Source organism: Balaenoptera acutorostrata, chromosome 19, assembly GCF_949987535.1.
Source record: "Balaenoptera acutorostrata chromosome 19, mBalAcu1.1, whole genome shotgun sequence".
NCBI lineage: Eukaryota > Metazoa > Chordata > Mammalia > Artiodactyla > Balaenopteridae > Balaenoptera > Balaenoptera acutorostrata.
The window spans coordinates 66,183,044-66,471,401 of NC_080082.1; the positions used below are offsets into that span (position 1 = coordinate 66,183,044).

Sequence of the window (288,358 nt, forward strand, 5' to 3'; positions counted from 1 at the left end):
ACACTAAACAACACATTTTTTTTTTTTTTTTTTTTTGGCTGCGTTGGGTCTTCGTTGCTGCGCACGGGCTTTCTCTAGTTGCGGCGAGCGGGGGCCACTCTTCGTTGCGCTGCATGGTCTTCTCATTGCAGTGGCTTCTCTTGTGGCAGAGCACGGGCTCTAGGTGCGCGGGCTCAGTAGTTGTGGCGCACGGGCTTAGCTGCTCTGTGGCATGTGGGATCCTCCCAGACCAGGGCTCGAACCCGTGTCCCCTGCATTGGCAGGCGGATTCTTAATCACTTGAGCCACCAGGGAAGTCCCTAAACAACACATTTTTAATGTAGATGAAACAGTCTTATGTTGGAAGAAGATGGCATCTAGGACTTTCACAGTTAGAAGAAGTCAATGCCTGGCTTCAAAGCTTCAAAGGACAGGCTGACTCTCTTATTAGGGGTAATGAGGCTGGTGACTGGAAGTTGAAGCCAATGCTCATTTATCATTCTGAAAATCTTAGGCCCTTAACAATTCTGCTAAATCTACTCTGCATATATTCTATAAATGGAACAACAAAGCCTGGATGTCAGCACGTCTCCTCATAACATGGTTTACTGAATATTTTAAGACTACTGTTGAGACCTACTGCTCTGAAAAAAAGATTGTTTTCAAAATATTACTGCTCACTGACAATGCAGCTGGTCACCCAAGAGCTCTGATGGAGATGTACAAGATTAATGTTGTTTTCATGCCTACTACTACAACATCCATTCTGTAGCCCATGGATCAAGTAGTTTACACTGTCAAGTCTTAAGAAATACATTTCATAAGGCTATAGCTGCCATAGATAGTAATTCCTCTAATGGATCGGGGCAAAGTAAATTGAAAACCTTCTGGAAAGGATTCACCATTCTAGATGCCATTAAGAACAGTTGTGAATCATGGGAAGAGGTCAAAATATCAACATTAACAGGAGTTGGGAAAAACTTGATGCCAACTCTCTGGATGACTTTGAGGGGTTCAGGACTTCAGTGGAGGAAGTAACTGCAGATGTTGTGGAAAAAGCAAGAGAATTAGAAGTGGAGCTGGAAGATGGCTGAATTGCTGTAATCTCAGGAGAAAACTTTAACAGATGAGGAGTTGTTTCTTATAGATGAGAAAAGAAAGTGGTTTCTTGAGATGGAATGTACTCCTGGTGAAGATGCTGTGCAGGTTGTTGAAATGATGACAAATGCTTTAGAATATTACATAAACTTAGTTCATAAAGCAACAGTAGGGTTTGAGAAGATTGACTCCAATTCTGAAAGAAGTTCTACTGTGTTTTAAAATGCTATCAAACAGCATCGCATGCTACAGAGAAGTCATTCGTGAAAGAAGAGTCCATCGATATGGCAACCTTCATTGTTGTATTAGTTAAACAAATTGCCAAAGCCACCGAAACCTTCAGTAACTTGATCAGTCAGCACCTTGATTAGTCAAAATCAAGGCAAGACCCTCCATCAGCAAAAAGATACAACTCAGATGATGGTTAACATTTTTTTAGCAATAAAGTATTTTTTAACTAAGTTATACACGTTGTTTTTTTAGACATAATACTACTGCACACCAACAGGCTACTGTACAATGTAAACATAACATTCATATGCACTGGGAAACAAAAAGTCTGTGTGACTTGCTTTATTGTGATACTCACTTTACTGCGGTGGTCTGGAACCAAACCTGCAATATGCCTGTATCTGTCTACAGATGAATGGATAAATAAAGCCTGGTATTTATATGCAGTGGGGTATTATTCAGCCATAAAAAGGGAAATCGTGCATTTGTGACAACACTGATGAACCTGGAGAGCATAATGCAAAGTGAAATAAGCCAGAGAAAGATAAATACAGTATGCTATCACTTATATATGGAATCTTGAAAAAAAAAAAGTTGAACCCATAGCAACAAAGAGTAGAATGCCAGGGGCTCAGGTCTAGGGGAAATGGGGAGATGTTGGTCAGTTATAAGATGAAAAAGCTCTGAGGATCTAATACAGCATGGAGCCTATACTTAATAATGCTGTATGGTATACTTCAAATGTGCTAACATAGTAGATCTTAAGGGTTCTCACACACACAGGAAATGTAAATATAATATGTGAGGTACTGGATGTGTTAATTAACTTGACTGTAGTAATCATTTCACAATGTGTGTGTGTATATATATTAAATCATGACACTGTACACTTACTTTTACGTTTTACCTTTTTTTTATATTTTGGCCACAATGCGCAGCTTGTGGGATCTCAGTTCTCCTATCAATAATTGAACCCAGGCCACGACAGTGAAAGCACTGAATCCTAACCACTAGACCACCAGGGAACTCCCTGTACACTTTAAATATATACAGTATTATTTGTCAATTATACCTCAATAAGCTGGAGAAAAGAAAAAAGAAAAGAGATCTAAACAGTACAAGTAAAACCATAAAGGACAGCCTTGGAAAATAGCCCATGGTCCAGATAAGTAATGGTCATGACAATACCTTCAATTCCTGGCATATGGAGGCAGAAGGAAATGTCAGATGATAAAAAGGAACAAAACCTGGGACACAGAAGTGCCATGGACCTGGATACACCACCTGACCAGGGAAAGGGCAAGTAAGATGCAATCCATTATCCTCACTCCAAGACTGCTGACCTCAAATCCATCCCTATGAGGGTTGAGTACAGATTGTATTGGGGCTACGGGGAGAGAAGGGGGCAGTGCAAACAACCCAGCCCTAACTATCACAGCAACTACCCAGAAAGCTGGGGAAACAAGCAGTGCCCAAGCTCCATATGTGAGAAGGACAGAGCACACCTTGGAGAAAAGAGGGTGAGGCAGGATACAGAGCCTAGCCCAGGTCACTGGGGAGGGTGAGGCTCTTACCCAGTGAAGATACAAGTGCAAAGTTCTCCAGCATCACATCATGGTACAGGCGTCTCTGAGCCTCATCAAGGAGCTTCCATTCCTCCCAGGAGAAGTACAGGGCAATGTCCTCAAAGGTCACACCACCCTGTCATGAATGAGATAGATGAAACATAAACATTCTCTCTCTGAGGACCCACAATGCATCTCCTCACACATGTATTCCACGGTCATCCTCCATCAGAGCTCCCCACATCAGGCCTGGTGCCAATGATGCCTGATCTCTCCTCACTGTGTTCAGCCCTCAGCAACAAAAGGCGGTGGCCGGGGGGATAAATGCCATCTAAACTCTGGGCCTGGCCTACAGGGCCCCATCCCTCCCCCCAAGTAATTTCCCTGAGGTCTCCCACATTGTGCCTCCAAGACACAGCCAAACATGGGCTCATCTTTACCCTTAATCCCCAACACCAGGGCCTGTGGGCCCTCAGCTCACACTTCCCCTTGATGTGCACGTCATTCAGTTGACCAAACCTCTTTCACATCTTCAGACCTCACAGTTGCACTCCCACAGCTCTACCACCTCCCTGCCCCACATCACAGGCACCTCTCTGGACTCACCCAGGTACTTGGAACATGGCATCCACAGAGTGCTTAACAAAATCAAACATGATCTGGTACAATCCCAGTTCTCTGAGGGAGCCCATAGCCAGGGAAAGCCCTGCCTGCCTTGCTTCTGATCTCTGTTTCAGTATTAGCCACCCAGAACCAGTGAGGGACTGGGACACCCTCTCCTGCCTTACATAGGTTCCACAAGTGCCTCTTCAACCTTCAGAACCTGGGCAACCGTGGCTGGGCTCCATGTGTGCAGGACTCCCTTGTATCCCCACCCAGCCCTGGAACCTAGTGACCTCAGGCTGACTGACTAACCTCTGCTGCCTCTCATCAGATCCTGCTACCTTGGACGAGGACTCAACTCCCTGTGCCTCTCTTTGTCACCCCCATTCCAATCCGTTCTCTTCTCTGAGCAGCTTTTTGAAAACTTTTAAAGCCCTCACATACGCTGTTCCTCGTCCATTCACAGCCCTCCGTGGTTCCCAGGTCCCTCAGAATAAAGGAACAACCTCTCTCTCTGCCGGTCCAGGCGTGATTACACCTCACACTCTCTTTACTGCAGCCATAATATGGATGCCAGGTTTCCCGAATCCTCCTGGCTCAGTCCGACCTCCAAGCCTTTGCACCTGCCGGTCCCTCCGCCTGTCACCCTCGCCCACGCGCCGCCCACGGCCACCTCACCGTCCTGGACACCACGGCCTGGGCTGCGGGCACGTGAGCAGGCGTCCCGCACTCGGGGCTTTAGTGTCTGGTGCAGTGAGGGCGGTGAGGGGCCGGAGGATGAGTGTTTACCTCAGGCGGGTCCCTCAGGGCCGCCGCCGCCATCGGACTCCCTGGGCGGAGCGGGGCCGGGAGCGGCGGGAGAGGAGGCGAGACGCGGGCACGACGGTCACTCTCCCGGGCCTGGCGCAGGGCACCCCGGGCTGCGTCGCCGAGCCTCAGACGCGCGCCTGTGTAGCGGGGACAGACCCTCCTCTCGGACCTTCTCGGTCCCGTCACCTAGAACCTGACACAACGCTCCAGAGGCCGAACCGACCAAAAGGAAGCGAAAATGACCGCCGTAAGGAGGACGCCGGAAGTCCCGCCCCAACGCGATGCGCACGCGCAGGAACCCCTCACCCTGACTGGTCGTGGGTTTGTAACTGCGGCCTCTCGGCCAAGGGCCTTCTGGGGGCCGCAGCGAAGCGAGTTGATACTGTTCAACCCGAACGTTGGTTTTGCAGCACCCTGAAGCAGGTGGACCAGCAGGAGCTCCGCCTCTGGTTCCCATAAAAAACGGCTCCCTTGCTTGTATTATCAGTCATTTTCAGAAGTGGAAACAAAAATCAACAGGATCAACAGAAGTGGAAGCAAAATAAGAACTGCCAAACTAAATGTCCTAAATTGTATAAAAGCTAATTTTTAGTTTTGTGGCCTTTTTAGAATTGTTAACTATTGTGTCCCCTAAATACACACACACACACACACACACACATATATATTTAAATTTTGGTACAAAAATTAACCCATTTATTAAAGGGTAGCAGCGTTTCAAATGGTGCTGTTTCTACTGGTCCTTCAATTCCTTCAGTCTTTTTTTTTTTTTTTTCCCTTCAGTCTTCTGATGGCCGATTTTACTGTGACGGCAGGAGTGGTGTTGTAAATATAGTTAGGCCTAACTATATTTTTTGGGGTGTTGAGCTCATTTATTTATTTGGTGACAAGAAAATATTGAATGAGAATTGTGTTAGTCTGCTAGGGTTGCCATAACATTTGAATACTATTGAAACCGAGGGAAGTCATCAGCCATTAATAAAAAATAAACTGTAACCTGCCTTCACTGATCAACCTCACTTTGCTTTTACAAAAACGTGCACGTACTCCCAAGCATCAAATAGCCTAAACAATAAGATCTTTGCCAAGTTGCTTTTTAGGAAATTGGAGTCACCTGTGTCCAGTTTGAGCTCAAGCTGGTTAAAACTGCTTAAGACCACTGACTCTCCAACTGGGCATGTGCAAGTGTTGGCTAGGTGACTTTTTTTTTTTTAGTTAATTAATTAATTTATTTTTGGCTGCGTTGGGTCTTCGTTGCTGCATACGTGCTTTCTCTAGTTGAGGCGAGCGGAGCGGGGGCTACTCTTCGATGCGGTGCGCGAGCTCCTCGTTGCCATGGCTTCTCTTGTTGCAGAGCTCGGGCTCTAGGTGCATGGGCTTCAGTAGTTGTGGCATGCGGGCTCAGTAGTTGTGGCTCACAGGCTCTAGAGCGCAGGCAGTAGTTGTGGCGCACAGGCTTAGTTGCTCCACGGCATGTGGGATCTTCACACACCAGGGCTCAAACCAGTGCCCCCTGCTTTGGCAGGCGGATTCTTAACCACTGTGCCACCAGGGAAGTCCCCAGCTAGATGATTTTTGATGTCAGAGGGCCAAAAGCCCACCCTCAGAACATGCTAAGCCTGCCACTTTCTGAACATGTATCTCATGAAGAAGTCTGTAGCTTACTTTTACCTGTGCAGAATGACAATTACTGCACCTTTTCCGTATCTTCAGTCCCCACCCTCACCCCTGCCAAGCTTTATCCCATAAATATTCCTAGCCCCTCGCCTTCGGGGAGATGAACTTGAGATTTGTCCTTCCTTCTCCTTGCTTGGCTGCCTTGTGAATAAACAGTTTCTCTGCTGCAAACCACAGTGTCTCAGCGTTTGGCTTGCTGTGTGTAGGTCACATGAAACTGGTTCAGTAACAGTATGGACTGGGTGGCTTAAATAACAGAAATTTATTTTCTCACAGCTCTGGATGCTGGAAGTCTAAGAGGAAGGTGTCAACAGGTTTACTTTTTCCTGAGGCCTCTGTTTTGGCTTTTGGGTAGTCCACTTCGTGCTGTGTCCTCACATGGCCTTTTCTCCCCGTGAGCATACTCCTGGTGTCTACCCCTCTTCTTATAAGTGATGAAATAAAAATTACATTTTAAGGAAGGACAAGAAAATTTAAACATAAAATTTTCTGCTTTGGCCTCCCTACATCCTTAATGTGCAGTGTGCATCTGCATTACACACTAACTAGTCTTCCTCAAAGATGGGAATGCTTTCTTGAATGTAAAGATCAATTTTTTTCCCTTTCTTCTGATGCTAGCAATGGAACTTCTTAAAAGATTAGCATTCTTTCCCAACTCTGTTGGGGGTCATGGTGACTCGCTGCTCGCTTTGTACATGCTTACTTGGCCTATGAACTTTATGTAAAATGTCAGTATGTCATTTTGTTGTACAATCCTTTGTCTGAAAAATGTAAATAATTGTGCCTTCAACTTCTAAAAGGCAGAACAGATCTCAGAGATTCTGAGAGTCTGTCTCCTGGGTGATAATCCTCAGTTTGGCTTGAATAAAACTCACTTTTTTCTTCTTAACTTGATTGTTAATTGATTTTTGTCAACAGAAGGAAACCAGTCTTAATGGAATACAGCCACACTCTTATGACCTCACGTATCCTTAACTACCTCTATAAATGACCTATGTCCAATGACAATCCCATTGTAGGTTAGGGCTTCAACCTATGACAAGTATTCTGTTAATATATGTTAGTGGTAATAAAAAGCAAGTAGCTTACTAAAGCTGGGTAATAAAGAGGAAAAGAATATTCAACTTTTAAAAGTATCCTCCAATTGCCAAGAGATCACAATAATTTCTGAAATTGCCTTTATAAAAGCATAATTTCCAAAATATGCCTATTAAATACCATAAATGCATCCCTTCTTTTTTTTAAATTTACTTATTTTATTTTATTTATTTTATTTTTGGCTGCATTGGGTCTTCGTTGTGCGCAGGCTTTTCTCTGGTTGTGGCGAGCAGCAGCTACTCTTCGTCGCATTGCTCAGTCTTCTCATTGTGCTAGCTTCTCCTGTTGTGCAGCATGGGCTCTAGGTGCACAGGCTTCAGGAGTTGTGGCACGTGGGCTTCAGTAGTTGTGGCTTGCAAGCTCTAGAGCACAGGCTCAGTAGTTGTGGCAAACGGGCTTAGTTGCTCTGAGGCATGTGGGATCTTCCCGGACCAGGGCTCGAACCTGTGTCCCCTGCATTGGCAGGTGGATTCTTAACCACTGCACCACGAGGGACGCTTGTAAATGCATCACTTCCAAGGACTATTTCAAATAAACACAAACTTTCAATTAAAACAAATATTAAATGATGCAAAAATATAGTTTAATAAATTCACTTGAATACTTACACTTGTTATCATATACAACACTGATTATTATCCCACCTGACTAATCCCTCACAAACTCATCATCTTCCCTACAAAACGTTCAGATCATTCTGATCACTGAGATATCCTCTGATACCTGGCAAAAGAAGCCTTCACCTGCTTCCTCTGCTTTTCTCATCACTCTTCCCATCACACACTATACCAAAAACACATTGATCTTCCTTCAGTCATAAATTCCATATGAGACTTTACAACTCAGAGTATTCCCAGGTTTTTTTCTCTCCAAATGAAACATCTATTTTCCCCACTATGCTTTGTAAATTCAAATAAATCTTTCAAGTGTCAACATAGAGTTTAATGTTTAAATTAAAGTGCTGTTATAACCTATGCTCCTAAATCTTGAATATTCTCTATATTACCATAAAATTCCCTGGACCTGTGAATAACAGTATATAATTTTAGAAAATTGGTTTTGAATAATTATGAATAGCTTTGCTGTTTTTATACTCTACATGTAATATGAAGCAGAGTTATTATCACTGTTATTCGATTTCAAATCAAAATATTCTGAAAGATGAAATGATATAAAATGTGAGCCTACAAATATATAAAGTTGATTAAATAAATGGTAGGGTGTTCTAGAGAGAATTTATAGCCCAGAAGCTACACTTAGAATATTTGTTCTCCTTGCCCAGAAGGCAAAGCAAAACAGAAAGCTGAGTGTCACTAGCAAAGAGAATGAAAGGATGAATCTTGGTAAGCCTGAAAATACCTTTGCAGAGGTGTTCATTAGACCATGGTGTGGGTTCATAATCAGGCTTATCCAAAAAGATAAAATAGAAGAGAACAGGGTAAAAGGAGACAGCATATTCACCAGGATGAGAATGGTGAACGCGGCTTTTTTCCCAGAGAATGGTGCTTTGGTCTCATGGGAAAGTCTAGGGGAAACGCTGTTGCTGTGAATGTGTTGGATTCTCTTGTATTTTGTAGTTTTACAGTTGATGACAACAAGAGGATAAGTCAGACCCTGTTACTCCATGACAGCTGTAACCCACAACACACTGTAGGAAATAAGAGTGATTCTGAGTTTTGAAGTCTGACTCTCACTACTGGGCTTCTTTGGGGACTTTGCAAATTGGAACTAAGTTTTGGTTTGCAGCACAAGTGGAAGCAAAATAGGAAACTCCATATTAAATTCCCTTCCCCCCCAAAGCTAATTTATAGTTTTGTACCATTTTTAGAATTATACCAATTGTCTCTGCTGTCTCTTTGCATGTTGCGCCTCACTATTTATTTGGTAAAGAGAACACATTAATGATGTTTGTGTTAATCTGTTAGAACTGCCATAACAAAGTACCATACAAGGATTGGCTTAAACAATAGAAATTTATCTTCTCACACTTCTGGAGGCTGGGAGTCCGAGAGGAAGGTGTCAATAGGTTTGGTATCTCCTGAGGCCTCTCTCCTTGGCTTGGGAAGGCCATCTTCTCACTGGGTCCTCAAATGGCCTTTTTTGTCCCTGTGGGCATACACCTAGTGTCTACTTCTCCTCCTATGAGGAAACCAGTCCTATTGAATTAAGGTCCCACACTTATGACCTCATTTAACCTTAATTACCTCTCTAAAGTCTCTGTCTCCAAATACAGTCACTTAGGCATTAGGACTTCAACATATGTATATCATTAAGTTAATATAACTGTTAGTGGTAATAAAAGGCAATGGAGTTACTAAAGCTGTGGGATAAACAGGCAAAGAGAATTCAACTATTTGAAAGTATCCTGCAGGTGCTAATGGCTCACAGTAATTTCTAGAAGTGACTTTTGTAAAAACATAACTTCCAAAAGCTGCCCACTGAATACTCTAAATTCCATAAATGTGTAACCACTACTAACTTTTTAGAACAAATAGAAAGCTTCCAACTGAAACAAACATTAAAAGGTGTTAAAATATAGTTTAATAAAATAAATTCATTTCAATTCAATACTTAGCACCTTTTATCTTAAACAATTATGATTATTTGTCCTACTTGGTTAATCCCTCACAAAGCCATCGTCTCCCCGACAAAAAACTGTTCATTCTGATCCTCGAGATAACCTCAGATACCTACTTTCTCTGCTTCTTTGCTACCCACTGTCCCCATCACACAATATCCTAAATAGAAGATCTTCCTTCTGTTCTTTGAACTCCACATGTACCTTTCCAACTCAGAGTATTCCCAACTCTTTTTCTCTCCATTGAAACATATTTTTTCCTACAATGCTTTGTAAATTAAATCTTCTAGGTGTCAACATAAATTTCAAATCAGCAGTGGTTTTCTACCCTGAACATTCCTATATATATTATAAAATTCTTTGAACCTCTAGTGAATAACACTATACAATTTACATAATTATGTTTAAATAGTTATTAGTACCATTTATGTTTTTATACACTATATGCAGTATGAAGCAGTTATCATCATCGTTATTCAATTTTGAATCAAAATGTCCCAGTTGGGTAAATACCATAACATGTGAGCCTACAAATATATAAAGTTGATTATGTAAATAGTGAGATCTTCTAGAATGAACTTATAACCCAGAGACTACACTTAGAACCTCTGTTCTCCTTGTCCAACAGACAAAGCAGAACTGAGAAACTTGTGTGTCACTGTCAAAGAGCAGGAAGCAGATGAATTGCCAGAAGCCTGAAGACACCAGTGCATAGATGTTCATCAGACCATGGTGTGGGTTTATCATCAAAGTTATCCAAAAGAACAAACTAGAAGACAGCAAGGAAAAGGAGACACACATAGTCACCATAATGAGCCAGTGCTTATGGTGCTTGTCTCACCTGGATGAGAGCAGCACTCTGGTCTCATGGGAAAGTCTACGGTAAGGCTGTTGTGATGAATGTGTTGGACTCACTGTTAGCGTCTGTGCAGAACAAGCCCATCTTCCCCTGCCCTCAGACACGAGAGCTCATGGATCTTGGTCCTTTGCACACTGGGATTTACACCAGCAGGCCCTTGGTTCTCAGGCCTTCGGACTTGCACTGAATGATACCAGCAGCTTTCCTGGTTCTCCAGTTTGCAGACAGCAGGTTGTGGGACTTCTCAGCCTCCATAACCAATTCCTACAATAAATGTCCTCTTAACATAGTCATCTCTCAGGGGATGTATCCACAGGGACCTGGTTCCAGCCTCCACCACTTGGATATCAGAATCCTCAGATGCTCAATTACCTTCCATAAGATGGTCCAGCACAGTTGGCCCTCTGGATGTCGGGGTTCTGCATCTGGGGTTTGCTGAATCCTGGGATGCAGAACTCGCAGATATGGAACTGTATCTATATATCCTACTGCTTCTGTTTTCACGGAGAATGCTAACACAGACAATACAAATTCCCAACTGTAGAAAAGTCTCTGCAATCACAAAGGAAATAATAATCACGTCAATTGAAAGCTGCTCTTTGGCCCCGTTCCTGTTTGCCCATTTCTGTCCCCCCTCGCCTTGAAAGAACCTAATTAAAGGAATGAGATCACTAAACAATTTAAACTAACTCCTGACTTATGCTCTCCTGAATGCACACCACACCTTGCCTGACCTGTTCACTGTTTTCCTAGATTAAAAGAATTAAGAATGTCTAGCTCTCTACCCTCGACAGCTCCCTAAGCAATCCTGCAGGCAGACCCCACAGGCAAGGTAACATCCGAAGTCAGCCAGACTGAATGCAATGGAAAAGTTGCAGAAACTAACCTCCTGCCTTGACGATTCACTGAGATTCTTCCCCCTTTTTCCTTTTAAAATCTGTCATGGCTGGGAACTCCCTGGCAGTCCAGTGATCAAGACTTCACGCTTTCACTGCAGCGGGCATGGGTTCGACCCCTGCTTATGAACTAAAATCCCACATGCTGCAACGTGTGGCCAAAAAAAACAAAACTGTCATGGCTGACCAGAATGTTCAGAGTTGGTCTCAGGACATGAGTCCACCTTCTATCCGGATTGCCAGCTTTTCTGATTAAAACATCTTTCCCTTCTTCTCCATTATTCCTTCTCCATTATTGGCTTTTCAGCTGTGAGCAGCCAAACCTGAGTTTGGTAATACAATGAGATAAAATTCTGCATTTATGCTACTCCCAATAGTTCAAGACTCAGGAGACCATTCACATACATGCTTCACCTTTGAACAACGCAGCCACTGTACTATACCAAAATAGCATGTTTCTTTGTTCGCTTCTGAGACTGACAGTGTCAAAGATAAACACAACCAGATGTGAGTTGAAATGATAAAAACAATAATGGAAAAAACCATTTTATTCAGTAACTACTGACAGCAGGAAAGAGTTGAACTCCATGGTAATTTCTGCAGAGGTGATCAGGTGTTTTAAACGGAGAATGAGAGGGACTACCCTGGCGGCCCAGTAGTCAGGAATCCGCACTTCCACTGCAGGGGGCACAGGTTCAATCCTGGTCAGGGAACTAAGATCTAGCATGCAGTGTGGCACAGCCAAAAAAAAAAAAAAAAAAAACAGAAAAAAAAAACCCTGTGAGATAAAATATATATATATATATATATATATATATATATATATATATATATATATATATATATATACATTTTTAAATAAAAGGAGAATGAGAAAACAGGGAAGATGGGAGCTCAGTAGTCACAGAACTGAAAGATTACAAAGTGTTGGGAAATGTAAACAAGATTAGTGCAGCTGTATCTGATAGGCAGTAATTATGAAAACTAGGATTCAATCCTATCCAAACAGACAGAGACAGAGGCCTAATTAATCCTCATGATTACATTTCAATGGATTAGCTCTCAGCTCTTTGAGAAATATACATATAAACTCTTCTTAGTAAGTGCTGAAAAAAAGAGGCTGGTGGGGGGATGCCATTCATCAAGTTTACTGAGAACTAAGTAAATTCTCCTGGCAGATTAATCTGAAACTGTATAGTACGTGTCCATTACGTTGTGCATAACAAAAACATTGAAAAAACTCAAGACATGTTCTTCGATTACTGAAAGCAATTATTCCATAAAGCAGTAAAATGGGTATCTTTGTTGTTTCACTGTCCTACTCGTTAAAGAAAAGGAAAATAATCAATGAATCAAAGAATAAGCAGAAGAGGGAATTCCCTGGCAGTCCAGTGGTTAGGACTTTCACGGCAAGGGCCCAGATTCAATCCCTGTTTGATGAACTAAGATCCTAAAAGCTGTGCCGTGTAGCCAAAAAAAAAAAAAAAAAAAAAAAGCAGAAGACAAAACGAGACATTTTACCAAAGATAGCAAATATAAATCTGAAAAGATGCTAACCATGAATCCTTAGGGAAATTCAATTCAAACAGTGAGAGAGCACGGCAAATTCATAAAAAGAGTTAAAATAAAAAACGACTGACCAACTAATTATTCACTAAGATGTGGAGGAAATGGAACCTTCATACAACTGCTGGTATGAATATAAAAAAATACACGACACTGTAAATCAACTAGACTCCAATAAAAATTAAAAAAGAAAAAATACCATGTTTAAATAGCAATTTGTTAGTTTCTTCAAAAGCTAAACGTTCACCTAACTTTGTGATTCAAACACTGCAATCTAATTTTTTGGCCAAAAGATAAAAGAAACAAATGTCCAGATTAAGAACTGTACACAAATGCTTGCACAAGTTTATTATCAACAGTCAAAACATGGAATTAACCCAAATAGCCATAAACAGGTGAATGGATAAATACTGTTATATCTAATGGTAAGACTATTACTCAAAAAAATTAAAAAGAGCTCCTCATTTAACATCACTGATGAATCTCAAAATAATTATAAAACACAAAACCAGGAGAAAACAAAAGTAAACGTTTTAGGATTCCACCATGTAAATTATAGAAATCGCAAGGGTATCTATTACAAGGAGAAATAAATCAATGGTTGCTTGGAGGGCTGTGAAGGGTAGGGACACAGAGATTATAAAAGGACATCGAGCAAATACACAGTGATAGACATGATCATTACCATGACTGTGATGATATTTTCACAAGTATCATGTGTATGTCAAAACTTATCAAATACTTCACTTTAAATACGTGTACTCTACTACATGTAAATTACACCTAAATAAAGCTTTAAAAAAACACTTCAAGATTAACAAAATCTGTATGCCCCACTTTTTTGGAAAATAGATTTGACAGCCCTATACTGACTCCACCATCCTTCTGTCATGCCCTCTGGGGGTCAATCTTGCCTCAGTGGCAGCAAACACTGGCGAGTAATAAAGGACATTTCCACTTCAGTCAACAGGAATGTTGGCTGGCTCACAAGAGCCACATACCTGGACTACTTTTCTCTACCTTTCTTTTTTCTGCCTGTGCAGCAACGGCCTTGGGGCAAACATTAGAGGGAGGTTACAAAAATCCACAAAACTTTCCAATTATCTTCTCTGACAAGGACCTCAGCTACACAAGATAAACATGCCTGGAGGTCGAGATTTGTGTACAAATCTGATCCTGCACATAGGCAATCATCACAAAGACATCTGTGGATGCACTTTTAGAAGAGGCACATTCCAATGACCTGGCTGCTGTCTCTGCTCCCTACTAACCCAGTTTCTGTAGATGTTTCAGTTTCCCCTGGCCCCTATAGTCTTACAGCCAGTGACTGTCACCCATGGAATTGTGGACATCAGGGCACATGCTATTTGCAAGACCACGGGAGGAGATGCCTCTCAACAGTGCTGACACCTCCTGTGATACCCGCTGTGAACAGGGGAAAAAATTCATGCTGCTCCAAGAACTTGAGGTTGTCACATCTTACTCCTCTTCAGGGTGATGTATGAGTCTCCTAAAACTCATAGCATCCAGGCTTCAAATGAGGACCAAAAAGCCCTGCCCTCTCTCCTACGACTTCACTGGCACCAATGCAAATTTGGCCAAAAATGGCAAGCCACTTTTTGCCATCATACTATCCTCCTTGAGGCCCATGCCTGTGGAGCCCGAATCTCCTTATAAAAAACCTCTAGCAGTACAAAGAACTCCCAAAACAAAATAGGCCTTAAACAGTAAGGCATCCATATTATACAAACCAAAACATTGTGTGGCACACAGTTTGGGTTGGTGACTCACTAGATGGAAAAACTGAGCGTGTGAGTACATGTCCCTGGAAAAGGTTGTCCTTCTCTGCACATGGTCAGCTGAATTCACGTGATGTTCTCCGGGACAACATTCCTTCAGGCTTTTGTACACGTAGTCAGAGAGAAGGAAACACCAACCCCGAAGGGACTGGGCTACTACTCCTGGTTTGCTCCAACACTTGGAAGAACAGAGGTCAGTTTCCCTGAGCGCACTGGGCTGGTGACTGATGCACACTGTGTGAACCTGCCAGGCGATAGAAGTAAAACGGCCACAGAAACGGGCAGTGACATAAATCTGGGAAGAGACCTGGACAGGTTACAAAGTGCAATACAGCCACACGTGCTTCCCACATAACTGAAATTTCAGGGCTATCTCCCCCTGTGGACAACTGAATGTATGAGATTGAATTCAGATGGGCCACTCCTCAGTTTCTTCCAACGTCATTACCCTGAACAAGAAAATTGCACATTTCCTTGCACATTCAAGGCCTTTCTCCAGTGTAAACTCTACCATGTATACTGGGGTGAATTCTTTTGTTTTTTTAAAATTTATTTGGCAGTGTCGGGTCCTGGTTGCGGCACATGGGATCTTTGTTGTGGCACACAGGCTCTAGAGTGTGTGGTCTCAGTAGTTGCGGCTTGCAGGTTTAGTTGCCCCACGGCATGGGGGATCTTAGTTCCCTGACCAGGGGTCGAACCCACATCCCCTGCACTGGAAGGTGGATTCTGAACCAAAGGACCAACAAGGAAGTCCCATGAGGTGAATTCTTTAGGAAAGAATTTCCCAAATTCCTGGCACGAATAAGGTCTTCCTGTGAACTCTAATAAGAACAAAAGGTGGAACAAGAAGTAAACAATTTCCCACATTCACAACACACATTAAGACCTTTCACCTCTGTCAACATGGATGTTGAAGGAGCACAGAGCTCTGGGGAAAAGATTTCTCACATTCACTACCCTCATATGGCCTCGATCCTATGTGAACTCTCTGATGATAATGGAGGCCGGACCTAGACGAAAAAGATTTCCTACATTCACTGCATTTATAAGGCTTTTCTCCAGTATGAATTCTAGTGTTCAATGAGATAAGAATTTGCTCTAAAGGACTTCCCACATTCAGTGCATTCATAAGGACTTTGGTTAGTGTGAATTCTCTGATGTTCATGGAGAATGGAACTACAGATAAAAGATTTCCCACATTCACTACACTCATATGGCCTCAACCCTGTGTGAACTCTCTGATGATAATGGAAACCATACCTAGAGGAAAAAGATTTTCCACATTCACTGCATTTATAAGGCTTTTCTCCAGTGTGAACTCTACAGTGTTCAATGAGAGAAGACTCTCTCCTAAAGGATTTCCTACATTCACTGCACTCATAAGGGCTTTCTCCAGTGTGGACTCCCTGATGATAACGAAGGTTCCTCCTAGTGGTAAAAGATTTCCCACACTCATTACACTCATAAGGCCTTTCTCCTGTGTGAACTCTCTGGTGTATAAGAAGGTAACATCTTTGGATAAACGATTTCCCACATTCACTGCACACATAAGGCCTTTCTCCTGTGTGAACTCTTTGGTGTATAAGAAAGTGACATCTTTGAATAAAGGATTTCCCACATTCACTGCACACATAAGGCCTTTCTCCTGTGTGAACTCTTTGGTGTATAAGAAAGTGACATCTTTGGATAAAGGATTTCCCACATTCACTGCACACATAAGGCCTTTCTCCAGTGTGAACTCTCTGATGATAACGGAGGGTGGAACCATAGGAAAACATTTTCCCACATACAGTGCACTCATAAGGCTTATCTCCAGCATGAGTCTTCTGATGATGACACAGGGCAGAGCTGGAGGTAAAACATTTTCTGCACTCACTGCACTCATAAGGCCTTTCTCCTGTGTGAACTCTCTGATGATAATGAAGGCCAGAGTGAGAGGTAAAAGACTTCCCACATTCACTACATTCATAAGGCCTTGATCCATTGTGAACTCTCTGATGATAATGGAAGCCAGGGTGAGATGTAAAAGATTTCCCACATTCACTACATTCATAAAGCCTTGATCCAGTGTGAACTCTCTGATGATAATGGAGGCCACGGCGAGACATAAAAGATTTCCCACATTCACTGCATTCATAAGGCCTTTTTCCACTATGAACCTTCCAGTGCTGAGTGAGGTAAGATTGATAACTAAAGGATTTCCAACACTCACTGCACTCATAAGGCCTTTTTCCTGTGTGAACTCTCCGGTGGAGAATGAGTGTCAAGCTATTGGTGAAAGATTTCCCACATTCACTGCAAGCAAAAGGCCTTTCCCCTTTATGTACTCGCTGGTGTAGGATGAGCACCAAGCTATTGGTAAGAGTTCCCACACTCACTCCAATCATAAGGCCTTTCTCCTGTGTGAACTCTCCAGTGTACAATGAGGTAAAATTTTCGTCTAAAAGATATCCCACATTGAGTACACTCATAACGCCTTTCTCCAGTATGAACTGTCCATTCTCGAACTATGATGGATCTGCGGCTCAAAGACTGTGCACATTCACTGCACAAGTAACAATGTTCTCCAATGTGACTCCTCCAAGGATAAATAAGGACAAAGTTTTGGTTAAAGAATTTCCCACATCTGTTGCACTTCTACTGCCTTGTCCCAGTATGAATTCTTCGATGCAGATTGAGGGTTGAGGTTCGTCTGAAAGATTTGCCAGACTCACCACACACATGAAGCCTTTCCCCAGTATGCACTCTCTGGTGAACAACAAATGAGGATTTGTACCTGAATGTCTTCCCACATTCACTGCACACAAAACAATGTCTTCCAGGGTAGACACCCTGGTCCTGAACAAGTGCATGTTTCGGGCTGAAGGTTTTCTTGCATTCTCCCCAGCTGTAATGACTTCCTCTGCTTTGTAAAGTTGCCTCACGCTGGGCAATCTCATTTGGCTTCTCCCTGGTGTGAGTGGTCTGTGGCTGGAGATGTCCCAAGGTGGCCAGAAAGTCTTTCCCAACTTCCTCACAGGTAAAGGGCTTCCTTGACACATGGCATTTGCAGCTCTTCACAAACAAGGCCCTGACTACAGCGTTTCTGAAGGATTTCTCTTCCATGTGCTGCTTCTGGAGTTTTTGGAGGTTTGCACTAAAATGAAATTGTTTCATACATATTCTACACCCGAACACTTTCTGGCTGTGTTGTGTTTCTTCATGTTCAGCCAAGTGAAAAATACTTCTCAAGACCAGACTACACATCTCACCAAAGTGGTTCTTCTGGGAAAACGAAGGTGCCTTAGGAGTCCTGGCCTGTGACACGCTTATAGAAATGCTTCGTTCAAAGGGTGCTTCTGCATCCTCTGCTCCACAGCAGCAACCTGAATGCAAATAAATGGTGGTGAAATACATGCAAATAAACATGTTGACTTTATAGGGAGGGGGCAACATCATCATAAAGGTAATGTGTCACATCTAGGAATGAGTCTACAGGATGCTTTTCCAGAAAGGAGATTTGTAATTCCACTGGGGAAGCAGCTACTGGGCATGACTGTGCCTCTAAGGCAAAAGAATGGTACACTACACCAGGGGAAGGACATTAGGATAGGGTGCAGCACCAAGTAGAGAGGCATATTCTAGAACTTGTTCATATGCCAGAGGATTCCTGCAGGACCTATTCTGCTAGTGACGTGACACTGTGTAGAAGCATATGTCCAAACCCAGGAGAAACCAACTGCAGTAGAATAGCTGCTGTTCAAGGCCAATTTAAGGATGTGTGGACACCTCATAGCACATGTGGACCAAAGTTGCAGAGCAAGAGAAGAGGAGGTATGAGAGAATGGCTGAGATTTGAAGTCCAGAAACATAGGGCTTGTCCCTGGGCTGGAAGTCAGAGTAGATATCACAGTGGAGTAAAACTGACTAGTCAGCACAGCATTAACAGTGGGGAAGGGAGGTACACATGGGCTGTGGTGTGGGCAACAACCAAAAAAATACTGGGTAAATGAGAAACATTCCTGGTATGATGTGAACACAGTACTGATGTCACACCCTCCAGCTTCACCAGGACAAGGTACCTGTGAGTTCACCTTGCAGCCTTGGCTACTGAGAATCCCTATAATTTTTGGTGGCCCTGACCTCAGCTGACAGATGCAGAACCATTACATGGCTGGTCCCTTCTGAGAGCCCAAACTGCCACACCCCACCTAGCCAGTGACCTTGTATCCAGCCCAAGTTAAGGTCTTTCCCTACCAAAACCAGTCTGAAAATCCGGATGATGTGACTGATCCATCAAATGCAGAAACATGAACAAAAGGCTCTAAGAAACATGAAATATCAAGGAAACAAGACATCACCAAAGGAGCACAAGTTTCCAGCAAGTGAACCCAAAGAAATGCATATCTATAAACAACTGGACAAAGATTTCAAAATAAATGTTTTAAGGAAGCTCAGTCAGCTCCAGGAGAACACAAACAGAAACTCAATCAAAGTAGGAAAAAAATACACAAACAAATCAACAGGTTCCAAGAATGGGAGTTCCCTGGCAGTCCAGTGGTTAGGGCTTCACACTCCCACTGCAGGGGGCACAGGTTCCGTCCCCCGTCAAGGAACTAAGATGCTGCGTGCCACATGGTGCGGCCAAAAAACAAAAAACAAGAAGTTCCAAGATACAAAAAAAAAAAAGAAAAAGGAATTAAATTTTGGAGCTGAAGAACACAATGAATGAAATGAAAAATACAACAGAGACCAGCCAACTTGATCAAGTAGGAGAAAAATCTGTGACCTTGAATCAGGTGATTTCAAATCATCCAGCTAGAGGGATAAAAGACTGAAGAAAGCTTATGTAAATTATGGGATGCCATCAATGGAAATAATATTCACATTGTAGAAGTGCCACAAGGAGAAGTAATGGAGAAAGGAGCAAAAACCTTATTTAAATAAAAAATGGTGGAAACAATCAACCAAATCAGGAGAGAGAGGTGAGGATATGTAGGTACATGATGCGCATAGGTCCCCATCCAGATTCAATCCAACAAGATCTTCACTGAGACAGTGAAATGAAAGCCTGAAAAGTCAAAGACAAAGAATTTTGAAAGCAGCAAAAGAAAAGAAACTCATCACATACAAGAGAACCCCTGTAAGGCTATAAGCACATTTCTCAGCAGAACCCATGCAGACCAGGAGAGAGTGGGACATTAAATTCAAAATGCAGAAGGAAAAAAAACCTGCCAACTAAGGAATACTTTATCTGGCAAAGCTGTCCTTCAGAAATGAAGGAGTGATAAAAACTCTCCAACATAAACAAAAGCTGGGAGAGTTCATCACCATTCAACCTGCCTTACCAGAAATGCTAAATGGAGCTTTTCAAGCTGAAAAGAGAACACTAATTAGTAACAGGAAGATATACAAAAATATGAAGCACAGTGGTAAAGGTTAAGTATATACTCAAATTCAGAATATGCTAACACTGTTACATGGTGGTGTGGTAATCATTTAATACTAGTATAAATGACAAAAGACAAAAATATTAAAAATTAATACAGCCACAATTATTTCTTAATGACTACAAGTATAAAAAGATATAAACTGTCACATCAAAAACATAAATTCAGGGACCTCCCTGGTGGAACAATGGTTAAGAATCCACCTGCCAATGCAGGGGACATGGGTTCGAGCCGTGGTCTGGGAAGAACCCACATGCTATGGAGCAACTAAGCCCGTGCGCCACAACTACTGAGCCTGAGCTCTAGAGCCTGCATGACACAACTACTGAAGCCCGCATGCCTAGAGCCTATGCTCTGTAACAAGAGAAGCCACTGCAATGAGAAGCCCGCACACTGCAACGAAGAGTAGCCCCTGCTCACCGCAACTGGAGAGAAAAGCTCACAAGCAGCAACGAAGACCCAACACAGCCAAAAATAAAAAAATAAAAAAAAAACCATAAATGCAAAAGGGGTGAGATACTAAAAGGGGAGTTTTCCCCCTTTTATTTATTTATTTTTATTGAAGTATAGTTGATTTACAATGTTGTATTAATTATTGCTATAAAGCAAAGTGATTCAGTTATACATATATATACATTCTTTTTTTAAAATATTCTTTTCCTTTATGGCTTATCAGAGGATACTGGATATACTTCTCTGTACTATACGGTAAGACTTTGTTGTTTATTCATTCTAGATATAAAAGTTTACACCTGGGAATTCCCTGGTGGTCCAGCAGTTAAGAATCCGCCCTCCAATGCAGGGGATGTGGGTTTGATCCCTGGTCGGGGAACTAAGATCCCACATGCCACGGGGCAACTAAGACCACGTGGCTCAACTAGAGACCCTGCGTGCCGCAAACTATAGAATCCATGCACTCTGTAGTCCGCATGCCACAACTGCACAGCCCGCACGCTCTGGAGCCCATAATCACAACTAGAGAGAAGCCCGCGTGCCACAACAAAGATCCCGCGTGTCGCCATTAAGACCCAACACAGCCAAAATAAACAAATAAATAAATTAAAAAAAAAACAGCTTACACCTGCTAATCCCAACCTCCCACTCCATCCCTTCCCCAACCCCCTCCCTATTAGCAACCACCAGTCTGTTCTCTATCTCTGTGATTCTGTTGCTGTTTCACAGATAGGTTCATTTGTGTCATACATTAGCCTCCACATATAAGTGACATCATATGTTATTTGTCTTTCTCTTTCTGACTTACTTCACTTAGTATGATAATCTCTAGGTCCATCTATGTTGCTGCAAATGTCAAACTTCCTTCTTTATGGCTGAGTAGTATCCCATCGTATATGCTGGGTTGGCCAAAAAGTTCGTTTGGGTTTTTCTATAAGATGTTATGGAAAAACCCGAATGAACTTTTTGTCCAACCCAATATATACCACACCTTTTTAAACCATTCATCTATTGATGGGCATTTAGGTTGTTTCCATGTCTTGGCTATTGTGAATAGTGCTGCTATGAACATTTGGGTGCATATATCTTTTTGAATTATGTTTTGTATGGATATATGCCCAAGAGAGGGATTGCTGGATCATATGGTAATTCTTTTAGCTTTCTGAGGAACCTCCATACTGTTTTCCACAGTGGCTACACCAACTTACATTCCCAACAACAGTGTAGGAGGGTTCTAAAATGGGACTTTTTGTATAGAACTGACATTAAGTTGTTATCAGCTTAAAATACTGTTATGCTTCATGCAAACCTGATGGTAAACACAAAAGCAAAAACCTACACTAGATACACAAAAGAGAAAGAGAAAGGAATCAAAGAACACTGCTACCGAAAACCATCAAATCACAAAGGAAGAAAGTGAGAAAGAAAAAAAGGAACTAAGGAACTACAAAAATTAACAATACGGCAATTAGAAAGTCCTTACAAAATTCTCTCCATTCAGAAGACACACAGTGGCTGAGGATAAAGCCTTCAAGAGACTCACTTCAGCTTTAAGGACACAAATAAGCTGAAAGAGAAGGAACTGAAAAAAAACTCCATACAAATGGAAACCAAAAATCAGTAGCTTATTCTTATAAATAGCCTACATTTAGGCAAGAAAAATAAACTTCAACTCAAAACCTATCACAAGAGACAAAGAAAGTGATTAAATAATAATAAAGGTGTTGACTCATCAAGAGAACAGAACATATTATAAGTAATATGCATCTAACACCAGGGCACTTAAATGTATAAGGCAAACATTAAGAAAGTGGAAAGTAGAAAAGAAAGCAATGAAATAGTATTAGCAGACTCCAATACCCATCTTTTGATAATGGGTAGATTAACCAAATAGAAAATCAATAAGGAAATATTTAATGACATTTTAGCTCAAACATTGACCAAATACTGAATGGAACTTTAGACCACCTCAACCTAACAAACATACACAGAACATGCAATTCAACTACAGCAGAATACATTCTTTTCAAGTGGACACAGAACACTCTCTAAGAGAGATCATATGTTAGGTCACAAAACAAGTCTTAACACATTTAAGAAGACTGAAATCATATCAAGAATCTTATCCAGCCATAAGGGTTGGAAACTAAAAATCAGTAACATAATATATTTGTGAATGCAGGAAAGTTCAAACATATATGAACATTAAACAACACATTCCTGGGACTTCCCTGGTGGTGCAGTGGATAAGACTCCACGCCCCCAATGCAGGGGGCCCAGGTTCAATTCCTGGTCAGGGAACTAGATCCCACATGCATGCCACAACTAAGAGTTCACATGCCACAACTAAGGAGCCCATGTGCCGCAACTAAGGAGTCGGCAAGCCTCAACTAAGGAGCACACATGCTGCAACTAAGACCCCATGCAACCAAATAAATAAATAAATGAATATTAAAAAAAAACACACACATTCCTGAACCATTAATGTGTTGAAGAAACAAAATCAGAAGGAAAAGTAAAATTATCTTGAGACAAAGTAAAATGGATCAAAACACACCAAAACTTATGAGATGTAGCAAAAGAATTTCTAAAAGTAAACCTGATAGCAATAAATGTCTATATTAAGGAAAAAGAAAAATCTCAAATACAGAAACTCACTTTACACCACAAGGAACTAGGAAAAAAACAACTAAGCTCAAATGTAGAAGGAAGGAAATAACAAGGGTCAGAGCAGAAATAAAATACAGACTGAAGAAACAATAGTAAGGTTAACAAAGCTAAGAGCTGGTTTTTGAAAAGAACCAAAATTGACAGACCTTCAGCTACATTAAATTAGAAAAGAGGAGACTCAAATAAATGAAATCAGAAATGGAGGAGATATTACAACTGATACTATAGATACACAAAGATCATAAAAAACTATAATGAACAATTAAATGCCAACAAACTGGATAAAGTAGAGGAAATTCTTTGAAACAAACAACTTAGCAACACTAAATCATGAAGAAAAAAATCTGAATAGGTCAGTAACAAGTAAGGAAACTGAATCATTAATCAAAAATCTCCCAACAAGGGCTTCCCTGGTGGCGCAGTGGTTGAGAATCTGCCTGCCAATGCAGGGGACAGGGGTTTGAGCCCTGGTCTGGGAAGATCCCACATGCCGCGGAGCAACTGGGCCCATGAGCCACAACTACTGAGCCTGCGCGTCTGGAACCTGTGCTCCGCAACATGAGAGGCCGCGATAGTGAGAGGCCCGTGCACCGTGATGAAGAGTGGCCCCCACTCGCTGCAACTAGAGAAAGCCCTCGCACAGAAACGGAGACCCAACACAGCCAAAAATAAATAAATAAATTTATATATATATAAAAAAAGACATATAGTATATTTATTTAAAAAAAAAATCTCCCAACAAGCTAAGCAACAAGGATATATTTTACAGCACAGAGAAATACAGCCATTGTTTGCCTTCCTTCCTTCCTTCCTCCCTCCCTCCCTTCCTTGGGTCTTCATTGCTGCATGCGGGCTTTCTCTAGTTCCAGTGAGCGGAGGCTACTCCTTGTTGCAGCGTGCAGGATTCTCATTGCAGTGGCTTCTCTTGTTGTGGAGCACAGGCTTTAGGCGCACGGGCTTCAGTAGTTGTGGTATGTGGGCTCAGTAGTTGTGGCTCATGGGCTCTAGAGCACAGGCTCAGTAGTTGTGGCGCACGGGCTTAATTACTCTGCAGCATGTGGGATCTTCCCAGACCTGGGCTCGAACCCATAACCCCTGCACTGGCAGGTGGATTCTTAACAACTGCACCCACGCAGTGCAACGAAGAAGCCCATGCGCCCAGAGCCCGTGCTCCGCAACAAGAGAAGCCACTGCAAGGAGAAGCCGCTGACCACAATGAAGAGTAGCCCCCGCTCGCCACAACTAGAGAAAGCCCACACACAGCAACAAAGACCCAATGCAGCCAAAAATAAATAAATAAATTTATTAAAAAAAAAATGCTCACTGTCCTCATTTCTATTCAGTATTGTTCTGGAAGGCATACCCAGAACACTTGGTCAAGAGAAAAAAGTAATAATAATAAAATCTTAAAAGAAGTAAAACTGAGTCTGCAGAAGGCATGATCTTATATATAGAGTACCCTAAAGACTCTCCCCTAAAAGTGTTACAAATATTAAACAAATTCAGTAAAGTTGCAGGACACAAAATCAATATGCAAAAATCAGTTGCATTTCTATAAACTAAGAATGAAATATCGGAATAAAAAACTATGAATAAATTTAACCAAGAAAGTAAAAGATCTGGACTCTGAAAATTGTAAGACACTGATAAAGGCAAGTGACACAAATAAATGAAAAGATATCCGATGTCTTTGTATAGGAAGAATTAATAATGTTACAATGTCCACACTACACAATGCGATATACAGATTCAATACAATTCCTATCAAAATCACAATGGAATTTTTCACAGAAATAGAACATGAATCCTAAAGCCACAAATGACCTCAAAGAGTCAAAGCAATCTTGAGCAAGAAGATCAGAGCTGAAGATATCAAACTTCCTGATTTTGAAATACATTGTGAAGCTGCAGTAATCAAAACAGTATGGTACTGTCATAAAAACAGACACACAGAGGAATGGAACAGGATAAAGAACCCAGGAAAAAGTCCCAAACATATATGGTAAACTAATCTTTGACAAGGGTGCAAAAAACACAGGATGGGGAAAGGACAGTCTCTTCAATAAAAGGTGTTGGGGAAACTGGATATTCACATGCAAAACAATGAAACCGGGCCCCTACTACTAATAATTAACTCAGAGTAGATTGAAGAGTTAAACAGAAGACATGAAAATGTAAAACTCCTTGGGGGAAAAAAACAGGGAATACGCTACTTGGCAGTTGTCTTGGTAATGATTTTTTTTTTTAATACAACATGAAAAGTACAGGGGAAAAAAATAACAAGTGAAACTGCATCAACCGAAAAAGCTTTTCTGCACAGCAAAAGAAACAATCAAAAAAATTAAAATGCCACCTACAGAATGGGAGAAAATATTTGCAAGCCATGTACCTAATAAAGGGATAATATTTTAAACACATAATGTACTCATACAAATCAGCAGAAACAGAATAATCTGATTAAAATATGGGCAGAGGGTCTTAACTAAGCAAACTGTTTCTTGGTGTGCTCTCCCACTTGTTGTTATGCTATGTCTCTAGCAATAAACTTTGTACCTGTTTTTACAAAATGAAAATATGGGCAGAGGATCTGATTAGGCATTATTCCAAAGATGATATACAAATGGCTAACAAGTATATGAAAAATTGTTCTTCCTCACTAATCATCAGGGAAATGTAAATCCAAACCACAATGAGATATTACTATATAACTGTTAGGATGGCTATCATCAAAAAGACAAGAGGGTGGGATGAATTGGGAGATTGGGATTGACATATATACACTATTGATACTGTGTATAAAGTAGGTAACTAATGAGAACATACTGTATAGCACAGGTAACTCTACTCAATGCTCTATGGTGACCTAAATGAGAAGGAAATCCAAAAAAATAGGGGATATATGTATATGTATAGCTGATGCACTTTGCTGTACAGTACAAACTAACACAATACTGTAAAGCACCAATACTCCAGGAAAGAAAGAAAAAGAAAGAGAGAGAGAGAGGAAGGAAGGAAAGAAGCAAGGAAGGAAGGAAGGAAGGAAGGAAGGAAGGAAGGAAGGAAGAAAGGAAAGAAAGAAAGAAAGAAAGAAAGAAAGAGAGAGAGAGAGAAGGAAGGAAGGAAGGAAGGAAGGAAGGAAGGAAGGAAGGAAGGAAAGAAGAAAGAAAAGGGAAGGGAGGGAGGGAGGGAGGGAAGGAGGGAAGGAGGGAGGGAGGGAGGGAGGAAGAAAGAAAGAGGTAAGGGTTGGCAAAGGTATACAGATAAGGGAACCCTTGTACACTTGGTAGCAAGATAAACTGGTACACGCATTATGAATAAAGAGTATGGAAGTTCCTCAAAAATTCAAAACAGAACTATCATACAATCCAGCAGTCCCACTGCTTGGAATATAGCCAAAAGAAATGAAATCCAAAGGGGAAAAGATAACCTGCACTGTCACATTCACAGCAGCATTATGGATAATACACAAGATATGGAAACAACCTGAGTGTCCACCCACGTAGGGATGGATAAACAAGGTGTGATATACTCACACATACACATGCATGCCTTGAATATTATTTAGCCTTAAAAACAAAGGAAGTCCTGCCATATGGGACAACATGGATGAACCAGACGGACATTATTCCAAATAATGTATGATATCACTTACATGTAGAATTTAAAACAAACAAAATTGTTGAACTCACAGAAACAGAGAGTAGAAGGCCAGGGGCTGTGGGATGGGAGAAATGGGAAGTTGTTGCTCGAAATGCACAAACCTTCAGTTACAAGATGGTACAGATCATTAAACGCACTGCAGGACTACAGACCTCAAATTCTTCCCAGTGTGGATCCGGTACAGCAAATATTGGGGTTGCAGGGGAGAGAAGAATGGAGTGCGAACAACCCAGGCATACCTACCACAGCAACTACCCAGAAAGCTGGGGAAACAAGCAGTGCCTGAGGTCCACATGTCACAAGGACAGAGCACCCCCACAAAAAAGGGGGGTGAGCCAGAATACAGAGCTCACTCCAGGTCACTGGGAAGGCTGTGAGAGTCTTACCCAGTGAGGATATGAGTGTAAAGTTTTCCAGCATCACATCGTGGTACAAGTGCCTCTGAACCTCATCAAGGAGCCTCCATTCCTCCCACGAGAAGTACACGTTAATGTCTTCAAAGGTCATACTATCCTGTCAACATGGGGACAGATGAAACAATGAACACTCTGAGAACCCACAGTCCATCACCACACAATCTACCCCACTATCATCCTCCTCCCAAGCTTCCCACCTCAAAGGAGATACCAGGACCTGGTGCTACTGATGCTTACTCTCTCCTCAGGTGCCATGAACCACTGTGTTCAGCCCTCAGCAATAACAGTCAGGGAGACATATAGATGCCATGTAAGCTCTGGGCCTGGCTAGCAGAGCCCCATCCCTCCTGCCAAGCAATTCCCCTGGAGTCTCCCAGACTGTACATACAAGACACAGTCAAACCTGGGCTCATGCTTCACCATTAAGTCCCCAATACCAGGGCCATGGGGCTATCAGCACATCATTCTGTAGACTCTCACTCTCTAACATCATCACTCCCCAGGGCTACACTCCCAGTTCTGCCACCTCCCTGTTCTACAACACAGGCATTTCCCTCTACTCACTCATAAACGTGGCCCATAGCTTCCAGAGAGTCCTTGACACTCAAACACGACTCAGTACCATCCGAGACCTCTGATGAATCCCAATACCAGGGAAAGTCCCACATGCAGCTTTGCAGGCCTCTCCACCTGCTTCTGATCCTTGCTTCAATATTAGCCACTCAGAACCACATGTGAATTACAGACACCCATGACATTCTTCTACTTCTGTGATGCACTGTCTGATTGCCTGTCCCCTCAACAGTCACAACCCTCCTCTCTCTACTCAAACTTCCTCACAACCCCAGCCCTTACAATCTCCCTGCCAGGCATAACGACTTTCACAAATGACTCCATTTACCCTGGATCTTATCCACCAGCAAGACTAAAACACTCTAGACCCCAACAAGGCTCACTACACAATTCTGGAGAATCTGGACAGTAGTGAATTAGCAGGAGCCCTGGCCTCAGTGTCAAATTGTCTCAATTATTTCTCTGCCTCCCAAACCACGTATTTTGCACCCATTCATCCCATGGTAGCCTTGGTCACCTGCCAGATCATCTTCTCTCCCAGACAATCCAGAGCCATTCTCTCTCTCACCTGTGTTTGTTATAGTCAGGAACCTCAACCAGGTGCTAAGCAAGAGAACCACTCCTCAGCATGCACCCTAGTCTTTCTGATGCGCTAATAGCATTACGACTCTAACCTGCATTCTACTTTTGAAATGTCATCCACATCTCTGCTCTGGTCCTTATAATAGCCACCACTCTTGAAAGTCTCCATCCGGAGCCCTTCCCTAAATTTCAGACATATATGTCCAGCTGCCCATTTGATGGCTCCACTCACTGTACTCTGAAACACCCCAGACCCATAAAAAGACCAAAACAAAATTTCTGATATGCACAAGGAAATAAACATACTGCATCTGTCACATCCAAGTTGATGAAGGATCCATTCCTTCAGCTCCTAGGGCCAAAAACCCTGGAGTCATCCCTAACCTCTCCCTTACCTGCAACATCCAAAAATCTACTTGGCTCTTTTTAAAAAATGTACTTAGAATACAAACTTGTCTCCTACCTTCATGGCCACAGTTCTGTTCCTTCAACACTCACCTGGATTACAACAGTAACCTCTTCCTGGGCTCACTGCCTCCTTCCTTAACTCCATAGTCTTTTCTCTTCTCTCCAGCCAAATGGAGCCTACTGAACCCTGGTTAGTACCAACACTTCCTCTTATTCAAACCTCTCATTACTTCCATAAATGATGCCCAACTTCTCAGACAGCCACATCATAGGCCTAATTACCAGGTCCCCTGCTCTTTGTTCCTAACCGAAAGAATGAAGACCTGCTGTACCCTGTTCCCAACTCAGTCACACCTCCAAGCATTTGCACATGCTAGTATCTGTTCCTGGGATAACCTTCCGTACAGGTTCCAACAGTTTACACAGGTTGTCAGGAAAGTGAACACCTGTATGTTACCCTTGTCCTGCACACAGGACCCACAGCTTGAGAATATCCTCAGGGCCCGCAGAGCTAAGAGCTGAGACTATATCAAGGGAAGACTCTCAAGACACAATACCCAGCCACCCTATGGGTGGTGTCACTACCAGTGAGGGGCTGGGACACCCTCTCCTGCCTTGTGTAGGATCCCTAAGTGCTTTTGCAACGTTCAGAACACGTGGGAAGTGGAAGGCAACCATGGCTGGGCTCCATGTGCGCAGGACTCCCCTGTATTCCCACCCAACCCTGGAACCTGGACCTCGGGTAACTTACTAACGTCTGGGTTTCAATCTTAGAGCTGCCTCTTACCAGATCTCTGACCTTGGACAAAGGCTCTACTTCTCTCTGTCTCAATGTCTTCGTTACCCACATTCCAGTCTGTTCCCTCTCTGAGCAGCGTTTTTATAACTTTTAAAACCCTAACACATAATGTGTCCCTCTTCTGTCCACTAACCTCCACGGCCTCCAGGTCCCTCAGAAAAAGGAACAACCTCTCTGCCGGTCCAGGTGCCACTCCGGCTCACTCTGTTTCCTGCAGACATCAGATGGACCCCAGGTTTCCCGAATCCTCCCGCCTCAGCCCGACCTCCAAGATTTTGCACCTGCCGGTCCCTCCGCATGCCACCCTCTCCCACGCGCCATCACACTGTCAGAAACAGGGCCCCACCCAGGACCACCTCACAGTCCTGGACACAGCCTGGGCTGCGGGCACATGAGCAGGCGCCCCGCACTCGGGGCTTTAGTGTCCGGTGGGGTGAGGGCGGTGAGGGCCCGGAGGCCGAGCGTCTACCTGAGGCGGGTCCCTTAGCGCCGCCGCCGCAGACGCCATAGCAGTCCGTGGGCGGAACGGGGCCGTGAGCGTCGAGAGAGGAGGTGGGACGCGGACACGGCGGTCCGTCTCCCGGGCCTGACGCGGGGCACTCCGGGCGGTGTCGCCGAACCTCAGACCCGCCTCTGTGGCGCGCGGACAGTGCCTCCTCTCGCATTTTTTCAGTCCCGTCACCCCGGTACCCCGTAGCGAGAACAGACCCAGGGCAGTTAAAATGGCCGCCACGAGGAGGAGGCCGGAAGTCCCGCCCCGACGTGAAGAATTCTCCCGGAAATGCATTTATCCTGGTGTGCCTTGGCTCACCTCGGTGCAGGATCTTCCGGGTAATGTAGTTCGCAGGGCTTTAGAAGCCGCCGCAAAGGGGGTTCTCCTTTCTGACCGACCAGAACTTTTGCCACGCGGCACCGGGAGGGATGCTGGAAAGCAATCATCCTACCTCAAGGAAGGGAGGGGCTCTGTTCGTTGTTAAGTGCAGCAAAGTGACAAAATGTCAGACTTCGTGATGCTCAGTCAGTTCCCAGAAAGTAAAAATATTATTTGAGATGCTCTCAAATGTACAGATCTAAATGACCATATTATTATAGAGTCGTTCAGACATGACTCAGCGCGTAGCTGGACACATTATATAACTGTTCTTCAAATGCATGTATCTGAAGCCATAGTCAGTTTTCTGAGTTGTATTACGATAGGCTATGAGCAAGATAAATCAGTCCGTACAGTGCCATGACTGTGAAGAAAGAAGATGGATATTCTAAATTAGGTGGACAAGCAGGAGTTTTACCTCCGGTTCCACACAAAGCTTCTCTCTTGCCTATAGAGTCGGTGATTGTGTCCTACCCATTAAGAAACACTTTCATCCATATAATATCTTATTCCATTTCCTAACATAAACTCAATTCCTTTTAGTGTACAGACATCTATCTCAAACGGAGAGCAACTTAACTAATGTCATTGTAGTATGGGCCAATAGCTGCAACTTTCAAAGTCACAGCACGTGTGGAAGGGAGTATCTAAACACTCATATAAAGGAGGGCGACTTAAGCTTATGATCTCGTGTCCTTGCTGGTAAGTGATTATCATTTTCCAGTGATTGCAGGTAGAGTTCTTCATGGGGAAATGAGATAATATCAGAAAAACAGTTTTGAAATGCAGGTGTTGGAAAGTTATTAATATTTATGTAGTTATTCAAAGACAGGGGCAGATATCACTCTGGGGAAATAGTAGATGATGTTGAAGACAGTTAATACTTCAGATAACTTTTGGTAGGGCTTTTTTTCTTGAAAACATTAATACCGGCTTGGAGAAAGAATTGGAGTGGACGTTAAGAGTAATCAGACCAGTAAAAGTGAACAAGAATTTCGGGTGCCATGTTTATTCACGGTTCTAATAAATTTTCATTGAACAAAATACTCAGTGTCAGGCACTGTTTCAGGTGCATGAGAACCATGACAGACAAAAACCTCTGTTTTCATGCAGCTTACACTCTTCAATGAACACAGAAAGGAAACATGAAAGAAAAAGTGTGTAACTTTATAGTAAGTTTTAGTGTGATATTAGAAAGTTCAAAGACTCATCTACATATCATCTAAGTCAGATATGAATGAGACTCAAAGTACAATCAATCCTGAGGCAAAACTGCTCTCCAGCTGTGAAACCAAAAGCTCCATGCTTCCAAAATGTAATAGTGGGACAGGCATAGGATAGACATTTCCATTACAAATGGGGGAAATGGGAAATAAAGGAGTGAGGGGTCCTAAACAAGTCCAAAACCTAGCAAGGCAAACATCATGAGATCTTATGGCTCATAAATAATCCTTTTTGGCTCAATGCTCTGCCTTCCAGACCCACTGGAGTAGTGGTCCTATCCCTGCAACTGTGCTGGATGGGTACTGCCCCCAGGAATCTGCCTGGTGGAAATCCCACATCCAGGGTTCCAGTTGGTTTCACCTCCAAGACATTGGGGTGAGTGCTGTCGGTGTGGGCCATTGTCGTGGTTGTGGAGGTGGGAGAAGTTAATGAATTTTTGAATCAGTTTTTTAAAACAGGACAGCCAGACTTCCCTGGTGGCATGGTGGTTAAGAATCCACCTGCCAATGCAGGGGACACGGGTTCGAGCCCTGGTCTGGGAAGATCCAACATGCCATGGAGCAACTAAGCCCATGCACCACAACTACTAAGCCTGTGATCTAGAGCCCGCGAGCTACAACTACTGAGCCCAAGTGCCACAACTACTGAAAACCACGCACCTAGAGCCTGTGCTCCGCAACAAGAGAAGCCACCGCAATGAGAAGCCTGAGCACCAAAACAAAGAGTAGCCCCTGCCCACCGCAACTACAGAAAGCCCACGTGCAGCAACAAGGATCCAACGCAGCCAAAAATAAATATCTAAAACGGGACAGCCTGGTTTTTCGGATTGTGATGTTGAGAGAAAGTAAGGTAGGAGTCAGGTATGACACCAAGATTTTTCGTGTTGGGAGGTGGAAGGATGGAAGCTCCATCAGCTGTGTTGGGTGTTCTATAGTGGAAATAATTCTCATTGGGGATATCAGCAGTTTCCTTTTTGGCCAAGTTGAGGGTATGAGATATTTCATAGAACAAAAGAGTGGAGTTATTTAGCAGGCAGCTGGACACACAGGTCTGGAACTAAGGGAAGGGCTTCCGGATGGACACATGTACAAAATGTGGTGGATGGTTTGTGGACCAGGGGGACCTTTTGTTGATATTAGTAGGAGGAATCCTGAATATGATGGTAATGCCAATAGCAAATCAGAAAGAGGAGGATGGGTGCCACAAGTGCATAGAGAGCTTGGGTACCTGAGTGAAGGTGGGGGGCATCATAAGCACTGGTGTGGGAGAGAGGATAATTTGTCAGGTGGCCAAGGATGCTGAGGAATGTGTGCACATGAGATGGGTGTGGAGACAGTTGTAACTGAGGCAAGATGACATTGAAGCCTGCTGTTTATTCACTGCTCTACAGAATCACTAGGATTTTGTTGTGAGCCTTGGTGGTGCCTGGGGTGTTTCAGCTAGGCTGGCAGATTAGTTCATGGGCACAGCGGCTCTCTGATAGAGCAACTTGACCTGAAGGGAAGGGACACTGGGGCTGGGCTTCAAATGAGGGTTAAGTGTACAGAGAAAGGCTGACAGGTCAGAATGGCTATCATCAAAAAGTCTACAAATAGGGAGTTCCCTGGTGGTCTAGTGGTTAGGATTCTGGGCTTCACTGCCATGGCCCGGGTTCAATCCCTCGTCGGGAAACTGAGATCCCACAAGCCACACAGCACGGCAAAAGAAAAACACAAAAAGTCTTAAAATAATAAATGCTGGAGAGGGTGTGGAAAAAGGGGAACCCTCATACACTGTTGGTGGCAATGTAAATCCGTGCAGCCATTGTGGAAAACAGTATGGAGGTTTAAAAAACTAAAAACAGAATTACCACATGACCCAGCAATTGCACTCCGGGGTATATATCCAAAAATACCAAAAACACTAATTCAAAAAGATACATGCATCCCAATGTTCACAGCAGCATAATTTACAATGGCCAAGATATGGAGGCAACCTAAATGCCCATCAATAGATGAATGGTTTTAAAAGATGTGGTATATATTGTGTTGGCCAAAAAGTTCATTTGGGTTTTTCCATAGCATCGTACAGAAAAACCCGAATGAACTTTTTGGCCAATGCAATGTATGATGGGATACTACTTAGCCATAAAGAAGGAAATTTGACATTTGCAGCAACATGGATGGACCTAGAGATTATCATACAAAGTGAAGTAAGTCAGACAGAGAAAGACAAATACTGTATGATATCACTTATATGTGGAATATAAAAAATACAACAAACTAGTGAATATAACAAAAAAGAAACAGGATCACAAATATAGAGAACTAATGGTTACCAGAAGGGAGACAGAAAGGGGAAGGGGCAATAGAGGGGTAGAGGAGTAAGAGGTACAAACTATTAGGTATAAAATAAACTACGAGGATATATTGAACAACATGGGGAATATAGCCAATATTTTATAACTATAAATGGAGTATAACCTTTAAAACTTATGAATCGCTATATTGTACACCTGTAACTTATATAATACTGTACAGCAACTATACTTCAATTAAAAAATTAAAATTAAAAATGTAAAAAAAAGATTTTTCTTTTTTAATAAACTGAAGTGTGCAAGTCATTACAAGCTAAGCCCCTATTTAAGGCCACAAAATATACTTTTGATTTTTGTAAATAAAAATTCAAGTGGGGAGTTCTCTGGTGGCCTAGTGGTTAGGATTCTGGGATTTCACTGCTGCGGCAAAATATAGTAACAACTAAAAATTTAAATGACAAAAATAACATGTATAATGTAAAAAAAAATTGTCTATATTTGCAGTATCCATAAAACCATAAAAACATTGGGCAATATTTTGCAAGAGGCAATTTTTGTGAAAACTATCCAATTACTATACAATAATCTAATTTAATTTGTGAAAATTTCACTTTGATTTCAAAATCTACCTATAACCAGCCAGAATTAAAGTGGACTGATAATTTTAAATGTTTCCAAAACATTCTGACTATAGAATACTTATAGAATTATATATTTATTACTTTATCACATACTTTTATCAGCCACATTTCACTGAACAGGATTTCTTAAAAACTTACTTGCGACTGAGCTCTCACCACCACAGCAACAGTCAGCTCTACCCACCACCAGAGCCTCCCATCAAGCCTCTTAGATAGCCTCAACCACCAGAGGGCAGACAGCAGAAGCAAGAAAAACTACAATCTTGCAGCCTGTGGACCAAAAACCACATTCACAGAAAGATAGACAAGATGAAAAGGCAGAGGGCTATATACCAGATGAAGTAACAACATAAAACCCCAGAAAAACAACTAAATGAAGTGGAGATAGGCAACCTTCCAGAAAAAAAATTCAGAATAATGATAGTGAAGATGATCCAGGACCTCAGAATAAGAATGGAGGCAAAGATCGAGAAGATGCAAGAAATGTTTAACAAAGACCTAGAAGAATTAAAGAACAAACAAACGAAGATGAACAATACAATAACTGAAATGAAAAATACACTAGAAGGAATCAATAGCAGAATAACTGAGGCAGAAGAACGGATAAGTGACCTGGAAGACAGAATGGTGGAATTCACTGCTGTGGAACAGACTGAAGAAAAAAGAATGAAAAGAAATGAAGACAGCCTAAGAGACCTCTGGGACAACATTAAACACAACAACATTTGCATTATAGGGGTCCCAGAAGGAGAAGAGAGATAGAAAGGACCAGAGAAAATATTTGAAGAGATTATAGTCAAAAACTTCCCTAACATGGGAAAGGAAATACAAACCCAAGTCCAGGAAGCGCAGAGAGTCCCATACAGGATAAACCCAAGGAGAAACACACTGAGACACATAGTAATCAAATTGGCAAAAATTAAAGACAAAGAAAAATTATTGAAAGCAGCAAGGGAAAAATGACAAATAACATACAAGGGAACTCCCATAAGGTTAACAGCTGATTTCTAAGCAGAAACTCTACAAGACAGAAGGGAGTGGCATGATACACTTAAAGTGATGAAAGGGAAGAACCTACAACCAAGATTACTCTACCTGGCAAGGATCTCATTTAGATTTGATGGAGAAATCAAAAGCTTTACAGACAAGCAAAAGCTAAGAGAATTCAGCACCACCAAACCAGCTCTACAACAAATGCTAAAGGAACTTCTCCAAGTGGGAAATACAAGAGAAGAAAAGGACCTACAAAAACAAACACAAAACAATTAAGAAAATGGTCATAGGAACATACATATTGATAATTACCTTAAACGTGAATGGATTAAATGTTCCGACCAAAAGACACAGGCTTGCTGAATGGATACAAAAACAAGACCCATATATATGCTGTCTACAAGAGACCCACTTCAGACCTAGGGACACATACAGACTGAAAGTGAAGGGATGGAAAACGATATTCCATGCAAATGGAAATCAAAAGAAAGCTGGAGTAGCTATACTCATATCAGATAAAATAGACTTTAAAATAAAGAATGTTACAAGAGACAAGGAAGGACACTACATAATGATCAAGGGATCAATCCAAGAAGAAGATATAACAATTATAAATATATATGCACCCAACATAGGAGCACTTCAATACATAAGGAAACTGCTAACAGCTATAAAAGAGGAAATTGACAGTAACACAATAATAATGCGGGACTTTAACACCTCACTTACACCAATGGACAGATCATACAAAATGAAAATAAATAAGGAAACAGAAGCTTTAAATGATACAATAGACCAGATAGATTTAATTGATATTTATAGGACATTACATCCAAAAACAGCAGATTACACTTTCTTCTCAAGTGTGCATGGAACATTCTCCAGGATAGATCACATCTTGGGTCACAAATCAAGCCTCAGTAAATTTAAGAAAATTGAAATCATATCAAGCATCTTTTCTGACCACAACGCTATGAGATTAGAAATGAATTACAGGGAAAAAAACGTGAAAAGCACAAACATATGGAGGCTAAACAATACGTTGCTAAATAACCAAGAGATCACTGAAGAAATCAAAGAGGAAATCAAGAACTACCTAGAGACAAATTAAAACAAAAACACCACGATCCAAAACCTATGGGATGCAGCAAAAGCAGTTCTAAGAGGGAAGTTTATAGCTATACAAGCCTACCTAAAGAAACAAGAAGAATCTCAAGTAAACAATCTAACCTTACACCTAAAGAAACTAGAGAAAGAAGAACAAACAAAACCCAAAGTTAGCAGAAGGAAAGAAATCATAAAGATCAGAGCAGAAATAAATGAAATAGAAATAAAGAAAACAATAGCAAAGATCAATAAAACTAAAAGCTGGTTCTTAGAGAAGATAAACAAAATTGATAAGCCATTAGCCAGACTCATCAAGAAAAAGAGGGAGAGGACTCAAATCAATAAAATTAGAAATGAAAAAGGAGAAGTTACAACAGACACCACAGAAATACAAAGGATCCTAAGAGACTACTACAAGCAACTCTATGCCAATAAAATGGACAACCTGGAAGAAATGGACAAATTCTTAGAAACGTATAACCTTCCAAGACTGAACCAGGAAGAAACAGAAAATATGAACAGACCAATCACAAGTAATGAAATTGAAACTGTGATTAAAAATCTTCCAACAAACAAAAGTCCAGGACCAGATGGCTTCACAGGTGAATTCTGTCAAACATTTAGAGAAGAGCTAACACCCATCCTTCTCAAACTCTTCCAAAAAATTGCAGAGGAAGAAACACTCCCAAACTCATTCTATGAGGCCACCATCACCCTGATACCAAAACCAGACAAAGATACTACAAAAAAAAGAAAATTACAGACCAATATCACTGATGAATATAGATGCAAAAATCCTCAACAAAATACTAGCAAACAGAATCCAACAACACATTAAAGGATCATACACCACAATCAAGTGGGATTTGTCCCAGGGATGCAAGGATTCTTCAATATACTCAAATCAATCAATGTGATACACCATATTAACAAATTGAAGAATAAAAACCATATGATCATCTCAACAGATGCAGGAAAAGCTTTTGACAAAATTCAACACCCATTTATGATAAAAAAAAAAAAGCTCTCCAGAAAGTAGGCATAGAGGGAACCTACCTCAACATAATAAAGGCCATATACAACAAACCCACAGCAAACATCATTCTCAATGGTGAAAATCTGAAAGCATTTCCTCTAAGATCAGGAAGGAGACAAGGATGTCCACTCTCACCACTATTATTCAACATAGTTTTGGAAGTCCTAGCCACAGCAATCAGAGAAGAAAAAGAAATATAAGGAATACAAATTGGAAAAGAAAAAGTAAAACTGTCACTGTTTGCGGATGACATGATACTATACATAGAGAATCCTAAAAATGCCACCAGAAAACTGCTAGAGCTAATCAATGCATTTGGTAAAGTTGCAGGATACAAAATTAATGCACAGAAATCTCTTGCATTCCTATACACTAATGATGAAAAATCTGAAAGAGAAATTATGGAAACACTCCCATTTACCATTGCAACAAAAAGAATAAAATACCTAGGAATAAACCTACCTAGGGAGACAAAAGACCTGTATGCAGAAAACTATAAGACACTGATGAAAGAAGTTAAAGATGACACCAACAGATGGAGAGATATACCATGTTCTTGGATTGGAAGAATCAATATTATGAAAATGACTATACTACCCAAAGCAATCTACAGATTCAATGCAATCCCTATCAAATTACCAATGGCATTTTTTACAGAACTAGAACAAATAATCTTAAAATTTGTATGGAGACACAAAAGACCCTGAATAGACAAAGCAGTGTTGAGGGAAAAAAATGGAGCTGGAGGAATCAGACTCCCTGACTTCAGACTATACTACAAAGCTACAGTAATCAAGACAATATGGTATTGGCACAAAAACAGAAACATAGATCAATGGAACAAGATAGAAAGCCCAGAGATAAACCCACACACCTATGGTCAACTAATCTATGACAAAGGAGGCAAAGATGTACAATGGAGAAAAGACAGTCTCTTGAATAGGTGGTGCTGGGAAAACTGGACAGCTACAGGTAGAAGAATGCAATTAGAATACTCCCTAACACCATACACAAAAATAAACTCAAAATGGATTCGAGACCTAAATGTAAGACCGGACAGTATAAAATTCTTAGAGGAAAACACAGGAAGAACACTCTTTGACATAAATCACAGCAAGATCTTTTTTGATCTACCTCCTAGAGTAATGGAAATAAAAACAAAAATAAACAAGTGGGACCTAATGAAACTTCAAAGCTTTTGCACAGCAAAGGAAACCATAAACAAGACGAAAAGACAACCCTCAGAATGGGAGAAAATATTTGCAAACGAATCAACGGACAAAGGATTAATCTCCAAAATATATAAACAGCTCATTCAGCTCAATATTAAAGAAACAAACACCCCAATCCAAAAATGGGCAGAAGACCTAAATAGACATTTCTCCAAAGAAGACATACAGATGGCCAAGAAGCACATGAAAAGATCCTCAACATCACTAATTATTAGAGAAATGCAAATCAAAACCACAATGAGGTATCACCTCACACCAGTTAGAATGGGCATCATCAGAAAATCTACAAATGATAAATGCTGGAGAGGGTGTGGAGAAAAGGGAACCCTCTTGCACTGTTGGTGGGAATGTAAATTGATACAGCCACTATGGAGAACAATATGGAGGTTCCTTAAAAAACTAAAAATAGAATTACCATATGATCCAGCAATCCCACTACTGGGCATATACCCAGAGAAAACCATAATTCAAAAAGACCCATGCACCCCAATGTTCATTGCAGCACTATTTACAATAGCCAAGTCATGGAAGCAACCTAAATGCCCATCGACAGACGAATGGATAAAGAAGATGTGGTACATATATACAATGGAATATTACTCAGCCATAAAAAGGAATGAAATTGAGTTATTTGTTGAGACATGGATGGATCTAGAGACTGTCATACAGAGTAAAGTAAGTCAGAAAGAGAAAAACAAATATCGTATATTAACGCATGTATGTGGAACCTAGAAAAATGGTACAGATGAGCCGGTTTGCAGGGCAGAAGTTGAGACACAGATGTAGAGAACGGACATATGGACACCAAGGGGGGAAAACCGCGGTGGGGGTGGGGATGGTGGTGTGCTGAATTGGGAGATTGGGATTGACATGTATACACTGATGTGTATAAAATTGATGACTGATTTAAAAAAACCCAAAAACTAATTTACTGTTTACTTCATTTGTATGTGATGTTCTCCTTATAACATCATTAACATGGAGACAGGGACCACATTACAAAAGTAACAATGTAAATCCCTGCCCCACTTTTTAATAGGGAAGAAAAAAACAAAACAAAACTTACTTGCAACCTTTCCAGTACATTCAAATGACTATTCATTGAAATAAGAATATTTTCTAAGTAGTTATCTGTTGTTTACATCATGTTAAATAAACTATTTTTAAATAAACAAAACTTGCATTGAGTTTCAGGGGAAGGAAAAAAGACTAATGAACAAAAAAACTTACGTGAAAAGACTTTCTGGGGGACTTCCCTGGTGGCGCAGGGGTTAAGAATCCCCCTGCCAATGGAGGGGATACGGGTTTGAGCCCTGGTCCGGGAAGATCCCACGTACCGCGGAGCAACTAAGCCCGTGCACCACAACTACTGAAGCCTGCGCGCCTACAGCCTGTGCTCTGCAACAGGAGAGGCCACTGCAATGAGAAGCCCGCGCGCACTGTGACGAAGAGTAGCCCCTGATCGCCACAACTAGAGAAAAGCCCACGCGCAGCAACAAAGCCCCAAGGCAACCAAATAAATAATTTTTTTAAAAAGTGAAATAACATACTCTAATAGAATTGGTCATTTTGCATTTCAGCATAATAAATGAAATATGTTTAAAGAGGATCTGAAGAGAATTAATTTATCAGTTAGGGCAAACAGAAGTAAGAGATCTCTCCGTACACTTGAAAAAGAATCAAACTATTTCTGTGATAATCCATCAATTGATGAGTGTGTTGTCAATCTCACAGAGTAAATGGATTCAGGAGAAATATGCTATAACAATGATACACATATGGATTGAGTAAAATTTCACAGTATATTTACATGGCATTTATATTAACTTACACGGCACTCTATAAAATGGAACAAAATGAGAATGTTACTAATACAATAAAAATACCAATAAGTTAGAGTTAAGTACAATAAGAGAATTGTGAAAAGGAAACTTATGAAAATATTTTCTATTAAAATTTTAAATAAACACGTCACATACAAGCTCAAAATACAAACCCTGGAATTCAGGTGTTAAGTGCTCAGTGTTTTGTTACTTTCATTGATCCTCCCAGGGGCTAAAGTTAACACCTCTATGTCCAAGTCAGCAAACTGAGGCTCAAGGAGCTTTAGCAAGTTGTCCAGATTATTTCCCACTGGGGAATCCACACGGAGACCTCAGTACCCAGCAGCCCCCTCCTCAATGCATGTAAGTCCGTGGGGGCTGATCCAGATCGTGGGTTGTGAGACGCCCCATTTATTTCTGACATGCCCCTGGGGATAGAGGGGTCTGGAGCTAGATGGATCTGAGAACATCAGGGGGAGCTAAAGGTGGCTGGCACCAGAATGTCACCCACAAAGGGAGCTGCATAGGAATGGACAGCTCCCCTCTTCACATCTTTCAGTGGACCAGAGGCAGGTCAGCTCCTAATCCCCACCTTACATAGGAGGAAACAGGCCTCGGGAGGAGTGTTTGCCTGTGGGTCCTTGCACTGGTCAGGGATACAGAATTTAAACCCAGCAGCCTGGATGAGGACTTGTGGAGTCTGACCACTGATCTCTTCATCCCCCCACCCCCACCCCAGCCAGGCTTTGGGACTCAAAGGAAAGACCAGTCCATCCTGATGAAATCTTGTCCCTGGGACTTCCCTGGTGGCGCAGTGATTAAGAATCCACCTGCCAATGCAGGGGACACAGGTTCGAGCCCTGGTCTGGGAAGATCCCACATGCCACGGAGCAACAAAGCCCGTGCACCACAACCACTGAGCCTGCGCTCTAGAGACCGCGAGCCACAACTACTGAAGCCCATGAGCCTAGAGCCTGTGCTCCACAACAAAAAGAAACCACCACAATGAGAAGCCCGCGCACCACAATGAAGAGTAGTCCCCACTCTTATAACTAGAGAAAGCCCGTGAGCAGCAACAAAGGCCCAACGCAACAATAGATAGATAGATAGATAGATAGATAGATAGATAGATAGATAGACAGACAGACAGATAGATAGACAGAGAAAAATAAATCTTGTCCCCATCTGCTCCAACCCAACTTCCACGGTGATACAAACCAGAAAAATGTGTAAGCACTATAAAGCAAGGCTTTATTGTATTCTTCAGTGACTGAACTTAAGAATATAGAGAATATGTTTAAAATGTATATTAAATTTAAAATGGTATGTCTAAGTATCCATTGCATTGTGAATACTGCAGATGTTTTTCAAGTGAGAAAATTCTGCCAGTAAAGTTACTCCATAAAGCAAAATCACTTTTTAAAAATAATATTAAAAATATTAAAAAATGAGTGAAATTCCAACATACATCTTTATTGTTTCACTGTCCTATTTGTTAAAGGAAAATAGCCAAAGGTCAATAAAGAAAAAGATTTGAGCAAATATTTTAACAAAGATACACAGATAGCAAATGAACATCTGAAAAAACGCCCATCATGAATCCTTACAGAAACTCAAAACAAAAAGTGATGTAACTCTAAAAACTCAGTTAAAAGGCTAAAGTTAACACAACTGATAAACCAAGTATTCAGTAGAATATGGAAGAAATGGAATTCTCATACATTGCTGGTAAGATGCAAAAGATCCAATCATTTTAGATCACAATATGTTAGTTTCTTCAAAAGTAAAACAGTTGTGGGACTTCCCTGGTGGTCCAGTGGTTAAGAAACTGCCTTCCAACGTAGGGGACAGGGGATTGATCCCTGGTCGGGGAACTAACATCCCACATGCCGCAGGGCTACTAACCCCACAGGCAGCAACGAAGAGCCCACTTGCCACAACAAAAACCCAACGCAGCCAAAAAAAAAAAAAAAAACAGAAGTAAAACAGTTGTGACTCATGCATTACATTCTAAGTTACTGACAAAAGATAAAAGAAACATACATATTCTTCATATATTCATATAAACAACACAATTTTTATACCAGCCTTATTCTCAGAAGTCAAAATCTAGAAACAAGCCAAATGCCCATAAAGAGAATGGATAAACTAACCGTCGCATATCGAAAAATATTACTCAGCCAAAAACAAAACAAAAACCAAAAGCACTATATACCACTGATGAATCTCAAAGTAATTATGATACATAAAGGAAAACAAAAAAAAAATGGTAAACATATGATTCCAATAATATAAATTCAAGAAAATGCAAGGTATCTACTGTAAGGAAAGTAAATCAATGGTTACTTGGAGAGGTGAGAAAGGCAAGGAGATTATAATAGGAATGAGGTAAATATACCATGACAGATATGGTCACTATTAGGACTATGATGATGGTCTCAGAGGTTCACACCTATGTCAAAACTTATCAAATTGTACACTTTAAATATATTCGTATTAGCACATGTAAATTATACCTTAGTAAAGCTTTAAAAAATAGCTCAAGATTTAAAGATTTCTATGTCCCAGTCCTTTCAGAAAATAGGTTTGGCAACCTTATACTGACTCCACCATTTCTCTCCTTATGCCCTGGGGGGTTGGGGCGGCAGTCAGTCTTGCCTCAGTGGCAACAAATATGGTGAGCAATAAAGAACATTTCCACCTGAAGTCAAACAGGAATGCTGTCTGGGTCACAAGACCCACATCTGTGGACTAGATCCCCTTTTTTCTCTTTCTTCCTGCCCGTGCAGTAATGGCCTTGAGGTGAATATTACAGAGGCTAAAGGAATCCACAAAACCTTTCAATTATTTTTATTTTCTCTGATGACTTCAGCTATACAAGATAAACATGCCTGGAGGTTCTGAGATTTGTGTACAAACTGATTCTCCACAGTCATTTTTACATTGACACACTAGTAGGCTGCAGCCTTCTCCTCTCCCTAGTAAACCAGTTTCTGTACCAATTATGGTTTCCCCTGGACCCAATGGTCTTAGAACCAGTGACACTAGGCTAATAAATGGTGGCCATCAGGGAATATGGCTCTCTGTAGACCTGGGGAAGATAATCCCTCAACAGTGCTGAAATGCTGTGACCTCTCCTTTGAGGAAGGGAAAAAATTCATTCTGCTTTCAAAGCTCTTGAGATTCTCACAGCTGCCGCTTCTCAGGGACATCTCAGAGACTCCTAAAACACAAAGCCTCCAGGCTTCAAATGAAAACCAGAAATCCCTGCAGTCTTTCCTAGGAGGCAGTGGGCAGCAATGCAAATTTGGTCAAAACTGGCAAGCTACTGTCTGCCATCAAACCGTCCCTCCTCAGACACAGAAATTTTGAGACCCTTAAAAATTGTTCTCCCCTTTATGCTTACAGAGTACAAACCTGTGTATAAACTACCTGCACAGTAAACAGAACTTCCAAGATTAAAGAGGACGTAAGGAGCTTGTAAGGCCTTGATTATTTTACAAGCCAAAGCAATCTGCAGCAGGCAGTTACCCAGTTCATGATTTGGGAGCTGGAAAAACTTACTACTGTCACGTGAGACCAACACATCCCTGTGTTGTCATTCTCTGCAAGCTGCCAGCTGAACTTTTGGTATCTTCTGGGCCAACACTGACCAGGTCCATGTCCAAGATAAGTCAGGGAGGAGTGAAAGCTGAAGCCATAAAGGTTCAGGTGACTCCTAACTTGGCCAATACATGGGAAGACAGAGGTCAGCTTCCCTGAGCACACTGGGTTGGTGACTGATGCACACTGTGAACCTGCCAGGTGGTGGAGGTGAAATGGCCTTGACCCCAGAGATGGAAGTGACATAAATCTGGGAAGAGCCCTGGACAGGTTAGAGAGTGCAACATAGTCACACACTTCCCACATAACTGAAACTTATGGGGAAATCTCCCCACTGTGCATGCTCAAATGTCTGAGAGTTAACTCAGACATATGGCTCCTCAGTTTCCTCTGGTACCCTTACACTGAACAAGAAAACTGCACATCCCCAGTACAACTAAGGCCTTTCTCTAGTGTGAACTCTCTGATGTTGAGAAAGGGTAGATTTTCGCATAAAAAATTTCCCACATTCTCTACACTCATAAGGCCTTTCTCCAGTGTGACCTCTCCGGTGTTGACTAAATTGGGAACTATCCCTAAAGGATTTCCCACACTCACTGCACACATAAGGCCTTTCTCCCGTGTGAACTCTCTGGTGGTAACGGAGTTTAGAGCTAGAGATAAAGGATTTCCCACACTCACTGCACTCATAAGGCCTATCTCCTGTGTGAACTCTCTGGTGATAACGAAGGGTGGAACTGGAGGTAAAAGATTTCCCACATTTGCTGCACTCATAAGGCCTTTTGCCTGCATGAACTCTCTGATGATAAGAGAGGGTGGCACTACTAGTAAAAGATTTCCCACACTCACTGCACACATAAGGTCTTTCTCCTGTGTGGACTCTCTGGTGTCGAATCAGTATGGAGCTATTGGTAAAAGATTTCCCACACTCATTGCACTGATAAGGCTTTTCTCCCCTGTGAACTCTCTGATGATAACCAAGGCCAGAGATAGAGGTAAAAGACTTCCCACATGCACTACACTCATAAGACCGTTCTCTATTATGAATTTTCTGGTGTGTTGAGAGGGAAGATTTTTGGCTAAAAGATTTCCCACATTCACCACACTCATAAGGTCTTTCTCCAGTGTGAGCTCTCCGGTGTTTATTGAATTGTGATCTATCCTTAAAGGATTTCCCACATTCACTGCACTCATAAGGCCTTTCTCCAGTGTGCACTCTGTGATGATAACGGAGGCTGGCACTAAAAGTAAAAGATTTCCCACATTCACTGCATTCATAAGGCCTTTCTCCTGTATGAACTCTCTGATGATAACGGAGGGTAGAACTAGAGGTAAAAGATTTTCCACATTCGCTGCATTCATAAGGCCTCTTTCCTGCATGAACTCTCTGATGGTAACAAAGGGTGGAGCTGGAGGTAAAGGATTTCCCACATTCACTGCACACGTAAGGCTTTTCTCCCGTGTGAACTCTCTGGTGTTGAATGAGTGTCCACCTATTGTTAAAAGATTTCCCACATTCACTACAGTTGTAAGGCCTTTCTCCTGTGTGAACTCTCTGGTGTAAAAGGAGGTTATTCCTTCGGATAAAGGATTTCCCACATTCACTACACTCATAAGGCCTTTCTCCAGAATGAACTCTCTGATGATATTGGAGGTCAGACCTAGAGATAAAAGATTTCCCACATTCACTGCACTCATAAGGCCTTTCTCCTGTGTGAATTCTCTGATGATAACGGAGGGCAGAGCTAGTGGTAAAAGACTTCCCACATTCATCACACCCATAAGGCCTTTCCCCAAGGTGACCTCGTTCATGATACTGGAGGGTGGAGCTACAAGAAAAAGATTTCCCACATTTATTGCACACATACGGCTTTTCTCCTGTGTGAATTCTCCGGTGTCGAATGAGTGTCCACCTATTGTTAAAAGATTTCCCACATTCACTGCACTCATAGGGTCTTTCTCCAGTGTGTACTCTGTGATGATAACGAAGGCTGGAGCTAAAGGTAAAAGATTTCCCACATTCACTACACTCATAAGGCCTTTCTCCTGAGTGCACTCTTAGGTGTATAATTAGGTTATTTTTTCGGGTAAACGACTTCCCACATTCACTACACTCATAAGGTCTTTCTCCAGTGTGAACTCTGTGATGATAACGGAGAGCAGTACGAGTGATAAAAGATTTCCCACATTCACTGCACTCATGAGGCCTTTCTCCAGAATGAACTCTCTGATGGTAACGGAGGTCAGAACTAGAGATAAAAGATTTCCCACAATCACTGCACACATAAGGTCGTTCTCCTGTGTGAGATCTCTGATGATAACTGAGTGCAGACATAGAAGTAAAAGATTTCACACAGTCACTACACTTATAAGGCCTTTCTCCAGTTTGAAATCTCCTATGTGGAATGAACACTGAGCTATGGCTAAAAGATTTCGAACATTCACTGCACACATAACTGTTTTCTCCACTGCGCCATGGATGGGGATAAATGAGGACAGCTTTGTGGCTTAAGGATTTCCCACATTTGCTGCACTTGTACTGCCTTGCCCCAGTATGAATTCTTCGATGTTGATAGAGGGTTGAGCTTTGCCTAAAAGATTTTCCACATTCACCACATACATGAAGCTTTTTTCCAATGTGGATTCTCTGGTGCAGAACAAATGAGGATTTGTACTTGAATGCTTTCCCACATTCACTGCACACAAAACACTGTCTTCCACTGTGGACACCATGGTCCTGAACAAGTGTGTGTTTGGGGCTGAGGGCTTTCTTGCATTCTCCCCAGGTGTGACGGCTTTTCCTGCCTTGTGAAGTTGACCCGCACTGGGTGATTGTGTTTGGCTTCTCCACAGTATGAGTGGCCTGTTGCTGTAGATGTCCCACGATGGTTGGGAAGTCCTTTTCAAACTCCCCACAGCACAATGGCTTCTGTGACACATGGAATCTGCAGCTCTTCACAAACGAGGCCTCATCCACACTGCTTCTGAGGGTTTTCTTTTCCATGTGTTGCTCCTGGTGCTGCTGAAAGTTTGCACTAAAATAAAATCGTTTTGCACATGCTCCACACCTCAAAAGTTTCTGCCTGTGTTGTGTTTCCTGGCATTCAGCCAAGTGGAAAACGTTTCTCAAGACTGGACCACACATCTCACAGGGGTGTGTCTTCTGGGAAGACAAAGCTGCCTTGGGAGTCCTAGCCTGTGACACTCCTAGAGAAGCGATCTGTTCAAAAGGTGCCTCTGCATCCTCTGCTCCACAGCAGCAACCTGAACAGAAAGAAATGCTGGTCAAGTGCATGTCGACTATAGGGAAGGGTCAAGTTCATCACAGATGTGCATCTGTCTCATCTAGGTATTAGTCTATGAGATGCTTTTCAAGACACAGAAGTTGGAATTCAGTTGAAAGAACAGCCGGCTGTTTTGCATTACTGAGCCTCAAGATCACAGAATAGTGGAGACCTCACCAGGGGAAGGAAACAAAAGACAGGGCGTGACACAAGGAAGAGAGGCAGGGTCTACAACTCATTTCTCTCCCAACGGCTTCTTACAGGATTTTTCTGCTGCTGATGTGAGACTGGGTAGAAACGTGCATCTAAGCCCATTAAAATCCCACAGCAACATATTAGCTGCTATTCAAAATCAATTTAGGGAAATGTGAACATATCACAGCACAACCAATGTTGGTGAGTACTACAGAAACAGTGGTGAGAGAAATGGGAGAGATGTGGAGTCCAGAGAGGTGGAAATTATCCCTGGGCTGGAAGTCACAGTAGGAATCACAAGTAGTACAACTGACAAGTCAGCCAAGTGTTAACAGTGGAAAAGGAAAGATAGAAGTAAGGTATGACCACTGGAAATGGCACCTAAACCCTGGTTTAACAAAGACAGATTCCTGGTATGATCTGAACACAGCCTGATGTCATACTCTCCTTAGCTGCCATTCACCAGGACCAGGCCCCCTCTGAGCCCACCATGCCATGACTGGAGTCATATCCATCCTGGCACATCTGTAAGCCCTAATTAAGCAACTACATGGTACATGCAAGATACAAATCCTAAGGTAAAAACAGGACAGATGAATGACTTCTACTGTCACAGAGCAAATCAGCACATAACAGACCCAGAAAACCGATCTAGAAGTGATGTCAGCGTAACAGCAGAGGACACCAGCTTTCACCACCAACAAAAAACAGATAGCTAACTGCAAACGAAATTGGCCCTTGGAGGACTCAGAAATCCAATTAAGACACTGCAGCAACACAATGGAAATTGAAAAGTAGAATAACCACACAAAAAAGATCACTGGGGGGGGCTTCCCTGGTGGCGCAGTGGTTAAGAATCCGCTTGCCAATGCAGGGGACCTGGGTTCAAGCCCTGGTCCAGGAAGATCCCACATGCCGTGGAGCAACTAAGCCTGTGCGCCATAACTACTAAGCCTGAGCTCTAGAGCCTGTGAGCCACAACTACTGAGCCCAAGTGCCACAACTACTGAAGCCCACCACGCCCGTGCTCCACAAGAGAAGCCACCGCAATGAGAAGCCCACACACTGCAACGAAGAGTAGCGCTGCTCGACACAACTAAAGAAAGCCCACATGCAGCAACAAAGACCCAACGCAGCCAAAAATAAATACATAAATAAATTAAAAAAAAAAAAAGGATCGCTGGGGACATCAGCTTAACAGACACATGGAGATGGATAGGAAATAAGATGAATGGTGGGAACTATGTGTATCAGCCAAATGGTGGCTGCCATCACATTCCCCAATGCCCTGCTCTGCAAAGGACCCCAGTAGCCTTTGCTTCAGAGAACCTCACCAGGCCCCGATATAGCTGCAGATCCCACCATCTGCACGGCAGAGAAGGGCAAGTGTTTATAGGTGTGGACACCAGCTGCCTGCTCTGCAGAGGGTACTGGCAGCTCGGGGGACCTGCAAGAGAATAATATGCCGAATCACCCCTGTTCCCCCAAAAGTAGCTACTGCTCTATTTCAAAACCATGGCTGCCACCCCCATAAATCCTGCATGCACCCTAAACCCCAGAGCCCCAACTGTGCCATGGATACCCATATTCCATAACCTGACTCCACAGCTGTCACCTGAATGCCCGTCTCAGGCACCAGATTCATGGCCACTATGGGTGAGCTAGTTCCTCAGACCCCAGACACTTCTGTGTGCACCCATACTCCAGTCAAGGCTCCATCACTGCTCAGTGTGTGTCTGCATCTCACAAAGCAAAGCCAACACTGCTGCAGGCTGTTCAGTGTCTGGGACCCTAGAACTGCTACTGCTCTGCATTTATTCACACCCTAGAATCCAGATCTATATCTGCTCCACAGTGCCCACACATCAGACACCAATGCCATCACCACCATGAAGCACCACCCCCCAACCAAGAGCCAAACTTACCATCAAGAGGGAACCCCTCAGTCAAAACATTTCCCTTGGAAGAAAGAGATCAGGTGATCCCCAGCAGTCTTCTCTACTACTGTGGATACCCACAACTTTAGCTATTGAGGACCCCTGCAGTCTTTGCTGACACTGATCTCAGTTGACAGAGCTGGATAGACTCTAAGCCCCTGGGCCTTGCTGTAGTCGGAACAGCAACTACCTATCAAGCTGGCATACTAATACCCACAAAAAGGGGAAGATCTTCCCCACCAAAACCTTACGTAAAGTCTGAAAGAAATGACTGCTCCATGAAATGTATTAACATCAAAGCAAGGCTACATGAAACACACACAAAATAATCAAGGAAACATGACACACCCCAAAGGAACATAATAAATTATCAGTTGCCCCAAAGAAAGGAAGATCTATAAGCTGTCAGACAAGAAATACACAATAATTGCTTTTTTTTGTTTTTTTGTTTTTTGGCCACGTCATGAAACATGCGGGATCTTAGTTCCCTGACCAGGGATCGAACCCATGCCCCCAGCAGTGGAAGCACAGAATCTTAACCACTGGACCACCAGGGAAGTCCCTCACAATAATTGTTTTAATGAAGCTCAGTGAGCTACTAGAAAACACAGACAATCCAATAAAATAAGGAAAACAATATGCAAACAAAATAAGGTTTCAAACAGAGAGACAGAAAATATGAAAAAGAACCAAACAGAAATTATGGTGAAGAGTATGATGAACAAAACGAAAAACACAGTAGAGCATCAATAGCTAACTTGATCAATCAAAACAATGAATATGAAACTGAAGGTAAGTGTTTGAAATTATCCAAAGGAGAAAAAAGACAAAGCAACTAAAAAGAGTAAAAAAAAAAAAAAAAAAAAAGTCTACATGAATTATGGGACATTGTGAAACAAAACAATATTTGCATAATGTGAGCCCTAGAAGGAGTAGAGAGAGGAAGGGGCAGAAAATTTATTTAAAGAAATAATGGACGGGCTTCCCTGGTGGCGCAGTGGTTGAGAATCTGCCTGCTAATGCAGGGGACACGGGTTCGAGCCCTGGTCTGGGAAGATCCCACATGCCACGGAGCAGCTGGGCCCGTGAGCCACAATTGCTGAGCCTGCGCGTCTGGAGCCTGTGCCCCGTGACGGGAGGGGCCGCGATAGAGAAAGGCCCGCGCACCGCGATGAAGAGCGGTCCCCGCACCGCGATGAAGAGTGGCCCCCGCTTGCCGCAACTGGAGAAAGCCCTCGCACGAACCGAAGACCCAACACAGCCAAAAATAAATAAATAAATAAATAAATAAATAAGAAAATCCTTTAAAAAAAAAAAAAAAAAAAAAAAAAAAGAAATAATGGATGAAAACTTTCCAAATCTGGGAAAAGTGGACATTCAGGTACATGATGCTCAGAAGTCCCCAAACAGATTCAATCCACAGAGGACTTCACCAAGACACATTAATATAAAACTCAAAAAGTAATGATAAAGAGAATTTTAAAAGCTGCAAGAAAAAAGAAAACCCTCATACAAGGGAACCCCCATAAAGTGGTTTTCTTAGCTGAAACATTGCATACCATGAGAGTGAGATGATATGTTCTAAATGCTGGGGTGGGGGGAAAAAATTGCAAACCAAGAATACTTAACCAGCAATACTATTCTTCAGTAATAAGGAAGAAAGACTTTCTCAGACAAACAGAAACTGAGGAAGTTCATCACCACTTGATGTACCTGACCAGAAATGCGAAAGACTATAGAATTCTTCCAGGTGAAATAAAAGTATGCTAACTAGGGACTTCCCTGGTGGTCCAGTGGCTAAGACTCTGTGCTCCCAATGCAGGGGGCCCAGGCTCAATCCCTGGGCAGGAAACTAGATCCCGCATAGTGCAACAAAGATAGAAGATCCTGCATGTTGCAACTAAGACCCAGCACAGCCAAAAAAAAAAAAGTATGCTAACTACTAACATGAAATCATATGAAAATATAAAACACACGGGTAAAGAAAAGTATATAGTCAAATTCAGAATACTCTAATACTGTAAAACTGTGTTAATCACTCAACTCAACTACAAAGAATAAAAAACAAGAGTATTAAAAACAACTATACCCACAATAACTTGTTGGTTACCCAATACACAGTATAAAAACATGTAAACTGTGACATCAAAAACATAAAATGCATGTGTGGGGGAAGTATAACAGTAGATTTTTTGTATGAGATTGAAGTTACATTGTTATCAGCATAAAACAGAATGCTATAAGCTGTTTTATATAAGCCTTATGGTAACCACAAAGCAAAAACCTATAGTAGACACAAAAGACAAGGAGAAAGGAATAAAAGTATATTACCACAGGGACTTCCCTGGTGGTGCAGTGGTTAAGAATCTGCCTGCCAATGCAGGGAACATGGGTTTGAGCCCTGGTCTGGGAAGATCCCACATGCCACAGAGCAACTAAGCCCGTGTGCCACAACTGCTGACCCTGCACTCTAGAGCCCATGATCCACAACTACTGAGCCCACGTGCCACAACTACTGAAGCCCACGCGCCTAGAGCCTGAGCTCCACAACAAAAGAAGCCACCGCAGTGAGAAGCCTGCACACCACCAACGAAGAGTAGCCCCTGTTCACCACAACTAGAGAAAAGCCCATGCCCAGCAACAAAGACCCAATGCAGCCAAAAATAAATAAATTTTAAAAAAAAGGAGTTGGTACTTAAAAAAAAAAAAGTATATTACCACAGAAAATCATCAAGTCACAAAGGAAGACAGCAAGAGAAGAAAAAAGAAACTACAAAACAGCCATACAATAATAAGATGGCAACAGTAGGTCCTAAAAATATTCTCCAATCAAATGACATACAGTGACTGAACAGGAAAAAAACAAACAAACAAAACCTCAACTATATGCTGCCTACAATAGAGTAACTTCAGCCTTAAGGACACACACAGGCTGAAGGTGAAGGAATTGAAAGAGATATTCCATGCAAATGGAAATCAAAAGAGAACAGAGTAAGCTATACTTAAGTGAGACAAATAGCCTTTAAATCAAAAACTATCACAAGAGGGACTTGCCTGGTGGTGCAGTGGTTAAGAATCCGCCTGCCAATGCAGGGGACATGGGTTCAAGCCCTGGTCTGGGAAAATCCCACATGCCGTGGAGCAACTAAGCCTGGGCACTACAACTACTGAGCCTGCACTTTACGGTGAGCCACAACTACTGAGCCCGCGTGCCACAATTACTGAAGCCCACGTGCCTAGAGCCCGTGCTCTGCAACAAGAGAAGCCACTGCAATGAGAAGCCCGCACAACACAATGAAGAGTAGACCCTGCTCACCGCTACTAGAGAAAGCCCACGCACAGCAACAAAGACCCAATGCAGCCAAAAATAAATTAATTTTTAAAAAAGAAAAAAAGACCACTCTTAAAAAAAAAAAAACTATCACAAGAGACAAAGTTCATTACGTAATGATAAAGAAGTTGATTTACCAGGAGGATGTAACAATTATAACTATATATATACGTACCATACATTTAAAATTAAGCAAATATGACCAGATCTGAAGGCAGAAATTTTTTTTTTTTTTTGGCCGCGCTGCACGGCATGCAGGATCCTAGTTCCCCAACCAGGGATCAAACCTGTGCCCCCTGCAGTAGAAGCACAGAGTCTTAACCACTGGACTGCCAGGGAAGTCCCAGCAAAAGAATATTAACACATTTTTGACTAGAGATGCATTAATACATCTTTTGTTACTCAAACGTTATTGACTGGAGACGTATCAATACGTTTTTAGAGAGTGACACAATTAACATCACCGTGCAAAGTTGTTAGACCTTAAAATTGATCAAGGGTTCATTATACAACTTATGATTATCATTATCTTTCACATTTTGCTCCATTAGGTTTTTGTTCCAACCTTGTGTACATTATAAATGCAAGTTTATTACCATAAAATTTTCAAAAATGATGCATCGCAAAATTGAGTGAAGAAGAATTTTATGCAGATGCTTTCTCTGACTGTCTGAGCGACATATATACTAGTGTCTCAGAAGATGACAGTTCTTCAGAATATAGTTCTGATTCAGACAATGTGAATATTAGACCAACAAAAAGACAAAAAACCTTAGTGATTGACTCTGCTGTGGAAAGTGAAAATGAAACTCAAGAATGCTCCTTTGCTTCTATGTAAGAGTGGATTGAAGACAACATTTCACAAAAATTAGAAGACTTTACAGGTGTGTCAGGTGTAACTACTGAATGTAATAACCCGCAAAGTGTTAGTGAAATAACAGAATTAATTTTTGGTAACGATTTTTTCGAGTTGGTCACTTCTCAAACTTATATCACCAACAGAATGAAAAATCATATAAAAAGTATGATAAGGCTTTAAAATGGACTAAGGTAACCAACAGTGACATGAAGAAGCCTCTTGGATTAATAATTTTGATGAGACAAATAAGAAAGTCACAGTGGAAAGAATATTGGTCGACTGATCCCTTACTTGAAACACCTATCTTTCCAAAGATTAGGATGAGAAGATTCAAACAAATAATGACATTTCTTCACTTTAACGATAACTCGGAAACTCCACTCCCTGCAGACAGAATTTCAAAAATTAAATCTCTTTTGGCTTATTTTCTACCAAAATCTCAATCGACCTATACACCCAAACAAGAGCTATCACTTGATGAGGCAATGATAAAGTGGAGAGGACGACTCAGATTCAAAACCTATAATCCTGGAAAATTTACAAAATATGGAATTTTGGTCAAGATGCTTAATGGAAGTGAAACTGGATATATATGCAACCGTGAGATTTACATGGGTGAAGGAAAGAAACTGCAAGAAACAATATTGTTGGTCCTACAACCTTGGTTCACGGCACCATATTTACCAAGACAATTATTACAACAGCCTGTCCACATCTGTAATGTTGTTGAAAAATAAAACCAGAGTTTGTAGGACTATAAGAGAGAATCATGGTCTACCAAACCAATTAAAGGAGAAATCTAAAAATCTACAGAGGGTAGAAATGACATTCTTACAGAAGAGAGAAGTGATTCTTCTTATATGGAAAGACAAGAGGCTAGTCTGCATGGTGACAACTATTCATGACACCTCCATAGCATCTACAGGAAAGGAAGACAGAAAGACTGGCCATCAGATAACTAAGCCCACTAGTATGTTATAGTATAATAAATATATGAAAGGAGTCGATCGATCCGATCAATATCTGGCAAACTTCAATATCCTCTGGAAAACTCGAAAATGGTATAAGAAAGTGGGTTTCTAGTTGAGTAACTGCGGTTTATTCAATGTATTTAAAATTTATTTCAGCCTTAATGCACAGAATAAAATGACTTACAAGCAATTTTTAAAATAAATTTATTCATCTATTTATTTATTTTTGGCTGCGTTGGGTCTTTGTTGCTACGTGCAGGCTTTCTCTAGTGGCAAGCAGGAGCTACTCTTTGTTGTGGTGCGCGGCCTTCTCACTGAGGTGGCTTCTCTTGTTGTGGAGCACGGGCTCTAGGCACGAGGGCTTCAGTAGTTGTGGCACGCGGGCTCAGTAGTTGTGGCTCACGGGCTTAGTTGCTCCACTGCATGTGGGATCTTCCTGGACCAGGGAGTGAACCCATGTCCCCTGCATTTGCAGGTAGATTCTTAACCACTGCACCACCAGGGAAGTCCCATAAGCAATTTTTGTCAGCAGTAGCTAGAGAATGGGTAACTGACCATTCCGGTGAATGCAGTGGTAGTCCCACACCTGATTCTTCTCGTGGCATTTCTAAAAGAGGCCCCCAAGAGACTTCCCTGGTGGTCCAGTGGGTTAGACTCCACACTCCCAATGCAGGGGGCCCGGGTTCGATCCCTGGTTGGGGAACTAGATCCCACATTCATGCCTCAACTACGAGTCTGCATGTCACAACTAAGAAGTCCACCGTACTGCAATAAGAAGCCCGTGTGCCACAACTAAAAGATCCCACATGCAGCAACTAAGACCCAGCACAGACAAAATAAATAAAATAATAAATAAATATTTTAAAAATAAACAAATAAAAAAATAAAAGAGCCTCCCCTCAAAGATCCACCTTGTTGACTACCAGGTAAATATTCTAGAGGAAATAATACCCACAGGGCTAAAAAAAAAAAAAAAAAAGCCTCCAGAAAGTATAGAGTCTGCTCTTTCAGGGGAAAGCACAGTGAAACACAGTGTATTTGTAATAGATGTTCTGTTCCCCTGCACAGAGGTTCCTGCTATACTGTCTATCACACTCTAACAAAGTATTAGAATGCTTTAGTAAGACATGTACAAAGTTTCAAATAAATACATTAAGTGCAAAAAAAGTTGTTGATATTTACTCAAACCAACAAATTGCTGGCCACAGGCATTAGTTTCTGAAAAAATCCCCTGGTCAGTAATGTGCTAATAGGGAACTTAAATATCCCCCTTTCAACACAGGTGGATATCCAGATAGAAAGTAAGGGTATCTTTGAATTGGACAACACTTTAGTCCAAATGAATGTAACGAATGTATACAGAACATTCCATCCTATTATAGCAGAATACACACTCTTCTCAAGCGCATATAGAATATTCTCTAGGATAGATTATATGCTCTATGTCAAACAAGTCTTAACAAACTTCAGAAGACTCAAACCGTATCAAGCAACTTTTCCTAACACAATGGATAACACTAGAAACCAGCAACAGTCAGATATGTGAACATTAAACAATATGCTCTTGGCCAATCAATCTGTCAAAGGAAAAAATCAACAGGAAAATCAAACGTACCTTGAGAAAAACAAAAATAGAAACAAAACATATGGAATGTGCAAAAGCAGTTTTAAGAGAAAAGTTTAGAGCAATAAATGCCAGCATTACGAAAAAAATCAAGTTTAGAGCAATAAATGCCAGCATTAAGAGCAAAAAATGTCAGCATTAAATAAACAACCAAACTTTACATCTCCAGGAACTAGAAAAAGAACAAATTAAGGCCAAAGTTAGCAGAACAAAGGAAAAAATAAACATCAGAGCAGAGGGAAATTCCCTGGCAGTCCAGTGGTTAGGATTCCGTGCTTCCACTGCAGGGGGCGCAGGTTCGTTCACTAGTTGGGGAACTAACATCCCTGCATGCCACATGGCACAGCCAAAAAAGAAAAAGAAAAAAAAAGAAAAAAGAAAGATCAGAGCAGAAATAAATGAAATAGAAACTATAAAAACAATAAAAAAGATTAACAATACTAAGACCTGGTTTTGTTTAAAGATAAATATAACTGACAAACCTTTCTCTAGACTTCTGAGAGGGAAGACTCAAATAAATTAACAGAGAAATAAAAGAGAAACAAAGGATCATAAAAGACTACTATGAACTGTTATACACCAACAAATTAGATAACCTAAAAGAAACAGATATATTTCTAGAAACATACAACCTACCAAACCTGAATCATAAAGAAATAGAAAATTTGAATAAACCAATAACAAGTAAGGAAATTGAACAGTAAGCAAAAATCTTCCAACAAAAATAGGCCATGACCAGATAGATTTCATTGGTGAAATTTATATTTTAATATGTAGAACATTGATATATAAAGTACTCTACAACTCAACAGGAAAAGAACAATCTGATTAAAAAGTGAACATTTTAGTGAGGTGGATGGAGTTAGAGTCTGTCATACAGAATGAAGTAAGTCACAAAGAGAAAAACAAATACAGTATGCTAACACATATATATGGAATCTAAGGGAAAATAAAGGTTATGAAGAACCTAGTGGCAAGATGGGAATAAAGACACAGACCTACTAGAGAATGGACTTGAGGATAGGGGAGGGGGAGGGGTAAGATGTGACAGGGTGAGAGAGTGGCATAGACATATATACACTACCAAATGTAAAATAGATAGCTAGTGGGAAGCAGCCGCATAGCACAGGGAGATCAGCTCGGTGCTTTGTGACCACATAGAGGGGTGGGATAGGGAGAGTGGGAGGGAGGGAGATGCAAGAGGGAAGAGATATGGGAACATATGTATATGTATAACTGATTCACTTTGTTATAAAGCAGAAACTAACACACCATTGTAAAGCAATTATACTCCAATAAAGATGTTTAAAAAAAAAAAAGGTGAACATTTTATCAAAGATAAAATGGCTGAATAGACATTTTATCAAAGATCTACAAATGGCTAACAGGTATATGAAAAAATGTTCCTCTTCACTAATCATCTCACTAATCATCAGGAAAATGCAAATCAAAACCACAATGAGGTAACACCTCACATCTGATAAGTCAGTTACTATCAAAAAGAGCAGAGGAAAAAGAAAAAGAGCAGAGATAACAAATATTGGTGAGGGCATAGATATAAGGGAACCCTTCTTTGTCCACTGTGGTTGGAATTTTTAAAAATTAAATAAGGGCAAAATCATAGAAACAGAGAGTAAAATACCAGGAACTGGGGAATATGGGAAACGGGGAGATGTTAGTCAAAAGGTACAAATGTTCAGTTAAGATTAATAAGTTCTGCAGATGTAATGTATGGCATGGTGACTATAGTTAACAATCATGTTGTATACTTGAACTTAAAGTAGATCTTAAGCATTCTTACCAAAACACTAACAACAATAATAATAACAACAATGTAACTTTATGAGGTGATAGATGTTTAATTAACTTCAACGTGGCAATTATTTCACAATGTATAGATATACCAAGTCATCACTTGTACACATCAATATATACAATTTTCGAGCTTCCCTGGTGGCACAGTGGTTAAGAATCCACCTGCCAATGCAGGGGACACAGGTTCGAGCCCTGGTCCAGGAAGAGCCCACATGCTGCAGAGCAACTAAGCCCGCGAGCCACAACTACTGAGCCTGCGCTCTAGAGCCCACGAGCCACAACTACTGAGCCTGTGTGCCACAACTACTGAAGCCCGCATGCCTACAGCCTGTGCTCCGCAACAAGAGAAGCCACCTCAATGAGAAGTCCGCACACCACAACAAAGAGTAGCCCCCACTTGCCGCAACTAGAGAAAGAACGCGCACAGCAACAACGACCCAATGCAACTAAAAATAAATTAATAAATAAATAAATTTATTAAACAAAACAAAACAAAAAAACAACACTACAGAGACTTCCCTGGTGGTCCAGTGGGTAAGACTCCACGCTCCCAATGCAAGGGGCCCAGGTTCAGTCCCTCGGGGAACTAGATTCCCCATGCAGGCGACAACTAAGAGTACGCATGCTGCAACTAAGAAGTCTGCATGCCACAACTAAGAGTCCGCATGCTGCAACTAAAGATCCTGCATGCCGCATTGAAGACCCAGTGCAGCCAAAATAAATAAATAAAATAAATAATTTTTAAAAAAAACTTTGGATAAACATATATTTTAAAAATAAATAAATATACACTACAAACCTTGCAGTAGGACACTGAAAAGTAGCTCATGGTTCAGGTAAGTAATGACCATGACAATGCCTGCATGCTTGGCACGGGCAGGCACAAAGAAATGTTAGGTAAATGAAGGGATCAAGGGAGTTCCCTGGCGGTCCAGTGGTCAGGACTTGGTGCTTTCACTGCCGTGGCCCTGGTTCAATCTCTGGTCAGTGAACTAAGACCCCTCAAGCCATGCAGCTCAGTCAAGAGAAAAAATATATATATAAAATTAAATTAAATTAAATTAAAAATAAATAAATAAAAGAAGGGATCAAATCTCGGACACAGAGGTGAAAAGGATCTAGACACACTGACCCAGACAGAGAGAAGGAAGTAAGGTAGACTCCATTAAGCTCACTGCAATACTACTGGCTTGGAATCCTTTTCCTAACAGCGTTCAGTACAGCAGGTATCGGGTTGATATTGCAGGAGAAAGAAGAGGGCAGTGCAAACAACCCAGTCCTAGCTACCACAGCAACTACACAGAAAGCTTGGGAAGCAAGTAGTGCCCACAGTTCACATGTAGAAGAACAGAGCACCCCCTGGGCAAAGGGGGGATGAGGTGGGATAGAGCCTAGTCCAGGACACTGGGAAGGCTGCGAGTCTTACCCAGTGAGGATATAAGTGCAAAGTTCTCCAGCATCACATCGAGGTACAGGCGTCTCTGAGTCTCATTAAGGAGTCTCCATTCCTCCCAGGAGAAGTACACAGCAATGTCCTCAAAGGTCACACTGCACTTCTATGAGAAAGACAGAATGAGCTATGAACATTCTCTAAGATCCCACAATCCATCTCATCACACATCTATCCCACCCTCATCCTCTTCCAGAGCTCTCCACCGAACAGGAATTTCAGCCCTAAGTGCCACTGATGCCCACCTATCCCTCAGGGTCTCTTTATTCACTGTGTTCAGCCCTCAACAACACTGGACAGGACAGCACAGAGATGTCATCCAAGCTCTGGTCCTGGCCTGTAGGGTCCCATCCATCCTGTCAATCAATTCCTCTGGGGTCTCTAGGTTGTGACTCACAGACACAACCAAACTTGGGTTCAAGCTTCAACCTTCAGTCCCCAATAACAGGGCCGTGGTGACATGAGCTAGCACTTCCTCTTAGTGAGCCCATCATTCTGTAGACTGTACCTCTCTCACATCTTCAGTCCCCACAGTTGCACTCCCACAACTATGCACGTGGGGAAAACTGCTTTGAAGGCCTCCTTCATACCTTTATTGATCCTTGCTTCAATTTTAACCACCCAGAAGCACATGTGATTACAGATGCCCATGACCCACTTCCACTTTTGTGCTGCACTCCCTGTCCTCTCAGCGGCCACAACTGTCCTCTCTCCCTCAACCTTCCTTGGAATCCTGGCCCTGATGGTGTCCGTTCCAGGCACAGTGATTCTCACAAATGACCATATTTGCCCCAGACCTACCCACCATCAAGATCAAACACACCACACCCCACCAAACCTCACCACAAAATTCTGGTGAACCTATACATTAGTGAATTCGCAGGAGCCCTAGCCTCATCATCTTGTTTCAATTACTCCAATGCCTCCACAGCCATCTCATGTCCACTCATCTCACAAAAGCTTTAGTCGCCTGTCAAACCATTCTCTTCAATTCAGTTACCCATTCTCTTCCATATGGTTACCATGTTCACTTCTATCCTTCACCTGCATTTGTGTGCTCAGCAACCCTGATCAGGTGTGGAGCAGGGAAACCACTCATCATGCACCCTCCTCTTTCAGACCAGCAAACAGCATTGCCAGGATGACCTGCATTCCCCCACCTAAATGGGATCCACAGCTCCTCCCTGCTCCACACAACAGCCACCTTCCTCCCCAGATTTCCAGACACCCAACTGCTGCCTCTACTGCTTTCTCTGAAACATCTCAGACTCTTGACCGGGCCAAAATAAAACATCTGATATTCCCAAGTAAAATTAACCTACCATAACTTCCCCATCCCAGTTGATGGAGCTTTCATCCCATTAGCTCCTAAAACCGGAAACACTGGGGTCATCCCTGACTCTTCCCTTTCTCTCCCTCACCTTCAACATCCAAAAATCTACTTGACTCTTCTTAAAACATGGATGGAAAGTCCAACTTCTTTCCCACCTCTGTGGCCACCACCCTGGTCCAACACTCATCTGGATTATAGTAAATGCTTCCTTGGCGGCTCCCTGCCTTTTATATTACTCATACAGTCTGCTCTCTTCTTTGCAGCCAATGGAACCCACTAAGACCTGCATAAGAACCAACCCCTTCCTCTTATCCAAACCTCTCATTATCTCCATAACAGATGTCCAAATTCTTGACAGCCACATTACAGACCTGATTCTTGACACTCAGCTCTTTGTTCCTAATAAAATGGAAACTGACTGTACCCTGTCTCCAGCATAGTCATACCTCCAAACATTTGCACACGTCAGTATCTGGTCCTGTCACAACCTTTCACACGTGTTTATATTGGCTGATAGCAATAGCAATACCTCCGTGTAACCCTTGGCCTGCACTCAAGACTGGGCTTGAGGTATCCCCAGGGTCCCCACGAGCTGGGAAAAAAGCAAGGAAGATGTTAAAGACACCACAATCCCAGACACCATTTGGGTGGTGTCAGGGCCAGTGAGTGATTGGGACATCCATCCTCTCCTTCCATGTATAGGTTTCCTAAGTGCTTTTCATCCTTCAGAACCTGCGGAGAGGGGTAGGCAACCAGGGCTGGGCTCCAGATGAGGTCAGGCCTCCCCTGTATCCCCGTCCAGCCCTGGATCCCGGTGACCTCCAGCTAAGTGACTAGCTTCTGCGCCTCAGTCTTCAATGCTGCTTCTTACTAGCGCCTTGTGCCTCACTGTCTTTTTACCCCCATTCTAGTTTGTTCTCTCTTTAATCAGTTTTTGGAAAACTTTTGAAACCCTAATACAGACTGTATTCCTCTTCTGTACACTACCCTCCATGGCATCCAGGTCCCTCAGAATGAACAACCTCTCTGCCAGCCAGTCCAGGGGTCACGCTACCACACACTTCCCTGCAGACATCAGACGGACCCCAGGTTTCCCAATATTCCCGGCTTAATCCGACCTCCAAGCCTTTGCACCTGCTGGTCCCTCCGCCTGTCACCCTCTCTCACGCGGCCATCACACTGTCTGTCAAAAACAGACCCACCCACGAACGCCCCACCATCCCGGCCACCGCGGCCTGGGCTACGGGCACGTGAGCAGGCGCCCCGCACTCGGGGCTTTAGTGTCTGGTGGGGTGAGGACGGTGAGGGCCCGGAGGATGAGCGTTTACCTGAGGCGGGGTCCTCAGCGCCGCCGCCGCCGCCATCAGAGTCTGGGGGCAGAGCGGGGCCGGTAGCGGCGGGAGAGGCGGGTGGACGCGGGCACGGCCGTCCCTCTCCCGGGCCTGGCGCGGGGCACCCCCGGCGGCGTCGCCGAACTTCAGACCGGCCTCTATGCAGCGGGGACAGCGACTCCTCTTGGACCTTCTCAACCCTGTCACCTAAGTCCCGGCCCACCGCTCCGGAGCGACAACAGATACGAAAGCAGTAAAAATGGCCGCCACTAGGAGGACGCCGGAAGTCCTGCCCCGATGAGATGCGCACGCACGGAAATGCCTTCATCCTGACCTTTCATTGGCTCAACTCGGCGCACTACCTTCCGGGTAATGTAGTTCCTAGCGTTCTAGAGCTCCTTCCCCCCACCACCACCCCGCCGCCCGAAAGGTGTTCTCCATCTTGACCACCAGACAGTGGTCCAAGCGGTACTCTGGGGAGTACTTGAGAGTGGTCATCCTACCTAGACGGAGGGAGGGGCTTTACTCGCTGTGAACTGCAGGAGAAAGACGTAGTTTCATACTCCGTGAAGGTCAGCCTGCTACCAGGGAATAAAATTGAGATGCTCCCAAATCTACTTATCTAAATGGCTATATAATTCCACAGAGTAATTCAGACATAAAATAATCCACCCATAGTTGGAGACATTGTGCTATTCTTCTTGAAATACGTGTAGCCCGAGTCATTAGTAAGTTTTGTAAATTCTATTATGATTGGCTGGGAACAAAGGAAAAGACTGTACAGGGACATGACTGAGAAGAAAGAAGATGGGTGTTTGGCCACCCTGAAACAAACAGGATCTCTGCCTCTGGTTCCCACAGAAAACTCTGCCTTGCCTTTATAGTTAGCAATTATGTCCTACCCATTGAGGAACACTTTTTTATTTATTTATTTGGTTGCACTGGGTCTTAGTTGCAGCAAGCAGTCTTCTTAGTTGCGGCTCACTGGCTCTTTAGTTTCAGCATGTGGGCTCCTTAGTTGTGACATGAGAACTCTTAGTTGCAGCATGCATGTGGGATCTAGTTCCCTGACCAGGGATTGAACCCAGGTCCCCTGCATTGGGAGCGTGGAGTCTTAACCACTGCGCCACCAGGGAAGTCCCATTAAGGAACACTTTTATCCATATAATATTTCTTACTGTATATCCTGAGATATACTCAACTCCATTTAGTAAACTGACATCTATCTCAGATGGAGACCAACGTAACTAATGCTGTTTTGGCTGAGGTCAGTGACTGCAACTTTCAGAGTCACAGCGTGTCTCTGTTACCGAACCAGGTTCGTTTGCCCCACATTCAGAAAGTAAAAGGCTGAGACGCTGAGGTTTGCAGCAGAAAAAGGGTTTATTCGTGTGGCATCAAAGGGAGGAGTCAGGACAACTAGTCTTAGATCCACCTCCCTAACAGGAGGGTGTTGGGATATTTATGGCCTAGAGGAGGAGGGTGGTCTCAGGCTTAGGGAATGTAGGCAAGAAAAAAGTGAAGAAATCTGTGTTCTGCACAGGCATATCTGAGCTATATTCTTCTTCATGGGAAGCATATTCAGAAAATGGTGGCATTAGCATGATCTAAGGGTGGACACTCACACAGGCCCAGTTGAATGGTTGGTGGTCTTGACCAGTTTGAACTGGACAAGACTAACTGCATGTCCCTGAACAACAATTTAAGGAACTGTTACCATAGCGACCCATACCTCAGAGATGTTATCTATAAGGTTTTGTGATATATTGTCTAAGCTAGGTGAAGCTTGGAGGGTATGTAATTTGCAAAAACAATTAAAGCAAGTTTACTCAGTGAAGGCAGGTTACAGGATATTATTTATAAAGCCAGTTAGAGTTTCAGGGAACTAATTGATAGCTGCCCTTGGTTTCATCTGCTAAGGGAACATCTGAACCCCATGATCTCATGTTGTTGCTGGTAAGTGATTATCATTCTCCAGTGATTGCAGGTACAGCTCTGCAAGGGGAATTGAGATTATCTCAGAAAACAGTTTGAAATGCAAATATCAGGAAATTAGAAATAGTATTGAGGCATTTGTTCAAAGATAATGAAAGAAATAGCTCTGGGTAAATATCATGGGATTTTTTTAAAAATTATTTATTTATTTATTTATTTATTTTTGGCTGTGTTGGGTCTTCGTTTCTGTGCGAGGGCTTTTTCTAGTTGCGGCGAGCGGGGGCCACTCTTCATTGCGGTGCGCGGGCCTCTCATTATCGCGGCCTTTCTTGTTGCGGAGCACAGGCTCCAGACGCGCAGGCTCAGTAGTTGTGGCGCACGGGCTTCGTTGCTCCGCGGCATGTGGGATCTTCCCAGACCAGGGCTCGAACCAGTGTCACCTGCATTAGCAGGCAGATTCTCAACCACTGCGCCACTACGGAAGCCCTCATGGGATTTTTTTTTAATAAATTTATTTATTTATTTATTTATTTATTTTTGGCTGTGTTGGGTCTTCGTTGCTGTGCGTGGGCTTTCTCCAGTTGTGATGAGTGGGTGGGGTTACTCTTCGTTGTGGTGCGCGGGCTTCTCATTGTGGTGGCTTCTCTTGTTGCAGAGCATGGGCTCTAGGTACACGGGCTTCAGTAGTTGTGACACACAGCCTCAGTAGTTGTGGCTCACGGGCTCTAGAGCGCAGGCTCAGTAGTTGTGGCGCACCAGCTTAGTTGCTCCACGGCATGTGGGATCTTCCCGGACCAGGGCTCGAACCCGTGTCCCCTGCATTGGCAGGTGGATTCTTAACCACTGCGCTACCAAGGAAGTCGGGATTTTTTTTTTATAAATTTATTTATTTATTTATTTATTTGGCTGCGTTGGGTCTTTGTTGCTGTGCGCGGGCTTTTCTCTAGTTGCAGCAAGTGTCGCTGCGGTGCATGGGCTTCTCATTTGCAGTGGCTTCTCTTGTTGTGGAGCATGGGCTGAAGGCGTGCGGTCTTCAGCAGTTGTGGCACACGGGCTCAGTAGTTGTGGCTCGTTGGCTCTAGAGCGCCGGCTCAGTAGTTGTGGTGCACAGGCTTAGTTGCTCTGCAACATGTGGGATCTTCCCGGACCAGGGCTCGAACCCATGCCCCCTGCATTGGCAGGTGGATTCTTAACCACTGTGCCACCAGGGAGGTCCTGCATGTATGTAATTTTAAAAGGGATGAATAAATGAGTTATGTAATGTGGGTAATTCAAGATTACATTAACACCTTGAAAGAGGCTCACAGAAGAGAAGAAGCACATATCATGAGAAGCACAGGTTACTGTTGTGGTCCGAACGCAGGTTGGAAAAGAATTTCCAGACACAAGGCAGAATGTAAAGAGGATAGAATTTATTAGAGGGAATGGTTGCTGCCAGAACAGTGGGCCGACTTCAGAGTAGTCTGGGAGAGCCGACCCCAAACACGTACTATTAGTCAGTTTTTATAGCCAGAGAAAAAAGGAATGGTCCAAGGTGAAAATTTCGTTTTCTGATTGGTCGAGGCACATATACCTTCCTTCTGTAGGGTGGGAGTGGGACAGGGCAGATACCTTTCCTTATTTGGAACGAGAGAGGAACAGGTCCCGTCGCCCAGGTGGGCTCAGGAATTTCGTAACCATCGCAACATGGTGGGGAGAGTGACAAGAGCCCGGTAGGGTATGTGACGCTGAAACTTTTTCAGGTAGGGTTGTCCTTTGTCCTTGACCATTGTCTTTGGAGCACCACGGTCACAACCTGGACTTTCAATTGGTGTCTGAAGTCGGGTTGCGGGGGGGGGGGGGGTCCTACGAGGGTCAGTCTTGTAGGACTGAGCCCTTAACCTTGGAATCTGATGCTATCTCAGGGTAGACAGCATCAGAATTAAGTTAAATTGCAGGACACCCAGCTAGTGTCGGAGAATTGGTTGCTATTGTGTGCAAATCCACCCCTCCCCCATACACATTGGAAATTGGGGCAGAACCTCCAGGTGGTAAGCAGAGAACCTTGAGTTCTAAATTGTAAAAGAATGAAGTTGAGCCCATGACTGTGCTGGAAATTTGGCTACTGAGAAGTTCTTGTTTTTACAAAGTGTATTTTTTTTTTCACTCATGAGAAGCTTAAGGAGAATTAAACTTGGAGGGAAAGAAATAATCAAATGAAAGTAGAAAGAGGTGAAAGTGTGGAAGGAAGCTACCACCTTGTGCTGTTTCATTATTTCAAAAACATGTACTAAACATCTCACCAGCTTCAGAGACAGGTCTAGATGTGTGTTATATATCAGTGAAGAAAGAAATGTGTCCTCATGTAGTGTCCTTCAAAAGCCTTTATTGAGGAGCGTAACCAATAAGTCACAAAGAAAATGCTACATATTATAGTAAATTATAAGGTGACAGGTAGAAATGAAAAAAAAAAAAAAAAGAGCAGCACCAAGGAATAACAAGAATGTGGAGTCAGGAGGATTTCAGTAGGAAACAGAGGGTTGTTCTCATAAGGAGATGATATTTGAGCACACAATTAAAGGAGGGGAGGAAGGGAATTCCCTGGCGGTCCAGTGGTTAGGACTCTGCACTCTCACTGCCGAGAGCGCGGGTTCAATAATCCTTGGTTGGGGAACTAAGATCCCACAAGCTGTGCAGCTCAGCCAAAAAAATAAATAAATAAATAAGGATCCACGGAGAAGAAACAGTCAGTACAATGTCCTAGTCCCAAGGTCCAGAAATTGGATGTGATTGTTGTCTGACATTAGTTTTTTTTTTAATATGGATCATTTTTTTAAAGTCCTTATTGAATTTGTTACAATATTGCTTCTGTTTTATGTTTTTGGGTTTTTGGCCACGAGGCATGTGGGATTTTAGTTCCCCAACCAGGGATCGAACCCGCACCCCCTGCATTGGAAGGCGAAGTCTCAACCATTGGACCGCCAGGGAAGTCCCTGTTTGACATTGTTAGTGATATACCTTGGTGAATTTTAATAATTCATACGAAATTTGCCTACTGTGTGCACAGTTCCATAAATACATCCATATGTCTCTACTGCAGACCTCCTTTCAACAATCTTCTCAACTTTTCCTTCCTTACCAGGGCAGATCATTGGCTGCTATCCTGGAATCTATATATATGGGCACCTTTGAATAACGATTCTTCCACACAAAATGGATGGCCAAATCATAGCATAACCCATTGGAAAAACGTTTCTACTCCATTATCTTTCAGGGACACCCTGAATGTGGCTGTGATGCGGCCACTGTCGATTTTACGTGCACCCATAAAGCAAAATGAGCCAAGCAGAACCCCAGCTCAAGCTTTCTCCTCTTCCCTCTGGCTGTGCAGGGCGCCCAGACAGCCACGGAAGTGAGTTGTTACCATGTTGGTGGGGTCTCAACTACCTATTCATGCAGCCTAGTTGTGTTCTCTAGAACTGATCTGGCTCAATCCTGGCTGTACATTTCTACCTTATAATGGAATACAGCAGTGTCCATAGACTTCATGACTTGGTTGGTCCAATCAGGGTCCTTAGACTTCATGACTTGGTTGGTCCAATAGACCAACGACCCTCATAGTGGGTCGTTCTGGATGCATGGATATCTGATGCCCCATAACTCAAGTGTTCTGTTCTTATTCTAGCACAGTGACCCATCAGGAGCTGTTTCAAAATGATGTATAAATCTGTCCTGCAGATGGTATGGACTTCCTCCAGAGCCCCAGGAGGCTGCATTGTGATTCTCTGGCTGGGGTTGAAAATACGATTCCTACTCAACTTGGGTGAAACTTATAGGATATAAGCTATTATATTGTATGTTAAGTAGTTGAAAAAGAATTCACAATGGCCAATGTGAACTTCCATGTTAGTTGTTTTGAAACATCTGCTGTGGGACTGCTAGTGTTACTTCAGATAAAAAATTTGATTGACAATGTACCTCATTGAAACAGAAAAAGCAAATGATAGCGATGAGACCTCTTGGGGCATAACCGTTACACCCGCTGACAGACTCCTTAAAAAGAAACCACTGGACTTCCCTGGCGATCCAGCGGTTAAGACTCCGTGCTTCCAATGCAGGGTATGAAGGTTCAATCCCTGGTCGGGGAACTAAAGTTCCACATGCCTCACGGTGCAGCTGAAAAATTTAAAAATAAAAAGAAAGAAAAAGGGAGAAGGAAAGAAAGAAAGAAGGAAAGAAAGAAAGGAGAAAGAAAGAAAGAAAGGAAGGAAGGAAGGAAGGAAGGAAGGAAGGAAGGAAGGAAGGAAGGAAGAAAGAATTAAGAAAGAAAGAAAGAAAGAAAAAGGAAGAAAAGAAACCACTGAACTGAACGACTTGAAGCCTCTTCGCTGGAGGACCCCACTCCACACTGCTGAGAACTGTTCCAGACGGACACTGCCAGAACCCTGTTGGAGCAGAAGGTGACCTTCCACTCACTCTTGTCACGAGACCAGTTGCAGAACTGGAGACAGCTGCTGGTGCTGAGATACCTCCTTCACAGAGGTCTTGTAGTGGATGTTAATCCCTTTCCTATTTTCCCTACTTTGTGCTAATTTTGTGCAATAAACCCGAATGATTCTCGAATTGAGTATTGGTTACTTTTGGTATATTTCCAATTCCGTGATTCTTACCTGGCCTTATTGCTGGGCCCTGCAATAAACATCCTACCTTGAGGAGGCCTTGGTAGCTGTGCAAGTGTGTTGTGCTGTTTCCATGACCCAAAATATAATGAACCGCTGGTATGGAGAGTCACGTGCTTAGGGTCTAGAGAGCTTCTGTTTCTGGGAGAGCCCAATGGGTAACTAGTCATTTGTTGTTTTATTGTTTTAATGATTTATAGAGTTGAGGAGGGCTAGATTTTTTTCATCAGAAGCTCAGGGGCAACTAATGACTATCATAAGTTGTCCAGAGACTCGACGAGGCATGAGATGGGGTTACTGAAGTTTCTTTAGTGCAGGAATCTCTGAGGGCACAAATGGGAGTGGCTGCTGATTTCAGTTTGGAAGTAAAATTTATAAATAAGAATATGTTGCCATCAAAAGTACTAAAAGATGTTGGACTTGTATGTCCATGATGAGTGTGTCAAATACGTCTACTTGGAGGTAGATGTCCTCAATGTAAGGTCATACCTGTGCTCCTGGAGAAACGTGAGTGCAATGATGATCCTATCTGCAAGGATTGTGTGTGATGACAATGCCGTTGATGTACCCGATGGGCATCCTGGAAAGGATGTATTGTGTCACTTTGGAGGTGAAGGCAAACTACAGCTGAGAGGCTGTTGATCTCAAGGGAGGTCTCCCAGTTACCACACCCCCTACACCAGGTTTTCAGCTCAAGCCTGACAACTAGTAAGCCTGGTTTAGGTGCAGAGGTGTCGGCTTCTGCTACTCCAGGGAGCCTTTATAAATAATTAGTCAGTTTGTCCAGGCAGACTTGCATGATGGGGAGAGATAGCACTGACTATTCGTCCCCTTACCCCTGCCAAGCTTTGACAGGGGCCAAGTCCTGCAGAGTTGTTACAGCCCCAGCAATTTAGGGTAGGAAGATAAAGTCACACTTGGAACAGACAATGCAGAGCCTCACAAAGTATTGCCCACGGGACTTCCCTGGTGGTCCAGTGGTAAGACTCCAAGCTCCCAATGCAGGAGGCCCAGGTTCGATCCCTGGTCAAGGAACTAGATCCTGCATCATGCCGCAACTAAGAAGCCTGCAAGCCACATCTAAGACCCGGCGCAGCCAAAAATAAATACTAAATAAATAAATATTAAACCAAAAACCAAAACAAAAAAACCCAAAGTAGTGCCCACGATTGCCAGCAAGAGGTAGAGCTTTCCCAGTGTTAAAGTAAAAAACAGAGACGAGCCTTGAAAATTCCCCGAGCAGACAAAACCAGTTTAATCTTACAAAACAAAGCTTAATTTAGTTTATTTTGCAAGACTAATTTGTCCTGGGTCATTTCTTGCTTATGCCTTCAGAAATTATAAGCAAAACTTGAACTGTTTCTCAAGGTTGGTATGAGGTAACCACTGACCAATTTCCTATCATTTAAGAAAATTCTAATACCATAAGCAATCACTAAGACGAATAAACAGTCCCTGCTTTCTCATTATCTAAGTTGCTTTGTAACAATATACCCCTGCGTCGCATACTACATTTTGGTATGAGTGTTCCTCGTTTGCATGCTGTCTTTTTGGTGTGTGTACAATAAACTTTCACAAATTACTGCTTTGGTGATTCATTGGTTTTACTCCTGTTATTCATGAACTTTTGACCTCAGATGGTGTTGCTAGTAATCCCTGACCATCATGGGGGTCTCCTCCTGTCCCAAACTAAACCATTCTCTTCATGAGGACACTTGTTCTAAAAATAGAAATGCTGGATATGGTACAGTAATGTCGCTGTGGGGTTCCAAGGCAAAGGAAGGCAAGGGCAGAGTAAACAGTTTAAGATTGGGTATTTGAATAACTCAGGTGAGACTTGGGGCACAGGGGTGATCTTTAGTTGCCTGGAGCCTGGCCCTGGGATGATTAGGGCAGAGGAATATTGTGGAGTAAGACATATAATATGGATTAAACAGTGTTCCTTGTTGAGTAGGACACAGTTACTGTCAATACAGGCAAGGGAGACATTGGTTATCAATAGGCTGAAACCTGCACAAAACACATAGCTACTATCAAAACTGAGAGGAGTCGTCAGTTAGATCCATTAAACTATAATTTGGTTAATAAATACTGAACTGTAAAATGCCTTCACTGATTAAATTTGCTTCAGTTGATTCTATAAAAACTTGAATGTCATCCAAGCATCACACGGCCTAAACAATTAAGATGTTTGCCGGATTTTTTTTCACGAACTTGGAGTCAGCTGGGTCCAATTCAAGCTTGAGCCAATCAAGACTGATTGGGACAACAAACTCTTCAACTGGGCACGCACGAGTTATCCAATCAGTTACGATTTGACATCAGAGGGCCAAAGACTCCACCCTTAGAACATGCTAACGTCGCCATTTTCTGAACATGAGTCCCATGGAGAAGCATGTAGCTTTGTTGTGCAAAACCATGATTACTTCACATTTTTCTTATCTCTAATCACCTTCCCCCATGCTCCCCACACCTCAGGTTTATCCCATAAGTATCTAGAGCCTCTCACCTTCAGGGAGATGGATTTGCGATTTGTTCTGTCTCCTTGTTTGGCTGCCTCATGAATAAACCCTTTATCTGCTCAGCTTCATTCTCTCAGTTCTCATACTTCAGTACTCAGGCTCAAAATTACCTTTTTACAGCTGTTGTAAATATTTCCTTAGAGCTATTTTCTCCACTCTCTTCAAATAGCTGCAGAATCATTATCAATAACTCTCGGGAATTTTTTCACTGATAATCTCAACTCCCTGTGCAGATCCCTGGTGCACACCCCTGGTGATCACTTCACAGCAAGGAGACGACCTCATGGTGTCCCAAACATTTATCTCAGGGTTCATATGACCCATTTTGGGCTCATGCTCCCAATGTGACAATGATGGTCACTGTTCAGGCAGGAAATAGCATTCAAATGGTAGCACTTCTTTTCTAAGAGGTCTCAGATGTTAAAAGCAATTCTATATATGGTGGTATTGTTACAGACCAGGGTTCTTGGCCTTCCCCAATAAATAGAAATTGACCAGAGGCCAGACAAGAAATTCAGGCAAGGCTTTATTGGGGCCCCTGCTGCAGCAGGGGGCAGCGAGAACAAACAACAAGTTCCCTTGCTTGCCGGCTCCTCAAGGGGCAGCAAGCTTGTTCCTTATATGGGGTGAGGGAAGGGGTCTGTCCAGGGGTCTGGCTGGAGGGGTGGCTTAGGTGTTTTGCCCACCCCTTAGGTGGTGCTGTGTGCAGGGGGCCTTGCACAGTACCCTGCTTTTGCTCCCAACACCCTGTTTTTGCTCCAGGCCCTTCAAAAGTGGCAGTTGGGTTTTTTTGGTCTCTTTGTATCTTTTGGTTCCAGAATTTGCCCCAACCGCGCGTGCATGCAGTTATTTTCAGTCCCATACAGTTTCGTCGTATTTTGTTGCTTGAGGAGAGGTGTGTCCAGGTGCAAGCACTGCAGCACTGCAGCAGAGGGTCCCAGGTCCCAGCAAAGCGTCCCAGGTCCCAGCCCGTCTCAGTATACCAAGTAAGAAATATTACTTGGAAAAAAGTGCTGCTTCCTGGGATGAATACAATCACTGATTATACAGGTAGGAGAAAAGTTTTCTGAGGAAATCTATCTACTGGCTCCAGAGTATCTCAACATCCCTCTCTCTTCTTCCACTCCATGGCCCTGTCTGGAATATTTCCTCTCTTGTCCCTAACCAGAACTGAAAGTAACAACACTGAACCTAAAGCTTCAGTCCAAATGTATTTTTTTTTAACATTAAAATTTTATTTATTTATTTATTTTGGCTGCGCCGGGTCTTAGTTGCAGCATGCGGGCTCTTTAGTTGTGGCATGCATGTGGGATCTAGTTCCCCGACCAGGGATGGAACACAGGGCCCCTGCATTGGGAGCGTGGAGTCTTACCCACTGGACCACCAGGGAAGTCCCTAGAATGTATTTAAAAGGCAACAAGGTAATGGTTACTAGCTCCCAGGTATGAATGGACGAGAGAAACTTGGTGTGGTGTGTCCTTTTGGTTTTGCAGCTTTCCGGACTATCTGAAATAATATGACTCCAAACATTTCTTTAATTAGTGCAGACAGCAATCCACGGAATCTGCGTGCGGGCCCTTGAAGAGGAGCTAAGCCCCGCCCCATCCTCAGGAATTAGGGGTGCCACTTACAAACCCCTTCTTGTGGTACCCTGCCTTTCCCCAGGAGCCCAGGCCCAGGCCCTGAACCTGTCCCTAGGCCGATGGCTCACCAAGAACTACATTACCCAGAAGGCTCTGCGCCACACCTCCAATGAAGGCCCGGGAGAGGGGCGTTTCCGTGCGTGCGGAAGACGTCGGAGCGGGACTTCTGGCATCTTAGGCGCAACCAGACATTTTGTCGCTTGTTGTGAGGATCTACGCGCTACGGGGCTCTTGAATGCTTGGTCTGGACCGAGGGTGGAGGAATTGGGAAGACGCGTGAGGAGGCGTTGTCCCCGCCGCTCGGAGGCGAGACGAGGTTCGGCGGTGGCGACGCCTGCGGTGACCCAGCCGCCGGGGCGGGGCTTGGGACCGCGGTATCCACGTCCTCAACCCGAATGCCTGCCTCTCCCGGCGCACTCCGCCCACAGACTCCGATGGCGGCGGCCGCGCTGAGGGACCCCCCTCAGGTACACGCTCCTCCTCCACCCCACCAGACACTAAAGCGCCGAGTGCGGGGTGCCTGCTCCTGTGCCTGCAGCCCAGGCCCGGTGTCCGGGATTGTGGGGTTCCTGTTTCTGACAGTGCGGTGGCGCGTGTGAGAGGGGGACAGGCAGAGGGACCGACAGGTGCAAAAGCTTGGAGGTCGGACTGAGCCAGAGGCATTGGGGAGATCGGGGATCCGGGTCGTGTCAGCACCGAGCAGGATGTGAGGAGTCACACCTGGGTTGAGGAGTTGTACTTTCATTCTGAGGGTTCTGGGAGCCATAAGAGTTTCGAATAGAAGGAGTACTTGATCTGAGTGGAGATTTTAAAAGTATCCCACATTTTGCGCTGGGCGAAACAGATTAGGTTGGGGCAGGGAATGTGAGGATGGATGCGTGGAGATTGGTAAAGAGGCTACTGCAGCGGCTTCAAGGAATGTTTTGACGGTGGATGGACTTGAGTGCCAGGAGAGGGGGAAGAAGTGATCAGGTTCTGGATATATTTTAAAGATACCACCGCCAACATTTCCTCCTGCATCAGATGAGGCTGTGATTGATAGTAAGTGAAAAACCAAGTTTTAAATTTTTTTGTTTTTTTGTTTTCATGGACATTTTGAAAATGGAAATCAGGAAGTCAAACTAGGGAGCAGGTTTCAGAGTGGACATGGTTGATTCTGAGATGTCCAGAGTGGAGGTGTCACATGAGCAGCTGGACTGGAAGGTCTGGCGTTCTGGAGAAGGGGCTGGGTTGGAGATGTCCACAGGGTGTAGAGAGTGGTCTGGACTAGGTCAAGGCCTGGAGATCAGATTTAGGGGTAGCAGTCTTTTTTTTATATAAATTTATTTATTTTTAAAATGTTTGCCTCCGTTGGGTCTTCGTTGCTGCGCATGGGCTTTCTCTGGTTGTGGCGAGTGGGGACTACTCTCTGTCGCGGTGCGCGGGCTTCTCACTGTGGTGGCTTCTCTTGTTGCGCAGCACAGGCTTTAGGCGCACGGGCTTCAGTAGTTGTGGCACGTGGGCTCAGTAATTGTGGCTCGTGGGCTCTAGCGTGCAGGCTCAGTAGTTGTGGCACACGGGCTTAGTTGCTCCGCAGCATGTGGGCTCTTCCCAGACCAGGGATTGAACATGTGTCCCCTGCATTGGCAGGCTGATTCTTAACCACTGCGCCACCAGGGAGGTCCCATGGGTAGCAATCTTAAGTATGTTATTTCAAATGGTCTTTGGGGTGAGAGAGGAGGGCTGTGGATGGAGGCGGGGGCGGGGGGGGAAAGGGTGGGCATTTCTGAGACTTCCCTCCACAAAGGAGGGGCATTCTGTTTGTCCAGTGTCTGCATGAGGAGAATGCTTTGTAGGGCACAAGGAACCTGGCCTGGCAGCAGAAGATGGGGTGTCGTAAAATTACTGTCTGATGACAGTTACCCTTGCTTTTGAACAACCTGTTCTAAGAGAAACACACACTGAAAAGCTCCTCCAGTGCCAGGAGTGATTCCACTTTACTCAGTCTTGCCAAAGCCACAAAATCCCTCAAATGCCATATGATAGATTGTCCCAGCCTGTGTGTGTGTGTGTGTGTGTGTATGTTTAATTAATTTTTATTGGAGTGTAGTTGCTTTACAGTGTTGTGTTAGTTTCTACTGTACAACAAAGTGAATCAGCTATATGTAGACATATGTCCCCCCTTTTTTGGATTTCCTTCCCATTTAGGTCACTGCAGAGCACTGAGTAGAGTTCCCTGAGCTATACAGCAGGTTCTCATTAGTTATCTATTTTATACATAGTATCGATAGTGTATATATGTCAATCCCAATCTCCCAATTCATCCCACCACCACCCCTTTCCCCCCTTGGTGTCCATACGTTTGTTCTCTAAGTCTGTGTCTCTATTTCTGCCTTGCAAATAAGATCATCTATACTATTTTTCTAGATTCCACATATATATGTTAATATACATTTGTTTTTCTCTTTCTGACTTACTTCACTCTGTATGACAGTCTCTAGGTCCATCCACGTCTCTACAAATAGCCCAATTTCGTTCCTTTTTATGGCTGAGTAATGCATTGTATATATGTACCACAGCTTTATGCATTCCTCTGTTGATGAACATTTAGGTTGCTTCCATGTCCTGGCTATTGTGAATAGTGCTGCAGTGGACATTGGGGTGCCTCCTTGTGTTTTTTCTTTGTTATTTATTTATTTATTTATTTGGCTGTGCTGGGTCTTAGTTGCGGCGGGATCTTCAATCTTCGTTGCGGCTTGTGGGATATAGTTCCCTGACCAGGGATCGAACCCGGGCCCCTTGCATTGGGAGTGCAGTCGTAGCCACTGGAAGTCCCTCTCCTTGTTTTTGACTAAATGTTCCAAGGAGGACAGGCTTCTTGCCTCACAGGAAGTTCCTACCAAAGAATTCCTCTAACATAAGTTGTCCCAACACAGGAAATGTTTCTGCCCACACTTCTGTATACTATTTGTAATTTTAATGAGCGTAGGAGAGGCAAAACTCTATCTCTGCCAATCTTAGGTTTTCAGATGGGTCTCTTTAAGAAAAAAACAGACTAATGAGAAAAACAGTATATTAATATGTGCAGCACACAACACATGGGAGAAACCTAAACCAAAAGTAACTGGAATTGGTGGCTTAGAATTCTAGTTTATATTAGTATCTTCGAAAAAGAAGAGTAAATTTGTAGAGAAATGACAGAACGAAGAAAAGCAGTTTTAGGCTTCCAAGGGCAGCAAACTGAGAAGGTAAATACGGGGGAGGAACCTAATATTGTGTGATTTGATTGCAGATTCCTTTGGTGCCAGTCTCTGGGCTGAAAAATCTGTCTCCAATAAAAGGAGAATTTATATCTTGCCTTTAGGTAGAAAAAGGGGAGCTTTTTCTATGTTTGCTGTTTCTCACTGCCTTCAGCTCAAAATAATTTTTATGTCAAAGAGGCATATTTTGGGGTGATATTATTCTGATTTTCTTTATGAGCTACAAAACAGCCAGGAAAAACAGTTTGTGTTATTGAAATTCCTATATTATTCTCCCTTTGTATACTCTATCCAATTTTATGAGAGAATTTATGAGAGAGATTTTATGAGAGAATTAAGCATTACTTTCCCAAGGAATTCATTGTAGGTAGTGAACTGATGATTCTTCTATGCATTTAGACTGGTCTTAGGCATGTACTTTCCTTGGGGTATTTAAGACAGTATCCACTGAAATCATTTTCTGTGGGAACAAATTCTCTCATGGAACCCCATTTGAGAAAGGCTGCTAAAGATTATGGTCTCACCAATTCCATTGTGTATGGGTGGGTTTTCTTACACCAATAAGCAATTCTCTCACGCCAGCTGAGTGTCCTATAATTCAAGTCAATTCTGACACTGTTTACCCAGAGGTAGCATCAGATCCCACAGGTTAAGGTCTCAGTCCCATAAGACTCCCCCCACCCCACACACACCCTTTCAGACACCAGTCGTTAAGTCCATGTTTTCACCTGGGCTTCTGAACTGATTGGAGGTTCCAACAGCCTCCCTTTTGGGTTCAATCAATTTTCTTAGAGTGGCTCACAGAACTCAGAGAAACATTTTACTAAGTAGATTACCAGTTTATTATAAAAAGATATAACCCAGGAACAGCCACATGGAAGAGATGCATACAGGGAAAGGTATGGGGAAAAGGTGCAGAGTTCCCATGCACATTGCTCTTCCTGCATCTCCATATGTTCGTCAACTTGGAAGCTCTCTGAACCCTATTCTTTTGGGTTTTTATGGAGGCTTCATTTCATAGGCATGATTGATTACATCCTTGACCATTGGCGATTGAACTCAGGCTCCAACCGCTCTACCCCCTCAGAGGTCAGGGGGCAGGACTGAAAGTTCCAACCCTCTAATCATGTGGTTGGTTCTGCTGGAAACCAGCCCCGCCATCCTTTTTTGCTTTCCCAAAGTAACCTCATAAGGGCATTTTTATTGCTCGTCTCACTTAGGAAATACCTAAGGTTTTAGGAGTTCTGTGCCCAAAACCTGGACAAAGACCAAATGCAGGGACTTCCCTAGTGGCACAGTGGTTAAGAATCCACCTGCCAATGCAGGGGACACGGGTTCGAGCCCTGGTCCGGGAAGATCCCACATGCCGCGGAGCAACCAAGCCCGTGCGCCACAACTACTGAGCCTGCGCTCTAGAGCCCGCGAGCCACAACTACTGAAGCCCGTGCTCCACAACAAGAGAAGCCACTGCAATGAGAAGTCCGTGCACCACAACAAAGAGTAGCCCCCACTTGCCGCAACTAGAGAAAGCCCGCGCACAGCAACAAAGTCCCAACGTAGCCAAAAATAAATACATTTATTTTAAAAATTAAAAATTAAAAGACCAAATACGTATTTCTTGATATAAGTCGTATTATTATACTGCTCTAGTAAACAAATATACATATATTCATAGAGAATTCATAAAACTTGTGATCTGTGTTGTGGCTTCATTTTTCCCTTAGTGAATGTAATTTTTCAAATGTTCAACGGTGTAAAATCAAGATGAATGTGTATCTTCTGAATGTTTTATTATTAATATCATTTATATGCTTATTCTTTGTCTGATTTATCCCTTTCTAAGAAGATAGATAAGAGCGAGTAAGTTATACATTTGTACCCACAATTTTTTTTTCAGTTTTTTTGCTTTAACTATCTCATATATTTAAATTATAGGGAGTGATTGTCAGACTGTATTAAATGTATGGGCAAACTCCATGCAACCTATAGTAAATGATCCTTAATTACAAACATAAGTATATGCTAAAAGGAATGGAATGAAATAAGACATGAATATTAACCATAAGAGGGTTGGAGAGGTGGACTTCCCTGGTGGCACAGTGGTTAAGAATCTGCCTGTCAATGCAGGGGACACGGGTTCGAGCCTTGGTGCGGGAAGATCCCATATGCCACGGAGCAGCTATGACCATGCGCCACAACTACTGAGCCTGAGCTCTAGAGCCTGCGAGCCACAACTACTGAAGCCCATGCACCTACAGCCTGTGCTCCGCAACAAGAGAGGCCACCGCAATGGGAAGCCTGCACACCACAATGAAGAGTAGCCCCTGCTCACCGCAACTAGAGAAAGCCCGCATGCAGCAACGAAGACCCAATGCAGCCATAAATAAATAAATAAATAAATAAATAAATAAATAAATAAATAAATAAATAAATTTTAAAAAGAGGGTTGGAGAGGTTATATTAATATAAGAAGAAATCAACTTCAGGAAAAATAATATTACCAAAGATAACATAGGGACATCTTATTAAACAAGTAATTTAAATCAAGAAGATTTTAAAATGATAAATGGGGGATTACCTGGCGGTCCAATGGTTAGGACTCTGTGCTACTGCAGGCGGCACAGGTTGTATCCCTGGTCAGGGAACAAAGATCCCACAAGCCGCGTGGTGTTGCCATAAATAAATGAATGAATGAATGAATATGCTAAATGTATTTGTGCCTGAGAATAGGCTTTCAAAATTCTTTCAATAATTAATAGAATAGGCAGGAAAACCGTAAGGATATACAAGACATGACCAACATCATCAGTTAACTTGATTCAGTAGATATGTATAAAACATTACTCCAGTCTATAGCAGAATACACATTCTTTTCAGGTACACATGGTACATTCCTCCAAGATAAACCAAATGCTAGGGACATAAAATAATTTTCAGTAAGCTTTAAAATTGAAGCAATGTAGAATATATTCTCTAAATAAAGCAAAACTAAATTAGAAATTTTAAAATATCCTAGAAAATCCACAGACATTTAAATTTTAAAGAACTGTTAAGTATCAAAGAGTAAAAGAAATAAGGAAACCAATAGAAGATAAATTAGGAGCATATTTTAGTGAAACAGGCAAAAATAATTTTTTTAAACTTTTTTTTGGCCACGCCATGCAGCATGTGGGATTGAACCTGTGTACTCTGTGTTGGAAGCATGGAGTCTTAACCACTGGACTGCCAGGGAAGTCACAAGAACAATTTAAATGTATCAGTAACAAGCAAAATATATTGTGTCGAAAATTAATGAATATATTTCTTTTAGAATTTCAGGCTTCTATTCTGTAAAGCCCATGACAGCCAAAATTTAAAGAGTGAAAGACTATATCTCCAATGTCTAAAACTGCCAAGGGATGAACACACAGGGCATAGAAGGAAATCGCATTAGTTAGAACAACAAATACAACTCCAACCTAAATGACCAAAATAGGAGCAATCAATGGAAGAAGGAATCAAGGTGATTATCAGGCATATGACAAGATATACAAACACACTGATATCTTAGAACTGCATACCAAATACAACTGTCTTTACAGAACACATAATAGAATGTAAAGATGGGCTTCCCTGCTGGTGCAGTGGTTAAGAATCCGCCTGCCACATGCCGCAGAGCAGGTAAGTCTGTGCGCCACAACTACTGAGCCTGTGCTCTAGAGCGCGTGAGCCACAATTACTGTGCCCGCGTACTGCAACTGCTGAAGCCCACGCACCTAGAGCCCGTGCTCCACAACAAGCGAAGCCACTGCAGTGAGACGCCTGCGCATCACAACGAAGAGTAGCCCCCTCTCGCCACAACTAGAGAAAACCTGCGCATGGCAACGAAGACCCAACACAGCCAAAAATAAATAAATAAAATCAATTAATTAAAAAAAATAGAATGTAAAGAAAATTGTAAGACATCTGAAAATTTTAGAACTATCCTCATGAAAATAGACATAAATATCATTAAGATAGTATTAGCAAATAAAATTCAGCAGTGTGTAAAAAGAATTATATACCATGACCAAGAGAGATTTCTTTCAGTGGTGCCAGGTTTGTTTAATATTAGAAGAGCAAAGAATGTTATCCAACATATTAACAGGCTAAAGAAAAAAAAAGAAGAAAAATCACATCATATCAATTGATGCAGAAGACTCACTAGCATAACTGAATGTAGCAAAGTGCTGTGTACAGTTCTCTTTCTCTTTATATATATGTATAAATACACATGTGTGTGGTAGACAGGGATATAGATGTAAACTGTCTTCTATATGTTGACAATACACAGAAAGCAAAAATTGATCAAAATTTACAAGCCTATAGCATTAAAAAAATACTTAGGAATGAATATAATGAAACGTACATGTTCTTTCATTATATTCATTCCTAAGTATTTTATTTTATTTTTTATTTTTTTATTTTTTTTTATTAATTAATTAATTTATTTATTTTTGACTGTGTTGGGTCTTCGGTTCGTGCGAGGGCTTTCTCCAGTTGCGGCAAGCGGGGGCCACTCTTCATCGCGGTGCGGGGACCGCTCTTCATCGCGGTGCGCGGGCCTTTCTCTATCGCGGCCCCTCCCGTCGCGGGGCACAGGCTCCAGACGCGCAGGCTCAGCAATTGTGGCTCACGGGCCCAGCTGCTCCGTGGCATGTGGGATCTTCCCAGACCAGGGCTCGAACCCGTGTCCCCTGCATTAGCAGGCAGATTCTCAACCACTGCGCCACCAGGGAAGCCCCCTAAGTATTTTATTGAAAACTACAAAGTTATTTTTTCAGTATTACTGAAAACTTCAAAGTTTAGTTGAAATCTACAAAAACACTTCTGCTGAGGGAAATTAAAGATGACCTAAACAAATGGAGCAATCTTTTCCATAGAATTCAGTGACTGCACTTTTTCCCTCTTCCCAGGGTTTAGTGCTCACTTTGGACCCCAGTATCAAGTGGTGGAATCCTGTTGGAGACGGAATCTGATAAGCTTGAGTCATGGGAATTCAGGCTGAGCTTCCACTTACTACACAGATGCACCTGGAGCCAGTTTACCTGAGGATAGTTGGGGGAGGGGGCGTCTGTTGGGGGTGAGGTTCTGGTTCCTGGAGGAATTGAGCACCTGAAATCCTCTGAATCAAGTCAAGAGAATGTGGATGGTCAGGAGTCATTTTCTGTCCTCCATTGTGAAGGGTTTGCAGCACTGTTGGAAGAATGACCAGAAGATGTCATGTAATTCCCCAGGTAATAATCCCAAAAACCATGTGCTGTGAATAGTGTTATTTCCCCATTTCAGAAATGAGGGGACTGAAGCTTGGAGAAGTGAGGCTTTCTGCCTAAGGTACTATAATCAGTAATGGGGTTACCAGCTGCAAACCCAGGTAAGCCTCCCCCTAGAGCTCAGCCCATGAAGTCAGACACTGGACACCATGTGCTAGATTGCATTGAATTTGAAGCCAAACACGACATGATTGGTTCTAATGCAAGTTCAAAGATTTTGAATTTGAAAGTAAGATATAGAAGAATTATGCTACAACCCTAGGCTGTACTTACTCCTGAGGGAAAAATTTGTTTTTTTTCCAGATTATTTATTTATTTATTTTTGGCTACGTCGGGTCTTAGTTGTGGTATGCGGGATCTTTCATTGCGGCACGCGGGCTTCTCTCTAATTGTGGTGCGCAGGCTCTGTAGTTGTGGCACGCGGGTTACAGAGCGTGTGGGCTCTGTAGTTTGTGGCACGCAGGCTCTCTAGTTGAGGTACATGAGCTCAGTAGTTGTGGCGCATGGGCTTAGTTGCCCTGCAGCATGTGGGATCTTAGTTCCCTGACCAGGGATCGAAGCCTCATCCCCTGCATTGTAAGGCGGATTCTTTACCACTGGACCACCAGGGAAGTCCCGGGAAAATATTTCTTAAACTGTAAATCTTGAATCATCTTGTCTAGAACATATCCCTAGTGCAACTGCCTACCTGAAATTGATAACGTCACTCTGTATGTGTGATTATTTTTTTCTTGAAATAATTTTAAATGGCACAGATTGTACACTGCCATCCTGTAAAATTTTAAATCATTCCTGTTAAGGCTACTCGTAGGTTCAGGGTATGTGTATGTGAATTTTGACAGACGCTGCCCATAACTCTGCAAGTAGGCAGCCTTGACTCACCTCCTACCACATGGGTACCTGAGAGCCCAGGTTTGTGATGATGAGGACCATGTATTCAGCATTAATCGTGCACCTTGCACTGGTTTAAGCACTTGATACTTAACCTCACCAAGGTATGGGCACTATTTTTTTCTGCTGTTTTGGTGAATGGACGTTTATGTTTGAGGAATATTTAAACAATTTCACAGAGGTCTGCAAAGGAGGTTTTATCTTCATTTTACATTTCACAACATGGAGGTGAAACTGCTAGCCTTGGGTCCCAAATTCGGAGGGATGAGGCTGGGATTTGCAGGCTGTGAACCTCCAAAACAGCCAGCGTCGTATCACGCTTAGGATATGAAGCGCCCACTGGAGATTTTATACGAAGCCGACCCCCACCGGAGGAAAACTGCTGACCACAAGCACGTAGACCCCAGACCGGTTGAAACCAGAAGATTGATGATGCTCGAAACTTCACCTTGATGCCAACCAATCTGAGAATTGAGCACAAGCGGATCATGCACCCTGCAGCCCCTCCCTCACATGGCCTTTAAAACCTTTGTCTCCTAACCAGCAACTTGGAGATGGTCTTAGGACATTAGTCCACCAGCTTCCCAGATTGCTGGCCTCCTGAATAAAGCAACTTTTCCTTTTCCACAAACACTTGTTTGTCGAGTATTGGCTTTTCGAGTGGCGAGCAGCCGAGCTCGGGTTTGGTACCAACCTCATCCAGTTACAGAGACTCTGAGGTGTGAGATGCAGCCTGAGGCTTGGGAGCAACTGGCAAGCTAAGACAGTAGGCGCTCAATAAATGATTCCTTTGCCTTCCACCTTCTGACCACGGGCTTCCCCTCAGCACCTGGTGTCGAGGTGGGGACTGCAGTACCCAGAATTCTCAGTGCCACAAGATGTCAGCTCTTTGCCAATCATGGCCCAAGAGAGGGGCCTTTTTCTGTGAGCACTTCACTTTGGGGCAGAGCTTCCGGCACCCCATCTCGTTTCTGGGAGTGTAGAATCCTGGAGACGGGAATAGCACCTCCATCCCCTGGTGTGATATGGGCTGTTCCCATCCCTTTTTCCCACAGGCTCCAGTGACAGTGGCCAAGCTGATAGCTGAGCCCTCACCTTCCCAATATGTGGGATTATGTGTCTTTGCTTTCCCCTGTCCCAGCAATTGTGTCTGCAGGCTCTGAGGAGGCAGGCTCAGTCTAAGCCATCGTTACATGGAGAGGTTCCTGTAGAACCCAGAGAGATGAGGGATGAAAGGCATCCCAGGCATGTTCAGATGCTTGGAGTTGAAGCTGAGCTGTGAGTGTCCAACAAACCATTAGTCTCTTTCCTTTCTGGGGGAGACAACATGGGGACAGGTTTCAGGCCTGAAATGGCCAGCTGAGGGTCTTGGCCTCTATTCTGAGGGTGATGGGAGCCATGGGGAATGTGGAGCAGAGTCTCAGCAGGCTTCCTCTGGCAGCAGAGAGAACAGACAGTGAAGGGCTAGAGTGATGGTGGAGACGGAGTGATGGTAGGTGTGGAAATTATTCACATTTATTCAGAGCTTGCTAATAGCAAGGGAGTTGGGCACCATCACTTGCCTTTAGCTGAGGCTCGAGGGCAGGGGAGGGGGAAAGCTGATTGGCTCCTAAGTTGGAAGTGGGTGTAAAAGGGAAGAGGGCAGTTTTTTATTTTTTTTTAAATAAATTTATATACTTATTTATTTTTTGGCTCCGTTGGGTCTTTGTTGGTGTGCATGGGCTTTCTCTAGTTGCGGCGAGCGGGGGCCGCTCTTCGTTGCGGTGCGCGGGCTTCTCATGGCGGTGGCTTCTCTTGTTGCGGGGCATGGGCTCTAGGGGCACGGGCTTCAGTAGTTGTGGCATACGGGCTCTAGAGCACAGGCTCAGTAGTTGTGGCGCACAGGCTTAGTTGCTCTGCGGCATGCGGGACCTTCCCGGGCCAGGGCTCGAACCTGTGTCCCCTGCATTGGCAGGAGGATTCTTAACCACTGCGCCACCAGGGAAGTCCCAAGAAGGCAGTTTTTATGAGAGTTCTGACCATTTTGGTTCAGTTGCTGCAGAGGTTATAGGTGAGAATTTTACTTTTATATATGGTCACACCACAGGGAAATCAGGGAGGAGACTACTGCAGTAGTCTAAATGAACATTGATGGGCTGTACCAGAGTGATTGCTGTGAAGGTGGCACAAGAGGTTGTGTTCTCATGCTGTTACTTTACTAGAGCTGATTTTATTTTCTGAAGTGGATTGTGAGAGAAGGAAGTAAGGGAGAGATGACCCAAAGCTTTGGGTTTAGCTGCTGGAAGGATGGAAATGCCAGCCACTGAAATGGGGAAGTCTGTTGTAAAGTTAATTTTCAGATAATTAGGTGTAGGAAAGTTGTGACTGGTATGGGGACAACATGTATGTGATAAGCAGCTTAATGACCTCCCAAAGATGTCCATTTTCTAATCCCTGGAAGCTTTGGATGTGTTATCTCACATGGCAACAGGGACTTTTTTTTTTTAATGTTTATTTATTTATTTGGTTGTGCTGGGTCTTAGTTGCAGCAGGCAGGCTCCTTAGTTGAGGCTCACTGGCTTCTTAGTTGCAGCTCACTGGCTCAGTAGTTGTGGCATGCAAACTCTTGGTTGCGGAATGCATGTGGGATCTAGTTCCCTGACCAGGGATCGAACCCAGGCCCCCCTGAATTGGGAGCGTGAAGTCTTAACCACTGCACCACCAGGGAAGTCCCACAACAGGGACTTTATATGTGTGATTAAGCTAATGATCTTGAGATGGACAGTTTATCCTGAGTTATCCTGTGGACCCAGTGTAATCACAGGAGGATCAGAGTCAAAGAAGGAGATTTGAGGAATGAAATAGATGTCAGAATGATAGTTACTGACTTTGCAAATGGAGGAAGGGGCAAGGACTCAAGGATGCAGGAGGTTTTTAAGAAGCTAGAAAAAAAAAAAAAGAAGCTAGAAAAGCTAAGGAAACAGATTCTTCTGTGGAGCTGCCAGAAGGAATATAATCCTGCTGACATCTTTTTTTTTTTTTTTTTGGTCTTAGTTTCGGCAGGCAGGCTCCTTAGTTGTGGCTCGCTGGCTCCTTAGTTGTGGCATGCATGTGGGATCTAGTTCCCTGACCAGGGATCGAACCCAGGCCCCCTGCATTAGAAGGTGGATTCTTAACCACTGTGCCACCAGGGAAGTCCCAATCCTGCTGACATTTTGATTTTCAGCCTAGTGAAGCCCATTTTGGACTTACAACCTCCAGATGTAAGATGATAAATTTGAGTTGATTTAAGCCACCGAGCTACTAGTGATTTGTTACAGCAGTAATAGGAAACTTAATACAGTGTACAACTGAGAAATGGAAGCGGGCTCAGAGTAACTGAGGTGTGCATGTGGTTCTGGGTGCCTGTGATTTGAAGAAAGGAAAAGGGCCAGATTGGGAGGGCTTTAAAGCAGGAATGGGTGCTTTGGCAGTGGGGGCCACTGGAGGTTTGGGACAAGATAGCATCCTGATTGTATTGCCAAGTGTTCTCTCCATGCTGTGTGCAGAGTGACATCTGGGGAGTCCAGGGTGATGTCTGTGGTGTGGGCCAGAAAGTTGGTTGTAGGTAGCTGAAGATATGAGGGAGGCATGGTCCAAAGAGTGATGTGCAGGAGAGGAGGGAGTGTAAACTGATTGTCCTAGGACCCTGTTGTTCGGGGCTTAAGTGAAAAGAGTGAACCCAGGTTTAGGAAGTATGTCCAGGAAGTATGCTATGGGGTTCCCCAGGGGAACTGGGCTAGGCTCAGAGCTTAAATGGCATCTATCTCCCAACCTGCTTGTTGTTGCTGTGGGCTGACACAGTGATCACTGGGAGTAGTCAGGAGAGAGCAAGGACCGATGGTATCAATGCCTGGTACTTCATTTGACTTGGGGTTCTCGGGACATGGGTGAGCAGGACATTGTTGTGGGTAGGCAGAGTGGGGATACTCACTTGAGACACTTTTCATGGACCTTGCTGTCCCCATCTTTGCAGGGCTGTGCCATCTCTGAGGACGTGTTTGTGTACTTCTCCTGGGAAGAATGGGTGCTACTTGATGAGGATCAAAGACTCCTGTACCGGGATGTGATGCTGGAGAACTTTGCACTTTTAGCCTCCCTGGGTAAGACCCTCACACCAACTCCATCTCCTTTCTCCTTTCCCGCAGGGACCGCTTTGTCCTTCCCACACTGCTTTCTTGCTATGTTTCCTGGAGTAGGTGCCATGGCTGCCAGGGCTATGCTCTATGGCATGTCCTCACTTCTTACTGAGCATCCCCGAAGCCACGCAGCCAAAGGTTTGGGGGTCACAAGACATGGTTTTCCCAATGGAACCCATTAGTCTTGGTCACTTTCTAGGCTGGTGAATCTGTCTAGAATTATGACACCTCCGTGCCCAAGGTTCTGCCCCCTTCCTCCAGGTGACATTGTCTGGGGCTCCATTATATCAGGAGTTACAGGCACTCACATAGTCACTACTTATGGAGACCCTTGGATGCTTCCTTCATGCTTCTTTTTGTAATAATTATTATTATTATTTTGGCTGAGCAGTGTGGCATGCAGGATCTTAGTTCCCCGACCAGGGATTGAACCCGCGCCCCCTGCAGTGGAAGCACAGAGTCTTAACCACTGGACCGCCAGGGAAGTCCCAGTAATAATTATTATTTTTTAACTTGTGGTCTGTCATAGGGTGGGTTGCTCTGAGCCAGTACTCACCAGTGCTGGGTTTCCCTTAGGAATTGCATCCTCCAGATCACATTTAGTCACACAGCTAGAGCAAGGGGAAGAGCCCTGGATGCCTGCCCAGGTGGATATGACTCCAGCCACAGAGAAAGAGGCTCAGAAGGGACCTGGACCTGGTGAGTGGACACCAAGGAAGGGCATGATGTCAAGGTTGGGGTCAAATCCAGAGATATCGACTGTTTCCACCTGTGTTTGATTTCAAGGCCTGTGGCCACACAGCGTTTCTACCTGTCCTTCTCCATTCTGGACACTGTGACTTATTTCTAGTCTGACTTCTAGCCCCTGGCATCCACCTTGCACCCATTCCTCCTTACTGCTCACTCTGCATTCGTCTGCAACATTGGCCTGCACTTAATGTGTCACGAGATGTGCACATATCCTTCAGTAATCTTTGAACACCAGCTGCTCGCTTGTGATTGGAGTTTCCTGGGCCTGGACATGCCCTTCTGCCTAGCACTCGCCTGTCTCAACAGCCAACGTCCTACTGGAAGCTGTTTGCTGTATTCTGTCCTCATTCTGTCCTCATGTCTTTGCCTTCAGGAGGCCTCCCCCATTCTGTGACCTTCAGAGGCCCCGCACTGCATAGCAATCCCTTCCTCAACCTGTCCCTGCCTCTCTGTCCTGTAAACAGTCCCATGGACTTATCCTCGGTGTGTCAGACACATTTATGATGGGGTTGTCCCCTCCTTCAAAGTCAACATACATCTCATTGAGCACTTCTCTGCTTTCAGGTTGTTGGTGTGGAGTGGAGGCTGAGGCTGTTTCCTCTGAGCAGAGTGTTTATTTAGAAGGAGTGTCACAGTTCAGGAGTCCTGTGGCAGGTCTGAAGACACACCCATGTGACACATCTGGCCCAATATTGAAAGACCTCCTACACCTGACTGAATACCCACGGGGGAAAGCCAGGCAGGAACCACACACATGTGAGGCACATGGGAAGCAGTTCTGTTTCAGCACAGACCTTCATCAGCACCACAAGCAGCACAGTGGAGAGAAATTCTTCAGGAGGGATGAGGGCAGGGACACTGTGAAAAGCTGCAGAATCTATGTGCCAGAGAAGACCTACATACACGGTGAGGGCAGAGTGGACTTGCCAGCCACCTGTGGCCTTCAGCACCAGGTTTCTCATGACAGAATGAAGCCCCATAAGAGCACTGAGCTTGGGGGAGCCCTTAGCACTGGACAGAAGCTTCATAAATGCAGTGAATGTGGGAAAGTGTTCACTCGGAAAGACACACTTGCAAGGCACCAGAGAATCCACACTGGAGAAAGGCCTTATGAGTGCAGCCAATGTGGGAAATTCTTTAGCCAAAGCTGTGACCTTTTTAAACATCAGACAGTACACACTGGAGAAAGGCCTTATGAGTGCAGTGAGTGTGGGAAGTTCTTTAGACAAGTCTCTGGCCTTGTTGAACACAGGCGAGTTCACACAGGTGAACGGCTCTATCAGTGCAGTAACTGTGGAAAATTCTTTAGCAGCAAGTCTAACCTCATTCGACACCAGGAGGTTCACACAGGAGCAAAGCCTTACGTGTGCAGCGAGTGTGGGAAAGAGTTCAACCGCAGACACACACTGGTTCTGCACCGGAGGACTCACACTGGAGAAAGGCCTTATGAGTGCAGGGAGTGCGGGAAGTCCTTCAGCCAAAGCTCCCACCTTAACGTACACTGGCGAATTCATAGCAGTGATTACGAATGCAGCAGATGTGGGAAAGCCTTTAGTTGCATCTCCAAACTGGTTCAGCACCAGAAAGTTCACTCTGGAGAAAAGCCTTACGAGTGCAGCAGATGTGGGAAAGCCTTCATCCAAAGGCCAAACCTTATTCGGCACTGGAAGGTTCACACTGGAGAAAGGCCTTCTGAGTGCAGGGAGCGTGGGAAGGAGATCAACCGCAGACACACACTTGTTCTCCACCAGAGGACTCATGCTAGAGAAAGGCCATGAGAGTACAGTGAGTGTGGGAAGCCTTTTAGCCAGTGCTCCCAACTTACTGTACACTTGAGAATACCTAGCAGTGCTTGTGAGTGCAGCAGACATGGGAAAGCCTTCACCCAAAGGCCAAACCTTATTCGGCACAGGAAATCCATGCTGGACAAAGGCTTTAGAGTACAGGGAATGTGCTGTCTCCTTGTTCAACCTAACAACTATCCCCAGAGTGAAGCCCTGAACGTGGGTTTTGTGAGAGAGCCGTCAGTCAGAAGTGAAACCTCATACATATGAACATCCACAACAGGAAGATTCCTGATGAGTGCCGCGCACGTGAGGTGCTTTCAGGAGCTGCACATTTCTAAACTGTCTAGTGCCTTTCCCGGTGGTAGAAGGCATCCTGCTGTTCCCATCTGGCAAAGTCCTACAGGGTGTGTCAGTTACAAGCTTAGTCAGGCAGACCTCTGCCGTCTCCCCAGTCCCTGGAAGGAGTCATGACTGGCCTCAGTGGCCTACAGGTGGCCTCATTTTCACCCTTTGACTGGTTTAGGTGTGGAAAGAATCAGCTCCTAAGATGGGCTCTCCAGGGAGCTTGCAGAGATTTACCTTCGTGGATTTCTTTGTCTCATTGTGGATGTATACAGTCTCCAAGTCCTGCAGCCCTGGAACTCTGTGCCCCACATTTGCTCGTGTTTGTACAATAATAAAGTCCTTACTCTGAGCTGCCTTTAATCTTGAGGGTTCTGTTCATTGTGTGGAGTGTGTTGACGACACAACTGTGTTCTACCAGCATGAAATGATAAACAGATTTTGTGGGAATCCTTGGTTTTCTGTGCTTCAGAGAGGACAGCATGATGGCAAAGAATAGCTGTCCACTTTTGGCCCAATTTGCATTGCTACCCAAGACCTTCTAGGAATGATTTCAGGGCTCTGTGAGACATACCATGTGGCCTGGAGGCTAGTTTTATTTGTGGGTCCATAAGTAAGTATGAAGAGGAGCAGTTGGTCCCTTGTTCCTATAGAATGTTTTGTATTCCCAAGCATTATTAAGAGGCAGCTGGCCTCTGGTACCTGCCAAGAGCCTGAGTTCAGAATTCAGTAGACAGGTGTCACTGGCTGGAAGACCTACAGGAGCCAGGTGGAAACCATATGGTTCAGAAACATTGGGTGTGAATAATAAGTAGTTGGAGAGATTACAACACCCTAGAGGGATGTACCTGCTAGAGGTACCTGCTAAGATATTCCTATGCTATGGCTGTGTAGGATGAGATGGTACAGAAATTGTCAGGACCTCCAGAGCTATTATCTCTCCTCTGGTCAAGATCACTTGCAGGACAATCTATAAACATTTTGTGGATTCCCTTAGATTCAGTGAATCAAGTCAAGGCTATTGCTGTGCAGGCAGGAAAATGGTTGAGAGAATGGAGATCTAGGATTCCAGAGATGTGGGTTTTGTGACTTATCCAGTGTTCTTGGTGACTCTCGTTGAAAGAGCTTTATTATAGGGCTACCTGTAGGATTTAGCTTGTCCTTTCTATTTTCTTAAGGTGGACTGTGTCATTTATTTGAGAACCCCCTCTAATGTAGTCATTTATTCTGTAAGTTTCCCTGTAAGTAGTACTATATCAGCAGCATCCCACAAATTTTGATATATTGTCCATTTGTTTCATGTAACGTAGAATTTGTTTAAAACTGGACTGGAAAAGTTCTAGCTTTATCTCTAGGGACTTCTGAATATCTGGCTTTGACCCTTTGCTAAGATAAGGACAGCGGGATTTATTTTGTGTTGTTTAATATCCAAAAATCCTGTGACAACACTAGGGTCACTTTGATTGCTAATGGTAATGTTTATGCAGTCTGGCTCAACTGTTCCCAGAAGGGCATAAAAATCCCTGCTGGGCTTCCCTCGTGGCGCAGTGGTTGAGAATTTGCCTGCTAATGCAGGAGACACAGGTTCGAGCTCTGGTCTGGGAAGATCCCACATGCCGCGGAGCAACTAGGCCCGTGAGCCACAACTACTGAGCCTGCGCGTCTGGAGCCTGTGCTCCGCAACAAGAGAGGCCACGACAGTGAAAGGCTCGCGCACCGCGATGAAGAGTGGCCCCCACTTGCCACAACTAGAGAAAGCCCTCGCACAGAAATGAAGACCCAACACAGCCATAAATAAATAAGTTTAAAAAAAAATCCCTGCTGGTATCTTCTGACTTGAGCTCTCCTCAAGCCACAGTTCACCACTCAGATGTCTGTGGCTTAACTTGGAAGTGAATCACAGCACTGTGTGAATAAGAGTCTGGGAAACTCCCTGAAGGTCTCTGACCCCCAATATAGTCTCGCATTTTCTTTGTCTTTCTATGTCACATGCTTTGCTTTTTTTTTTTTGTCCGCGCTGTGCGGCACGTGGGATGTTAGTTCCCGAACCAGGGATTGAACCTGCGCCCCCTGCAGTGGAAGCGGGGGGTCACCAGGGAAGTCCCTCCCATGCTTTGCTTTTAAGAAAACTTCATAGGAGTCCGCTCTGTCGAGTCTTGCAAATATCTTCAATTATAATACTTGTGGGGACTTCCCTGGTGGTGCAATGGTCAAGAATCTGCCTGCCAATGCAGGGGACACAGGTTCGATCCCTGGTCCAGGAAGATCCCACATGTCGCGGAGCAACTGAGCCCATGCGCCACAACTACTGAGTCTGCGCCCTAGAGCCTGGGAGCCACAACTACTGAAGCCTATGCGCCTGAGCCCCTGCCCCGCAACAGAAGTCACAATGAGAAGCCTGCGCACCGCAACGAAGAGTAGCCCCCACTCGCTGCAAGTAGAGAAAGCCTGTGTGCAGCAACGAAGACCCAACGCAGCCAAAAATAAATTAATTAATAAATTAATTTTTAAAAATACTTGTGAAAGGTTTGCACTTGGTGATAAGAATAGAATATTTGATATGACCCCTTATTTTAATTCAAATAATGACTAAGGGGTTATTGTGCAGAAAGAAAGACAGAAGGTAGTGAGGAAGGATTTTTGTTAACAGGCTGGTTTCCAGGGCATACCTGGGTTGAGTTTGCACAAGTGCTGCACTCAAGACTAGGAGGAAAAACATACGTGAGACGTGGAGTCTGTAGGTCCTGCTAAATGGATTGCAAATGAAATACACTGAAGGGGACTTCCCTGGGGGTCCTGTGGTTAAAGACTCCAGGCTCCCAGTGCAGGGGGTGCAGGTTCAATCCCTGGTCAGGGAACTAGATCCTGTATGCATGCTGCAGCTAAAAACAAAAACAAAAAGATCCTGCAGGCTGCAACGAAGACCCCGCACAGCCAAATAAATAAATTTAAAAAAAATACACTGAGGGGATGTCAGCCAAGAATATGGTTCCTTGGCTGCTTCCCACCCCCTATTCTAGCAAAAATTTAGCCATCAAGGAAGCAGCTAGAGGCTATTAGAGCTGTAGATGGCACCCCATGACTCAGAATGATACTGTACCTTTTATCTCCATCCCTCTGAGCCAGCTGCTGATTGACGCCTCGATAAAACCGGAGACCAGGGAATTCCCTGGCGGTCCAGTGGTTAAGACTCTGCGCTTTCACTGCCGATGACTCGGGGTCAATTCCTACAAGCTGCGCGGCATGGCCAAAAACAAAAACAAAACGGGAGACAGTGTGATGTGAGGCATGATGTTATGGATCTCCTTGTTCAGCTCTGTTGAGTGGGGCTTAATGCTGGGGAGAAAGGTAAGGATTATTCAGAAGAAAGGTAACAATATAAATAAGATGAAAGAAACCTCAGAATTGAATCAGAAAAAAATATTCAGGTGGTTCGTTAAAAGTGACATTAACAAGAAGATAGATGGAGTGGCTACTAAAATTGTGATGGATCACTGTTAAAAAAAGTAATCTGTTCAAGTAACTGGGACAAATTCAATTCATCCTAGTCTTAACTAATTTTTTAAGTATTAAGATTATAAAAAGGAGGAATCTAATCTTTTCAGAACCTGTTCTGATTATAACCAGCCAGGGAAATGTGGAGGATTATGACTGAGCAATAGGCAGGCCAGGGTCTCATGAACTCCAGCTGGGACCCCAAGTTCACTTTTATCGATATTGGTAATACAAAGACCTGAGGGTAGTAAAAAATTTACAGTTGCTAGGCCCTGATGATCAGTGTATTGTTATAACTTAAATAGCTAACAAAAAACTTAGAGGGCAATATAATTACAGAAATATGGTAATACTATAGAAGGCTTGCAGGTGAAAGCATGGTTTATGAAGGAATTTATGGGCAGACATTATGTATGGTTGTTGCCTCACCCTGACTGTAATGCATTATTGGAATTAAAATTGCCAATAGGAGTAATAATATCATTAGTAAAGATTTAAGCCAAGATCCTCCTGAACCAAACCATTTTCCTAGTATTTCCCCTAAACTGGGATCAATCAGAGTGGAAATTTGATTCTTCATATATTATAAGATGGGTTATCTTAGAAGACTCATCAGGGACTTCCCTGGCGGTCCAGTGGTTAAGACTTCACCTTCCAATGCAGGGGGTGCGGGTTCGATCCCTCATCAGGAAGCTAAGATCCCACATGCCTTGCAGCCAAAAAACCAAAATATAAAACAAGCAATATTGTGACAAATTCAATCAAGACTTTTAAAAAAATGGTCCACATCAAAAAAAAAAAAAAAAGACTCATCAGACTTTATAAAAACACAACATTCATCATGGATCATAGCACAAGTTCCCCCTTGGGAAGCAGTTGATATATAGAGGGCCATGCGATTCTGTAGGATCACTTTTATCATGGAGCAAGCTAATGGCTTGATTGAGCAAGCTAATGGCTTGATTACTATCGTTTAAGTCTTGCTGGGCGAATTTTGTTAACGCCTCTATGTGAATAATGAAATCTTCTACTCTAAGTGAAGGAATAAATACTGTGGCCAAATAATCATAATGTTGGAAAACTGATAGAACCCAGTGAGCCCACATTAAAGGCAAGTTGGCAAGGGCTGTTTCTGAGGCTACCCATAGATGACTTTAAGCCCAAGGGAAACCAAATGTGCATCTTTCTAACCAACTCGGGAGGAGCCAAGGCCATAAACTTGTTCCATAAATCCACTGGATCCCATTAGGAACGACCCAATATATTTAACATCCCGCAAAAAGGAATATTTAGGGTCCAGGTTCAGAATAAGTATCATTTTTTAAAAATTAGATAATACCCCTTTTAAAAATAAATTCATGTATTTATTTTTGGCTGCATTGCGTCTTTGTTGCTGCTTGTGGGCCTTCTCAGGTTGCGGCGAGCGGGGGCCACTCTTCTTTGTGGTGCACAGGCTTCTCATTGCAATGGCTTCTCTTAGTTGCAGAGCACAGGCTCTAGGCGCATGGGCTTCAGTAGTTGTGGCGCACGGGCTTAGTTGCTCCGTGACATGTGGGATCTTCCTGGACCAGGACTCGAACCCGTGTCCCCTGCATTGGCAGGCGGATTCTTAAGCACTGTGCCACCAGGGAAGTCCCAGAACAGCTATCGTTAATAGGCCATGTTACAGGGTCCCACTTAGTGATATTGGGAGTGGCTTACACAGCACTAGAATTCTAGCACTAGCACTAGAATTTCTTCTAAGATAAATCCGTAAGGGCTAGCCAGTCTGAACCCTGGAGAGGTGAAATCCACTGGGGTAGTTCAGAAGTGCTGGACATAGGTAATTGTTTACAAACCCAGCAATTGAATTGAATTTTTGAAACTTGCATATTATTGAGCCCAAGAAAAATAAGTTTGGTTCATAAGCAGAAGTCTGAGCAATTAACAAAGTAATTAGTGTACAGGCCTGGTCTGGCATTTTGGGTCAGCTGTCTACTTCCAATGTAGTCTTCTCATCCTGGTCGGGTAGTGCTGGTCTCAGTTAGTTGAAGCCAAGTGTTAGAAACAAAGACTTGCATTCAGGAGAGGTGGCCTGATATGGCCCCTTTCAACGTGGCTGTGAAGAGTCCTTTATCTGATGTCTTTTTCAATATGCATAATCTCCTGGTTGCAGGACATAGGGCATTCGACCTTCATCCAAAGATAGATTACTGTGTGTTGGGCTGCACCCTGCAGGTCTGCAAGCTCTGTACTTTCCCAGCCTCAAGACTGAAGAGAGAGCCCAGAGTCAGTGACAGAGATATCAATGGTTTATTGGATAGGGGATCTTACAAGACTGAAGCAAAAGGTCCTGGAGCAACACCCCACTGTGACAGCAGGCAGGACATGGCAGCAAACTTCGCTACTTGTGGGAGAAGGAGGCTACCATTTATAGGAGGAATTGACGTCAGGCTGCCTCAACAGTTACCAGGGAAACCAGCAGCTGAGGCGGGGGGCAAGCACATAAGCAGTCACTGATTAAGTCCTATAATTAAGAGGATTGGATAACCGTGTGAGTGAAGCAGGGACTGGTCAATCAGGGGGTGTACAGAGAACAAGAGAGCAGCCATCTTGAATGGCTTGACTGTAATAAGTTTCAGAAACAAACTTAGAATATCCTTTTAATAATTCAGTTAAAATTTACAATAATGTAACAGTAATGAGGAGCCATCCAGGAAGTGAGTCTCAGACAGTTAAACAACACTAGAATTCAATAAGTATCAACAAAGATTGATACTTATTGATACTTATATTGAGGACTTCCCTGTTGGTCCAGTGGCTAAGACTCTGTGCTCCCAATGCAGGGGGCACAGTTTCGATCCCTGGTCAGGGAACTAGATCCCACATGCCGCAACTAACATGCAACTAAGAGTTCGCATGCCACAACTAAAAATCCCGCATGCCACAACTAAAGATCCCGCATGCTGCAACGAATATTCCGCACCAGAAATGAAGATCCCACGTGCCGCAACTAAGACACGGTGCAGCCAAAAAAAAAAAAAAAAATCATATGTTGGGCTTCCCTGGTGGCGCAGTGGTTAAGAATACGCCTGCCAATGCAGGAGACACGGGTTTGAGCCCTGGTCCGGGAAGATACCGCATGCCGCAGAGCAACTAAGCCCGTGCGCCACAACTACTGAGCCCGCATGCCACAACTACTGAAGCCCCCATGCCTAGAGCCCGTGCTCCGCAACAAGAGAAGCCACCGCAGTGAGAAGCCCTGAGAAGTCCGCTCACCGCAACAAAAAGTAGCCCCCACTCACCACAACTAGAGAGAGCCCGTGCGCGCAGCAATGAAGACCCAACGCAGCCAAATAAATAAAATTTAAAAAGAGATAATTAAGTTAAAATGAGGTAATTAGTGTGGACCCTTATGCAATATGACTGGTGCCCTTATAAAAACAGGAGATGAGGATACAGATGCGCACAGAATTAAGACCATGTGAAGAAAGGAAGATCACTATCTACAAGCCAAGGAGAAAGGCCTCAGAAGGAACCAATGATGAACCAAGTCCAGATTTCTTTTTTTTTTTTAAGTTTTTAAAAAATTAATTAATTTATTTTTGGCTGCATCGGGTCTTTGTTGCTGCACGCAGGCTTTCTCTAGTTGCGGCGAGCGGGGCTACTCTTTGTTGCAGTGCACGGGCTTCTCATTGTGGTAGCTTCTCTTGTTACGGAGCACGGGCTCTAGGCGCACAGGCTTCAGTAGTTATGGCACGTGGGCTCAGTAGTTGTGGCTCCCAGGCTCTAGAGTGCAGACTCAGTAGTTGTGGCGCACAGGCTTAGTTGCTACGCGGCATGTGGGATCTTCCCAGACCAGGGCTTGAACCCGTGTCCCCTGCATTGGCAGGTGGATTCTTAACCACTGTGCCACCAGGGAAGCCCCTGGAGGCTTCGTCTTTTTTTTTTTTTTTTTTAACATCTTTATTCGAGTATAATTGCTTTACAATGGTGTGTTGCCCCTGGAGGCTTCTTAAAACACTGGTACTTGGGCCTTTCTCCCAAGGTGTCTGTCAATAGGTCTGAGTTCTGAACTGAGAATTAGCATTTCTAATGGGTCCCTAGGTGATGCTGATGGATAGGGTCAGTGCAGAGATGAAACTGAGAAGTTGTATCAGGAAGGCCAGGCTGCCTGCCTCTCAGCCCCAGTCCGCGGGGCTGTAGATCTGCAGACTCTAAGAGAGAAGCAGAGTTAAGTTTTCTAATGGACACCCACTGAGAGTCTCTGCAGTGAGCCAAGCAGGCTAATGGCTAAAAGCACTGGACCTCCTGAGGACACCTGTGGGAGCCCCACACACTGAAACCACGTAGCCACCTGCTTCTTTTGCTTGGAACTGTAATTAAACAAGGAAGCCATTAGACTGAGGTGGCTCCAATGTTTTAACAGCCTTGTAAGCAAAGGGAAACCTGAACCAGAGTAAATTCTTGTAAATGCCTCCAAGGGAAGAAATAGAAACTTAAGAACAACTGATCACAAACAGCCCACTAGGCTTTCCCAAATAAGGCTATGCCTTAAGCGAGAGCCAATCAAATAATTTCCTTGCTTTGTTTCCCTTCCTGCTCTGCAAAAGTCTTTCCCCTAGTTTGGTTTGGGGCTGTCCAGTTTGAACTGATGTTTGCTCAAATGATCTACTCAAAATTTTAATGTACCTCACTTATCTTTTAATAGAACAACAGCAACATAAAACCTCACAGGGCTCATCCTTGCTCAGTGGTGCTCTTATTAAGGAGTCCTTCCTTACTGCTCCGTGTAATATTACATCCCATTCCCTCTGCTCAGCAAAATCGCCTTCTCTCCTTGTTTCCATTGCAACTGCCATATTCTAACATGCTATATAATTTAGTATTTCTTATTTCATGTTTCTTGTGTTTTCCTTAAACATAATAGAAGCTGCACAAAGGCAGGATCTTTGTTTCTCCTGTGCCTGAATTTCTCCCATGCACCTAGAAAAAGTTCCTGAAAATCCAGTGTGTGCCCAATGATCATTTGTTAGAGCAGTGAATAAACATGACACCTCAATTTCTCTCTTATTTTTACTATTCCAGGCACTTTTTTTTTTTTTTTTTTCGTGCACCGTGCAGCATGCAGGATCTGAGTTCCTTCCTGACCAGGGATTGAACCCATGGACTGCCAGGGAAGTCCCTATTCCAGGTACTCTTAATGTCCTCTTTTTTTTTTTTTTTTTCTTTTTCTTTTTTTTTTTTTTTTCCTCTTTAACTATCACTGCAAAGTAGTATTGCTCCATGTTTTCAGGAATGAAAGAATCACATTTTGGAGACAAAATTCACCCAATTATTAATGTTTAGGACAATCACATGCTCAGCTTGATTCTATCATTTTTGACTTCACAGAGCTTTCTTCTAAACATGTCTCAAATTTTTTCACCCTTTACTGATGTGTCCTTAGAGCTATTTCTGCTACTGTCTTTAAAGAACTACATAAACATTATTAACTTCTTTCTGAAATGCACACTTTGCAATTGTTTTTCTGTGATAATCTCAACTCCACATACAAAATGTCATACCAGGGCCTGCAAAAATAATCATCACTTCCTAGCAGAAAGATGAGATCATGGGGTTCGGATACCCTTTTATTTCAGGGTTCAGGTGCTGCCTTTTGCATATGTACTCCAACTGAAAAATCACAGCTTCTGTGTGGTACCCAAAATAGCATCAATTAAGTTGCTTTTTGTTTGATTCCTAAGAGGAATTGCATGTATCTGGGGATATGGATAAAAAGTATTACATGGATAAAAGTGTTCCTCAATGAGTGAGACAATCCCTAACTATGCAGGCAAGAGAGAGGTTTTGTGTGGAACCAGAAGCAGACCTGGTATCATTACTTATGATAGGCCATGACACAAAACTGGGCCTTGATACCTAACCTAATTGAAGCTTCAACTTTCCCTGGGAATGTAGCCTTAACCAGTTAAGAATTTTCTGGTTGGCACCAATGAGGTAATCTGTCACATGGGGCCATCTCCATCCCCCCAAGGGAAGATGAGGTAATCTGGCACATAGACCCTTTCCATTCCCCATAGGTAGGTTACCTAAGCCTGAAATCATCTTTTTTATTGATTACTTCCTTGTTGTACCTTAAAAAAACCTTTCCCGTTCTGTAGCCCTTTGGAGCTCCCCTCTACTCGTTAGATGGGATGACGCTTGATTCGTGAACCAATCACTAAAGCCAATTATATTTTAAAAATTTACTCAGTTGTTTTTTTTTTTTTTTGGTTCTGAAACCCGGGGTTGAAGTTTTTTTTTTTTTTTTTTTTTTTTTTTATTTTTTAACATGTCCCTTTTCTTTCTTGCCAGTCAGGACCTGAATGGGATCTTTTCTATTGTTCTTAACCAATCACACTGAAACTCACAAAAGTGACTCTAATGCTTCAGGCTACAAGTATTTGAGAGCAGTAACATCAATTTTCCAGCTATGTATGTACTCATTTATGTCTGAATGGCTCTGTCGAATGATGTGCCGCTTACCTCAGTTGTGGACTGAAGAGGAGCACACAACCTAAAAGTTTCTAGTTTTATTCAGGGATCTTACTCAGGACTATAGCTCTGGAGACAACCTTTCAGATCGCTCTGAGGAACTGCTCCATAAGGGAGAATCCAGGATATAGAAGAGGTTTGTTTTTTTTTTTGTTTTTTTTTTTCTGGAAAAAACAGGTAGTCGAACATTAAGGGATTGCTGGTAATCACAAAGAACAGACAACTCAAGTTAATGATTTCAGTGCTTTTCTGTGTATGAGAAGATGCAAGAATCTGGGTTCCTTGAAATTGGTCCTTAGATATGCATCTTAACTATTAAGGGTCATTGTCCAAATCACAGAATGCTTCCTGCCTTTCTCCATCCTGATTTCCCCTCAGGACACACCTTTGGGGAACGGCTGCAGTGGGGGCTGGCTTGATCCTTTTAGAAGTGGAATGGGGGGGGCAACATTCTCTGCCCACACAGTAGTAGAATTTGGAAACGTCTAAAATAATAGACTTGTCCTCTGAGAGCAGGCTGAACTTCAAGGAGTCTAAAACAACGTCTCTTCACGCCTTTCACAAGGAGCAAAGCCCCTCCCTCTGGGTAGGAGCATCATTTCTCCCGCATTCCTAGGGGTACCTCCCAGCCAACGTTCTGGCGGTAAGGATGGAAAACACCCTTCCCTGAGGTCTCCAGAGCTCTGAGAACAATATTACCCGGAAGAGCCTAGGCACAGAGACACCAGGCATGAACCAATGAGGGATCAGGGTGAGGGCTTTCCCCGAGTGAGCATGCGTCACGGGCGGGACTTCCGACATCCTGTCCTGGCGATCATTTTGCTTGGTGGGGGGTCCGGCGGAGCAGGGAACTGTGCTCGGATACTGTTGTCCTCTGTCGGGGGTGGTTGTCCTCACGGAGTAGTGAGGGAGTAAGGGGACACCGCCTAGCCAGCCAAGTCGCGCTTATTTTGGCGTCTCTCCCGTTGGCTCGCTGGTCGGGAACGGGAAGATCCGAGAGGAGGCTGTGTCCCCGCTGCACAGAGGCGTGTCAGGTTCGGCGATGCAGCCCGGGGTGCCGCGCGCCAGACCCGTGATAAGGACCGCCGTTCCCGGTCCTCTGAGACCACAGAATCCGATGGCGGCGGCGCTGAGGGACCCGCCTCAGGTAAACGCTTGTTCTCTGGGTCCTCACCGCCCTCACCCCACCAGACACTGAAGCCCCCAGCGCGGGGCGCCTGCTCACTTGCCCTTAGCCCCGGCCGCGGTGTCCAGGACGGTGAGGCGATCGTGGGTGGAGTTCTGTTTCCGACAGACAGTGTGTGGTCGCGTGTAGAAGAGGGTTACAGGCAGAGAGGAGGATACACGGAAAGGTTGGAGGTCGGGACCGGGGTACAGCAACTCTGTCCTTTCTGTTAGAAACAAGATGCAGCGAGGCCAGAGTCAAGCCTGCAGTGTTGCTGCTTGAGAAGTTGGCCATCTGTTATACAAGTAATATGAGGTTTGAATCGCAGGTGGGAGGTGGTCTTCCTCAGATCAAAAGAGGCTACAACTAGTTGCAGACAAGAGATAAGACTATGGGAGTAAGGGGGTAGGCAGGAAACACAGGAAGATTAATTGCAATAGCCTATGTGAGTGCTGATGGACCAGAGTGACTGTCCTGGAGTGTGATAAGTTCTGGATCCAATTTTGGAGAAGGGCCAAGCCAAATTGTGGGTGTTGCTGATGACAGAAAGGAAGTAGTGATGGATGACCGGACGGTTTTTGGCCCTATTAGACGAAGGGATGAAAGCTTCATCAACTGGATGGAGACGTTAGCAGCAGGTTAATTTTCCTTGGAAATATCACAAGATTGTTTTGGCTCTGTTAAAGAGTCTGAGATGTTTCAGAGAAGAGTGAGTGTAGGCAACAAGTGGGCAGCTGGACAGGCAGGTCTGGAAAACGGGGAAAGGCGTTCAGGAATGGAAACTTTCAAAAGTGATGTCTACTGTGTGGACCAGGGTGGAGCTGTCTCACATTTAGGGAGGATGCAGGTTATAGTGGCCACGGTATTAGTAGGTCAGAAAGACTGGTGTGTGCTAAGGAGTGGTTCTCTGGCTCAGGGCCTGGTTGGGTTTGCTGGGCATTGAAAACCCAAGTGAGGTAGAGAAGTGGCAGTGGGAACGGTATGGGAGAGAGGTTGATCTGGTGGGAGGCCGAGGCTTCCATGGGATGAGTGGACAAGTGACGGCTGAGGAGACTTAGGAGTAATTGAGACAAGAAGGCAGTGAGACTGGGGCTGTTGCTTATTTAGTATTACTACTATGTGGCTTCTCCAGAATTTTGTGGTGAGCTTTGACGGGGTCTGGGACGTTTGAGGCTTGCTAGTGGATACGGCCTGTGGCAAATGTCGTCATTTGTGGGTCACTGTGCCTGGCAGGGAGATATTTAGGACTGGGTTGTTTTTGTTTTTGTTTTTGTTTTTACAAAGGTTGAGTGGAGACAGAGAGGAGTGTTGTGGCTGCTGAAGGGGCAAAACTGGCAGTAAAAAAGTTGAAGAGAGTTGAGGGAATATGAAATTCACACGTGGTTCTGGGTGGCTGATACTGAAGCAAGGATTAGAGGCAGTTGGGGAGATCTTCTAAGCAGCGTTTGTGGCTTACTCTGGTGTTGGATCCATCAGAGGACTGGGGTTGTACCGAATCTTGTTTGAATTTCTCAAGCCCTCTCTGGATGCCAAGCGCCAAATGTGTGGGTATGTTCAGGGAGAATTCTATGGTGTGGTGCAGGGATGTGGCAGTGCTGTGGAAGCGCAACTGTAGGGTCTGAAATTGTGAGAGAAATGTCATCTACAGAATGATGTGCACATGGAGAGGAAGTGGGAGCTGATGGCCCCCAAGCCCTGGTGTTGAGGCTTTACCGGTGAAGCATGAGCTTACATTTGGCTGTGCCTGGATTCCCACAATTTGGGAGACCCCAGGGGAATTGCTTGGCTGGAGGGACGGGACATTGCAGGTCTAGCCCAGAGCTTAGATGGCATCTATGTGCCCCCCTACCTGTTATGCTGAGGACTGAACAAAGTGATTAATGGGCTGTGAGGAGACAGAGGGCATCACTTGCACCAGGGCCTGGCATCCTCTCTCAGGTGGGGATCTCTGGTGGAGGATGACTGGAATAGATATATGAGGAGATGGATTGTGGGTTCTCAGAGGGAGAATGTTCAAGCTTTCATCTCTCCCCTTCATGACAGGGTGGTGTGACCTTTCCGGATGTTGCTGTGCGCTTCTCCTGGGGGGAGTGGAGGCTTCTTGATGAGGCTCAGAGACGCCTGTACCTCAGTGTGATGCTGGAGAGCTACGAACTTATATCCTCGCTGGGTAAGACCCTCACCCTCCCCAGTGACCTGGGCTAGGCGCTGTATCCTGCCTCACCCTCACCCCCCTTTCCGAAGGACGTGTTCTGTCCACCCATGTGGTGTAGGGACAGTTTGCTTCCCCAGTATTCTGTGTAGTTGTTGTGGTAGGTAGAAGGCTGGGGTATTTGCACTGTCATCTTTTCTCTCCTGCAGCCCCAATCCTTGCTATTGTGTAAATTTATTGATTTATTTATTTATTTTTGGCTGCGTTGGGTCTTTGTTGCTTCATGCGGTCTTTCTCTAGTTGCAGCGAGCGGGAGCTACTCTTCGTTGTGGTGCTCGGGTTTCTCATTGCGGTGGCTTCTCTTGTGGCGGAGCATGGGCTCTAGGCACGTGGGCTTCAGTAGCTGTGGCACACGGGCTTAGTTGCTCCACAGGATGTGGGATCTTCCTGGACCAGGGCTCGAACTCGTGTCCCCTGCATTGGCAGGCGGATTCTTAACCACTGCGTCACCAGTAAAGTCAGGCTTTTGGGATCTTAGTTCCCCGACCTGGGATTGAACCTGGGCCCTCGGAAGTGAGTGAGTGCACGGAGTCCTAACCACTGGACTGCCAGGGAATTCCCTTATGGCCATTTTAACAATACTAATTCTTCCAATCCATGAATATGGGATGTATTTTCATTTGTTTCCATCTCTAATTTCCTTTATTAGTGTTTTATGATTTTCATTGTACACATTTTTCTACTCCTAGGTTAACTTTCTTCCTAAGTATTTATTGGTCTTGATGCTATTACTGTGATTGCTTTCTTCGTTTCTTTCGAGATAGTCCATTGTTATTGTGCTGAAATGCGAGTGATTTTTGTATGTTGATTTTGTATCCTGCAGCTTTCTGATTTTGCTTATTCATTCTAACAGTTTGGTGGGAGAGTCTTTAAGGTCTTCTATACATAACGTCATGTCATCTGCAGAGAAGACTTTGCTGCTTCTTTTCAGATTTAAATGTCTGTTATTTCTTTTTGTTGCCTAATTGTTCTGTGTAGACTTTAGTACACTGTGGAATAAAAGTGATGAGAAAGTGACCGTCCTTGTCTTGTTCCTGATTTACAGAGAACAAGCTTTTAGCTTCTACCATGAATATAAAGTAGGCTGTGAGTTGTCATATTATATGGAGTGTATCATGGTGAAGTCCATTCCTTCTGTACCGAATTTGTTGAGAGTTTATATCATGAAAAGATCATATGATTTTTATACTCCACTTGCTAGGGTGGTGGGGTATTGCATACGTTGATTTGTGTACCTTGAGGCATCCTTGCATCCCAAGGGTAAGTCAGACTTAATCAGGGTATATTATCTTTTTCTTGTGCTGTTGAATTTGGTTTGGTAGTATTTTATTGAGGATTTCTGCTTATGTGTTCATCATGAATGGTCTGCATTTTTCATGTAGTGTCCTTGGGTAGCAGGGTAATGCTGGCCTCATGAGTTCGGAGGTTGTTGATCCTATTCAATTTTTGGAAGTTTGTGGAGGATTGATGCTATTTCTTTTTAAATGTTTTCTAGAATTCACCAGTGAATGTATCTGGTCCTGGGATTTTCATCCCATTCATTTCTTTTTTTTTTTTTTTTTTCCGTGCCATCACTGGACCAACAGGGAATTCCCTCATGATTCAGTCTTGGTTGTTTGTTCATAGGACTGTATTCATTTCTTCTAGGTTATGCAGTTTGTTGGCATTTAACTCATCATAGTAGTCTCTAATGATTGTTTGCGTTTCTGTGTTATCAGTTGTAATGTGTCTTTAATTTCTGATTTTTTTTGCAAAATTAATTTTATTATTTTTTTACATCTTTATTGGAGTATAATTGCTTTACAATGGTGTGTTAGTTTCTGCTTTATAACAAAGTGAGTCAGCTATACAAATACATATATCCCCATATCTCCTCCCTCTTGCATCTCCCTCCCACCATCCCTATCCCATCCCTCTAGCTGGTCACAAAGTACCGAGCTGATCTCCCTGTGCTATGTGGCTGCTTCCCACTAGCTATCTATTTTACATTTGGTAGTGTATATATGTCCATGCCATTCTCTCACTTCGTCCCAGCTTACCCTTCCCACTCCCCGTGTCCTTAAGTCCATTCTCTACATCTGTGTCTTTATTTCCTGTCCTGCCCCTGGGTTCTTGAGAATCTTTTTTTTTTTTTTAGATTCCATATATATGTGTTAGTGTACAATATTTGTTTTTCTCTTTCTGACTTACTTTACTCTGTATGAGAGACTCTAGGTCCATCCACCTCACTACAAATAACTCAGTTTCGTTTCTTTTTATGGCTGAGTAATATTCCATTGTATATATGTGTCACATCTTAATCCATTCATCTGTCGATGGATACTGAGGTTGCTTCCACGTCCTGGCTATTGTAAATAGAGCTGCAATGAACATTGTGATACATGACTTTTTTTGAATTATGGTTTTCTCAAGGTATATGCCCAATAGTGGGATTGCTGGTTCGTATGGTAGTTCTATTTTTAGTTTTTTAAGGAGGCTCCATACTGTTCTCCATAATGGCTGTATCAATTTACATTCCCACCAACAGTGCAAGAGGGTTCCCTTTTCTCCACACCCTCTCCAGCATTTATTGTTTGTAGATTTTTTGATGATGGCCATTCTGACTGGTGTGAGGTGATACCTCACTGTAGTTTTTTTTAAATTATCAATTAATTAATTATTTATTTATGACTGCATTGGGTCTTCGTTGCTGCATGTGGGCTTTCTCTAGTTGCGGCGAGTGGGGGCTACTCTTCGTTGTGGTGCACGGGCTTCTCATTGCGGTGGTTTCTCTTGTTGTGGAGCACAGTCTCTAGGTGCACGGGCTTCAGTATTTGTGGCTCACGGGCTCTAGAGCTCAGGCTCAGTAGTTGTGGCGCACGGGCTTAGTTACTCAGCGACATGTGGGATCTTCCCACACCAGGGCTCGAACCCGTGTCCCCTGCATTGGCAGGCAGATTCTTAACCACTGCACCACCAGGGAAGTCCCCTCATTGTAGTTTTGATTTGCATTTCTCTAATGATTAGTGACGTTGAACATCCTTTCTTGTGTTTGTTGGCAATCTGTATATCTTCTTTGGAGAAATGGCTGTTTAGATCTTCTGCCCACTTTTGGATTGGGTTGTTTGTTTTTTTGATATTGAGCTGCATGAGCTGCTTGTAAATTTTGGAGATTAATCCTTTGTCAGTTGCTTCATTTGCAAATACTTTCTCCCATTCTGAGGGTTGTCTTTTTGTCTTGTTTATGTTTTCCTTTGCTGTTCAAAAGCTTTTAAGTTTCATTAGGTCCCATTTGTTTATTTTTGTTTTTATTTCCATTTCTCTAGGAGGTGGGTCAAAAAGGATCTTGCTATGATTTATGTCATAGAGTGTTCTGCCTATGTTTTCCTCTAAGAGTTGTATCTGGCCTTACATTTAGGACTTTAATCCATTTTGAGTTTATTTTTGTGTATGGTGTTAGGGAGTGTTCTAATTTCATTCTTTTACATGTAGCTGTCCTGTTTTCCCAGCACCACTTATTGAAGAGGCTGTCTTTTCTACATTGTATATTCTTGCCTCCTTTATCAAAAATAAGGTGACCATATGGGCGTGCATTTATCTCTGGGCTTTCTATCCTGTTCCATTGATCTATATTTCTGTTTTTGTGCCAGTACCATGCTGTCTTGATTACTGTAGCTTTGTATTATAGTCTGAAATCCCAGAGCCTGATTCCTCCGGTTCCATTTTTCTTAAGATTGCTTTGGCTATTCGGGGTCTTTTGTGTTTCCATACAAATTGTGAAATTTTTTGTTCTAGTTCTGTGAGAAATGCCATTGGTAGTTTGACAGGGATTGCATTGAATCTGTAGATTGCTTTGGGTAGTATAGTCATTTTCACAATGTTGATTCTTCCAATCCAAGAACATGATATATCTCTCCATCTGTTTGTATCATCTTTAATTTCTTTCATCAGTGTCTTATAGTTTTCTGCATACAGGTCTTTTGTCTCCTTAGGTAGGTTTATTCCTAGGTATTTTATTCTTTTTGTTGCAGTGGTAACTGGAAGTGTTTCCTTAATTTCTCTTTCAGATTTTTCATCATTAGTGTATAGGAATGCAAGAGATTTCTGTGCATTAATTTTGTATCCTGCTACTCTACCAAATTCATGAATTAGCTCTAGTAGTTTTCTGGTAGCTTCTTTAGGATTCTCTTTGTATAGTATCATGTCATCTGCAAACAATGACAGCTTTACTTCTTCTTTTCCAATGTAGATTCCTTTTATTTCTTTTTCTTCTCTGACTGCTGTGGCTAGGACTTCCAAAACTATGTTGAATAACAGTGGTGAGAGTGGACATCCTTGTCTTGTTCCTGATCTTAGAGGAAATGCTTTCAGTTTTTCACCATTGAGAATGGTGTTTGCTATGGGTTTGTTGTATATGGCCTTTATTATGTTGAGGTAGGTTCCCTCTATGCCCACTTTCTGGAGAGTTTTTATCATAAATGGTTGTTGGTATTTTTTAGTCTTTTCTCTTTTTTCTTTGTGTACCTAATGGCTTGTCAATTATTTATCTTTTCAAAAATGAACTCCTTGTATTCTTTATCTTCTCTTTTTTCTAGTTTCTGGTTTCATTTATTGCTGCTCTGATATTTCTTATTTCCTTTCTTCAGGTAATGTTGGGTGTAATTTGTTCTTTCTTTAGTTCCTTGAGACATAAAGTTGTTTGAGGTCTTTCTTTTTCTAAATGTGAGCATTTATTGCTCTAAATTTTTCACTTTAAAAAAATATATATATCTTGAGACCTATTTTATTTGTTTATTTATTTTTTTGGCTGCGCCGCATGGCTTGCTTTCAAAATTTTCCATTTGTGATTGCTTTTTTTAGGTGTATAGCAAAGTGATTCGGTTATAGATATATATGTATATATCTATATATATTTTTTCGATTCTTTTCCATTATAGTTGATTACAAGGTATTGAATATGGTTCCCTGTACTATACAGTAAATCCTTGTTTATTTTTTATATGGTAGTGTCCATCTGTTAATCCCATACTCCTGATTTATCCCTCCCCCACTTCCCCCTTTGGTAACCATAAGTTTTATCTGTAAGTCTATGTCTGTTTTGTATGTAAAGTTCATTTGTACTATTTTTTTAGATTCCACATGTAAGTGATATCACATATTTGTTTTTTTCTCTGATTTACCTGACTTAGTATGATAATCTCTAGGTTCATCCATGTTGCTGCAAATGGCATTACTTCTTTCTTTTTTAATGACTGAATAATATGTAATTGCCTTTTTTTTTTTCCTGCACTGCAAGGCTTGTGGGATCTTAGTTCCCTGACCAGGGATTGAACCCAGGCCCAAGCAGTGAAAGTGCTGAGTCCTAACCACTGGACCACCAGGGAATTCTCTGTAATTGCTTTTTTTTTTTAACATTTATTTATTTATTTGGTTGTGCTGGGTCTTAGTTGCAGCAGGCGGGCTCCTTAGTTGTGGCTCACTGCATTCTGAGTTGCTGCACGTGGGCTCCTTAGTTGTGGCATGTGAACTCTTGGTTGGAGCATGCATGTGGGATCTAGTTCAAATTCAATCTGGGCCCCCTGCATTGGGAGCGTGGAGTGTTAACCACTGTGCCACAAGAGAAGTCCCTGTAGTTGCTTTTTGACAGTTTTTTTTTAATATATATAAATTTATTTATTTATTTTTGGCTGTGTTGGGTCTTCGTTTCTGTGCGAGGGCTTTCTCTAGTTGTGGTGAGCGGGGGCCACTCTTCATCGCAGTGCGCGGGCCTCTCACTATCGTGGCCTCTCTTGTTGCGGAGCACAGGCTCCAGACGTGCAGGCTCAGTAGTTGCGGCGCACGGGCTTAGTTGCTCTGCGGCATGTGGGATCTTCCCAGACCAGAGCTTGAACCCGTGTCCCCTGCATTAGCAGGCAGATTCTCAACCACTGCACCACCAGGGAAGCCCTTGACAGTTTTTTTATGTGCTTCAGTGAAGTTCCCTTTGATCGAACCTGTGAGCATCAGGACATCTACTCTTCTCCCTGGATTTAGAAAGCTTTCAACCATTGGTTCTTTAAATGTGCTTACTACCACTTTCTGTCTTATCTTTCAAGGGCTCTGAAAATACAAATAATGTTTTGCTTTATATTTCATAATCCGCATAGGCTTTCTTTACTTCATTCTTTTTCTTTTTTCTCCCCCTCACTGGATAATTGAAACACCTGTTTTCATGTTCCTAGATTTTTACTTTTGCTTGATAAAATTGGCTGTTGATACTCTGTCCATTGTGCTTTGTTGTTTGTTTCATTGTATTTTTCAGCACCAAAATTTCTGTGGGCTCATTTGTTTGTTTGTTTGTTTTAAATGGGAGAATGTCATCATTTTATTACACTTCATGCCCAACAAATGAAGTAATTTTACCAACAGGCTTCATGCCCAATAGATGAAAGTTATTTTACCAACTCAGAATTTTTGCATGTATATGAAATTTCCATTTTCTTGTACGGTTTTATATTAAACTAGTCAAAGCATTTCCTACATGTATTCCAGTATAGCTCTTTTGGAATGATTTTCATCAGTCCTAACATGTGAGTGTACCAAGGATCTTGAAAGTAAACAAACTTTCAAATGACTAACTTTTAGGTAAACAAGAAATAAAGTCATCAGATTATTGGGACTACTCTTTTTCAACAGGTATTTGTTGAAATGCCTCTTCTAATACAAAAATTTTATGTTTGAACATTCAGAACACAAAGGTAGAACAAAAGTACAATAAAAGAAACTTCTGCAGCTTAAGCCTATAGTCATAATTCTTTGACAGAAGCAAAGCATCTTTCCTGCAATTTAAATGGGTCTTCATACTTTTGTTCTCTTCATCTGTATCTCTATTTGTGCCTTGCAGACCTGTTCATCTGTACCATTTTTCTAGATTCCACATATATGAGTTAATATATGATATTTGTATGGTCACAAAGGGAGGAAAGTGGGGGGGTGGTGGTGGGATGAATTAGGAGATTGGGATTGACATATATACACTAATATGTATAAAATAGATTAATAAGAACCTGCTGTATAAAAATTTTTTTAAAAAAGTGTCTTCAGTATTTCCATCTAGTTTCCATCTAGTCGAAAAATAGATGCCTAAGGCATATACTTCATATATATACCATTTTGGTTCTGGTTGCTTTCATTCTTGAAGATTTTAATACCCATACAAGTCTAAAGGTGTAAGAACACATAAATTATTCTGGTAATGGGTAAGAGCAGACTGTTAAAGCACAAGGTGGTTGTGCTATTTCATTCCTGTAGGAGGTTTTCTTTCAGAGACCGACTGCTGAAAAACCACTGCAGTAAGGACAGGCAGTGTAGAGACAGTCTTCTTTCCCACATGTTAGTTGACACCCTACTGGTATTAAGAGGATTTATTTGTTGTGTGTCTGTATGTATATGTATGTGTGTGATCACATATATAATGATCTGGTATTGCTCCATTTCTTCTTATTTTGATGTGTCTTCTTAGCTGCCTGTCGTATCACATTAAGAATCCCATAAATGGGTACAGATGAACCTATTTGCAGGGCAGGAATAGAGAGGTAGACGTAGAGAATGGACATGTGGACACTGAGGGGAAGGGGAGGGTGGGATGAATTGGGAGATTAGGATTGACATATATAGAATACATGCATAAAATAGATAGCTAGTGGGAACATGCTATAAAACACAGGAAGCTCAGCTCAGTGCTCTATGATGACCTAGGTGGGTGGGATGGAGGGGGTGGGAGGGAGGTCCAAGAGAGAGAGTATATAGGTATACATATAGCTGATTCACTTTATTGTACAGCAGAAACTAATACAACATTGTAAAGCAATTATACTCCAATAAAAAAAAGTAAAAAAAAATCCCATCAGTGATTTGATAGGCATTTCCCACATATTCATTTATCAATTCATCTGTTGATTCTTCCAATCTGAGTGCCTTTTCGGAGAGTGGGCATGCTAGAAGCTCCAGTATCATTGGTTGAAAGTGTGGGGTGATTTCTCCATCCTGTTGTTCCTCTCAGCCAACGTTCATGAGCCCAGTGGGTGCTGGTACCTATAGGCAACTGGATGAAGGTGCACCTGTCCCCTGAAGCTCTTAGGTTTGGCAGCCAGGGACTGTCCCTCAGTGCATCCTTGGCCAGCCAATTTTGTTCTTTTTCATTTCTGTCTCTTTGTTGAGCAACTTGTTTTGTTTGTGTATTGTTTACCTTACTTTGTCGAATTGTCTATCTGTGTTTTGTTGTTGCTTCACTGAACTTTGTTCAAACAATAATTTTGAATTCTTTGACCATTTGTAGATCTCCATTTCCTTGGGTGTGGTTTCTGATAAATTATGGTATTTCTGTATTGATTTCATGTTGCCTTGATTTTTTTGTGTTTCCTGTAGGCTTGCATTTATGTCTGCTGATTTGATGGTGTAGTAATTTTTTCCCTTTGCATTACAGTGTTGGTGGGGAAAGACCTCCACTGGTGGTGGGTGCAAGGTTGGGCTGTGGTCATTCAGGCTCTGGGGAAGGCCCAGCTGTGTTGGTCTCTGTGCAGCTCCTTCACCTGAAGTCAGTGTCAGCAAAGATATCAGGAGTCCTCAATCAACCAGGCTGAGGGTGTCCAAAGTGGTGGAGAAGGATGCTGAGGAATTCCTGATCTCTTTTTCTCCTATGGAGTACTTTGTGGTCAAGGGGATCCCTCTTGGTGCCCAGTCGGCTCTTGGGCACCCTATTGGTTGTAGTGGCACTGGTGTCTAATATGTGGGTACCTGTTGAGCATTCACAGAATCGGGGTGTTTTGTACAGGCACTTGTGGAGTGACAGTGGTACTGGGGTCTGGGTCATTGGATAGCCTTCAGCAGCCTTGGCTTTGGGTTTTTTTAATTATTATTATTTTATTTTATTTATTATTCTTGGCTGCCTTGGGTCTTCGTTGCTGTGGGCGGGCTTTCTCTAGTTGCGGTGAGCAGGGGCTACTCTTCGTTGCAGTGAGCAGGCTTCTCATTGTGGTGGCTTCTCTTGTTGTGGAGCACGGGCTCTAGGCACACAGGCTTCAGTAGTTGTGGTACACGGGCTCCATAGTTGTGGCTTGTGGGCTCTAGAGCGCAAGCTCAGTAGTTGTGGCACATGGGCTTAGTTGCTCCATGGCATGTGGGATCTTCCTGGATCAGTGCTTGAACCCGTGTCTCCTGCATTGGTAGGCAGATTCTTAACCACTGTGCCACCAGGGAAGCCCTTGGCTTTGGTTTGTGATGTGTGGCTATGCAGGGAGCAGCCATGGAGTCTGTGTCTGGCTGTACATGTAGACAGTGGCTGTGGGTCTGTGGATCTGGCTTCTCTATAGTGAAGTTGTCTCCAGTGCCTGAGACACCAGAGTACATGGTGTAGTTGTGGAGTCAGGGTCTGGAATGCGGACACACACAGCAGGCGCAGCACCTCTGGTTCCAGGACATGTACAGGGTTGGAGGGTGTGGCAGCCCTGATCCTGGATCGGCACAGCAGGTCCAACTGAGGGCTGGCCCAGTAGCTTCATACTCACCAGAGCATCCACTATGGCCATGGTTGTTGGATAACTCAGTGGTGAAAGCTCCAGTGTCCGCTGTAGAGCAGGCAACTGGGGTCTTCTGCAGCACGGGCCACTTGGGACTGCAGTGGCACCCAACCTGTTGCTGATAGAGGTAGCCCAGTGATAGCCCGGCCTCCATTTCCTAGTCATCTCCAGATGTCTCTGCTAAGACAGTCTCTCCAGCGATCCTTTCTGTGTGCATACTCCTTTTTTTCATGCTCCACTCTGCTGTAGTGGGTTCTTAATTGGACTCCTGAGCCTTCCAGGGCTAATTAATTCCTTCATGGATAGCTGATTAGTTATTTCTCATTGGTGGTGAAGGGCAGTGTCTCCTATTCTACTGTTTTGTTGACGTCACTCACCTTGTACTCTTTCTTGGGTCTGCTGTGTGCTGAGTTGCTCTGGGACAGTGCTGGCCATTCACTTGTCCTTTTTCCTTCAGTGCTTGGTCCCAGGTAGTTGCACAGTTAGGGCTTAGGGCAAAGTAAGGTAAAGGACTCTTAGAAGAGTCCTTTGTGAATCATGGGATGGACATGGCTCTAGCCATGGCAAGGTGGGCTCAGAGTGGGCCTGATTCTGGTGAATTACAGCTGGGGAGAGTGTGACATAAGGGCCGTGTTAAGAATATACCAGGAACCTAGGGACTTCCCTGGTGGTGCAGTGGTTAAAAATCCGCCTGTCAATGCAGGGGACGCAGGTTTCAGCCCAAGTCCAGGAAGATCCCACATGCCACAGAGCAGCTAAGCCCGTGCGTCACAACTACTGAGTCTGCAGTCTAGAGCCCACAAGCCACAATTACTGAGCCTGTGCGCCACAACTACTGAAGCACATGTGCCTAGAGCCTGTGCTCCGCAACAAGAGAAGCCACCACAATGAGCAGCCTGCGCACCGCAACGAAGAGCAGCCTCCACTCACCGCAACTAGAGAAAAAGCCTGTGTGCAGCAATGAAGACCTAACACAGCCAATCAATATATATATTATACTCTTTAAAAAAAAAAAAAGACTATACCAGGAACCTGTCCTTGTTCAATGAGAATTTTGGTGCCATTGCCAGTGGCCACACCACATTTCTACCTTTATTCCTCCACTTTTGACCTTTTGCCAACCTGTGAGTTCAACTACTTTGTCATTTCTACTGTGATTTCCAGCCCAGTGATAACCTCTACCTCTCTGGATTCCACATCTCACCCATTTCTCTCACCACCCTTTCTCTATTACTCTGTAACCTTGCTTTTCATATGTTCTGCTGTGAGGTGTGAACAAATGCTTAAATTGACCTCGAAAAGCACATAATCTCTTGTGATTGTGGTTTCACGGCCTTGATCACACCCTTCTACTGTGCTTCACATCAGCAGTAGAAAAGGTCCTGCAGGAAGCTGTGGTCAGAGAAACAAGCACTAGACCCTGCTTCTCTTCCTTACGTCACACCCTATTTTTGTATCCTTCCCCTGTTGAGGTCTCTACCATTTTCATATTGTAAGGACCCAGGAATGCACAGCAGCTGCTGCTTAAACTGATTTCCAACTCCCTGTCTTGAAAAGTATCCCATTTGCTTGAAAAGATTCATTCTTAGATGAGACAGCTGCACATTTGTGGTGAGTTAACCCCCTCTCTATGGAGTCAATGTGTACTTCACAAGTGTTTCTTTGCATTCAGGTTGCTGCTGTGGAGCAGAAAGTGAGGAGACAACCTGTGAAGAAACTGTTGCTGTAGGAGTGTCACAGGCTGGGTCTCCTAAGGCAGCTCCATTTTCCCAGAAGACACACCCCTGTGAGATGTGTGGTCCAGTCTTGAGAGATATTTTCCAGTTGGCCGAGCATCAGGGAACACAACACAGCCATAAACTGTTGAGATGTGGGGCATGTGCAACAAAATTTTATATGCCTTTGAATAACATTGTACACAGGGCTTCATTTTTCAGGAGCCACAGATTCCAAGTGTCACAGAAGCCTCTTACTTCTAGGAAAATCCTGGCCAGCATGGGACATCTGCGGCAACAGGCCACTCATACTGTGGAGAAGCCAAGCAAAATCACCCAGTGTGGGTCAACTTCACAAGGCAGGAAAAATCATCACACCTGGAGAGAATGCAAGAAAGCCCTCAGCCCCAAACACACACTTGTTCAGGACCGGTGTGTCTACACTGAAAGACAGTGTTTTGTGTGCAGTGAATGTGGGAAAACATTCAGGTACAAATCCACATTTGTTATGCACCTGAGAGTCCACACTAGAGAAAGGCTTCATGTGTTTAGCAGAAGTGACAAATCCTTTAGACAAAGCTCAACCATCAGTCAACATCAAAAAATTTATACTGGCTCAGGACAGGACAAGTGCAGCAAATGTGGGAAATCCTTAACTCACAAGTGTGTCGTCATTTATCCCCAGAGATTGCACAGTGGAGAAAACAGTTCTGTGTGCAGTGACTGTGCAAAGTCTTTTTCCCATAGCTCTGTGTTCATTCGACATAAGAGAGTTTTTTCTGGAGAAAGGTTTTATAAGTGTAGTGACTGTGTGAAATCTTTTACCTGTAGGTCTGCCCTCATTTATCATCAGAGATCTCACACAGGAGAAAGGCCTTATGAGTGCAGTGAATGTGGGAAGTCCTTTACCACTAATGGCACCCTCCGTTCTCATCAGAGATCTCACACAGGAGAAAGGCCTTATAAATGCAGTGAATGTGGGAAGTCTTTTACATCTACCAATGCTTTCCAATATCATCAGAGAGTTCATTCTGGAGAAAGGCCTTATGAGTGCAGTGAATGTGGCAAATCTTTTATGTCTAGGTCTGCATTCATTTCTCATCATAGATATCACACAGGAGAAAGGCCTTATGAGTGCAATGAATGTGAGAAATCTTTTTTCTCTAGGCCTGCCCTCAGATATCATCAGAAATCTCACACAGGAGAAAGACCTTATGAGTGCAACGAATGTGGGAGATCTTTTACCACTAATTCTAACTTCCATTATCATCAAAGAGTTCACACTGGAGAAAGGCCTTATGAGTGCAGTGAATGTGGGAAATCTTTTACCAGTACCTCTAACCTCCATTATCATCAAAGCACTCACACTGGAGAAAGGCCTTATGAGTGCAGTGAATGTGGGAAATCTTTTATTACTCCTGCTATTCTTCGTTACCATCAGAGAATTCATTCTAGTGAATGGCCTTATACGTGCAGTGAATGTGGGAAATCTTTTACCTCTAAATCCAACTTTTGTTATCATCAGGGGGTTCATTCTGGAAAAAGGCCTTATATGAGGTGCAGCAAATGCGTGAAATCCTTTACCAGTATCAGTGCCCTCCGTTATCATCAGAGAGTTCATTCTGGAGAGAGGCCTCATGAGTGCAGTGACTGTGGGAAATCTTTTATGTCTAGGTCTGCCCTCAGATGTCATCAGAGATCACACACAGGAGAAAGGCCTTATAAGTGCAGTGAATGTGGGAAGGCTTTTAAAACTAGCTCCAACCTCCGTTATCATCAGAGAGTTCACACAGGAGAAAGGCCTTATGAGTGCAGGGAATGTGGGAAATCCTTTACCTCTATCAATGATCTGTGTAATCATTATAGATTTCATTCTGGAGAAAAGCCTTATAAGTGTAGCAAATGTGGGAAATCCTTTATCCTTAGGAATAGCTTCATTCAACACCAGAGAATTCACACAGGAGAAAGTCTTTATGGATGTAGTGAGTGTGGGAAATCTTTTCAGAGTAAGTGTAGGCTTATTGAACACCAGAGTATTCACACAGGAGAAAGGCCTTACAAATGCACCAAATGTGGGAAATCTTATACCACTAATTACCTCTTCCGTGTTCATCAGAGAAATCACACTGGAGAGAAGCCTTATCAGTGCAGTGAATGTGGGAAATCTTATACCGCTAGCTCCACCCTCCGTTATCATCATAGAATTCATACTGGAGAAAGGCCTTACAAATGCACCAAATGTGGGAAATCTTATACCACTAATTACCTCCTCCGTGGACATCTGAGAAGTCACACTGGAGAGAAGCCTTATCAGTGCAGTGAATGTTGGAAATCCTTTACCAGCAACTCTAGCCTTCGTTATCATCGTAGAAATCATACTGGAGAAAGGCCTTACAAATGCACCAAATGTGGGAAATCTTATACCACTAATTACCTCCTCCGTGCACATCTGAGAAGTCACACTGGAGAGAAGCCTTATCAGTGCAGTGAATGTTGGAAATCCTTTACCAGCAACTCTAGCTTTCATTATCATCGTAGAATTCATACTGGAGAAAGGCCTTACAAATGCACCAAATGTGGGAAATCTTTTATTACTAATTACCTCTTCCGTGTTCATCAGAGAAGTCACACTGGAGAGAAGCCTTATCAGTGCAGTGAATGTGGGAAATCTTATACCACTAGCTCCACCCTCCGTTATCATCGTAGAATTCATACTGGAGAAAGGCCTTACAAATGCACCAAATGTGGGAAATCTTTTATTACTAATTACCTCCTCCGTGCACATCTGAGAAGTCACACTGGAGAGAAGCCTTATCAGTGCAGTGAATGTTGGAAATCCTTTGCCAGCAGCTCTAGCCTTCGTTATCATCAGAGTGCTCACAGTGGAGAAAGGCCTTATGAGTGCAGTGATTGTGGGAAATCATTTGTCCAAAGAAATATCCTCATTATACACCAGAGAGCTCACACTGGAGAAAGGCCTTATAAGTGCACTGAATGTGGTAAATCTTTTACTCGTAGCTCCAACCTCTATTATCATCAGAGAATTCACAGTGGAGAAAGGCCTTTTAAGTGCAGTGAATGTGGGAAATCTTTTATTAACGCCTCCAAACTGCATTGTCATGAGAGAGGTCACACTGGAGAAAGGCCTTAAGAGTGCACTAAATGTGGGAAATCTTTTATGAGCAAATCCTTCTGATGATTGGAGAGTTTACATGAGAGAAAGGCATAGAAGTACAGGGAATGTGCAATTTCCTTGTTCAGTATAGGGGCAGTGGAGAAAACTGAGGGGCCATTGGTCTGAATTGAATCTCACCTCAAGTGCTTCTGAGGGCATGAATTTTTTTCCCTTATTCAAATTAGAGATTATAGGGTATTGAGGCACTGTTGAAGGGCGTGTATTCCCCAAGTCTACAGAGAACTATATTTCCGACCATTGGGTCTGGGGGAAACCATAATTGGTGCAGAAACTCCAGTTTAATAGGGAGTGGAGGACATTGCAGCCAACTGGATGGAATGTGCCTCTTCTAAAAGTGTATCCAGATTCTGTGACATTGACTGTGCAGGATCAGTTTATACACTGATTCTAGTGAATTTTACTTCAAGGTCCTTACTGCAGAGGCAGGAAAGAAAGAGAAAAGGGGATGTGGCTCTTGTGATCTAGGCAGCATGCCTGTTGACTCAGGTAGAAATGTACTTCATTGCTCTCCATATTTGCTACCACTGAGGGAAGACTGATCCCCAGAGGGCACAAGGAGAGAGTTGGTGGATTCAGTATACGGTTGCCAAACCTATTTTCCAAAAAGAGTGAGAAATACAGATTTTTTCATCTTGAGACAATTTTTAAAGCTATATTAAAGTATAATTCACATGTACTAAACTGCATATGTTTGAAGTATTACAAGTTAATAAGTTTTCACCTAGGTATGAACCTCAAAACCATCACCAGAGTTCTGATAATGCCCATATTTTCCTCATGTCCTATTATTATCTCTCCTTGCCCTTCCCACCTCTCCAGGTAATCATTGATGTACTTTCCCTTAGAATAGATACCTTTGCATTTTTTTGAATTTATCTGATTGGAATCAACTGTTTACTGGGTTTTTCTTCTGAATTCCTTTGTTTCATAATTATTTGAGATTCATCAGTGATATAAACAAATAGCTCATCTCTTTATTTTTTGATGAGTAGCATTTTTATCTGGATGTACCATTGTTAGTTTACCCATTCATCTTTTTATGGGCATTTAGGTTATTTCTAGGTTTTCACTCTTGAAAATAAAGCTGCTACAAACATTTGCATCAGTTCTTTATGTGGATTATGTTTCTTTTTTATTGATAACTGAGTGCAGTGTCTGAATCACTGGGTAGATGAACGTGTAACTCCTGATGAAATTAAGAAACTGGTCTAAAATGACTTCCCATTTTCATTCCCATCAAAACTGTAGGAGAGTTCCAGTTTCTCAACATCCATGCCAATCGTTAATGTCAGCCCTTTTAATAAGTGAGTAGTGCTATCTCAGTGAGGTTTTAATTGGTTTTAATTGCATTTCCCTAGAGATTTGTGATTTTGAGCATTTTTTAATGCTGTATATCTTATTTATTTATTTATTTTTGGCTGCATGGGTCTTTGTTGCTGCGTGCAGGCTTTCTCTAGTTGTGGCAAGCAAGGGCTACTCTTCGTTGTGGTGCATGGGCTTCTCATTGAGGTGGCTTCTCGTTGCGGAGCTCAGGATCTAGGCACGCGGGCTTCAGTAGTTGTGGCTCGCAGGCTCTAGAGCACAGGCTCAGTAGTTGTGGCACACGGGCTTAGCTGCTCCATGGCATGTGGGATCTTCCCAGACCAGGGATCGAACTGGTGTCCCCTGCATTGGCAGGCAGATTCTTAACCACTGTGCCGCCAGGAGGGTCCCTGTATATCTTCTTTTGTACAATTCCTGATCATATCATTTGCCTAATTTTTTTATATGAATTATCCCTGTTTCCATCACTTAAGTCCAGGCATTGTGTAACACAATAAATCTAGCCCTGCTTTGTAGCTTTTGCCAATTTCCAAGGTATAAATTCTCCCACTATGAAAGTGGGATGTGCTCAGAGAAGGAGCTGAAAAATTCTACTTGGGTCCCCTGGGTGTTTGGTGGAAAACTAAACTTAGCATCTGGTTCATTATAAGGGGTTTTCACTCTCTGAACACTCTCTTCAAAGTTCTTTTCATCTTTCCCTTTCTGTAATTATTGACTGATGGTCTCCAATAGGTATTTATCCTCCGTGGAGTTCATCATCACTTGGGGCTGCTTTTCCAGACATCCCAATTGGTTGGTGGGGTCACTGTGGGTCTCTCCATCCCTGGTGAGGCTTCTCAGAAGGACTGGTACCCAGGAACACCAGGTGGAAGGTCCTCCCAGTGACCATGGGGGAAGGTTCCCAAGGGAACCTGGTGAGGCCTTTTCCTCAGGCCCACATGCTCCATGCCACTGGCCATGTTTGATCTGAGGTGGCATTTCAGGACAGCGGGGAAGGGGTGAGCCAAGTACGGCACAGAGTGGGGGTGGCAGGAGGGCAGTGGTGGCCTGGGGACCCAGGAGACACCTAAAGGTGTTGGCGTCTGGCAGGGAGATTTAGGAAGGACCCTAAAGTTTCCATTGCTCATCCCTAAGACGATGCCCTGCCCAGAGTTCTGGATCTCTTTTGCCATTGGAGGTCCCTGAGCAATGCAGGACAGTGCAGGCAGGATGCAGGCTTGTTGACCTGCTGGCAACTCCCCACCTTCTGCCCCACCTGCCTGGTGTAAAGGCCAGGGATTTCCTCAATGAAGTGGAAAAATCAAGGCTCAACCTCTGAGGCAAGAATCAGAGATTAAGTCTTCTTTTAAAAAATAAATTTATTTACTTAATTTATTTTTGGCTGCATTGGGTCTTCGTTGCTGCATGCGGGCTTTCTCTAGTTGCGGCGAGTGGGGGCTACTCTTGGTTGCGGTGCACAGCCTTCTCATTGCGGTGGCTTCTCTTGTGGAGCACGGGCTCTAGGTGCGCAGGCTTCAGTAGTTGTGACACGCGGGCTCTAGAGTGCAGGGTCAGTAGTTGTGGAGCAGGGGCTTAGTTGCTCCGCGGCATGTGGGATCTTCCCGGACAAGGGCTCGAACCCGTCCCCTGCGTTGGCAGGCAGGTTCTTAACCACTGCACCACCAGGGAAGCCCAGAGATTAAGTCTTTGGAGCAAAGTAGAGACTCAATCTCAGTAGCAATTAGGTTGTCCAAGGTACTTTGTTAAGGGAGAAATTAATGTCAGACAAGGAAGCACAGATCCAGGAACCTTAGTACTAAGCAGGATAAATGTCAAAAAACTACATGTAGACATCATTTTGAAATTACAGAAAATCAAATATTTTAAAAATCCTGAAAGAAGCCAGAGGGGGAAAATACTCATTGAGGAATGAAGTTAAGAATTATATCCAATATCTCCTCAGAAACCATGCAAGCAAGGAGAGGTGTGAAATATTTAAAGTGCTGAGATGAAAAATAAGTCAACCTTGAATTCTGTACCATCAAAATTATCCTTCAATAATGCAGGGAAAACAAAGCCTTTCAAAGACTAAAACTGAGGGAATTTGTTCCCAGTAAACCTACTGCCTTAGTCCATTTGGGATACTATAACAAAAAACCACAGACTTGTTAGTTTATAAAAAAATAAACATTTTTTTCTCATAGGTTTGGTGGCTGTGTAGTACAGTACTAAATCAAGGTTCCAGCATGGTCGAGTTCTCTGGTGGGAACCCTCTTCCTGGTTCATAGCAGATGCTTTCTTGCTGTGTCCTCATGTGATAGAAGGAGCTAGGGGTCTCTCTGGAACGTCTTTTATAAAGGGACTAATTCCACTCATGAGGGCTCTATCACCTTATGACTGAAGCATCTCTCAAAGTCCCCACCTCCTAATACTAGCATCTTTGGGGGTTATTCTTTCAACACAGATTTTGGAGGGACAACACAAACATTCAGACCATAGCACCTGCCTTGCAAGAAATGTTTAAAAAACTTTAGAGATGAGAAAAATGATATAGGTCAAAAAGTCCAATCTACATAAAGAAGAGCATTGAAGAAGGAATAAATGAAGGAAAAATTAAAGTATTATTTCTCTTGTTCTTAATTGATCTAACAGATAACAACTTGTTTGAAGTAGTAATACCAACAACATATTCTATTATGTATGCTTATCTATATGCATGTCTTGTGTGTGTCTGTGTGTATGCTTATGCTTTTATATAAGTGAAATGAATGACATCAATAATACAAGGGATTAGAGGGAAGAATTGGGATTATTTTATTATTATGAGGTACACTACGTGAAGTGGAAAAAGCGTTACTTGAAAGTGGACTTGGATTAGTTGTCGATGTTTACTACAAACTCTATAGCAACAGCTAAAAATATAACTGATATGCTAACAAGATAAAATAGAATCATAAAACACTCAGTGAAAACCACATAAAGCAGGTAAAGAGTGTGAGACAAAAATTCAAACAAAGAGCAAGGGCAACAAACACAAATTAGTAACAGATGTGGTATATGTTAATCCAACTCTATCAGTAATCACTTTGAACAGCAAAAGACCAATTACAAGAGATTTTCAGAGTAGGTAGAAAACCAAGATCCTACTATATGTTGTCTATAGAAACTGTCTTAAGCTTCTAATTTTGTAATAATTTGTTGCAGGGGCAATAGAAAATGAATAGAGGGGGAATTCCTGGTCAGGGTTAGGACTGGTCCAGTGGTTAGGACTCTGCACTTCCACGGCTGGGGGCCTGGGTTCAGTTCCTGGTCAGGGAACTAAGATCCGCAAGCCCATGGCATGGCCAAAAAACAAAAAAAAAAAAGGAAAATGAATAGGGGGCAGAAATGCAAAGAAATGAGGTAATTGAGAAAGTCAAAGTTAGTGAACCAATTCAGAGAGTGCTCACTTTGAAGGTTCTGACTGTGTGACATGGTGGGGTCATGTCAGCGTGGTAAATAAAATGCTTTATTTACTGTGGCTTCATTGCTTAACAGTGTCCATTAGCTATTTGTCATCAGACAAAAGAATAATGACATATTAACGTTTCATCATAAAATTATCCATTTATGACTGGGTTAGAAATGACCTTATGACTACTGGGAGCAAAAGTTAGTTGGTGAGCTACTTAGATAACTGGAAATCATTCAAGTCTCTGTCATTTACTGAAACATACCCTTGACGCTATTGTAAAGATTCTGTGAATGGAGGTATGGGAAGGACACAGTCTCATTACAGATTATTGCATGAACTTAATCGCAATAAATATTTACAGAGTGTATTTAATTTTAGAAATATGCAATCATACTCCCAGTATAGTATGAGGGATTGGAATTAAGCTTTTAAATCCCACCATTGGCATAGAGACAGCTATAGATCAATGGAACAGAATATAGAGCCCAGAAATAAACATGTGCACATATGGTGAATTTGCTTACACCAAAGGTGTCAAGAATACACAATGAGGACTGGATTGTCTATTCAATAAATGGCGTTGGGGAACAGAGAGAGACGCAAAAGAACGAAACTGTAACCCTATCTTACACCATACAAAAAATCAACTCAAAATGCACGAAAGATTTGAACACATCATCTGGAACTATAAAACTTCTAGAAGAAAACATAGGGTGAAAGCTCCTTGTCATTTGCCTTGGCATTGATTTTTTTGGGTTTGACACCAAAAGCAAAGATAATAAAAGCAAAAATAAACAAGTGGGATTACATCAATCGAAAAAGCTTCTGCATAGCAAAGGAAACCATCAACAAAATGAAATGGGAATATACAGAATGGCAGGAAATATTTGCAAATCATACATCTGATAAGGGGTTAATATCTAAAATATATAAAGAACTCATACAACTTAATAGCAAAGTAAATAATTAAAAAATGAGCAATGGAACTGTATAGACATATTTTCCAAAGAATACATAAAAATGGGCAACAAGTACATGGAAATGTGTTCAAAATTACTAAATATGCAAAGCAAGGCCATAATGAGATATCACCTCACACATGTTAGAATGGCAGTCATCAAAAAACAAGGGATAACAATGTTAGGATGCTGAGAAATGTGAACCCTTGTCCACCGATTCTGGGAATATAAATTAGTGCAACTACTGTGGAAAAGAGTAGAGAGTTTCCTCAAAAAATTAAAAATAGAACTACCCTACTATCCAGCAATTCCACATATGGGTATAATTCTAAAGGAAATGAATACAGGATATTGAAATGATATGTGCTCTCCCATGTTCATTACAGCATTTTTCACAATACCCAAGATATGGAGACAACCTAAGTGTCCATCAGTGGACGAATGGATAAAGAAGATGTGATATATATAGGGAGCCCATGTATATATATGAATACTACCTAGCCATGAGAAAGGACGAACTCTTTCCATTTGTGACAACATCAATGGACCTTTAATGCATTGTGCTACATGAAATAAGTGAAACAGAGAAAGACAAATACTGTATAGTATCACTTTTATGCAGAACCTTAAAAAGTCAAACTCATAGAAATAGGGAGTATAAATATTACTGGGGTTAAGGGGGGCGGTGGAAGAAATAGGGAGAGGTTGGTGAAAGGGAACAAACTTTCAGGTATAAAATGAATAACGTCTGAGCATCTAATGTAAAACACGATGAGTATAGTGGATAACACTGTATTTTATAATTGATATATGCTGAGAGAGTATTACTTAAATGTTTTCTCTCTCACACACACACAAGATGAATATATGAGGAGATGATGTGTTAATTAAATAGATGGGGGGAATGGTTTCACAATGTATACATATGTCAAGTCAGCACGATGTACACATTGGTATCTTATAGTTTTATATTATAACTCAGTAAATCTGATTAAAAAATAAAATAGCAAAATGAAATCATAAATAAGTCAACCCGCCAGACATGTCTTTTCTTTTCTTTCTTTTCAATCTTTTGGCCGTGCAGCATGTGGGAGGATCTCAGTTGCCAGACCAGGAATTGAACCTGCACCCCCTGCATTGGAAGTGCGGAGTCTTAACCACTAGACTGCCAGGGAAGTCCCCAGACATGTCTTTCCTGATCAAACTAACAAATATCAAATCTATTTGATACTTCCTACTTTTAAATTATCTGATAGATTTGTAGGAAAACCCTGATTTGTAGAAAGGGAGTTATATGAATTATTCACTGAAATGAGGAATCCAAACTTATTCCAAATCTTTCAGAGATTTGTATTCCCCAACTCATTTTATGGTACTAGAATAGCATTCTCATAAAACTTATTAAATTAAACTTATTAATATTAAAGCTGCCCTTCCAGAATGTAGAACAAGTTAAAAGCATCTCAGTAATTCAAGAATGGTTTAGTATTAGAAAATACGTTAATAGCATTCAACATACTAATGAATTATAAAACGTTTATCTTAATAAATGCAGAAAAAATAGATCCATTCACATTAGAAAACAACACAACTATGCAGAAAAATATATATATCATTAATTAGTCAAAATGTATCGAAGAAAACACTACAATAAACCAGCATTTTAGTAATAAAATCAGAAATTTAGGTTTAAAATTAGCAAGCAAACAAGGCTCTCATTATTAGTGCTTATATTAAATATACTGGACATTCTAGCTGGTGCTATGACACAGACAATAAAGAATTAAAATAACTGGAAAACGATTTACAGACCTTTAATTTATATCAAAATGTACGATTATCTACATAGAAGAATTTCAAAAAATAACGTCATGAATATCTGGCATATTTACGACACTTCCTCAAGTTTGCCATATTTAAGATTAGTATCCAGAAATAAATTACAGTTCTACAAATGAGAATCATAACGGCATGAAGGAAATTTTTAAAAATATTTGCCTTATAACCAAGAAAAATTTACAAATATTCAGGATAAAATGAACAAAATGTTTCGTTACAGAATTTGCATTGCTGCCCCTGGCATCCTGGGAAAGATTTGTCATCCTAATTCATGGCCTGGATGCCTATGGCGATCAGCTGCAGAACGCATCCCTACCATCCTTACGTTTGGCCCCTTTTAAGAGGGTCGAGTCACTGTTCTGGCCGTGGACAGGGAGGAGTCAATTCCTGGCACCCTTTGAGGTGGACCCTGGCCTTTTTTCCTGGAAACTGGGAACTACAGGATCCAGAGTGCCCTGCGTTGAAGGCTGCGTCGCTGAGCCAACGAAGGCGCAGAAAAAAGGGATTTCCGTTTGGGCACAACTCGTAGGGGACGGGACTTCTGGCCTCCTCCCCAACAGGGCCATTTTAACTGCTCTGGTTCTGTTCAGCTCCGGATCGCTGTGTCAGGACCGGAGTGACTGGAACGGGAGGTCCCGGAGGAGGCGCTGTCCCCGAGGCACAGAGGTGGATCTGAAGTTCGGTGACGGCGCCCGGGGTGCCCGGCGCCAGGCCCGGGAGACGGACCGCCATGCCCGCGTCCCCCAGACTCTCCCGCCGCTCCCGGCCCCGCTCCGCCCAGAGTCCGATGGCGGCGGCGGCGGCGGCGGCGTTGAGGGACCCGCCTCAGGTAAACGCTCGTTCCCCGGGCCCTCACCCACCTCACTCCACCAGACACTAAAGCCCCGAGTGCGGGGCGGCTGCCCACGTGCCCGCAGCCCAGGCCACGGTGCCCAGGACAGTGAAGCGGTCGTGGGTGGGGCCCTGTTTATGACAGTGTGATGGCGCGTGGGAGAGGTCACAGGCGGAGGGACCCGCAGATGCGAAGGCTCGGAAGTTGGCCTGAGGCGGGAGGATTCGGGAAACCTAGGGTCAGCCTTTTGCTTATAGGGAACAGTGTTAGCGGAATTAGGCCTGATGTAACCGACTCAGGATTGTACTTTATTGCGAGGATTCTAAAGGCCATGGGGAGTTTCGAATAAAGGAAGATATTATCTCCGTCAGAGGTTAGAGCATTCCCAAGAGCCGTTTAAAGGAAGAACAGGGTGGAGAGGGTTGATGAGGACATTGAGGTCCTAGGAGGTTGAATCTTTGTTCAGGGTCCCACAGCTGGTAAGAGGAAACACTGAGCATTGAGACCCAGTAGTTAGTCAGCCAGCCTGAGGTCACCTGGCTCCAAGGCCAGGCAGGAGTACATATAGTGAGCCCCTCAAATCCCACCATGGACGCATTCCTTTAGGGCCTGCCTCTTCACTCAGGTTCTCACGGTTAGAGAAGTGCCTATGGAACCTGCACAGGGAAGTAGAGAGTGTCCCATTGCCTCACCGGCCCTGCTCTCACCCCTATGTTCCCTGGAATTGTGGTGTCCTGAGATGCTTGATGCCATTTTTCCCCCTCCTTGAGTCTGGGGATGCAGAAAAACTCCAAGCCCAGTGTCCTAAGTCCATGCTAGAATTATATGGAGGTGTTCCCATTTCTGGCAACCATTGTAAACAGGTGTGTATGGTTAACCCAAGACATGGTACCAGGATGTGCAAATGCCTAGAGGTAAAATTGAGCTCAGGAATATTCAGGAACCACAGGTATCCTCTCTTTCAGGTAAGAATAAATAGTAGGTGGTTTGGAGTCAGGAGTGGAACAACTGCCTGAGATGTCAGGTGTGTGTTCTAGAGGTTTGGCTCACGGTAGGGAGATGATGTGACCAAGGCCTTAACAGGCTTCATTTGGGTTTAGATTGGAAAACAGACTGTGGGCTTGAGAGAGGAAGAAGGACCATCATTGTGGAGGCTACTATCATAGTCCAGGTGAGGGTTAATGGAGCAGGGGTGTGCCTTAGGAAATGTGGTTGTATTCTGGCTGCATGTTTTTAAAGGGGACCGCTAGATTTCTAACATGGGTGGTGAGGGAGTGAAACTCAGGGATCAGTGATGACCCCTGGCTTTGCAGCTGTAGGGTTGGAAGCTGCATCAGTTGAGATGAGCAAGTTGGTAGTAGGTGTAATATTCACTGGGTTTAGCAGGAGCTTTTTTTTGACCATGTTAAGAGTCTGAGATATTTCAGACACCACTGAGTAGAGGCATCAAATGAACATCTAACATACAGGTTTGGAATTCTTGGGAGTGATTCAGGTTAGAGACATCCAAAATGTAACTAGAGTGTGGATCAAGGTGAATGACCTGTAGCTCACATTTAGGAGAGGCAAGCTTCGGGTTGTGGTGGCAAAGCTTTTAAGGGGAGAGGTGTGGAGGATGGGGGCAGAGGATTGGGTCTCTTGCTTGTGTACCTGGGTGATGGTGTCAGCCTTCATAAATGTAGGTAAATGGCCATGAAGGTTTGGTGTATGAGACAAGATAGTCTGGCAGGTGGCCAGGGCTTCCAAGAGAAGAGTGGACATGAGATGGATGTAGAAGCAAGGGGTAATTCATGCATATGACACTCAAGCCAGAGCTGGTGCTTATTCACCACTATATAGGCTCACCAAGATTTGTGAGGACTTTGGTAGGACCTGGGGTGTTTCATTCAACCTGGTGTATATGGCCATGAGCAAATAAGGTCATCTGTGAGAATCACTAGGCTTGGGGAGGGCGAGTAATGGGGCTGGAGTTTGAATGAAGGTAAGGGAGCAGAGAAAGGTTGTCATTGCCGAGGGACAACAAGGGCAGCACAGAAGTAGCATGGGACTATGGGTATCTGCGATCCACACGTGGTTCTATTCCTTAAATTTGAGGCAAGGATCAGAGTCATGCAGTAAGGCCTTTATAGCTGATTTCTGATGCTGCCATTGGGAATTGTGGGAGGTCTGTGGTCATACTGGGTCCTGTTTGACTTTACCAGTTGTACTGTGGATGCTGTCTGCCGAGTTGTGGTGTAAGGCCTAAACCCAATATGATGTGCTTCCTTCGTGCTTGGTGAAACCTGGGTGCCCTCAAATGGCCTGAGTGCAAGTTCCTCTCCCCACAGTGTTCCTTCGGATAACGTCTCCTAGCCTAACAACGATTTTTACAAAGCAAACCAGGAGCTTTTTTGTAGCAGGTATCAGTTCCCTACCAGCCCTCAGATTATTCAGATAAGACAATCACATCCTCCTTGCAACATCCCAACCCCTTCATCCTACTAAGGTTCCATCCCACAGCCCCTGTGTGTGTTGTTTTTTCCCATGTACGCCTTTGTGGTGAGTGGTGTCCTATTCTCAGAGGTGTGAATTTATGTGATTAAGAAACTGCTGTCAGTCTCATCGGTCCAGTCTCAGGTGTCATGTGTTAGGCCACCATCATAGCCCTGTGGTGTGGTTAGGAGAAACTGATTTAAATACAAGTAATGTGGGGAGGGGAGGGAGATGGCTGTGGTGTGGGAGAGTGAGGTGTTGGTGGCCATGGTCATGTGTGGCTGTGGGATACTGAGACTGAGGGATGTGCAGTTTAAGAAGTGATGTGTGCTTGAAGAGGCAACATGTCTGATGGTTCCAGGACACTGCATTGATAATTTCAGGACGATGGCCAAACCAGGGGAATTGCTTGTCAGGAGGGGGTGGATCCCTTTATGCCAGGCCTATAGCTGAGATATATGTTCATCCACCTGCCTCTTGTTCCTGGTGGTTGTACCTAGTGATCAGTGGGCCTGTGGGGAGACAGCCACACCATGGTGTCAGGGCCTGATTGATCCTCTGAGTTGGGAAGCTTGGGTGATGGATGGTCATAGGGTAGATGTGTGGGGAAATAGATTGTGACTTCTCAGAAGTGGACTGTTTGTGGTTTTATCTGTCACCATCATGGCAGGTCAGTGTGAACTTTGAAGATGTAGCTGTGACCTTTTCCTGGGAGGAATGGGGTCTCCTTGATGAGGCTCAAAGGTACCTGTACCGTGATGTGATGCTGGAGAACTTGGCACTTATAACCTCCCTGGGTAAGAACCTCAAACCTTTCCCCATGCCCTGAACTAGTCTCTGCCCTTTCCTTTTCCCCAGAGACAAGTCTGTCCTTTTCATGTCAGGACCATGGTCACTGCTTTTTTCCCTCAGTTCCCTAAGTTGTTGCTGTGGTTGGTTGGGCTGAGGTGTTTGCACTGCCATCTGTTCTCCCTGAAGAGGCCCCATATCTGCTTCTCTATGGCCTCCCCTGGAAGGATCCAGGGTCAGGAACTTCCATTCAGCCTAATGTATCCCACCATACTTGTCCTCTTCCTTCTGGGTGATGTTGTCCAGATGCACGTCATCCTTGTGCCTCAGATTCTACTTCCTTCTTTTCACTGACATTTCCTCATGACTGCCTGTGCTGGGAATTAATTCTCTGATGTAGACCATGGACTTCTTGCAGGACCCCTTTCCAAAGTTCTCTTAATAGTATTTAGATGTTTTTCTCTGGTCTATGATGTGATGAGTATGGGTCAGCTTCTCATAGGTGGTGTCTTTCCCCTGGTATTTTCATCATCCAGGTCCCATACACTTGTTCATTTTGGAAGTGGGGTGGAGAGCCCTTGTTTGTCCACAGGATGGATATGAATTCAGACTCAGCCAAATGGGCTCAAAGGGCTGCTGTACAGTAGCACTATGGGAGTGTACGATAGTCCTGTGTTCAAATGATACCAGAAATTTGTTCTGTTTGACTAGTGTTTTGATGCTACTTCCAGTGGCCACACCTTATTTTTGCTTTTTCTGCCCCATTCTTAACAGTGCTGACTTGTCAATTCTGCACTGTGATTCTTCCACTTTTATTCCAGCCTGTGGCTAATCCTCACATCTCTAAATTCCCTGTATCACCCACTTTTCTCACTGCTTTATCTGTGCATTCTCTAACGTTGGCCCATATATTTTCTATAATCAAACATGTACCCATTCTTAAAATGTTCCTGACCAACAGCTGTTCTGTTGCAGTCCTGTTTTCTTGGGCCTGGAAATACCCATCTACATTGCAGTCATGTGTTAGCAGCAGACAAGGTCCTGCTGACAGTTTTTTGTAACTAATTTTTTAACAGTCAACTTTAACTAATTTTTCATCCTGCCTCTCTTCCCTATGACACATCACATGGTTGTGTCTTTTCTCTCATGTGGTCTTCCCCCATCCTGTGGCCTTTATAGCCCAGTATTGCTAACAACCATGTCATCAACTTGAACCCAACTCCATGTTCATGTAAATAATCACACAAACCCATTCATGAGTTTGTCAGACACACACTGGTGTGTGGGCTCCCCCCTCCCACTGAAGTCAACATGTACTTCACCAACATTTCTTGCTTTTAGGTTGTTGCCATGAAGTGGAGAATGAGAAGGCTTCTTTTGAGCAGCGTATTTCTGTTCAAAGAGTGTCACAGATCAGGAGTCCCAAGGCAAATCCGTCCTTCAAAAAGGCCCACCCTTGTGAAATATGTCCAGATATTGAGAGACTTTTTGTACTTGGATGAATATCAAGGAACACATTCAAAGCAGAAATTACATAGTTGTGGGACATGTGGGAAACAATTGTATGTAAGCACAAACCTTCATCAGCATCAGAAGCAGTGCATCAGGGAGAAACCCTTCAGAAGAGATGTGGACAGAGCCTCCTTTGTGAAGAACTGCAAGTGCCATGTGTCAGGGAAGCCATTAGTCTTTAGGGTGGTTGGGAAGGACTTCTTGGCCAGTTCTCAATTTCTCCAGCAATGGGCCACTCACACCTGGGAGAGGTCAAACAGCAGAACCGAGTGTGGGGTGGCCTTTCAGAGGGGAAAAACTTATCATAACTGGGAAGAATGCACAAAAGCTTTCAGCCCCAAACACACACTTGTTCGGCACTAGAGACTCCTCACTAGAGAAAGATGTTTTATGTGTAATCAGTGTGAGAGAAGCTGTAATCTCAGTCAACATCAGAAAGTTTACAATGGAGAAAGAACTTTTGAACCTGGGGAACATGGGATATTATTTAACAGAAAGTCCAACCTCATTGAACACCAGAGAAGTAACACTAGAGATAGGCCTTATGAATGTACAAAATGTAGGAAATCATTTACTCAGTGCTCCAACCTCTTTACACACAAGAGAGTTCACATGAAACAAAAGCCATATGAATGTGATGAATATGCAAAATCGTCTAGCCAAAGCTCTACCCTCCTTCAACATCGGAGAATTCACACTTGGGAAAGGCCTTATGAGTGCAATGAATGTGGTAGAACTTTTACGCAAAACTCTCTGCTCCTTCAGCATCAGAGACTTCACAGTGGATCAAAGCCTTATGAGTGCACTGAATGTGGAAAATCCTTTGCTGTAAACTCCAGACTCATTAAACATAGGAGAGTTCATACTGGAGAAAGGCCTTATAAATGCAGTGAATGTGGAAAAGCATTTTGCCAAAGCTCTTCACTCCTCCAACATCAGAGAGTTCACACTGGAGAAAGGCCTTATGAGTGTGGGGAGTGTGGAAAATCATTTAGGCAGAAGCCCAACCTTATTCAACATTGGAAAGTCCATACTAGAGAAAGACCTTATAAGTGTGGGAAATGTGGGAAATTACTTAGCAACAAGTCCCATCTCATTGAACACCAGAGAGTTCACACTGGAGAAAGGCCATATGAGTGTGGGGAATGTAGGAAATTCTTTAGCAAGAAATCCCACCTCATTATACATCAGAGAGTTCACACCAGGGAAAGGCCATATAAATGCAACGAATGCGGGAAAATCATTTAGCCAAAACTCTGCACTCCTTCAACATCAGAGAATTCACACTGGAGAAAGGCCTTATGAGTGCAGCAAATGTGGGAAAACTTTTAATCAAAGCTCTGCTCTTCATCAACATCAGAGACTTCACACTGGTTCAAGGCCTTATGAGTGCACTGAATGTGGGAAATCCTTTGCTGATAATTCAACCTTTATTACACACAGGAGAATTCACACTGGAGAAAGGCCTTATGAGTGCAGTGAGTGTGGGAAAGCATTTGCCCAAAGTTCTTCAGTCCTTCGACATCAGAGAGTTCACTGGAGAAAAGTCTTATAAGTGAAAATTTGGGAAGTTGGTTAGCCCAAGCTCTGTTTTTCAACATCAGAGAACTCACACTAGATCAAAGCCATATGAGTGCTGTGAATGTGGGAAATCCTTTGCTAAAAACTCCAGGTTCATTAAACACAGGAGTGTTCACACTGCAGAAAGTCCTTATGTTGTAGAAAATGTTGGAAATCCTTTACCTAAAACTCCAGTCTCATAGAACACCATAATGTTCACATTGGTTAATGGGCTTATGGATGTGATAAGTGTGGGAAACATTTAGCCAAAACTGTAGCCTCATTTCATACTGGAGAGTTCACAGCCTTCAGTCTTGTTTCATTGGATACCGCAAAGTTCACTTCAAAAAAAGAGTAGTTGTCCAGGGATGGATTGTTCAGTATAACACTGGGGAGGTCCCTTATGAGGGTGCTCTCTGCCAATACACCCAATAAACCACTTAAATTCCAGGTTTATGGGAGCTTCAGTGCATTTCTTAACCTGCCCAGGGCCCTTACCAGATTTACATCATTGCCATTTCACTACTACCATGTGGCAGGTGTTCATGATGTGCATCATTGAACCACCCCAGCGAGTCCAGGGAAGGAGACCTTGATGTTGTCCTGTTTGTGAGAGCCTTTATAATCCTGAGCACTCATTCCTTTCTAATTCGTTTGATGGGTTACATCACTGATCTGACCAATTTTTGGCCTAGAAGACACTGCTGGTGACTTACAACCGGGACTACTTTTTTCAGGGATGTTGTTGGTCTCACGTGACTGCTGTGTTGGGATTTTCCTGTGCTTCATGTCTCCAGCCCAGGAACAGCCTGCTTCCCACTGTACTGGTTTGTGTGAAAATGGAGGCCTTACTCTTTAAGCTCCTTTAATCTTGGGATTCTGTACACTGTGGTGATTTGAAAACAACTGAGTTGTGACAACAGGGCTAAAGAGCTTTCTTGTGGGATCCCAAATTCTGTGCACCTCAGAGGGAACAATATGATGTAGAGTATACTTCTCTCTAGTTTTGTCCTAGTTGGCATTGCTGCCCAAGGCCTCCAAGAAAAGACTGCAGGGATGTGATCCTTATTTGTAACCTGGATGTGTTGGTATTTTGTTGGTTCAGAGGTCAATCTGTAGAGGGGCTGTTGTGATAACCTTTGGTGCTTCTTAAAGCAGGAAGAAATTGTCTTGTTCACGGGGAGTATTGCATTGTGTCCAGGTGGTAAGGGAAATCTTTCCCAGGTCTTGCATTGGAGCCATGTACCCTAATGTCCAGAATTCCAGATAGTGGCAGCATAGGTTATATGATTGTACGGGCAGGGGAATCATTTGTTACAGGAACACTGGTATTGTAGGGAGGGGAAGAGACTGCCACAAGCTTGTTGGAATGTGGCTGTTTTGAAGGGACCTCCACAATGTTCCAGTCCCTATAGCTATGAAGGATGAGCAGGTGCAGAAATTCTCATGGCCTCCAGAACTGTGTATCTTGTGTAGGGAGGCTGTTGTGAGAGGAAAAAAATATAAATATTCTGTGGATTCCTGTAGCATGTGTGCGTGTTCACCTCAAATCTCTTGCTGTGTAGGAAAATGAGGATAGTGAAGACGGGTTGTGCCCTTTGTAACCCAGCCTGCATTCCCATTGAATTTGGTGGAAATTGCCTTTTTGCTTCTGATATTTGCCACCACTAAGGCAAGGTATCCCTCCCAGACATGAGGAAAGAGTTGGTGGAGTCAGTAGAGGTTTGCCAAACTAATTTTCCAGAATTGTAGGAAATCTAGCTTTCTGTTTTGAATCATATTTTCAGAGCTTTAGTAAGGTATAAGTGACATACAACAAACTGATTATATTTTAACTTAACATTTTGACAAGTTTTGACATTCATGTAAATCCATAAAACCACCACCACAATCATAATAATGAGCCTCTCCATCATCCTCTGGTTTACTTCATGCCCTTTAATAATGTTTCTTTCTGTACTATCTCTGCTATCCAGGCAAGCATTGGTTTACTTTCCATTATAATAGGTTAGCTTCCATTTTAGAATTGTATGATTCTACTCATAAAGTGTTTACACTTTTTTTCCTTTGAGTAGCCTCATGTGGCTTACTCATTTTGATAGTCATCAATGGTGCTTAAATGAGTAGTTTTTTTTTTGCATTGCTTAGAAGTATGACAGTTTGTGGGTGCACCACTATTTGTTTATTCTTTTGTCTTTTTATGCATATTTGAGTTCTTTCCAGTTTCTGATTGTTGCAAATAAACCTGCTAAGATATTTGAATCTAGTTCTTCGCATACATATGTTTCATTTATCTTGTGTTAATTTGGTGGGGTGGGGTGGGGGGTGGGGGCGGGTGCAATGCCTGAGTTACAGGGTAAGTGGGTAGATAACTTTTTAAGAAATTGCAAATTGTGATCTTTGTAGTCCTGCCAGCAGTGTATGAGACATACAGTTTTTCCATATCCTTGCCAGTAGTGGGTATGGTTAGTCTTTTAAAATGTTGACCTTTTAAATAAGTATGTAACTGTATCCCACTGTTGTTTAGTTGCCTTTCCCTGATGTTGCATGATGTTGAGCATTTTTTCATTTGTTTACAGGCATACCTCAGAAATATGATGAGTTGGGTTTTAGACCACTGCAATAAAGCCAGTATCACAATAAAGCAAGTCACATGAAGTTTTTGGTTTTCTAGCGCATGTAAAAGTAATGTTTACGCTATACTGTAGTCTGTTAGGTGTGCAATAGCATTATGTCTAAAAAAAATACATACCTTAATTTTAAAATACTTTATTGCTTAGAATGTTGACTATCATCTGAGCCTTCAGCTAGTTGTAAGGTTTTTGCAGTAGTAACATCAGAGATCACAGATCACCATAAGAAATATAATAATGATGATAATGTTTGCAGTATTACAAGAATTACCAAGATGTGACACAGACGTGAAGCAAGCAAATGCTGTTGGAAATATGGCACCAGTAGACTTGCTCAATATAGAGTTGCCAGAAACCTTCAATTAAAAACAAACAAATAAACAAACATCTGCAAAGTGCAGTAAAGCAGAGTGCAATAAAACAAAGTATGCCTGTATTTGCCAGTTGTATGTTGGTTTTGGTAAAATATCTGTGCATATCTATTGCTTGTTTTTTAAAATGAATTTTGGGGAATTTCCTGGTGGTCCAGTGGTTAAGACTCTGCACTTTCACTGCTGAGGGCCCAGGTTAGTTCTCTGGTCAGGGAACTAAGATCCCGCAATCTGCAGCCAAAAATAAATATATAAATAAAAAGAATTAAAAACAAAAAAAGAATTTTGGCAGTTTCTCTCTCTCTCTCTCTCTCTCTCTCTCTCTCTCTCTCTCTCTCTCTCTCTCTTTTTAAAGGAGACAGGCTTATTATTCATTTTTATTTGGTTGCACCCAGTCTTAGTTGCAGCAGGTGGGCTCCTTAGTTGCAGCAGGTGGGCTCCTTAGTTGTGGCATGTGAACTCTTAGTTGCAGCATGCACGTGGGATCTAGTTCCCTGATGAGGGATCGAACCTGGGCTCCCCACATTGCGAGCACGTAGTCTTATTTACTGTGCCACCAGGGAAGTCCCAGCAGTTTCTCTTTTTTTCTAGCAATTAAGAAGATAGTGAAACAACAAAAACTTATGTTGGAACTTTATTCATTCTTAAGTAATGTGACTTCTTTGCTATCAAAATCATTGTTTTTGAATACGGGAGTATTTCATAAATATTTTGTGTACTGTACACAACGTAGTGGCCACATACAGCATCTACTTTTAAAGTTTAATCGTTAAGATTCTTGATCACTTCTTAGGTCTAGATATTCAGCACTGTCAAGCCATGATTTGTAGCTCTGAATAAATAGGCTTTGAGTGTTCTCATGTGGTTGGCCTTTATTTCCACAGGTCTTAGGACACATTCCACAAAATACGTGTAGTCAAAATTCTGTGTTATAAATTGATTTGAAATAGTTTTTGACTGTGATTACACAAGTTTTTATTTCATACAGCATTTAGTTTGTTGTATTTCATTTTCTATTTTAGGTTATTGACATTTTAGCAACTAATGGATCCACTTAAGAAGATACCCTTGACTAACATCTTTCAAGGAGGCACTGTTATTCTAAATTGCATTTGGAAGCCTCATCACACCGTGTATAGAAAGTGGGCCATTGGTTAATCAGAATTTCCTCCCCTCCCCTCCCCTCTCTTCCCCTCCCCTCCCCTCCCCTCCTAGTAACACTTAGGGGGACTTGCTTTAGATAATTTACGAATAAGTTAAAACTTCCTCACTGGTGAATCTGCCTAAACCTTGCCCCTTTTCTTCTTATATCCCACCACCTTTCCTTTCTTTTCTTTTCCTCTTCAGTATTCTCCTAAGCTGGCTGAAGTAGTTCAGTGTCCTTTTTTTTTTTTTTTTTTGGCCACGCAGCACGGCGTGCAGGATCTTAGTTCCCTAACCAGGGATCGAACCCGAGCCCCCTGCAGTGGAAGTGCGGAGTCCTAACCACTGGACTGCCAGGGAATTCCTGCTCAGTGTCCCTTGAATTTGCAATTTCCACATGGAGGAAGCCCTCCTCCATGGACATTCAACTTGGTTGTGTTCTAATCTCTGGCATTGTCAAAGACTTCCTAAATCCCAGGTTCGAAAAGAAAGTTTATTAGAACATTCATTTCTCTTCTGTGCACACACAGTCCAGGGATCAGTCACTTCTGACTGAGATGAGAAAAACAGGAATATCGGTTGAAAAATCTCTTAGATGTTTCCTGAAAAGGATTTGAAGATTAATGAAACTTTATAGAGTTTAAGGGTTAAAAACAATACAACCAAAAAAAAAAAAAAAGTTTTTGAAAAAGACACTGGAAAATGTAAGAAATTATACTAACCTAGTAAAGGAAAGAAATATTAGACTTCTAATGGTTTCGATGTAGTCAGCTCTTTACATTGCTAAACACAATCTTGCTCAAAGCTGTTTTCTCAAGGAAAAATTGAAAAAGTATAATTTTTAATAATGGCCTTGACTTCTAGGTTACCAGGTAAGAAGAAACAGGAAACTCTCAGAGCTTTTGCATGCTTTCAAGTGTCTTTAAACATTTGGTTTATGTATATAGATATTTATAAATTATATTTTTGAAAGTTTCTACAGTATCCCTACCAGGATGACTTTTTGAACAAACAACAGTGATTTCATAATTTCAGTTTTAAAACAGAAAGTACATCTTCTACTACCATGGAAAAAAATTATCACAGTATTGTAGTTTATAGAAGACTAAAATTTAATTTCTAAAGATTTGAAATTTACAAATATACTACATTGGGTTTATGGGTCAGCTAAGTTAATATCTCCACAAATAATTGTATCTGCTCAGTTCAGCATCTTGACACAAAGTGTCTTTCATTCTCTCTCCACCCTCTACCTCAGTTTCCTGAATGCTCACACCCCTTCCCACTACTTGTCCTTCACATGTACTTTTCCCTGTCTTTGGAATATTCTTCTCAACGCTCTACAGTTAGTAAGTCACTAAAGAATAAAAAATATATATATCTTCAGAGGATTTTCCCAGAGCTTTTAGACTCGGTCAAGTGCACTGGGGTGGTGGTATGACATCAGGCAGGGCCTGACTTTTCCGTGTCTCCTTGTCTCTAGCTGTACACAAGGGGAGCAAGGATAATGCTCATCCTCTGAAGCTGTTAAGACACGCAATGGGCCAGAGCGCATCAGATGTTTTGTACCCAGTTTGTGCTCACATGAATGGCATCTGCTGTTGGTTTTATTAGGCAGTTTTGGCGTGGACTCTTTACAAGGTATTAACTTTGGATGAGTGCCTTCAGTAACCCAGACCTCCAGTTTTCTCATCATTAAAAAAGAAAAACACGAATTTGACAATAGAGGAATGCTTACCCTGCAGAATGGTGAAGATTGAAAGAGCTAATGTTTAACATGCTTAATACTAGTGTCTTATGAGTCTGTCTCTTCTGTATAGAATTGATGGTTTTCATGCAGGGAGCACCAGGGAAGTGCTCACTTGTGCCCAGGAGGCCCTTGTTAGGTCTAGGAAAGATGAGAGCCCCAGAGAGCAATTCCCAGGATGCTTTTTCATTCTGGTTTGTCACACAGGTGGAGGGGAATCCTGGTTTCTCATTACTGCTTTTATATGCCAGAGATCTGCCTTTTCAGGACATGGACCTTCTCAAAGAAGGAGCCTGGAAACAGGACCGTGTTGGCTGTTGGAAATTATCAAGTTGTCTTCCAGTTGAGCTAGTGTTTTCCAAATCTTCCTGAAACACTTTCTTACTAGATTCAAGTGTCTGCCTTGCTTGTGACAGTTCCCACCTTACATTCCTTTAGGGTCCGAATCTGCAATTCCTTTCAGTATAGCAAAGTGTGGAGGCTACTAAAAGACTTAGAAGTATTGTTCTCTCTCAATGCTCCTCTTTCTATCACAGATTTTAAAAGTTTTCTTAGTTTTCGACTAGGAGCCTCTGTATAGCTTTGAGCTCCGCCCCCCCCACAAAAAAAAAAAAAACCCAAACCATAAATTATTTCTTACGCCAACCTAGGAAACAGGAGTCCACTTCAAGAGGCAAAGAGCTTATTTGAAATCAAAGAATTGCAGTTTGGGGCACACAGGTTTAGGTAGAAACCCAATTATTGTCTCAATTACAGGAGAGGGGTTTTTATGGCAAAAAGAGGAAGATGAGGTAAATTGTGCAAGATGAGGTAATTGAGGGACTTCCCTGGTGGTCCAGTGATTAAGACTCTGCGCTCCCAATGCAGGGGGCATGGGTTTGATCCCTGGTCAGGGAACTAGATCCTGCATGCTGCAATTAAAAAAGAAAAGAAAGATCCTGCATGCGGCAACGAAGATCCCGCGTGCCGTAAGTAAGACCTGGCGCAGCCAAATATGTTTATTTATTTTATATTTATTTATTTATTTAAAAAAATAGATGAGGTAATTGATCGGATGATGTGTTCATTGGTAGAAAGATGAGCTAAAGTTAGGTTTGTACTTCATTTATTATTCAGGTGAAGTGTTGACCTGAAACGAATAGACTGCCAGATATTTCTCCAGCAAAGATGGGTTTATTTGGGATCAGCTGAGAATTGCAGAGAATCTGCAACCATGTTGAGCCACTTGCAAGTCCCTACCCAGCAAGGGAAGGAGAATGCTTTTACAGTAAAGAAAAGGAAGTTGGGAGGGCTGTAGTAAACAGAGTCTGAGGCTTTTCATTGGCTGAGTCCTTGACAGGAAAGAAGAGCAGTCTTTCTTCTTCCTCTTGGGTTCTGCTATCAGTGCAGGTCATGAGAGCTCCCCCTTCTGGTCTCCCAACTCTATTTAATTGAAGTTTCTGTTTTTATTTTATTTTTTAAAATTTTTGGCTGCATTGGGTCTTCGTTGCTGTGTGCAGGCTTTCTCTAGTTGCGGCGAGCGGGGGCTACTCTTCGTTGCGGTGCGCGGGTTTCGCATTGCGGTGGCTTCTCTTGTTGCGGAGCACAGGCTCTAGGCTCAAGGGCTTCAGTAGTTGCAGCACGTGGGCTCAGTAGTTGTGGCTCTTGGGCTTTAGAGCACAGGCTCAGTAATTGCGGCGCACGGGCTTAGTTGCTCCGCGGCATGTGGGATCTTCCCGGACCAGGGCTCGAACCCTTGTCCCCTGCATTGGCAGGCGGATTCTTAACCACTGCACCACCAGGGAAGTCCAAAGATTCTGTTTATTAATTTTTCACATTCTCCTCCCTTCCTCCCCACCCCCGTTGCTGAGGCAGGAGGGTTGTGGGATCCTAGTTCCCAGACCAGAGACCAAGCTGGGCCCTTGGCTGTGAAAGCGCCGAGTCCTAACCACTGGACCGCCAGGAAATTCCCAAAATTCAGTGACTTTTTGTTCCTCTATGTCAGGAAAGACATTTCCTGGGTGCAGTGTCTCAGGTCCAAGGAAAAGTACACAGATTAGAAACCTATTAAGGTCACATTCAAGTCTTAGGCACTTTTTATCTGACGTCCATGTTATCAAGATCATAAACATTGGAGATCTTATGAAGCATTATCCTACCACCAAATGGTTGGTGACAAACTTCTGACAGGCCTGGTCCAGATATCTTGGGAAAGCTGTCTCATCAGATGTCCTCTGCTTCAATTCTGGGAAATCTTTCCTCTCAGGTCACCAATGATGTGCAGATCCAGTCAGGATTCAGCACTTTCTTTAGGTGTCATGTGAATCCAAGAGTCTGTTCCTTGGAGTTTCGTGGCACAAGGGCTGGGTAGCAGTACTTGATAGGGGCCTTCCCAGCCAGGTTGAAGAGCGTTCTTCTGGAGGTGTCTTTTCCAATAGGTGAAATTTCCAGGTTGCAAAATGTGATGCTTAAGATATTTGTCTTCTGAGGGCACACTATGAAAAGATTGCTATACCAAGACATGGTTATTTTTAATAGAAGCAATCAGGCCTTTGCTAAATTGGAGTATCTCTTATCAGTTGTGGGTCAAAAGAAGCAGGAGCCAAGTGAATTGTGCATCCTGTGACTATCCCAGAGGGTGAGAGTTTACGAGTCCCAAAGTGAGGGATCTGAGATATAGAAGGACCAATGGCAATGCTTTTGGCCACGGTGTTTGCAGGGCCTCTACAAATCTTGCCAACTGAGTTTTAATAAAGCTGTTAGTGCATTTGACTAAATCAGAGGATTGAGAGCAGTAAGCACAGTGAAAATATTGTAAAACTGACCAAACAGCACAGACATGTTGAAGCACCTGACCAGTAAAATTGTTCCTCGATCATTATGAAGTTCGAGAGGAGTTCCCCAGGTAGGGATAATCTTTTCCAAAAAGACATTAGCCACAGAAGAGGCAGTAGCCTGTCTGCAAGGGAAGGATTCAATCCAGTGTAAAAACATACAGATCATAATTAAAACATATTAATATCTATTAGATGGAGAAAGTTGTATGAAATCCTTTCCCCCCCCCCCCCACCAGTTGACAGTGTGAAGGAGTTGTTACATTTTGTGGATCAGCATCATCAGCTTCCTGAGGAACCTTTGCTAAAATGGATTATGAGAGTAAATAATTTGGGGGCTATGTGTTTGGTTTCAAGTGCTGCAGAGTGGAAGAGCGTATTTGGGTTACAGCAGGACCCACAGGTCACTGTGAAATAATCACAGATGTCTATATGTGATCCAGACACACAGGAGGTTGTTGCTGAGGGAACAGCCAGCCTGGTGGACTGGATAAAAGCCACTGTAAAGTCTGTTTAGCCTGAGAAGGGAGAAGGTCCATCTCCCCCAGTGAATGCCAGGTGGAGCATCCCAGGCGAAGCAGATGCTATGCTTTGTATGCAAGCCGTGTGGGACTGGCTTTATGATGACAGGGATACTCACCAGCTGAATAGGCCCATTACCCAGGTCATGGTAAATGCCGTAGTTCAAGGAGCTCCTTTCACATGGGCACCCCATATGACCTTGTTGCAAAAACCAAAAACAGTTCAGGGAAACCTTATGGAAATGCTTGCTGTCTCAGTTTCCCTTCATGGGTATTACAAATGCTGATACAGGGCTTCCCTGGTGGCGCAGTGGTTGAGAGTCTGCCTGCCAATGCAGGGGACACGGGTTCGAGCCCTGGTCTGGGAAGATCCCACATGCCTCAGAGCAACTGGGCCCGTGAGCCACAACTACTGAGCCTGCGCGTCTGGAGCCTGTGCTCCGCAGCAAGAGAGGCCGCGACGGTGAGAGGCCGGCGCACCGCGATGAAGAGTGGCCCCCGCTTGCCGCAACTGGAGAAGGCCCTCGCACAGAAACGAAGACCCAACACAGCCAAAAATAAATAAATAAATTTATTTTTTTAAAAAATCCTTAAAATCCTCTTAGTCCATGTCACCCAACCTGATTTTTCTTCTCCAATAAAACCCTAAATGATATAAAATACATTAATATTTTAAAAAAACAAAAACAAATGCTGATACAAACATATTAATAAGAGATTAAGAAGAGTCCCTTGACTCTCCCCTAGGACTCTTCCCAGTCTCTTATTAATTAACAATGTTTTTATCAGCGTCAAGGGACTCTTCCCCAGAAGGTGAAAATTTTTTTTAAGTTTTTAAGAAATGAGGTGAATAAAGGAAATACTAATATGACCGAAACAAAGAGGAAACATAAAGGAACGAGTAATATGACTTGTCCTAGCAGTTTGGAAATCTTCAGATGGCTATTCAGAAATGGGATGAATCTAGGGAATTCCCTGGCGGTCCACTGGTTAGGACTCCGTGCTCTCACTGCCAAGGGCCCTGGTTCAAACCCTGGTCAGGGAACTGAGATCCCACAAGCCAAGCCAAGCGACCAAAAAGAAATGGGTTGAATCTAGTAGATATTGATGGGGTTGAGACAAAAGTTTTAATCCAGCACTACCAAAGATTGAGTGGGCCAAATGGACCCCCTGCTGAGACTCAACATTAAATGGCCCCAAACAAGTCTGCTCTATTTACCCCAGTTTGGAGACATTAAAAAATCTGAAAGCCAAGATTTCTATAAGTAACTTGACCAGCAGTCACTTGGGGCAGTGGTTAGGCAGATTAGTCAAGGTAAAGGGCTGGGTCCCTTGGCTTCACCCTTTACTGTGGACCCAAAGCCTTTAGCACAAGAGTGGTTAAAATGGTCAGAGTGGAAAAAATGAAACAGGAGGGAAGGGGGTAGGGCACAATTTTAAACGAATAACATAACCATTGAGGATATGACAAAAACTTGTCATATTGGACCGACTAGGTCCAAGATGGTGGAAGACTCCACTTCCAGTAGACCTTGAACCTCGTTATACACTCGTTGTAATACATTGACATGCTAAATGACATACCCACAGGCACCATGACAGTTCTGAGGCCGACCATAAAAGTCCAAAAGGTGGGTGGTGGCCCAATTCCTGAGAATCCTCCCCTTCCTCAAAATAGTTCGAATAATCCTCCCACTCATTAGCCTATGAAATTACCAAGCCCATGAAAACTAACCACCCCATATTTTGGGGCCACTGTCAAGACTTTTGAGACGGACCATATTCTGTCTATGGAATATGTTATCTCTAAATAAATCCGCTTCTTACACATCACTTTGTCTCTCACTAAATTATTTATGCGATGAGGCATAAAGAATCTGAGCTTCATTAAGTCCTGAAACAAAGTGTGCGAATTCAATGAAAAGACAGTGGGTTCAAGTCCCATCTGGGTTGTGCAGTTTCAAAGAGAAGTTTCCAGGATATAAAGTTTTGTCGACTTTACCTCAGTGTTTAATGGAAATGGATATTATGTCTGGCTGGGAAATACTTCCCTTACCTAGAATTGTAAAAACAAAATCTGGATGAAGTCCTCATAGAGACTACGGTTTGTGAAAGGAAAATCAAAACGGAGTTTCTGTTGCTAAGAGACCTCTCTAAAATGGAGTCAGGAGGCCATTAAGGAATTATGACTTACGTATGTCTCAGCCTGGATGGAATCTGACCTTTTGACCACTCATTGCCCTAATGAAGGCATCCAGAACATTTGCCAGAAACTCAAGTTACTTACCGGACCCTTACCCCAAAACAACTCATGATTCTTTCAGGACAGGTATCTCCCGACTCGGGTCAGAGTCCGACACAATTCTCACCAGGCAACTTTTAACAACCTCATGGCTTTTTGTCTTTATAAGCCCCTGACTCCTTCTATTTCCCACTCTTTTTCTCTTGTTGCTGAATGCAAGTTCCTGTGCCCAACGCACAGTGAGGCCAAGCAAACCAAAACATTGGAGTTTGGAGCAGAGAAAGGTTTATTGCAGGGCCAAGCAAAGAGAATGGGTGGCTTGTGCTCAAAAACCCCCAAATCCCTGATGTTTTTGGAGGAGAAGTTTTTTCCTTTTTTTTTTCTTTTAAACTTTTTATTTTATATTGGAGTATAGCCGATTAACAATGTTGTGATAAATTCAGGTGCACTGCAAAGGGACTGAGCCATATATATACACGCATCCATTCTCCCCCAAACTCCCCTCCCATGCAGCCTGCCACATAACATTGAGCAGAGTTCCCTGTGCTATACAGTAGGTCCTTGTTGGTTATCCATTTTAAATATAGCAGTGTGTACATGTTCATCCCAAACTCTCAGGGGAGAAGTTTTTATAGGCAAATTTTGGGGTGAGAGCTGCAGGGTGTGTGACGTTCTTCTGACTGGTTGGTAGTGAGGTAACAGGGTGGGAATCTGTGCTCAACCTGAAGTTGCCATCTTCCACCTGGGTGAGGGCCTTAGTTGCTGCAGAAGAACTCAAAGATACTGAGTTCTGCAGCATTATGCAGGATTATGTATATCCCTTGAGCAGGAACCAGGATCTTGCTGCATTGCCGCACTCTTGTTTCTTGACTGCTCTTCCTTTGTTTCTGCATCCCCTCACTTCCCTGATTAGCAATTGTTTGAATCTGTTCTTTGGAACTCAGGGAATGTCTAGGAGGCTGAAGGAAGCCTATCTCCTACAAATAAGAAACAGGGGACACAAAGGGTCCTGCTTGGTTTCAGTACCTTGCCCTATACATTTCTTCCATTTGGCTGTTCATTGGTATCCTTTATCCTATCCTTCAGTAAAGTGGTAAACATAAGTAATGTTTCCCTGTGTTCTGTGTGCCGCTGTAGCAAATAATTTGATCCAAAGGGGAGGAGGTCATGGGAACCTCCAATTTGTAGCCAAGTTGGAGAGAAGTTGTGGGCAACTTGGGGACCTACTACTTGAGATTGGCATCTGAAGTGAGCTGCAGTCTCTGGACTGATGTGGTCATAGACTTCTTTCATAAAGAATGTCAAAGGCCAGATTCTGCTCACAGAGATTTATACATGGATGTGACTTGCAGTAATATGAGAACCTGTTGTTTCTAATTTTCTGCCACTCTGAATTGCCAGGGAACCTCCTAGGTAAATGCCCGAATTTCTAGTCCATGTTCCCAAGGAAACAGGCAGCTCCACTTTGCTATTTCTGAAGCTTATCTTCCCATTTCAACAATATCTTTCAATTTTCCCTCTAATCCTTCTTGTGATGGCCTCTCCTCCCTGAGGACTATAGCTTTTTCATAGCACTAAGGCAGATGTGACCATCTTACTGGAGGAAGGGAAAGAGGCTTAGTTGCTGGTAGAAAAACCTGTCAAAAGGTATGTTTCTGGGTAAGTTGTGGTGAATTAGCCCAAGTAAGTCTTTGTAGAAAAGATCCTTGTAGGAAGCGTGAAGACGTTTTAGGATATTGTAGGGATACTCTATTCTAGGATCCCAGATGAAAAGGAAGTTGAGGGATCTTCAGCATAGGCTCCAAAAGGACCATTTCTCTATCTCCATTTATTATCTGTCTATATCTGTTATGGTGTCACCGGAAGGGGGACCCCTTTCAGGGTCTGAGAGTGGGGTCTTGTCTAACACCCAGAAATGAATTGTCTGAGGAGACACACGTACTGACAAAGCAAAAGACTTTATTGGGAAGGGGCGCCCGGGAGGAGAGCAGCAGGGTAAGGGATCCCAGGAGAACTGCTCTGCCATGTGGCTCCCAGTCTCAGGTTTTATGGTGATGGGGTTAGCTTTCCAGGTTGTCTCTGGCCATTCATCTTGCTCGTGCCCATATTTGGTCTGGCTCAGGGTCCTTCCTGGTGGCACGTGCATCTCTCAGCCAAGATGGATTCCTGCATGAGGGTTTCTGGGAAATTGGCAGGACATATGGACTGGCATCTCCTCCCTCCTTTAGGCCTCTTCTGAATTCTTCTGTTTAGTTTTGTGTTTTTTTTAACATCTTTATTGGAGTATAATTGCTTTACAATGGTGTGTTAGTTTCTGCTGTATAACAAAGTGAATCAGCTATACGTATACGTATATCCCCATATCTCTTCCCTCTTGCATCTCCCTCCCACCCTCCCTATCCCACCCCTCTAGGTGGTCAAAGCACCGAACTTTCTGGTTAGTTTTACAAGACATATTATGGGATGGCGTCTCCTCTCTCTCCCTCTTTCTTTTTTTTTTTTTTTTTGGTCATGCCCGGAGGCATATGGGATCTTACTTCCCCACCCGCACCCCCTGCATTGGAAGTGCAGAGTCTCAACCACTGGACCGCCAGGGAAGTCCCCTCCTCCCTCCTTCTGACCTCTCCTGAATTCTCCTGATTTTTGGCAGCAGCACCATGTTCCTTATCAGGACCTCCTGCCGTGAGACAACTCCTGCAAGCGAGACAACTCCTGCAAGCGGTTATTATCTATCATGCCTGGCCAAGGCGGGCAGTTTCGGTCAACGGTTCCCGAACAATGGCGTCTTCTCTAAGGTGGAGGTGTTTACCGTCATAACAATTTACATAGGTACTTTATTTATTTATGTATTTTTAAAATAAATATACCCCTTTTAAATTATTGATTGATTGATTGATTGATTGATTTTTTTTTTTTTTGGCTGTATTGGGTCTTCGTTTCTGTGCGAGGGCTTTCTCTAGTTGCGGCAAGTGGGGGCCACTCTTCATCGCGGTGCGCGGGCCTCTCACTATCGCGGCCTCTCTTGTTGTGGAGCACAGGCTCCAGACGTGCAGGCTCAGTAGTTGTGGCTCACGGGCCGAGTTGCTCCGCGGCATGTGGGATCTTCCCAGACCAGGGCTCGAACCTGTGTCCCCTGCATTGGCAGGCAGACTCTCAACCACTGCACCACCAGGGAAGCCCGGTACTTTATTTTTTTAATGGCAAATTATTCTTCTTAAGTTCACTGAAGGTAAATATACTACTGTGTTTTGGCTAAGAAAAGCTGTCAATTAGGTTGAAAAACACTTTTCCTCTAAAGCTGAGCTTCAGAGACCAGATATGACCATCTGTGTTAGAGGAAATGAAGAGCACACGCAGTGGTTTCCAGGGACAGCACTTCCAGTGCCCCATAAATGACTGAATGTATTCACAGACCCTGCGTAAAAGCCGATGTCTAAATCTTTGTTTGCCCTAGGGGCATTTACATTATTTTGTTGGCATTCCTATTGTTTTTCCTTAATGCAGCACTATAAATTGCCCATCTTAAGCCGATTAAAATGGCAGTAAATTCATGGTAGTTGTAGTTTGGAGAACCAAGGCAGTTAGACAAAGTGTGACCTTTTCACATGAATATAGGCTCAAAATGATGGCTCTGAATCTAGAATGCCTTTCTCTCTTTCTGAGTCTACCATTTTTCACATTTAACATATTCCCTTATCACTCTCTGTTTATGCCTCTGTGTTTGGACTCTATTCTCTCTGGTGTGTCAGATAGATATCATTGATATCATCTGGTGTGTCATGTTAGATATCATTGAAATATCTGAGTGGACAGGGGCTTTATTTTTGTCCCATTCTCTAACTTCCAGCATAGAAATTTATTTTCAAGAAATATAGGGGAAAGGGCAATGATTTGCTTTATTGATATATTTCAGGTTGGAGTTCAAGATGGAAAATCAATGAATATCAGCACAGGAGGGTATTTATCCAAACAATTCATCCCAAAGTTTAGTAACAGAATAAAAATCATAAAGTAGTATCTCAGATGCTCCAAGTGTGACAAGGACTGTGAGTATCTGGTGCAGTTGGATGGGCAGCATGGAAAACAGGTAGAACACTTCTGACCAGTGACCCTCACGTTTGCAGAAAGCCCCACTGGGGAAAGAGTTTATTTATACAGTATGTTTGTAAGCAGCTTCTCTTTAAAATTGATTTATGAATGTGTGAAAATATTCGCCCATCCTGATCCATTCCTAGGATGAGACAACTTCTCCAGGAAGTGTGTTTGGGCAGCTGAAATACAGTCAACACCATTTAGAGGCCATTCATTATATATTTGAGAATATTTTATGTTTGTTATATTTTTCCCATTCTCAACAACATGAGCATTTTAAAATGTTGATCATAGAGAGAATGAAGTTACCAGAGGCAGGAAATAAGTGAAGCAGTGAGTTCCCTGAGAAAAAATGAAGGTGACATTTAGGTTCAGATGCAGATAATGGCTTCAGCCAGAGTCAGGACCACTTCTGCAGAGGTGAGAAAGGAAGAGGCAAGGAGGATATAGCTCTACATGAGTGTGTAAGGGTTAAGGAGCAAAGACAAAAGTACACACTCCTCATTTTGAACATGAAGTAGGCTATATGAGGAGTGAGCAGCTGTGTGGGAGGTGGTGGCGGTCTGGAGCAAGGTCTGTGTGGATTTGGGAGCTGGTGCAGGAGTCCGAGCTGAACAGTGCACAGCGCAAATGTGGGGAAATCACACTCAGGCAAGATACGATACCTTGGAATAGGATAGTAGTGTCGGAGCTCATTGAGTTGGTTGGCATGGTGAATCCAGGGGATGAAAATAATGTCAGATGGACAAGACATGTGGATGGCTATGGCTGCATGTTGGGTTTCATAGAAGAGGGACTGAAGGATCTGAGTTTGTTTCCAGCCTTCTTAACCTCTTGGAAGTCAGCGCCATCCACTAAAATTGGGGAATTTGGAGGACTGGGAAAGATTATGGGCCTTTTTTAGGAATAAAGAGTCTGTTAGCTTGTCATATTAAAATGGAGACATGGTACTGAGTAGAGGGGTGAAGATTGGGAACAGCCTTTGAGGAACAGTGGAGAATCTGGCCAGCTGGAGAAGCTACCGGAGGGAAGAGACCATGACTCTGCATGATAGCTATCAATATGCCTCATGGCTCCAGCTGCCTGCATCAGCCCAGATATGAAAGAAGAGCAAGTTACCTCTTGATGTTTTACAGGACAGTGAGAACAGGAAGACATGGGGGAAAAGACTTTTTCAGTGTCTCACTAATAAACAGAAGGATCAACATATATAGTGAAGGTATAAGGTGCGCGATGAAGAGTATTCATGGGTGTATACACACACACACACACACACACACACACACATATATATATTTTTGGCTGTTCCGGGTCTTAGTTGCGGCATGTGGGATCTTTAGTTGAGGCATGCGGGATATTTAGTTGTGGCATATGGGATCTAGTTCCCTGACCAGGGATCGAATCTGGGCTCCCTGCATTGGGAGTGCAGAGTCTTAACCACTGGACCACCAGGGAAGTCCCTTATGGTTATATTTAACTAGGAAGTGTGACTTTTCAAGTGAGTCTGCAAATAAATTTGAGATATTAATATTATTCATTATGACTATCATTGTTACATAACTAATATTAATAAGTAACTTTTGTTGAGCCACACACTGTGACCAAGGTCCTATGTGGATCATTTCCTGCGTTATCTGCTTACACGGCATAGAATCTATCACGGCTGTCATTTTTCAAGAGTATGCGGAGTGCAGCCAACTGCATATATGTTCACCAGACTCATTTGGTCTTCTCTTGGGCACACAGCTCAACCTCATTTTCCTGCCCATGCACACAGGGATGGCCAAAAAGACTAATTCTTGTCAACAGAATGTGATTGGAAGTCAGGTATGTGATAGTGGGTGTGACTTCTCCCTTTCCTCTTGTTTCCTCTTGGTCAGGTGGATGGTGCCAGGAAAGCCTTAAAGCCACATGTTTACAATAGAAGGCATCTTGGTCCCTGAATCACTGTGTGGTGCTGAGTTCACTGCCTATACATAGGAAAGTATCTATAAATGAGAAAAACTCATCCTGTGCTAAGCCAAGATGAGTTTTGTACATCTGTGAAATCAGCTATATTGAACTTAGGCTAACTTTTATCTTGAGGTACAAAGACATTATACAACTCTTCCAGGGTCCAGAGCTGGTGGGGACAAACCCATATGATAAGCTTCAGCAGTTGGAAAGCAGAGCTGACTCTTACCTGATGCAAACCTTTCCTTCCCCAGTAGTGGCAAAGAGTGGGTTGGGGCAGAAGGATAAATGGACTACAGGCCTCAGGGCTCCATATCCTCCTGGGTCCCTAGGGAGGTTACAACAAATTTCCACTGACTGGTAGATGCAGTGGGCCCATCACAGTCTACAGGCTGCAGTGCCTTCCACCTACTTGGCTCTAGTGTGCCCACACTGAGTGGGTACATATAGGTTAATAGACTAACAAGGTACAATAATTGGCTAAATATATATTTTGTTTCCAGATTGCAATAAATCCTCCCTAAATAACGAATACTACAACAAGAAAATTCAGCACTAACATATTTATAATTTTATTTATTTATTTTTAAATATTTATTTATTTATTTGGCTGTGCTCTTTCTTAGTTGCTGCACACGGGATCTTTATTGTGTCGTGCTGACTCTTAGTTGCGGCATGCGAACACTTAGTTTCGGCATGCATGTGGGATCTAGTTCCCTGACCAGGGATGAATCGGGGCCCCCTGCATTGGGAGCGCGGAGTTAACCATTGGACGACCAGGGAAGTCCCTATAATTTTAAATATTATGATTTTATGTGCTAAAGTTATTGGATTTATGAAAGAACCCTTACATTTTAAAAACACATTGTGTAGAGTTTATACATTAAAATACAAGCTGTCTAGGATTACAGGTGAAATAATATACTAAGGTGCATGGGGTAGATGAAACAAGACCAACCATGAAATGATAAATAACGATGGAATATGGCAAAACACTGCAGCCATTGTCCCATGCCAAAATGGCATTTGTTTTGTTTTTCTCTTTTTGAGACTGATGTCAGATTCACAAAGGAATTGAATACATGTGAGGATATGAAGTAAGATATATTAAGTAGATGAAAGTGTTGCTCAATGAAGTGGACACAGTATTTAACTGTACAGGCAGGCAGGAGACATGTTCTCTGTGGGAATCACTGTCAAAGACCCATCTTTGTACTCCTTCCTCAAGGTGGCGCAACATCCTTCTTCTATCTTTCTTATCGCTACACTTTCTGGAGTGTTTATTTTGTCTTTACCAAACAGACGGAGAGTACACTATTGTTTATTAGTTTCAGTTTCCAGTGGCTCCATTATTTGTCTAAATGACTCTGCAATGGTATGTACATTTGGATTAATGGATTTGAGAGCATCTCGAAAGATACTCTTCGACTCTGGGAACACGCTGAGCTTCACAGAGCCTGAAATAACGTCTCCAAACATTTGGGTGATCAGCTACAGATAGTATTCCTCAAACATCTGAGTGCACTCTCTTTAAGAAGAGGCAATGCCCGTCCTCCGTCTCTGGACTTTGGTTGGTTTTCCTAGCGGTAAGTCCTCGCGGTGTAGCTTCGCCTATTCTCCAAGATGTCAGAGTTGTAACATACTGGACCTACGCTTGTGGATCTGTGGGAAATACATTACCCAGACGGCTGTGCGATGGGTGGCTGCGAAGATCAGCCAATTAAGGCAAGAGAAGCCGGGTTTTCCTGGGACGCAATAGCGTCAGGGTGGGACTTCCGGCTGCCTCGTTGTGGACGTCATTTTGACTGTGCTTGAGCGTTTTCACAATTCGAAAGCTTCGGTTACCGGTGCTGGGAAGAGGTGACGATACTGAGAAGGTACCCGCTGCACAGAGGCGGGTCTGAGGCTCGGCGACGCCCCGGGGGCCCCGCACCAGGCCCGGGAGAGTGACCGCCGTGCCCGCGTCTCGTTTCCTCTCCCACAGCTCCCGGCCCCGCTCCGCCCACAGGGTCCGATGGCGGCGGCAGCGCCGAGGGACCCGCGTCAGGTAAACGCTCGTCCTCCGGGCCCTCACCACCCTCACCGCCCTCACCCCACCAGACACTAAAGCCCCGAGTGCGGGGCGCCTGCTCACGTGCCCACAGCCCTGGCCCCGGTGTCCAGGATGATGAGGCGGCCGTGGGTGGGGCCCTGTTTCTTCTGACAGTGTGCTGGCACGTGGCAGAGGGTCACAGGCGGAGGGACCGGCACCGTCACGTGCAGAGGTTTGGCGGTCTGACTGATCAGGGACTGGGGCAATTCTCGATTGTTTCTGCTAGGAACAAGATGCTGCTGCCCAGAGTTAAGCTTGCAGCGTTGCTGCATGAAAAGTTGGCCGTTCATGGGACTTTCCTGGCGTTCCAGTGGTTAGGACTCCGCGCTCTCACTGCCAAGGGCGGGTTTCAATCCCCAGTCAGGGAACTAAGATCCCACAAGCCGCATGGTGTGGCCAAAAAAAAAAAAAAAAGCCGTTTATTACACAGGTGATATAAGGTTGAATCTCAAGTGGGAAGTGATCTCACCCAGACTAAAATAGGCTTCCTCTGGCTGCAAAGAATAGAACAATTTAGGGGGGTAAGGGAGGAGACACGAAGTACAGACGGATTAATAGCAATAGCCTAGGTGAGTGTTGATGGACCAGAGTAACTGTCTTGGATATGCGAGAAGTGGTTGAATTCTGGATCAGTTTTTTGAGAAGGGACAAACCAAATTGTGGGTGTTGCTGGTGCCAAGAGAAAGGAAGTAGTGAGGGATGACCCTAGGGGTTTTGGTCCTAGTAGACGAAGGGATGGAAGGCCCATCAACTGGATGGGGACATTAGCAGCAGGTTAATTTTTCTTGGGAATGTTATAAGTTTGTTTTGGCTCTGTTAAGAGTCTGAGATGTTTCAGAGAAGAGTGAGTGTAGGCAACAAGTGGGCAGCTGGACAGGCAGGTCTGGAAAACTGGAGAAGGTGTTCAGGAATGGAAACTTTCAAAAGTGATGGCCATTGTGTGAACCAGGGTGGAGCTGTGGATCACATTTAGGAGGGGAGTACAGGTTATAGGGGCCATGGTATTAGTAGGTCAGAAAGATTGGTGTGTGCTGAGGAGTGGTTCTCCGGCTCAGGGCCTGGTTGGTTTGCTGGGCATTGCAAACCCAAGTGAGGTAGAGAAGTGGCAGTGGGAACAGTATGGGAGAGAGGTTGATCTGGCGGGAGGCCGAGGCTTCCATGGGATGAGTGGACAAGTGACGGCTGAGGAGACTTAGGAGTAGTTGAGACAAGAAGGCAGTGAGACTGGGGCTGTTGCTTATTTAGTATTACTACTATGTGGCTTCTCCAGAATTTTGTGGTGAGCTTTGACGGGGTCTGGGACTTTTGAGGCTTACTAGTGGATATGGTCCGCAGCAAATGTCATCATTTGTGGGTCACTATGCCTGGCAGGGAGGTTTTTAGGACTGGGTTTTTTTTTGTTGTTTTTTTTGTTTTTTTTTTACAGAGGTTGAGTGGAGAGAGAGAGGAGTGTTGTGGCTGCTGAAAGGGCAGAACTGGCAGTAAAAAAGTTGAAGAGAGTTGAGGGAATATGAAATTCACATGTGGTTCTGGGTGGCTAATACTGAAGCAAAGATTAGAGGCAGTTGAGGAGATCTTCTAAGCAGCATTTGTGGCTTACTCTGGTGTTGGATCCATCAGAGGACTGGGGTTGTACCGAATCTTGTTTGAATTTCTTAAGCCCTCTCTGGATGCCAAGCGCCAAATGTGTGGGTATGTTCAGGGAGAATTCTGTGGTGTGGTGCAGGGATGTGGCAGTGCTGTGGAAGCGCAACTGTAGGGTCTGAAATTGTGAGAGAAATGTCATCTACAGAATGATGTGCACATGGAGAGGAAGTGTGAGCTGATGGCCCCCAAGCCCTGGTGTTGAGGATTTATACGTGAAGCATGAGCTTACATTTGGCTGTGCCTGGATTCCCACAATTTGGGAGACCCCAGGGGAATTGCTTGGCTGGAGGGACGGGATATTACCGGCCAAGCTCAGAGCTTAGATGGCATCTGGGTGCACCATCCCCCGCCCCCCACCCCCCGCCCCGCCAGTTACTGCTGAGGGCTGAACACAGTGATAAAACAGGATGATGAAGAGAGAGCAGGCATCAGTGGCACCAGGGCCTGGTATCTCCTCTGAGGTGGGGAGCTCCAGTGGAGGATGGGAATGGCATAGGTGTGGGGAGAGATGTGTTGTGATTTCTCAGAGAATGTTCAAGCTTTCATCTGTCCCCTTTGTGACAGGTTGGTGTGACCTTTGAAGACATTGCCGTGTACTTCTCCTGGGAGGAATGGAGGCTCCTTGATGAGGCTCAGATACGCCTGTACCTTGATGTGATGCTGGAGAACTACACACTTATATCCTCACTGGGTAAGACCCTCACCCTCCCCAGCGACCTGGGCTAGGGTCTGTATTCTGCCTCACCGCCCCCAGAAGGTGCTCTGTCCTGCATGTGTGTAGGCACTGCTTGCTTCCCCAGTGTCCTGGGTAGTTGTGGTAGTTAGGGCTGGGGTGTTTGCACTACCCTCTTTTCTTCCCTACAGCCCTAATACCTGCTGTACCAAACCCTCATAGGGAAGGATTTGAGGTCAGTAGTCTTGCAGTAAGGCTAATGTATGCAGCTTGTTTGCCCTTTCTGTGGATGGGTCAGTGTGTCCAGATCCATGCAGTTTCTGTGGCCGCTCCTTTATCTGACAATTTCTTGTGCCTGCCTGTTTATGGAATTGCAGCCATTGTCATAGTGACTACGTACATGGACTACTATTGAACTCTATCCTATATAGTTCATTTTGTGATATTTAGACCTCTTCTATCCATTTCATCCTGCCCTAACTTTATCGAGGTATAATTGACAAAATTTCTGTATTTAATATATATAATGTGATGATTTGATATACATATATATTATGAAATAATTACCATTGTGAAGTTAATTAACATACCTGTTACCTGACATAGTTACTTTTCTATGTGTGTGTGTGTGAGAACACCTAGGATCTACTCTTTTAGCAAATTTCAAGTGTACAATACAGTGTTAACAAATAACCATAGTGGACTTCCCTGGTGGCACAGTGGTTAAGAATCCGCCTGGCAATGCAGGGGACCTGGGTTCGAGCCTTGGTCCAGGAAGATCCCATATGCTGTGGAGAACTAAGCCTGTGTGCCACAACTACTGAGCCTGTGCTCTAGAGCCCGCAAGCCACAACTACTGAGTCCACGTGCTGCAACTACTGTAGCCTGTGCTTCGCAACAAGAGAAGCCACTGCAATGAGAAGCCCGCGCACTGCGATGAAGAGTAGCCCCTGCTCGCCGCAACTAAATCCCACGCGCAGCAAGAAGATGCAACGCAGCCAAAATAAATAAATAGATAAATAAATAAATTTAGAAAAAAATTTAAAATAACTATAGTCACTATGCTACACATTCGATCCTTAGAACTTACTCATCAACTGGAAGTATTTTTGACCAATATCTCCCCATTTCTTTAATCCTCAATATCTGGCATTCTGCTTTATGTTTCTCTTAAGTTTTACTTTTTTTAAGATTCTCTATATAAGTAATATACAGTATTTGTCTTTCTCTCTGTGGCTTATTTCACTTAGCATAATGTCCTCTAGGTTCATCCTTGTTGCAAGTGGCAGTTTTTCCTTTTTCATGGCTGAGTATTTCTGCACACATGTGCATGGGAAAGTTGGTGCATGTGTCTATGTGTATATCATATTTTCTGTATCATTTCGTCTCCTGATGAACACCTTACAATGTTTCCATATCTTGGTTCTTCTGAATTATGTTGCATTATTTTATGTATATATATATATATATATATATATATATATATATATATATATATATATATATGCACGTGCGTGTATTTCATGGAGATACTGGTTTTGTTCCTGTTGGCCATCTGTATGTCTTTTGGAAAGATGTCTATTCAGCTCCTCTGCCCATTTTTTAATTGGGTTGTTTTGGTTTTGTTATTGTTGAGTTGTGTGAGTTCTTTATATATTTTGGATAGTAACCCATTATTAGATATACCACTTGCAGATATCTTCTCCCATTCAATAGGGTGGTTGTTTTTGGGCGGGGGGTGGGGGGGTGGTTTGCTGCATGGCATGCAGGATCTTAGTTCCCCCACCAAGGATCGAACCCATGCCCCTTGCAGTGGAAAGGCAGTCTTAACCACTGGACCGCCAGGGAAGTCTCAGGATGTCTTTTTATTGATGGTTTCCTTTGCCGTGCAGAAGCTTTTTGGGTTGATGTAATCCCATTTGTTTATTTTTTTCCTTTGTTTCCCTTCCCTGAAGAGACATATCTAGAAAGTTATTGATTGGTAAGACTGATGTCAAAGAGTGTGCTGCCTGTGTTTTCTTCTGGGAGTTTTATGGTTTCAGATATTACATTCAAGTCTTTAATTCTTTTTGAGTTGACTTTTGTGTATGATGTGAGATAGAGGTCTAGTTTAATTTTTTTGCATGTGACTATCCAGTTTTCCCAACACCATTTATTGAAGACCTTTCTCCATTGTATGGTTTTTGCTCCTTTATCAATCTTAGTTGTCCACATATGTGTGGGTTTATTTTTGGGTTCCCAATTCTGTTTCTTTTGACCTATGTATATGTTTTTCTGCCAATACCATGCTGTTTTGATTACTATGGCTTTGTAATATAGTTTGAAATCAGGGGGTGTGGTACCTATAGCTTTGTTTTTGTTGTTGTTTGGGGGTTTTTTGTTTGTTTTTTGGTGTTTGTTTATTTCTTTGTTTGGGCCATGTAGTGTGGCTTGTTGGATCTTGGTTCCTGGACCAGGGATTGAACCCGGGCCACTGCAGTGAAAGCGCTGAATCCTAACCACTGGATTGCCAGGGAATTCCCCAGCTTTGTTTTTTTTTTTTAATCTCAGGTTGCTTTGGCTATTTGTGATCTTTTGTGGTTTTATATAAATAGTAGAATTTTTTGTTTTATTCCTGTGGAAAATGTCATTGGGATTTCAATAGGGATTGCATTCAATCTGTAGATTTCTTTAGGTAATATGGACATTTTATTTATTTTTATAAATTTATTTTTTATGGGATTTCAATAGGGATTGCATTCAATCTGTAAATTGCTTTAGGTAATATGGACATTTTATTTTATTTAGTGGTTTTTTTGTTTTTTTTTTATTTTAGCTGTGTTGGGTCTTCGTTGCACACGGGCTTTCTCTAGTTGCGGCAAGTGGGGGCTACTCTTCATTTCAGTGCGCGGGCTTCTCATTGCAGTGGTTTCTCTTGCTGCAGAGCACGGGCTCTAGGCATGTGGGCTTCAGTAGTTGCGGCATGTGGCTCAGTAGTTGTGGCGCACGGGCTTAGTTGCTCTGCGGCACGTGGGATCTTCCTGGACCAGAGATCGAACCTGTGTTCCCTGCACTGGCAGGCGGATTCTCAACCACTGTGCCACCAGGGAAGCCCCTATTTAGTTTTTATGAATTTATTTTTTATTTATTATTATTATTATTTTTTTGGCTGCGTTGGGTCTTCTTGCTGCGTGCAGGCTTTCTCTACTTGTGGCGATTGGGGCTACTCTTCATTGCGGTGCACGGGCTTCTTATTGTGGTGGCTTCTCTTGTTGCGGAGCACAGGCTCTAGGCGTGTGGGCTTCAGTAGTTGTGGCGCATGGGCTCAGTAGTTGTGGCTCGCAGGCTCTAGAGCACAGGCTCAGTAGTTTTGACACACTGGCTTAGTTGCTCCACGGCATGTGGGATCTTCCCGGACCAGGGCTCGAACCCATGTCCCCTGCATTGGAAGGTGGAGTCTTACCTACTGTGCCACCAGGGAAGTCCCAATATGGACTTTTTTTTTTTTTTTTAAGAGTAGATTTATTTACTTATTTATTTAGGCTGCACCAGGTCTTAGTTGTGGCATACGGACTCTTAGTTGAGGCATGCATGTGGGATCTAGTTCCCTGACCAGGGATCGAACCCAGGCCCCCTGCATTGGGAGCTCAGAGTCTTACCCACTGGACCCCCAGGGAAGTCCCTAATATGCACATTTTAACAGTGTTAATTCATCCAATCAATGAGTGTGGAATATCTTTCCATTTGTTTGAAAAGATTTCTTTTTCAGTCTTTCAATAATGTCTTATAGTTTTCATTGTATGGGTCTTTATCTGTAGTTAAGTTTATACCTATATATTTTATTCTTTTTGTTGCCATTTAAATGAGATTGTTTTCTTAATTCCTTTTTTTTGCTAGCTCATTGCTCGAGTTTAGACATTCAACTGAGTTTTGTATGTTGATTTTGTACTCTGCAACTTTATTTGTTGATTATTTCTAATAGTTTTTTGGTGGAGTCTTTAGAGTTTTCTATGTGTAAAATCACGTTATCTGCAAATAGTGAAAATTTTACATCTTCCTTTCTACTTTAGATGCCTTTTGTTTTTCTTGCCTTACTTCTCTGGCTAGGACTTCCAATACTGTGTTGAAGAAGTGTGGAGATAGTGGACATCCTTTTTTTGTTCCTGATTTTAGAGGGATAGCTTTTGACTTTTCACCATTGAGTTTGATGTCAGCTGAGGGGTTTTTCATATATGGCCTTTATTATGTTGAGGTATGTTCCTTCCTTACCCACTTCTTTCAGAGTTTTTATCATAAATGGGTGATGAATCTTGTCAGATACATTCTCTGTATCTATTGAGATGATCATATGGTTTTAATCCTTCATTTTGTTAATGTGATGTATCACATTTGTTAATGTGATGTATCACATTCATAGATTTTGTAGATGTCAAACCATCCTTGCATCCCTGGAATAATCATGGTGTACGATCCTTTTAATGTTGTATTTAGTTTGCTAATACTTTGTTCAGTATTTTTGCATCTGTGTTCATCAGAGATGTTGTCCTATAATTTTCTTTTTTTGTGTTGTCTTCGTCTGTTTTTGGTATTGGGTGATGTTAGCCTAGCAAAATGAGTTAGGAAGCATTCCTTTTTCTTCAGTATTTTGGAAGAGTTTGAAAAGGATAGGTATTTAATCTTCTTTGAGTGTTTGGTAGATGTCACCTGTGAAGCCACGATTTTTATTTTTCTATAAATGCCTACATTAGGCATTTATTTATCTAAATTTCCCTCTTTGAACTGCTTTTGCTGTGTCCCATAAGTTTTGGTACTTTGTGTTTCTGTTTTCATTTGTCTTAAGGTGTTTTTTGGTTTCTTCTGAGACCCATTGTTTTTTCATGATTGTGTTGTTTAATTTACACATATTTGTGAATTTCCCCACTTTCCTTGTGTTACTGATTTGTTGTTTCATACCATTGTGGTCAGCAAAGATACCTTGTATTATTTTGATCTCCTTAAATTTGTTAGACCTGGTTTTATAACCTATAACATATGATCTGCTCTAGGCAATGTTCTTTCATTGTTGTTGTTGTTTGTTTGGGTTTTTTTAATTTTTATTTTTTAGGGAATGTTCTGTATGCACTTGAGGAGAATGTGTATTTTGCTGCATTTGGATGCTATGTTTTGTATATGTCCATTTGATCTAAAGTATAGTTCCAGTCCAAAGTTTTCTTGTTGAATTTCTGTCTGGATGATCTACCTGTTGTTGAAAGGAGAATATTGAAGTCCCTTATTATTGTGTTCCTGTGTATTTCTGCCTTCAGATTGGTTAATATTTGATTCATATATTTTTGTGCTCCAATGTTAGATGCATATACACTTACCATTGTTATAGTCTCTTGATGAATTAACTCCTTTATCATTATATCATGAACCTCTTTGTCTGTTGTGGCAGATATTCACTTAATGTTCATTTTGTCTGATACAAGTATAGCTACTCCTGCTGGCTTTTGGTTTTCCATTTGCATGAAATGTTTTTATGTTGCCTTCACTTTCAGCCTATGTGTGTCCTTATTTCTGAAGTGAGTCTCTTTTTGGCAACGTATGATTGGGTCTTGTTCTTTTATCGATTTGGCTGCTGGGGTTTTTTTGTTTTTTGTTTTTGGCCACACCACATGGCATGTGGAATCTTAGTTCCCCGACCAGAGATCAAACCCATGCCTCTTGCAGTGGAAGTGTGGAGTGTTAACCACTGGACCGCTAGGGAAGTCCTTGCTGCTGTTTTATTTTTATTTTTAAATTAATTAATTAATTAATTAATTTATTTATTTATTTATTTATGGCTGCATTGGGTCTTCATTGCTGTGCATGGGCTTTCTCTAGTTGTGGCGAGCGGGTGCTACTCTTCGTTGCGGTGCACGGGCTTCTCATTGCGGTGGCTTCTCATTGCGGAGCATGGGCTCTAGGTGCACGGGCTTCAGTAGTTGTGGCATGTGGGCTCAGTAGTTGTGGCATGCGGGCTCAGTTGTGGCACACGGGCTCAGTGGTTGTGGCTCACGGGCTGTAGAGCGCAGCCTCGGTAGTTGTGGCACACGGGCTTAGTTGCTCTCCTGCATGTGCGATCTTCCTGGACCAGGGCTTGAACCCGTGTCCCCTGCATTGGCAGGTGGATTCTTAACCACTGCACCACCAGGGAAGTCCCCTTGCTGCTGTTTTTGAATTGTAGAATTTTGTAAGGACTTACTGTTGCCATCTTGTTAATTGTTTTCTGGCTGTTTTGTAGTTGAGACAGATGCACATCTGTGATGAGCTTGACCCTTCTCTATAGTCGACATGTACTTGACCAGCATTTCTTTCTGTTCAGGTTGCTGCTGTGGAGCAGAGGATGCAGAAGCACCTTTTGAACAAATCGCTTCTCTAGGAGTGTCACAGGCTAGGACTCCCAAGGCAGCTTTGTGTTCCCAGAAGACGCACCCCTGTGAGATGTGTGGTCCAGTCTTGAGAAATGTTTTCCACTTGGCTGAGGATCAGGAAACACAACACAGCCAGAAACTGTTGAGGTGTGGGGCATGCGTGAAACTATTTTATTTTAGTGCAAACTTTAAACAGCACCAGGAGCAGCACATGGGAGAGAAAACTCTGAGAAGCAGTGTGGATGAGGCCTTGTTTGTGAAGAGCTGCAGGTTCCATGTGTCACAGAAGCCATTTACCTGTAAGGAGTTTGAAAAGGACTTCCTGACCATTGTGGGACATCTGCAGCAACAGGCCACTTGTACTGTCGAGAAGCCAAACAAAATCACCCAGTGCGGGTCAACTTCACAAGGCAGGAGAAGTCATCATACCTGGGGAGAATGCAAGAAAGCCCTCAGCCCCAAACACACACTTGTTCAGGACCAGGGGGTCCACACTGGAAGACCTTGTTTTGTGTGCAGTGAGTGTGGGAAAACATTCAGGTACAAATCCTCATTTGTTGTACACCAGAGAGTGCATGCTGGAGAAAGGCTTCATGTGTGTGGTGAATCTGGAAAATCCTTTAGGCAAAGCTCAACCCTCAGTCAACATCAAAGCATTCATACTGGGGCAAGGCAGTACAAGTGCAGCAAGTGTGGGAAATCCTTACTCTACAAATCTGTCCTGATTTCTCCCCACACATGGCACAATGGAGAAAACAGTAACGTGTGCAGTGAATGTTCGAAATCTTTTACCTCTAGCTCAGCCCTCACTTATCATCAGAGATCTCACACAGGAGAAAGGCCTTATGAGTGTAGTGACTGTGGGAAATCTTTTATCTCTAGGCCTGCTCTCAGATACCATCAGAGATCTCACACAGGAGAAAGGCCTTATGAGTGCAGTGAATGTGGGAAGTCTTTTACCACTAGCTCTAACCTCCATTATCATCAAAGAGTTCACACTGGAGAAAGGCCTTATGAGTGCAGTGAATGTGGGAAATCTTTTAACAATAGGTGGGTTCTCATTCAACACCAGAGAGTTCACACAGGAGAAAGGCCTTATGAATGTAGTGAGTGTGGGAAATTGTTTAAATATGGATCCCAATTGAATCAACACCAGAAAGCTCACACTGGTGAAAAGCCTTTTAAGTGCACTGAATGTGGGAAATCTTTTAACAATAGGTGGACACTTATTCAACACTGGAGAGTTCACACAGGAGAAAGGCCTTTCGAGTGCAGTGAATGTGGGAAATCGTTTAATCGGAGAAATAACCTCATTTTACACCAGAGAATTCATACAGGAGAAAGGCCTTATGTGTGCAATGAATGTGGGAAATCTTTTACCTTCAGCTCCAGCCTTCGTTACCATCAGAGAGCTCACACTGGAGAAAGACCTTATGAGTGCAGTGAATGTGGGAAATCTTTTATTTCTAGGTCTGACCTCCATTATCATCAGAGAGTTCATTCTGGAGAAAGACCTTATGAGTGTAGCGAATGTGGGAAATCCTTTATCCAAAGAAATAACCTCATAATACACCAGAGAATTCACACAGGAGAAAGGCCTTATGAGTGCAGTGAATGTGGTAAATCTTTTACCTGTAGTTCCACTCTCCATTATCATCAGAGGGTTCACACTGGAGAAAGGCCTTATGTGTGCAGTGCATGTGGAAAATCTTTTATTACCACGTCCAAACTGCGTTGTCATCAGAGAGGTCACAGTGGAGAAAGGCCTTAAGAGTTCAGTGAATGTGGGAAACCTTTTACAGTAAGTCTTATACAAACTAACAAGTTCCATTCTGAGAGTGAGTTTGTAAGTCCAATTTGTTCTTAAGTCCAACAGAGTTAGCCTAGGTACCCAACTAACACAATGGGCTATATAGTACTGTACTGTAATAGGTTTATAATACTTTTCACACAAATAATACATAAAAAACAAAAAATAAAACATTTTTAATCATACTTTACCTTGAAAAGTACAATAGTACCAGCTACATCACCATTGCTTTTTTTTTTTTTTTTTTTAATCAAAAAAGGAAACAATTTAAAGAAAGAAACCCAGAAATTGTCTGAAAAAACATTGGGGCAAATGAACTCCTGAAAAAGTTCTGCATCTTGGTGATCACATTTATTGGAAGGGTTGGAGAAAATTAAACTGCCATTTAGCCTAAGAATTTGTGAGTTATCTGCAAATCAACTTATTTCAGGAGTGGAAGAATTCTTGGTTATTTCTTAATATCAAATTGTACGCTAGTTTCTCTTTTGAATATCATCTACATTTAAAGAGGCAATCATACAAAATCTCTTTTTCCACACAGGATAAATTCTTTGTTTCAGCCAACTCTCAATGGCGGGGCAACTAGGACAACACCATCTCCCCGGAAAAAGAGCATTGGAATATTCCATTTTGTTGATTTATATATTTCTTCCTATGTTTCTTCATCAATTTCTATATTTGTCACAGTTTCTTCCACATCTCCCAATATCATATTTAAATGTAACCTGCCTCGAAGCTCTGTGTTGTTTCTCATTTTCACTCATCCAGGCTGAGCCTGATGAGATCCAGGGACTCTTCTACAGTGTTCGTAGTTTGTTGCTGGTTCACATCGTCCAAAATCTTTCACATCACCTCTGCTTTTATGCTTGTTTCTGGACATCCTGGGCTTGAAATAAAGATACTGTACTACTCTATACAGTACTGTACAGTAAGTATGCAAAAGCACAAGCACTTGTAGAGGATACACACATGTTAAAATGTACGCCAGACACATGAACTAACTCGTGATTGGACATGCGAACGCATGTTCGCATTTTGAAAGCTCACAACTTGAAGGTTTGTATGTAGGGGACTTACTGTATAGGAAAATGTAACCTCTTTCAACATCAGAGAGTTCACACTACACAATGGCGTAGATGTGCAGGAAATGTGCAGTTTCGGTGTTCAGTATAAGGGCACTAGAGGAAACTATCTGAGGAGCCATCTGTCTGAATTGACTGTCATACATCTGAGCATGCACAGTGGGGAGAATCCCCAGTTATGTGGGAAGGCCACCGGCCGGCAGGCCCACACAGTGTGCATCAGTCACCAACCCAGTGTGCTCAGGGAAGCTGACTCTGTCCCCCCCTGTGTTGGCCCAATTAGGAGTCGCCTGAGCGCTAGGGGATATTTCCCTCCTCTTTGATTACCTTGGGCATGGACCTGACCCAATGTTCCATAGAACATCATTTGAGTTTTCTGGCAGCGTTCCAACAAAGACTACAATTTTCAGGGACCTGTTGGTGTCACGTGATACTTGTGTCTTTCCAGCTTGAACGTCATGGACTCTAGAACTCTCGGCCACACATTGCCTTGGCTTGAATAATAACTAAGGCCTTTTAAGTCCTCATTAATTTGGGGAGTTCTATTCCTGTGTAGGGTAGTTTATAAACTAGTACAAATTTGTGCTCTACAGGCATGAAGGGGAGAAGAAGTTTTTATCGGTCTCACACGCTGTGCCCGAGGAGGGACAGCATGATGGCAGAAAACAACTTGACAATTTTGACCAAATTTGCATTGCTGCGTAGAGCCTCCTAGGAAAGACTGCAGGGCTTTCTCTTCCTCATTTGAGGCCTGTATCCTATGTTTTTTATGAGTCTTGGATGACTCTAAGGAGGGGGACGTGTGAGAATCTTAAGAGTGCTTCTGAGAGCCACATGATTTTTTTCTCTTACTCAAGGTAGATATCACAGGGTATCCCAGCACTGTTGAGGGGGTATTTTCCCCAGGTCTACAAAGATCCACATTCCCTGATGGCCACAAGTCACTGGGCTAGTCTCACTGGTTATAAGACTGTTGGTTCCAAGGGAAACCGTAATAGGTACGGAAACTCTAGTAGGTAGTGGAGGAGACTGCAGCCAGCTAGATGAAATGTTCCTCTTCTAAAAGTGTAGCCAGAAATGTTTCTGTGACTCTGCAGGATCTGTGTGTACACAAATCTCGGGACCTCTAGGCATGCTTATCTTGTGTAGCTGAGGACATTGTCAGAGAAATTAATCAGGTTTTGTGGATTGCTGTAGCCAATCAGTGATGTTCGCCTCAAGGCCCTTACTGTGCAGGGAGGAAAAAAGAGAAAAGGGGATTCATATTCATATTCTGAGGATGTGGCTCTCTTGACCCATGCAGCACTCCTCTTGACTTGGGTGGTGACGTTCATTGTTCCCTATATTTGCTGCTACTGAGACAAGACTGACCTTCCAGAGGGCATGAGGAGAGAGATGCTGGAGTCAATACAGGGTTGCCCAACCTATTTTCCATAAAGAGTGGGACATAGTTTTTTTTCTTTTTTATCTTGAGCTAATTTTTAAAGCTTTATAAAGATATAATTTACATGTACTCAACAGCTTATATTTAAAATGTACAGTTTGATAAGTTTTGACATAGGTATGAACCTCTGAAAACATCATCCTAGTCCTGATAATAACCATATCTGTCATTAACTTCATGTCTTTTTATAATCTCTTCTTACCTTTCCCGCTTCTCCAGGTAACCATTGGTTTACTTCCCCTTGCAATAGATAACCTTTGCATCTTTTTGTATTTATATGCTTGGAATAATAAGCTGTTTATTTTTTTCTGATTTCCTTCATGTTTTGTAATTACTTTGAGATATGGGTAGCTCATCTCTTTTTTTTTTCTGAGCAATATTCTTATCCTTGGATATACCACTGTTGATTTACTTATCCATCTCTTTATGGGTCTTTAGGTTATTTCTAGGTTGTGACTATTGGAAATAAACCTGTTACAAACATTTGTGTCAGTTTATATGGATGTATGTTTCTTTGATCTTGTGTCAGTAACTTGAAGTGGAGTGTCTGAGTCACAGGGTAGATCTAAAATGACTGTACTTTTTTTGCATATTAACCAGCAGTATGTTAGAGACTTCCATTTCTTTCACATCCCTGCCAGTGCTTGATATGGTTAATCTTTTATGTCAGCCCTTTTCATAAGTGTATAGTGCTATCTCAGTGTGGTTTTAATTTCATTTTTCTAATGATTCATGATTTTGAACATTTTGCAGGTCTTTGCCACCTGTATGTATGTATGTGTATATATATATTTACACATATATATGTATGTATATATTTGTGTGTGTGTGTGTGTGTGTGTGTGCTGTTCTTGTTATTTGCTTTTTTTTTTTAATATGCATTATGGCTGTTTCCCGTTTCATTTACAAATAAGACATCAAAACAACAAAGACGTGGAATTTTACTCATTCTTAAATGAAGTGAGCAACATTTGCCATACAGAATAATATTTTTTTTTGTTTTTTGTGTTTTTTTTGCAGCTCAGTCATGGGTACGTTTGTTTGTTTGTTTGTTTGTTTGTTTTTTTATTTTTGGCTGTGTTGGGTCTTCGTTTCTGTGCCAGGGCTTTCTCTAGTTGCGGCGAGCGGGGGCCACTCTTCATCGCGGTGTGCGGACCTCTCACTGTTGCGGCCTCTCTTGTTGCGGAGCACAGGCTCCAGACGTGCAGGGTCAGTAATTGTGGCTCACGGGCCCAGTTGCTCTGCGGCATGTGGGATCTTCCCAGACCAGGGCTCGAACCCGTGTCTCCTGTATTGGCAGGCAGATTCTCAACCACTGCTCCACCAGGGAAGCCCCAGAATAATAGTTTTTAATACAGGTAGGATATACCTGTATTAAGGTAGGATTTTTCCTCAAATTTTCTATGTCGTGCAAAATGTCATGACCACAAATCCCACACATGTTTAAGATCAGTATGTATTATTAACAATCTCCATCACTTAAGTCCGGGCATTCAGTAATACACTAAATGTAGTCCTGCTTTGTAGTGTTTCCCAATTTCTGAAGCGTAAATTCTCCCACCACTCATTTGGAATGTGATCAGAGAAGGAACTGAAAAATTCTACTCGAGGTCCCCCGGGTTTTTTGATGGAAAACTAAATTTAGCATGTGCAGGAGGAGACTTTACAAGGCCAGGCAGACAACAGCTGCAGGGGCTGCGCTGGTTGGAGGCTCAGACGCCTCAGAGACAAAATTCTGACTGGCCAGTGGGGAGGTATGTCCCTGAACACCCTGGGGAGTCAGTGGAAACCCTAGTTGACCTCACCTTGTTAGTGACAAGGTATCAGAGCAGTCACACTATCCTGAGTTGCCTCCTCTGACCCCACCGGTTACCTTGCAAGGGATTCTCACCCTCTGAACTCTCCAAAGTTCTTTTCATCTCTACCTTTCTGTAATTGTTGACTGTTTATTTCCAACTGTGTTTACCTTCTATGGGTCTCACCACCTACTTGGATACTATTTCAGACACCTGCACCCCAGGACCGCATTCTAGATGCAGGGCCACTGCCTACCTTCATGGTTGAGGCAGTGTATCATAAGTACTGGGGCTGGGAGTGTGCAGGGCAGGGGTCTGGGGCACACTTTCTCTGCTCTACACCTTAAGAAGGACCTGGTTACATCTTTTCCTCCAAGATGCACATGTGTCAATTCAGCGGGGACACCTGTGATCTGAGGTTGCATCTCTAAAAGGGAGGAGGAGTACAGGCGTGGTGATGGAGGACCACAGCAGGGAGAGCCAGACCCACAATGCTGGGTGGGAAGGCTGGGACAGTGCAGGGACCGAAGGAGACACTTAGTATTTGTCTGCCCCATGTGGAGACTCAGGAAGGACCCACTGGGCTGAATCCCTGCTTCTCCCTCTAGAAGCTAATCGCCTAAGGCTGTGTCCTGCCCAGAGTTCTGGTAGATCTGCCCCTGGAGTCCCCTGAGGGATGCAGCACAGTTCATGGGGATCCACAGGCTCCCCACCCTGCCCAGGAGCACCCCACCGTCCACCGCTCATGCATCTGGTAGGGACACTCAGCCATCCATGTCCACAGCTTGGGCGCACCCTGGTGACAGCACGCAAAAGTTAGGATTCTGACTCTGAGGTGGAAAAGCAGGACTCAGTCTTGGAGTCAAAAAATCTCATATTTGGGGACTTCCCTGATGGTGCAGTGGTTAAGAATCCACCTGCCAACGCAGGGGACACGGGTTTGAGCCCTAGTCCGGAAAAATATCACAGCCACGGAGCAATTAAGCCCGTTGAGGAACTAAGCCCTACTGAGCCTGCTCTCTAGAGCCTGCAAGCCACAACTACTGAGCCTGCGTGCCGCAACTACTGAAGCCTGCACGCCTAGAGCCCATGCTCCGTGAGAAGCCACCGCAATGAGAAGCCCGTGCACCACAACGAAGAGTAGCCCCCGCTCGCCGCAACTAGAGAAAGCCCGTATGCAGCAATGAAGACTCAACGCAGCCGTAAATAAATAAATAAATAAATTTATTTAAAAATCTCATATTTGGTCTCTGGAGCCAACTAGGGACTCACACTCACACTTGATTGGATTATCCAAGATATATTGTTAGGGGAGAAATTAATGTCAGACAAGGAACCACAGAACCAGGAAGTTCAGAGAACACTAAGGAGGATAAATGCCAAAATTCTACATGTGATATCGTTTTCAAATTATAGAAAATCAGAGATAAATCCTGAAAGAAGTCAGGGCAGGGGGAGGAGGGAGATCCCTTACCTATAGCAGAACAAAGATAAGAATTAGATTCATCTTCTTAGAAAACTGTGCAGGCAAGAAGAGATTGAAGTGAAATAATTGAAGTATTGAAAAAGAAAAAAACCATCAAGCTAGAGTTTTGTTCCTGGCAAAATTATCCTTTGATAGTGCAGGGTAAACAAAGCCTTTCTCAAACAAAAATAGGGAATTTGTTGCCAGTAAATCTGCAACCTTAGTCCATTCTGGTTGTTATAATGAAATACCACAAACTGGGTAGTTTATTAAATAAATAAATAAATAAATAAACATTTATTTCTCACACTTTTGGAGGCTTGGGAAGTCCAAGATCAAGGTGACAGGACCTGTGCTGAGGTCCTGCTTCCTGGTTCATAGCTGGCACCTCCTTGCTGTGTGCTCACATGGTAGCAGGAGCTAGGGATCTCTCTGTAGCCTCTTTTATAAAGGCACCATTCATGTGGATGGAAACGCCTCTTAAAGTCCCTAACTCCTTATTTATTTATTTATTTGGCTGCGTCGGGTCTTAGTTGCAGCACGTGGAATCTTTGTTGAGATATGCAGGATCTTTCCTTGCGGCACAGAGGCTCTTCGTTGCAGTGGGCTTCTCTCTAGTTGTGGCACAGCGTGCTCCAGAGCTCATGGGCTCTGTAGTTTGTGGCACGCGGGCTCTCTTGTTGAGGCACCCAAGCTCAGTAGTTGTGACGCGTGGGCTTAGTTGCCTTGCGGCATGTGGGATCTTAGTTCCCCGACCAGGGATAGAACCCGCGTCCGCTGCATTGGAAGGCAGATTCTTTACCACTGGACCACAAGGGAAGTCCCTCAAAGTCTCTAACTGCTAATACTATCATATTTGGTGGTTAGAATTTCAACATAGGAAGTTTAGGGGACATAAATATTTAGACCATATCACTTGCCTTGTAGGAAATGTTAAAAGAACTTTAGAGACAAGGAGAATTATAGAGGTCAGAAAATTAGACCTACATAAAAGAAGAACATCAAAGAAGTAATAAGGTAAAATAAAAGTTTACTTTTTTTTTTAAGCAGAAGGAATTTTTAATTTATTTATTTATTTATTTATTTTTGCCTGCATTGGGTCTTCATTGCTGCACGCAGGCTTTCTCTAGTTGTGGTGAGCGGGGGCTACTTTTTGTTGCGGTGCACAGGCATCTCATTGTGGTGGCTTTTCTTGTTGCGGAGCACGGGCTCCAGGGTGTGCGGGCTTCAGTAGTTGTGGCCTGCAGGCTCAGTAGTTGTGGTGCATGGGCTTAGTTGCTCCGTGGCAAGTGGGATCTTTCCATACCACGGATCTAACCCGTGTCCTCTGCATTGGCACGCGGATTCCTAACCACTGCGCCACCAGGGAAACCCCAAATGTTACTTTTCTTAATTGATACCCATCTTAATTGATGCACATCCCGTGTGTGTGTGTATGTGTGTGTGTGTGTATTTATATGTGAAATGAATGACATCAATGATACGAAGTATTGGAAGAATTCAGAATATTTTATTATTGTAAGGTACTCACTATCTGTGAAGTGATACAGTGTTACTTGTAAGTGGACTTGGATTAGTTGTCAATGTTGATTGGAAACTAGAGCAAGCACTAAAAAAAGTTGAAAAAGAAGTGTAACTGATACGGTAAGAAACAAGAGAAAATATAATCTTATAAAAAGCTCAATTTAAACCACAAAAAGCAGGAAGAGAGTGGAGTACAAAATTTGGAACAAAGAACGAGGGTAACAAATAGAAGTTTATAACAAGGGACTTCCCTGGTGGCACAGTGGTTAAGAATCCGCCTGCTAATACAGGGAACATGGGTTTGATTCCTGGTCTAGTAAGATCCCACATGCTGTGGAGCAACTAAGCCCGTGCACAGCAACGAAGACCCAACGCAGCTAAAAATAAATAAATTAATAAGAATTAAAAAAAAGAAATAACAAATATGGTAAATATTAATCCAACTGCATCAATAATCACTTTGATGGGAATGGTCTAAATGCACTAATTAAAAGATTTTCAGGGTGGATCAAAAAGCAAGACCAAACTATATGTTGTCTACAGAAACTGCAATAATATATCTGTACTGTTTTCAGGTTCTACATTTGTAGTAATTTGTTGCAGGCATAATAAGAAATGAATAGAGGGATAGGCATGCGAAGAAATGAAATAACTGAGAAAGACAAAGTTAGAGTAGAGCAAGTTGGGGAGTGCTCAGTTTGTGAAGGTTGTGTGTGTGTGAGGTGGTGGCATCAGTGTGGTTAAACTAAACTGTTTTATCTGTTGTGGCTTCATTGTTTAACAGTATTCATTAGCTGTCATTGGGCAAAGGTATAATTTTATATTGATGTTTCATCATAAAATTATTCAGGTGTGACTGAGTTAGACTACTGGGGGCAAATGTTAGTTGGTGATCCATTTAGCTAATTGGAAAGTATTCAAGTCTTTGTGGTTTACCGAAACACACCCTTGACCTGATTATAAAGATTCTGTAAATGGAGGCATGGGAAGGACACAGCCTCATTACAGCTTATTGTATGAACTTATTCCCAGTAAATATTTACAGAGTGTATGAAATTGTATAAATATGAAGTCATATTCCAAGAATAATATGAGAGTTGGGAGTTAAATAAGCTTTTACATCTCATCATTTTGGCATGCAAATGACTATAATGTTGTACATTCTCAAGGAGTAGAAATCAATCTGAGGGTTTATTGAGATAAAATATAAAGCAGCTGCATAAAGTGTCTGACTCTGTCAGGTAAACTAAAAGATCAAATTGAGTGGTTGTCAGAGCTGGGGAGGGTAGTGGAATGTGACTACCCTCAGAATATCCGTCTTCTTTCTTCCCAGTCATGGTTCTGTACGGACTGTTTTGCTCATAGCCAATCATAATACAACTAAACGCACACACACACTTCCAATGGATAGCTTCACGCTACATGCATTTGAATGACAAGTATATAATATATCCAGCTATGCACTGAATCATTTTATGTCTGAATGACTCTATAGTAAAATGGCCATTTAGAACAGTAGATCTGAGAGCATCTCAAATGATTTTTTTTTTTTTTTTTTTTTTTTTGCCACGTTGCGCGCCTTGCGGGATCTTAATATCCCGATCAGGGATCAAACCCGCGTCCCCTGCAGTGTTAGCGCTGAGTCCTAACCACTGGAGCACCAGGGAATTCCCTTAAATGACATTTTAATCCTTTGGCAGCTGAGATTCACGAAGTCTAAAATTATGTCTTTTTGCTGCAGTTAACGAGCAAAGCCCTGCCTTTCTTGAGGCGTGATGACCAGCTCACAGCATCCTTCCTGGATCCGCGTGGGACAGGTTCTAGTTGGTCAAGAATGAGAATACCCTTCGCTGCGGCCTCTAGGGCTCTAGTAACTATATTACCCAGAAGAAATTGCGGCAGGTTGAGCCAGTGATAGTTCAGGATAATAGCGTTTCCGGGAAAATTCCTCGGCTCGGGGTGGGACTTCCGGCCTCTTCCTAGTGATAACCATTTTAATCGTCTGGGTCTGTTTTGGCTCTGGGGCGCTGGGTCGGGACCAGGGTGACGGGGTGAGAAAACGCGACAGGAGGCGCTGTCCCCGCGGCACAGAGGCGGGTCTGAAGTTCGGGGACGCCGCCCGGGGTGCCCCGCGCAGGCCCGGGAGAGGGTCCGACGTGCCCGCCTCCCGTCTGTCCCCGCCCATCTCCGTCCACAGAGTCCGATGGCGGCGCCGGCGCTGAGGGACCCGCCTCAGGTAAACGCTCGTCCTCCGGGCCTCACCGCCCTCAGCCCATCAGACACTAAAGCCCCGAGTGCGGGGCGCCTTGCTCACGTGCCTGCAGGCCAGGCCGCGGTGTCCAGGACGGTGAGGCGGTCGTGGGTGGGGCTCTGTTTCCGACAGACAGGGTGATGGCGCGTGGGAGAGGGTGCCAGGTGGAGGGACCGGCAGGTGCAAAGGCTTGGAGGTCGGACTGAGGCGGGAGGATTCGGGAAACCTAGGATGAGCCTTCCGCTTGCAGGGAACAGAGCGTGTGGTAGAGTGACGCCTGGTTCGGCAGAGAGGTTGTTCCTTTTTCTGAGGGACCTGGAGGCCACGGAGGGTAGTGGATAGAAGAGGGACATATTATGTGTTAGGGTTTTAAAAGTTATCACGGACTTACCTGGTGGTCCAGTGGTTAAGACTGTGCGCTTCCAATGCAGGGGCGTTGGTTTGATTCCTGGTCGGGGCACGAAGATCCCACATGCTGTGGGGCAAGGCCAAAAAAAAAGGAAAAATAAATAAATAAAATGAAAAAAAATGTTGTCAAGAGGCTGCCCAGAGGGGGAACAGACTGGAATGTGGTTGATGAAGACACTGAGGCAAAGAGAAGTAGAGCCTTTGTCCAAGGTCAGAGATCTGGTAAGAGTCAGCTCTAAGATTGAAACACAGGCGTTAGTAAGTTAACCCCAGGTCCAGGTTCCAGGGCCAGGTGTGGATACAGGGGAGTCCTGCTCACATGGAGCCCAGCCATGGTTGCTTTCCTCTTCCCACAGGTTCCGAAGGTTAAAAAAGCACTTAGGGGGACGGTGGGAGGGAGACACAAGAGGGAGGAGATATGGGGATATATGTATATGTATAGGTGATTCACTTTGTTATAAAGCAGAAACTAACACCATTGTAAAGCAGTTATACTCCAATAAAGATGTTTTTTTAAAAAAGCACTTAAGGATCCTACACAAGGCAGGAGAGGGTGTCCCAGTCCCTCACTGGTATTGACACCACCCGTAGGTTATCTGGGTATTGTGTCTTGAGACTCTTCCCTAGATACAGTCTCAGCTCTTGGATATGGGGACCCAGAGGATATCCCCAAGCCCTGGGTCCTGAGTGCAGGACAAGGGTAACATACAGGAGTTCCCATTCCTGACAACCAGTATAAAATGGTATGGAAGGTTATCCCAGGAACAGATACCAGCATGTGCAAGTACTTGGAGGTGTGACTGAGCTGGAAACAGGGTACAGCAGGTCTTCATTCTTTTAGTTAAGAACAGAGAGCAAGGGCTTCCCTGGTGGCGCAGTGGTTAAGGATCCGCCTGCCAGTGCAGGGGACGTGGGTTCGAGCCCTGGTCCGGGAAGATCCCGCATGCCCAACTAAGCCCATGTGACAAAACTACTGAGCCTGCACTCTACAGCCTGCGTGCCACAACTACTGAAGCCTGCGCGCCTAGAGCCCGTGCTCTGCAACAAGGGAAGCCACTGCAATGAGAAGCCCAGGCACCACAACGGAGAGTAGCCTCCACTCGCTGCAACGAGAGAAAGCCCAAGCCCAGCAACAAAGACTCAACGCAGCCAAAAATAAATAAATAAATAAATTTAATTTTAAAAAAAAGAACAAAGAGCAGGGGATCAGTAATCAGGCCTGTAATCTGGCTAAGAACTTCGACATCATTTATGGAGGTACTGAGAGGTTTGGATAAGAGGAAGTAAGTGGTATTAACCAGGTTTTAATAGGCTCCATCTGGCTGGAGAGAAAAGACTGGAGTTAAGGAGGGCGGCAGGGAGCCCAGGAAGAGGTTACTGCTGTAATCCAGACCAGTGGTGAAGCTCCAGAGTTTTGGCCATGAAGGTGGGAGACAAGTTTGGATTCTAGGTACATTTATTTATTTATTTATTTATTTTTGGCTGTTTTGGGTCTTCATTGTTGCACGCGGGCTTTCTCTAGTTGTGGCAAGCGGGGGCTACTCTTCTTTGAGGTGCATGGGCTTCTCATTGCAGTGGCTTCTCTTGTTGTGGAGAACGGGCTCTAGGCGCTCAGGCTTCAGTAGTTGCAGAGCGCGGGCTCAGTAGTTTTGGTGCATGGGGTCAATAGACGTGGCTCGCGGGCTTTAGAGCGCAGATTCAGTATTTGTGGCACATGGGCTTAGTTGCTCTTCCCGGACCTGGGATCAAATCCATGTCCCCTGCATTGGCAGGCAGATTCTTAACCACTGCGCCACCAGGGAAGCCCCTCTAGGTACATTTTTAAAGAAGAGCCAAGTAGATTTTTAGATGTTGTTAGGTAAGGTAGTGGTTAGAGATGACTCCAAGAGTTTTAGTCCTAGCAGCTGAAGGGATGGATCCTTCATCAAATCGGATGTGGCAGTTGTCAGTAGGTTTATTTTTCTTGGGAATATCAGAAGTTTTGTTTTGGTCCAGATAAGGGTCTGAGATGTTTCAGAGAACAGTGAGTGGAGGCATCAAATGAGCAGCTGGACGCACATTTCTGAAATTTGGAGAGGGGATCAGGATGGAGACTTTCAAAAGTGGTGGCTATTGTAAGGACCAGAGTGAAGGTGTGGATGACATTTCGAAAGTGGAATGCAGGTTAGAGTGGTAATGCTATCAGCGGGTCAGAAGGACTAGGGTGCATGCCGAGGAGTGGTTCTCTTGCTTAGCACCTGGTTGAGGTTCCTGATTATAACAAACACAGGTGAGAGAGAGAATGGCTCTGGATGGTCTGGGAGAGAATTTGATCTGGCAGGTGGTCAAGGCTTCCATGGGATGAATGGGTGCAAAATACGTGGTTTGGGAGGCAGAGAAATAATTGAGACAATTTGACACTGAGGCCAGGGCTCCTGCTAATTCACTACTGTCCAGATTCTCCAGAATTGTGTAGTAAGCCTTTTTGGGGTCTAGAGTGTTTTAGTCTTGCTGGTGGATAAGATCCAGAGTAAATGGTGTCATTTGTGAAAGTCGTTATGCCTGGCAGGGAGATTGTAAGGGCTGGGGTTGTGAGGAAGTTTGAGTAGAGAGAGGAGGGTTGTGACTGTTGAGGGGACAGGCAATCAGACAGTGCATCACAGAAGTAGAAGAATGTCATGGGTGTCTGTAATTCACATGTGGTTCTGAGTGGCTAATATTGAAGCAAGGATCAGAAGCAGGTGGAGAGCCCTTCAAAGCACCATGAGGGGCTTTCCCTGGTATTGGGATTCATCAGAGGTCTGGGATTGTACTGAATAGTTTTTGAGTGTCAAGCAGTCTCTGGAAGGAAACTATGGGCCAGGTATATGGTTAAGTCCAGGGAGATACCTGTATTGTAGAGCAGGAAGGTAGGCAGAACTGTGGGAGTGTCAACCTGGAGAATGATAATGTTAGAGAGTGAGAGTCTACAGAATAATGTGCACATACATAGGTAATTTGAGTTTATGGCCCCACAGCCCTGGTATTGGGGACTTAATGGTGAATGAAGCATGAGCCCAGGTTTGACTGTGTCTTGTACGTACAGTCTGGGAGACCTCAGGGGAATTGATTGGCAGGAGAGATGGGGCTCTGCTCGCCAGGCCCAGAGCTTACGTGGCATCTGTATGTCCCCCTGTCTGTTATTGCTGAGGGCTGAACACAGTGATTAATGGGACCTGAGGAGAGAGTGAGCAGAGTGGCACCAGGTTCTGGTATCTCCTCTGTGGTGGGGAGCTTGGGAAGAGGATGATAGTGGGGTAGATTGTGTGGTGATGGACTGTGGGTTCTCAGAGTGTTCATTTTTTCATCTGTCCCCATGTTGACAGGACAGTATGACCTTTGAGGACATTGCCCTGTACCTCTCGTGGGAGGAATGGAGGCTCCTTGATGAGGTTCAGGGCACTTGTACCACGATGTGATGCTGGAAAACTTTGCACTCATATCCCCACTGGGTAAGACTCTCACAGCCTTCCCAGTGACCTGGAGTGAGCTCTGTATTCTGGCTCAACCCCTTTTCTGCGGGGGTGCTCTGTCCTTGTGACATGTGGACCTCAGGCACTGCTTGTTTCCCCAGCTTTCTGGGTAGTTGCTGTGGTAGGTATGCCTGGGTTGTTCGCACTCCATTCTTCTCTCCCCTGCAACCCCAATATTTGCTATACCGGATCCTCACTGGGAAGAATTTGAGGTCTGTAGTCCTGCAGTGCGTTTAATGATCTGTACCATCTTGTAACTGAAGGTTTGTGCATTTCGAGCAACAACTTCCCATTTCTCCCATCCCACAGCCCCTGGCCTTCTACTCTCTGTTTCTATGAATTCAACGTTTTTTGTTTGTTTTAAACTCTACATATAAGTGATATCATACATTATTTGGCGTAATGTCCGTCTGGTTCATCCATGTTGTCCCATATGACAGGACTTCCTTTGCTTTTAAGGCTAAATAACATTCAAGGTGTGCATGTGTATGTGTGAGTATATCACACCTTGTTTATCCATCCCTACGTGGATGGACACTTAGGTTGTTTCCACGTCTTGTGTATTATTCATAATGCTGCTGTGAACATGAGAGTGCAGGTTATTTTTTCCCCATTGGATTTCATTTCTTGGCTATATTCCAAGCAGTGAGATTGCTGGATTGTATGATAGTTCTGTTTTGAATTTTTGAGGAACTTCCATACTATTTATTCATAACACCTGTACCAGATTATCTTGCCAACAAGTGTACAAGGGTTCCCTTATTTCTGTACCTTTTCCAACACTTGTCTTCTTGATGATAGCCATCCTAACAGTTATGTAGTAATATCTCATTGTGGTTTGGATTTACATTTCCGTGATGATTAGTGAGGAAGAACAATTTTTCATATACTTGTTAGCCATTTGTATATCATCTTTGGAATAATGTCTAATCAGATCCTCTGCCCATATTTTAATCAGATTATTCTGTTTCTGCTGATTTCTATGAGTATGTTATGTGTTTAAAATATCATCCCTGGGGTCTTCCCTGGTGGTGCAGTGGTTAAGAATCTGCCTGCCAATGCAAGGGACACGGGTTCGATCCCTGGTCCGGGAAGATCCCACATGCCGCGAAGCAACTAAGCCCGTGCCCCACAACTACTGAGCCTGCACTCTAGAGGCCACAAGACACAACTACTGAGCCCACGTGCCACAACTCTGAATCCCATGCGCCTAGAGCCCGTGCTTCGCAATAAGAGAAGCCATGACAATGAGAAGCCCCGTGCACTGCAACTAGAGAAAGCCCGCACGCAGCAACAAAGACCCAACACAGTCCAAAAAATAAATAAAATAAATACATTAAAAAAAAAAAAGATTGCTTTGGCTCTTTGAGGTCATTTGTGGCTCCATATGAACTTTAGGATTCATTTTCTATTTCTGTGAAAAATCTCATTGTAATTTTGATAGGAATTGCATTGAATCTGTATATTGCATTTGGTGGTGTGGACATTGTAACATTATTAATTCTTCCAATACAAGGATATGGGATATCTTTTCATTTATTTGTGTCAGTTTGTTTTATCAGTGTCTTATAGTTTTCAGAGTCCAGAGCTTTTACTTCCTTGGTTAAATTTATTCATATGTATTTTATTGTTTTTGATTTTGTAAATATGATTGCTTTCCTAATTTCTTATTCTGATATTTCATTGTTTACAGAAATGCAACTGATTTTTGCATATTGATTTTGTATCCTGCAACTTTACTGAATTTGTTTAATAGTTGTAACAGTTTTCGGGGGGAATCTTTAGGGTCCTCTATATATAAGATCATGCCTTCTGCAGCAGTTTTACTTCTTTTATGATTTTATTATTAATACTTTTTTCTCTTGACCAAGTGTTCTGGGTAGGCCTTCCAGAACAATATTGAATAGAAATGAGGACAGTGGGCATCTTTGTCTTGTTCCTGGTTTTAGAGGAAAAGCTTTTAGGTTTTAAATTCTGAGTATGATGTTAGCATGGTCTTATTGTTTATGGGTTTATCATATTGAGTTATATTCCTTGTACACTTAATTTGTTCAGAATTTTTAATAGGAAAGTATGCTCAATTTTGTTAAGTGGTTTTTCTTCATTTATTGAGATGATCGTATGATTTTTATCCTTCATTCTCTTAATATGGTGTATCATGTTTATTGATTTGCATATAAGGAACTATCCTTGTTTCCTGTGGATAAGCCACACTTGATGATAATGTAAGATTCTTGAATATGATGTTGAGTTTAGTTTGCTAGTTTTCTGTTGGGAATTTTTTCCTTCTATGTTCATCAAGGATGTTGGCCTGTAATTTTTTTTTTCTTATAGTTTCCATAACATGGTTTGGTATCAAGGTATATTTCTAGCCTTAGCCTGAGAAAATGAGTTTGGAAATGTTCTTTCAGCGTTTTGGAAGAGTTGAGGAAGGATTGACATTAATTCTTAAAATCACTGGAAGAAATCACCAGTGAATCTGTCTGGTCCTGCTCTTTTCTTTGTTGGGACAGTTTATTATTATTATTAACTAATTAATTTTTAAAAATTGAAGTATAGTTGATTTACAGTATTATATTTATGTCATGGTAAGACATAGTGATTCAGTATTTTTATAAATTGGGGAATTCCCTGATGGTCCAGTGGTTAGAACTCTGTGCTTCCACTGCAGGGAGATAGGTTCGATCCCTGGTCTGCAAACCAAGATCACATGTGCTGTGCAGCACAACCAAAAAAAAATTTTTTTTATACTCAATTTTAAGTTATTATAAAACAGTGGCTGTATTTCCCTGTGCTGTAAAATATATTCTTGTTGCTTAGCTTTTTGGGAGATTTTTAATTAATGATTCAGTTTCCTTAATTGTTACTGACCTACTCATATTTTTTTTCTTCATGATTTAACGTTGGTAATTTGTCTGTTTCAAAGAATTTATCCATTTCTTCTTGTTTATCCAGTTTGTTGGCATTTCATTGTTCATTGTTTATGATATTTGTATATCTGTAGTATCAGTTGTACTAACTCCTTCATTTTTGATTTCATTTATTTGAATCTTCTCTTTTCTAATTTAGTGTAGCTAAAGTTTTGTCAATTTTGGTTCTTTTCAAAAACCAGCTCTTAGGTTTGTTGATGTTCCTATTGTTGTTTTTAGTCTGTATTTTATTTATTTCTGGTCTGATCTTTGTTATTTCCTTCCTTCTAGATTTGAGCTTAGTTGTTTTTTTCCTAGTTCCTTGTGGTGTAAAGTTACGTTGTTTATTTGAGTCTTTTTCCTTAAAGTAGGCATTTATTGCTATCAGCTTTACTTTTAGAAATTCTTTTGCTACATCTCATGGCATGTTTTGATTCCATTTGACTTCATCTCAAGATAATTTTATTTTTCCTTCTGATTTTTTTTCTTGAACACATTTGTTGTTCAGGAATGTGTTACTTAATGTCCATATATTTTTGAACTTTCCAGCGTTCACAAATATATTATTATGTTGTTGATTTTTAGTTTCCAACTCTTATGGCTGAATAAGAGTCTTGATATGATTTCAGTCTTCCTGAAGGTGTGAAGACTTGTTGTGACCTAACATGTGATCTCTCTTAGAGAGTGTTCTGTGTCCACTTGAGAAGAATGTATTGTGCTGTAGTTGAATGGAATGTTCTGTGTATGTTTGTTAGATTGAGGTGGTCTAAAGTTCCATTCAATATTTGGTCAATGTTTGAGCTAAAGTGTCATTAAATATTTCCTTATTGATTTTCTATTTGGTTAATCTACCCATTCTCAAAAGATGGGTATTGGAGTCTGCTAACATTATTTCATTGTTGTCTTTTCTACCTACCAGTTTCTTTTGTTTTTTCCTTTATATTTATTTATTTATTTACTTTTGGCTGTGCCGGGTCTTTGTTGCAGCACACAGGACCTTCGTTGTGGCACATGGGATCTTTTAGTTGCTGCATGCGGACTTCCTAGTTGCAGCATGCGGGCTCTTAGTTGCGGCGTGCATGCAGGATCTAGGTACCCAACCAGGGGTGGAACCAAGGCCTCCTGCATTGGGAGTGTAGAGTCTTACCCAGTGGACCACCAGGGAAGTCCACCTTCCAGTTTCTTAATATTTGCCTTAACAGATTTAAGTGCTCTGATGTTAGATTCATATTGTTTATGTTCTGTCCTCTTGATGAGTCAACACCTTTATCATTATTTAATGACTTTCTTTGTCTCTTGTGATAGGTTTTGAGTTAGTTTATTTTTCTGGCCTAAATGTAGGCTATTTATAAGTATAAGCTACTGTTTTTTCGTTTCCATTTGTATTGAGTTTTTTTCAGTTCCTTCTCTTTCAGCCTATTTGTGTCCTTAAAGCTGAAGTAAGTCTCTTGAAGGCTTTATCCTCAGCCACTGTGTGTCTTTTGAATGGAGAGAATTTTGTAAGGACTTCATAATTGCAATCTTGTTAATTTTTGTATGGTTGATTTGTAGTTCCTTTGTTCCTTTTTTTCTTTCTCACTTTCTTCCTTTGTGATTTGATGGTTTTCGGTAGTGGTATGCTTTGATTCCTTTCTTTTCATCTTTGTGTATCTACTGTAGGTTATTGCTTTGTGTTTACTGTCTGGTTTGTGTAAAACATAACAGTATTTTAAGCTGATAACAATGTCAGTTCTATACAAAAAGTCCCCTTTTAGAATCTTCCTACAGTGTTGGTGGGAATGTAAGTTGGTATAGCCATTCTGGAAAATAGTATGGAGGTTCCTCAGAAAACTAAAACTAGAATTACCATTTGATCAAGCAATCCCACTCCTGGGCATATGTCCAGACAAAACTATAATTCAAAAAGATATACGCACCCAAATCTTCATAGCAGCACTACTCACAATAGCCAAGACATGGGAACAACCAAAATGTCCATCGACAGATGAATGGATACAGAAGATGTGTGGTCCATATATACAATGGAATACTATTCACCCATAAAAAAGAATGAAATAATACCATTTGCAGCAACATGGATGCATCTAGAAATTATCATACTAAGTGAAATACATCAGAAAGAGAAAGACAAATACCATATGATATCACTTATATGTGGAATCTAGAATATGACACAAATGAGCCTATCTATTAAACAGCAACAGAATTACAGACATAGAGAACAGACTAGTGGTTGCTAAGAGGGATGGTTTGGGGAAGGAATTGAGTGGGAGGTTAGTGGGTATAAGCTTTTATATATAGGATGGATAAACAAGGTCTTACTGTATAGCACAGAGAATTATATTCAGTATCCTATGATAAACCAGAATGGTAAAGAATATTTTAAAAAAAGAATGTATATATATATGTATAACTGAATCACTTTGCTGTACAACAATAATTAACACAACATTGTAAATCAACTATACTTTAATAAAGATTTTAAAAAAAGGGAAAAAAGTCCCATTTTAGTATCTCACCCCTGTTGCATTTATATATATATTTTTTTAAATATAAGCAACTTTTTTTTTTTTTTTTTAAGATTTCTTTATTGACTGATTGATTGCTATGTTGGGTCTTCGTTTTTGTGCTATGGCTTTCTCCAGTTGTGGCAAGTGGGGGCCACTCTTCATCGCGGTGCGCGGGCCTCTCACTATTGTGGCCTCTCTTGTTGCGGAGCACAGGCTCCAGATGCGCAGGCTCAGTAGTTGTGGCTCACGGGCCTAGTTGCTCCGCGGCATGTGGGATCTTCCCAGACCAGGGCTCGAACCCGTGTTTCCTGCATTAGCAGGCAGATTCTCAACCACTGCGCCACCAGGGAAGCCCCATTTATATTTTTGATGTGACAGTTTATATGTTTTTATACTTGTAGTCATAAGAAGTAATTGTTGGTGTAGTAATTTTTAATACTTTTGTCTTTTATCCCTTATACTAGAATTAAATGATTACCACACCACCATATTACAGTGTTAGCATATTCTGAATTTGAGTATATACTTACCTTTACCACTGTGCTTCGTATTTTCATATATTTTCCTGTTGCTAATTAGTGTCTTTTCCTTTCAGGTTGAAAAGCTCCATTTAGCATTTCTGGTAAGGCAGTTTGAATGGTGATGAACTCTCTCAGCTTTTGTTTATGTAGGAGAGTTTTTATCACTCCTTCATTTCTGAAGGACAGCTTTGCCAGATAAAGTATTCCTTAGTTGGTAGTTTTTTTTTCCTTCTGCATTTTGAATTTAATGTCCCACTCTCTCCTGGTCTGCATGGGTTCTGCTAAGAAATGTGCTTATAGCCTTACAGGGGTTCTCTTGTATGTGATGAATTTCTTTTCTTTTGCTGCTTTCAAAATTCTTTGTCTTTGACTTTTCAGACTTTCATTTCACTGTCTCAGTGAAGATCTTGTTGGATTGAATCTGAATGGAGACCTATGCGCATCATGTACCTGCATATCCTCACCTCTCTCTCTTGATTTCGTTGATTGTTTCCACCATTTTTTATTTAAATAAGCTTTTTGCTCCTTTCTCCATTACTTCTCCTTGTGGCACTTCTACAATGTGAATATTATTTCCATTGATGGCATCCCATAATTTATATAGGCTTTCTTCAGTCTTTTATCCCTCTAGCTGGATGATTTGAAATCACCTGATTCAAGGTCACAGATTTTTCTCCTGCTTGATCAAGTTGGCTGGTCTCTGTTTTATTTTTCATTTCATTCATTGTGTTCTTCAGCTCCAAAATTTAATTCCTTTTTTTTTTTTTTTGTATCTTGGAACTTCTTGTTTTTTGTTTTTTGGCCACACCATGTGGCATGCAGCATCTTAGTTCCTTGACTGGGGATGGAACCCGTGCCCCCTGCAGTGGGAGTGTGAAGCCCTAACCACTGGATGGCCAGGGAACTCCCATTCTTGGAACCTGTTGATTTGTTTGTGTATTTTTTTCCTACTTTGATTGAGTTTCTGTTTGTGTTCTCCTGGAGCTGGCTGAGCTTCCTTAAAACATTTGTTTTGAAATCTTTGTCCAATTGTTTATAGATATGCATTTCTTTGGGTTCACTTGCTGGAAACTTACGCTCCTTTGGTGATGTCTTGTTTCCTTCAAATTCCATGTTTCTTAGAGCCTTTTGTTCATGTTTCTGCATTTGATGGATCAGTCACATCATCCGGATTTTCAGACTGGTTTTGGTAGGGAAAGACCTTAACTTGGGTTGGATACAAGGTCACTGGCTAGGTGGGGTGTGGCAGTTTGGGCTGTCAGAAGGGACCAACCATGTAATGGCTCTGCAGCTCTGTCAGCTGAGGTCAGGGGCACCAAAGATTGTAGGGATTCTCAGTAGCCAAGGCTGCAAGGTGAACTCACAGGTACCTTGCCCTGGTGAACCTGGAGGGTGTGACATCAGTACTGTGTTCAGATCATACCAGGAATGTTTCTCATTTACCCAGTATTTTTTTGGTTGTAGCCTGCGACACAGCCCATGTCTACTTTCCCTTCCCTACTGTTAATGCTGTGCTGACTAGTCAGTTTTACTCCACTGTGATATCTACTCTGACTTCCAGCCCAGGGATAAGCACCATGTCTCTGGACTTCAAATCTCAGCCATTTCTCTCATACCTCCTCTTCTCTTGCTCTGCAACTTTGGTCCGCATGTGCTATGAGGTGTCCATACATCCTTAAATTGGCCTTGAACAGCAGCTATTCTACTGCAGTTGCTTTCTCCTGGGTTTGGACATATGCTTCTACACAGTGTCACCTCACCAGCAGAATAGGTCCTGCAGGAATCCTCTGGCATATGAACAAGTTCTAGAATATGCCTCTCTACTTGGTGCTGTACCCTATCCTAATGTCCTTCCCCTAATGAAGTGTACCATTCTTTTGCCTTAGAGGCACGGTCATGCCCAGTAGCTGCTTCCCCAGTGGAATTACAAATCTCCTTTCTGGAAAAGCATCCTGTAGACTCATTCCTAGATATGACACATTACCTTTATGATGATGTTGCTCCCTCTTTATAAAGTCAACATGTTTATTTGCATGTATTTCACCACCATTTATTTGCATTCAGGTTGCTAATGTGGAGCAGAGGCACCCTTTCAACGAAGCGTTTCTATAAGCATGTCACAGGCCAGGACTCCTAAGGCACCTTCGTTTTCCCAGAAGAACCACTCCAGTGAGACGTGTAGTCTAGTCTTGAGAAGTATTTTTCACTTGGCTGAGCGTGAAGAAACACAACACAGCCAGAAAGTGTTCGGGTGTAGAATATGTTTGAAACGATTTCATTTTAGTGCAAACCTCCAAAAACACCAGAAGCAGCACATGGAAGAGAAATCCTTCAGTAACGCTGCAGTCAGGGCCTTGTTTGTGAAGAGCTTCAAATGCCATGTGTCAAGGCAGCCCTTTACCTGTGAGGAAGTTGGGAAAGACTTTCTGGCCACCTTGGGACATCTCCAGCCACAGACCACTCACACCAGGGAGAAGCCAAATGAGATTGCCCAGCGTGAGGCAACTTTACAAAGCAGAGAAAGTCATTACAGCCCGAGAGAATGCAAGAAAGCCTTCAGCGCGAAACATGCAATTGTTCAGGACCAGGGTGTCCACCCTGGAAGACATTGTTTTGTGTGCAGTGAATGTGGGAAGACATTCAGGTACAAATCCTCATTTGTTGTGCACCAGAGAGTGCATACTGGAGAAAGGCTTCATGTGTGTGGTGAGTCTGGCAAATCTTTTAGGCGAACCTCAACCCTCAATCTGCATCGAAGAATTCATACTGGATCAAGGAAGTACAAGTGCAGCAAATGTGGAAAATCCTTTAACTAAAACTTTGTCCTTATTTATCCCTGGAGAAGACACATTGGAGAAAATTGTTACTTGTGCAGTGAGTGTGTGCAGTTTCCTAGCTGTAGATCCATCATAGTTCGAGAACGGACAGTTCAGACTGGAGAAAGGCGTTATGAGTGTACTCAATGTGGGATATCTTTTAGACGAAAATTTTACCTCATTGTACACTGGAGAGTTCACACAGGAGGAAGGCCTTTTGAGTGCAGTGAGTGTTGGAAATCCTTTAGTCATCAATCTTACCTCACTCAGCACTGGAAGGTTCATAGTGGAAAAAGGCCTTATGAATGCAGTGAATGTGGAAAATCTTATACTTCTCACCCTGGCTTCTATTATCATTAGATCACACAGGAGAAAGGCCTTATAAGTGTAGGGAGTGTGGGAAATCTTTTACCAGTAGGAGGAACCTTCGTTATCATCAGGGAGTTCATACTGAGTGCAGTGAATGTGGGAAATCTTTTCCATCTAGGTCCGGCCTCTGTTATTATCAGAGAGTTCACACAGGATCGAGGCCATATGAGTGTAGTGTGTGTGGGAAGTCTTTTTCCAAGAGCTCTGTGATTACTGAACATCAGAGAGTTCACACTGGAGATAGGCCTTATCAGCGCCGTGAATGTGGGAAGTCTTTTTTCTCTGGTTCCAACATCAATAATCATCAGAGAGTTCACACAGCAGAAAGGCCTTATGAGTGCAGTGAATGTGGGAAATGTTTTCCCTGTAATTCCGTCCTTCATGAACATCAGAGAATTCACACAAGCAAAAGGCCTTATGAGCGCACAGAATGTGGGCAGTCCTTTAGAGCAAATTCTTCTCTCCTTGAATACTGTAGAGGTCACACTGGAGAGAAGCCTTATAAATGCAGTGAATGTGGAAAATCTTTTTCATCTAGGTCTGGTTTCCGTTATCGTCAGAGAGTTCACACAGGATCGGGGCCATATGAGGGTAGTGAATGTGGGAAATCTTTTCCCCAGAGCTCTGCACTCCTTCAACATCCATGTTCACAGAGGTGAAAGGCCTTAAATGTGTGGTGAATGTGGGAAATCCTTTACCACTAGTTCCACCCTTTGTTATCTTCAAAGAGTTCACAAGCAAAGCCTTATTCGTGCAGGGAATTTGAGAAACTCTTTCCTAAATAATTCACCTTATTATACATGGTAGAATTTGCACTGGAGAAAGGCCTTGAATGTGCAAGGAAATGTGTAATTTTCTTGTTCAGGGTAACGGCCCTGGAAGAAACTGAGGAGCCACCCATCTGAATTCAATCTCATACATCCAGTTGTCCACAGGGGGAGATACCCCTTAAGTTTCAGTTATGTGGGAAGCATTTGTGGCTATATTGCACCTTGTAATCTGTCCAGGGCTTTCCCCAGATTTATGTCACTGTCCGTTTCTGTGGCTATTTTACCTGTATCGCCTGGCAGGTCCACATGGTGTGCATCAGTCACCAGCCCAGTGTGCTCAGGAAAACTGACCTCTGTTCTTCCAAGTGTTGGAGCAAACTAGGAGTAGGTCAGTCCCTTCGGGGTTGGTGTTCCCCTCTCTCTGACTACGTGTACAAAAGCCTGAAGGAATGTTGGCCCAGAGAATATCATAAGAAGTCAGCTGACCATGTGCAGAGAAGGACAACCCTTTTCGGGGACGTGTTCTCACATGATCAGTTTTTCCAGCTAGCAAGTCACCAACCCAAACTGTGTGCCACACATTGTTTTGGTTTGTATAATACGGGTGCCTTAATGTTTAAGGCCTGTTTTGTTTTGGGAGTTCTTTGTACTGCAGGAGGTTTTTTATAAGGAGATTTGGGCTCCACAGGCATGGGCCTCAGGGAGGATAGTACGATGGCAAAAAGTGGCTTGCCGTTTTTGGCCAAATTTGCATTGGTGCCAGTGAAGTCGTAGGAGAGAGGGCAGGGCTTTTTGGTCCTCATTTGAAGCCTGGATGCTATGAGTTTTAGGAGACTCATACATCATCCTGAAGAGGAGTAAGATGTGACAACCTCAAGTTCTTGGAGCAGCATGAATTTTTTCCCCTGTTCATAGGGGGTATCACAGGAGGTGTCAGCACTGTTGAGAGGCATCTCCTCCCGTGGTCTTGCAAATAGCATGTGCCCTGATATCCACAGTTCCATGGGTGACAGTCACTGGTTGTAAGACTATAGGGGCCAGGGGAAACTGAAACTGCTACAGAAACTGGGTTAGTAGGGAGCAGAGGAGACAGCAGCCAGCTCATTGGAATGTGCCTCTTCTAAAAGTGCATCCACAGATGTCTTTGTGATAATGACCGATGTGCAGGATCAGCGTGTACACAAATCTCAGGACCTCCAGGCAGGTTTATGTTGTGTAGCTGAGGTCATTGTCAGAAGAGATAATTGGAACGTTCTGTGGAATTTTGTAGCTGACCTGAAGTGTTTGCCTTAAGGCCATTGTTGCACAGGCAGGAAAAGGTAGAGAAAAGTAGTCCAGGGATGTGGCTCTTGTGAGCCAGCCAGCATTCCTGTTGACTGAAGTGGAAATGTCCTTTATTACTCGTCAGTATTTGCTGCCACTGAGGCAAGACTGACCCCCAGAGGGCATGACTAGAAAGGTGGTGGAGCAAGTATAGGGTTGCCAAAACTGTTTTCCAAAAAAGTGGGACGTACAGATTTTCTTAGCTTGAAGTGTTTTTTAAAGCTTTATTTAGGTGTAATATACGTGTAGAGAACTGTACATTTTTAAAGTGAAGTATTTGATAAGTTTTGACATACACATGATACCTGTGAAAACATCATCACAGTCATGGTAATGACCATATGTGTCACCATGTATTTGCCTGATTTCCTTTTATAATCTGTCTGTCCCTGCCCTTCACAGCCCTCCAAGCAACCATTGATTTATTTTCCCTTGTAATAGATATCTTTACGATTTCTATAATTTACATGATGGAATCCTAAAATATTTACCTTTGTTTTCTCCTGGTTTTGTGTTTTGTAATTATTTTGAGATTCATCAATGATGTTAAATGAGGAGCTCTTTTTTTTTTCTGTTTTTTTGAGTAATATTCTTACCATTAGATATAACAGTATTTATCCATTCACCTGTTTATAGCTATTTGGGTAATTCCAAGTTTTGACTGTTGCAAATAAACTACTACAAGCGTTTGTGTACAGTTTTTTTTTTTTTATGGGGAGGATTCATTTAATCCTCATGACCCCATGTACAGTTCTTAATATGGATATTTGTTTCCTTTATCTTTTGGTCCAAAAATTAGATTGCAGTGTTTGAGTCACAAAGTAGGTGAACGTTTAGCTTTTGAACAAACTAACAAATTGCTATCTAAACATTGTACTTTTTCCTTTTTTTTTTTTTGATTTTTATTGGAGTATAGGTGATTTACCATGTTGGGTTTTTTGTTTTTTTTTTGTATTTGTAACAGTACTTGTATGAAGGTTCCATTTCTTCTACATCCTAGTGAATACTTAGTTGGTCAGTGGTTTTTTATTTTAACTCTTAATGAGGTTGCCGTGCTCTCTCACAGTTTGAATTGAATTTTCCGCAGAATTCATGATTAGCGTCCTTACAGATTTATATTTGCTATCTTTGGTAAAATGTCTCCTTTTATCTTCTGCCTATTCTTTTTTTTTTTTTCCTTTGGCTGCGCTGCACAGCTTGCAAGATCTTAGTTCATCAAGCAAGGATTGAACCTGGGCCCTTGAGGTGAAAGCTCCGAGTCCTAACCACTGGACTGCCGGGGAATTCCCTCTTAAGCCTATACTTTGATTAGTTTTGGCTATTTTCCTTTTCTTTAACGACTAGGACAGTGAAACAACAGATACCCATTTGAGTGACTGCTTTATGGAATAATTGGTTTCAGTACTTGAAGAACATGTCTTGAGTTTTTTCAGTGTTTTTGTTACATACAATGTAAGGCACACATGTACCATACACTCTAAGATTAATCTGCCAGGAGAATTTACTATTACTTCTAAGTAAACTTGATGAATGACACCCCGCCCCCAGCCTCTTTTTTTGAGCATTTACTAAGAAGAGCTTATAATTGTATATATGTTTCTCAAAGACCTGAGAGCTAATCCTTTGAAATGTAAGCATCAGGATCAATTAGGCCTCTGTCTCTCAGTCTCTTTGGAAAGATAGAATCCTAGTTTTCATAATTACCAGCTGTCAAACACAGCTGCACTAATCTCATTTATATTTCCCAATCCTTTGTAGTGTTTCAGTTCTATGAATACTGAGTTCCCATCCTCCCTGTTTCCTTATTCTCCCTTTATTTTAAAAAAACTATCTTAACATATTTTTTTTAATCTTGAAGGTGGTTTTTTTTTTGGCTGCGCCACGTGGCTTGTGGGATCTTAGTTCCCCGATCAGCGACTGAACCTGTGCCCCCTGCAGTGGAAGTGTGGAGTACTAACCACTGGGCCGCCAGGGAATTCCCCTCATTCTCCCTTTAAAACACCTGATCACCTCTGCAGAAATTACGATTGAGTTCAACTCTTTTTCCTGCTGTCAATATTTATTGAATAAAATATGTTTTTTTCCCTTTTTGTTTTTATTGTTTCAACTAACGTCTGGCTGTGTTTATCTTTGACACCATCAGTCTCAAAAGGGAACAAGAAAACATGCTAATTTGGTATAGTACAAAGACTGCATTGTTTAAAGATGGAGCATGTATGAGAATGGTCTTCTGAGTCTTGAACTATCTCATTGGGTTACCAAAATCAGGTTTGGCTGCTCACAGCTGAAAACCAATACTGGAGAAGGAAGTGTCAGTAGAAACGAAAGATGTTGTAATCAGAAAAGCCGGCAATCTGGAGAGAAGGTGGACTCATGTCCCGAGACCAACTCTGAAAATTCTGGTCAGCCATTCAGCCATGACGGTTTTTTTTTTTTTGGCCACACGGCATGTGGGATTTTAGTTCCCTAACCAGGGATCGAACCCGTGCCCCCTGCAGTGGAAGTGTGGAGTCTCGATCACGGGACCACCAGGGAATTCCCAGCCATGACAGTTTTTAAAGGGAAAAAGTGGGGAAGAATCTCAGTGAATCGTAAAGGCAGGAAGTTGGTTTCTGCATCATTCTCCATTGCATTCAGACTGGCTGACTCTTCGGAAGTGTTGCCTGTGGGGTCTGCCTGCAGGATTGCATAGGGAGCTGTTGGGGTTATTCTTCATTCTTCTTTGTGTTTTTTAAAAGATTTTTTGATGTTGACCATTTTTGAAAGTCCTTATTGAATTTGTTACAGTATTGCTTCTGTTTTATGTTTTGGTTTCTTGGCCGCAAGGCATGTGGGATATTACCTACCTGACCAGGGATTGAACCCACACCCCCGGCATTGGAAGGCGAAGTCTTATCCACTGGACGGCAAGGGAAGTCTCAATTCTTTTTTTAATCTAGGAAAAGAATGAACAGGTTAGACAAGGTGTGGTGTGCATTCAGGAGAGTATAAGTCAGGAGTTAGTTTAAATTGTTTAGTGATCTCATTCCTATAATTAGGTTCTTTCAAGGTGAGGGGGGACAGAAATGGGCAAATAGGAAAGGGGCAAAAGAACCACTTTCAAATGTTGGGAAGTGATTATTTTGTGATTGCAGGGACTTACATAGTTGGGAATTTGTATTATCTGTGTTAGCGTTCTCTGTAAAAACAGAAGCAGTAGGATATATAGATACAGTTCCATATCTGCGAAAAAATATGTTTCATTGGAGAGAAAAAGTCTTGGGAATACTCTTGAGTTGGAAAGGTACATGTGGAATTCAAAGAACTGAAGGAAGATCACTGTCTTTTGAGGATATTGTGTGATGGGGACAGCAGGTAGCAAAGAAGCAGAGAAAGTAGGTATCTGAGGTTATCTCGAGGATCAAAATGATCCCAGTTTGTCAGGGAGACGATGACTCTGTGAGGGATTAATCAGGTAGATCAAATAATTATACTTGCTTATGGTAAAAAGTACTAAGTATTGAATTGAAATACATTTATTAAACTATACTTTAACACCTTTTAATGTTTATTTCAATTGGAAGCTTTCTGTTTTTTTTAAAAGTTCTTAGTAGTAACGTATTTACAGAATTTAGAGTATTCAGTGGGCAGCTTTTGGAAGTTATGTTTTTACAAATGTCACTTTTAGAAATTATTGTGAGCCATTTGCACTTGCAGGATACTTTCAAATAGTTGAATTCTCTTTGCCTGTTTATCCCACAGCTTTTCATAACTTCATTGCATTTTATTACCACTAACATTTATTAAGATAATGATTTTCATATGTTGAAGTCCTAACGCCTTAGTGACTGTATTTGGAGACAGGGCCTTTAGAGAGGTAATTAAGGTTAAATGAGGTCATAAGGGTGGGGCCCTAATTCATTAGGACTGGTTTCCTCATAGGAGGAGAAGTAGACACTAGGTGTATGTCCACAGGGACAAAAGGCCATTTGAAGACACGGCGAGAAGATGGCCATCCCAAGCCAAGGAGAGAGGCCACAGGAGATACCAAACCTGTTGACACCTTCCTCTCAGACTTCCAGCCTCCAGAAGGGTGAGAAAATAAGTTTCTATGGTTTAAGCCAGCCCATCTATGGTACTTTGTTATGGCAGTTCTAGCAGATTAACACAAACATCATTAATGTGTTCTCTTTACCAAATAAATAATGAGGCTCAACATTCAAAGAGACAGGAGAGAAAATTGGTACAATTTGAAAAATGGTGGAAAACTATAAATTAGCTTTGAGGGGAAGGGAATTTAATGTGGAGTTTCCTAGTTTGTTTCCACTACTGTTGGAAACCAGAACTTAGCTCCAATTTGCAAAGTCCGAAAAGAAGACCAGTAGAGAAAGTCAGGCTTTTAAACTCAGAATCATTCTTATTTCCTACAGTGTGTTGTGGGTTACAGCTGTCATGGAGTAACAGGGTCTGACTTACCCTCCTCTTGTCATCAACTGTAAAACTACAAAATAAGAGGAGTGGCTCCCTGCAGGCATTGGAGAAACAGTGCGGGGCTGTAACCCTGAAGGAACAGGATAGCACTCCAGGTCAGATCACATCCTCCTATCCTCCTGCCAGGACATTTTCCAGACCTGCACAGGGAAGCAGAGCCCAGAGAGCAGAAGGTGGAGACAACAGAGCTCAGGGCTAGGCAGTCAGCAGGAAATCCTGTGGTGGAGTCCTCTCAGGGAGATCCCTCCTTGGATGGGCAATGGTGGGTGGGAGGGAATCTGAAGCTTTAGGCCAGGCTTTGTCAGTCCCACTCCCCACAGAGATGGAGACCCTCCATCTCACATCAGTGGTCAGGTGCACATAGGTGCTTCATAGACTGAGCCCCTACTTCTCCCTCCAGAGGCTGATGCCCACATGTTAGCTCCCAAGCATGTAAGGACGTTTTCAGGAACAGATCTGCAGGGCAGGATGCAACCAGCAGGAAGTGCCCCCTCCCACCCGCACCCCCCCCCCCCAACCCTGTACTGGGCACGACAGCCAAACCTGACCTCAACTAGTGAGGCGGTACAGCCTACCTCAAGAAACAAGAAAAATCCCAAATAAACAATCTAACCTTACACCTAAAGGGACAATAAAAAAATAAATGAAACCCGAAGTTAGTAGAAGGAAGAAATTATAAAGATCATAGCAGAAATAGATAAAATAGACACTGTAAAGACAATAGAAAAAAATCAAAGAAACTAAGAGCTGGTTCTTTGAAAAGATAAACAAAATTGACAAACTGTTAGCTAGACTCACAAAAAAAAAAAAAAAAGGGAAGGCCCTGATAAAACCAGAAACAAAAGAGGGAAAATAACAGATACCACAGAAATACAAAGGATTATTAGAGACTAATATGAATATCTATACACCAACAAATTGGACAACCTAGAAGAAATGGACAAATTCTTGAAATCATACAATCTTCCAAGACTGAATCAGTAGGAAACAAAATCTAAATAAAGCAGTCATTAGTACAGAAAATGAAACAGTAATCAAAAAGCTCCCAAAGCCAATCCAGGACCAGACAGCTTCACAGGTGAATTCTACCAAATGTTCAAAGAAGATTTAATACTTATCCTTCCCAAACTACTACAAAAAATTGAGAAGGATAAACTTTTTTTTTTTTTTTGGCCACTCCACGTGGCTTGCAGGATCCCAGTGCCCTAACCGGGGATTGAACCCAGGTCCTCGGCAGTGAAAGTGAGGAGTCCTAACCACTGGATTGCCAGGGAATTCCAGGAAATACCTCTGAACTAATTTTATGAAGCCAACATCACCCTGATACCAAAACCAAAGACAACACACCGAAAAAGAAAATTACAGGCCAATATCTGTGATGAACATACATGGGAAAATACTGAACAAAATTTTAGCAAACTCAATTCAACAGTTCATCGAAAAGATCATACACCATGATTAAGTGGGTTTTATTCCAGGGACAGAAGAATGGTTCAACATCAACAAAATGAAGTATAATCATCTGATCATCTCAATAGATGCAGAAAAAGCATTCAACACTATTCGACGCCCATTCATGGTAAAAACATACAACAAAGTGGGTTACAGGGAACATACCTCAACATATTAAAGGTCATACATGACAAGCTTGCAGTTAACATCATATTCAGTGGTGAAACACTGAAAACTACCCCTTTAATTAAGACAGGACCAAGACAAGGTTGTCCACCCTTGTCACTCCTATTCAGCATAGTATTAAAACTCCCAGATCCATTTTTATCCTTTTAGAGGATTTGGGGGGCTTGATTTTTCTTGAATCACATAAATAAGGAAACTTTAAAATAAAATTGGCTGATTATCATTACACTCATAAGTGATTTTTCACATAACCTGCTTTTCCAACATCAGGACCTTCATACATATGAATTTGTTTTTTGTGAAGTGTTTTTATAATAACAAAGATTGGAACTAATCTGATGTCTGTCCATGGAAGATTGAATAAGTCATAGCGCATCCCAAGATGGAGCATTAGTCTGCTGTGGAGGTGAAGAGGAAGTTCTCTTGACTGCTGCAGCTCCAGGAAATACTGTTAGGTGAAAAAGAAGAAGATGGAGAACAGGAAGAAGGGGAAGAAGAAAGTGTTACAATATTTTGGGCAGATAGCTTTATTTTTCTAAGAATGGAAGGAAAATTAATTTATTTTTATGTTTCAGTTGAGTGTCATTATGGGTGGATTGGCTGATAGTACAAGGACCTGCTGAATATATTGATATTAACGACAAAAATAGAGGTAAGGAGATATCTTGTTTTTGGAATACCATATTTAGAAAAAAGTAGCAATGACCCCATATTAATAATTCTACCCAAGTAGCAAATCTAATTCTAACCCACCCATTAAGTACCTGTTTATTACAATACATCATGAGGCAGTAAGCGTAATTAGTCCATGTTAAATTCTGTAAGATATAATGAACACTTTCATAAAATAAAGTATGTTAAGATAAAAGAGGCAGGATATCTATGGAATATAATAAAACCTAGACAATATATAAGTGTGAAACAATGGTCAGAAAAATCAATGCTGATTCCAACAAACTACTCTGAATATTTAATCAGCACATCAGAATTTGAATACTGACTTGGTATTTGATAATTTTAAGCAATTACTATTTAACTTACGTGTGATTAAGGTACTATATGTTAAGTAAAATATCCTTCTCTCTTTTTTTTTAGCCGCACCATGTGACTTGCAGGATCTTAATTCCTTGACCCGGGATCGTACCTGTGCCCCCTGCAGTGGCAACGTAGAGTCCTAACCCCTGGACTGCCAGGCAACTCCCATCCTTCTCTTTTATGAATATTCATTGAAGTGTTTAGAGGCACAATCATATAGCTTCTTGAATTTTCTTTAACATGATTTGGAGGGAAATTGGGTGGGTTTATACATGAAGTAAATTTGGCTATGGGTGGGTCCTGTGAAACTGTGATGGGTTCACTTGGTTTATTTTATCAATATTAACCCTTTCTCTTTCATAGATGTCTGAAATTTAAAGTTAATATTTAAAATGTCATTATTTCCATAATGAACAAATATTGGAAAACAAATATTTTCCCTCTATTTGCTAAAACTTTATCCTTTTAGTTTTTAGGGCACCACTCTTCCTTATATTGCACTGCTTAGCCTTCAAATTTCAGAGAGTATTACATTGAAGTCTCTTTGACTCTGTTTCTCATCATTTTACCCAAACCATGGTCAACAACTTCAAGAGATGTAAGTCAAAGGAGTACTGTTAACCACGGGGGTAGAGTTGCAAACTGGAGAAGACAAGATACAACTAAGTGTACTGTTGTTTCGCACCTCTGATTAATTTTTCACTCTGTTAAGCAGGTCATCAAATCCAGATTTTTTTTTTTTTAAAGAAATTCGCGTTCTTTTATTTATTTATTTATTTATGTATTTATTTATGACTGTGTTGGGTCTTCGTTTCTGTGCGAGGGCTTTCTCTAGTTGTGGCAAGTGGGGAGCACTCTTCATCGCGGTGCGCAGGCCTCTCACCATCGCGGCCTCTCTTGTTGCGGAGCACAGGCTCCAGACGCGCAGGCTCAGTAATTGTGGCTCACGGGCCCAGTTGCTCCGTGGCATGTGGGATCTTCCCAGACCAGGGCTCGAACCCGTGTCCCCTGCATTGGCAGGCAGATTCTCAACCACTGCGCCACCAGGGAAGCCCCAGATTTTTTTTTAATTGGACTTTATTTTTAAGAACAGTTTCAAGGGACTTCCTTGGTGGTCCAGTGGTTAAGACTCCACGCTCCCAATGCAGGGGACCTGGGTTCAATCCCTGGTCGAGGCACTAGATCCTGCATGCAGGCTGCAACTAAGAAGCTCGTGTGCCGCAACTAAGACCCTGCGCAGCCATAAATAAATAAATATTTAAAAAAAAATAAAATAAAAGAACAGTTTTAGGTTCCCAGCAAATCCGAGTGGAAGGTACAAGAGAGTTCCCATGTATCCCCTTCCCCCACATAAGCAGAGCCTCCCTGACTGTCAGCATCCCACACCAGAGTGGGACATTTGTTACAATCAATGAATCTGTACTGACACATCATTATCACCCAAAATCCACAGTTGACATTAGGGTTCACTCCTGGTGTTGTGAATTCTGTGGATTTTGACAAATGTATAATGACATGTATCCACCTTTACAGTATCATACAGAGTAGTTTCTGCCCTAAAAATCTGTGCTCTGCCTATTCATGTCTCCTTCCCACTTAACCTGTGGCAAGCCCCGATCTTTTTACTCTCTCCACAGTTTGGTCTTTTCTAGAATGTCATATATTTGCAGTCATACAGTATGTACCCTTTTCAGGTTGGCTTCTTTCACTTTGTCATATGCATTCAGGTTTTTTTTTTGTTTTATTTTTGAAGTTTTGAATTTAATTTATTTTTTTATACAGCAGGTTCTTATTAGTCATCTATTTTTAAAATTTATTTATTTTTGCTGTGTTGGGTCTTTGTTTCTGTGCGAGGGCTTTCTCTAGTTGCGGCAAGCGGGGGCCACTCTTCATCGCGGTGCACGGGCCTCTCACTATCACAGCCTCTCTTGTTGTGGAGCACAGGCTCCAGACGCGCAGGCTCAGTAATTGTGGCTCACGGGCCTAGTTGCTCCACGGCATGTGGGATCCTCCCAAACCAGGGCTCGAACCCATGTCCCCTGCATTGGCAGGCAGACTCTCAACCACTGCGCCACCAGGGAAGCCCTAGTTATCTATTTTATGCATATTAGTGTGTATATGTCAACCCCAATCTCCCAATTCATCCCACCACCAGCACCACCACCACAACCACCACCACTTTCCCCTCTTGGTGTCCATAGGTTTGTTCTCTACATCTGTGTCTCTATGTCTGCCCTGCAAACCGGTTCATCTGTACCATTTTTCTAGATTCCACATATATGTGTTAATATACGATATTTGTTTTTCTCTTTCTGACTTACTTCACTCTGTATGACAGAGTATCCCAATTTTGTTCCTTTTTATGGCTAATATTCCATTGTATATATGCACCACATCTTCTTTATCCATTCATGTGTCGATAGGCATTTAGATTGCTTCCATAACCTGGCTATTGTAAATAGTGCTGCAGTGAACATTGGTATGCATGTGTCTTTTTGTTTTGTTTTTAATTAATTTATTTTATTTTTGGCTGCATTAGGTCTTTGTTGTTGCGCGCGGGCTTCTCATTGCGGTGGCCTCTCCCTTTTTTCCACATCCTCTCCAGCATTTGTTGTTTGTAGACTTTCTGATGATGCCCATTCTAACTGATGTGAGGTGATACCTCATTGTAGTTTTGATTTGCATTTCTTTTTTTTTTTTTAATTTTATTTATTTATTTTTGGCTGCATTGGGTCTTCGTTGCTGCATGAGGGCTTTCTCTAGTTGTGGCGAGCGGGGGCTACTCTTCGTTGTGGCACGTGGGCTTCTCATTGTGGTGGCTTCTCTTGTTGCGGAGCATGGGCTGTAGGCGTGCAGGCTTCAGTAGTTGTGGCACGTGGGCTCAGTAGTTGTGGCTTGTGGGCTCCAGTGCTCAGGCTCAGTAGTTCTGGCGCATGGGCTTAGTTGCTTCATGACATGTGAGATCTTCCCCGACCAGGGATCGAACCCATGTTCCCTGAATTGGCAGGCAGATTCTTCACCACTACACCACCAGGGAAGCCCTTGCATTTCTCTAATAATTAGTGATGTTGAGCAGATTTTCATGTGCTTCTTGACCATCTGTATGTCTTTTTTGGAGAAATGTCTGTTTAGGTCTTCTGCCCATTTTTTGATTGGGTTGTTTGTTTTTTTAATATTGAGCTGCATGTGTTGTTTATATATTTTGGAGATAAATCCTTTGTCCATTGATTTGTTTGCAAACATTTTCTCCCATTCTGAGGGTTGTCTTTTCATCTTGTTTGTAGCCTCCTGTGCTTTGCAAAAGCTTTTAAGTTTCATTAGGTCCCACTTGTTTATTTTTGTTTTTATTTCCATTACTCTAGGAGGTGGATCAAAAAAGATCTTGCTGTGATTTATGTCAAAGAGTGTTCTTCCTACGTATTCGTCTAAGAGTTTTATAGTGTCCAGTCTTAACATTTAGGTCTCTAATCCATTTTGAGTTTATTTTTGTGTATGGTGTTAGGGAGTGTTCTAATTTCATTCTTTTACATGTAGCTGTCCAGTTTTCCCAGCACCACTTATTGAAGAGACTGTCTTTTCTCCATTGTATATCCTTGCCTCCTTTGTCATAGATTAGTTGACCATAGGTGCGTGGGTTTATCTCTGGGCTTTCTATCCTGTTCTATTGACTCTATTTCTGTTTTTGTGCCAGTACCATACTGTCTTGATTACTATAGCTTTGTAGTATAGTCTGAAATCAGGGAGTCTGATTCCTCCAGATCCGTTTTTTTCACTCAAGACTGCTTTGGCTATTCAGGGTCTTTTGTGTCTTCATACAAATTTTAAGAATTTGTGTTCTAGTTTTGTAAGAAATGCCACTGGTAATTTGATAGGGATTGCATTGAATCTGTAGATTGCTTTGGGTAGTATAGTCATTTTCACAATATTGATTCTTCCAATCCAAGAACATGGTATATCTCTCCATCTGTTTGTGTCATCTTTGATTTCTTTCATCAGTGTCTTATAGTTTTCTGAGTACAGGTCTTTTGTGTCTTTAGGTAGGTTTATTCCTAGGTATTTTATTCTTTTTGTTGCAATGGTGAATAGGATTGTTTCCTTAATTTCTCTTTCTGATCTTTTGTTGTTAGTGTATAGGAATGCAAGAGATTTCTGTGCATTAATTTTGTATCCTGCAACTTTACCAAATTCATTGATTAGCTCTGGTAGTTTTCTGGTGGCATCTTTAGGATTCTCTATGTACAGTATCATGTCATCTGCAAACAGTGACAGTTTTACTTCTTCCTTTCTGATTTGTATTCCTTTTATTTCTTTTTCTTCTCTGATTGCTGCAGCTAGGACGTTGAATAATAGTGGCGAGAGTGGACATCCATGTCTTGTTCCTGATCTTAGAGGAAATGCTTTCAGTTTTTCACCATTGAGAATGATGTTTGCTGTGGGTTTGTCATATATGGCCTTTATTATGTTGAGGTAGGTTCCCTCTATGCCCACTTTCTGGAGAGTTTTTACCATAAAATGGTGTTGAATTTTGTCAAAAGCTTTTTCTACATCTATTGAGATGATCATATGGTTTTTGTTCTTCAGTTTGTTAATATGGTGTATCACATTGATTGATTTGTGTATATTGAAGAATCCTTGCTTCCCTGGGATAAATCCCACTTGATCATGGTGTGTGATCCTTTCAATGTGTTGTTGGATTCTGATTGCTACTATTTTGTTGAGGATTTTTGCATCTGTATTCATCAGTGATATTGGTCTGTAATTTTCTCTTTTTGTAGTATCTTTGTCTGGATTTGGTATCAGGGTGATGGTGGCCTCACAGAATGAGTTTGGGAGTGTTCCTTCCTCTGCAATTTTTTGGAAGAGTTTGAGAAGGATGGGTGTTACCTTTTCTCTAAATGTTTGATAGAATTCACCTGTGAAGCCATGTGGTCCTGGACTTCTGTTTGCTGGAAGATTTTTTTTTTTTTTTTTTTTTTTTTTTTTTTTTTTTGCCTGTGTTGGGTCTTCGTTTCTGTGCAAGGGCTTTCTCTAGTTGTGGCAAGCGGGGCCACTCTTCATCGCAGTGCGCAGGCCTCTCACTATCATGGCCTCTTGTTGTGGAGCACAGGCTCCAGATTCACAGGCTCAGTAGTTGTGGCTCAAGGGCCTAGTTGCTCCGTGGCATGTGGGATCTTCCCAGACCAGGGCTCTAACCCGTGTCCCCTGCATTAGCAGGCAGATTCTCAACCACTGTGCCACCAGGGAAGCCCAACTGCTGGAAGATTTTTAGTAGTTTCAATTTCATAACTTGTGATTGGTCTGTTCATATTTTCTATTTCTTCCTGGTTCAGTCTTGGAAGGTTTTATACCTTTCTAAGAATTTTTCCATTTCTTCCAGGTTGTCCATTTCATTGGCATAGAGTTGCTTGTAAGTTGTCTCTTATGATGCTTTGTATTTCTGCCGTTTCTATTGTAACTTCTCCCTTTTCATTTCTAATTTTATTTATTTATTTAATAAATTTATTTATTTTATTTCTTTCTTTTTGGCTGCTTTGGGTCTTCATTGCTGCGCACGGGTTTTCTCTAGTTACACCGAGTGGGGGCTACTCTTCATTGTGGTGTGCAGGCTTCTCATTGCAGTGGCTTCTCTTGATGCGGAGCATGGCCTCTAGGCACTCGGGCTTCCATAGTTGTGGCTTGTGGGCTCTAGAGCACAGGCTCAGTAGTTGTGGCACACGGGCTTAGTTGCTCCGCGGCATGTGAGATCTTCCCAGACCAGGGCTCGACCCCATGTCCTTTTCATTGGCAGGTGGATTCCTAACCACTGCACCACCAGGGAAGTCCCTCTAATTTTATTGATTTGTGTCCTCTCTCTCTTTTTCTTGATGAGTCTGGCTAAAGGTTTATCAGTTTTGTTTACCTTCTCAAAGAACCAGCTTTTAGTTTTATTGATCTTTGCTATTGTTTTCTTTGTTTCTATTTCATTTATTTCTCCTCTCATCTTTATATCTTTCCTTCTACTAACTTTGAGTTTTGTTTGTTCTTCTTTCTCTAGTTCCTTTAAGTGTAAGGTTAGATTGTTTATTTGAGATTTTTCTTGTTTCTTGAGGTAGGCTTGTATTGCTATAAACTTGCCTCTTAGAAATGCTTTTGCTGCATCCCATAGGTTTTGGATCATCGTGTTTTTGTTTTAATTTGTCTCTAGGTATTTTTTGATTTCCTGCTTGATTTCCTCAGTGATCCCTTGGTTATTTAGTAACGTATTGTGTAGCCTCCGTGTGTTTGTGGTTTTTACATTTTTTTTCCCTGTAATTGATTTCTAATCTCATAGCGCTGTGGTTGGAAAAGATGCTTGATATGATTTCAATTTTCTTAAATTTACTGAGGCTTGATTTGTGACCCAAGATGTGATCTATCCTGGAGAATGTTCCATGTGCACTTGAGAAGAAACTGTAATCTGCTGTTCTTGGATGGAATGTCCTATAAATATCAATTAAATCTATCTGGTCTATTGTGTCATTTAAAGCTTCTGTTTCCTTATTAATTTTCTGTCGGGATGATCTGTCCATTGGTGTAAGTGAGGTGTTAAAGTCCCCCACTATTACTGTGTTACTGTTGATTTCCTCTTTTATAGCTGTTAGCAGTTACCTTATGTATTGAGGTGCTCCTATGTTGGGTGCATATATATTTATAATTGTTATATCTTCTTCTTGGATTGATCCCTTGATCATTATGTAGTGTCCTTCCTTGTCTCTTGTAACATTCTTTTTTTTTTTTTTATTTTTAAAAAAAATTTATTTAGTTATTTATTTTTGGGTGTGTTGGGTCTTTGTTTCTGTGCGAGGGCTTTTCTCTAGTTGCGGCAAGCGGGGGCCACTCTTCATCGCGGTGTGCGGGCCTCTCACTGTCACGGCCTCTCCCATTGCAGAGCACAGGCTCCAGACACGCAGGCTCAGTACATTCTTTATTTTAAAGTCTATTATATCTGATATGAGTATTGCTACTCCAGCTTTCTTTTAATTTCAATTTGCATGGAATATCTTTTTCCATCCCCTCACTTTCAGTCTGTATGTGTCCCTAGGTCTGAAGTGGGTCTTTTGTAGACAGCATATATATGGGTATTGTTTTTGTATCCATTCAGCAAGCCTGTGTCTTTGGGTTGGCGCATTTAATCCATTCACGTTTAAGGCAATTATCCATATGTTTGTTCCTATTACCATTTTCTTAATTGTTATGGGTTTGTTTTTGTAGATCCTTTTCTTCTCTTGTGTTTCCCACTTACAGAAGTTCCTTTAGCATTTTTTGTAGAGCTGGTTTGATGGTGCTGAATTCTCTTAGCTTTTGCTTGTCTGTAAAATTTTTGATTTCTCTGTCGAATCTGAATGAGATGCTTGCCAGGCAGAGCAATCTTGGTTGTAGGTTCTTCCCTTTCATCACTTTAAATATATCGTGCCACTCCCTCTGGCTTGTAGAGTTTCTGCTGAGAAATCAGCTGTTAACCTTATAGGAGTTCCCTTGTATGTTATGTATCGTTTTTCCCTGTTGCTTTCAATAATTTTTCTTTGTCTTTAATTTTTGTCAATTTGATTACTGTGTGTCTTGGCGTGTTTCTCCTTGGGTTTATCCTGCCTGGGACTCTGCACTTCCTGGAGTTGGGTGGCTGTTTCCTTTCCCATGTTAGGGAAGTTTTTGACTATAATCTCTGCAAATATTTTCTCTGGTCCTTTCTCTCTCTTCACCTTCTGGGACCCCTATAATGCGAATGTTGTTGTGTTTAATGTTGTCCCAGAGGTCTCTTAGGCTGTCTTCATTTCTTTTCATTCTTTTTTCTTTATTCTGTTTCGCGGCCGTGAATTCCACCATTCTGTCTTCCAGGTCACTTTATCCATTCTTCTGCCTCAGTTATTCTGCTATTGATTCCTTCTAGTGTAGTTTTCATTTCAGTTATTGTATTGTTAATCTCTGTTTGTTTGTTCTTTAATTCTTCTAGGTCTTTGTTAAACATTTCTTGCATCTTCTCAATTTTGCCTCCATTTTTATTCCGAGGTCCTGGATCATTTTCACTATCATTATTCAGAATTCTTTTTCTGGAAGGTTGCCTATCTCCACTTCATTTAATTGTTTTTCTTGGGTTTTATCTTGTTTTTTCATCTAGTACATAGTGCTCTGCCTTTTCATTTTGTGTATCTTTCTGTGAGTGTCACATTTAAGTTTCCTCCATGTCCTTTCATGACTTGGTAACTCATTTCTTTTCAGTGCTGAATAGTGTTTCTTTGTATGGACCACAGTTTATTTATCCATTCACCTACTGAAGGACATCTTGATTACTTTTGGGCAATTAAGAATAAAGCTGCTATAGGAAGTTCCCTGGTGGTGCAATGATTAAGAATCTGCCTGGCAGTGCAGGGGGCACAGGTTCCAGCCCTGGTCTGGGAAGATCCCACATGCCATGGAGCAGCTAGGCCCGTGTGCCACAACTACTGGGCCTGCGCATCCCAACTACTGAAGCCTGTGAGTCTAGAGCCCGTGCTCTGCAACAAGAGAAGCCACCGCAATGAGAAGCCTGTGCACTGCAACGAGTAGCCCCTGCTCACCACAACTACAGAAAGCCCACATGCAGCAATGAAGACCCAACTTGGGGGAAAAAAGCTGCTGTAAACATTCATCTGAGGATTTTGTGTGGGCATAAGTTTTCAGCTGCTTTGGGTAAATACCAAGGAGCTCCATGCCAAACTATATGATAAGAGTATGATGAGTTTTATAGGAAACTGCCAAACTCTTCCAAAGTGGCTGTACCATTTTGCATTCCCACCAGCATTGAATGAGAGTTTCTGTTGCTCCATGTCCTCGTCAGCATTTGGTATTGTCAGAGTTCTGGATTTTGGCTATTTCTAAAAGATATGTAGTGATACCTCGTTGTTTTAATTTGAAATTCCTAATAACAAATGATATTGAGCATCTTTTCATATGCTGTTTGCCATCTATATACCTTTTTTGTGAGGTGTCTGTTTATTGTTATATAAAGAAAAACAGAAGCAAAACAAGTTTATTACCACATTTACGTGAACAACAATTTTTTGTCTTATTTTTTGGCTGTGCTGCACCACATGCAGGATCTTAGTTCCCCGACCAGGAATGGAACCCGTTCCTCTGCAGTGGAAGCATGGCGTCTTAAGCACTGGACCGCCAGGGAAGTCCCAACAGCAATTTTTTTAAACCACCTAAAATTAGGTGCTTCCAAAGAATTCAAATTAGGATTCATCATAGCATCACATCCTTCAGATTCATATTTTACTTGTTTATGTTAATGGTCAGTAAGTTATTAAACTGTTTTTATATTTATTTATTTTATTTATTTATTTTATTTTTTGGCTGCATCAGGTCTTAGTTGCAGTACATGGGATCTTTCTTTGCGGTGCATGGTCTTTTCTCTAGTTTTGGTGCATGGGCTCCAGAGTGCTCGGCCTCTGTAGTTGTGGCATGAGGGTTCCAGAGTGCATAGGGTCTGTAGTTGAAGCATGCAGGCTCTCTAGTTGTGGTGTGCAGGCTCAGTAGTTGCAGCATGGGGTCAGTAGTTGTGGCATGTGGGCTTAGTTGCCCCATGGCATGTGGGATCTTAGCTCCCTGACCAGGGTTTGAACTGGCATCGCCTGCATTTCAAGACTGATTCTTAACCACTGGACCACCAGGGAAGTCCCAGTCAATAAATTGTTAAATAACAAATGGTTAATTCGAAGTAGAGTTTAGGGGACGTATAACTTTTGATGAAGTACAGACTACTTATCATGATTATATGCTAACAAATAAATTATTTCTGGCAGGATACACAGTCGTTGATAACAGAACTTAACTCCTGTATTATAGAGGATGGGGGAGTAAACAGAAGAATGAGGAAATAGCATTTTATGTATATGCACTTAAATCTACTCAAAATTTTCTAAACAAAAAGTCTAGGTTTTATAGTACACATTGAAAAAATAATCAGGAAAACACTGGTAAACCAAAACAAAAATGTGTGTGGGGATATGTATGAAATTAATCAATACATGCAAATTATAGAAAGATATTGGGAATTATAATAAAGAGAAATTACATAAATGAATTTAAATAATAACTAGATACATCATTTAAATGGGAGTGAGCATCACAAAGTTTGGGTAATTACAAAAGATCACAAAATATCTTTGAATCCTGGACCAGTTGTGGTCATATGTCTCATCCCCATTAAAAACTGCAGTCATTCATGAAAAAAATCTAGTCTGTGTCCTGTCTTTTTCGGAGTGATTTCTGTAGAAGGACACTTAGGGACTGAATCAAACACATCTTATTTTCAGGGGATGTGACAGGAAAATCCCCCCACCCCCACCCAGCTCTGTGGCTTGAATTTTGGAGGTCAGATCAGACCAAGTTATCACTGCTCAAAGAATGAGTGGGGCAAAATCGTTAGAAATCCTCACAGATCTGGAGCCAGTGGTGACTTTCAGGGAAACACTTAGACCTTAACACCATTATGCACCTTCATTATTCCTTCCCTCTAAGCTTGGCAATCTTTCATTCATTCTTTTATCAAATGAAGTGTTTATTATTTTGAATGAGAGGTACCTTCTTTGCACTGATCCCAGTAATTTGCTGTAGACATAAAATTACTGATAAAATAAAGTGCATCCTGTTCCCCAGAACCACTAAGAAAGAAGATGGAGGTGTTCAGTTCTATACTAATCACAGAAAGTTTACAGAGACTATTCAGAGTTCTCTGTAGTAACAGAACCGATGTATATACTTGGAGAGAGAGAGACTTAATTTATTATTTATTTATCGATTTATCTTTTCTCAGCGATAACAGTGGTGAGAGAGAGACATTTTAAGGAACTGGCTCACACAATGGTGGTGGATGGCAAGTCCAAAACCTGCAGGGAAGGCTGGCAGGCTGGAGACCCCGGGAATAGCAGATGTTGCAGTCTGAAGACAGCTTATAGGCAGAGTTCCCTCTGTAAGTGTCTGTGTTCTAATCTCCTCCTATTATAGGGACATCAGTCATATTGGGTTAGAGCCCACCCTAATGAACTCACAGTAACTGAATTACCTCTTTAAAGACCCTGTCTCCAAATACAGGATTATTCATAGGTCCTGGGGGTTAGGATTTAAACATATGAATTTGGTGGGGGGCATGGGAGGACACAACTCGGCCCATAATACTTCATACTCTGGCATCACTGAATTCATGTCGTTCTCACATAAAAAATACATTGACTCCAACCCACTTACCCGCAAAGTCTTAACCCTTGGATCATGCATTACATGCCCATCATATCTTCAACAAATAATCATCCAGCCACAGCCTTGATGTTCTCTCAGGAGCAGGCTTCCCCAGTTTTTACAAGAGAGATAGGCTTAGAATTCCCCTAGTCTTCAAGTTCCTGTTCCTTTTTTTTTTTTTTTTTCCTGTTCCTTTTTGCTTAACAATTCCTGCTTCAGTTTCTCTCTCTCCTCTTGCATGTACTGTGAACAGCAAGGAGAAACCAGGCCATGCCTTCAAGAGCTTGCTTAAAAATCTCATGTCAGTATCCAGGTTCATCACTAACAGGTTCTACTTTCCACAAAACATGAAAATGCAGTTTGGCCAAGTTCTTTGCCACTATAACAATGATTGCCTTTCCTCCCATTTCAAATAACATGTTCCCACATTTCTGTTTCAGCCCTCATCAAAAGCAGCTTTAATATTTATATTTCTAGCACTCTTCTGTTTATGATGATATATGTATATCTTTAAGATGATAGGAGCTTTTTCTACAGCTCTCCTTTTTTTCTCTCTGAGCCCTCTTCAGAATCACCTTTAGCTTTCATATTTCAATCAACAGTCTCTTCAGGGCAGTCTAGGCCTTTTCTAACATGTTCTTCAAAACTCCTTCAGCTCTGCTTATTACCCAGTTCCAAAGCCACTTGAGTATGTGTAGGTATTTGTCATAGTAGCACCCCTCTTCCTGGTGCCAAAGTCTGTACTAGTTGGTGTTCTTCAGAGAAACAGAATCAATAGGGTGTGTGTGTGTGTCTGTGTGTGTGTGTGTGTGTGTGTATGTGTGTGTACACAGTGTGGAGGCACAATTCCTTCTATCCTTGTCTGCACCCTTGTCATCTTACAATATATTGCATATTTTATTTATTATTTGTTTTGTCTGATGTATATCTCTTTTGTTGCTAGTATTGGCTTAATAGAGGCAGGTCCTTTACCAGATATTTTTCTTCCTGATACCTCTTACAGACACGAATAATGTTTGACACACATCAGATGCTTAACACATGCCTATTGAAGCAGTGAATAAAAGTATACCCATTTTGTTCATGTTCCTTTTTAAGATTCTGTAAGTTCTTCCTACTTCTCTCTTTTCTTCTTCTTCCAGGCTGCAGTAGTGCTCAGAAATCACAAATGAAAAATAATAATATTTTCTAGGTAAAACACTTGGGTTGGCGAGAAACACAGCCCATGAAGCCCATCCTTTGTCTTAGCTGTCTTCTGTCACTTTTTAGACTGTGTCTTGCCTATCAATTTTACCTGATCTTTTCCAGCCATTTCAGATATGTTATGGCCTGGGTTCCTGGCTTCTCCCCCTCCTCAATAAATTACTTAATCACTACTAATAGTTCTCAATAATTTGATCATTTTTAAATGTTTCTCTAAGATCATCTCAAGTCCCCATGCTCACACTGCCACTGCATTTACGTGTGAAATAAAAATTCCTTCCCAGCAAGTACATGACGTGATATTGTCCCAAACCTTTATCTACCGGGTAAAATGACCCATGTGTACATGTGCAAAGATAGGAATTTGGAAATTTTGGGCTTACAGTGGTATTTATGCCATGACATTGAATGAGATCACTAATAAAATGTGTGCAGATTGTGAGGAGAGATGACTATTGATTAAACTCTCAGGAATTCCATTACTAAGTGGGTGAGAGAAAATGAAGAATCAGCAAATTTAAGTTAAAAATGCAAAAGTTATCAATGATGTCAAGAGCTACTGAGAGGAAGTTTAACCAAAATCTTACGTATCACTGTTATGTTTAGGAGTTTGCTCATGACATTGGTGTTGTGAGGATAAAATTGCACATAAAATGAGTGAAGAATTACCTAAGAGTTGAGATAATAGAATAAGAGAGGGAAAACGCTCTAAAAAAGTGGAGTTGTAGAGACTTCCCTAGTGGTGCAGTGGTTTAGAATCCGCCTGCCAATGCAGGGGACACGGGTTCAATCCCTGGTCCAGGAAGATCCCAGGTGCTGCAGAATAACTAAGCCCATGTGCCACAACTACTGAGCCTGTGCTCTAGACCCTGTGAGCCACAACTACTGAGCCCACGTGCTGCAACTACTGAAGTCCGCACACTAGGGCCCACGTGCCAAAACTACTGAGCCTGCCTGCCTAGAGCCCATGCTCCAAAACAAGAGAAGCCACAGCAATGAGAAGCCGGTGCACTGCAATGAAGAGCAGACCCCACTCGCCACAACTAGAGAGAAAGCCTGCGTGTGGCAATGAAGACCTAACGCAGCCAAAAAATAAATTTAAAAAAAACAGTGGAGTTGCAAAGGGTGTGAGAAATGGTAGAATCAGAAAATGTACTGGATACAAGAGTGAAGTGTAATTGTTTCAAGGTATCCAATATTTATCAAGTTATTTTTAAGAGATTCAAAGAGACTGAAGTGCATTGATGAGATTATCTTTCAAGAGATTTGATAAAACAGCTTGTCTTGGCCAAGAGCTTCTCCTTAGAGTGTCTCCATAAAGGGTCTTTGAAGACAGTGGCAGTTTTGGAAGGAAATATTTTCTAGATGATATTGGATATAAACTTGTCCTTTGTCTTCACAGAGTGGGCAGGAGGAGTCGTCTTAGCCATTAAGCTTTGCCCCAGTATTTCAAGGTGGGTGGAACTCAGAGTGACATCCCCCAAGTGCATTGGATTCTGCTTTTTCCTCTGCTGGATACTGTAGCACTTGATAAATACCTTTAGTTGCTGTGAGTAAACTGGACCAAGAAAGAGAAAAAACAACTACAGAAAACATTCATAGATACTGTTTTTCAGTCATTTCAGAAAGGTGTATTGCCTCACTACATGAATTCATGTTGTTCTTCATTGACCTGATGTGTTATGGGCTCATGGTCTACCAGCGGCTCCATGGGTCTTTTCCCGCAGAGACACAAGCAGAGAATCCAGTGCGTTCACAGCAGCAGCCTCTCCCCTAGACTTTCCCATGAGACCAAAGCACCATTCTTATCGTGCTGAGGAAAAAAGCCACGTTCACCATTCTCATTCTGGTGAATATGTTGTCTGCTTTTACCCTCTCCTTTATTTTATCTTTTTGGATAACCCTGATTATGAACCCACACCATGGTCTAATGAACGCCTCTGAAAAGGTATTTTCAGGTTTCCTGACATTCATCCCTTAGTGCTCTTTGGCAGTGACACTCAGCTCTCTCAGTTTAGCTTTCCTGTTGGGCAAGGAAAACAAATATTCTGAGTGTAGCTCCTGGGCTATAAATTCTCTCTAGAACACCCTGCCGTTTATTTAATCAACTTTATATATTTGTATGCTCACGTTTTATGTCATTTCATCTTCCAGAAGATTTTGACTCAAAATTGATAACAGTGATAATAACTCTGCTTCATATTACAAGTAGAGTATAAAAACACGAAAGCTACTCATAATTATTCAAAAATAATTTTCTAAAATTATATAATGTTATTCACTACAGGTTCAGGGAATTTTATGATAATATAGAGAATGTTCAAGATTTAGGAGTGTAGGTTATAACAGCACTTTAATTTAAACGTTAAACTTTATGTTGACACTTAAAAGATTTATTTGAATTTACAAAGCATAGTGGGGAAAATAGATGTTTCATTTGGAGAGCAAAAGACCTGGGAGTACTTTTGAGCTGTAAAGTCCTATATGGAATTCAAAGACTGAAGGAAGATCGATGTGTTTGTGGTATAGTGTGCAATGGGAAGAGTGATGAGAAAAGAAGCAGAGGAAGCAGGTGAAGGCTTTTTTTGCCAGGTATCAGAGGATATCTCAGTGATGAGAATGATCCGAACTTTTTGTAGGGAAGATGATGAGTTTATGGGGGATTAGTCAGGTGGGATAATAATCAGTGTTGTATATGGTAACAAGTGTAAGTATTCAATTCAAATAAATTTACTTTATTAAACTCTACATTTTAGCATCATTTAATATTTGTTTTAATTGAAAACTTTGTGTTTGTTTGAAGTAGTTCTTAGAAGTGATGCATTTACAGTATTTAATAGGCATATTTTGGAAATTATGCTTTTATGAAAGTGAATTTTAGAAATTGTGATCTATTGGCAATTGAAGGATACTTTTAAAAGTTGAATGCTCTTTTCCTCTTTATTACCCAACTGTAGTAAGTTATTTGCCTTTTATTACCACTAACATTTATTAACATAATACCTGTCAAACGTTGAAGCACTAACTCACAAAGGGACTGTATTTGGACATAGGGCATTTATAGAGGTAAATAAAGATAAGTGAGGTTATAAGAGTGTGGCTGGGCTTCCCTGGTGGCGCAGTGGTTGAGAATCTGCCTGCTAATGCAGGGGACACGGGTTCGAGCCCTGGTCTGGGAAGATCCCACATGCCACGGAGCAGCTGGGCCCGTGAGCCACAATTGCTGAGCCTGCGCGTCTGGAGCCTGTGCCCCGCGACGGGAGGGGCCGCGATAGAGAAAGGCCCGCGCACCGCGATGAAGAGCGGTCCCCGCACCGCGATGAAGAGTGGCCCCCGCTTGCCGCAACTGGAGAAAGCCCTCGCATGAACCGAAGACCCAACACAGCCAAAAATAAATAAATAAATAAATAAAATCAAGTAAAACTTTAAAAAAAAAAAAAAAGAGTGTGGCTGTATTCCATTAAGACTGGTTTCCTTCTGTTGACAAAAACTCAATTAACAATCAAGAAGAAAAAAGTGAATTTTATTCAATTAAACTGAGGTTTATAACCCGGGAGACAGAGTCTCAGAATGTCTGAGATCTGTTCTGCCTGTTGGAAGTTGAAGGCACAACGATATACATTTATGAGACAAAGGATCATACAACAAAATGACATGCTGACATTTTATACAAAGTTCATAGACCAAGTAAGCATGTACAAAGCAGTCAGTGAGTCACCATAACCCCCAATAGAGTTGGGAAAGAATGCTAATCTTTTAAGAAGTTACATTGCTAGCATCAGAAGAAAGGGGAAAAAAATTGATCTTTACAGTCAAGAAAGCATTCCCATCTTTGAGGAAGACTAGTTAGTGTGTAATGCAGATGCACACTGCACATTAAGGAGGTAGAGAGGCCAAAGCAGAAAATTTTATGTTTAAATTTTCTTGTCCTGCCTTGAAATATAAATTTCATTGCATCACTCATAAGATGAGGGATAGACACCAGGAGTATGCACACGAGGAGAAAAGGCCATGTGAAGACAGAGCAAGAAGTTGGCTACCCAAAAGCCAAAACAGAGGCCTCAGGAAAAACTATACTTTTTGACACCTTCCTGTTAGACTTTTAGCATCCAGAACTGCAAGAAAATAAATTTCTGTTATTTAAGCCACCCAGTCTATACTCTTACTAAACCAGTTTCATTTGCCCGATGCACAGCAAGCCAAACGCTGAGACGCTGAGGTTTGCAGCAGAGAAACTGTTTATTCATAAGGCAGCCAAGCGAGGAGAAGCAAAGACAAATCTCAGATTCACCTCCCTAAAGGGGAGGGGCTAGGAATGTTTATGGGATAAAGCTGGGTGGGGGGGATGGGAATTGAAGATAAGAAAAGGTGATTGTTGTTTTGCACAGGTAAAAGTAAGCTACAGACATTTTCATGAGACACCTGTTCAGAAAATGGCAGCGTTAGCATGTTCTGAGGGTGGGCTGTTGGCCCTCTGACATCAAAAGGTCACTGAGCCGACATTTGCGCATGCCCAGATGGAGGGTCGGTGGTCTTAACCAGTTTAAACCAGCTCGAGCTCAAACTGGACACAGCTGACTCCCAATTTCCTAAAACACAACTTGGGCAAAGATCTTATTGTTTAGGCTATTTGCCGCTTGGGAGTACCTGCAAGTTTTTGTAAAAGCAAAGTGAGCTTGATCAGTGAAAGCAGGTTACAGTTTATAACTTATGACTACCCTAGGTTTCAATAGTATTCAAATGTTATGGCAGCCCTAGCAGACTAACACAATTCTCATTTAATATTTTCTCATCACCAAATAAATGAGCTCAACACCCAAGAAATATAGTTAGGCCTACAACACCACTTCTGCTGTCACAGTAAAGTCTGCCATCAGACAACTGAAGGAATTGGAGGACCAGTAGAAGCACCACCATTTGAAACCTTGCTAGCCTTTAATAAATGGGTTGATTTGTGTAACAAAATATATATGGGGGGGGGAACACAACTGTAACAATTCTAAAAAGGCCACAAAATTAAAAATTAGCTTTTATACAATTTAGGGCATTTAGTTTGGCAGTTCCTATTTTTCTTCCACTTCTGATGATCCTGTTGATTTTTGCTTCTACTCCTCAAAATGACTGATAACATAGGCAGGGGAACCGTTTTCTGTGGGAACCAGAGGCAGAGCTCCTGCTTGTCCATCCTCTTCAGGGCAGCCGAACATCGCACTACTTGCTTTTCTGTCATGGACCTGTATGGAGTCTTTTTTTCTTCTTCCTGACCAAACAAACTGAAACTTAAAAAACTGAATAACACTTCCGGCCACATGCATTTGAAGAGCAATTAACAATGTTTCTAGCTATGTGTGGACTCATTTTATGTACGAATGACTGGAATGATACGGCCATTTAGATGAGTAGATTTGGGAGCATCGCAAATAATAGTTTTATCCTCTAGGAGCTGCCTGGGCTTCAGGGAGTCTGAAATAATATCTCTTCGCAGCCTTTAACAACGACCAAAGCCCCTCCCTCCTTTGAGGTAGGAACACCACCAGCAGCGTTCCTCAGGAGGCTGCAAATCCAATGCTCCTGTTGAACATTATGAACTAGCTTCGCCGCGGCCTCTGGAGCGCTGGGAACTACATTACCCAGAAGGCACGGGCGGAGAGGCCGCAGTTACGAGGCAACGGCCAATCAGGATGAGGGGTTCCCGCGCGTAAGCGTCGGGGCGGGACTTCCGGCGACCCCGTTGTGGCGGTCATTTTTGCTCCCCTCCGGTTTGTTCGCGCTCCGGAGCGTTGTGTCAGGATCGAGGTGACGGGACCGAGAAGATCCGAGAGGAGGGCCTGTCCCCGCAACACAGGGGCAGGTCTGAGGCTCGGCGACGCCGCCCGGGGTATCCCGCGCCAAGCCCGGAAGAGTGACCGCTGTGCCCACGTTTCGCCTCCTCTCCCGCCGCTCCCGGCCCCGCTCTATCCACCGAGTCCGATGGCGGCGGCGGCGCAGAGGGACCCGCCTGAGGTAAACGCTCGTCCTCCGGCCCCTCACCGCCCTCACTGCACCAGACACTAAAGCCCCGAGTGCGGGACGCCTGCTCACGTGCCCGCAGCCCAGGCCGCGGTGTCCAGGACGGTGAGGTGGCCGTGGGCGGCGCGTGGGCGAGGGTGACAGGCGGAGGGACCGGCAGGTGCAAAGGCTTGGAGGTCGGACTGAGCCAGGAGGATTCGTGAAACCTGGGGTCCATCTTATGGCTGCAGTAAAGAGAGTGTGAGGTGGAATCACGCCTGGACCGGCAGAGAGAGAGGTTGTTCCTTTATTCTGAGGGACCTGGGAGCCACGGAGGACTGTGAACGGACGAGGAACAGTGTATGTGAGGGCTTTAAAAGTTTTCAAAAAGCTGCTCAGAGAAGAGAACGGATTGGAATGGGGGTGACAGAGAGGCACAGGGAGTTGAGTCCTCGTCCAAGGTCGCAGGATCTGATGAGAGGCAGCAGAGGTTAGTCAGTCAGCCTGAGGTCACTAGGTTCCAGGGCTGGGTGGGGATACAAGGGAGTCCTGCACACATGGAGCCCAGCCACGGTTGCCCAGGTTCTGAAGGTTGAAGAGGCACTTGTGGAACCTATGTAAGGCAGGAGAGGGTGTCCCAGTCCCTCACTGGTTCTGGGTGGCTAATACTGAAACAGAGGTCAGAGCAAGGCAGGCAGGGCTTTCCCTGGCTGTGGGCTCCCTCAGAGAACTGGGATTGTACCAGATCATGTTTGATTTTGTTAAGCACTCTGTGGATGCCATGTTCCAAGTACCTGGGTGAGTCCAGAGAGGTGCCTGTGATGTGGGGCAGGGAGGTGGTAGAGCTGTGGGAGTGCAACTGTGAGGTCTGAAGATGTGAAAGAGGTTTGGACAACTGAATGGCGTGCACATCAAGGGGAAATGTGAGCTGAGGGCCCACAGGCCCTGGTGTTGGGGATTAAGGGTAAAGATGAGCCCATGTTTGGCTGTGTCTTGGAGGCACAATGTGGGAGACCTCAGGGAAATTACTTGGGGGGAGGGATGGGGCCCTGTAGGCCAGGCCCAGAGTTTAGATGGCGTTTATCCCCCCGGCCACCGCCTTTTGTTGCTGAGGGCTGAACACAGTGAGGAGAGATCAGGCATCATTGGCACCAGGCCTGATGTGGGGAGCTCTGATGGAGGATGACCGTGGAATACATGTGTGAGGAGATGCATTGTGGGTCCTCAGAGAGAGAATGTTTATGTTTCATCTATCTCATTCATGACAGGGTGGTGTGACCTTTGAGGACATTGCCCTGTACTTCTCCTGGGAGGAATGGAAGCTCCTTGATGAGGCTCAGAGACGCCTGTACCATGATGTGATGCTGGAGAACTTTGCACTTGTATCTTCACTGGGTAAGAGCCTCACCCTCCCCAGTGACCTGGGCTAGGCTCTGTATCCTGCCTCACCCTCTTTTCTCCAAGGTGTGCTCTGTCCTTCTCACATATGGAGCTTGGGCACTGCTTGTTTCCCCAGCTTTCTGGGTAGTTGCTGTGATAGTTAGGGCTGGGTTGTTTGCACTGCCCCCTTCTCTCCCCGTAGCCCCAATACAGTCTGTACTCAACCCTCATAGGGATGGATTTGAGTAAGCAGTCTTGGAGTGAGGATAATGGATTGCATCTTACTTGCCCTTTCCCTGATCAGGTGGTGTATCCAGGTCCATGGCACTTCTGTGTCCCAGGTTTTGTTCCTTTCTATCATCTGACATTTCCTTCTGCCTCCATATGCCAGGAATTGAAGGTATTGTCATGACCATTACTTACCTGGACCATGGGCTGTTTTCCAAGGCTGTCCTTAATGGTTCTACTTGTGTTGTTTAGATCTCTTTTCTTTTTTCTTTTCTCCAGCTTATTGAGGTATAATTGACAAATAATACTGTATATATTTAAAGTGTACAGGGAATTCCCTGGTGGTCTAGTGGTTAGGATTCAGCGCTTTCACTGCCGTGGCCCGGGTTCAATCCGTGGTTGGAGAACTGAGATCCCACAAGCCGTGCGGTGTGGCCAAAAAATGAAAAAAAAAATTAAAAAATACAAGGAAGTGTACAATGTCATGATTTTATATATACACACATACAGTATGAAATGATTACTACAGTCAAGTTGATTAACACATCCATAACCTCACATAATTGTATTTACATTTTTCGTGTGTGTGAAAACACTTAAGATCTACTCTGTTAGCCCATTTGAAGTATACAATACAGCATTACAATACATTACAATACAGTATAGGCTCCATGCTGTATTAGTTCCTCAGAGCTTATTCATTTTATAAAACTGACCAACATCTCCCCATTTCCCCAGACCTTAGCACCTGGCATTCTACTCTTTGTTGCTATGGGTTCAACTTTTTTTTTTTCAAGATTCCATATACAAGTGATAGCATACAGTATTTGTCTTTCTATGGCTTATTTCACTTTGCATTATGCCCTCCAGGTTCATCGTTGTTGTCACAAATGCATGATTTCTTTTTTTAATGGCTGAATAATACTCCATTGCATATAAATGGACTTTATTAATCCATTCATTCGTAGACAGATGAAGGCATATTGCAGGTTAGGTTCCAGACCACCACAATAAGGTGAGTAACACAATAAAGTAAGTCACAAAAAGTTTTGTTTTCCAGTGCCTATAAATGTTATGTTTACACTGTATAGTAGCCAGTAAGTGTGCAATAGCATTATGTCTTAAAAAACAACATATATACCCTAGTTAAAAAATACTTAATTGCTAAAAAAAATTTTAATCATCATCTGAGTTGTATCTTTTTGCTGTTGGAGCAATTTATTAAAAAAATTTTTTTTAATAAATAAATTAATTAATTAATTAATTTATGGCTGCGTTGGGTCTTCGTTGCTGCGTGCAGGCTTTCTCTAGTTACAGCGAGTGTAGCTACTCTTTGTTGCAGTACAGGGGCTTCTCATTGCGGTGGCTTCTTTTGTTGTGGAGCACGGGCTCTAGGTGCATGGGCTTCAGTAGTTGTGGCGCGCAAGGTCTAGAGTGCTGGCTCAGTAGTTGTGGCGCACGGGCTTAGTTGCTCCGTGGCATATGGGATCTTCCCAGACCAGAGCTCGAACCCGTGTCCCCTGCATTGGCAGGCAGAGTCTTAACCACTGCGCCACCAGGGAAGTCCCTTGCCTTAATTTGACTGATCAAGGTGCTGACTGATCAGGTTGCTGAAGGTTTTGGTGGCTTTGGCAGTTTCTTCAAATAAGACAACAATGATGGTTGCCACATCAATGGACTCTTCCTTTCAGGAATGATTTCTCTGTAGCACGCGATACTGTTTGATAACATTTAACACACAGTAGAACTTCTTTCAAAATTGGAGTCAATCTTCTCAAACCCTACTGCTGCTTTATGAACTAAGTTTATGTAATATTCTAAAGCCTTTGTCGGGCTTCCCTGGTGGCGCAGTGGTTGAGAATCTGCCTGCCAATGCAGGGGACACGAGTTCAAGCCCTGGTCTGGGAGGATCCCACATGCCGCGGAGCGACTAGGCCCGTGAGCCACAATTGCTGAGCCTGCGCGTCTGGAGCCTGTGCTCCGCAACAAGAGAGGCTGCGATGGTGAGAGGCCCGTGCACCGCGATGAAGAGTGGCCCCCACTTGCCGCAGCTAGAGAAAGCCCTCGCACAGAAACGAAGACCCAACACAGCCATAAATAAATAAATAAATAAATAAATTTTTTAAAAAGCCCAATTACATTTTTAAAAATTTAAAAAAATAAAATAAAATAAAGCCTTTGTCATCATTTCAACAATCTGCACAGCATCTTCACCAGGAGTACATTCCATCCAAGAAACCATTTTCTTTTCTCATCTGTAAGAAACAGCTCCTCATCTGTTAAAGTTTTCTCTTGAGATTGCAGCAATTCCGTCATCTTCCAGCTGCACTTCTAATTCTAGTTCTCTTGGTTTTTCCACTACATCTGCAGTTACTTCCTCCACTTAAGTCCTGAACCCCTCAAAGTCATCCAGAGAGTTGGAATCAGCTTTTTCCCAACTCCTGTTAACGTTGATATTTTTACCTCTTCCCATGATTCATAAATGTTCTTAATGGCATCTAGAATGGTGAGTCCTTTCCAGAAGGTTTTCAATTTAATTTGCCCTGATCCATCAGAGGAATTGCTATCTATGGCAGCTATAGCCTTATGAAATGTATTTCTTAAGACTTGACAGTGTAAACTACTTGATCCATGGGCTACAGAATAGATGTTTTAGTAGTAGGCATGTAAAGAACATTAATCTTGTACATCTCCATCAGAGCTCTTGGCTGACCAGCTGCATTGTCAGTGAGTAGTAATATTTTGAAAACTTTTTTTTTCAGAGCAGTAGGTCTCAGCAATAGTCTTAAAATATTCAGTAAACCATGTTATAAGGAGACGTGCTGTCATCCAGGCTTTGTTGTTCCATTTATAGAATATATGCAGAGTAGATTTAGCAGAATTGTTAAGGGCCTAAGATTTTCAGAATGATAAATGTGCGTTGGCTTCAACTTTCAGTCACCAGCTGCATTACCCCTAACAAGAGAATCAGCCTGTCCTTTGAAGCTTTGAAGCCAGCCTTGACTTCTCCTCTCTAACTGTGAAAGTCCTAGATGCCATTTTCTTCCAACATAAGACTGTTTCATCTACATTAAAAATGTGTTGTTTAGTGTAGCCATGTCCATTAATTATCTTAGCTAGATCATCTGGATAACTTTGGTACAGCTTCTACATCAGCACTTGCTGCTTCACTGTGTACTTTTTTTTTCACCTTGTACTTTTATGTTATCGAGACAGCTTCTTTCCTTAAATCTCATGAACCAACCTATGCTAGCTTCATACTTTTTTTTTGCAGCTTCTGACCTCTCTCAGCCATCACAGAGTTGGAGAGAGTTGGGGCCTGACTCTGGATTAGGCTTTGGCTTAAGGTAATGTTGTGGCTGGCTTGATCTTGGATACAGATCACTAAAATTTTCTCCATATCAGCAATAAGACTATTTTGCTTTCTTTTTTTTTTTTTTTTTTAAATAAATTTATTTATTTATTTATTTATTTTTGGCTGTGTTGGGTCTTCGTTTCTGTGCGAGGGCTTTCTCTAGTTGCTGCGAGCGGGAGCCACTCTTCATCGCGGTGCGCGGGCCTCTCACTCTCGCGGCCTCTCTTGTTGCGGAGCACAGGCTCCAGACGCGCAAGCTCAGTAGTTCTGGCACACGGGCTTAGCTGCTCCATGGTATGTGGGATCTTCCCAGACCAGGGCTCGAACCCGTGTCCCCTGCATTGGCAGGCAGACTCTCAACCACTTCGCCACCAGGGAAGCCCTTTGCTTTCTTATTATTTGTGTGTTCACTAGAGTAACACTTTTAATTTACTTCAAGAACTTTTCCTTTGCATTTATTGACACAACTTGGTTAATACTGTTTGGTCCAAGAGGCCTGGCTTTCAGCCTCTCTTGACTTTTAACTTGCCTTCCTCCCTAAGCTTAATCATTTCTAGCTTTTGATATAAAGTGAAAGACATGTGATCCTTCCTTTTACTTGAGCTCTTAGAGGCCATTGTAGGGTTATTAATTCGCCTAATTTCAATATTGTTGCATCTCAAGAAATACAGAAGCGTGAGGAGAAGGAGAGAGACGGATTTGCCAGTCGGTAGAGCAGCCGAACACATACAGTGTTTATTGATTACGTTTGCTGTCTTATGGGTCCAGTTTGTGGCACCCCAAAACAAAGATCACTGATCACAGATCACCATAAGAAGTATAACAATAATGAAAAAGTTTGAAATATTGCAAAAGTTACCAAAACCTGACGCACAGACACAAAGTGAGCAAATGCTGTAAGAAAAATGGCGCCAGTAGACTTGCTTGACACAGGGTTACTGCATACCTTTAATGTGTAAAAAAAAATGCGTTATCTGTGAAGCACAATAAAACAAGGTATGCCTGTACTTAGGTTGTTTCTATACCTGGGCTATTGTGGATCATGCTGCAGTGAACATGGGGATGCAAACACCTGTTTGAGATACAGATTTTGTTTCCTCTGGAAATAGACACAGAATTGGGATTATTGGACCATGCAGTAGTTCTATTTTTAATTTTTAGGAAATTTCATACAGTTTTCCCTAATGGCTGTACTGATTTACATTCCTACCAACAATGTAGAAGGCTTTCCCTTTCTTCACATCCTAACGAACATGTATCTCTTGTCTCTTTGATAGTAGTGTTCCAGACAGGTGTGAGGTGATATCTCCTTGTGGTTTGGATTTTCATTTCCCCGATGTTAGTGATGTTGAGCACCTTTTCATATACCTGTTGATCATTTGTATGTTTTGGATAAATATCTGTTCAGGTCCTTTTGCCCATTTTTAATTGGATTCTTTAGTTTTTTATTGTTGAATTATATGAGTTCTGATATTTTCTGGATATTAACCCCTTATCAGATAAATCCTTTGCAAGTATTTTCTCCTTTTCCTTAGGTTGTGTTTTCATTTTGTTTCCGTTGCTATAAAGAACCTTTTCCATTTGATATAGTCCCACTTGTTTATTTTTGCTTTCATTGCTTGTGCTATTGGTGTCATCTAAAAAAATCATTGCCAACACCAATGTCAAGGAGCTTTTTCTCTGTATTTTCTTCTAACAGTTTTACAATTTCAGGGTTTATGTTTAAAAATTTTAATCCAATTCAAGTTAATTTTTGTGAGTGGTGTGAAATAAGGCTCTAGTTTCATTTTTTTTGCATGTAGATAACCAGTTTTTCCATCACCATTTTTGGAAGAAGCTGTCCTTTCTCCATTGTGTGTTCTTGTTGTGCCTATCAAAGATGAGTTGACCATATATGAGTGAGTTTATTTCTGGGCTCTTTGTTCTGTTAAGTTGGTCTATGTGTGTGTTTTTATGGTGGTACCATAATGTATTAATTACCATAGCATGGTAATATTTTGAAATCAGGAAATGTGATGCCTCTAGCTTTGTCCTTTTTCAAGATTGTTTTGGCCATTTGGGATTTTTCCTGGTTCCATACAAATTTTAGGATTGTTTTTTCTATTTCTGTGGAAAATATCATTGGAATTTTGATATGGATTGTTTTCAATCTATAAATTGCTCTTGGTAAAATTAACAATATTAATTTTTCCAATCCAAGAATACTGGATATCTTTCCATTTATTTGTGTCTTCTTCAGTTTCTTTCATTGTTGTCTTATGATTTTCAGAATGTAAATCTTTCATCCCCTAGGTTAAATTTGTTCCTGAGTATTTTATTCTTTTGATGCTATTTAAAATAAGATTGTTTTCTTAATTTTCTGTTCAGACAGTTTTTTATTAGTGTATATAAATGCAACTGAAATTTGTATATTGGTCCTTTTTATCCTGCAACTTTACTGAATTCATTTGTTAGGGTTGAATTTTGGGGTTTTCTACATATAAGAGTGCGTTACCTGCAAACAAACACTTTTCCTTCTTCCAGTCCAATTTGAATGCCTTTTCTTTCTTTTTCTTCTCTACTTACTCTGGGTGGGACTTCCTGTACTATGTTGAATAAAAATGGATAGGGTAGGCATCCTTGTCTTGTTCCTGATGTAGAGGAAAACCTTTTAGCTTTTGAATGTTCAATATGATGTTAGGTGTGTGCTTGTCAGATGTGTTGAAGTACATTCCTTCTATACCTAGCTTTTTTTAAAAAAAATAATTAATTCGGCTGTGTCTGGTCTTAGATGTGGTGCGCAGGATCTTTTAGTTGTGGTGCACAGGCTTCTCTCTAGTTGTGGCGTGCGGGCTCAGTAGCTGTGACCTGCAGGCCCTCTAGTTAGAGCGCATGGGCTCACTAGTTGCGGTGCACAGGCTCTCTAGTTATGGCACACGGGCTGCAGAGCGCGTGGGCTCAGTAGTTGCAGTGCATGGGCTCTCTAGTTGTGGCGGGCGGGCTGCAGAGTGTGTGGGCTCAGTAGTTGCAGTGCGTGGGCTGAGTAGTTGCAGTGCATGGGCTCAGTAGTTGCGGTGTGTGGGCTTAGTTCCCCAACCCAGGACCAAACCTGTGTCTCCTGCATTGGAAGGCGGATTCTTAACCACTGGACTACCAGGGAAGTCCCTCTTCTATACCTAACTTGTTGAGAGTTTTTATCATGAATGGATATTGAATTTTAAAATGGTTTTTCAGCATCTATTCATATGATTATGATTTTTATCCTTTGTTCTGATAATGCAGTGTATCACATTTATTGATTTGCACATGATGTTGAACCATCTTTGCATCCCAGGGATAAATTCTACTTGATTGTGATGTATGATCCTGTAAATGTGCTGTTGGATTTGGTTTGCAAGTATTTGGTTGAGGATTTTTGCATCTATATTCATCAGGGATTTTTTTTTAATTAATTTATTTTATTTATTTATTTTTGGCTTTGTTGGATCTTCGTTGCTGTGCGTGGGCTTTCTCTAGTTGTGGCGAGCGGGGGTTCCTCTTCGTTGTAGTGCATGTGCTTCTCATTGTGGTGGCTTCCCTTGTTGCAGAGCACGGACTCTAGGCACGCAGGCCTCAGTAGTTGCAGCACGCAGGTTCAGTAGTTGTGGCTCGCAGGCTCTAGAGCGCAAGGGCTTAGTTGCTCCGCAGCATGTGGGATCTACCCGGACCAGGTCTCGAACCTGTGTCCTGTGCATTGGCAGGCGGATTCTTAATCACTGTGCCACCAGGGACATCCTCATCAGGGATATTGACCTGTAATTTTCTTCTGCTGTATTCTTCTTAAATGGCTTTGATATCAGAGTAATGCTGGTCTCATAAAATGAGCTTGGGAGTGTTCCTGCTTCAATTTTTTGGAAATCTTTGAGAAGGATTGATATTAATGTTTTAAATATTTAGTAGAATTCCCAGTGATTTTGTCTAGTCCTGGGCTTTTCTTTGTTGGGAGATTTTTTTTTTAGTGATTCAATCTGCTTACCAGTTATAGGTTAATTCAGATTTTCTATTTCTTCACGATTTTATTTTGGTAGGTTTTATGTTTATAGGAGTTTGATTCATTTCTTCTGAGTTATCCAATTTGTTGGCAAATAATTGTTCATTCTAGTTTCTTCTGATTGATTGTGTTCCCGCAGTATCAGTTGTTATGTCTCCTCTTTCATTTCTGATTTTGAGTCGTCTCTCTTTGTTTTATAATCTAGCTAAAGGCTTGTCAATTTATCTTTTCAAAAAAACCAACTCTTGAGACTTCCCTGGTGATCAGTGGTTAGGACTCTGCACTTCCACCCCAGGGGGGTCCAGGTTTGATGCCTGGTCAGGGAACTAAGATCCCAGAAGCCATGCAGAGTGGCCAAAAAACAAAGTAAAACGTTTAAAAAAAAAAAAAAGCCTCTTAGTTTTATTGGTATTTTCTGTCATTTTTCTAGTCTCTATTTCTTTAATTTCTGCTCTGATCTTTATTATTTGTTTTATTTCTGCTAACTTTAACCTTGGTTTGTTCTTTTTCTCATACCTTAAGATATAGAGTTAGGTTGTTTATTAGAGATCATTCTTTTTTCTTAATGTAGTCATTTATTGCTATAAACTATCCTCTTACAATTGCTTTTACTGCATCCCATAAGTTTTGGTGTGTTATGTTTCCATTTACATTTGTTTGAATTTTTTTTTTTAATTATTTCTTATTTAACCCATAGGTCGTTCAGGAGTGTGTCATTTAAATTCTACATATTCGTGAATTTCCCAGCTTTCCTCCTGTTAATGATTTCTAGTTTCGTACCATTGTGGTTGGAAAAGATATTTAATATGTTTTCCATCTTCTTAAATTTGTTAATACTTGTTTTGTGACCTAATATGTGAACTATCCTAGAGAATGTTCTCTGTGTACTTGAGAAGAATGTGTATTCTGCTATAGTTGGATGGCATCTTTTGTACATGTCTGTTAGGTCCATTTGGTCTTAGGTGCAGTTCAAGACCAACGTTTTCTTATTCAGAGTGGGGCATTGAACCCCTAATATTACTGCACTGCTTTCTTTTTCTGCCTTCGGATTTGTTTGTATTTGCTTAATATATTCAGGCGTTCCAATATTGGGTGCAAATATACTTGTAATTGTTATATCCTCTTGATGAATTGACTGCTTTATCATTATATAATGACCTCCTTTGTCTATTTACTTAAAGTTTGTCTTTTCTGACATAGTATAATTACCCCTACTCTTTTTGTGTTTCATTTGCACGTTTGTGGTTGGGTTGCCCCTTCCAATAAACTGAATGTGTACCTCATCAGTGTTTCTTTGCATTCAGGTTTCTGGAGTGGAGAAGAGAATGTTGAGGCATCCTTTGAACAGAGTGTTTCTGTGGTAATGTCACAGGTCAGGACTTCCAAGGAAACTTCATCTTCCCAGAAGACTCACCCCTGTGAGATGTGTGGTCCGGTCTTGAGAGACATTTTCCATTTGACTGAGCAGCAGGGAACGCAACACAGCCAGAAATTATTCAAGTGTAGGGCATGTGCAAAAGGATTTTATTTCAGTGCAGACACTCAGCAGCACCAGGAGCAACACATGCAAGAAAAACCATTCATAATCGGTGTGGACAGGGCCTCATTTGTGAAGAGCAGCAATTTCCATGTGTCAGGGGAGCCTTTTACCTGCAAGAAAGTTGCAGAGGACTTCCTAGCCACCTCAGGACATCTGAATCAACAGACCATTCACACTGGGGAAAAGCCAAACACAGTCACCCACTGTATGGAAACTTTACAAAGCAGAAAAAGTCATTGCACCAGGGGAGAATGCAAGAAAGCCTTCAGCCCCAAACACACACTTGTTCAGGCCCAGAATGTCTACACTGAAAGACAGTGTTTTATGTGCAGTGAATGTGGGAAAATATTCAAGTATAAATCCTCATTTGTTGTGCACAAGAGAGTTCACACTGGTGACAGGCTTTATGACTGTGGCGACTGTGGAAAATCTTTTAAGGGAAGCTCAGCCTTCATTCAACATCGAAGAATTCATACTGGGGCAAGGCAGTACAAGTGCAGCAAATGTGGGAAATTCTTTAGCCAAGAATTTGTCCTCATTTATCCTCAGAGGAGTCACACTGGAGAAAATTGCCACATTTGCCATCAATGTGCACAATCTTTTAGCCATAGCTCCATCTTTTCTCAACAACAGACAGTTCACACTGGAGAAATGAGTTATGGGTGCACTGAATGTAGGAAGTCCTTTAGACGAAAATCTGACCTCATTGAACACTGGAGGGTTCACACAGGAGAAAGGCCTTATGAGTGCAGTGAATGTGGGAAATCCTTTACTTCTAGCTCCGCCCTCCATTATCATCAGAGAGTTCACACTGGAGAAAAGCCTTATAAATGTGGGGAATGTGGGAAGTCTTTTACCTCTAGCTCTGGCCTACGTTATCATCAGAGAATTCACACAGGAGAAAGGCCATATGAGTGTACTGATTGTGGAAAGTCTTTTACCCAAATAAATCACCTCATTATACACCGAAGGGTTCACACAGGAGAAAGGCCTTATGAGTGCAGTGAATGCGGGAAATCCTTTAGCCACAAATCTTACCTGTCTCAACACCAGAGAGTTCACACTGGAGAAAGGCCTTATGAATGTAGTGAATGTGGGAAATCTTTTACCTCTGGTTCCGCCCTCTGTTATCATCAGAGAGTGCACACAGGAGAAAAACCTTATGAGTGCAGTGAATGTGGGAAATCCTTTACCAATGGACCGATACTCATTCGACACCGTAGAGTTCACACAGGAGAAAGGCCTTATGAGTGCAGTGAATGTGGGAAATCCTTTACCCAAAGAAATCATCTCAACATACACCAGAGAGTTCACACAGGAGAAAGACCTTATGAGTGCAGTGAATGTGGAAAATCTTTTACCTCTGGTTCCGCCCTTCGTTATCATCAGAAAATTCACATTGGAGAAAGGCCTTATGAGTGCAGCGAATGTGAGAAATCTTTTACCTCTAGCTCTGCCCTCCGTTGTCATCAGAGAGTTCACACAGGAGAAAGGCCTTTTGACTGCAGTGAATGTGGTAAATCTTTTAGGGACAGTTCCCAATTGAATCAACACCAGAGAGTTCACACTGGAGAAAAGCCTTATGAATGTAGTGATTGTGGGAGATCCTTTAGCCAGAATTCATACCTCTCTAAACACCGGAGAGTTCACACTGGAGAAAGGCCTTATGAGTGCAGTGAATGTGAGAAATCTTTTACTTCTGTCTCTGCCCTTGGCTATCATCAGAGAGTTCACACTGGAGAAAGGCCTTATAAGTGCAGTGACTGTGGGAAATCTTTTACCAATAGCTCAATACTGATTCGCCATCGGAGAGTTCACACAGGAGAAAGGCCTCATGCATGTAGTGACTGTGGGAAGTCCTTTACCCAAAGAATTCACCTGATTATTCACCGGAGAGTTCACACAGGAGAAAGGCCTTATGAGTGCAATGAATGTGGGAAATCTTTTACCTCTCGTTCCACCCTTCATTATCATCAGAGAGTTCACACAGGAGAAAAGCCTTATGACTGCAGCGAATGTGGGAAGTCTTTTAGCCGAAAATCTAACCTGTCTCAGCACCAGCGAGTTCACTCTGGAGAAAGGCCTTAAATGTGTAAGAAATGTATAATTTCCTTGTTCAGTGTAATGACATTGGACAAAACTGTGAGGCACTAGTTGCCCCATGCATCCAAACATCAGGAGTAGAGAGACTCCTCATAATTTTCAGTTATGTGGGAAGCATGTGTGACTGTGTTGCACTCTCTAACCTACCCAGGGCTCTTGATAGATTTATGTCACTGCCACTTTCTGTAGCCAGATCCATTTCACCCCTATAACCTGGCACATCCCCACAGTGTGCATCAGTCACTACTGCAGTGTGCTCAGGGAAGCCAACTCTGTTCTCTCATTTGTGGGAGGAAATTAGGAATAGCCTGAACCTTTAGGATGTCCTCATTCCCTTTCTGACCAGCTTGGGCATGGGCCTGACCTACTGTTGGCCCAGAGAACATCATATGAGTTCATCTGGCAGCTTGCAGAGAAGGATTACCATTTTTAGGGACACTTTGGTCTCAAGATACCTGTGATGAATTTTTCTAGCTTCCGAGTCACCAGCTAAAGAACTGCCAGCCATTGCTGGCAGATCTGCCAGAACATTGCTTTGGTTTGAACAGTAGCAAAGACCTTACTGTTAAGTTCTCTTTAATCTTGGACATTCTATTTACAAAGTAGGGTAGGTTATAAACAGATTTGGGCTCTACAAGCATGAAGGGGTGAGCAACTTTTATGGGGGTATCAAACTTTCTATGCCTCAGAGGAGACATTAGAGAGGCAGAAATTAACTTACTAGTTTTTGCCAAATTTGCATTTCTGCCCGTGGCCTCCTAGGAAAGACTGCAGGACTTTCTTGTCCTCATTTGAGGCCTGGATGCTATGAGTTTTAGGAGACTCAGAGGGCACCCTGAGGGAGGGTCAAGTGTGACAACCTCAACTGCTTCTGGGAGCAGCATGAATTTTTTCCCTTGTTCACAGGGGACGTCAGCAATGCTGAGGGAACTCTCTTCCCCAGGTCCTACAAAGAGCCAGGCAGATTTAAAAAAAAGAGAAAAGGAGAATCTGTAGTCCACAGATGTGTCTCTTGTGACCCAGGCCACATTCCTGTTGACTCTGGTGGAAAGTCATTGCTCACTCTATTTGCTGTCTTTGAGGTAAGACCAACCCCGAGAGGGCATGACAAAGTGGAATGAATGTAGGATTGCCAAACCTATTTTCCCAAAACAGTTGGACATAGAGTTTTTTTTTTTTTTATCTTGAAACATTTCAAAAGCTATTTGTTATCAGATAGCTCTGACGTATGTATGGAACTGAAACCATCATTGTAGTCATGGTAATGACTGTATCTGTTACTGTATATTTATCTCATGACCTTTTGTAATCTCTCTCTCCTTGCCCCTCACACCCCTTCAAGTAACCATTGATTTACTTTCCATTATGATATATAACTTTCCATTTTCTAGAATTCATGTGATGGGAATCGAAGTATTTACTCTTTTTCCTGCTTTTATTTATGTTGCATAAATACTTGGAGAGTCATCAATGATATATAAGCAACTCATACTTTTTTTTCTAAGAAACATTCTTATCTTTGAATATACCACTATTTATCCATTCGTTTGCTTATGGACATTTGGGGTTTTTCTAATTTTTGACTATTGGATAAAAAAGCTGGTACAAACATTTGTGTATAAGTTTTTATGTGGATATATATTTATCTTCAGTAACTCAGAGTGCAAAGTTTAAGTCATAGGGTAGGTGAATGTTTAACTTAAACAAACTAGCAAATTGTGATCTGAACTAATTATACCTTTTTCATTTTTTTTTTTTTTTCTGGCCGTGCTGCACAGCTTGCGGGATCTTAGTTTCCCAACCAGGCCTCATCAGTGAAAGTGCAGAGTCCTAACCACTGGACTGCCAGGGAATTCCCATTTTTTTCATTCTTACCAGCAGTGTATGAGAGCTCCATTTCTTCCACATCCTGGTGAATACTTCGTTTGTTCAATCGTTCTTTTTTTTTTTTTTAACAAAAGTTGTCACTTTATTATATTGTACATATGTGTCTTTCTACATAAATGGGATAAAAGATAACATTCCAGGATATTAGTGTTTTTATTGGGAATGTGTATTTCTTTTTTTTTTTTTTTCTTTTATTTATTTATTTCTTTATTTTTGGCTGTGTTGGGTCTTCGGTTCGTGCGAGGGCTTTCTCTGGTTACGGCAAGTGGGGGCCACTCTTCATCGCGGTGCAGGGACCGCTCTTCATCGCGGTGCGCGGGCCTCTCACCATCGCGGCCCCTCCCGTTGCGGGGCACAGGCCCCAGACGCGCAGGCTCAGCAGTTGTGGCCCACGGGCCCAGCTGCTCCGCGGCACGTGGGATCCTCCCAGACCAGGGCTCAAACCCGTGTCCCCTGCATTAGCAGGCAGATTCTCAACCACTGCGCCACCAGGGAAGCCCCTCTTTTTTTTTATTACTTGTATTTTTTATAGTCAATCATTCTTAATTTTAACACTTTTTGTAAGTTTGTCCAGCTATCTAACTGTTGTTTTATTTGCATTTCCCTAAAGATGCATGATGAGCATTTCTTCAGATGCATATTTGCTACCTCTGTATCTTTAGTGAAATGTTCATATCTTCTGCCTATTCTATGAATTTTGGCTATTTTCTTTCTTTCACAAGAGAACAGTGAAACAGCCAAGTTGTATTGGAATTTCACTCATTTTGTGACTTTTTAATTTATGGAAAAATTGTTTTTAATACTGGAATAATATGTTCTAATTTTTTCAATTTTTTATGCTATGTGCAATGTAATGGATACATATACCATATACTTTTAATTTTAATCTGTGTTATTAATGTACTCTCCATCACTTTCTAAAGTCCAGACATTTAATAATACCACAAACCCTTGCTTAGTAGTGTTCGCCCATTTGCCTGGTCTATCATCATGGGGGTTGGTGGGTTGGAGCCGAACTCTTGGGGAGGGAGACGAGATGGCATCAGGATGAACAGGGTGTTTTTTGAGTCCCAAAGCCTAGCAGGACTGGAAATAGGGTAGTAATCAGACTCCCCAAGCCCTGGGTCAGGCAGCCTGGGTTTGAATCCTGATCCCAAAATATTGTGACTCACAGGCAAATAACCCCCCACTCTGGGCCTCAGTTTCCCCCTTTGTAAAACAGGTATAAGGTGTGGCTCTACCCGTGAGCTGTGGGAGGTGAAGAGCTGAAATGCCTATTTGCTGTGCCATGGCTATACCCGCAACCTCACTGGACCTAGGCAGCACTAACCTCTGCCTGCCGTGACATTCCCTGGCCAGGCACCCCTCATTTTCCCCAAAGTCCCCGGGTGCATTTGGGAAAGAAATGGGGCTTCTCAGAAGCCACTGACCCACCCACCCAACCCACCCGCAAGGAGGTAGAGGCTGCAGAGCACTGACATCTCAGTCTGGTTTCCCCACCTGGGAATCTCTGGGCAACTTGCTAGAGCTCCCTGAGCCTCAGTTTGCTGACTGGCATGGAGGTGATGAGGCGCTTACCTTGGTCCCTGTGAGGATTAATAAAAGTAACAAAACACTGAGTACCTAACGGTGCCAGGATTCCAGGGTTTGCTTTATGAACATATTCTCTTTAATTCTCACAACAACCCAAGAAAGTGGGAACTATTATTGTACTGCCGGGGAAATCCAGGGTCAGAATGATGTTGTGGGTTCCCCAAGGTCACACAATGGACAAGTGTCTGATTCAAGATGCTGGATTCATACCCCTAAGTCTAGCTCCAGAACTGGGGATGTTTAATCCCTTTACCTCAGCACGTGAAGCACTAATCCCTGGGCAGGCACGCACAGAGTTCCAAGGAGTCTCAGCTGCTGTTACCTTTGTTGGAATTATCAACATGACCATTTCCCCACTTACCACCTGCCGTCACAGTTCTCACAGGAATGCCCTTGTCTGTCATCACCAGTGGCTTCCCCCATGGGAGGTTTTTCTCTCAGCTGCAATTGCATTATGTCCAAAGGCCGCACCTTCCTCCCCTTTGAGCACAGCACAGAGCTTGACCCTCGAGAATCAGTGATTCAGGGCTGGGTCTCTCCACCTTCATCAGCGACTGATTGACAGCCTCTGATGCCATCTAACATCCCAATATGAGGTTTGACTTTTTCAGGTGTTTGTAAACTTCATCCGCGACTGATTGACAGCCTCTGATGCCATCTAACATCCCAATATGAGGTTTGACTTTTTCAGGTGTTTGTAACCTTCATCCTGGAGGAGTAGACACAGCGCAGCCCAGAGGACCTGGTACCAAGAGGTAATAATGGAGACCTTTGGGCTCCTGGTCTCAGTGGGTAACAGCTCACCTCTGCTCCATTCATGGACCTGCTGCCTATTTGGTTTCTGTCCTCTCTGTCCAGGACTGGCTGGTTGAGAAGACCACTGGCACGCACCATTCTTCTTCCCTGCACTCCTCACCATGTTCTGGACCGACATCCTCTATTCCAACCTTTCTGTCTGCAACAAGGGTCTTTTGGTAAAAAACACAAGTCCTCACCTGAGTGCCCAGAACACTCTAACCACATCTGAGGTCCCCGCTCCAGATTCCACAGAAGGGGAACTGACTAGCCAAGCCTGGTTGGGTCATGTGTCCCCTCGGTCCAGTTAGCAGGGTCATGGGTGATAGGCTGCTTCAGAGAAGAGCGTGAGTCAGGCAGTACTTCTTGAGAACCATTTGCCATCAGTTCATCCAGGGTATCTTCTTAAACCATACAATCCCAGTTAAAACAGGCTCTGGTGACTTCCCTGGTAGTCCAGTAGTTAAGACTTCACACTTCCAATGAAGGGGGTACTGGTTCGATCCCTGGTCGGTGAAGTAAGATCCCACATGCCGCGCAGCACGGCCAAAAAACAAAAGGTGGGGGTAGCTCCTCTCCTGAATGCTACACCATTGTCCCTTGTTTCTTTTTTTTTTTTTTATTAAAAAATTTTTATTGAAGTATAGTGGATTTACAGTATTATACTAGGTTCAGGCATATAGCTTAGTGATTCAGTACTTTTACAGATTATACTCTGTTAAAAGTAATTACAAGCTAATGATATATAATTCCCTGTGCTATACAACATATCCTTCTTGCTTATCTATTTTATACATAGTACTTTGTATCTCTTAATCCCATACCCCCAACTTGTTCCTACCCCCTTCCCATTCCCCTCTGGTAACCACTAGTTGGTTTTCTCTATCTGTGAGTCTTTTTGTTTTGCTGTACGTTCATTTGTATTATTTTTTAGATTCCATGTATAAGTGATATCATATGGTGTTTGTCTTTCTCTGATTTATTTCACTGAGCATATCTTTGAGGTCCATCCACATTACTGCAAATGGCAGAATTTCATTCTTTTCTATGGCTGAGTAATATTCCATTGTATATATATGTACCACATCTTCTTTAGCCATCCATCTGTTTTTGTTTTTTTGTTTTTTTATTTTTTTTCACACACACACACACACTGTATTTTATTTTTACAAGAGATAAATAGACTGACACCAAGCATTGTACATGGATGACCACAACAAAAGCAACAATGATTGCAATTACCAAACATGAAACACACTCATACTATGTCATAATATTGACATTCAGTCCAGTAATCCTCCACTGTAACAGCTCCTTTACTTTGCAGTGAAAATTGATTTGTATATTCTTTGCCTCTGAGTCCTTGTGGGATTTTTTTTTAATTCAGACAGAAAGTCACAAAAATTATACTCATCCTCATCAGTTCACTCAGTCCCATGTAATTAATTTTTTTTCATCTTGATCTTTTGTTAGCACTTTTATGAGTTCATCAGTTTTTCATTAGAGTTCTGAAAATGCTTATTCATTCAGTTCAGCAGTACAGTCAGTTACCAGAAACCTGTACTTGTCAGAGTCTTTTCCATGAATTTCTTGAAGATGAAACCCTTTTATAGGAACATATTTGCAAAAGCATCAGAGTACACCCAGAACTGTCTGTAAATGACAAAATACTTAAAAATGATCACAGTTAAAGATTTGATGAAAGTTCATAATAATGCAGTTGACAAGAAAATTAGTTATTTCTGAGATATACATTTTAAAGTAATAACTAGGATTATTACTTATAACATTATACCAGAACATATAAGATTTTTAGAAATTTCATGTAATGTCTGAAACATTTATATTAACATACTTCCATACAAATAAAAATATAAGATTTTTAGAAATTTCATGTAATGTCTGAAACATTTATATTAACATATTTCCATACAAATAACCCAATGAAAGTTTAGTATTAGTTGTTTTGTTTGTTTTTTTATACTGCAGGTTCTTATTAGGCATCAATTTTATACACATCAGTGTATACATGTCAATCCCAATCGCCCAATTCAGCACACCACCATCCCCACCCCACCGCAGTTTTCCCCCCTTGGTGTCCATATGTCCATTCTCTACATCTGTGTCTCAACTTCTGCCCTGCAAACCGGCTCATCTTTACCATTTTTCTAGGTTCCACATACATGCATTAATATACGATATTTGTTTTTCTCTTTCTGACTTCCTTCACTCTGTATGACAGTCTCTAGATCCATCCACGTCTCAACAAATGACTCAATTTCGTTCCTTTTTATGGCTGAGTAATATTCCACTGTATATATGTACCACAACTTCTTTATCCATTCGTCTGTTGATGGGCATTTAGGTTGCTTCCATGACCTGGCTATTGTAAATAGTGCTGCAATGAACATTCGGGTGCATGTGTCCTTTTGAATTACGGTTTTCTCTGGGTATATGCCCAGTAGTGGGATTGCTGGGTCATATGGTAATTCTATTTTTAGTTTTTGAAGGAACCTCCATATTGTTCTCCATAGTGGCTGTATCAATTTACATTCCCACCAACAGTGCAAGAGGGTTCCCTTTTCTCCACACCCTCTCCAGCATTTGTTGTTTGTAGATTTTCTGATGATGCCCATTCTAACAGGAGTGAGGTGATACCTCATTGTAGTTTTGATTTGCATTTCTCTAATAATTAGTGATGTTGAGCATCTTTTCATGTGCTTCGTGGCCGTCTGTATGTCTTCTTTGGAGAAATGTCTATTTAGGTCTTCTGCCCATTTTTGGATTGGGGTGTTTGTTTCTTCAATATTGACCTGAATGAGCTGTTTATATATTTTGGAGATTAATCCTTTGTCCGTTGATTCATTTGCAAATATTTTCTCCCATTCTGAGGGTTGTCTTTTCGTCTTGTTTATGGTTTCCTTTACTGTGCAAAAGCTTTGAAGTTTCATTAGGTCCCACTTGTTTATTTTTGTTTTTATTTCCATTACTCTAGGAGGTGGATCAAAAAAGATCTTGCTGTGATTTATGTCAAAGAGTGTTCTTCCTATGTTTTCCTCTAAGAGTTTTATAGTGTCCAGTCTTATATTTAGGTCTCTAATCCATTTTGAGTTTTTTTTTTATTTTTATTAATTATTTATTTATTATGTTTATTTTTGGCTGTGTTGGGTCTTCGTTTCTGTGCGAGGGCTTTCTCCAGTTGCAGCGAGTGGGGGCCACTCTTCATCGTGGTGCGTGGGCCTGTCACTATCGCGGCCTCTCTTGTTGCGGAGCAGAGGCTCCAGACACTCAGGCTCAGTAGTTGTGGCTCACGAGCCCAGTTGCTCCGCGGCATGTGGGATCTTCCCAGACCAGGGCTCGAACCCGTGTCCCCTGCATTAGCAGGCAGATTCTCAACCACTGCGCCACCAGGGAAGCCCCATTTTGAGTTTATTTTTGTGTATGGTGTTAGGGAGTATTCTAATTTCATTCTTTTACATGTAGCTGTCCAGTTTTCCCAGCACCACTTATTGAAGAGACTGTCTTTTCTCCATTGTATATCTTTGCCTCCTTTGTCATAGATTAGTTGACCATAGGTGCATGGGTTAATCTCTGGGCTTTCTATCTTGTTCCATTGATCTGTGTTTCTGTTTTTGTGCCAGTACCATATTGTCTTGATTACTGTAGCTTTGTAGTATAGTCTGAAGTCAGGGAGTCTGATTCCTCCAGCTCCATTTTTTTCCCTCAAGACTGCTTTGGCTATTCGGGGTCTTTTGTGTCTCCATACAAATTTTAAGATGATTTGTTCTAGCTCCGTAAAAAATGCCATTGGTAATTTGATAGGGATTGCATTGAATCTGTAGATTGCTTTGGGTAGTATACTCATTTTCACAATGTTGATTCTTCCAATCCAAGAACATGGTATATCTCTCCATCTGTTGCTATCATCTGTAATTTCTTTCATCAGTGTCTTATAGTTTTCTGCATACAGGTCTTTTGTCTCCCTAGGTAGGTGTATTCCTAGGTATTTTATTCTTTTTGTTGCAATGGTAAATGGGAGTGTTTCCATAATTTCTCTTTCAGATGTTTCATCATTAGTGTATAGGAATGCAAGAGATTTCTGTGCATTAATTTTGTATCCTGCAACTTTACGATATTCATTAATTAGCTCTAGCAGTTTTCTGGTGGCAGTTTTAGGATTCTCTATGTATAGTATCATGTCATCCGCAAACAGTGACAGTTTTACTTCTTCTTTTCCAATTTGTATTCCTTTTATTTCTTTTTTTCTCTGATTGCCGTGGCTAGGACTTCCAGAACTATGTTGAATAATAGTGGTGAGAGTGGACATCCTTGTCTCGTTCCTGATCTTAGAGGAAATGCTTTCAGTTTTTCACCATTGAGAATGATGTTTGCTGTGGGTTTGTCATATATGGCCTTTATTATGTTGAGGTAGGTTCCCTCTATGCCCACTTTCTGGAGAGTTTTTATCAGAAATGGGTGTTGAATTTTGTCAAAAGCTTTTTCTGCATCTATTGAGATGATCATATGGTTTTTATTCTTCAATTTGTTAATATGGTGTATCACATTGATTGATTTGCGTATATTGAAGAACCCTTGCATCCCTGGGATAAATCCCACTTGATCGTGGTGTATGATCCTTTTAATGTGTTGTTGGATTCTGTTTGCTAGTATTTTGTTGAGGATTTTTGCATCTATATTCATCAGTGATATTGGTCTGTAATTTTCTTTTTTTGTAGTGTCTTTGTCTGGTTTTGGTATCAGGGTGATGGTGGCCTCATAGAATGAGTTTGGGAGTGTTCCTTCCTCTGCAATTTTTTGGAAGAGTTTGAGAAGGATGGGTGTCAGCTCTTCTCTAAATGTTTGATAGAATTCACCTGTGAAGCCATCTGGTCCTGGACTTTTGTTTGTTGGAAGATTTTTAATCACGGTTTCAATTTCATTACTTGTGATTGGTCTGTTCATATTTTCTGTTTCTTCCTGGTTCAGTCTTGGAAGGTTATACCTTTCTAAGAATTTGTGCATTTCTTCCAGGTTGTCCATTTTATTGGCATAAAGTTGCTTGTAGTAGTCTCTTAGGATGCTTTGTATTTCTGCGGTGTCTGTTGTAACTTCTCCTTTTTCATTTCTGATTTTATTGATTTGAGTCCTCTCCCTCTTTTTCTTGATGAGTCTGGCTAATGGCTTATCAATTTTGTTTATCTTCTCAAAGAACCAACTTTTAGTTTTATTGATCTTTGCTATTGTTTTCTTTGTTTCTATTTCATTTATTTCTGCTCTGATCTTTATGATTTCTTTCCTTCTGCTAACTTTGGGTTTTGTTTGTTCTTCTTTCTCTAGTTTCTTTAGGTGTAAGGTTAGATTGTTTACTTGAGATTTTTCTTGTTTCTTGAGGTAGGCTTGCATAGCTATAAACTTCCCTCTTAGAACTGCTTTTGCTGCATCCCATAGGTTTTGGGTCATCGTGTTTTCATTGTCATTTGTCTCTAGGTATTTTTTGATTTCCTCTTTGATTTCTTCAGTGATCTCTTGGTTATTTAGTAACGTATTGTTTAGCCTCCATGTGTTTGTGTTTTTTACGTTTTTTTCCCTGTAATTCATTTCTAATCTCATAGCGTTGTGGTCAGAAAAGATGCTTGATATGATTTCAATTTTCTTAAATTTACTGAGGCTTGATTTGTGACCCAAGATGTGATCTATCCTGGAGAATGTTCCGTGCGCACTTGAGAAGAATGTGTAATCTGCTGTTTTTGGATGGAACATCCTATATATATCAATTAAATCTATCTGGTCTATTGTGTCATTTAAAGCTTCTGTTTCCTTATTTATTTTCATTTTGGATGATCTGTCCATTGGTGTAAGTGAGGTGTTAAAGTCCCCCACTATTATTGTGTTACTGTCGATTTCCTCTTTTATAGCTGTTAGCAGTTGCCTTATGTATTGAGGTGCTCCTATGTTGGGTGCATATATATTTATAATTGTTATGTCTTCTTCTTGGATTGATCCCTGGATCATTATGTAGTGTCCTTCCTTGTCTCTTGTAACATTCTTTATTTTAAAGTCTATTTTATCTGATATGAGTATAGCTACTCCAGCTTTCTTTTGATTTCCATTTGCATGGAATATCTTTTTCCATCCCCTCACTTTCAGTCTGTATGTGTCCCTAGGTCTAAAGTGGGTCTCTTGTAGACAGCATATATATGGGTCTTGTTTTTGTATCCATTCAGCCAGTCTATGTCTTTTGGTTGGGGCATTTAATCCATTCACGTTTAAGGTAATTATCGATATGTATGTTCCTATGACCATTTTCTTAATTGTTTTGAGCTTGTTTTTGTAGGTCCTTTTCTTCTCTTGTGTTTCCCACTTAGAGAAGTTCCTTTAGCATTTGTTGTAGAGCTGGTTTGGTGGTGCTGAATTCTCTTAGCTTTTGCTTGTCTGTAAAGCTTTTGATTTCTCCATCAAATCTAAATGAGATCCTTGCCGGGTAGAGTAATCTTGGTTGTAGGTTCTTCCCTTTCATCACTTTAAATATATCATGTCACTCCCTTCTGGCTTGCAGAGTTTCTGCTGAGAAATCAGCTGTTAACCTTATGGGAGTTCCCTTGTATGTTATTTGTCGTTTTTCCCTTGCTGCTTTCAATAATTTTTCTTTGTCTTTAATTTTTGCCACTTTGATTGCTATGTGTCTCGGCGTGTTTCTCCTTGGGTTTATTCTGTTTGGGACTCTCTGCGCTTCCTGGACTTGGGTGGCTATTTCCTTTCCCATGTTAGGGAAGTTTTCGACTATTATCTCTTCAAATATTTCCTCTGGTCCTTTCTCTCTCTCTTCTCCTTCTGGGACCCCTCTAATGCGAATGTTGTTGCGTTTAATGTTGTCCCAGAGGTCTCTTAGGCTGTCTTCATTTCTTTTCATTCTTTTTTCTTTAGTCTGTTCCGCAGCAGTGAATTCCACCATTCTGTCTTCCAGGTCACTTATCCGTTCTTCTGCCTCAGTTATTCTGCTATTGATTCCTTCTAGTGTAGTTTTCATTTCAGTTATTGTATTGGTCATCTCTGTTTGTTTGTTCTTTAATTCTTCTAGGTCTTTGTTAATCATTTCTTGCATCTTCTCAATCTTTGCCTCCATTCTTATTCCGAGATCCTGGATCATCTTCACTATCATTATTCAGAATTCTTTTTCTGGAAGGTTGCCTATCTCCACTTCATTTAGTTGTTTTTCTGGGGTTTTTTCTTGTTCCTTCATCTGGTACATAGCCCTCTGCCTTTTCATCTTGTCTATCTTTCTGTAACTGTGGTTTTTGGTCCACAGGCTGCAGGATTGTAGTTTTTCTTGCTTCTACTGTATGCCCTCTGGTGGTTGAGGCTATCTAAGAGGCTTGATGGGAGGCTCTGATGGTGGGTTGAGCTGACTGTTGCTGTGGCGATCAGAGCTCAGTAAAACTTTAATCCACTTGACTGTTGATGGGTAGGGCTTGGTTCCTTCCCTGTTGGTGGTTTTGCCTGAGGCAACCCAACACTGGAGCCTACCTGGGCTCTTTGGTGAGGTTAATGGCAGACTCTGGGAAGGCTCACGCCAAGGAGCACTTCCCAGAACCTCGGCTGCCAGTGTCCTTGTCCCCACGGTGAAACAGAGCCACACCCCGCCTCTGCAGGAGACCCCCCAACACCAGCAGGTAGGTCTAGTTCAGTCTCCCCCAGAGTCACTGCTCCTTCCCCTGGGTCCCGATGCGCACACTACTTTGTGTGTGCCCTCCAAGAGTGGGGTCTCTGTTTCCCCCAGTCCTGTCAAAGTCCTGCAATCAATTCCCACTAGGCTTCAAAGTCTGATTCTCTAAGAATTCCTCCTCCCGTTGCCGGACTCCCAGGTTGGGAAGCCTGACGTGAGGCTCAGAACCTTCACTCCAGTGGGTGGACTTCTGTGGTATAAGTGTTCGCCAGTCTGTGAGTCACCCACCCAGCAGTTATGTGATTAGATTTTACTCTGATTGCGCCCCTCCTACCATCTCACTGTGGCTTCTCCTCTGTCCTTGGACGTGGGGTATCCTCCTTGGTGAAGTCCAGGATCTTCCTGTCAATGATTGTCCAGCAGCCAGTTGTGATTCTGGTGCTCTCGCAAGAGGGAGTGAGAGCACGTCCTTCTACTCCGCCATCGTGGTTAATCCCTCTGTCCCTTGTTTCTTAAGGCCTGGACCATGCTCCCGTGCTGCTTCAGGAGATGATTTTAGAGGATGCACAGATCCGACATCAAGTGGAATGTCTGGACACCCTGAGAAAGCGATTCTTTTTCCCCGCTCTTTCCCTTGCTGCTGTCAGGAGAAAGTCTTCTTGGTATAGTGCTAGATCTCTATTGCCCACTGTTATTAATATCCCCCTCCCCCTTTTTGGTGCCCGAACAGGGATATGAAACTAATATCCCTTTTTAATAGAGGGGGCACCCGTGAGCATACCCCATGAGGTCCCTGGGACTTCAGAGCATTAATTTGATTTCATTGTATTTTCATGGTAAACTTCTACTTGTCCCAAGTCAAACTGGTTTTCCCAATTAGCAGAGAGATGCAAATATTCTTTTTAAGACGCAATCTATATAAGAAAAATAAAATGTAGGTCATTTAAAAGAGAATTGTAGGGGCTTCCCTGGTGGTGCAGTGGTTGAGAATCTGCCTGCCAATGCAGGGGACACAGGTTCGAGCCCTGGTCTGGGAAGATCCCACATGCCACGGAGCAACTGGGCCCGTGAGCCACAACTACTGAGCCTGTGCGTCTGGAGCCTGTGCTCCGCAACAAGAGAGGCCACGACAGTGAGAGGCCCGCGCAGCGTGATGAAGAGTGGCCCCCGCTTGCCACAACTAGAGAATTCCCTCGCACAGAAACGAAGACCCAACACAGCCATAAATTTAAAAAAAAAAAAAAAACAACTAGAACAGAGTGCACGTAAAATGTCTTAATAAAAAAGTTAAAAAAAAAAAAAAAAAAAGAGAATTGTAACACTGGCCACAGCCAAGTTCCCGTAAGCACAGACCAGGTGTCAGGTTTGTTGCAGGCACTGTTCCGACTCCATTCCTTGAATTCCAACATCCTGTCCTCAGCAAAGCAAGGAAGATACAGCCACTGAGTGAGTTCCTCAGAAACCTCAAGTTATTCAATGTAGAAGATGTGCCTTCTCTATGAGGTACCAACCTGTGCTTTCTTTGCTGCTAAAAGTCCTTTTTGTGGCCACGTTGCACGGCATGCAAGATCTTAGTTCCCAGACCAGGGATCGAACCCCTGCCCCCTTCAGTGGGAGCACAGAGGCCTAACCACTGGATTGCTAGGGAATTCCCTAAAAGTCCTTTTTAAAAATGAAATGTGAGTGAGTGCAGATGATAGTTGATGTCCTTTCTGCAGCAAATCACCATGTAGATTTTCTGATTTTTAAAAAAAATTTACAAGTCCATGAAATATCAAAATCTGGGAATGACCAAGTCATCCCCTCACACAGATTCCCCTTTCTCGAGGATTAAATACTCCAGATCACCTCCCCCTCACATGGCTACCTTCTCCAAGAATGCTGGCCCCACACAGAGCTGTGCACTGTTTCCTCCTTAGTGTAGCACTCAGGAGGCCGAGTCCTGGAGCCAGAGCTCCTGGTGAGAATCCCAGCTCTGCTCCTCACAGGCTGTATGGCCCCAGGCAAGTTTCTGAACCTCTCCCTGCCTTAGAGTCCTCCTTGACAGAATGGGGCAATATGGTATTTATGTCACAGTATTATTGTTTGTCTAAATGTTCATGTATGAAAACAGACCAGTCTGTTACTTCCTGACTGTGCAGGTCTGAGGTATGATCTCTGTTGCTATCACTGCTCCTGTTGATACCACCATCATCATTATCATTATCCTCATTATCAACATGCCTGAACTCGGCACCTGCTAGAGCAGTGTTGTGAAGTGTTGTAGTTCAATAGTACAGATGCCAGAGACAGCCAACCTGGGTCCCCAATTGGATCAGCTGAATATCAGTTACGTGCCATTCACCTGTCTCAATTCACTTGTTATTGATAGCTGAGTTTCCAGCTCGGGGATGTTAAAGATAAAGCTGCTGCAGACATTTATAGCTAGTCTTCATGTGGAAATGTGTTTCATTTATTTTGAACTAAGATTTGTGAGTATAATTCCTGAGTCAGATGGTAGGTGAATTTTTTTGTTGTTAAGAAACTGACAAAATTTCAGTTTCATTGACCTTTTCAATTTTTTTTTAGTCTCTATTTCTGCCCTGATCTTTATTATTTCTTTCTTCTACTAAATTTGGGTTTTGTTTGTTCTTTTTCTAGTTCCTTTAGGTGTAAGTTTAGGTTGTTTGAGATTTTTCTTGTTTCCTGAGGTAGGCTTGTATCACTATAAACTTCCCACTTTGGACTGCTTTTGCTATATCCCATAGATTTTGGATTGTTGTGTTTTTGTTTTCATTTGCCTATAGATTTTTTTTTTTTTTTTTGCCACGCTGGGCGGCTTGAGGGATCTCAGTTTCCCGACCAGTGACTGAACCCAGGCCACAGCAGTGAAATCCTGGAATCCTAACCACTAGGCCACTAGGGAACTCCTGATTTTTTTTTATTTCTTTGATTTCTTCAGTGATCCATTGGTTGTTAGCAGCATATTATTTAGTCTCCATGTGTTTGTGTTTTTTGCAGTTTTTTTTCTCTTTCTTGTAGTTGATTTCTAGTCTCATAGCATTGTGGTCGAAAAAGATACTTGACAAGTAGGAAAAGTTATGGTCAGAGAAGTTTCTTTGAAAAGAAAAATAAAATTCATAAATCTTTAGCCACACTCATTAAGGAAAAAAGAGGGCCAAAATCCATAAAATCAGAAATGAAGAAGCAGAAGTTTCAACCGACACAACAGAAATACAAAGGATCATGAGATTAATATCAACAGCTATATGCCAATAAAATGGACAACCTAGAAGAAATGGACAAATTCCTAGAATGTACACTCTCTCAAGACTGAACAAGGAAAAGATAGAAAATATGAACGGACCAATTAACCAGTAATGAAATTGAATCAGCAATTTTAAAAAACTACCAACAAACAAAAGTTCAGGACCAGATGGCTTCACAGGTGAATTCTACCAGAAGTTCAGAGAAGAGTTAACACCTCTGCTTCTCAAACTATTCCCGAAAACTTACAGCAGGAACATTTTTGAACTCATTCTACAAGGCCAGCCTCACTATAATACCAAAACAAGACAAAGATATCACAAAAAAAGAAAATTACAGGCCAATATCACTGATGAATATATATGCAAAAATCCTTAACAAAATATTAGCAAACCAAATCCAACAATACATTAAAAGGATCATACACCATGATCAAGTGGGATTTATTCCAGGGATGCAAGGATGGTTGAATATCCACAAATCAATCATATACCACATTAACAAGTTGAAGAATAAAAGTCATATGATCATCTCAATAGAATGCAGAAAAAGCTTTTGACAAAATTCAATACCGATTATGATAAAAACTCTCTAGAAAATGGGCATAGAGGGTACATACCTCAACATGATAAAGGCCATATATGATAAGCCCACAACTGGTATCATACTGAACAGTGAAAAGCTGAAAGCACTTAATCGAAGACAAGGATGCCCACTCTTGCCACTTTTATTCAACATAGTTTTGGAAGTCCTAGCCACAGCAATCAGAGAAGAAAAAGAAATAAAATGAAATTCCATGGGATTTCAGAGCTTGGTGGCAGGAACTGTGGTCAAAGACCAAATATTAGAACAAAAGATGCTCTTAGTGCTCTTATCACTTAGGAAATTAGAAGGGTTTTAGGAGCTCTGTGCCAGGAACTAGTGGTAGAGACCAACATATTTTTACTGTATTTTACAGTATATTAAAACACACCACTCAGCCATAAAAATGAATGAAATTGGGTCATATTTAGAGACATGGATGGACCTAGAGAGTGTCATACAGAGTGAAGTAAGTCAGAAAAGCAAATATCGTATAATAACGTATATATGTGGAATCTAGAAAGATGGTATAGATTTTATTTGCAAAGCGGAAATAGAGACATAGACATAGAGAACAAATGTATGGATACCAAGCGGAAAAGGGGTGGGGAGGGAGGAATTGGGAGACTGGGATTGACACATATGCATTATTGATACTATGTATAAAATAGACAACTGATGGGAACATACTGTATAGCACAGGGAACTCTACCTAATGCACTGTGGTAACCTAAATGGGAGGGACGTCCAAAAGGGAGGGGATATCTGTCTATGGATGATTCATTTTGTTGTCAGTGGAGGCTAACACAACATTGTAAAGCAACCATACTCCAATAAAAATTAAACTAAACAAAACGAAAAAACACACACACCAGAAAATATCTCTAGCACCCTGGAACTGGCACAATGGTCATATGAGTGGTCTGGCAGTCCAGGCAAACAACTACCCTTGGGAAAGTGTATTGGCTATTTCTTCTCCATGGAACATCTTTCTGATGTATCCTTGTCACTCTCTCCTCTCCATTAAATACTTGCTCGAATATTATCTGCACTATGAGAACATCTCTGACCCCTCTATTTCCTACTGAAATCCTCAGACTCCACATGCTTGCATTCCTCATTGCTGCTCTTTTATATTTCCACAGCACCTGTCATCTTATAATTACTATAATATAGAATTTTTTTGTGATTTATTGACTATTCCTTCAATAAAGAGTTAGGTTGAAGGCTGCATGAGAACACATTTTTTTGGTTGCTGATGTATAACTCATATCTAGATGAGCCTCTGAGCCAGATGAGATGTTTAGTAAATGATTATTGATGGAATAAAACATGATGCCATAGCTTTCCTTCCATTCTTCTACTTCTTTCTGCTCTCACCTTACTGTTTCTTTTTCTCAAGTTTGTTTTCTCAGGGTTGTCATGAATGGAAAGGATTCACACTTTGTGGAAATAAGAATTTCATGGTAGCCAAGTCTCCAGCATAACCATGGACTCAACTTAATTCTCTCACATTTTAGGACTCGGTGTCCTTCATTTACCACCCATTGAGACTTACCTGTTCTCAGGTTTCACAAGTCCTTTTCTAGTGATTTCCACAGTGCTTAATGGATGACTCCATTAATCAACATTAATAACTTTCTGTAATTTTCTCACTCTACAACTATTTTTCAGAGATATTCTTGAGTCCCCTTGCAGACACTGTCACTGCATTTACAGGTGAAATAATAATCACTGCCGAGCAAGGAGATGAGATCGTGGAATTAAAAACCTTTATCTCTTGTTTGGATGCCCACTTTTTACCCCATACACAGATGCCAATATTTTGGCCATCCTGGCAACAAATGTAAATTTGGTAAGTAAGCACTATTCCCAGATACATGTCATATTCTTAGAAGAAATAGACCATATCTCAGAAAATTCAATAAGAAACGTTATATGGGGGAAAAAATCTGCTTTCTGGGATTGGAACACAAATACTGACAAAGAGATACAAAAAGGATGCATTCTGAGGGACCAAGAGGCATGGTGCCACCTCATCTACTTGCTTTAGGGCTGCCTAGTATCTCTCCATGTTTCCTCTACAACCTGTCTGGATTATACTTGCTCTAATTGTTGACCAAACACATTGAGCCTCACAATGTCCATTCTAAGAGCTTTGCTCCCCACCAAGAGTAAGGAGACTGTGTTTTATTCAGTTTTTGAGTGGACATTTATGTCAATTGTTGGATATGCATTTTTTTATCTTTTGGGAGCATGATTTGCAAATCGAATCTGTAAGAGTGTTTTACTAAGATGTCTTTGATGAGTGCAAGTGTTAAACTTCCTGTCAGATTTCGTGAAGGCAAGACACACTTAAAAAACATGTGAATAAAAGATTGTAAGATACAAAGAGCAAGATAATCAGGGATATAAAGAATCTCAAAGCTAAAGGTTATCTTGTATGACGGCATGTTTTATATATACATAATATCTTCATTATTATTAATATTTTGCCTCCTCTCTCTGGAAAGATCTCTGATGATTCAGTGGTGAATCAGTAGGTATCTAGTTCGTTATCTAGAAGTCATGAAGACGGCTTGTTCTAACAAATCATATCCTGATCACACACACTGACAGGTATCTTTCAATCCCTTTGTGGAGAGTGAAGTTTTCTTGATTACACCTTATTTGTGTTCACATAGAACCTCTCTAATCAGGGGAAATTTAAGAGCCTTTGTTATCTCAAAAAAACTGCAGTTTGTAATGGGCAATGTGTACAATAATGAGAGCAAGTTTAGAATTTGCAGGCCCTTGTCTCTTTAATTAAAACAAGTTTTGTTACGCCTCATACAAAACAAGTAATGCTGCTTGTATATGACTTAAATTCATTTCAAAGGTTTTACATAAACTATTTCCATTTTTTTCCTTTTTATAATTCTCTTACTCTAATTTAGTATTTTTATTGTACTACCAATTTGCTAGTTTCGTTCAATTTTATAGAATGCTATATAAATTAAAGTACTGAGAAAAAATTTTAACTTAATTTATTTATGGCTGCGTTGGGTCTTTGCTGCTATGCGCGGGCTTCTCTAGTTGTGGCGAGTGGGGGCTACTCTTCATCGTGGTGTGCGGACTTCTCATTGTGGTGGCTTCTCTTGTTGTGGCGCACAGGCTCTAGGTGTGCAGGCTCAGTAGTTGTGGTGCACGGGTTTAGTTGCTTCACAGCATGTGTGATCTTCCCAGACCAGGGCTCGAACCTGTGTCCCCTGCATTGGCAGGTGGATTCTTACCACTGCAGCACCAGGAAAGTCCCATCACTGAGAAAATTTTTACCCAATCCATACAGATATGATTTTTCATGTGTAGGTTTGATTAAATTATTTTCAATTTGAGAATATTTTTTCCATCTCAATTTTAAATCCATTTTAATATTTCATTGCATTATATATTTTCTGTCCAAGTTGATAATCAAGTTTAATATATATATGCCCGCTTAAATTATTCAATATGTACATATCAGTAAGGTGTTTCCAGGCTCACTACTATGTACTGTTAACCCCACTACGATTTTCTCTGCCAGAATAAGCTGTTGGATATATTTATAATTTCTTCTAATAAATACTTTTGTTATCCCTTTAAGTAAGCTTTAACTAATAAGCTCTGAAACACTAGCATTTTGTTTGAAATACATCAAGTAAATGACCTCTTTTAGTATTTTTATTCATAATAGCCTTTCTATATAGAAACTTGCTTTATATCTATTTTTATTTAGAGGTGGTTTTTATAATTTCTACAGTTTTCAATTTTCTTCAATTCTTTCACATTTCTTTGTTTCAATGTTTTTCAAATTTTTGTTTGTATTTCAGTAACATTTGCTTTAAATTTTTAAATAGGAGAAAGCTTCTTACAAGATTAATATTGATTTTTAATTTTTATTGCATATATGCATACCCATAATCTCTTGTTAATTATAATATTTCAAATGATTTTAAAAGGATTTTAGCTACATATAGGTCAACGTTCAGTATAAATATGTACTTTTTCATTTTCTCTAAATATAATTCATAAATATGTTCCTAAACTTACAGCATTGAAAATGCCGGACACATCACCTCACTTATAAATCTTTCCAGTATGTCTATAAAGTACAAATTCTCTTTCATTATGACAATTACAATAACATTTTCACACTAACAGAAATACCAATAACTGAAAATTCAATTTTCCTACTTTTTCTAAAATTATTTTTTCATAATCATTATGTTAAATCACAAACAATATACTCCTATTTTATGTTTAATTATGCATCTTAGTTCTCTTTTATTTCAAAGATTTGTCTTACATTCTTGTGTTATATTTGTCATATATATGGTGGCGTAACTAGGTCATTTGGTATAATTTCCCACATTTTCTAATTGCATTTCTCTGATGGCCTAACATGTTCTGCATTGCTTCCAATAAATGTATAAATAGAGCCAGAGGCATTGATCAAATTCACTCTGGTCACTGTACTCCACAGGCAGGGCTGAGACTTATGACTGCATCACCAACAGATGCTCTGAAGACTGAGTGTCTCTGCTTTTCAAAGTTAACGATTGATGCAATAAAAATTTGTATTCTGAGGCAAACCAAGGATAATTTAAACATAAAAAATTTTCTGTGCCCTTTGGCTTCCTCTTTCCCCTCTACTGTGCATTGTATATCTGCATTATGCATCCACCAAAACTCCCCATTGGCAGAAATACCTGCTCAACCATAAAGAGCAACATTCTCCTAGCACCAACAAGAAAACTCCTTAAAAGATAACATGCCTTCTTGATCTTGTAAGGTGTCACGATGACCCACCACTTTGTACTTACAGATCTGGATTGTGCAAACCATCTATGGCATTTAAAGTACAGCCCTCTGTCTATATAATTATAAACCTATATAACTGCTTTGACCTTTAACGACCAGAACAGTTCTTGGAGCTTTCTGAGAGGGTGTTCCCGGATTATAATCCTACTTGGCTTGAATAAAATTTTCCATTTCTTTCTTAGATAGGCCGATTAAATTTTCTTGGACACTTCACACAGTGGGTCCAAAGGTTATTAGGGTTTTTTCATCCAATGTCATTTTTCCCCCACTGTATTTTTATCTGTTGTGTTAGCTGTCCCTTGCAGTTATTTGGCTGAAGTAATTGGTTGGTGATCATTGATTAAATTCATTACTTTATGCGCTGTAGACTAGTCCCTATTCTACCTAATTCTTATCAGGAATTCTGCATATATAAAGAAGAAACTTTCCTAATTTTCTATTTGTTTACCCTAAAGTGCAGTCTGTACAGCAAAGTTAGGAAAATGCTTGATGCCTTCGCTTTCATTAGCCATTCTCAAAATGTCCCTTAGACGTTTTGTACGCAATTTCCCACAGCATCCCCGCAGTGGATCTTGGCCTTTTCTCCTGGAAATGGGAACTACATGACCCAGAATGCTTTGCGTTGAAGGCAGAGTCCCTGAGCCAATAAAGGCTCAGGAAAAAGGAGTTTCTGTTTGGGCACAAAGGGTCGGGCGGGACTTCCTGTCTCCTCCTCCAGGCGGCCATTTTAATTGCCCTTGGTCTGTTTCAGCTCCGCAACGCTGGGTGGGGACGGAGGTGACGGAACTGAAGAGGTGCGAGAGGAGGGGCTGTCCCTGCGGCATAGAGGCGGGCCTGAGGTTCGGCGACGCCGCTCGGGGTGCCCAGCTTCAGGCCCGGCAGAGGGACCGCCGTGTCCGCGTCCGGCCGCCTCTCCCGCCGCTACCGGCCCCGCCCCGCCCACAGAGCCCGATGGCTGCGGCGGCGCTGAGGGACCCGCCTGAGGTAAACGCTCGTCCTCCGGACCCTCACCACCCTCACCGCCCTCACCCCACCAGACACTAAAGCTCCGAGTGCGGGGCGCCTGCTCACGTACCCGCAGCCCAGGCCTCGGTGTCCTGGACGGTGAGGCGGCCGTGGGTGGGGCCCTGTTTCAGACAGGGTGATGGCGCGTGGGAGAGGTTTCAGGTGGAGGGACCGCAGGTGCAAAGGCTTGGAGGTCGGATAGAGGCGGAAGGATTCGGGAAACCTGGGAACCATGTTCTGTCTGCAGGGAACAAACAACGTGAGGCGAAGGCTGGAATAGCAGGATGAGGGTTCTTCATGGTAGAACTCTAGAAGTCATGGGGAGTTTTAAGAAAAAAAATACAGGATCTACGTCAGAGGTTAAAAATTTCCCAAAAGCTGTTCAAAGGAAAAACAGAGAGGCGTTGAGGACATTGAGGTACTGGGAGGTTGAATCTTTGTTCAGGTCCACGCAGCTGGTAAGGACACTGATGATTGAGATTAGACCATCAGCCTGAGGTCACCTGGCTCCAGGGTCAGGGAAGGGTACAGGGAGGCGATCAGCACATGGGACCCCCACCACGGATCCCTTCCTCCGAGGCCTGCCTCTTTGCACAGGTTCCCATGGCTGCAGAAGTGCTTGTGGAATTCGCACAGGTAGGTGGAGCGTGTCCCAGTCCCTCAGGGCCACAAACCCCACTCCTGTGTTCTCTGAATTGTGGTTTCCTGGGACTCTTAATGCTATCCCTCCAATTCTTGAGTCTGGGAACTCTGGAGAAACTCCAAACCCATAGCCCTGAATCCATGTGAGGCTTTATATAGAGGTATTCTCATGATTGACAACCAGTGTAAACAGGCGTGGAGGGTTCTTCCAGGAACTGGTTCCAAGATTTCCAGATGTTTAGAGGTAAAACTGAGCAGGGATTGTTCAGGAAACCACAGGTCTCCTTTCTTTTAGGTGAGAACAAAGAGCAGGGACAGGAGTCAGTATAGAAATGATTCCCTGAAAAGATGGATGTCTATTCTAGAGGTGAAGGGAGATTTGGATCAGAGGAGGGAGGTGTTCTTACCGGTGTCTATAAACAGGCTCCATTGGGCTGTAAAGTGGAGAACAGACTGAAGTTGAGGGAGGAGGAGGGGAAAATCAGGGTAGAGGCTCCTATCATAGTCCAGGTGAGGGTTAATGGACCATAATGGTGGCTTAGGAAAAGTGGTTGGATTCTGGATGCATGTTTTAAAAAGGGACAACTAGATTTTTTTCTAATGTGAACAGTGAGGGAGTAAAACACAGGAGTCAGAGTATTACCCCAGGGTTTCCAGCCTTAGCAGCTGTAGGGATGCAAACTCCATCATCTGGGATGAGAAAGACTGTAGTAAGTAATAGTCACTGGGGGTAACAAGAGCTTTGTTTTAGTCATGTTTAAAGTCTGAGGTGTATCAGAGATCACTGAGTGGAGGCGTGAAAGGAACACCTGAACACATAGGTGTGGAAATGTGCGGAGGGGTTCAGGATGGAGACATCCAAAATGTGGTCGGTACTCTGTAGACCATGATGAGTAAGCTTTGGTGACATTAAGGAGGGGCAGTCTTCAGGTTACTGTGTAAAGCTATTAGGCGCCCAGGAAAGGGAGGGTGGGGCTGTGGACTCAATATCTGGCTTGAGTACTTGGGTCATGGTATTGGGCTTCACAAACAAAAGTGAGGAAGGTAAGTGGCCATAAAGGGAGGTTGTGTTGGGGACAACATAGTGTGGCGGATGACTAGACATTCTAAGTGGCCAATGGAAATAAGATGGATGCAGAGGCCTAGAAGTAATTGAGGCAAGATGACAGTCAGGCTGGAGCTGGTGCTTACTTCCCTATGGATGCTCCAGGATTTTTTGATGACTTTGGTATGCTCTGACATGTTTCATTCAGCCTGGAGGATAAGATCGGGGGGAATTGTGGTCATATGTGAGCATCAGTAGGCCTGGGGTGGGCCACCAATGGGCTAGGCTTTGAATGAGGGTTAAGTGGACGGAGGAAAGTTGTGACTGGTAAGGGAACAGCAAGTACAGCATAGAAGTGGAATAGGACCATGGGTGTCTGAAATGAACAGTCGATTCTGTGTGGCTAAGTCTGAGGTAAGGAATGGAGCCTGTCAGGGCGGCCATTATAGAAGATTTTGGCACTGCCACTGCTAGTGGGAGCCATGGAGGTCTAGGGAATTACTGGATCCTTTATGAATTTGCCAAGCATACTCTGGATGCTGTCAGCTAAGTTGTGGTGTCAGGCCTAAAATTAACTCCCAGTATTATATGCTTCCTTGACATGTGTTGAAACTGGCAGGACCTCAAATGGCCTGAGCAGCAGTTCCCCACCTTGCTCTGCTCCAGTGGATAAGGTCTCCTAACCAAACAACCCTTTTTATAAAGGGGACCAGGTATAATTCCTGCTTATCCCTTTGTAGTGAGTTTCAATTCCCTGTCAGCCCTTTGGAGTTATTCAGAAAAGGAAATTGCATCCTTCCGTGGAAACCAGGGGCACCTTACCCTCTTGATACTACAAAGTTTGCATACCACAGCTCTTGGTTGTTCACTGTTTTCCAGAGTGTAACTCCATGTATCCCTGTGTGGAATGTGGTGTCCTGCTATTCCAGGCTGTGGATATATATGATTAATAAGATGCTGCTGATAACATCTGTCCAGTGTCAGGTGCCCTAACCCTAGGCAGAAATCCCACCCTCACCAGTGGAGTGAAAAGGAGGTGATCAGGGCTTCCCTGGTGGCGCAGTAGTTAAGAATCCGCCTGACAATGCAGGGGACATGGGTTCGAGCCCTGGTCTGGGAAGATCCCACATGCCACGGAGCAACTAAGCCCGCGAGCCACAACCACTGAGCCCTTGTGCCACAACTAGTGAAGCCCGCGTGCCTAGAGCCCGTGCTCAATAAGAGAAGCCACTGCAATGAGAAGCCTGTGCACCGCAACAAAGAGTAGCCCCCGCTCGCCTTAACCAGAGAAAAGCCTGCGCGCAGCAACAAAGATCCAACACAGCCAAAAATAAAAAGTAAATAAAAATTAAAAAAAAAAAAACTTTATAAAAAAAAGGAGGTGATAAAAATACTTCAACGTGTGGGGAGGTCAGGGAGATGCTTATAGAGTGGGATGGTGAGGTGGTGGTGGCCATGGGCATGTCTAGATATGAGGGATGTGCAGTCTCGAGAGTGATATGTACATGGAGAGGGAGTATGTCTGATGGTCCCAGGTCCCTGGTATTGGGACTTACATGACCTTGATCACACCAGGGGTATTGCCTGGCAGGAGGGTTGGATGCCTCTATGTCAGGCCCACAGTTTAAATATCTGTTTGTGCACCTGTCTCTTGTTGCTGACGGCTGGACCCAGTAGTCATTGGGCCCATAGGGAGACAATAGCACCAATGGCGCCAGGGCCTAGTTTCTCCTCTGACTGGGGAGATTGGGAGGAGGATAGACATAGAATAGATAAATAGGGGAATTGATTGTAGGTCCTCTTGAGAGAGGCTTGTTTGTGATTTCATCTGTCCCAATCAAGACAGGGCAGTGTGACTTTTGAAGATGTGGCTGTGAACTTTTCCTTGGAGGAATGGGGTCTCCCTGATGAAGCTCAGAGATGCCTGTACCATGATGTGATGCTGGAGAACTTGGCACTTAAAACCTCCCTGGGTAAGGCCCTCAAACCCACCCCTGTGCCCTGAGCTAGTCTCTGCCCTTTCTTTTTATCCATTGGCAAGTCTCCCCTTCTCACATCAGGACCCTGGGCGCTGCTTTCTTCCCCAGTTCCCGGAGTAGGTGTTGTGGTTGGTAGGGCTGAGGTGTGAGCACTGCTGTCTCTTCTCTTTGACAGATCCAGCACCTGCTACCCCTTGCCTTGCAGGGATGGATCTAGAGTCAGGAGTCTTGTAGGCATGAATCCCACTTTGTTTACCCTCTCCATAGCCAGGTGAATTTTCCAGATCCAAGGCACCTGTGTACCCCAGGTTCTACTTCCTTCACCTAGCTAACATTTCCTCATTCTTGCTTGTGCCAGAAATTGCTGTTACTGACCTGGTCACTGTTATTATATGGACCATGGGCTATTCTTGCAAGATATTCCTCTGAAGTTCTTTTTGTAAGATTTAATTTTATTTCTTGTGCTCTATCTTTTTGGCCAGTGCTAGCTGCTTATCTGTCCTGTCTTTACTTTAGTACTTGAATCATCCAGGTTCTGCGTAGCTGCTCATCAAGGGGGTGATGTGGAGAGGTTCACAGAATAGAAAGGACTCCAGCTACAGCAAGGACTCATACATAGTCTGGCCCTGATAAGTGGCACCTGGGGGAGGGCGTGATGTCAGGGCCGTATACAAATCATGCCAGAAAGCTATTCTCTGACTAGCCTTTTGGTGCCAATCACAGTGGCGGCCACACCTCATTTCTGCCTGTACTTCCCCATTCTTCAGTTAGCCACCTTCTCAACTCTACTACTTGTCACTTTTTATTTCCAACATAGGGCTAATTCTCACCTCCCTGGACTCCATCTCTCAATGCTTTTTCACACTGGTCCATCTGCAGTGCTGTCCAACATGGGCCTATACCATTTATGTCATGAGGTGTGCACATTCTTAATCCTTGAACACCAGCTGCTCTGTTGCAGTTGGATTTTCCTGAGCCTGGATACAACCTACTACATAGTACTCATGTGTCACCACCAAACAGGGTCTTGCTGAAAGTTGTTTTCAGAATGAGTTGTAGACCCTGCCTCTTCTCTTTGTGTCACTCCACATGGTCATGTCCCTCACCTTGTGAGGCCTCCCCCATTCTGTAATCTTTAAAGGCCCAGTGCTGCTAAGCAGCCGCATCCTCAACTTGAACCCAACCACCTTGTCTTGCAAGCAATCCCATGGACTCATCCTTGGATTTGTGAGACACAGATTTGTATTGGGGATTTCTCCTTGCACAGAGTCAACGTGTACGTCTCCAGCATTTCTCTGCTTTCAGGTTGTTGGCATGGAGGAGAGGATGAGGAGGCACTTTCTGAGCAGAGTATCTCTGATCAAGGAAGCTCACAGATCAGAATTGTTAAGGCAGGTCTGTCTCCCCAGAAGGCCAACCTCTATGAGATGTGTGGCCCAATCTTGAGTGACATTTTTCACTTGGCTGAGTACCAGGTAGCATGCTGTGGGCAGAAACTACACGTGTGGGGCGTGTGAGAAACCATTCTATTTCAGAGCAAACCTCCATCACCAAAAGCAGCACACTGGAGAGAAACCATTGAGAAGTGATGTGAGGAGAACATTGTTTGTGAACAGCTGCAAATTCTATGTATCAAGGAAGCCCTTTACCTTTGGGGATGTTGGGAAGGACTTCCTGGGCAACTCAGGATTTCTTCACCAACAGGCCACATGCACCTGGGAGAAGTCAAATAGTGGAACTGAGCGTGAGACTCCCTTTCCAAGGGGAAAAAATCATTATAAATGGGGAGACTGCCCAGAAACTTTCAGTGGCAAACACACTTGTTCAGCACCAGAGAGTCCTCACTAGAGGAAGATGTTACACATGCAGTGAATATGGGGAATCATTTAGCAAAAGCTCCCATCTCATTAGACATGAGAGAGTTCACATTGGAGAAAGGCCTTATGAGTGCAGTGAATGTGGGAAATCCTTTAGCCAAAGCTCTAACCTCATCACACACCAGAGAGTTCACAGTGAGAAAAGGCCTTACAATTTGGGGAATATGCTGAATTCTTTACCTACAGCTCTAGTCTCTTAAAACAGTAGACTGTTTACACTGGACCTTGTTAATGCAATGAATACGATAAGGCCATTAGCCCAAGGTTTTGACTCTGGAACCACAGATTTCAGAAGGAAAAAACATCTTACATGTGCAGGGATGTACAATTTCCTTTTTCAGTCTGTCAACACTTGAGATCCCTCCTCGTGGTACCATCTGAATTGAACCTCATACATCCAAACATCTGCAAACATCCCAGGTATGTGGGAGCTGCATTGTACTTTTTAGCCTGCCCAGGTCCCTTGCCAGATTTCTGTCATTGACAGTTTCTGTGGCCAAAGCCATTTCGCCTCTCCCACCTGGCAGGTACTCACAGTGTACAGCATTCACCCACCCTAGTGTGTGCAGGGAAAGAAACCTTGGTTTTTCCCATTCACAGGAGGGATTGTGAGAAGCCTGAGCACTCACTCCTTTCTCATTTCTTTGATGAGTTAAGTCACTGACATGACCCATTTTTGGCCCAAAGGACTCTGCTTGTGACTTGCAAAAATGGACGACCTTATTCAGGGGTATTGTTGGCCTCACATAACTCCTATGATAGGATTTCCTAGCCATCAAGTCACCAATCCAGGAGTAGCTTCCCTCCCATTGCTCTGGTTTGTGCAATTATAAAGGTCTCACTGTTTAAGCCACATTTAATCTTGAGGTTCCATTCACTGTAGGGGATGATTTGAAAACACTTGGGTTCTGCTAACATAAAGGAGTGATCAGCTTTTGTTGGGAATCCCACGCTTTGTGTGCCTTAAACTTAAGGGCACAGTATGATAGCAGATATACCTCTCTCCATTTTGCCCTTGTTTGCATTATTGCCCAAGGCTTCCAAGGAAAGACTACAGAGCTTTCTGGTTCTAATTTGTGGCCTGAGTGCCATATTTTCTTGGTTCAGAGGTCAGCCTGGGGAAGAAGCAATTGTTGTGACAACCGTCCTTGCTTCTGAGAGTAACATGAAATTGTTGTCTTGTTCACAGGGGATATTGCCTTGAGCTCAGCATTAGTGAGGAAAATATTCTCCCAGGTCCTGCAGTAGAGCCATGTGCCCTTATGTGCAGAATTCTGTAGCGTAGCATCACTGATTGTAAGATTATAGGGGGAATGATAATTGTTACAGAAAACATTGGATTAATAGTGGGAGGAGGACACTATTACAAGCTAGTTGGAATGTGTCTCATTTAAAGGGGCATCCAGGGCTTCCCTTGTGGGGCAGTGGTTGAGAGTCTGCCTGCCAATGCAGGGGACACGGGTTCGGGCCCTGGTCTGGGAGGATCCCGCATGCCGCGGAGCAACTAGGCCCGTGAGCCACAACTACTGAGCCTGCGCGTCTGGAGCCTGTGCTCCGCAACAAGAGAGGCCACGATAGTGAGAGGCCCGCGCACCGCGATGAAGAGTGGCCCCCGCTTGCCACAACTGGAGAAGGCCCTCGCACAGAAACGAAGACCCAACACAGCCAAAAATAAATAAATTAATTAATTAATTAATTAAAATATTTTAAAAAATAAAAAAATAAAGGGGCATCCACAATGACAGTGTTCCAGTCACTGTGGCTGTGAAGGATGAGCATGTACAGAAATTCTCAGATCTCCTGAATTATGAAGCTTGTATAGCAGAGGGCATTACAAGAGAAAATAATCTGAAGGTTTTGTGGATTTCTGTAGCCTCTGTGGGCTATCCTCCTCAAGGCCATTTCTGTGCAGACAGAAAAATGAGAATAGAGAGAAGGGATATCTTTTCATCGAGTAATGGACTTTGTGACCCAGACAGTATTCCTGTGGAATCAGGTGGGAATAGTCTTCATTGCTTACTTATATTTTTGACCACTGAGGCAAGGTGACCCTCCCAAGGTGTGAGGCAGAAAGTGGTGAAGTCAATATAGGGGATTTTACAAAAAGAGTAAGAAATCCAGATTTTTATTTTGGATAATATTTTAAAGCTTTAATAAGGTATAAATACATGCAATAAAATGCACATGGTTAAAATATACAATTTGATAAGTTTTGACATTTATATAAATCCATGGAACCACCATCACATATATAATAAACCTATCTACCTTCATATTTACCTTGTTTCCTTTATTGATGTTACTCTTACTTCTAGTCAATCATTGATTTATTATTCTTTACAGTAGATAAGTTTGCATTGTCGAGAATTTTATATGATTAAAGTCATAAAGTGTTTATTCTTTTCCCATCAGGTGCCCTCATGTGACATATTTATTTTGAGAGTCATCAGTGAGTAGTTCATTCTTTTTATATTGATGAGAAGTATGATGTTCTGAGGATATACCACTATTTGTTTATTCATCTGTTTATCCGTATTTGAGTTGTTTGCAGTTTTTGACTGTTGGAAGTAAAATTGCTGCAGACTTTTGAATATAATTCTATACATGGTTATGTTTCACTTTTCCTGTATTAATACTTTGGGGTGCAGTGCCTGAGTTACAGGGTTAGTAAATGGATAATTTTTAAAGAATTACCTATAGTGTGATCTGAAATGGTTGTTTCCTTTTGTATTCCTACCAGAAGAGTTTGGGACTTCCAGTTATTCCATATCATTGCCAATATGTTTAGTCTTTTTAAACTTTTTTTTCTTTTTAATTTGACTGCATTGGGTCTTAGTTTGTGGCACATGGGATCTTCATTACGGCATGTGGGATCTTTTGTTGTGGTGTGTGGGCTCTTTGTTGCGGCGTGCGGGCTTCTCTCTAGTTGTGGTGCACAGGCTCCAGAGAGCGTGGGCTCAGCAGTGGTGGCGCCCTGGCACTCTAGTTGTGTCGTGTGGGTGCTCTAGTTGTGGCATGTGGGCTTAGTTGCCCCACAGCATGTGGGATCTTAGTTCCCCAACCAGAGGTCGAACCCATGTCCCCTGCATTGGAAGGCACATTGTTAACCACTGGACTGCCAGGGAAGTCCCAAGTCTTTTAATAGGACTTTTTGACCCTTTTAATAAGTGTGTAGCAGTATCTCACTGTGGTTTTAGTTGCATTTATCAGATGTTTTATGACGTGGAGGATTTTTTTCATTTTTAAAATTTTCCACTTGCATGTCCTCTTTTCGTAAAATGTCTTTTCATAGCTTTTGTCCATTTTAAAATAATTAATTTTGACTATTTCTCTCTTCATTAATAAATAAGATAATGAAACAGTGAAGACTTGAAACTTCATTCTTTAGTGATGTGACTCCTAGCCATAAGAAATAATTATTTTTGAATTCTGAAATACTATTTCCTAAATTTTTTTCTGCTGTACACAGTGCAGTGGCCACATACAGCATATACTTTTTAAAGGTTAATCAGCATTACTAACATATTCTCCATAATCAAGCCAAGATTTGTGTTGTTTGCAGTTTCCCTAGTGTGAATATTCCCACTTTCGTCGATTTAAAACTTCCAATGTGATATCACTGAACATGGAGTTTGAAAGTTGACAGTAGCACACCAATATATTCTATTTCCACTGTAGTGATACAGTAGCCACAAGCTTCAAGAACATAGAAGAAAAATGTAGTGAAGTGACTAAGAAGTTAGAAGTTTTTATATATATATATTTTTTTAACACACACACACTGTATTTTATTTTTACAAGAGATAAATAGACTGACACCAAGCATTGTACATGGATGACCACAACAAAAGCAACAATGATTGCAATTACCAAACATGAAACACACTCATACTATGTCATAATATTGACATTCAGTCCAGTAATCCTCCACTGTAACAGCTCCTTTACTTTGCAGTGAAAATTGATTTGTATATTCTTTGCCTCTGAGTCCTTGTGGGATTTTTTTTTTTTAATTCAGACAGAAAGTCACAAAAATTATACTCATCCTCATCAGTTCACTCAGTCCCATGTAATTAATTTTTTTTTTCATCTTGACTTTTGTTAGCACTTTTATGAGTTCATCAGTTTTTCATTAGAGTTCTGAAAAATGCTTATTCATTCAGTTCAGCAGTACAGTCAGTTACCAGAAACCTGTACTTGTCGGAGTCTTTTCCATGAGTTTCTTGAAGATGAAACCCTTTTATAGGAACATATTTGCAAAATCATCACAGTACACCCAGAACTGTCTGTAAATGACAAAAGACTTAAAAATGACCACGGTTAAAGATTTGATGAAAGTTCATAATAATGCAGTTGACAAGAAAATTAGTTATTTCTGAGATATACATTTTAAAGTAATAACTAGGATTATTACTTATAACATTATACCAGAACATATAAGATTTTTAGAAATTTCATGTAATGTCTGAAACATTTATATTAACATATTTCCATACAAATACAAATATAAGATTTTTAGAAATTTCATGTGATGTCTGAAACATTTATATTAACATATTTCCATACAAATAACCCAATGAAAGTTTAGTATTAGTTGTTTTGTTTGTTTTTTTATACTGCAGGTTCTTATTAGGCATCAATTTTATACACATCAGTGTATACATGTCAATCCCAATTGCCCAATTCAGCACACCACCATCCCCACCCCACCGCAGTTTTCCCCCCTTGGTGTCCATATGTCCATTCTCTACATCTGTGTCTCAACTTCTGCCCTGCACACCGGCTCATCTGTACCATTTTTCTAGGTTCCACATACATGCATTAATATACGATATTTGTTTTTCTCTTTCTGACTTACTTCACTCTGTATGACAGTCTCTAGATCCATCCACGTCTCAACAAATGACTCAATTTCGTTCCTTTTTATGGCTGAGTAATATTCCATTGTATATATGTACCACAACTTCTTTATCCATTCGTCTGTTGGTGGGCATTTAGGTTGCTTCCATGACCTGGCTATTGTAAATAGTGCTGCAATGAACATTCGGGTGCATGTGTCTTTTTGAATTACGGTTTTCTCTGGGTATATGCCCAGTAGTGGGATTGCTGGGTCATATGGTAATTCTATTTTTAGTTTTTGAAGGAACCTCCATATTGTTCTCCATAGTGGCTGTATCAATTTACATTCCCACCAACAGTGCAAGAGGGTTCCCTTTTCTCCACACCCTCTCCAGCATTTGTTGTTTGTAGATTTTCTGATGATGCCCATTCTAACAGGAGTGAGGTGATACCTCATTGTAGTTTTGATTTGCATTTCTCTAATAATTAGTGATGTTGAGCATCTTTTCATGTGCTTCGTGGCCGTCTGTATGTCTTCTTTGGAGAAATGTCTATTTAGGTCTTCTGCCCATTTTTGGATTGGGGTGTTTGTTTCTTTAATATTGAGCTGAATGAGCTGTTTATATATTTTGGAGATTAATCCTTTGTCCGTTGATTCATTTGCAAATATTTTCTCCCATTCTGAGGGTTGTCTTTTCGTCTTGTTTATGGTTTCCTTTGCTGTGCAAAAGCTTTGAAGTTTCATTAGGTCCCACTTGTTTATTTTTGTTTTTATTTCCATTACTCTAGGAGGTGGATCAAAAAAGATCTTGCTGTGATTTATGTCAAAGAATGTTCTTCCTATGTTTTCCTCTAAGAGTTTTATAGTGTCCAGTCTTATATTTAGGTCTCTAATCCATTTTGAGTTTATTTTTGTGTATGGTGTTAGGGAGTATTCTAATTTCATTCTTTTACATGTAGCTGTCCAGTTTTCCCAGCACCACTTATTGAAGAGACTGTCTTTTCTCCCTTGTTTATCTTTGCCTCCTTTGTCATAGATTAGTTGACCATAGGTGTGTGGGTTAATCTCTGGGCTTTCTATCTTGTTCCATTGATCTGTGTTTCTGTTTTTGTGCCAGTACTATATTGTCTTGATTACTGTAGCTTTGTAGTATAGTCTGAAGTCAGGGAGTCTGATTCCTCCAGCTCCATTTTTTTCCCTCAAGACTGCTTTGGCTATTCGGGGTCTTTTGTGTCTCCATACAAATTTTAAGATGATTTGTTCTAGCTCCGTAAAAAATGCCATTGGTAATTTGATAGGGATTGCATTGAATCTGTAGATTGCTTTGGGTAGTATACTCATTTTCACAATGTTGATTCTTCCAATCCAAGAACATGGTATATCTCTCCATCTGTTGCTATCATCTGTAATTTCTTTCATCAGTGTCTTATAGTTTTCTGCATACAGGTCTTTTGTCTCCCTAGGTAGGTGTATTCCTAGGTATTTTATTCTTTTTGTTGCAATGGTAAATGGGAGTGTTTCCATAATTTCTCTTTCAGATTTTTCATCATTATTGTATAGGAATGCAAGAGATTTCTGTGCATTAATTTTGTATCCTGCAACTTTACGATATTCATTAATTAGCTCTAGCAGTTTTCTGGTGGCAGTTTTAGGATTCTCTATGTATAGTATCATGTCATCCGCAAACAGTGACAGTTTTACTTCTTCTTTTCCAATTTGTATTCCTTTTATTTCTTTTTTTCTCTGATTGCCGTGGCTAGGACTTCCAGAACTATGTTGAATAATAGTGGTGAGAGTGGACATCCTTGTCTCGTTCCTGATCTTAGAGGAAATGCTTTCAGTTTTTCACCATTGAGAATGATGTTTGCTGTGGGTTTGTCATATATGGCCTTTATTATGTTGAGGTAGGTTCTCTCTATGCCCACTTTCTGGAGAGTTTTTATCAGAAATGGGTGTTGAATTTTGTCAAAAGCTTTTTCTGCATCTATTGAGATGATCATATGGTTTTTATTCTTCAATTTGTTAATATGGTGTATCACATTGATTGATTTGCGTATATTGAAGAACCCTTGCATCCCTGGGATAAATCCCACTTGATCGTGGTGTATGATCCTTTTAATGTGTTGTTGGATTCTGTTTGCTAGTATTTTGTTGAGGATTTTTGCATCTATATTCATCAGTGATATTGGTCTGTAATTTTCTTTTTTTGTAGTGTCTTTGTCTGGTTTTGGTATCAGGGTGATGGTGGCCTCATAGAATGAGTTTGGGAGTGTTCCTTCCTCTGCAATTTTTTGGAAGAGTTTGAGAAGGATGGGTGTCAGCTCTTCTCTAAATGTTTGATAGAATTCACCTGTGAAGCCATCTGGTCCTGGACTTTTGTTTGTTGGAAGATTTTTAATCACGGTTTCAATTTCATTACTTGTGATTGGTCTGTTCATATTTTCTGTTTCTTCCTGGTTCAGTCTTGGAAGGTTATACCTTTCTAAGAATTTGTGCATTTCTTCCAGGTTGTCCATTTTATTGGCATAAAGTTGCTTGTAGTAGTCTCTTAGGATGCTTTGTATTTCTGCGGTGTCTGTTGTAACTTCTCCTTTTTCATTTCTGATTTTATTGATTTGAGTCCTCTCCCTCTTTTTCTTGATGAGTCTGGCTAATGGCTTATCAATTTTGTTTATCTTCTCAAAGAACCAACTTTTAGTTTTATTGATCTTTGCTATTGTTTTCTTTGTTTCTATTTCATTTATTTCTGCTCTGATCTTTATGATTTCTTTCCTTCTGCTAACTTTGGGTTTTGTTTGTTCTTCTTTCTCTAGTTTCTTTAGGTGTAAGGTTAGATTGTTTACTTGAGATTTTTCTTGTTTCTTGAGGTAGGCTTGCATAGCTATAAACTTCCCTCTTAGAACTGCTTTTGCTGCATCCCATAGGTTTTGGGTCATCGTGTTTTCATTGTCATTTGTCTCTAGGTATTTTTTGATTTCCTCTTTGATTTCTTCAGTGATCTCTTGGTTATTTAGTAACGTATTGTTTAGCCTCCATGTGTTTGTGTTTTTTACGTTTTTTTCCCTGTAATTCATTTCTAATCTCATAGCGTTGTGGTCAGAAAAGATGCTTGATATGATTTCAATTTTCTTAAATTTACTGAGGCTTGATTTGTGACCCAAGATGTGATCTATCCTGGAGAATGTTCCGTGCGCACTTGAGAAGAATGTGTAATCTGCTGTTTTTGGATGGAACATCCTATATATATCAATTAAATCTATCTGGTCTATTGTGTCATTTAAAGCTTCTGTTTCCTTATTTATTTTCATTTTGGATGATCTGTCCATTGGTGTAAGTGAGGTGTTAAAGTCCCCCACTATTATTGTGTTACTGTCGATTTCCTCTTTTATAGCTGTTAGCAGTTGCCTTATGTATTGAGGTGCTCCTATGTTGGGTGCATATATATTTATAATTGTTATGTCTTCTTCTTGGATTGATCCCTGGATCATTATGTAGTGTCCTTCCTTGTCTCTTGTAACATTCTTTATTTTAAAGTCTATTTTATCTGATATGAGTATAGCTACTCCAGCTTTCTTTTGATTTCCATTTGCATGGAATATCTTTTTCCATCCCCTCACTTTCAGTCTGTATGTGTCCCTAGGTCTAAAGTGGGTCTCTTGTAGACAGCATATATATGGGTCTTGTTTTTGTATCCATTCAGCCAGTCTATGTCTTTTGGTTGGGGCATTTAATCCATTCACGTTTAAGGTAATTATCGATATGTATGTTCCTATGACCATTTTCTTAATTGTTTTGGGTTTGTTTTTGTAGGTCCTTTTCTTCTCTTGTGATTCCCACTTAGAGAAGTTCCTTTAGCATTTGTTGTAGAGCTGGTTTGGTGGTGCTGAATTCTCTTAGCTTTTGCTTGTCTGTAAAGCTTTTGATTTCTCCATCAAATCTAAATGAGATCCTTGCCGGGTAGAGTAATCTTGGTTGTAGGTTCTTCCCTTTCATCACTTTAAGTATATCATGCCACTCCCTTCTGGCTTGTAGAGTTTCTGCTGAGAAATCAGCTGTTAACCTTATGGGAGTTCCCTTGTATGTTATTTGTCGTTTTTCCCTTGCTGCTTTCAATAATTTTTCTTTGTCTTTAATTTTTGCCACTTTGATTACTATGTGTCTCGGCGTGTTTCTCCTTGGGTTTATTCTGTTTGGGACTCTCTGCGCTTCCTGGACTTGGGTGGCTATTTCCTTTCCCATGTTAGGGAAGTTTTCGACTATAATCTCTTCAAATATTTTCTCTGGTCCTTTCTCTCTCTCTTCTCCTTCTGGGACCCCTCTAATGCGAATGTTGTTGCGTTTAATGTTGTCCCAGAGGTCTCTTAGGCTGTCTTCATTTCTTTTCATTCTTTTTTCTTCAGTCTGTTCCGCAGCAGTGAATTCCACCATTCTGTCTTCCAGGTCACTTATCCGTTCTTCTGCCTCAGTTATTCTGCTATTGATTCCTTCTAGTGTAGTTTTCATTTCAGTTATTGTATTGGTCATCTCTGTTTGTTTGTTCTTTACTTCTTCTAGGTCTTTGTTAATCATTTCTTGCATCTTCTCGATCTTTGCCTCCATTCTTATTCCGAGGTCCTGGATCATCTTCACTATCATTATTCTGAATTCTTTTTCTGGAAGGTTGCCTATCTCCACTTCATTTAGTTGTTTTTCTGGGGTTTTTTCTTGTTCCTTCATCTGGTACATAGCCCTCTGCCTTTTCATCTTCTCTGTCTTTCTGTAACTGTGGTTTTTGGTCCACAGGCTGCAGGATTGTAGTTTTTCTTGCTTCTGCTGTCTGCCCTCTGCTGGTTGAGGCTATCTAAGAGGCTTAATGGGAGGCTCTGGTGGTGGGTAGAGCTGACTGTTGCTGTGGCGGTCAGAGCTCAGTAAAACCTTAATCCACTTGACTGTTGATGGGTGGGGCTGGGTTCCCTCCCTATTGCTGTGGTGGTCAGAGCTCAGTAAAACCTTAATCCACTTGACTGTTGATGGGTGGGGCTGGGTTCCCTCCCTGTTGGTTGTTTTGCCTGAGGCAACCCAACACTGGAGCCTACCCTTGCTCTTTGGTGGGGTTAATGGCAGACTCTGGGAGGGCTCACGCCAAGGAGAACTTCCCAGAACCTCTGCTGCCAGTGTCCTTATCCCCACGGTGAAACAGAGCCACCACCCGCCTCTGCAGGAGACCCCCCAACACCAGCAGGTAGGTCTGGTTCAGTCTCCCCCAGGGTCACTGCTCCTTCCCCTGGGTCCCGATGCACACATTACTTTGTGTGTACCCTCCAAGGGTGGGGTCTCTGTTTCCCCCAGTCCTGTCAAAGTCCTGCAATCAATTCCTACTAGGCTTCAAAGTCTGATTCTCTAGGAATTCCTCCTCCCGTTGCTGGACCCCCAGGTTGGGAAGCCTGACGTGGGGCTCAGAACCTTCACTCCAGTGGGTGGACTTCTGTGGTATAAATGTTCGCCAGTCTGTGAGTCACCCACCCAGCAGTTATGGGATTTGATTTTATCTGATTGCGCCCCTCCTACCGTCTCACTGTGGGTTCTCCTCTGTCCTTGGACGTGGGGTATCCTCCTTGGTGAAGTCCAGGGTCTTCCTGTCAATGATTGTCCAGCAGCCAGTTGTGATTCTGGTGCTCTTGCAAGAGGGAGTGAGAGCACGTCCTTCTACTCCGCCATCTTGCTTAATCCTCTAGAAGTTTTTATATATTTTTAAACAGTTCAGTTGTGGTAAAATTACATAAAGTAAACTGCACATATTTTTAATGTACATTTTAATGGTTTGACACGTGCTTACAACTGAAACCAAAATTTTCCTGCTACCCATTTTAACTCAGCCTTCTCCACATATAAAATTACTGATACAATGACATATCATTTGTTATTTCTAATATACACAAAAATGGAAAAGATTGTATTAGGAAGCTGGATGAACCCCTTTCCAATCTGCCACCATTATTTATCATTTCTTGGCCATTGTTTCATTCATCTTCGTATATGCTAGTGGATTATTCTACTTTTAATCCCAGACATAACATGATGCATAACCTCTTCAGGATGCATTTTTAGAAATTGAGTGCTCCTTCATAACTCTAATAACTATCACATAAAATGAAAACACTTAAGAATTTGGAAGTATGCTCAGTTTTCTCAACTGTCTCAAAATGTATTTAAGGCAGATTAATTACGGTCAGGATCCAAAATGTATTCTTAGGGATTTTGGTAGCTGTGTCACACGAAGTCTCTTAACCTTTAAGTCTCACTTGCCATTTTTATTCTTATTTGTTGATCAGAATTAGGCAGATTATAGATGTGGTTTATTGAATCTCTGATACTGTTTAACTGATCACCCTTTCCCCATAATCCTGTGCAGTAGATATTAATGAGGTAGGTGACTGAAGTTTGGTCCCAGCAAAGTGTGTGATGGTGACTATTGGGTAAATAAAAATAAAATCTCTGGACTCAGAAATCCTCTCCTCAAAGGTAGTAGTGACAGAAAACACTTTTATTTTTGAGTAAGCATTAAACCAGAGTTTGATGTGTATCACAGGTCATATGCTAAGAAATTGCAAAGGCTGAAAAAAAACTCCACCTTATGTAGCTAAGCAGATACAACTCATTACATACATGTTTTGACGATAATAACTAGTCATCTAGCTCTAGTACCTGTGCCATGCTCAGTCACTGGCTGAGAACAGCTTGCTGAGAATGGCTTTTAGAATGCTGTGGTGGCTTCCAAGGCAGCACAGCTGGGGGCTGTTGGCCAGCTACACTCCTCAGAGCAGGATACATTGTAAAGGAAGAACTGAGCAGCGTACTCTCATGGCTGCCCAGAACTGAAACTATATGGATAATATTTGATTAATTTTAAATATGGTTTGGTCAGAGCAAAGAGGCAACAGAATAATCCTTTGGCAGGTCTCTCTCAAATTCTTAAACTTCCATCTGATTCCTTATCTTAAAACCATCAAAGTAGGTCTACTCTAAAAGTAAGAAATAGGCCCAGAAAACAAACAAAAAAATAGTCAAGAGAATTTGGCAGTACCACTCGTCACACATGGTTCTTCTTCTAAATTTATCTGGCAATTGGGGTGACTATTGTGAAAGGAAAGTAAAAATGGAGTCGATATTGCTCAGGGCTGTCTAAAATGGAGCCGGGAATCTATTAAGGAAGTGTGACTTATGCACCTCTCATCCTGGATGGAGTCTGAACTTTTGACTACTTATTGTCCTAATGAGGCCATCCAGAACATCTGCCAGAACGCCAAGATTCTTATCAAACCCTCATCCTAAAATAACTCATGACAGCCTGTCTACTTATCAGACCCAAACCGTAAAATAACTCCTGATTGCTTAAGGACAAATAGTTCCTAAATTGCATCAGACTCAATCACAATTCTCAAGAGGCAGCTTTAACAAACTCAGAGCTCTTTGTCTTTGTAAGCCCCTTACTCTCTTCTCCTGGAACATCTTTTGGGGTTACCTGAATCTGTGTCTCCTGAATTACAGACTCCAAATAAACTCTTTTCTTTTTTTAATAACGGGTTTTTTTGTTTGTTTGGTTTGGGTTTTTTTGGCCATGTTGGGTTTTCATTGCTGCGCGCAGGCTTTCTCTGGTTGTGGCAAGTGGGGGCTATTCTTCGCTGTGGTGTGTGGGCTTCTCGTAGTAGCTTGTCTTGTTGCAGAGCATGGGCTGTAGGCACACGGACTTCAGTAGCTGTGGCTTGCAGGCTCTAGAGTGCAGGCTCAGTAGTTGTGGCGCATGGACTTAGTTGCTTCGTGGCTTGTGGGATCTTCCCAGACCAGGGCTTGAACCCACGTCCCCTGCATTGGCAGGTGGATTCTTAACCACTGCGCCACCAGGGAGGTCCCTAAACTCTTCTTATTTGCAGCCTCCTATATTGTTTTTTGGTTGGCATTACATGGTGTCAGAAGTGGGATACAGAGCGACCTGCAAAAGCCCTCACCAACTCTTATCTAACGCTGCCTTGGATTCAGTTAAGGTGCCTGCAAGAGCCTGTTATGCTTTATCATCTCCTTGGTGATCCCAGATCGTGGTGGTGAGTCCTCCTGTACCTAAGCCACCCATGTTGGTAGAAGTTCTAGTTTATTTGGGTGTCCTCTGTTGCTGACTTCTGTCCTCTAGGATTTTGTTTCCTGTTTTGAGTGGCCTCCAGCATTTTGCTTCCTGTTTGTTTTTTGGGGTTTTTTTATTTTATTGAAATATAGTTGATTTACAGTGTTGTGTTCATTTCTTCTGTGCAGCAAAGTGGCTCAGTTATATATGTATATGTATAATCTTATTCATATTCCTTTCTATTGTGGTTTGTCACAGGATATTGAGTATAGTTCCCTGTGCTATATAATAGGACCTTGTTGTTTATCCATCCTTTATAATAGTTTGCCTCTGCTAATCCCATACCCCCAATCCTTCCCTCTACTACCCACCCTCCGCCTTGGCAACCACACGTCTATTCTCTATGTCTGTGAGTCTGTTTTTCTTTTGTAGCATACCCATTCCACAGGCAGGGAAACTGAGTCTCCAGAACCAGGGGACAGTCCTGCTGCTAGGAAGAGGCAGATCAGAGACCTGAACCCCTTTGGCAGAAGTATCTCAGGGTGCCTCCTATGTATACAGGTGCCCTGAGCAGTTCCCTGCTGGCTGAAGACACAGGTGCAGCCTCCAGGTAGGACCCCAAGTAGGGATCAGAGCTACTCTGGGAAGAGCCCCCTGATGGGCCAGGGCCCCTCAGCCCCTGGAACTCTCTCCTGTTGTTGCAGCCTCCCCAAGGGCACTGCCACCACTCTCCAGGGTATCAGGACTCCAACAGCTACCTCCTTGGGGGCCTTACTATGGGCCCGGCCCTATGCATCCTCCCAGAGCCCCTGAGGCAGCTCCATCATTAGCCCCGTTTTGCACTGGGGGAAACTGAGGATGTGTGGGACTGGAGGGGGTATCTCTTACTGTAACCCCGGCAGAGGTGGGGATGCAAAAATCAATCGCAGCCTCACCCACTGTGTCCCCCCTTCCCTCTGGCCTGGTTCCACCCCAAGAAACCTCTCCTTATTCCCTCGGGCTCCTCTTAGGAGCCTTCTCAACCTCTTCCCTGTTGCCCTTCAGGTCCTCTCCCAGATGCTGATGGTCCCTGTGTTAATTTGCTAAGGTTGACAAAACATGGCACCATAGTCTGGGTGCTTTAAACAACAGAAAATTATTTCCTCACAATACCAGAGGGTAGAAGTCTGGGATCAAGAGGTTAACAGTGGTTTCTTCGGAGGCTTGTAAATAGCTGTCCTCTTCCTCTGTCTTTACATGGTCTTCCCTCTGACATGGCTCCCCACCCCTGCAGGCATGCAGCACCTTCCCCAGGTGTCACCCCAAACACATGACTGGCCCTTGCTGCCACATGTGAGTCATCCCAAGGCTGTTGGTCTTCCTACTAACATCACCTCAGGGCATCTTCTCCAATCAGTGCCCCATTACTCAGCTGTCACTGTTGTGGACATTGGAAGAGATGCTAAGCACTAAGAATGTCTACTGTAACCCTCCCCAGTCCCTGTCCCCATGGTTCTTCCTCTCACTCCCTCCAGCTGGTGAATTTGGTCCTCCCGAACACTCTAGGTAAAAAGCAAACCAGTGACTGCTAATCCCTAAGAATATTCCTGCTCCCTCCTGGGGAACTAAACTTGACCACCATTCCCTGAATGGGCTAGATGAAGTCTGGCCTGTCTTGTAAATCCTGCATCATTCACATATGACACGATGACAGTGTCCCACATTTGTTACACTGTGTCCCCAGATATATATAGGCAGGTCATATCCAATACCTGAAACGGTTTGTTTCCAGACTGTGTTATGGTGTGGTAGCAAAACACAGTCACACTATTTGTGTTTCTAGGTGTGTCACATACAAATTATTTTATTTGACAAATACACACGTAAAAAACAAAAGATTTACTTCTCCCTGTTGAAAATGGGGAAAGAGATTTCCTTCCTCTCCCTCAGACCATTTACCTTAGAAAACTTGTAGGAACTGTCTCATCTCTTTTAAAATGCATGTCTTTGAAGACTAGAGAGGCCTTTTTTCAGCTCGTCTTTTTTTTTCTTCCAGTTTTAGGACTCAGAAATGTCTTTCTCAAGAACCTGCTTTCTCCTCAAACTGCAGACATCAGGGAGTTAGCTCATTTATCAGTTCTTGTGCAAGGATAGGAGTCTCATCTTAGTGGATGCTGTGCTCCAACTTAAAAAACTACCTCCTATTACAAAGATGAGAAGTTTGTGTTTCCTGTGGCTAAAACCAATAAGCAAACACAGATAGTCACCCCAATTACCAGGTAAAATTACGACTCTGTGTGACAAATGGTACTGTCACCTCCTCTTACTTGAGGACTAGTTATTGTTTATCTTGAATATACATGTGCAGTGGGTTGTATCTGTTTGGATAAATAGGGGAGTTAGGTTTTTTCTCTCTTTGCAGTTTCCTAGTGGATTGCCTGTGATGCACGAGTAGTTTGCTTTAATGCTTATTCAATAATAAAAGTGGTTTTCTGTCTCTACTACCATTGTGGAAAGGGTTACCAGGTTGGGAGAAATTTTTGTTTTTACTTCCCTAACAGTCATCATCAGGCACCTGTCTGCAGGGATCAAACCTCATCACCCATCTCGTCAACATCTAGTATACAGGATATATGGGGGGAGGGTGACCAGTTGAACAGTATTAGAGACTCATTAAGACCCATCTTGAATGTGCCAAATTCTGATGAACCAATGACAGCAAATTATGAGAAACAAATAAGAATTTTAAAAGATAAGTGGACCCCACATGTTAAGAGATGTGAGACACAGCTACTGAACCCTGTAAGGATATATTTTGGATTCTGATTGCAACTAAATTGACTTAAGAAACAAACACGTTTTTGAGACAATTCAGCATTGATACAATATTTATATTTTTTTGGTAACTATTGTGTTATGAAAAATCTATTCTGAAGAGATTATGCATTAAATGATACCATGTCTAGAATTAGTACAGTAGTTCCCCCTTATCTGCAGCAGATGTGTTCCAAGACCTCCAAGTAGATGTCTGAAACTACAGATAGTACTGAACCCTATATGTACTGTTTTTTCCTAAATATACATACCTGTGATAAAGATTATAACAATAGCTGTAATAAAAGTTAAGTGAATGTGGTATCTCTCTCTCTCAAAATAGTTTATTGTACTGTAGTCGCCCTTTTTGTGATGATGTGAGATGATACAATGCCTATGTGGATTCACTGGACAAAGGGATGATTCATGCTGTGGGTGGGACGAAGAGGGCAGTGAGAGATTGCAGCATACAGAAAGACACGCAATTTAAAACTCAAGACTTGTTTATTTCTGGAGTTCTCCATTTAATATTTTCAGACCTTAGTTGACCCTGGGTCACTGAAACCCCAAAAAGCAAATCTGTGAATAAGGGAGAGACTGTGGTAAACTAATGCACTGGTGTAAACGGGGATAGATGAAATAAGAATGGCCATGAAATGATGGAAGATGGGGATGGATTCATCTGGTTTCATAACAGTCTCTTTTTTTTTCATAACAGGTTTTTTCATAACAAAAATATATATGTCCTTCTATCAGTAATTTTATATGCTGAGAAGGATAAATTTTAAAAGGCAGGAGGAAACTTGGTTTCAGGGTTGTAAGCATGCATCAATAGATCAAAAGGTAGATTTTAAGTATGTGTGGTTTAAACTGTTTTCAATGTATAGTATGTCATCTGCAAACACTGACAGTTTTACTTCTTCCTTTCCATTTGGATTCCTTTTATTTCGTTTTCTTCTCTGATTGCTGTGGCAAGAACTTCCAATACTATGTTAAACAAAAGTGACAAGAGTGGGCATCCTTGTCTTGTTCTTCATATTAGAGGAAATGCTTTTAGCTTTTCACCATTGAGTATGATGTTATCTGTGGGCTTATATATGGCCTTTATTATGTTGAGGTATGTTCCCTTTATGCCCATTTTCTGGAGAGTTTTTATCATAAATGGATGTCAAATTTTGTCAAAAGCTTTCTCTGCATCTATTAAAATGAAATGTTTTTATTCTTTAATTGTTATTGTGATGTATCACATTGATTTGTGGATATTGAAAAATCCTTCCATCCCTGGGATAGATTCCATTTGATCATGGTGTATGATCCTTTTGATGTACTGTTGGATTCAACTTGCTAATATTTTGTTGAGGATTTTTGCATCTATGTTCATCAGTGATATTGACCTGTAATTTTCCTTTTTTGTAATACCTTTGGTTTTGCTAGCAGGGTGATGCTTGCCTGGTAGAATGAGTTTGGAAGCATTCTTTCCTCTGCAGTTTTTTGGGAATAGTTTGAGAAGGATAGGTGTTAACTCTTCTCTAAATTTTTGGTAGAATTCACCTGTGAAGCCATCTGGTCTTGGACTTTGGTTTGCTGGGTGTTTTAAAACTAGTGATTGAATTTCCTTACTGGTAACTGCTCTGTTCACATTTTCTATTTCTTCCTGGTTCTTGGGAGATTGTAACTTTCTAAGAATTTGTCCATTTCTTCTATGTTGTCCATTTTATTGACATATAGTTGTTTGTAGTAGCCTGTTATGATCCATTGTATTTTCATGGTGTCAGTTTAACTTCTCCTTTTTCATTTCTGATTTTATTGATTTGGGCCCTCTCGCCTTTTTTCTTGATGAGTTTGGCTAAAGGTTTATATATTTTATTTATCTTTTCAAAGAACCAGCTTTTGGTTTCATTGATCTTTTCTATTTTTTATTTTTTTGTCTCTATTTCATGTCTTTCTGCTCTGATCTTTATGATTTCTTTTCCTTCTACTAACTTTTCGTTTTGTTCTTTCTCTAATTCCATTAGGTATAAGGTTAGATTATTTGAGATTTTTCTTGTCTCCAGAGGTAAGATTGTATTGTTATAAACTTCCCTCTTAGAATTGCTTTTGCTGCATCCCATATGTTTTGGATCTTCGTGCTTTCGTTCTTTCTTTTTCATTTCTGCCTAGTTTTTTTTGTTTGTTTCTTTCTTTGCTGCACTGTGCAGCTTGTGGGATCTTAGTTCACTGACCAGGGGTCGAACCCAGGCCCTTGACAGTGAAAGCGTGGAGTCCTAACCACTGGGCCACCAGGGAATTCTCTGTCTCTAGGTATTTTTTGATTTCCTCTTTGATTTCTTCAGTGATCCATTGGTTGTTTAGTAGCATATTGTTTAGCTTCCACGTGTTTGTGTTTTTTACAGTTATTTTCTTGTAGTGGATTTCTAATCTCATAATGTCGTGATTGGAAAAGATGCTTGATATGATTTCAGTTTTCTTAAATTTACCAAGGCTTGCTTTGTGGCCCACCATATTATTAATCCTGGAGAATGTTCCATGTGCATTTGAAAAGAATGTGTATTCTGCTGCTTGTGGTTGGAATGCTTTATAAATATCAATTAAGTCCATCTGGTCTAATGTGTCATTTAAGGCCTGTGTTTCCTTACTGATTTACTTTATGGGTGATCTGTCCATTGATGAAAGTGGGGTGTTAAAGTCCCCCACTATTGTGTTACTGTTGATTTCTCCTTTTATGGCTGTTAGTATTTTCCTTATATATTGAGGTGCTCCTATGTTGAGTGCATATATATTTGCAGTTGTTATATCTTCTTCTTGACTGATCCCTTGATCATTATGTGGTGTCCTTCTTTGACTCTTATAACAGTCTTTATTTTAACGTCTGTTTTGTCTGATATGAGTATTGCTATTCCAGCTTTCTTTTGATTTCCATTTGCATGGAATACCTTTTTCAATCTCCTCACTTTCAGTCTGTATGTGTCCCTAGATCTGAAGTGGCTCTCTTGTAGACAGCATATATTAATGGTCTTGTTTTTGTATCCATTCAGCCAGTCTATGTCTTTTGGTTGGAGCATTTAATCCGTTTACGTTTTAGGTAATTATCAATATGTATGTTCTTATTGCTGTTTTGTTAATTGTTTGGATTTGTTTTTGTAGGTCTTTTTTCTCCCCTTCCTCTTTTGTTCTCTTCTCTTGTGATTTACTGAGACATCTTTTTTTTTGGCAGTCCTGTGTGGCTTGCAGGATCTTAGTTCACTGACCAGAGATTGAACGTGGGCCCACATCAGTGAAAGCGCTGAGTCCTAACCACTGGATAGCCAGGGAACTCCCTCTTCTCTTGTGATCTGATGACTAACTTTAATGTTGTGTTTGGATTCCTTTTTTTTTTTTGGTGTGTGTATCTATTGTAGATTTTTGGTTTGTGATTACCATGAGATTTGATATAGCAGTCTATATATAAACAAGATTGTTTTGTTGCTGCTCTTTTTTTTTTTAATTTTTTTCAGTATTAAGTAGTGTTTATTCAGTGAATGCAAGATTGGTTTAACAGTTGACAGTCAATTAATGTAATTCACTGCATTAACAGAATGAGGGAAGAATCATAAGATTGTTTCAATGTGGTAGAAAAAAATGATAAAGTTTTACTCCCATTTGTTATAAGCTTATGTCATAAAATTGGTATGGAACTTCTTTAATTGGATATTTAAAAATAAACTAGCACATAGGTATTTAAAAATAAACTAGCACAAATATCAGACTTACTATTGAAAAATTGAAAATTTAGCAAATTAGAAATGAGTCAAGGATATCTTCTATCACCATTTATTTTCAATGTTAAAAGCTCTGTCTAGGGTCAGGAAGAAAGAAAAATAAATAAGTTATAAAGATGGGAAACCAAAAATAAATTTTCATTTTTTTCATAGGCAACTTAAGTTTTACCTAGAAAATCCAAAAGAACCCAGTGATTAGTTATTAGAATGAGTTTAGCTATCTTCTGGATACAAGATTTTTTTTTTATTATAGTTACTTCTGTGATTATTTATAGAATGTCTGTTTTTTTTTAATTATATCTCAAAGCTCTTAATTTTTATTTTTATTTATATATATATTTTTGGCTGTGTTGGGTCTTCGTTTCTGTGCGAGGGCTTTCTCTAGTTGTGGCAAGCGGGGGCCACTCTTCATCATGGTGCGCAGGCCTCTCACTGTCGCGGCCTCTCTTTGTTGCGGAGCACAAGCTCCAGACGCACAGGCTCAGCGGTTGTGGCTCACGGGCCCAGTTGCTCCACGGCATGTGGGATCTTCCCAGACCAGGGCTCGAACCCATGTCCCCTGCATTGGCAGGCAGATTCTCAACCGCTACGCCACCAGGGAAGCCCTGTTGCTGCTCTTTTAACTTCAAATGCATCTCCAGTATCCTGCGTTTGTACTCTCCTCATGATTGCTCGTTTTGATATCATATTTGTGTTTGGTTGCTTTCCTACTTTTTCTTTATGTTTGCCTTTGCCAGTGAGTTTTTCCATTCATAATTTTCTTGTTTCTAGTTGTGGCCTTTTTCTTTTCTTTTCTTTTTTTCCCCACCTAGAGAAGTTCCTTTAGCATTTGTTGCAAAGCTGGTCCGGTGCTGCTGAATTCTCTTAGCTTTTGCTTGTCTGTAAAGCTTTTGAATTCTCCTTCGAATCTGAATGAGATTGCTGGGTAGAGTATTCTTGGTTGTAGGTTCTTCCCTTTCATCACTTTCAGTATATGGTTCCACTACCTTCTGGCCTGCAGAGTTTCCATTGAAAAATTAGCTGATACCTTATGGGAATTCCATTGTATGTTATTTGTTGCTTTTCCCTTGTTGCTTTTAATTTTTTATCTTTGTCTTTAATTTTTGTCAGTTTGACTGCTATGTGTCTCAGCATGTTCCTCCTTCGGTTTATCTTGACTGGGGCTCTCTGCGCTTCCTGGACTTGGGTGACTGCTTCCTTTCCCATGTTAGGGAAGTTTTCAGCTATTATCTTTTCAAATATTTTCTCAGGTCCTTTCTCTCTTCTCCTTCTGGGAACCCTACAATGTGAATGTTGGTGTGTTTAATGTTGTCCCAGAGGTCTTTTATACTGTCCTCATTTCTTTTCTTTCTTTTTTCTTTATTCTGTTCCATGGCAGGGATTTCCACCATTCTGTCTTCCAACTCACGTAGCCTTTCTTCTGACTTATTTATTCTGCTGTCAATTATGTCTAGTGTATTTTTCATTTTAGTTATCTTATTGTTCATCTCTGTTTTAGATCTTCTAGCTCTTTGTTAATCATTTCTTTTGTCTTCTCAGTCTGTGCCTCCATTCTTTTTGTAAGATCTTGGATCATCTTTACTGTCTTTACTCTGAATACTTTTTTTTAAAAATTTATTTATTTTATTTATTTTTGGCTGTGTTGGGTCTTCGTTTCTGTGCGAGGGCTTTCTCTAGTTGCAGCAAGCGGGGGCCACTCTTCATCGCGGTGCATGGGCCTCTCACTGTCGTGGCCTCTCTTGTTGTGGAGCACAGGCTCCAGACGCACAGGCTCAGTAATTGTGGCTCACGGGCCCAGTTGCTCCGTGGCATGTGGGATCTTCCTGGACCAGGGCTCGAACCTGTGTCCCCTCCATTGGCAGGCAGACTCTCAACCACTGCGCCACCAGGGAAACCCTACTCTGAATACTTTTTCGGGTAGATCGACTATCTCCACTTCACTTAGTTGCTCTTCTGGGGCTTTATCTTGTTCCTTCGTTTGGGATATATTCCTCTGACATCTCATTTTGTCTAACTTTCTGTGATTGTGGTTTCCGTTCTGCAGGCTGCATGGTTGTAGTTCTTTTTGCTTCTCGTGTCTACCCCTTAGAGGATGAGGCTGGTCTAAGAAGCTTGTGCAGGCTTTCTGTTGGGAGGAACTGGTTCATGCCCACTGGTGGATGGATCTGGGTCTTGTCCCTCTGGTGGCCAGGGCTGTGTCAAGGGGTGTGTTTAGTGGGAAGCAGTGAGCTCAGGAAGACTTTAGGCAGCCTGTCTGCTGATGGGTGCAGATGTGTTCCTGCCCTGTTGGTTTGGTCTGAGGAGTCCCAGCACTGGAGCCTATAGGTTGGGTAGGTCCAGGTCTTGGTGAGAAAACGGTGGCCTCCAGGAGGGCTCACGCCAATGATAATCCCCCAGAACTACCAACACCCGTGTCTTTGTCCCTGCATTGAGCCACAGTCACCCCCCACCTCTACAGGAGACTCTCCAATACCACCAGGTAGGTCTGGCCTGGGCTCCTATGAGGTCACTGCTTTGTCCCCCGGGTCCTGATGCACACAAGACCTTGTATGCTCTCTCCAAGAGTGGAGTTTCTGTTTCCCAAAGTCCTGTGGAGTTCCTGCAATCAAACCCCACTGGTCTTTAAAGCCAGATACTCTGGGGGCTCCTCCTCCAGATGCCACACCTCCAGGCTGCAGAGCCTGATGTGGGGCTCAGAACTTTCACTGCTGTGGGGTAACCTCTACGATATTATTATTTTCCAGTTTGTGCATTGCCCACCTGGTGGGTATGGGATTGGATTTTATCACAATTGTGCCCCTCCTACCATCTCATTGTGGTTTCTTCTGTGTCTTTGGATGTAGGATAATTTTTCTGGTAGGTTCCATTGTTTTTTTGTTGTGATTTGCTGTGTTGTGATCACAGCAGTTAGTTGTGATTTTGGTGTTGTTGTGAGAGGAGGTGAGCTGACGTCCTTCTCTGGCACCGTTATTTTTAATAAGAGTCTGTGCCTAACAATTTAAAGACCTCTGGCCACCTGTATTTGTAGAACAAGAGTTTCCTGAATCTGGTCCTTTTGCTTATTATTTTTCTGTTTCTCCCTCAGGTGCAGCCTTTAAGTAGTCAAAATAAACCAGGTAAAGGCATCTCGGGGTGTGGGGGTACAAGCGGCCAGCAGCACCTCTTCCTGCTATTCCCTTGGTGTTGGTAGTGGTGGTATTTTTAGGCTGAGTGGTAAACTTCAGGCTCATTTTTCTATTAATGAAAAGAAATTGGCTGTGGAAACATAGACGTATAAGGAATAATATAACAAATAGTAATATACCACCTCCCTCCACTTCTGACTTAAGACATTTTTCTTTAAACTGATACATAGGAACCATATTTTTCTGCCTTCAGTGTCCAGGATTTCATTAAGAAAATGGGATTCATGCTCCCAGGAATTTGTGTGAGAATTAAATGAGAGCATATAAACAAAGCATGGCACATGGCAGGTTCTCAAAAATTGTACCTGTTAGTATGAACACTTCCATACTTACTGCTATTCTTGTTTTATTTATTTATTTATTAATATTTATTTTTGGCTGTGTTTGGTCTTCGTTGCTGCACACAGGCTTTCTCTAGTTGCAGCGAGCAGGGGCTACTCTTTGTTGCGGTGCGTGGACTTCTCATTGTGGTGGCTTCTCTTGTTGTGGAGCACAGGCTCTAGGCACGTGGGCTTCAGTAGTTGTAGCATGCAGGCTCAGTAGTTGTGGCTCATGGGCTCTAGAGTGCAGGCTCAGTAGCTGTGGCGCATGGGCTTAGTTGCTCCGTGGCATTTGGGATCTTCCTGGACCAGGGCTTGAACCCATGTCCCCTGAATTGGCAGGTGGATTCTTAACCACTGTGCCACCAGGGAAGTCCTATTGCTATTCTTATTAGCCCCAAGTAGAGCCTGGTAACAGAAGCTGGAAAAGGTCAGAGCTGTGGAAAGGAAAGGGGTGACTTGGCATTCAGTGATGGGTGGGGAGATGCAGAGTTTCAGAAGAGAGTTGAAGTAAAGCCCTTGGGGTTTCAGATGCTGACGTCTTGGAGCCCTTGTTTTGCTACTGTGTGGAGGAGGCAGGCAGCCACATGGTCTGCATTATGAACCCCAATGTGGAAGGACTCACTACTTTCAGTGAGTCAGAGGCTCTGCTTCCTGCATGTGGCAGCAGCCTGGCTTCACCCAAAATGAGTGTGGACCCAGCTGTGTGTTGTGCCACAGAACAGTCTACAAAGCATACAGGCTGTTCTTTCAGAATGTTTTGTTTGTCCCAGGAGATGTTTGTTCAGTTCTTCAGTGAAGATGTATGAAGACCTTGAATAGTATCACTAAGATATTAATGGGCCTTGTCTTTCATCATATTCTTTTTGGGAAGAGCAGCAATGAAGCTCTTAAGTCCCCACCAAATCCACTCTTTTTAAAAGATGCCATTCCTGAGACCTCCAAGCCACACCCATCTGTGCTATCTGAAAGTAAATTTATTCCTGTTATTTTTTTTTCTAGATTATTCTGTCTCCTGGTTTGGGTTTTAGTTCTTAGGATTGGGGGCTTCTGGAAGCTTGTTTGTCCTTCTGTGGTTTTTGTTTTTATTTTGGCTGTGCCAAAAGTCTTCTGGGATCTTAGTTCCCCGACCACGGATTGAACCCGGGCCACAGCAGTGAAAGTGTGAAAAGGCCAACTCTTAACCACTGGACCATCAGGGAATTCCCATTCTCTTGTTTTTATTTGAGCTGTAAACACAGTCAACCGATAACCCCTCCTGTGGGAGAGAAGGGCCTTCTGAGGATTCTTTCCAATAATCGATCCCAGGCGTGGATTTTGTCTTTTTACAGAAATTGTCCTGTCCTACAAGCTTTATTTTGAAAGGGTACTTCAGATCTTTTTGGAACACGGTAAAATTTAGGACATAAGGAGAGACATTCATGTATTATTTTCTTCTGAGTTTGATAGACATTATTGTATTTCACCAAAGCCAAGATTTCGCCCATTGTAAGAAGAACCACTATTTTATGTACCTCTAAAAAAGTACACTGCCCACTAAACCATGTCACACAGTCATTCAAAAAATCCTGATTTCAGAGAAGTGAAAAAGAATGTGTGTTTTAAAACTGACGAGGTGTGATGTACAAAACTGGGCAGGCAGAATGAGCCAGGAGTCAGAGTTCAGACGAGCACACCTTTATTCCACCGGGGCTTTCACAACGTGTCTGACACCCATCACTGAACTGCTCATCGTCTGTCTGCACCTGCTTCATGGCCCATCTACTTCCAATGTGCCAGTTGGTGCAGTGTTAAGTCCAGTTGTTTGAGCCAGAAATCTGAGTATAGACGGGACTCCTGCCTTGCCTTCCCTCCTACAGCTAACTCCTGGTACTTGATTCTGCCACTTGAATATCTGTACTGCCTCTTCCCAATGACCCAGCCTCACAACCATTGCCCTGGCACAGGACTCAACTTTTTCTTACAGGAATGTCCCAGGAGTTTCCCAACAGGACCCTCTACATCCTCCAATTGAATCACTCACTGCATGGCCAACCACTGAAACATATCCCTGCCTAGCAAGTGCCCATCTGTGCTCTTAACTGTCCTGGAAAGATGTCCATGTAATCGGGGAGTCCACTGAATTTATTTCAATCCATGGCATCAATGCCCCAGACTCTTTCGCACATTCCGGCCCTGTCTAGCAGCTTTGTCACTATCTTCAGCACAGGAGCACACAGTCGAAAAGCAGACACTCTTTGGCCCTTTCCCCAGATCTGCAGGTGTTGCCCATCCTGTCTATTCAGATGTTTATGTATTTTGAGTGTAGTTGATGCTTTTCTAGTTCTATGTCTTACGTGAGTAAATATTCTTTATCCCATGTGTATTCAGCAAATATTTCTCTCTGCCAGTTTCAAGGTTTTCTTTTGTTGTTGTTGTATTCATTACCTCCATTTTTTTGTGGCTGCACTTTTGGCTTTCAGATTAAGGTATGTCAGTGAGGAGAAATGTTCATTTAATAAAGTACATGTTGTTGCTTTTTGTTTCCTCTTGTGTGAGGGCTCTTCAGGGTGTGTGTTGAAAATCACAGCTCGTGATTGACGTGACCAGACACATGGCTGTGTCAATTTTCTTTGGGAAAATGTGGAGCTGCATCCACATGGAGGGTAGCTAAGTTTCCTCTGGACCTGCTGGGAGGTGCTGGCCTGGTAGGGAAAGGTGAGGAAATGAGGAGAAGATGTTTCCTGACGGGGGCTGCTGGTTGGGGGTACCGGGGGCAGGGAGGTCCATCTCAGAGGTCCCAGCAGAGGAATAAATGGGGGAGGAAAATTGTGAATTTTAGTCTGTCTTGTGTGGGGTGGGGAAGGAGTCTGGTGTCCTCTTTTAGGGTCATGATGTTCCATATTCTAGGTCTTTTTATTTTCTTAGCATGACCGTCCTTTCACTGCTCTAGGTCCCTGGCAGCATTGTCTTCAGCTAACACACCAGGGACGACGTGTGTGTTCTTCCTGGGGTCTCTTGACTCTTCCCCACAGACCGATGGATTTATTTCTGGGATCACCTTTCAATTCCATTCATCTCAGTATATATCCTCATGCCAGTTTCACCATGTTTCACTTCCCAGGGGCTGTGTTCAGAACATTTGAAAGTTGTAGGTCTGAGCCTTCAATCTTGTTTTTTTTTTGTTGTTGTTGTTTTTTTAATAACTCAGGTAGAGCTGTGGGGTCTGTTGACATTCCATATTTCAGGGTGTTCTTTTTTGCTCCCCTTTGCTGATATGTACACCCCCCTCCCCTTTGCTGAGGCACACACGTATTGAAGACCTCTTGATTCCTTTAAGGTGTAGACAGCATGAGTGGAGCTTCCAAGCAAAACATCGTTTTTGTTTTTGTTTGTATACAGGTTTTCAAACCAACTGTGTGAATGCTTGGAGGCCTGCCAGGTGGTCTACAGGTGTTAGACTATTTTGGCTTTGGCCCATGGTGCCCAATGGTGTCTCCAGGGACCATTATCTGCATTTCATCAGCAAGAAAGGAGAGTTGCTGTTGTTCCTTATCCTCCAGTGATGGGTATCGTCATTTCAGGAGGTTAGCAGGACTCAGAGGTATGTAGTGCTGTCTTGTGGTTGTAATTTTGCATTCCTCATAACTCTGATCTGGATCATATTTCTGTCCACTTATGTATTATCTGTATATCTTTGTAGGCCAAGTGTCTCTTCAGATCTTGACTTACCTTGAATGGAGCTTTTGTTTTCAAGTTCTTTGTCTACTCTGAGGAAAAATTCTTTATCTGATCTGTGTTTGGCAAATATGTTTTTTCTTCCAGTTTGTGGCTTGTTTTCTGGCTTTCGGCATAAGTTATTTCAGCATGGAGAAATTTTCATTTAATAAAGTAATTGTTGTTACTTTTTCTTTCCTCTTGTGTGAGGGCTCTTCATGATGTGTGTTGAAAATCACAGCTCGTGATGGACGTGACGAGACCCATGGCCGTGTCAATGTTCTTCTCTGTGATCCTCTGTAATTTTTTATGGTTTCGTATGTTTTCAATTTGCCTGCAGACAATTTGGAGTGACTTTTAGTGCAAGTCGTAAAGTCTGTGCCTACATTCGTTTCGTGGCACGTGGTTCCTAACTGTCCTATGATTAGGGTTCCAGAAGTCCTGGAATATTGGCCTCCGTCCCTTGGAACTTGGAGAGTGTGTTGCATTGAGCGGGGCTACCCGCAAAAAATTCAGCCTCCACTGTAGTGGGAGTGGGTGCCCCCTGCATTTTCCCAGTTGGCCAGCGGAGGGTGACAAACCAGTCTCTCTCACCAGTGCGGGATCTTCCTCTTCTGCCCACAGGCTTGGCCTTGTGCACAGCTCACAGGCGTTAGGTCTCTCCAGGACAGGCCAGGGCTTTGGCTTCGGGAAAATGCAGCGCTGCATCCACATGGAGGGTAGCTAGGTTTTCTCTAGACCTGCTGGGATGTCTGGCCTGGTAGGGAAAGGTGAGGAAATGGCGGGGCAGGGGGATGTTTCCTGACGGGTTGCTGGTTGGGGTTACTGGGGGCAGGGAGGTCTGTCTCAGAGGCCCCAGCAGAGGAAAGAAAAATGGGGAGGAATATTGTGACTTCTAGTCTTGTGTGGGGTGGGGAAGGAGTCCAGTGTCCTCTTTTAGGGTCATGATGTTCCATATTCTAGGTCTTTTTGTTGTTGTTGTTAGGGTGACTGTCCTTTCACTGCTCTAGGTCCCTGGCAGCTTTTGTCTTCAGCTAAGACACCAGAGATGTGTGTGTTCTTGCTGGGGTCTCTCGACTATTCCTTACAGACCGATGGGTTTATTTCTGGGAGATCCTTTGATTTCCATTCATCTCAATATACATCCTTATGCCAGTTTCACCATGTTTCATTTCTTGGGGTTCAAATGTTCAGAACATTTGAAAGTGGGAGGTCTGAGACTTCTATCTTGAGTTTTCTCCTTATTAAATAATTATGTTAAGCTGTGGGATCTGTTGACATTCCATATTTCGGGGTGTCCTGTTCTGCTCCCCTTTGCTGAGGCACACATGTATTGAAGACCTCTTGATTCCTTTAAGGTGTAGACAGTATGAGTGGAGCTTCTGTGCAAAACATTGTTTTTGTTTTTGTTTGTATACAGGTTTTCAAACCAACTGCGTGAATGCTTGGAGGCCTGCCAGGTGGTCTGCAGGTGTTAGACTATTTTGGCTTTGGCCCATGGTGCCCAATGGTGTCTCCAGGGACCATTATCTGCATTTCATCAGCAAGAAAGGAGAGTTGCTGTTGTTCCTCATCCTCCAGTGATGGGTATCGTCATTTCGGGAGGTTAGCAGGACTCAGAGGTGTGTAGTGCTATCTTGTGGTTATAATTTTGCATTCCTCATAAGGTCCAATCTGGATCATATTTCTGTCCACTTACGTATTATCTGTATATCTTCGTAGGCCTGGTGTCTCTTCAGATCTTGACTTATCTTAAATGGAGCTGTCTGTTTTCTAGTGCTTTGTCTACTCTGAGGAAAAATTCTTTATCCGATCTGTGTTTGGCAGATACGTTTTTTCTTCCAGTTTGTGGCTTGTCTTCTGGCTTTCGGCATAAGGTATTTCAGCATGGAGAAATTTTCATTTAATAAAGTAATTGTTGTTACATTTTGTTTCCTTTTGTGTGAAGGCTCTTCATGATGTGTGTTGAAAATCACAGCTCATGATGGACGTGATGAGACCCATGGCCGTGTCAATATTCTTCTCTGTGATCCTCTGTAATTTTTTATGGTTTCGTATATTTTCAATTTGCCTGCAGACAATTTGGAGTGACTTTTAGTGCAAGTCGTAAAGTCTGTGCCTACATTCGTTTCATGGCATGTGGTTCCTAATTGTCCTATAATTAGCATTCCAGAAGTCCTGGGATATTGGCCTCCATCCCTTGGAATTTGCAGAGTGTAGTGCATTGAGCAGGACTGCCTGCAGAAAACTCAGCCCTCACTGAAGTGGGAGTGGGTGCCCCCTGCATTTTCCCAGTTGGCCAGTGGAGGGCGACAAACCAGCCTCTCACCAATGTGGTACCTGCCTCTTGTGCCCACAGGCTTGGCCCTGTGCACAGCTGACAGGCGTTAGGTCTCTCCAGGACAGGCCAGGGCTTTGGCTTCGGGAAAATGCAGAGCTGCATCCACATGGAGGGTAGCTAGGTTTCCTCTGGACCTGCTGGGAGGTGCTGGCCTGGTAGAGAAAGGTGAGGAAATGGGGTGGGAGGATGTTTCCTGACAGGGACTGCTGGTTGGGGTTACTGGGGGCAGGGAGGTCTGTCTCAGAGGCCCCAGCAGAGGAAAAATGGGTGAGGAGTCTTGTGTGGGGTGGGGAAGGAGTCTGGTGTCCTCTTTTAGGGTCATGATGTTCTGTATTCTAGGTCTTTTTGTTGTTGTTGTTAGGGTGACTGTCCTTTCACTGCTCTAGGTCCCTGGTAGCTTTGTCTTTGGCTAACACACCAGAGATGTGTGTCTTCTTCCTGGGGTCTCTCAACTCTTTCTCACAGACTGATGAGTTTATTTCTTGGATCTCCTTTCAATTCTATTCATCTCAGTATATATCCTCATGTCAGTTTCACTGTGTTTCATTTCCTGGGGTTGTGTTCAGAACATTTGAAAGTGGGAGGTGTGAGCCTTCAAATTTGAGGGTTTTTTAAAAAAAATAATTGTGTTAGAGCTATGGGGTCATTGAAATTCCATATTTTGGTGTGTCCTTTTCTGCTCCCCTTCACTGAGATGTACATTCCCCTCCCCTTTGCTGAGGCACACATGTATTGAAGATCTCTTGATTCCTTTAAGGTGTAGACAGTATGAGGGCAGCCATGGGTCTGGTCACATAGCTCACGAAGCAGGATTTGGAACAAAAAGCCCTCACACAAGAGGAAACAAACAGCAGTAACACCTGATGCATGTGTTATTCTCCTCTGTGAATTACCTTCCTCCCTAAGCAAAAAGAGAAGCCACACACTGAGAGAAATATATATTTATTTCCCAAACATATATCAGATAAAGAAATTTTACTCAGTTTGTGAAAAGAACGAGAAACCAAACAGCTACATTCACAATGGGTAAAGATCTGAACAGACACTGGGCCTGAGATGATCTACAGATAATAAAGTAGTGCAGACAAAAATATGACTTGGGAGAGGAGTCAAGATTTCAGACTAGGTTGATGCAGAATTCACATCTCTGCACAACCAGGGCACCTACCAGGCACCAGTGGGGGACCTCGGACACCTAAAGGGATGAGAAGAACCCCCAGTGATGGGGTAGGACGTGGGGCATGGCAGGGGAGTGAGGGGTGAGGAGAAGAGGAGGTGGGACTGTACTGGCGACCCTGAGGGGTGGCTGGGGGAGAAGGGATCCTATGCCCAATGGGGGAAATTGGGGGACCATTGGGAGGGCAGAGGATCAAAAGGGAGCATGGCCAGGTTTCCCCTGCCCTCTTGGGCCCCCGGGAGCCTGCTGAGTTCCCAATCCTGATCCTCTGCTCACGGAGGCCCCCTCCAGCCATGCAGGTCCTAAGGGAGTGGGAGGGAGGGAAGGGGGAGCAAAAGTAAAGGCTGGACCTACAGAGCTGGCACCCCTGAGGGGTGGTTGGGGGAGGGGAGGAGTTCCTACACCCACGGTTGGGGTCCAGCAGGAATGGGGGAGACCCTGGGGGAGACATGGGGGGATGCAGAGGAATGGAAGAGAACACGGGCAGCGATTTCTCTGTCCACTTAGGCACTGGGGAGCCTCTTGGGCTCCCAGGCCTAATCCTCTGCCCTCGGATCCTCCCTACTGCCCACAGACCGAAGCCCCGCCCCTACACACCCACCCAGGGCCCTACCTCTATACTCGGAGATCCCCTCCAACACACTGGGCCTAAACCCCACCCACACATCCTCGCTGAGGGCCTTACCTCCAAACTCCAGAACTCCACACTCCATAGGCAGCCCTTTGGATGTGCTACCTCTCCACTTCCGGGCAGGTCCTAAGCAGAGGCCCCGCCCCATGCTTGAATGTCGCCCTGCCTGGGCTCTGTCCCCAAGGCCTTTTCTGGCTGCCTGGGTCCTAAGCCTAGGCTCCGCCTCACAGTCAAACATCACCCAACCCACCCACCTAGGTCCTGCCCCACCCTAAACCCTGCCCCTGCCTGAGTTCCACCTCTGCCTACACTCCACACTGCCCCCCACCACCACCCTGTAGCCAAGGTCTTTTTTTTTTTTTTCCTCTTAGATTGGGGTTCTGTTTTACCTTGTTGTTGATTCACTGATGTTGATTCCTTTATATATTTTTTTCTAATCTTTTATTTATTTTTCTAATTTTATTTTTTATACTTTGTTATTGTCCTGCGGCTTTTGGCTTTTTTTCTGTTGTGGTTTTGTTTTACCTTATTGCAGTTGTTTCAATTATATTATTACTTTTCCCAATATATTTTTTATCTTTCTAATTTTATTTTGTTTTTAATTTTTTGTGATTGTATTTTTGGATTTTTGCTTCACCACGTGGCTTGCAGTATTTTTGTTCCCAGGCCAGAGGTCAGACCCAAGCTCCTGTGGTGGGAGCTCCGACTCCAAACCACTGGACTAGCAGAGAACGTCAGCCCCCAGGGAATATTAATCAGAGTGAGGCCTCCTGGAGGTCCTCATCTTGGCACCAAGACCCAGCTCTATCCAACTGCCTGCAAACTCCAGTGCTGGACACCTCAGGCCAAACAACCAGTAAGACAGGAATACAGCCCCACCCATCAAGAAAAAAAAAAAAAAGAAACAACAAAAAAATATGTGGCAGACGAAAGAGCAAGGTAAAAACCTACGAGACCAAATAAATGAAGACAGAATAGGCAGCCTACCTGAAAAAGAATTCAGAGTACTGACAGTAAAGATAATCCAAAATCTCGGAAACAGAATGGAGAAAATACAGGAAACATGTAACAAGGATCTAGAAGAATTAAAGAGCAAACAAACAGTGATAACACAATAACTGAAATTTAAAATACTCTAGAAGGAATCAATAGTAGAATAACTGAGGCACAAGAACGGATAAGTGACCTGTAAGATAAGATAGTGGAAATAACTGCCCCAGAGCAGAATAAAGAAAAAAGAATGAAAAGAATTGAGGACAGTCTCAGAGACCACTGGGACAACATTAAACTCACCAACATTCGAATTATAATGGTCCCAGAAGAGGAAGAGAAAAAGAAAGGGTCTGAGGAAATATTTGAAGAGATTATAGTTGAAAACTTCCCTAACATGGAAAAGAAAATAGTCATTCAAGTCCAGGAAGTGCAGAGAGTCCCATACAGGATAAACCCAAAGAGAAACATGCCAAGACACATATTAATCAAACTATCAAAAATTAAATACAAAGAAAAAATATTAAAAGCAGCAAGGGAAAAGCAACAAATAACATACCAGGGAATCCCCAATAAGGTTAACAGCTAATCTTTCAGCAGAAACTCTGCAAGCCAGAAGGGAGGGGCAGGACATATTTTAAATGATGAAAGGGAAAAATCTGTAACCGAGATTACTCTACCCAGCAAGGATCTCATTCAGATTCCATGGAGAAATCAAAAGTTTTACAGACAAGCAAAAGCCATGAGAATTCAGCACCACCAAACCAGCTTCACAACAAATGCTAAAGGAACTTCTCTAAGCAGGAAACACAAGAGAAGAAAAAGACCCACAAAAACAAACTCAAATCAATTAAAATGGTAATAGGAACATATATATCAGTAATTACCTTGAATATAAGTGGATTAAATGCTCCAACCAAAAGACACAGACTAGCTGAATGTATACAAAAACAAGACCCTTATATATGCTGTCTATAAGAAACCCACTTCAGACCTAGGGATACATACAGACTGAAAGTGAGAGGACAGAAAAAGATATTCCATGCAAACGGAAATCACAAGAAAGCTGGAGTAGCAATACTCATAGAAGATAAAATAGACTTTAAAGTAAAGACTGTTACAAGAGATAAGGAAGGACACTACATAATGATCAAGGGATCAATCCAAGAAGATATAACAATTATAAATATTTTTGCACCCAACATAGGAGCACCTCAATACATGACAAATGCTAATAGCCAAAAAAAGGAGAAATCGACAGTAACACAATAGTAGTGGAGGACTTTAACACCCCACTTACACCAATAGATCATCCAGACGGAAAATAAATAAGGAAACACAATCTTTAAATGACACAGTAGACCAGGTAGACTTAATTGGTATTTTCAGTACATTCCACCTGAAAGCAGAAGAATACACTTTCTTCTCAAGTGCACGTGGAACGTTCTCCAGAATAGATCAAATCTTGGGTCACAAATCAAATCTTGGAAAAAGTAAGAAAATTGAAATCATATTAAGTAACTTTTCTGACCACAACACTATGAGATTAGAAATCACAGGGAAAAAGCCAGCAAAAAACACAAATACATGAAGGTTAAACAGTGCGCTGCTAAATAATCAAGAGATCACTGAAGAAATCAAACAGAAAATTAAAAAGTACCTAGAAACAAATGACAATGAAAACGCAATGATCCAAAACCTATGGGATGCAGCAAAAGCAGTTCTAAGAGGGAATTTCATAGCAATTCAAGATCACCTCAAGAAACAAGAAAAATCTCAAACAATCTAACCTTACAGCTAAAGCAACTAGAAAAAGAATAACAAAGGAAACCCAAAGTTAGTAGAAGGAAAGAAATCAAAGATCAGAGCAAAAATAAATGAAATGGAAACAGAAAACAATAGCAAAGATCAATAAAACTAAAAGCTGGTTCTTTGAGAAGATAAACAAAATTGATAAAACTTTAGCCAGACTCATCAAGAAAAAGAGGGAGGGCTTCCCTGGTGGCGCAGTGGTTGAGAATCTGCCTGCCAATGCAGGGGACACGGGTTCGAGCCCTGGTCTGGGAAGATCCCACATGCCGCGGAGCAACTGGGCCCGTGAGCCACAACTACTGAGCCTGCGCGTCTGGAGCCTGTGCTCCACAACAAGAGAGGCCGCGATAGTGAGAGGCCCGCGCACTGCGATGAAGAGTGGTCCCCGCTTGCCACAACTAGAGAAAGCCCTCGCACAGAAACGAAGACCCAACACAGCCATAAATAAATAAATAAATATTTAAAAAAAAAAAAAAAAGAAAGAGGGAGAGAGCTCAAATCAATAAAATTAGCAATGAAAAAGAGATTACAACTGACACCACAAAAATACAAAAGATCGTAAGAGACTACTACAAGCAACTCTATGCCAATAAAATGGACAACCTGGAAGAAATGGACATATTCTTGGAAAAGTACAACCTTCCAAGATTGAACCAGAAAGAATTAGAAAATATAAACAGACCATTCACAAGTAATGAAATGGAAGATTTTTAACTACAGTTTCAAAGAAAAGTCCAGGATCAGATGGCTTCACAGGCGAATTCTATAAAACACTTAGAGAAGAGTTAACACCTATCCTTCTCAAAATCTTCCAAAAACTTGCAGAGGGAGGAACACTCCCAAACTCGTTCTATGAGGCCACCATCACCCTAATGCCAAAACCAAAGATATCAGAAAAAAAATTATAGACCAATATCGAACATAGATGCAAAAATCCTCAACAAAATACTAGCAAATAGAATCCAACAACATATTAAAAGGATCATGCACCATGATCAAGTGGGATTTATCCCAGGGATGCAAGGATTCTTCAGTATATGCAAAACAGTCTGTGTGATACACCATATTAACAAATTAAAGAATAAAAACCATATGATCATCTCAATAGATGTAGAAAAAGCTTTTGACAAAATTCAACACCCATTTATGATAAAAACTCTCCAGAAAGTGGGCATAGAGAGAACCTACCTCAACATAATAAAGGCCATATACAACAAACCCATAGCAAATATCATTCTCAATGGTAAAAAACTGAAAGCATTTTCTCTAAGATCAGGAACAAGACATGGATGTCCACTCTCGCCACTATTATTCAACGTCCTAGCCGCGGCAATCAGAGAAGAAAAAGAAATAAAAGGAACCCAAATTGGAAAAGAAGAATTAAAACTTGTCTCTGTTTGCAGATGACATGATACTATACATAGAGAATCCTAAAGATGCCACTAGAAAATTACTAGAACTAATCACTGAATATGGTAAGGTTGCAGGATACAAAATTAATGCACAGAAATCTCTGGCATTCCTATACACTAACAACGAAACATGAGAAAGAGAAATTAAGGAAACAATCCCATTTACCATCGCAACAAAAAGAATAAAATACCTAAGAATAAATCTACCTAAGGAGGCAAAAGACCTGTACTCAGGAAACTATGAAACACTGATGAAAGTAATCAAAGATAACATAAACAGATGCAGAGATATACCATGCTCCTGGATTGGAAGAATCAATATTGTGAAAATGACTGTACTGCCGAAAGCAATCTACAGGTTCAGTGCAACCCCTATCAAATTACCAATGGCATTTTTCACAGAACTAGAACAAAAAATTGCACAATTTGTATGGAACCACGGAAGACCCCGAATAGCCAAAGCAATCTTGAGAAAGAAAAACGGAGCTGGAGGAATCAGGCTTCCAGACTTCAGACGATTCTACAAACCTACAGTAATCAAGACAGTATGGTACTGGCACAAAAACAGAAATACAGATCAATGGAACAGGATAGAAAGCCCAGAGGTAAGCCCACGTACATATGGTCACCTTACCTTTGACAAAGGAAGCAAGAATATATAATAAAGACAGCCCCTTCAATACATGGTGCTGGGAAAACTGGACAGCTAC

At 42.4% G+C, this 288,358-nt stretch overlaps 8 protein-coding genes, 1 long non-coding RNA gene and 2 pseudogenes across 20 annotated transcripts in view; 7 read left to right on the forward strand and 4 right to left on the reverse strand.

Annotated features, from left to right (window-relative positions):
• Window positions 1–4,540, reverse strand: part of LOC103007250 (zinc finger protein 256-like) — a 10,100-nt gene extending 5,560 nt beyond the window's left edge. The window contains exons 1-3 of one of the 2 annotated variants that reach the window (XM_057534887.1): window positions 4,266–4,540; window positions 2,883–3,009; window positions 1–299 (exon numbers count right to left, since the gene is read on the reverse strand). The exon at window positions 1–299 is cut by the window's left edge and continues 8 nt beyond it. In XM_057534887.1, the coding sequence (XP_057390870.1) occupies window positions 196–299; window positions 2,883–3,009; window positions 4,266–4,298 (264 nt within the window). In that variant the 5' untranslated portion in view covers window positions 4,299–4,540 and the 3' untranslated portion in view covers window positions 1–195. The remainder of the gene's footprint in view (window positions 300–2,882; window positions 3,010–4,265) is intronic. The other variant, XM_057534886.1, reaches the window with a different exon arrangement.
• A 12,456-nt stretch (window positions 4,541–16,996) lies between these two features.
• LOC130705699 (zinc finger protein 211-like) lies at window positions 16,997–30,536 on the reverse strand. The gene is made up of 3 exons (XM_057533756.1): window positions 30,219–30,536; window positions 27,358–27,484; window positions 16,997–18,124 (listed from the first exon to the last, which is right to left on the reverse strand). The coding sequence occupies exons 1-3, from the start codon at window positions 30,534–30,536 to the stop codon at window positions 17,397–17,399; spliced, it is 1,173 nt and encodes a 390-aa protein (XP_057389739.1). The 3' UTR covers window positions 16,997–17,396.
• Window positions 30,537–43,807: 13,271 nt separating this feature from the next.
• Window positions 43,808–62,961, reverse strand: LOC103005427 (zinc finger protein 256-like). Its single transcript, XM_007175416.2, has 3 exons — window positions 62,703–62,961; window positions 60,018–60,147; window positions 43,808–47,839 (listed from the first exon to the last, which is right to left on the reverse strand). The coding sequence occupies exons 1-3, from the start codon at window positions 62,736–62,738 to the stop codon at window positions 45,012–45,014; spliced, it is 2,994 nt and encodes a 997-aa protein (XP_007175478.2). The 5' UTR covers window positions 62,739–62,961; the 3' UTR covers window positions 43,808–45,011.
• Window positions 62,962–73,614: 10,653 nt separating this feature from the next.
• On the forward strand, window positions 73,615–90,272 carry ZNF671 (zinc finger protein 671). Of its 2 annotated transcripts, XM_007175415.2 has the most exons (4): window positions 73,615–73,930; window positions 86,879–87,005; window positions 87,618–87,740; window positions 88,356–90,272. In XM_007175415.2, exons 1-4 carry the CDS (start codon window positions 73,859–73,861, stop codon window positions 89,567–89,569), a joined length of 1,536 nt encoding a protein of 511 aa, XP_007175477.2. In that variant the 5' UTR covers window positions 73,615–73,858; the 3' UTR covers window positions 89,570–90,272. The 2 variants fall into 2 exon arrangements, 1 of the variants encoding a protein (XP_007175477.2); XR_009006195.1 differs by lacking the exons at window positions 86,879–87,005; window positions 87,618–87,740; window positions 88,356–90,272 and adding an exon at window positions 78,830–79,076.
• Window positions 90,273–98,498: 8,226 nt separating this feature from the next.
• On the forward strand, window positions 98,499–118,854 carry LOC103004866 (zinc finger protein 239-like). Of its 3 annotated transcripts, XM_007175414.2 has the most exons (4): window positions 98,499–98,588; window positions 100,923–101,078; window positions 103,140–103,266; window positions 114,517–118,854. In XM_007175414.2, the coding sequence occupies exons 2-4, from the start codon at window positions 100,974–100,976 to the stop codon at window positions 117,708–117,710; spliced, it is 3,426 nt and encodes a 1,141-aa protein (XP_007175476.2). In that variant the 5' UTR covers window positions 98,499–98,588; window positions 100,923–100,973; the 3' UTR covers window positions 117,711–118,854. The 3 variants fall into 3 exon arrangements, with proteins under 3 accessions (XP_007175476.2, XP_057389804.1, XP_057389805.1); XM_057533821.1 differs by lacking the exon at window positions 98,499–98,588 and having other exon boundaries at window positions 100,410–101,078; XM_057533822.1 differs by lacking the exons at window positions 98,499–98,588; window positions 100,923–101,078; window positions 103,140–103,266 and having other exon boundaries at window positions 114,939–115,048; window positions 116,676–118,854.
• Window positions 118,855–125,849: 6,995 nt separating this feature from the next.
• LOC103004022 (zinc finger protein 256-like) lies at window positions 125,850–165,584 on the forward strand. The gene is made up of 3 exons (XM_057533823.1): window positions 125,850–126,138; window positions 154,293–154,419; window positions 160,724–165,584. Exons 1-3 carry the CDS (start codon window positions 126,040–126,042, stop codon window positions 162,541–162,543), a joined length of 2,046 nt encoding a protein of 681 aa, XP_057389806.1. The 5' UTR covers window positions 125,850–126,039; the 3' UTR covers window positions 162,544–165,584.
• Window positions 131,034–132,989, forward strand: LOC103004582 (zinc finger protein 418-like). The gene is given in 2 exon segments (XM_057533824.1): window positions 131,034–132,156; window positions 132,158–132,989. Coding segments are annotated over 2 exon segments (1,164 nt in total). The 5' UTR covers window positions 131,034–131,304; the 3' UTR covers window positions 132,470–132,989.
• LOC103006659 (U6 snRNA-associated Sm-like protein LSm3) lies at window positions 163,139–163,608 on the reverse strand (annotated as a pseudogene).
• Window positions 165,585–171,890: 6,306 nt separating the features above from the next.
• On the forward strand, window positions 171,891–194,976 carry LOC103004300 (uncharacterized). The gene is made up of 4 exons (XR_003622728.2): window positions 171,891–172,129; window positions 191,216–191,333; window positions 193,945–194,021; window positions 194,465–194,976. It is a non-coding gene; the product is annotated as an uncharacterized LOC103004300 (long non-coding RNA).
• A 17,327-nt stretch (window positions 194,977–212,303) lies between these two features.
• On the forward strand, window positions 212,304–279,011 carry LOC103003469 (zinc finger protein 814-like). 8 transcript variants are annotated; one of them, XR_009006119.1, is made up of 5 exons: window positions 212,313–212,845; window positions 214,099–214,225; window positions 223,107–226,527; window positions 229,617–229,680; window positions 278,971–279,011. XR_009006119.1 is itself a non-coding variant. In XM_057534527.1 (4 exons), the coding sequence occupies exons 1-4, from the start codon at window positions 212,813–212,815 to the stop codon at window positions 223,132–223,134; spliced, it is 261 nt and encodes an 86-aa protein (XP_057390510.1). In that variant the 5' UTR covers window positions 212,304–212,812; the 3' UTR covers window positions 223,135–223,277. The 8 variants fall into 8 exon arrangements, 5 of the variants coding, with proteins under 5 accessions (XP_057390510.1, XP_007175474.2, XP_057390508.1 ...); XR_450430.2 differs by lacking the exon at window positions 278,971–279,011 and adding an exon at window positions 229,784–230,154; XM_057534527.1 differs by lacking the exons at window positions 229,617–229,680; window positions 278,971–279,011 and adding an exon at window positions 217,713–217,785 and having other exon boundaries at window positions 212,304–212,845; window positions 223,107–223,277.
• On the forward strand, window positions 246,780–267,680 carry LOC130705700 (zinc finger protein 792-like; annotated as a pseudogene).
• Window positions 279,012–288,358: the final 9,347 nt, after the last annotated feature.

Coding starts and splice junctions, on each gene's coding strand:
- LOC103003469 (XM_028164850.2), top strand. CDS start 212,813: ATGGCGGCGGCGGCGCAGAGGGACCCGCCTGAG. Junction 212,846..214,098: donor CGCAGAGGGACCCGCCTGAG/GTAAACGCTCGT, acceptor CATTCATGACAG/GGTGGTGTGACCTTTGAGGA. Junction 214,226..223,106: donor TGCACTTGTATCTTCACTGG/GTAAGAGCCTCA, acceptor CTTTGCATTCAG/GTTTCTGGAGTGGAGAAGAG.
- ZNF671 (XM_007175415.2), top strand. CDS start 73,859: ATGCCTGCCTCTCCCGGCGCACTCCGCCCACAGACTCCGATGGCGGCG. Junction 73,931..86,878: donor CGCTGAGGGACCCCCCTCAG/GTACACGCTCCT, acceptor CCATCTTTGCAG/GGCTGTGCCATCTCTGAGGA. Junction 87,741..88,355: donor TCAGAAGGGACCTGGACCTG/GTGAGTGGACAC, acceptor CTCTGCTTTCAG/GTTGTTGGTGTGGAGTGGAG.
- LOC103004866 (XM_007175414.2), top strand. CDS start 100,974: ATGCAGCCCGGGGTGCCGCGCGCCAGACCCGTGATAAGGACCGCCGTT. Junction 101,079..103,139: donor CGCTGAGGGACCCGCCTCAG/GTAAACGCTTGT, acceptor CCTTCATGACAG/GGTGGTGTGACCTTTCCGGA. Junction 103,267..114,516: donor CGAACTTATATCCTCGCTGG/GTAAGACCCTCA, acceptor CTTTGCATTCAG/GTTGCTGCTGTGGAGCAGAA.
- LOC103004022 (XM_057533823.1), top strand. CDS start 126,040: ATGCCCGCGTCCCCCAGACTCTCCCGCCGCTCCCGGCCCCGCTCCGCC. Junction 126,139..154,292: donor CGTTGAGGGACCCGCCTCAG/GTAAACGCTCGT, acceptor CCTTTGTGACAG/GTTGGTGTGACCTTTGAAGA. Junction 154,420..160,723: donor CACACTTATATCCTCACTGG/GTAAGACCCTCA, acceptor CTTTCTGTTCAG/GTTGCTGCTGTGGAGCAGAG.
- LOC130705699 (XM_057533756.1), bottom strand. CDS start 30,536: ATGCATTTCCGGGAGAATTCTTCACGTCGGGGCGGGACTTCCGGCCTC. Junction 27,485..30,218: donor CGCTAAGGGACCCGCCTCAG/GTAGACGCTCGG, acceptor CCATGTTGACAG/GATAGTATGACCTTTGAAGA. Junction 18,125..27,357: donor TACACTCATATCCTCACTGG/GTAAGACTCTCA, acceptor ATTTGCATTCAG/GTTGCTGCTGTGGAGCAGAG.
- LOC103005427 (XM_007175416.2), bottom strand. CDS start 62,738: ATGGCGGCGGCGGCGGCGCTGAGGACCCCGCCTCAG. Junction 60,148..62,702: donor CGCTGAGGACCCCGCCTCAG/GTAAACGCTCAT, acceptor TCTTTCTCATAG/AAGTGCAGTGTGACCTTTGA. Junction 47,840..60,017: donor TGCACTTATATCCTCACTGG/GTAAGACTCGCA, acceptor CTTTCTGTTCAG/GTTGCTGCTGTGGAGCAGAG.